Source organism: Aedes aegypti, chromosome 1 (assembly GCF_002204515.2).
Source record: "Aedes aegypti strain LVP_AGWG chromosome 1, AaegL5.0 Primary Assembly, whole genome shotgun sequence".
Classification (NCBI taxonomy): domain Eukaryota; kingdom Metazoa; phylum Arthropoda; class Insecta; order Diptera; family Culicidae; genus Aedes; species Aedes aegypti.
In genome coordinates this window covers 255,895,040-256,106,609 of record NC_035107.1, presented here as the reverse complement: position 1 = coordinate 256,106,609, position 211,570 = coordinate 255,895,040, and the positions used below count along the sequence as shown (strand labels likewise).

At 38.7% G+C, this 211,570-nt stretch overlaps 9 protein-coding genes, 2 long non-coding RNA genes and 1 other non-coding gene across 16 annotated transcripts; 5 read left to right on the top strand and 7 right to left on the bottom strand.

Moving 5' to 3' along the window:
* Positions 1-1,657: 1,657 nt before the first annotated feature.
* LOC110674657 lies at positions 1,658-1,998 on the top strand. The gene is made up of 2 exons (XR_002499072.1): positions 1,658-1,691; positions 1,773-1,998. It is a non-coding gene; the product is annotated as an uncharacterized LOC110674657 (long non-coding RNA).
* Positions 1,999-16,792: 14,794 nt separating this feature from the next.
* LOC5576345 (cyclin-L2) lies at positions 16,793-35,928 on the bottom strand. Its single transcript, XM_001656033.2, has 4 exons — positions 35,350-35,928; positions 30,204-30,388; positions 19,059-20,021; positions 16,793-17,548 (listed from the first exon to the last, which is right to left on the bottom strand). Exons 1-4 carry the CDS (start codon positions 35,653-35,655, stop codon positions 17,224-17,226), a joined length of 1,779 nt encoding a protein of 592 aa, XP_001656083.2. The 5' UTR covers positions 35,656-35,928; the 3' UTR covers positions 16,793-17,223.
* Trnaa-agc lies at positions 18,041-18,112 on the bottom strand. The gene has a single exon. It is a non-coding gene; the product is annotated as a tRNA-Ala (tRNA).
* Positions 35,929-37,713: 1,785 nt separating the features above from the next.
* Positions 37,714-48,813, bottom strand: LOC110674088. The gene is made up of 3 exons (XR_002498635.1): positions 48,443-48,813; positions 48,046-48,361; positions 37,714-37,935 (listed from the first exon to the last, which is right to left on the bottom strand). It is a non-coding gene; the product is annotated as an uncharacterized LOC110674088 (long non-coding RNA).
* Positions 48,814-52,630: 3,817 nt separating this feature from the next.
* Positions 52,631-54,398, top strand: LOC5576349 (phenylalanine--tRNA ligase alpha subunit). The gene has a single exon (XM_001656034.2). It carries the CDS (start codon positions 52,784-52,786, stop codon positions 54,272-54,274), a length of 1,491 nt encoding a protein of 496 aa, XP_001656084.1. The 5' UTR covers positions 52,631-52,783; the 3' UTR covers positions 54,275-54,398.
* A 26,404-nt stretch (positions 54,399-80,802) lies between these two features.
* On the bottom strand, positions 80,803-99,811 carry LOC5576348 (saccharopine dehydrogenase-like oxidoreductase). Its single transcript, XM_001656036.2, has 4 exons — positions 99,594-99,811; positions 81,546-82,509; positions 81,215-81,483; positions 80,803-81,150 (listed from the first exon to the last, which is right to left on the bottom strand). The coding sequence occupies exons 2-4, from the start codon at positions 82,458-82,460 to the stop codon at positions 81,057-81,059; spliced, it is 1,278 nt and encodes a 425-aa protein (XP_001656086.1). The 5' UTR covers positions 82,461-82,509; positions 99,594-99,811; the 3' UTR covers positions 80,803-81,056.
* An 8,041-nt stretch (positions 99,812-107,852) lies between these two features.
* LOC5576346 (saccharopine dehydrogenase-like oxidoreductase) lies at positions 107,853-109,427 on the bottom strand. The gene is made up of 3 exons (XM_001656037.2): positions 108,396-109,427; positions 108,083-108,342; positions 107,853-108,015 (listed from the first exon to the last, which is right to left on the bottom strand). The coding sequence occupies exons 1-3, from the start codon at positions 109,380-109,382 to the stop codon at positions 107,907-107,909; spliced, it is 1,356 nt and encodes a 451-aa protein (XP_001656087.2). The 5' UTR covers positions 109,383-109,427; the 3' UTR covers positions 107,853-107,906.
* Positions 109,428-119,157: 9,730 nt separating this feature from the next.
* LOC5576350 (saccharopine dehydrogenase-like oxidoreductase) lies at positions 119,158-137,536 on the top strand. Of its 2 annotated transcripts, none has more exons than XM_021837618.1 (4): positions 119,158-119,452; positions 119,509-119,978; positions 120,050-120,403; positions 137,362-137,536. In XM_021837618.1, exons 2-4 carry the CDS (start codon positions 119,530-119,532, stop codon positions 137,465-137,467), a joined length of 909 nt encoding a protein of 302 aa, XP_021693310.1. In that variant the 5' UTR covers positions 119,158-119,452; positions 119,509-119,529; the 3' UTR covers positions 137,468-137,536. The 2 variants fall into 2 exon arrangements, with proteins under 2 accessions (XP_021693310.1, XP_021693311.1); XM_021837619.1 differs by having other exon boundaries at positions 119,517-119,978; positions 137,362-137,505.
* An 11,926-nt stretch (positions 137,537-149,462) lies between these two features.
* LOC5576352 (kinesin-like protein KIF17) lies at positions 149,463-175,955 on the top strand. Of its 3 annotated transcripts, none has more exons than XM_021837613.1 (5): positions 149,463-149,821; positions 164,804-165,044; positions 165,105-165,254; positions 165,319-167,038; positions 175,567-175,955. In XM_021837613.1, exons 2-5 carry the CDS (start codon positions 164,973-164,975, stop codon positions 175,863-175,865), a joined length of 2,241 nt encoding a protein of 746 aa, XP_021693305.1. In that variant the 5' UTR covers positions 149,463-149,821; positions 164,804-164,972; the 3' UTR covers positions 175,866-175,955. The 3 variants fall into 3 exon arrangements, with proteins under 3 accessions (XP_021693305.1, XP_021693307.1, XP_021693306.1); XM_021837615.1 differs by lacking the exon at positions 149,463-149,821 and adding an exon at positions 151,603-151,720; XM_021837614.1 differs by lacking the exon at positions 149,463-149,821 and adding an exon at positions 151,760-152,114.
* Positions 175,933-188,042, bottom strand: LOC5576351 (NAD(P)H-hydrate epimerase). 2 transcript variants are annotated; one of them, XM_021837616.1, is made up of 3 exons: positions 187,666-188,042; positions 176,321-176,844; positions 175,933-176,264 (listed from the first exon to the last, which is right to left on the bottom strand). In XM_021837616.1, exons 1-3 carry the CDS (start codon positions 187,993-187,995, stop codon positions 176,039-176,041), a joined length of 1,080 nt encoding a protein of 359 aa, XP_021693308.1. In that variant the 5' UTR covers positions 187,996-188,042; the 3' UTR covers positions 175,933-176,038. The 2 variants fall into 2 exon arrangements, with proteins under 2 accessions (XP_021693308.1, XP_021693309.1); XM_021837617.1 differs by lacking the exon at positions 187,666-188,042 and adding an exon at positions 179,128-179,270.
* Positions 188,043-188,820: 778 nt separating this feature from the next.
* Positions 188,821-198,295, top strand: LOC5576353 (cytochrome c oxidase subunit NDUFA4). Its single transcript, XM_001656041.2, has 3 exons — positions 188,821-189,006; positions 189,152-189,298; positions 198,047-198,295. Exons 1-3 carry the CDS (start codon positions 188,965-188,967, stop codon positions 198,107-198,109), a joined length of 252 nt encoding a protein of 83 aa, XP_001656091.1. The 5' UTR covers positions 188,821-188,964; the 3' UTR covers positions 198,110-198,295.
* Positions 198,234-198,974, bottom strand: LOC5576354 (cytochrome c oxidase subunit NDUFA4). Its single transcript, XM_001656042.2, has 3 exons — positions 198,803-198,974; positions 198,590-198,736; positions 198,234-198,456 (listed from the first exon to the last, which is right to left on the bottom strand). The coding sequence occupies exons 1-3, from the start codon at positions 198,842-198,844 to the stop codon at positions 198,361-198,363; spliced, it is 285 nt and encodes a 94-aa protein (XP_001656092.1). The 5' UTR covers positions 198,845-198,974; the 3' UTR covers positions 198,234-198,360.
* Between the last annotated feature and the right edge of the window lie 12,596 nt (positions 198,975-211,570).

Sequence of the window (211,570 nt, the reverse complement as noted above, 5' to 3'; positions counted from 1 at the left end):
AAAAATGTTAAAATTACGCACAATTTTTAACAAGCTGTTCATGATTTGTGTATCAGATCTTTACCTTCTGAAAATCCCATAAAATCGCTTTCATCGTCACTTTCGTTGTGAGTGTTTCTTTCAATCTCACGTTTCCATTTTTTCCAAAATTGGAACAAATTGGTTTCTTCCTTTGCTCTATGCCACTGCCTAAAGTCTACTTGTTTGCGGAATTCTCTTAGCTGATAGCGTTAGCGTTAGCGTAGTTACGGTATACTTCGTAGATTGGATACTAGCAACATTCATGTCTCTTTTTAATAATCTCATCCTGACTACTTTCAAGAACAAGGCAGGGGAGTATACCTTGTTCAAATCATAAACAAGAATACTAAAAGCATGAATATCGCTATTCCCGGCCACGCCCATCTTTACCGTAACTTGGGATAGGGGAAGGAAATGTTGATGTAGCACTTACTTAATGAGAGGCCACCGACTCAGCGACACCCTCATAAGTGCTACGGAGTTGAAGGTTGGGGAAGGTATATTGTCAGGATTCGCCTAGAAAGCTGGCGATAGACCATAAATATTTGTTGTTTAAGCGTTTTCAAATTAATCTTTTGAATGCCGGCAATCAAAAGAGAAAACAATAGCTTATTTATACAGTGATACCTCCATGAGTCGATGTTCCATGACTCGATATCGACTCATGGAACCATACTAAAAACATAATTTCATGGTTACTATGATGGTCCCTAGAAGCAGCTTTCCAAAGAATTGCTGTTCCATGACTCGATATTTCCATGAGTCGATGGTCCCTTCAATATCGACTCATGGAGGTTTCACTGTAGTACAAATAGTATTTCGCGAAATGCTTGTCGATTGTGCAGTAATATTTTTGCTCAATAACCAGTGAAAAGCAAAACCGATCCCTCCAGGGTCATCGGATTGTATAAAATAACGATACGCGTAAAAAAAAATCACGCCTATTGAAAAACTGTACTGTGCCCATTGAAAAACTGTACTGGGTGCCCGCATAGAAAAATCCAATTTGTCTTATAGTCAAAACCACAAATGTCTTCCAACTGAAATGGTTAGCGTATCGCGAACAGTTGTTATGTTGTAAAACAATAAGGAACCCAAAGCTGTATACTGTAAAGAACAGCTTGACTAAATCAAATCAAATAGTGACAATATGTTTGAAAGCTCAGATATTGTTGAACAGTACGGGGATGTAAATTTGTGGAAAATAGTGGAAACGTTTATGCAATGTTCGTCGAATGGTTTTTGTGTTTATGAGGCGAACATCACTTACACACTTGCATTTAACTATATTTTACAATTTTTTAACAGTTTGGCAAACTGTTGAACGCATTGATATGTGTGAGAAAATTTTCATCAATTTGTTAGGCACGCTTAAAAATTTACACACATGCTATTTAGATTTCACGCAATTATTAATTAAAAGTTATTTCATGGCATCACACATTTCGATGAAAAATGTGGAACAAAGATTTTATTTGTGGTGGTCTTATATGTTTTTTATGTTTTAAATCAAATGAATTGAATATATATATTTTTAAAAGCCAAGTGAAACTTAAATGTGTGTAAATGGTTTTTAGCGTGTTTCATTTCTGTTTATGTTTTGCTAGCAGAAACTAGAGTGAAGAGAATCCGTTGTTAATCCAAAATCTGTGCTTGATCGTAATCCATTGGTAAGTGTTTCATGCTTTAATATTTTCTCTATATCTTATAATTTCTTTCTGTTTTGTAAAAGCTTTTATTCTCTCCCACAGCAGTCATTTTCCGTTGACGAAGGGCCGGAATGGAAGTTTCGGCAAGTTCCCGGACAGCAGAAGACGAACATTTATTCTCCAATGTTCGCAAGGACTAGACTCAAGCCAGAACCAGGGAGAGTAGGCGAATTAGACGAATCCGATGTTTTCTTCGGTTTTCATTTCGAACGCCCACATCCGTGAGGATGGTGATTCGGGAGCATGTTAGCGGTTATCAGTATAATAGTGACAAAGTGCAAAAGATTTTAAAAGTAGCGCATGAAAATCTAACAAGGGTTCATTCACAAATTTCATAACGTCGAAAATGATCATTTTCGACACCTTCCCACCCCCTCGTAACGCATTTTGTACGAATATTCTACGAATTTTGTATGACCTGTAACATTTCAAGGACACCCATCCATCTCCTTTAGCGTTATGAAATCAATTTATGTAACTTCCTCAGTTATTCAGGTCATGGATGAATAAAATATGTATGCCAAAGTAAAATAATAACTAATAGAACAAAATTTGCAATACTATTTTTCATTGCTTATAATATAAACATAAAGGAACAGTATCATTTGCGGTAAAAATACCATATCACACTGTAAACATACTATTACACATACATTATTTAATTTCAAACAAACTTTATAGTTGAACTATTCTGAAACTGTTTCCTTTACAGTAAATTGATCAAAAAATGGATGGTATATGGACAATTGGGCAAATTGTAACGGGAAAAAATTGTTCGGGAAAATCGGCGTTTTTGAATGGTTACAAAACTTAACCGCCTATTCCCCATACTGTACTTTGTCCAATAACCATACCCCAAACTGTTAAAACCATTCATGATACGGTAGGCATATTGTTATTTTTGGCGTTATATGGAATTGTTTAGATATTGTTATAAATTGTTGGGGAGAGTTTCGGATACAGTACAAATATGGTTCATATTTATGCGGGTGGTACTGTATTTTTAGATAATCGAAAAACGAAAGGAAGCGCGTTCGAACTAAACACCCTGGGATAACACAGTCGGTTTTTCTGCTCAAAATTATACGAAAAGCAGAATCGATCCCTCCAGGGTCATCGAACGGTTAAAAAGCATCTACAACCGATTGTTAGTTGCGTAACACCCGCCCGGACAGAATGCGCAATCTGAACATAATTATCAAACTCGGAAAATATCATTTTCCGTTCAAGAAACGATCAGAAGTTCCACAACGCGGACAAAAACGATCCGGAAGGCTCACAAAAGAAAAAGTATTATACTGGAACAAACTCACCGGATTGATTCTCTAAATTTATGTGCTGCCTGTCACTTCCGGATGGTTCGGTGAACTTAGGGCAGCCAAAAACCAACAGTACTGAGGACACAAATCAAACAAATCACTTTTTCATTTTTCACTTTTCACTATTCCATTTCTGAATGTAAAAACTGTCCTGCTTGGGCTTTACGAAGCACTACCCAGCAAGACGCTCCAAAACAGGAGTTTTGGAGCACAGAAAAAAATAAAAAAATAAAAAAAATCTCCGGCGACGAAAACACGCGCGAAACCGCTAAATCTATCGGACGACGCAAAACCGAACTGTCCTGCTTGGGCTTCATGAAGCACTACCAAAAACGTTGACATACCAAACTTTTTCCAATAAGCACATGTTGCGGAATGACACTTGCCAAATACGATGCCTCATTTCACCTAATAATTTTTCATAATTCGATTCAACAGTATCGTCGTTTCAGGAGGATTTGAAAGTCTTCTTGTTTGCGGAATTCTCTTAGCTGATCTTCGGAAAGGCGTGCTTCAAACACGTCAAAAATTTAGTATCGGCCTTAACAGGTTCTGCCAAAATATTATGTTCATCGAGAGTCGATGGGTTTGTCGACATTGAAGCAAAGTTTACAGCTTCTGGGTTCCATGGGTACAAACCGCTCTTTTGAAATCCACTTTCAATTACTTGCTCCTTATTATCGAAATTATCGAGAGCTGTTTTAAGTAATGGGCAAATTTCTGACTTCGTGATGGTACGCATTCCGTGTTTACATCGGAAATCTAACAATGTGTTCTCCCATCGTTTTTACATTGGAAAAAACTTACATCCAATGGTTGAGTCAAATGGGTTGAATTGGGGAATAGGCAGATGAGTATTATTTGATGTCTTTCGCAAAAGTTTGTGCTCATAAGCGTTGCATGGCTTTTATGGCCATCGACAAATAGCAGTACGGGTAGAGTGACTTTTTTTTCTAGCCATGGTTGGAAAATGTTTTTTAGGAACTCATAAAATGCATTCCCTGTCATCCATCCGCTATCGGTTTTGCCTATTCCCCAATCAGCTGGAGCACTACGGATGATATCACCAGGGAGTCGACATTTATACGGAAACATCACGAGTGGTGGAAGCAGTTTGCCATCAGCACTGGCAGTGAAGAGAGCAGTGTAGCTTTCTTTCTCGTTGTTTCCGAACACTGAGTAGGTATGCTTAGACTGCTTCATCACCAAACACTTCCCTTTTCCTGACAACCAGCTCGCAAGATGTTTCGTCGAGATTAAAAATTCTGTCTGGACAATCCAGAAGGTAAACCAGATCTTCTTGTTCCAAGTAGGTATGCACTTCACCAAATCATGCTTCGATTTGCTCCTTTGTGATTGTTGCTCTGTACCGAGCTAGGACACTGGGTTTTCGGAGAGATATTTCTGGGTGCCGCTTCAAAAAAGACGAACCCATTTATTCCCCGGTATACCGTTGTTGAATGGAGTAGTTTGCGCTCAACTTCCATGCAGAACAGTTGTGTTTCTCGCTGGAAGCCTTAAGCTAGCTATCGATTATTCTCCCTATCGTTTAAAATACCGTAAAGTTTGTTTCGCCGTTCCGTTTCGTCGCGAGTAGTACCGCGGGTGGTGCCGCGATGAGTGTTCGACGCGAAAACACGTTTCGCATTGATTATGCAAACGTGCCGAAGAAGCCATCCTTTGAGGAGCTTCACGACTTTGTTGGCTCAGCTTTGGGTCTTAGTTACGAACAAGTTGTTCAACTACAACCGAGTAGAGCACTCGGGTGTGCGTTTGTGAAGGTCGTTGACCTGGAACTGGCGCAAAAAGTGGTAGCCGAAAACGACAACAAGCACGTAAGCGAAGTAGATGGGAAAACCTACAAACTTCGGATCACACTGGAGGACGGAGCTGTGGAGGTCAAGCTGACCGATCTGTCCGAAGATATCACGAACGATCAAATTTCTGAGTTCCTCAGCGCATACGGAGAAGTTCTCTCTGTCACCGAGCAAGTGTGGCACAGCAAATACCGCTTCGGTGGGATTCCTACAGGTACTCGAATTGTTCGAATGTTTGTGAAACGCAACATCGAAAGCTACATCACCATAGATGGACAAACCACGAACGTTGTTTATTTCGGGCAGCTCCACACATGTCGCTACTGCCACGAATATGTCCACAATGGTATCTCTTGTGTGCAAAACAAGAAGCTTCTCGTACAGAAGATTTACGCCAACGTGGCGAAACAGGCCGAGTCAAACCCGAGCGTAGCGAAACCCAAAGCGACAAAGCAAAAAACTTCGTTCGCTAAACTTTTCGGACCAAAGCCCCGAGAAGTACAGCAACAGGAGCCCTCGACTAAGACAACAACCGTAACCGAAATCTTCCCCTCCTTACCGAAAACAAACGTATCGTGCCCCACCGGCGTGACGCCGATTGGTCAAATATTGACAAGAGCGAATCTAGCAGAACAACGAAAGAATCTCATGCCACCACCGGTTCTCCCACAGAACTTGTCGACAACAAGCAGAATGTCTACCCGCCAAGCCAGCGACGGGAATGAGACCGATATATCATCTGCATCGAATAGTAGCAAGCGCCGAAGTGGTCGGCCGCCGGGTAAAAAGCAGCGACAGAACAACGAAGACGATGCGAGCGAGGAGTTAGCTGGTCAGTTCTAATGGCTTTCAACAGTTATAACATCGCTTCGATCAACATTAACACAATTACCAACACCACTAAAATCAATGCACTCCGAACGTTCCTTCGGATGCTGGAAATCGATATCGCATTTTTACAGGAAGTGGAGAATGAGCAGCTCCTCTTACCTGGCTACCACGTAGTGTGTAATGTTGATCATACGAGAAGGGGAACGGCAATAGCGCTGAAAGAGCACGTCAACTTCTCAAACGTCGAGAAAAGTTTAGACGGGCGACTCATCGCTCTTAGAGTGCAAAATACAACGCTTTGTAACGTTTACGCTCCATCAGGCACAGCATTTCGTGCTGAGAGAGAGCGTTTCTACCACAACACTCTCGCATACTATCTCCGGCATTCGTCAGAACACATCTTGCTAGCGGGCGATTTTAACTGTGTTTTGCGACAGTGCGATGCCACGGGCCACAATCCCAGCCCTGCATTGCATACAACCGTACAGCAACTTAAACTCCTCGACGTTTGGGAAAAACTCCGTCCAAGCCTACCTGGATACACCTACATAACACACAATTCCTCTTCTCGTCTGGATCGAATGTATGTGAGTCAGAGCCTACGAAGCCATTTGCGATCAACAGACATACATGTATGCTCATTTTCCGATCATAAGGCATTGACAGCGCGGATTTGCCTTCCCTATCTTGGGCGAGAACCTGGTCGCGGATTTTGGTCCCTTCGTCCGCATCTGTTAACAGCAGAAAACGTCCAAGAATTTCAGTTGCGCTGGCAATACTGGACCCGCCAACGCCGGAACTTTGGTTCATGGATGCAGTGGTGGATGTCTGTTGCGAAACCTAAAATTCAATCTTTCTTTCGCTGGAAATCTAAAACCGCTTTTAATGATTTCCACCGTGAACACCAACGGCTTTACAGCAATCTGCGTCAAGCATACGACAACTATCATCAAAATCCAGCGGTGCTGCCATCCATTAACCGTATTAAGGCACAAATGCTTACTCTGCAGCGCAACTTCACCCAAACGTTCGTGCGCATCAATGAATCGTATGTAGCTGGGGAGCCGTTATCAACGTTCCAGCTTGGCGAACGACGTAGGAGAAAAACAGTGATCACACAGCTGCGCGATGAAAACAACAACCCCATCGATGGTTCCGAAGCAGTAGAAAGACACATGCTCGAATTCTATCGTGCTCTCTACGCTACTGGTGAGGCAACAGAAGTCATGGACGAATTTGCGTGCCCCAGAGTGATTCCCGAGAACGACCCGACGAGTGAAAGCTGTTTGAGTGAAATCTGTCGGTATTCGATGATCACCTCTCCACTATACACACCTTGGTTTGCCCTTGGTGTTGCCATGCCTGACACATCGTCTCATATTGAGCGCGGGAAAATAGAGTAGATTTCATTCCAAACCAAACTTTCAACGAAGCAAGTTCGTGCGTGTTATTTCCTTTCTTTCAATAAAAGTACAGTTACTAAAGTAATCTCGCGTGTGCAAATTCTTTCTGTATCGAATTCCTTACGCTGTTATCCACTGTGTGGTTTGCTCTGTCCGCTCGTCAGGTTATGGGCCCAGCCGGATTGGTACAGAAAAAGTGGTGAAGGCATTATTCCGGAACAGCTCGTGCGCGTCGCTGTTTGTGTGCTTGCGAAAGACTCGTGGTTCGAGTAGTGTAAAAACGTTTGGAATTGTTCTCCAGTGTTGTGGACCTGCCGTGTGAAAATGAGTGATCTAAAGTTTGCGGTTCCGAAACTGAGCGGAACGAATTGGCAGACGTGGAAGATCCGCTTGGAAAGTTTGCTTTCACGCGAAGATTTGTGGCATGTTATTGCCGAAGAAATTCCTGGAGAAGATGAGCGTGACGATAGTTGGGAAAGTGCAGATCGTAAAGCAAAAGCTACGATAGTGTTATTGCTGGAGGACAACCAGCTACCGCTCGTGAAAAACTGTGTATTCGCTCGGGATGCATTTAACGCTCTCAATGCCTACCATCAGAAGACGTCGCGGTCAGTGCGTGTGTCTCTTTTGAAGAAATTGTGCTCAACCAATCTTCCAGAACATGGTGACCTTGAGAAGCACCTTCTGGAAATTGATGATTTGTTCGATCGATTAAGTGCCGCGGGAACGGAGCTCGATAAAGACACTCAAATTTGTATGCTCCTTCGTAGTTTGCCTCCATCATTCGACGGTTTGGTGACGGCATTAGACAGTCGATCGGATAACGACATATCTCTTGACGTGGTGAAGTCAAAATTATCGGACGAATATCACCGGCGTCTGGAACGGGATGCTTCCACTTTGAAGGTGGAAAAGGCGATGAAATCGGTGGGCAACACGCCGAGAAATGATACGCGCGTTTGTCATTTCTGCAACAAACCGGGACACATCAAACGGTATTGCCGCAAGTTCTTGTCGTCGCGTAAGGACAACGAAAGTGCTCCATCGGGTGCGAGAAGAAGTGATGGTGCAAAAGCGAAAGCGGTGCAAAGTGAAGGTAGTAGTATCACTTTCAGTGCCGATAGCGAGGTCAGTCGCGAAAGTTCGCGTGCGTGGGTGATTGACAGTGGAGCCAGTGCCCACATGACAAACGACCGATCCTTCTTCAAGTCGTTGCGTGAGTTCGACGGCGGACTGATAACGTTGGCTGACGGGAAGAAGACAGCCATTCGCGGCGAAGGCACCGGTATTCTGTTCGGTATCGATGGACAAGGAAAAGTGAAGCAAATTGAATTCGGTTGCGTGAAATTTGTGCCGGGACTTTCGACCAGTTTAATTTCAGTCGGGAAACTGATTGAGAAGAAACTTGAAGTGAAGTTTAATGATAAAGGTTGTCAGATTGTGGATTCCGGCGGAACGGTAGTGGCAACGGGAAATCGTAGTGGTGGATTGTACAATTTGCGTCTTGCGGAGCGGTCAATGGTTGCGTCAGCTGGATGCCACCGGGAGGATTGCCAGCACCAATGGCACCGGCGGCTCGGCCACCGTGATTGGGCGGCCATCGAGAGGATCAATAAGGAGCAGCTGGCAACAGGTATGAGTGTGACTGATTGTGGCTTGCGCATTGTGTGCGAGTGCTGCTTGGAGGGAAAATCGTCCCGATTCCCTTTCCCCGAAGTGATTGAGCGGAAGTCAACTCAGGTGCTCGATATCGTCCACACGGATCTCTGTGGACCGATGTCAAACGTTACGCCCAGCGGAAACAGGTATGTTCTGAACCTAGTTGATGATTTCAGTAGATTTACCGTTACGTACTTGCTGAAAAATAAGTGGGAGGCGGCGGAGTCTATTAAGGCATATGTGCGATGGGTAGACAACCATTTCTGGAGGAAGCCTCGCGTTATTCGGTCCGATGGCGGTGGCGAGTTTAACAACAAGGAGTTGCGGAAGTTTTATCAGGCGGAAGGGATACAGCCACAGTTCAGCACACCGTATTCCCCCCAGCAGAATGGTGTGGCTGAGCGGAAGAATAGGAGTCTTTCCGAAATGGCCACCTGTCTGCTGCTCGATGCGGGACTAGAGAAACGTTTTTGGGGAGAAGCGATACGTACTGCCACGTATCTGCAAAATAGATTGCCATCCAGATCAGTGAAGCAGACGCCGTATGAATTGTGGTGGGGGCGTAAACCAGACTTGGGACACTTGCGTGTTTTTGGCAGCGAGGCTTACGTTCACGTGCCGTCTGTGAAGAGGACCAAGATGGATAGCAAGGCGAGGAAGCTGACCTTTGTAGGCTACTCAATGGAACACAAAGGATACCGTTTCTTGGACCGTGAAACCGACCAAATCACCATCAGTCGCGATGCAAGGTTCATCGAGTTGAAGAATGGGAGTTCGTCGGTGGAGGTGCCGATTGCGGCGCCAGCTTCAGGTGAAAAGAAGAAATCCAATGGCAAGAATCAAGGCGACCAACGTGAAGATGAAGAAGACATCCAGCTGCTACCGCTTATAGAGAAGAAGGAAGAAGATCGAGCGAGCAGTAATGGAGAATTTGAAGATGCAGAAGAAGGCGAATCACCCGTAGTGCGCCGGGGAGTTCGGTCGACGAGAGGAGTTATGCCGAAGCACTATGAAGATTTCATTGTGGATTTCGCAGCCTGTGCAACGGAGGAGCCAAAGGATTACCGTGAAGCGATGAAGACAAACGAGTGGCGTAGTGCCATGGAGGACGAATTGGCATCTCATGCCAAGAATGGGACCTGGGAGCTCGTGCCATTACCACCAAACAAGAAGGTAGTTGGTTCGAGGTGGGTCTTTAAGGTCAAACGTGATGAGAACAACAAGATTGTGAAGCACAAGGCTAGGGTGGTAGCGCAGGGCTACACCCAATCGTTCGGCGAAGATTTCGATCAGGTGTTCGCTCCTGTTGTGAGCCATGCAACGTTCCGAACCTTTCTGGTGATAGCAGCTAAACGGAAGCTTGTTGTTCGACATTTGGACGTCAAAACGGCGTATCTTTACGGATCATTGGAGGAAGAGGTATTTATGCGACAGCCTCCAGGATACGGAGCTGAAGGTCAGGAGGAGCTGGTCTGTCGGCTTAAGCGAAGCATATATGGATTACGCCAGTCGGCAAGATGCTGGAACAGGAGATTGAATGCAGCTTTGGTGAGACGAGGATTCGTTCAATCGAAAGCGGATCCTTGTTTATACGTACGGAACAACAATGGAGTCAAAACGTACCTGTTAGTGTACGTTGATGATTTCCTGCTTGGATCGTCCAGCGAGGAGGAGATTCGTCGGATTTGTGAGAGCCTTAGCGAGGAGTTCGAGATTACCTGCCTAGGAGGAGTCCGTCATTTCTTGGGCATGGAAATTCAGCTAGAGGAAGGTGTCTACCAAATCAGCCTTTCAAACTACATTGATAATCTGATCGGGAAGCACGGAATACAAGAAGCAAAGACGGCGAAATCACCGATGGACATTGGTTACCCGAAGCAAACAGAAGAAGATGGACTGTTCGAAGATACGACCATATATCGCAGCCTAGTTGGAGGATTGTTATACCTGGCCATGATCGCTCGGCCGGATATTGCTGCTTGTACTGCCATCTTGGGACGAAAAGTGAGTGCACCATGTGAGTCGGATTGGTCGGCCGCAAAGAGGGTCTTGAGATACCTCAAGGGGACGAAGAACTATAAGCTACGACTTGGAGGAGACCTCGACCAACCACTAGCCGGTTATTCGGATGCCGATTGGGCCGGCGACATGGAGAGCAGACGTTCAACAACCGGATACGTCATATCGTTCGGCGGAGGAGTCGTGTCGTGGGCAAGCCGCCGACAAAACGCAGTTACGCTATCAAGCATGGAAGCTGAGTATGTCGCTTTGAGCGAAACATGCCTGGAGACGTTGTGGATGAGGAAGCTACTTAGTGACTTCGATGAAGCCCAGGATACTCCGACTGTCATCAAAGAGGATAACCAGGGCTGCTTGGCGTTTGTGAAAACAGAACGATCGAACCGCCGTTCTAAGCACATAGATACCAAGGAGCGGTTCATTCGGGAGCTATGCGATAAGAACGAGATTGTCCTGGAGTACTGTTCTACGGTTGATATGCTGGCAGATCTTCTAACAAAGCCTCTGGGACCATTGAAGCATCAGAAGTTCTGCAACATGCTAGGGTTCCGGATGAAGACGTGAAAAGGCTGCTCATCGAGGAGGAGTGTCGGTATTCGATGATCACCTCTCCACTATACACACCTTGGTTCGCCCTTGGTGTTGCCATGCCTGACACATCGCCTCATATTGAGCGCGGGAAAATAGAGTAGATTTCATTCCAAACCAAACTTTCAACGAAGCAAGTTCGTGCGTGTTATTTCCTTTCTTTCAATAAAAGTACAGTTACTAAAGTAATCTCGCGTGTGCAAATTCTTTCTGTATCGAATTCCTTACGCTGTTATCCACTGTGTGGTTTGCTCTGTCCGCTCGTCAAAATCACACCAGCCGACATCTACGCAGCAATCAAGACAAGTAGCCCGAATAAATCTCCTGGGGGAGACTCAATCCCTCGTGAGTTCTACCTAAAAACCTTCGACGTCATTTGGCGAGAATTAACCCTTGTCATGAACGAGGCGCTTGCTGGCAATTTTCCGGCAGATTTTGTCGATGGGGTGATCGTCCTAGTGAAAAAGAAGGGAAATGACCAAACGGCACACTCGTATAGGCCAATAGAGCTTAGTGACATTTGAACACACGTAGACTAGCATACGCTCGTCATACACAGTTTGTTTTTGTTTTCCTCAAAGAAACTTGCACACGCTTTCCAGACTCACCAAAATGCATATGGAAATATTACCCAATTTGAAAAATTTAAACCCGTTTTCTGCGTGTTTTTCGAGACTGAGTGCATATTGTTTTCCTCTAAGGTTCACAACTACATCTACACTAGGGTACCCATACCATTGGGCGTGAAAACCACTATATCACTTCTAAATTGCGACTACAAGATATTTTCTCGCATTCTAAAACAGCGTCTTGAAAACGTAATGCGTACACACCGACTAATTAGTAGCGGACAAAAATGTTCCAACTCTGGTCGCAACATATTCCAGGCCACCCTATCATTAAAAGATCGAATCGCCAAACTAAAACACACTAAACAGCGAGGTTTATTGGCATCTTTCGATCTCCGGCACGCTTTCGATCTCGTAGACCGGGCTTTCCTTTCCTTGTGCTCGCTCGGCTTCAACCCAGCCTTCGTTCGGTTGCTCACCAAAATAGGGCGCTTGCAGCAAACAAAAGTGTGCCCAACGGCCCCCTTTGATTTTGCTGGGCAACGGTTTGAAACGGAAAACACGTTACGAAACGTTTCCCAGCAAAATCAAAGGGGTCCGTTGGGCACACTAAACAAAGGCTGCAAGTGCCCTATAGGAGAGCTCTCTTCGTCGCGATTACTCGTAAATGGGTACCTGTCGGAATCATTCCCCATCCAACGATCGGTTCGCCAGGGAGATCCAATCTCCATGCATCTATTTGTCATCTATATTCAGCCTCTGATCAAACGGCTAGAGGAGATAGGTGGACCCGATCTTGTGGTGGCTTATGCGGATGATATATCTGTAATCTCCACTAGCAAAGTGAGACTAGAGCGTATGAGAGAGACTTTCCACCGATTTGAGCGTGTGTCTGGGGCCAAGCTGAGCTTGACCAAATCGTCGTCAATATCTGTGGGATACACAGATGATATGCCACTCACTGTACCGTGGTTAAAAAACGAATACAGCGTTCGTATCTTGGGAGTGACTTTTGTTAATTCCATACGCCTGATGAACAAGCTAAATTGGGATGAGATTGTGGGAAAATTCACTCGCCTGGTTTACCTGCATATTCCACGTACTCTCACGCTGCATCAGAAGATCATTTTGCTAAACACGTTCATCACATCGAAGGTGTGGTATATTGCGTCCGTACTTTCACCGAGTGCAGCACATAAGGCAAAGATAACGGCGACGATGGGAAATTTCCTGTGGCGTGGCATCCAAGCAAGGGTCCCTATGCATCAGCTTGCTCGCTGCAGAGAAGCTGGGGGCTTGAAATTACATTTGCCTGCAATGAAATGTAGAGCTCTTCTCCTGAACCGTCATGTGCGCGACATTGACTCCCTTCCATTTTACAAATCCTTTTTCAACCAAAACAATCCTAACCCACCCTCAGACTGTCCTTGCCTAAAACTCATCCTTAATGATTTTCCCTTACTCCCTCCTTTGGTCCAAGAAAACCCCTCCGCCAACGGTATACATAGTGTTTATCTGGAGGAGACTGATGAGCCAAAAATATCGCGAGAGCACCCAGAAGCAAACTGGCGTAAAATTTGGGCAAACATTTCGGTGCGTCAGTTGAATTCTGCTCAACGTAGTTTGCTTTATTTACTGATAAACGCCAAACTCGAGCATCGGCGACTCTGGTTTCGCATGAACAGGACTGATGGAGAAAATTGCCTGCACTGCAACTGTGCACTTGAAACGCTGGAACATAAACTCAGCGAATGCGTACGCGTCGAAGCATCGTGGAGATTATTGCAGCGAAATATAACAACTCTTCTGAATGGATGGCGTATACTAACCATAGATGACCTGTTGCGACCCCAGCTGGATGGAGTTGCTAAATGGAAGAGAACACGTATTCTTAAAATGTTTCAACAATATGTCTTCTTTATTATGGAATGTAATGATGCTATAGACCTAGTTCCACTTGAAATTGAAATTCAACATGCCTTAATGATTATAATGTAATTATTTTTTTTACGTACTAATAAACACATTTTATCAATTAAAAAAAAAAAAAAAATGGAGTGCCCTTTTTTGTCTGCCTTACGAATTGTCCTACGCTTATTCGAAGCTGCTTCATAGTAACGGGAAATCCCGCTCGGGCGAGAGAAGTAACCGAATTGACAATTTTAGATTCTTCGTGTTCTGTCAACACGGACTCTTTGCCTGGTTTGGAACCGACTGGATATTTCTCTCGTAGTTTGTCTCGAAGCGTTCCAGCGGGTATTCCATGCTGTATCGCCGCTTGACGGATGGATATCCCGCGTCGAGCAACCATCAATGCATTTTTCAAATCATTTTCGGAGTATGCTTTTCTTTTTCGAATCGAAGCCATTCTAAAAAGAGATAAATAAAAACAAAGATTTACGAGCGGTGATTGGAGGCATCTGGTTCCAAAGGGGCACCATTTGCCATACTAATTAGCACTTTTTCCGTATAAAATAATTGAATTATCCAGATAAAAACACTTCAAATGAACAGTACGTACCTAGATTATGATCGTTGATGGAAACTTTAAGATCAAATCGACGAAGTAATGCTTATTTTAGCTTAAGGCGAAGTAGGCCGTCATTGAAATTTGTACGCGCCGTTGATGATTGTTGTTAATCCATCTCACGATTTCGAATAAAAGAAAATCAGTTGGTTTGGCACTGACACAGCTGAAAAAGTATCAGCATACTTTATGCATGTTAGCGCGTACAGTGATACTTTTTCAAGTTAATACAAACTATCAAGATTGAGTTTTATCACTTTGAAATGCAAGCTGAAAAGTCATCATTGTTGCCAAAACGAATGACGGGCTACTTAGCCTTAAATTCACGGAGACCACTTTTGATCGGCCATAATAACAATAACAAAACAGTGACAATCATTGCGGTGCACCGCAAGAAATATTTTTTTGTGAAAACAAGGTGATGTAGGGAAAGTGTACCGGTTATGGCCATAGTGGTTCCCTATTTGGCCATATGCAAAATTTGGATAACTTTTACATTTTAAATCTTTTTGAATGTTTTATTATTATTATTTATCTTTATTAGAGTGGCTTTTCGCCCTTGGCGAGTTCACCACTTTGAATGTTTTAACATCAAGATATATCCTTTATTAAACTGCTAAAACACAAAAAACTTCTCAAAATGTGAAGGCGTTCAGGATATTACGTTTGGCGAAATAGGGAACCACTATGGCCATAACTGGTACACCTACCCTAAACACTGGAATTTTTTCTCAATTTAAAGTTTTTACATGTTGCAACTTATTCGGTTAAATTTTGTATCAAATATATACAGTATTCCGATGATGTGATTAAGATTGGGATATCATGAGCGGTGAATGGGGCATGAGCGGTGAATGGCGTCCTTACGGTACCTGCCTTCAACGCTGATTGCGCTCCTTCATAACAGCTTCGCTTGACCGCTTCGTCGATTAACTTTATCGCCACAAGATCAAACGTTAGATCGGCGCCCGAAAGGCTTTGCAGAGCCGTTGTTAAAGGGTTTAAGGAATCCGGCATGCTTCTGAAAACCATCGCAACTTGCAAATTTGCGTCTAGTACCTAGCCAGCCATCGAAAGCTTCTATATCAAATCTTGTGCTGGAATGGAAACCTTCGACGTCAGCGTTGTGCGCTCGAAATCTCTCCTCAGGCTCTCCCAGGCTTCCTTCGACGTGGTTGTGTCGTGGATCAGCTTCCGTTGGCTATCGTCAAACATCGTCATTTATGTAGAAAATCAAGGCTACCTTGTGTTAAATATAGGTTTCAAGTTCTTCAGGTTGCTAATCATCGGCATCGTTTCATTGTCAACTCGCTCCCATTTGATTAGCATTACCTAGTTGTTTCACGTTACCCGAGGTGAAAGCAACTCGTCTCGACTCACACGCCGCGCAGAATAAACACAAGTGATTTTTTAAACAATTTATTAAATAACCATTCCAAAAAATACTCCTGGAATCTCTAAATAAGTTGCTCTAGAGATTTTCCTAAAAAATATGTAGTAAATCTATATAAGCATTCATCCTACGATTCCTTCAAAAAACATCCAGTGATTCTGCCGAATTTTCTATGGATTTCTTTTCCAAATTTCTCCGAAAATTCTTTCAATAATTATTCTATAAATTCCTTCCAAGCTTCCGCAAATAGTTCTCCGCAGGTTTTTCAAGGTACTACTTGTATTTCTTCAAAGAAATTTATGCGGAAAGAAATCCCCCAAGAATATTCTCAATGAACCTCACATTTTTATGGGAATTCCTCAGGGATGTCCCAAGAATTTTTTCATTATTCGTCCAAATATTTCTCCAGAAATTCTAACATTCGTGCCTATTCTGCGCGGCGTGTGAGGTGACACGAGTCGAATGAGGTGACAATTGTCGACTCGCTCCCATTTGAATAACATTAGTCGTCTCACGTCACTCGCCGTGAGAGCGATTCGTTTCGACTCACACGCCGCGCAGAATAAGCACGATTACTACATGTTGGTCGGTAGGCCTAACTGAGCGCGACAGCATCCAAAGGAACGATAGAGGATATTTATATAAGTGTTGTATGAAGCATCTGCTTACGGTGGACAATTGTGCTTATTCTGCGCGGCGTGTGAGTCGAGACGAGTCGCTCTCACCGCGAGTGACGTGAGACGACTAATGTTAATCAAATGGGATCGAGTCGACAATTAATGTACACGAATAATGTACTGTTGGCTTCAGAAAAAACAGTGCGATCAGTACAGATTCGTACGATCGGTAGTCTTATAAGACACGACACGTTTAGCGTTGCAAGGGTAGTTCGTACAACAATCTATTAGGATTTCTTTCAAAATAAGTACTCTTTCGATCGCATTTTAAGTTTCTTTTTTATTATTTTTTTTTCATTTGCTCTATTCTCAGTGTAAAGTGAAGAAATTTATACACATGCCCTACTGGCATAGTTGTCTTTTCTTGAAGCAAATCAGAAAATTCAATTGAAGAAATCCGAAACGAATTCGTCGCTTCAGCGTAAATTCCATTTTAAGATGTTGAATTGAATGCAATTTATTTTAAACAAACAAATTAAAGCTCAACCTGTGATCATATCATATCAAGTTACCAAATCAATTATTCGTCTGATATCTATTTCACATACAACGCATAATGCTCGTTCATATTCTAATCATCACTGTGTAACTCTTTCCGAAACAATCAGTAACTAAAAATCCTCTTTAAAATGGCATTTCCACAACTTGAAGTATAAAAAAACGACACCCAACCGACCACAGTAACACAGCCTTATCTCCTGCGATCCCGATCCCGGTCGTGCTTTGAAGATCGATGCCTATCGTTACTGCTGCTAGTAGTGTGTCGGTTACTGCTACTACTGTATTTGTCCCGTTTGTCCCCGTTTCCGTAGCTGCCGCCGCCACCGCCACCGCGGTGGTCCTTCCGATAGTCGTCCCGGTCGTAACCGCCCTTGTCACGGTTGCGATCGCGATCGCGATTCCGATCTCGATCCTTATCCCGATCGCCCTTGGACGAGCGATCCCGATCGCTTCCGTTGATGTACCGACTGTCACGGCTGTCGCGATCATCTCGACGGCGATCGTATTTCTTTTCGCTGAAATAGAAAATTAAGAAGAAAAAAAATAGATCATTGGTCAGACATGTCGAAAACAGGGTGGTCTTTAAAATAAAAAGAGACCTTATGCTTGAAAAAAAACGAGATCGATAGGAAACCAAAAAGAGGCCATACAGAAATCAAGAAGACAAAAATAACGTAAACAGGAATCAAAACATTTAAGTTTTCGTTTTTGTTTCAGGAATTCCGGTCACACATGATATAATTATTATTTTTAAACATTTGGGAATTACAAGTATTAATGCTCGTATTATTGTATGGATTTTTTCAAGATTTTTTTCCAGGAATTTCTACAGAAATTAATTGAGGTATTTGCTCACTGAATTCATTTATTGCTTCTTTAACGGCCTTCTTAAATAATTCCTTCAAGAAATTAGCTCAAGATACCCTCGAGAATTCAACCTGAACTAATTAACTCATTACGCGTGGTAAAGATGGACAAATTATGGGTGAAATTATGAAAAAATCCACGTGCTCGGCTGGGATTCGAACCCAGGACTCTTGTATGCTAGACGAGCGCTTTACCAACTAAGCTACCGAGCCATTTGGTGACCCAATAACTGAGTTGGTTACAAGTTTAGAATTCAAATCCCTACAGACCACGCGGACCTCTTTCATAACCCATATCCATCCATCTCATGCGAGAAGAGCGAGTGCGATTTATTTCTAGCATACAAGAGTCCTGGGTTCGAATCCCAGCCGAGCACGTGGATTTTTTTCATAATTTCACCCATAATTTGTCCATCTTTACCACGCGTAATGAGTTAATTAATTTAATAACCATGCGGATTGGATTACCGAACAGCTCAATATAAGCGTCAATTCCAACCTGAATGTTTTAAGTATAATCCCATTAATTACTCCAGAGACTCTACCGTGAGTTTTTTTAGGGATTCCTCCAAAGATTATTTCACAAATTTCGCAAGAAAATCCTGAAGTTCATCTAATGATTATTGAATCGACTTCGCTAGGATTTCGTCCAAGATATTCGTTTAGAACATTTTTAAGAATTGGCGTTCAGATTCCTTTCAAAATTTCAACCAAGAATTTCTGAGAGTACCTTAAATTTCTCCAGATATTTTTTTTAGAAAGCCCAATAGAGAGAGATAGCCAAATAGATTTCTTCATAAATTCTAGAACACATTCTGGGGATTTTCTTGCTAGAACTGCAGGTAAATTTTGAAGCTCTGCTAGTTACTACTGGAAAAATAGTTAGAAAACTAGAATAGGCGGAAAAATTTCTGAACAAAATCCTGGAAAACGTTTCCGAGTAATGCTTGTGGAAATTTCTGCTTAGGTATTTCCGCGTATTTCTAATCAAAATATAGTGAATTATAGTTATAGTGAATAGGAGAAGGAAAATAGTTACTTTGGAGATTGTTTTAATTTAAAAGAGACCTTCCAATGAAAATAAAGACTAGAAAATATAGATCAAGTCGCTCTAATGAGACTTGCTACCAGCCCTGCGAAAGTAGAAGAACAAACTCACCTCTTTTTGTACTTTGGTGGTGAATCGGGAGTAACCGAGCGGGAGCGCGAGTAGTGTTTCGACTTCTTTTTACCGGACGTCTTCAGCGGGGTTCGCGATCGATGACGGGTCTTTTTGCCTTTTCGTGAACCACTTTTATCGGTGTAGTGCGACGGTGAGTGTGAAGTCGGAAAAGATCGCGATCGAGACCGCGATCGCGACGGTGTTCTCGACCGAGGAGAACGAGATTTCGAACGCGACGATCTAGATGGTGAGCGGGAACGGGAACGAGACGGCGAACGCGAGCGAGAGTGCGATCTTGATCGGGATCGTGGCGATCGGGAGCGTGATCGCGATTTTGAGTGTGACTTTTTGCTGTCTTTGTCGGTGTTGTTGTTACCATTGTTGTCGCCACCGGCTGTAACGGGGAGAGCTCGTGAGATGAAACCACCCCAAGCATTGTGGGACCCATTGTTACGATCGACGGTGATCACTGTGGGCGGTGTGTTCGTGTCCGTTCGATCCTTCTTTTTCTGATCCTGGTATTTCTTCTTGAGACTATCTACAGCTTCTTCCAAAGTTTCAGCATTTGGTTTAGATCTTTTGTACAGAGCCATTATTCTATAGCAAACATCCAACATATCTTCCTCGCTAACCCGAAATATTAGGAACCACGAAGGGTTGTTAGGCAAAGGAATGTTCAGCTTTCGGGCTGTCAGATAGATGCAGGCGCAAGCGATTGTCTCTGGTTGGTAACGTACGAAAACATCCGTTCGGAACGAATCGTTCATAAAATTCCACGCCATCTGCATCATGTTTTGATGCTTCTCCAGCTCCAGGTACTTCAGGTACATGACAATCAGCTTATGAGGATGCTTCACGTGCACGCAGAATCCCAGCTCTTTGAGAACTCGTCTTTCCGCTTTTATCACCTGTGACTTCAGATTAATGTAGTGCTGATCCAGGATCATCGGTATCAGGGGCCTGGACCGAACGGGTAAAAGGAACGAGAAAGAAAAAGAAGAAAAAAATCATATAGGCTTACGCTGCCCTGGTGCTCTCTGTCTCTCGCTTTTGGGTTGCTTGATTCCCCCTGAACGCACGCACGCTTGTTTCCTCAAGATTCTCTCTGGACAGTCCCGGACGTGTTGCCACGGTGAACCCACCCCTGTGATGAAAACGCAGACACGTTCACTGCACGAGGATCCAGGCGTGTGCCACCAAGCGGGATGTGCAAATAGCTTAGACGTAGTTAAAAATGTATTGTGCAAAACTGATCCGTAAGGCTGAAAAGAAATTAACATTAGGGTACACGTTAGGCGTCTTACCACTTCTGGCCTTGGTGGAAGTGCAACATCTGAAAAGAGAATTATTTCCATCGAATAACAGTGTACCATACTTCTCTACACTAGTGGGACGATAAGCCAAACCGATCAGGCAATGAAGACCATTTGGGATGACACCGATTCACGATCCTGTGGAAATAGTTATATGTATTAGGTATAATGATACAGGAACACATTTCATTAAGTTTAAGCACTTTTTCCCAGAAATTTTTCTTTTTTTTTCTCCTGCACGATTTGAAATAGGAAAAACATTAACATCTTATTTTAACGACAAGTTTCATTTCATGAAAAATATGAGCCAAGTGATACCTAACCATTTATCTGTACATTACAATCATTGTATAAGAGAGGCGTTAACAATTCGAATAGTTTTTCTGCTATCCTTAAATCAACTTTTACTATTCATGGTTTCAAAAGGGGTTTGCTTAGAGAACTTGAGAATTTTCAGGAAAATCAGGAATATGAATCCAATTAGAAAATTTCAAGCAGGGGTGTTTCCTTTAGCTTTCAACGGTCTTCTTATGCTAGAACTTCCTTAACCGAATTTCATCACAAATATTAATGTTAACATTTTGCTAGACCACTCATTTCGAGTATGGATTACAGCACGAAACATCACTACTCAATAGCAGAATATAACTGTCAGCGCAATATTAGTAATCAGGGCTGGTAGCAAGAATTGGTACCGAAAAAAGTTATTTTAATGACCAAATTTGAGAAATAAGTGACTAAAAAGTGACTTTCTATTTTCGAAAAAATGACGAAAAGTGACTTGAAAAGCAAGCCGTAATCAATTTTATTTCAATTCTAGTATACTGTTTTTCAATCAATATCAATCATGATAGGGAATATTCCATATGATCTTCTGCAGGTCTAGTTGAGTACCATATTTGGCATTTTTATTGTGTTTCCAAATTTACAAGATATCGCCTAGAGTTTTTTCAAACAGAGTAGTTTATATTTACGTAAATAATCCTTTTTAGTAGATTTTCAATATTTCAAAATTTTGTGTCTTTTATATTACCAAAGTATTTTGTATTGTAAATTTTAATAAGAATTTGGAACATTTGTAAAATTAGAATTTTTGTCATTTCACATTTCCATTTAAACTCCAGCTCTTCCTCCTAATAAGGTCAATATTTGTATGCATTAATCGATATTTCAAATAAAAAACGATGACAGAAGATCGAATTTGATTGGAATACTGCTTAAACCACGTCCTTTAAACGCCGGCAAAGGAAGAAATTTTCCATCAGTAAGTTTAATGGAAGGTATTCACATTCTAAGACTTCCTCGTAAAATAACGACAAGTAATATTAAATCTGTTTTTTTAAAAGAAAAACCACGAACGAAAAAAAATATAAACTTAAAAAATTTCATATTTTTTGTGATTTTTTTTTTAAATCCACGAGGAATTTCTAAAAATAACCTAGTGTAATTTCTGATGAAATTTGTGTGAGTTATAATGATGAATACCTACAAGGATAACTGATAGAACTTTCGAATTCTTGATGAATATATTTCTTGATAGATGGCTATGATAATAAAAGCATATTAATCCATCAATGGTCGGAGCAATAACTGTAATAATTGCTGTAGTATTAACTAGTGTGGAACCTTGAATGAAATTTTAAAGAATCTATGCAAGTCTGGAAACTGTATTTGAAAAAATATCAGTGAAGTGTTTGAGCCGCAGTACAAATATTTTGAAGAAATGCTGGAGAAATTTCTAGCTTGAGGAATCTAATGAGGAATCCCAGATGCAATTCATCGAGCAATTCTTGGAAAAGATTTTATTCAATTATACCTTAAGTAAGTTTTGAGAAATTCCGGAGAGTAATTATGGATGAATTTTTGAGAGAATTCTTATAAAAATGCCTGGATTAAATGAAAAATTAAATGAAATTATTGTAGGGTTTCTTGTAAAAATGTCAATTTTTTTTCGAAGACTCTATAATAAAACTTTGGGGAAAAACTTCTGTAGGGCATGCGGGAAGAATCCAAGAAGTACCGATTGAAGAAATCTGTGAAACAATCAGTGATCTGGAGGAAATACTGAGATTTTTTCTTCAGAGTAATCTCTGTGAAAATTATGGAGGTAGTAGCGTAGGAATACTCTAAAATTTTAAGTATAAAATTGAGAAGAAATTCCTCTGGTCTTTATGTTGAAAAATTGCTAGTGGCATTCCTGGTGGAGTTCTTGAATGTATTCCAGAAGGAATCTCTGGATAAATAGTTACGTTATAGTCTCTGAAAGTTTCTCTGGAGCCTCTAGAATGTTGCACCAGAATTCATTGCAAGCAGATTAACCATATATTTCCGACGACTTTAATCGACAGTTTCTTTATGAAAAAGCGTTTTTATAAAAAGTAATTCAAAAAACAATATTTCAAGGGGTCTATTTTTTCAAAATCAGTTTAAAATTTGTTGGTTGTTTTACTATAGTAAACTGATTGCTGACCAATAGTTTTACTATTCAAAAAGTTAGTTGACTTTTGGATTAATTTGATAAGTATAGAATCATAATCTACTGTTAACTCTCCCTTACTCGATATTTCGTATCTCCTTAGGGGCGGTCCATTTATTACGTAAGACAATTTTTGGGATTTTTCAACCCCCCCCCCATGGTATGACTTTTTGTATGAAAATAAAAAATAAATTGTATGGCGCGTAAGAAATCTCAAACCCCCCCTCCCCCCATAATCTCTTACGTAATTAATGGACGGCCCCTTATCGAGTTAGAGAATCACAGTAAGTGGTTTTCATGGCTACTGCGATGGTCCCTCGGATCGCATTTGCACTGGTTTTGTGTTCCATAATTCGATACCTCCCTTACTCGATGACCCCTTCAATATCGAGTTATGGAGAGTTGACTGTAGAAACTAATGCATAGTATTCCTCTGGTTCGGTTTGCCTCAAATTCGTCAACAATAATTGAGCTCTGGAGCTACCATGGGAAACAGACTTCCTCGGTTATGGCAAAAAAGTAACTTTAGATACCATATTGATTATAATGTCTTTAGATACCTTAACTAAAAATAAACACTTTTTAGAGATATGCATTGAAATAGTATCCAAGCCTTTAAAAAAGATCTGCTTACCTGAAAATATACTATTTTTACTAGCTTTAATCTTTTTCTACAAATATTATTTATTTCATATGCTCATGAAAGATACCCAACTAGAACTGGGAATCGTATTTGCCTTTCCCATTTTAGCAATCCTAAGTCCTACTTCCTTATTTAAACAAGTAATTCGGAATATTAAAAATAACTTAAAGTGAATTAAATGAATACCTCAAGTTGTAACAGCGGCGCAGCCGAAATCTTTCCTGATTGAAGAAATGTTGTGTTACAAAAAGGACATATTCTGAAATAATAATTACTGGTTCGAGGTTTTTTCCTGCGTATAGCCGAAATCCTCTGATAATTCCAGGTTTTTTTCCAGGTTGAATAAAATTCCCTGATAATTCCAGGTTTTCCTGGATTTTTCAGGTAGTAGACACCCTGCCTACTTAAAACTTAGCCTAAATTAAGAATTTTCTCCCGAAAAATTAGCTCAAAATAGTTGAAAAAAGTGACTTTTTGACGAAAAAAGTAACTTTAGTTGAAATGGCTTAAAAAAAGAGACTTTAAAGTGACTGGCCTCAAAAAAGTGACCAAGTCACTAAAAAGTGACTCGCTACCAGCCTTGAATATTAGCCAAAATACCAAAACTGTAGAAAGTTTTTACATTGCTATACGTAAATTATTCGAAAACTGAGCAGAGCACAAGGCATGAAACTTCGAATAATACCCTAGCATTACTTCCTTGCTTGCATAGATAAGTAACCATGGGATTGCAAAGGCGACAGTTCCCGCGGGGATCAATAGCGGCACTTCAGGATTGAACATACTCCTGAACATCACCAGAGTTCGGCAACATGTTCTAGGGCAGTGTGCTGCCTTTGCCTCTTTTTTTAACTGCTCAGAAAAAGCGAGGCGGTTCCATCCGCAGATGAGTTTCTGTCAAGCCTGAGGAAAAGTCATAAGAGATGATTCATAAAATCAAACATCAAGCGGAAAGCGAAGAGGAGGGTTCTGGACCCATCACAAACCGGTTGAGGGAACCTTTGCCTATCTAATCTTCGACTTTCTATGCTATCTCCAGAGCTCCATCTATTTTTCCGTATAGAAATTAATCAAACCATTTTTTGGTAATGAAATAGTAGATCCGACTTGTGAGAAAAAAAAAGATTGTTGAAAGAGAGCAAAAGAGAGCAATCCATAGGCAACTAACATAAGGGATGGTTCAAATATTACGTAACGCAACAGGGGGAGGGAGGGGGTCTTGTATAGTGTTACGATCCATACAAAAATTTAAAATTTTCCATACAAAAGCTGTTACGTGGGGGAGGTGGGGGTCTGAAATTGACAAATTTTGACAAAACCCTAAGATGTGCTTGGCGACGAACTTCAAGTTTGATCTCTGACTGCAGCAGCGACTATCTAATCGGCAGCTACTGACTGGCAGCTAATAGCTGGTGACTTTAATACATGGGCTGTGGACCGAAGTGGCCTACTATTGTTGGAATCCCTGGCCGCGTTAAATGTAGAGCTGGATACGATGAGTACCTTCCGCAGAAGATCTGTGACATCGGATCTACCACAAAAGGGCGGATCACAAGAATTTCAAAAAAATTGTTTTTATCATCGATTATAAACAGAAAAATTGGGACGGGGTTGGGGATCTAATAGCTACCGCTTCTGCTTCGTAAGCAGAAGGTCATGGGTTCAATCCCAGTCCCGACCCTTTCCTCGTACTTTGTAGTCGTACCTTCCACTTGCTTCTATCGTCCAATCGTAATCAATCACAGTTCATAGCATTTGCTAGAACCAGAGACGAAAAAAAAAACGTTTCTCTACACTTCTTCCATCATTATAGCACGCCTTTCCTTACAGCAAGCCTCTCTGCCATAAAAGTTACCGACCCAACACCCTTCCCGCATGAACTGGCGTAGACGCAGTGCACATTGGTCCAGGAAGCTAATTTAAGCGATCGATTCTGAATCGAACTGCCGTTCTGAACGGTCGTGTTTTTGGGTTGCTAACACAAGTTCGAATTCATTCGTGTGCGAAGTGCACCTCTCCGCGATTTCCCGTTCCCGCGACTGCTCCTCGGCGCTAGCCTACCTGCTTGGTGTGGCTAACGAGAAAGCCTCCCTGCAGCAAGCAGCAGCAGTCCAGCCGCAGCTCATAGTGATGGGTCGCAATCGAAAACAGGATTCCGCTTCGCTCTCTGCCCCGCTGGCCGCCAACGGGCAGACAAGCGCGCCGAAACGCGCATGGAATGAGGATGCCAACCCGGCGGCATACAGCAGGTTGCTAGCAAACAACCAGTTTGCCTCCCTGCCTGTGGATGAAGCCCCCCAGAGCGTAAAAGTCCCCCCCCCCTGTTCACCGCGTCGAAAGACATCTCGGCTCTGCGGTCCGAGCTAGCGGCCCTTAACATCAGGCAGCTGTTCAAGCTGTGCCACACCGGCACAAAGATCATGTGCGCTTCCGGCGTCGATTTCGACAAGGCCGGCAAGCTACTGAAGGCAAAGGGGGTGGAATTTTACACCCACGATGCCCCCGGTAGCAAGCCGATGAAAGTTCTCGTCCGTGAGCTACCGTAATACACCCCGGAGGCCATCGTCGACAAGATGAAGGCGGCAGGACTGAACTGGCAACTGCCTCGCGCTCGGTCACGGGACACGAAACTGCCACATGAAGCCCCCTGGGGAAACCCCCGGTGAAACAGGAAAGGCCTAATCCTACAACACTACACCATCCTGAGCCCGGATTCACCCACCCGCCTGAGTCGGTCCGGGGCCCACTCAACCATCGATGTCTTCCTGACCAACATGGCCGGCAACATCTCTCAACCGGTCGTTCATCAGGACCTCTACCCGGTGGTGGCAGAAGTTGGTACCCTGGTCAACCGGCACAACTACCGCCGTGTCGACTGGGGCCAATTCCAGCGGTGTGTCGACGCCAATATCCGGTACAAGGCTCCTCTGACGTCCGCAGAAGACATCGACCGGCATCTGCAAAGCGTCAAAGAGGCCATCTCCGTGGCCCGAGAACAGCATGTGCCAGCATCTGGTCAGGTGAGCAACACCCTTTTTATCGATCGTGTTACCTAGGATCTCATTCGTTTACGGAACACCAAACGCAGGCAGTACCAACGCACTGGTCTGCCTGCATTTAAAAGCGAAGTTAATCGCATATCCAAAATTGTCAAGGCCAGAATGGTGGACCTTAGGAACGAAGACTTTTCCAAAAAGATCCGCTCTCTCCCAGATTGTGCTAGGCCATTCTGGAAGATGACCAAAATTCTTAAAACCAAACCCAGACCAATTCCACCGTTGATCCCATTAGACAACACCGACTCTAAGGATCGCATGTTAACCCCTGCGAAGAAGGCTGCTGAGAAAGGTCGGCATTTCGTCAGCTCCCACAATCTAGGGCTAGACATTCCTAGCCCACACGAAGCAGCTGTTTCCGAACACGCAGCTAACCTACACCGATCTCCCAACGAATTCTCGGAGGAGTTGGAGATCACTGCTGACGAACTGCTGGCCTATCTCAAAACATCCAAAAACATGAAAGGCCCCAGGTTTCGACAACATCCTGAACTTGGAGCTCAAGCAACTGAGTCTCCAGTTCTACCAACATCTGGCCCTGATTTTCAATCAGTGTCCCCAACTTAGCTACTTCCCCTCGTCGTGGAAGTCAGCAAAAGTTATTCCCATCAGGAAAACTGGGAAGGATCCTTCCTCCCCCAAAAGCTATCGGCCCATCAGCCTTTTCTCAGGGTTATCAAAGCTTTTCGAAAAAGCGATCAACAGACGGCTGCTTTCGGCAGCCGATCAAAACAACATCTTACTCGAGGAACAGTTTGACTTTCGACGCGGTCGTTCAACCGTGCACCATCTGGCTCGAATAACCAACATCCTCAGGCGGAACAAGTCCCTCGCCAAATCCTCCGCCATGGCGTTGCTCGATGTTGAAAAAGCATTCGACAACGTCTGGCATGACGGCCTGGTGTACAAGCTGCACCGATACAATCTTCCCACCCAGGGTTGTTATTAGTCGCCGGATTCGACAGACTTTCAGTGACGGTGACGAAAAATAAATAGTTTTCGTCTCTACCTCAGCTCAGCGCAACCTACGACGCCCAACTACCAGCAACCAAGCACCTCGTCGCGACGAAAAATCTTTGCCGTTTCTCTCTGTCTGTGTTTTCGTTGAGCATGTTCAGCTTGAATGGAAAGGCAGACAACTAATCGGTGCCAATTTAAAGGCCGACCAAAAAAGGAACTCGCAAAAAAAAAAATCTGCGCGCTCCCGGAGTTGAACAAAAAACCTTTGGATTATCGGTAGCACGCGCCTACCGGCAGGGTTAACACAACTTCAAGAAAATGTATTTGCCCAATTGCTAACACAAGACACCTTGTCGACTAATGGTTCGTAGCTCAGACTCGCTTTGTCTGCAATACTCCACTGCACTGTGACGTCGCGCATCAATTTTGACAGGTACTGGTCCTGTTGTTTACAGTTTGGACTTAGTACTTTTTTCGAATCATTCTTAATTTCGTGAAAGTTTGCTGCGAAGAGAGGTCAAATCCACTGCAGATACCCACGGATCGTATTATTCTATCTTCCTACCGTGGAAAATCGTCACCATCAGCATGCTGGTGATAGAAATGCGAAGATGAAAAAATGATGGAAAAAACGATTAAGTTCGAAGCGTAAACAACAGGACCAGCAGCTGTCAAATAAGTGAGGTTAGGCTCGTCATATGCAGCGATCTATTGTGCGCTCGGTGACGATTAGAAGCTTATGTTGGTTCAGTGCGGAGGGGTGACGGGAAGAGTGACGAAAAATATTACTCGTGGACGTTTTGCGGCTTTGTTTCGTCGTGGTCTCCTTGTCAGTCATTGAAGACAAAGAAAATGACGATCTTTTACGCACTGAATATTTTTTTCAATTTTTCGTCATCGGTCAGTGACGAAACCGATGGTTACCTGTTCACCTCGGACATGCCTCAGCTCCCTGAAGGCGGCTCTCTATCATTGTTCGCTGACGACACCTACAGCGGCAGATTCACGAGAGTGTTAACATCTCGACACCAGAGAGGCCTGAATGTCTTGTCAGATTATTTGAACAGCTGGAAGATCTGTATCAACGCGGCGAAGACCCAGCTCATCCTCTTCCCCTATTCCAAATCCCCCAGACTTGTTCCGGCTGAGGATTGTAAAATCACCCTCGGTGGATCAACGGTGGAATGGTCTGATGTAGCCGACTACCTTGGTCTAATGTTAGACAGCAAGCTTCTCTTCAGACAGCAGGTTGACAAAACGGTCACCGGAAGCAACATCTTGCTAAAAGCACTATATCCATTGATCAACCGGAAGTCAACTCTGTCTTTCAAAAACAAGCTTGCTGTTTACAAACAGGGCATTCTTCCAGTCATCGAATATGGCGTACCAATCTGGGAGAGTTGCGCCAAAACCCATCATCTGAGGCTCCAGAGGACCCAGAATAAGTTCCTTTTATATTTTTCCTACAAAATGTGGATCAAAAGCTTTCGTTTGATGTAAAAAAAAAGTTCTTAATTCATCAATTATTTCGTATAATAAAAAATAGTTTCTCTCAGTAGTGCTACTATAGGAACAAAAGGTTTACTATAGGCGCAAGGGAGCTCAAATTTTAAGTAAAACTAATTATTTTGATCATTTTTGAACAAAATCAAGCTGTGTATGAATGGTGCTTAGATAAATAGCTCCTGACCTTCATGTCAAAAAATGGTTTGAAAAGATTTATAGCAGAACGGCCGTAAAAAGCCACTAGTGCGACTATAGGGGACTGTCCACTAAGGGAACACCGACCCTACAAAGTGTATTATCAAAGTGTTTCGACATATCTCACCATCATCCAAAGATGATCAAAGTGATCAGATGAGATAGTAATGCCTGCTTACAACTATATTTGTTGTACTATCGCACTTACCTTCATTACATTTATTCCACCAAAATCTCCGCTTCCTCCGCTGACCTCCGGAAATGGCAGCCTAAAAAAATCAACACATTACAACACGCTACAGACGTTTCAAACCTCATTTGATACAAGCATTTACTTATCGTCTGTTGTTTTACAAACACATTCGGTGTCCCGCTCTCGCTAGGCCGGTCCTTTCCTCATCCTGGTACTTGCCACTGCTCAAACGGATGCAAACAACGACCATTTTTTTAATGTGCTTTGCCGTGTACTGTTTACTAATTATTGATGTTGTATTGTGAGTGTACTATTGATTTATAGAGTAATGCTTTTTTTTATAACGATTGACATCGGTTTTCACCGAAACTAGAATTGAATAGTAAAAGAATTGCAGCACTCGGCTAGGGTACATTCAAAAAGTCTTTGGTCGTTGTTTTCCAGTCGCTTGTGCAGGACAAAAGCCAATCCACTCTCATCTCCGGAAGCGTTGCCCATCAAAAACGATGTCTTCGCTCCGTCAGTTTTACAGCGTTTTGTTCCGTTAGTTTTCTAACACTGAACACCGTAGTTCTGGTTTTCTTACATTTCATTTAAACTAAACTAATAATAACCGAGTTTTGCACAATACATTTTTGAAGGGGGTTTGGCTTTAGTTTTGTTTTGAGTAAGATTGCGTCTTACCTACAAAACTATAATTGAAATAGATTAATAAAGCGTGTTCGTTCAGGGGGGTTCGTCAAAGGGGTGACGCGTCGGATGCGAGCAGCTCGGGTTCCGAGTCGTCGCCGGATACTTACTTCTGTCCGCGGACCTGTTTGATGTGATGGAACACGTTGATGACGTCCCGGATGCGCCGAGGGGCTTCCTCGATCTTGGACGCCAAGCAAACGCAGCTCATCGCCGTCGCTTCCATACTGTGCCGTACGAAGGACTTTGAGTAGAAGAACCGCTGGAACAGTACCTGCCCGGTTGCCATGGCCACCTAATTGGTCGAACGGCGCGCCAACATCGCAGAACAAGAAACGTTGTGGAGAGATGCGGGGAAAGGGGAGCAAGATAGTAGGTTATTAGTTGTTCATTGATTTGAATGGAATAGTCTATCAGATGCAATAATACAAGTGGTACATTACGCATAACTTGAGAAGCTAACATTGAGGCTCATGATGCACAGAGCATAAGCTTTTATCCTGAAAACGTTCAATAGGTAATTCTTGAAAGATCATTAGGTTAACATTTTTGTTTCATCATTGAAACGTGACTTCCTATCCAAACACAGCTATTAATTCGCTATAACTTTAAAAGTTTGCTACAATAATTTTGCTATTGAATAATTAAGGGTTGAAAAGATTATCGATTCATCGATTTATCGATTTATCCAAAAATTCTTTGAAATTCTAAGTATCTACATAGTAAGCCAGAAAAAAGGTGTTGGCTCATTTTACTACAATTTATCGAGTTGAAACATCGACTTATGAGTTTCATACCGAAAGGAATCTTCATCAGTCTTCAAACTCCATGCTTGACAAATTTGACAGGATGTTTTCTAATTTTTCATAGGAAAGGTGTCAATAATTTCAAATCCGCGCCTAGAAATTCAAATCCGCCCGACGAGGAAAAATCCGCGCCACATATTATAAATTTTAATATAAAAATAAAGCAGATTCAAAAAGGGAGAACTACTATTCTTCATAGAATCCAACTTCTATTGGTCACTAAAAAGTTACTACATGCCATAATCTACTTTATATTGCTTTAACTCAGACTTAGAACAAACACATTCAAGTTCGCCTTATGAATATTTCAGATCACAAAGCTGAATTTTATCGAATTTGACCAAATTTCCTTTTTAGTATGAAAACCTGCAATTAGACAAAAAAAAACTTAATGTTATTCTTAATGTCTACTTTATGCAATTGTTACTGATATGCGGTTATGGATTGTTGAATAGTATTTAATAGAAACGAAATAAATTAAAAATTCCATAAAACACCCATTCACCCATTTGTGTTTATTTGAAAGTGAAATTTACAACTCTTGATGTAAAAATTTTATCCTTAGATTTCAAACTCAATGCTTAAAATGGCAGAAACCTACTTTATTTAAAAGTGATCCGTAATTGTGGCAAACGATAAGTTCATGGTCCTTATTAAGGATCACTAGTTGAAAATGCTAATATTTAGCATTTAAGGGAGCAGGATCCTTCATTGATTTAGATATTTTAAAAAGCAGTTTTTTTTGTTCAAAATCAAGAAAATTTACAGGAAAATGTGTTCACTATATTCTATTCTCCAAACGAAACACAGTGAACACATTTTCATCGAATAATTTTTATTTTTAAACAGAAAAACTGCTTTTGAAATTCCATTTTGACGATGACGGAGCAATTGTTATGCAATAACATTTGAATTTTATCACCTGTGGGAGTTTATGAATGCTGACGGCACTTCTCAAAGAAAACGGCTATATAATGATAGCTTTGTAACACCAACTCAAATTTGCCAAAAACTTCATTATTTTGCAGTAGAATGTCATAACTTTTACAAATGATAGAAGACAAATAGTATAACTTAGCTAAAATATGTATTGTGTCAACGTTTTGGGAGAGGGTTTGAGAATTCTTCAAGCTTGAAGGCTTTAAATCAACCATATAAATTCAATGTTTTCTTAGATTACTTTTTGACCAACCGCATCCTGGCAGAATGTTATGTTCAAAGCATAACAGCAATTGCAGCTTTGTATAAAAAGACGTCCACCCTGCTGAGCGAAATTTTCTGCAAATCGTTTATTCCAACCCGGTGCTAGGCAGCCATGTTTTCGTGGTCAGCATCAAACTCAAGAGTAACAACGTACATTGGCCTAATCATATAAGGGAATTTTATCTCCAATACTAAAATGTGTTTCTAGCTAATCACATCAACCCAAATTGACTTGCTGTATTGTAATCCAATAGTTTGTAACCGTTTATTTGTTCGCATAACTGTTGTTTCGCGGAAAAAGATTTTTTCGGAGAAAAAGATTTCGCCATCATCGATTGTTATTCCTCAAACGGTTATTTGTGTCAATGTTTGAGCTGTCAGTAAGAACCACTTCCCAGTGGGAACCAGAGATGTTTGCTCGTTATTTTTCAATGGGGTTGTATGGGCGGTGTCAGGAGGATGTTTTATTCATCTAGGTAAAATTTGATGAATCATCTGCTACCTCTAGCACTTCATTCCTTCAGATGTTGGCCATTGGTCGTAAACAAGTCAGTCTGGTTCGCACGTTGACGGTTACGTGACTCAGCTGTCTCCCCGCCTATCCGAACTTTCATTAAATAACAATGCCGACTGCAAAACAACGACAGTCGTCCACAGCTCTGCACTGTTTGTCCTCGTTTTTTGCGTTTGCCATTGAATTTCGTCAAAATCGTGAATAGGTATCATAATCAGCTCGGACACCCCGTGTTTCTGCGAAATTGCCACCCTCCCTTCGGTGCACAAGCACCGAGTGACGCACACACTAACACAACCACACGCACACACTGTTCACACATTTTCCTGTCACGCCAGGGCTGGTAGCGAAAAATCTCGAAAACTTATTCAAATAGACTCAAGTCAGAAAAGTAAACAAACTTACTTTATCAATCCTACGTGTTTCACAGACGAAATTCGTTTCGCTCTGAACCAACTCGATTGTTTCAGTTTTAGAACGTTTAATTTCAGAAATTACAAAACGGCGTAAGTAAGATTTTCAACTCTGGAACGATTAAAACCAAAGAGCTTCGTCCCATCAACATGTTGCACACATTAGAGAAAATTTTAGAACTTGTTATTAAAGGCCAGCTTTTAACGTACTTAAATAGTAACAACTTGCTAATACCGGAACAATCGGGATATCGGGAAGGTCATTTTCATTTCTGTGAAACCGCATTAAACTTGGTATTGGCGATCAAAAGTGAGGTTAGGTTGCGAAAGTTTTACAAATTGAAATGAATGTTTACGGTTCCCTGTGCTTTAAATTGCTAAAATCTTATCAGTTAATTGTTTGTGGTGATTTTTCCTCCAGTTTTCACTAAAAATTTTGATTAAAATGCACTAATCCCTATTCTAGAAGAGCGCCATCTACGCATTTAGCTTTGCGTTGGATCGCCAATTGGCTAAATGGAAAGAACATATGGAGCCAAAAGATACGATTTATTGCTGTTTTTTTGTATCGGATGCGCGCCTTTGAAACACTCTCTCGGCCCTTATTGTTAGAACAATCAGGCGTTTTGGAATTTCGTGTTCTGCATATAAATGGTTTGAAAACTATTTTAGTGACAGAACCCAAAGGACTGCTTTTAATAATTTTATTTCCAGTCCCGTTAAGAATAACCTTGGTGTGCCACAGGTAAGTGTATTAGGGTATATTTTATTCATTATGTACATTAATGACATGCGACGAGTCTTACGATTTTGTGACATTAATCTATTTGCTGATGATACCGTGATATTCGTCGCAGCTAAAACACAGAATATGCCGTATCATACTTGAATGCAGATTTACGTTCTGAGTAGATGGTTGAAACACAAATAATTGATATTGGATATAAGTAAGACTAAATTCATGATCATTTCGCGAAATCGAGTAAAATTTACTTTTACCTTAATGATAATGTCTCTGTGAAAATGGATGATGAGTCAATTGACCGCGTGTGCGATATTAAATATCTTGGCGTGATTATTGTTGACAAGTTAAAGTTTGACTCTCATATTGACAATGTCATCAAGAAAATAGCCAAAAAGTATGGAATTCTCTGTCGTTTGAAAAACGATTTGAATATTGCAAGTAAAATACAGTTGTATAAACCAATCATCTCTCCTCATCTAGCCCCTATATATTGTTTCTAGCAAATGAAATTCAAATATCCAATTTGCAACGTTTGCAGTATAATGCGTTTAATTTGAAGGTGTAGCAAGTTCACTTCCTCCTTTGTTTATCAGTTACCCTACAATGGTTATCATTGAAGCAAAGAATTGTGCATTTGACATATTTGTTTATTTTCAAAGTAGTAAAAGGATTGTTGCTTCGATATTTGTTTGATCGAATGGAAAATGAAAGTGATATTCATAGATATAATACTAGAAACGCAGATGTTATAAGAACACCTTACTTTTTAACCAGTGCTCCACACAATTCTTTGTTTTTTAATGGAATCAATGTCTTAAAATTGATGCCTATACACATCAAACGTGCAACAACGCTAACACAGTTCAAAAGACTATGTATTTCACACGTCAAAGCTGCCTTATGAACAGCTACTCTGATAAGTTTTTAGAATTAGACTAATTTTGTATCTTGACAATGTTTTCACTAACTGATATTTTGTGTGGACTACATTGTATTTTTTTATATTATTTGGGCACTATCAAAGCTCGCCTCGATAATGATGATGGATTTTTTATATTTTGACTTGGATCTCTTTTTTTGTCATTTTCTCCATGTCCCCATTTGGTAAGATGAGGCGATGTTAAAAATTACGCAAGATTTTATCGAAACAAAATTCCAGGTCTCCTGTCAATGGATTACCTGCTTTGCTCTTGTTCACAGTTGATCAACAGAAGTTTTCTCGTTTTATTTTGTATGGGGAAAGGCATCTAATTTCAAATTTCTCGTTAATGAAAGCATTAATCAAAAAAAATATTTGGTAGGCGTGATAGCCATCATTTTCATGTACAATCGGTACCAATATTTTTTCGAATATACAGTCATTGGCGCGATCCGGCAATAACAATGATCAAGGCTCTGTGAAAAGTAACCGTCACAAACACAGTGATTCGCTACCAGCCCTGCGTCACCTTACTCAACACGTTATTCAAGATGGCGTCCATCCTGATCAACCTTCAACCCTGATGAGCAAAAGAAAACGATTGCAAACGGATCGGATTTTACCCACACACTCCGTTGGGGAAGCACGATTCTTACCTGAGGCAGTTTCAGCAAGATACCGGCGGTCTGGATCAGCTCGCAGCCCAGTATTCGCAAATCGATTTCCGTTTCGCGATCCAATCCATCCGCTTGCGAGGGCGTCAAATCGAGTTTCGTCTCCGGGAGGAGACAGTTCTCCAGCGTTAGAACGATTTTTCCGTAGGAACGCTGCTGCTGCTGGGACTGTGACCCAGTCCCGGACGTAGAGGTCACCGTCTGCTGGGATGCCTTGGCGGCGGTGACCGAATCAGTCGTGGTCATTGTCACTGTTGCCGATCCAGGAGCCAGTTTTGCACTACTCATTTCCCTTTCCGCACTTTTATGGCGACGATTGCCACACACTTCAAAAGCTTGCAGCTTTTGGCACGGCCCAAAACACTATTTATCCACTGGTGGTGCAAATAATCAAAAATGCATCAAATTAAAACTTCTGAACACTATTTTTCCTTCCTTTGGCAAACAAAAGAGAGGATTCCCACTCGCGCCCGATCGAAAGGAAAATCCAAATTCGAACAACGCACAACACCTTGTTCGCGACGAACGACGGCCCAGCAAAAGTGAAAAGCGCACGACACGGAGGAAAATGTTTGAACGTTTTGAAGCGTGCCACAGTTGACTACTAGATGACAGAGCTGTCAAACAGAAAAAGAGACTACCTAGCACAGTCGAGGCTCCAAGAGGCGGTTGCACATAATACAAGGACAAACTCGCCGAAAATTTATCCTGCTCTTTACGAACGCTAATGGCTACCGCAAACTGGCTCGCTTTCTGGTAGGGATCAATCGAATATGAAGTACGGCTTGGATTCGTTCAATATAAAACGACCCAAGCCAAAAATTCATAAATTTATTGTCGCACCGCCACCAAACCGGATCGCGCCAGTGAGACTCGCGACGCGCCTCAACTCGCGCGATTTTGAAATCAGTTTTTTAGTGTGGCGCTGCATTCTTACGATTTTTATGAACATAGCACACTTTTCACATATTAGCTGCGACGCACGGGGCCCGAGAAAACAATAATTATAAATAAATGTTGGTCTTGATTTCTACCGGATACATAATACCTTATGAAACCGAAATTGGAAAACAAAAATAGTGTTCGCGGACACCTGGAATCAAACCAAGAACCGTGCGATCGATCCAGCTTTTTAAAAGCGCTAATGGCCAACGCGGATGGCCTCGCTTTCTAGCAAGGATAAATCGATTTGACGTTTGGCTTGGGTCGCTTTATTTTGAACGAACTTAAGCCAAACGTCTGATCCCTACCAGAAAGCGAGCCTGTTTGCGGCAGCCATTAGCGTTCGTAAAAAGATGGATAGGTTCGTGCGTACATCCCGCTCATATCGACGCCTTGATGTGGGATGATGCTAGAACGATACATAAAGCGTTTGTATTGCAATATACGTTCCATCCTTTATAAGGCAAAATGTATGAATTTCAGTGCGTGCATCAGAAAGTTTGCCAGTTTGTGACAACCATTACATTCGCAAAATGTTGGATACACAGAAACATAGACGTCAAACTGTCACCGATGTCCCCCTTTTTACGACCGATAGCGTCCTTATATGTTTAATATCTTGTTTTTATTTAACAACTCGAAGGAGCATGTTACGGCAACTACTTTAGCAATTTATCCCGCTCAAATGACGGCTATATCACATTTAAACTTTAATTTATGAATTGGGTCCTAAAATGTTGAATGAAATCTTGTTTTTATTTAATGACACGAAAGAGCATGTTACTGCAACTATACAGCAAAAAAAGTTGTTGAATATTACATCGAAACCGCTGCAACCAAGTCATTCCCTCGCTTGTGTTATATTACACAGCCCGACGTACTCGCGGGCTATTGGTGTAATAAACGCGACCGATGTAATTTTTCCGATGTAGTTGTTTCAACGTACCCAAGACGATGTAATCGATGCGATGTAATATTAGAGCCATGTAATCTAAGCGATTTGATCGAAAAAAAAACGATCGCAGATTCTGCTCAATGGTTGACTAAATTGCTTTTTATTCTTATTAGATCTTAAACCATATTTATGATTTAAAATCGACTTTTACCCATGCAGATTGGGTTATTAAGTGTTATAATTTTGGAATTCATGAAAGCAATTTAATCAACCATTGATGAGAACTTGATGGGAAAAAAGATAAAATATGTTTTAAACAAAAAAAAAACATCAATAGGGTTTATTCACAAATTTCATAACGCTAAAAATATCCATTTTCGACACCCACCTACCCCCCAGTGACGCTTTTTATATGAATATTATCCAAATTTTGTATTGGCTGTAACATATTCAGGATACCCACCGACCCCCTTCAGCGTTATGAAATTTATGAATGGGCCCATACGGAATCATTTCAATTATCAATTATTTTTATTGCAGCATTTAGGTATTACATATTTATTGGAGAATTATTCAAATGTAGAGCATAAGGCTGGGAGGCTTCAAATCATGAATCCGAGGAACCGCAGTGAACCCTTCCAGATTAGATACGTGCACTCGAGGATGTGGTTTGGTCCCCTCAGCAACCAGTTCAATGATTCACAGAGCCCGTTCATGTTTTTCGTACCAATCTAAAACCAAAGAAAAGAAAATATTGTATTAGTTTATACATGTTTAGGATTGTAGTATTTTGCATTAACAGATCGACAGGGGCATTCTTAGGTGCAAAGATTTCAACAAATTTGCTTCAGGAAATCCTCCTGCTATAAGTTCACCTGAAAATTTAGAAATTCTAAAAACAGTTTCCTCGTCTGATTTTTTGCAAGGAATATCTCTTCTCGTTATCTAGTTGAAATTCCAACCACGGTTCCTCTGAGGTTTTCAAGTTTATTTTCGCTAAAGAAGCCATTCGAGAATTCCGCGAGGAATTCCTGTACAGATTTCTTTTATCAAAAGATTATTGTAGGTGATTTGCATAATACAGTAACATTTCCCTAACTCGATATTGAAGAGATCATCGAGTTAGGGTGGCTCTGAGATACAGAACACATTTTTTTTTTAATTTTTGAGCAATATAATTTTTATACAGTTCATTTGAAGTTTTATTTTGTTTTATACAGGTAAAGAAAAGTTTGTGTACTCATTTTAAAATCTTCAAGTTAGTTCGTGTTGGTTTAAGTACGTTCATTTCGGGATGTGATGTGCCAACCGTGATATTGTGCAACAATACCCCCACTAAGGATTACTGCTACACGTTGGACTGTCAGCGCGCTCGTGTTTCCTCTTGAACGATTCCGCAACGACGGAACGTTTCAGCTGAATGTTGGATCCGGTGAGTTCGTTTCAATTGGGCCTTCCATGGCCTGTGTTTTATTAAGGGCTATTGGTGATCGGGTTTGTTCCGATCAACTCAGATCGGCAAACTGCACAATCTGCGGTCAATTTCGCTTCTGAGCATTTCAAAAACTATGCGAGAGTTATACTTATGACTACTTCACTACCCTGGTGATCATAATAAAACTTGTTAACTGGAAAATGGGTTTTTGTTAGTCTACCGTGGGAACAGGATACTTTAATAACACTACAGGATACTTTAATAACACTTTATATGATATATTACTATATATTGGGTATTGGGGAGGGGTAGCATAAGGGAGTTAATTGAACTGTTGACTGGATGAAAGTGCGTGGGGTCGCCAGCCTTTTGTCATGAGAAAACAGCCTTAGTGTTGTCTTCCAAAGGTCTTCAAAGATATTAACTAGCCCTGCTACAACAAACCATCAGGTAGATCATTCCATCCCGATATGATTCTGCAGCCATAGGTAATCCTTGCGCTGATGGTGGCTAAATAATCATCAATATAATTTTTATACAGTTTTCATTCCACCCCATTGCCGAAACTGCCCCGACTACCCCTTCAACGAAATCAACGAAATAAGAATTCTCCTTTTCAAATTTCTCCTGTAATTACTTGAGAAGTTCCTTTCTAAACTTGTTCTATCTCTATAGAGATCCTGATGAATTTATCTAAGGAATACCTTATGTAAGAGCTTTTTTTTGGGAGATTCTTCCGAATGTCGTCAAGAGCTCCTTCTTTAAAAATATCTAAGTAATTCTTCCTGGCATTTTCGAATTTCTTCTATTTTTTCTCCAAGAATTGCTTTTGAGTTCTTCCTGCAATTTATTCAAAAACCCTACAATTTATTCAGAAACCCTTCCAGAAATTCCATCAGTAGCTTCTTATCAATTCCTTCATGAGGAAATTTCTTAAATTGGATGGGGTTTCTCACTTTTATATTGCGCATTTCTTTCACCACTGGACTATCGCAGAAGTTTTTACAAGTGCGTAATCACCAATAAAAGTGCGCAATGGTATCAAATCGGAAAGGTGTCTTCGGGGGCTTTTTCTTTGTAAATCAGAGAATAAGTGCTCTGAAGACACCAATGTGATTCGATGCAATCCCGCACTTTTATTCACGCTTTCGCACTTATGAGGCCGCAGTTCGCAGTCCAGTCCGCAGTCTTCTGAAATTCCGGCAAAGTTTGATTTTCACATGAATTTATTTTTTTAATCCCTCATTTTTTCAATTCTTGCACAGGCTACATTCCGATTTTTCCTGGAGGTCTATGTGAAATTGCTTCCAAACTTTATCAAGATATTATTTTTCGAAATTGCACAGATATCTTTGTGGAATTCCTACAAGATCTCCTGTTAAATTTGACCAAAGGTTTTTGAACCAATGATAAATTCCATCTGGAGGTATCTTATGAAATTACTCCATAGGCTACTTTTGATATTTCTTTAGGAATTGCTTATGGAGTAATTATTTGAGTCTTTTTATTCATACTTGAATTCCTCTTTAATAACTTTTAAAAATGCTTGTTAAATTCCCTCTGGGTTTAATACTGCAAAAACTTAGAGTTTCATTTGAGATTCTTCCAAGATTTCCATAAGAAGTTTAATAAATACATTTAAATGTTCCTCGAAATAAATCCGGGATTCCGAAAGGATAGATTTTAAAAGTCCTATTTTTATGAAATTTATGCAAAGGATAAATCATGTATTTTGGACAGGCTCAGGATATGTCTGGAAACGGCGATCAATTTACTGCATAAGAGACTAATATATTATTACTTGATGTTACTTATATGCTTATTGTCTTGATGTACTTAGAATTTCTGGTAATAAAAAAAAATAAAAATTGTAGCGTTTTTAGAGACCTGTTATATATTTCGGAAACTAAATATACATTTTAGACGCCCTTATATATAATTTGAACAGGTTATCTCAATATCCATACAATGGTTTCTTAAAATTACGTTCATATCATAAAGTTTAAAGAGTTTACATGTGCATTATTATTGGATGTGTATATTAATGATAATAATTGCATTTAATGCAAGAAAATATTATCAGATCCACGAAATTCGCCTGCACGTACGCATGCATGCGACATTTCAGTGTGTTTTATCAGATGGCCAAATTATATCTACTGAACAAAAACCATAATCTATTTTGGATATCATCTGATTTATGCCTTAAGGCCCAAACGCAATGGTAGCGGAACGGCAACGGAATGCGGAACCGGTTCGCCAGCGTGAACTACAACAAGCTTGTCGATTCAGTGTTGGTTCAATTTCATCCGTTGTCAGCTCAGTCGAGATGGTGTGATTCATACTGGCGAACCGGTTCCGCATTCCGTTGCCGTTCCGCTATCATTGCGTTTGGGTTTTTATAAGCCCATGTTAAGATTCTACATAGACTTGGCTTTCATATTAGACATATTTCATCACATTACCACTTTTAAACCTTTTATGAATGCCAATTTTAAGCGCTATTATTGCATTTGTTCTTGAGATGTACATTCTCTTGAATTCATAGGTTTCACAGATTCTTTGTTCATACAATTTACGATTTTTATATTTTTGAAGCCATTTTGTAATTGTTATGAAAATTGTCATCATGATTTAGTAGTATAGTGTCTGAATAATGCAAAAGATGATTTTCCGTACATTTATTTCTCACCATCTCACTGTAAAGCCTGATTCGCTGCTGACAAGTAATTTCTTGGCCTATCTTGATGCACGGAAAATTCCTGCAAGGAATCGATCAAGGAAGCGCTTTTTTCTGATCGCAGTACGCAGTTGAAAAGAGATGTCAGTTCAAACGGGAGTCGCTGTAGAAAATTTCTGCAAGGAATCGGCGAGAAATTTCTTTAGCGATTCTTGTTCAGCAGCAAATCAAGCTTAAATGAGCATAACATTACTAGCCAAGCAAACTATTTTCGACCTTTTGTCGTTTCGACCTTTTGTCATTTCGAAGTTTTGTCTTTCGACCTTTTGTCCATAAATCCCAAATTATATACGTATCCAAGTTAAATACCCTGGTTCCTGCAGGAGTTCTTACCCAAGAAAATTCTTTCAGGAGCTTCTCCTGGAATTTTATCTAGTGATCCCTTTTGGATTTTTCCATAATTTATTTGATCTCAGGATTTTTTTAAAAATCCTCGGACTTTTAGAACTTATCCATAGTTATTTTTTTCTACTCGAGATACTTGAGAATTCTTTGAACAGGGTTTTCACACAATACACTAGGGATTTTTTATTTCTTCTACGAATTTTCCCATGTTTAGATCGAAAATTTTGAAAAAAAATATTAGGGTCTTTTTTTTATTTTTCACAAAAATTTTCTATTTATTTTTGAATACTTTATGTAATCGCTTACCATTTTTTTTTGAATTCATAAGATCTTGTATGAATCCTGCGAGAATTTATTCAAGAATTCTGAAAAATTTAGTGATGATTTATTTTTTATTCGGAGGATTTCTACTCATAATCAAATATATTCAAAAATCCCACAGGGCTCGTAGTGACCAAGCGTCTTAAAAACTAAAAATAAAAATAATCCATGCTGAAAAAAGGATCAAAACGAGATCATACAGGGTCCAAATAAACAAAAAAAAAAAGAAGATATAAAAGTTCTTATCGATATTTCTCAGATAATCCGACCAGACATTCCCTAAAGATATTTTCAACAGTTTTTTTATGAATTCCTTTTGACATTACGACATTATTATAGTATGTTTTTGCATGATTTTCTCAGAAACTTAACATAATTTAACTCATGTATTTGCTCTAAGCTAGATACTTAGAAGATTTCTTCAGGAGTTCATTTAGGGCCGATTTCTTCACCTTGGCTTAAGCCGTAAACCACACTTACCCATATAGTTAAACTAGGTTTAGGGCCTAAGCGGTGGTGAAGAAACCGGCCCTTAGTGTTTTTACAGAGCAATTCCTTTAAGGTACCTGTAAGAATTAAGATAAATTTTCAGCCTAGTGATGATGTCCCAGCGGGGATTCGCTCATTGGAACACGACTGCCTTCCAAGTAGCGAATCCGACCCGTTAGGAAGACTGACAGCTGGTGAAAACGTTCCAAACTAACGCATCAGGAGAGCAAATCGTCATGAAACGCACATATACTAGGTAACTGGATCTAGGTAACTGATAACTGGTTCGGTAAGGTAACTAAGATAAAGTAACTGGGTTCGATTCCCGGTCGGTCCAGAATATTTTCCTAATGGTATTTTTTGGACTTTCCAGAGTATAGAATATCTCCGTACCTTGGCAGCTTTGGAAAAGAAAGCTCTTAGTTAAAACTGTGGAAGTACTCTTAACACACTTAAAACAGCTGATAAAAAGCTATGTACCAATAGGGATGTAATACCAAGAAGAAGAACCTTTATGAATTAAAATTATTGAGGATAATTCCAGAAATCTTACACTGGAATTTCTTCAGGAAGTCCTCCATAAACTATTGAGAAAATTTCTAGAGAAAGTTCCAAGTCCTTCAGTAGTTTATCCTTCAATTTCCTTAGGATTTGTTCCATGATATTTTTTGGAATAATTTATCTCCAAATATCTCTCCAGAGTTTCTTCCACGACCATTAGAATTTCCTGCAAAAATTTCGTTATGGGTTTCTTTAAGATTTTAACCAAGAATTTCTCTAAGAATATCTTCAAGACTTACTCCAGAAATTCCTTTGAAGATTTCTTCAAACAATTCTTCCAGGGATGTCTCTAGTGAGTTTTCGAGGATTTTATATAGAAATCACTGAAGAGATTTCTATATAAAATCCAGGAGATATTTTCTTAGATAATTTCTGTTGTAACTTCTGTAGAAATTCCCAATAAACTTCTGCAAACACCTTCTCAAGAAGTCCTGGATTCTTGAGGAAATCTTTGAGAATTCTATAGTTAAATTGCTAAGGTTATTTTTGAAAATTGTCAATCGAATATCAGATCTGGATTTAATATATCCAGCTGAATTGGCTTGTTTAGGGGTATCCAGTTTTTTACGTATTCTGATTCTACGTTGAAGCCCAATTTCAGCTGAAATCGCTCAAGAAATTTCTTGATAATCCCTTGCAGGAATTGTCTACAGCAACTTCTGTTTGACTTTTCAACTGCGTACCGCGATCAGTGCAATCTTAGGCGATTCCTTGACTGAATTTCCCACGTATTAATACAGTAACTCATGGAAGAGTTCCTAAAAAGCGGTAAAAGTAAATAAAAAAATATACCTACGAAGGAACTTCTTGAGGAATTATTTTATAATTAGGAATAGAGTGTTGGTACTTTTCAGCAAAAATTGCTGGAAAATTTCACAGAAATTTCAGTAAGAATATCTGGAAAAATAACTAGAGGATGATTACTAGGAAAATGTTTACAAATAATTGTAAAAGGTTGTATGGTAGCGTTGGAATGTTGTAGAATTTCATGGAGCAGAGCATACAGTATCACGGATGGTCAATTGGCAAAGTAAGCTTTCAGTTAATAACTGTAGGAGTGCTCTTAAGAAGACTAATCTGAGGAGCAGGCTCTGTCTCTTTTGTTATGTAACTTCAGAAAGAAGAAGCCTTTTTTTATTTTCAACAATATTTCAAGAATAATATCAGTGATAACATAGTCTTGATATCCATTAAACATTTCCAGAATTACTTAGCCTTAGCTTTATCAGAATTTGAGAAATTTCAAAATATGCTTAATGGATTTTTTTTAAATAAAATTTTCAGCGTTCTCAAATAGTTCAAACACAAAACAAAAGAAATATAACTCTTTTTTTATTTTTTTCAAAACTCTAGCCTTTGGTCGAATACCGGATAGTTGAAATGACATTCGGCCAAATAAATAATAACTTAATATTTATTCGGCAAAACAAAATCTTTATATTTGGCCGAATAACACCCTGATGCTGGTCCAATTTTTTAAAAACTACTTTTTTATAATCTTTGATTAAAACAAAAAGCGAGGTGTTTTGACCAGGGAAAGATTCATCGGTAAAGAATCGAACTCAGTATGAATGGGAATAAATGAGTCTTCTCGAGCTTTTGAAACAGTTTGCAGAATTTACGAAAATCGTAAGTTCTGAGGATTTCTGTGTTTCTGAAGTTTCTGACTTCTGAACGTGCTTCATAGAAATATGAGCAAACAGACCGCAGACCACTGCCTCGCATAATTATAAAGATAATATAATTATTATCCGCTGACCGAATAATCGGCAAAATCAAAATAATCGAGATATTCCGATTATTCGGTACATCTCTAGTACTAATGAGTTACAAAGAATATCGAATGTTGAAACATTGGAACAAATGTCACATAAAATAATTAATAATTTAAGACAAAAATCGTTGCAATCTTCTATTGCCACGATTAATGTGTTATATATTTAGATCAAGTTAGGTTAAGTAAATTGATTTGTTTTTCTCTCTTATGAGCAGGTGAAGTTAACACTTCTGTAAAAATTCTGAGCTGCTACGGCAAATGAAGTATAATGTTGTTAACCACATGTTAACAAAAGCTTAATTTTGTTTTACCAAATTAAGATGATAGTGCTGTCCAACACAGAACATCTAGATATAAGAAATGAATGTAATATAATTAGAAGGATTTGTTCAATGCTTGTATCTTGTATCTTTTGGATGTCAAATATTAATTATTACAAAACTAGCAAAACTATATTGAATAAAATTATTAATATTTTTTTATATGGTATTCAGTTGGAGCTGCCTGACAGCTTATCTTGTCAAGGCTGAACCCTCGGTCTGATTTTTGCCAAGTTTCCCCTCTACCAGGACCAATACTCAGTCGGACTAGGCTGGTGCCCACATGAACACTGTTTTTTATTAGTATTGTGAAGTGGTAGTTTTTGAAAAATACCCATATTCCCTTGCTTCTGAGAAAAGTAAGCATTGTGAAAATCAGCAGCTCCATCAGAATTTGTTTGAAATAGTAGTGCAGTAGTGTCATTACTAATACTGTCTACTCGAAATGATTTTGAATAATTTGGCATTTAAGTGCTATTCTGATTACTCCTGTCTTTTACGTAAGATTAGTCCTAAATGTCAATTGTCGTCAAGTCTTAACAAAAATAGGCTGTTTAGTAGTAGTTCAAGTTAATTTCATATTTTGTTGTTAAAAGTATTTATTGGTCATTACGTTCATATATCCTTAAAGAAAAAAGTCACTTTCTTTGTATGTTCAACAATTTCTCGAAACTAGCAAGTGTACCCTAATGATCGATCTCAGCGTCTTACTTTCCATAGTCATTTTTATAGTGAATATTTAAGATTATAGTTGCCTTAGGCTTCTATTACAGTCTCCTATAAGATTCACTTTTCGGTGGCAAATGCAATGCTTCACAACGCCTACTTTCTACTTGTAAATTTTGCGAAAATGAAGCTGGAATTAGATTATTTATACCGTTGTTACAATAGAGGCATTTCTTATTATGGCAATGTAAAAACCATATTAAAATAAGATTGTCGCCACTCATTTGAACTCAGTGAATCTACTAGTAATTTTCCTCAAAGTAATATTCCCTACGTCGTACATGATGACGATGTTTCTCGCTAGCTAATAGTAATAGTGGCTACGGATCATCCTGGTTAGCAAAAGGCAAACTGATCGACACCAATAGTATTAATGTCTAGCCATTCCCTTGCTCAACACATGGCAAAAAAGAAAATCTTAAAATTAATCGAATGGCCCACTACAGGAAAAGATTGCTAGATTTTACTGCCCATAAACACATGTCAGTCTCAAGTTTGCTTGGATTCCTATTCACATGGGACAACTATGCGTTTATGGGCAGTTTACAAATTATAAATTTTGAAATTCTGAAATCACAACAAGCAGGCCACACTACTCCAATATGCAAAATTCCTCCATGGGCCGCACAAAACCTGATTGAGGGCCGCAGTTTTGTGTCCACTGTTTTGAACTCTTATCTGAAGTATGCAGTTCAACAGAAAAGTAATCGCCTATCTCGATGCGTAGGAAATTTCTTGCAAGAAATGATCAAGAAAAGCATTTTTCTTTGATCGCAGTACGCAGTTGAAAAGAAATGTCATTTCGAATGGAGCTCACCTTAGAAAATTTCTTGACCAAATAGAAAAATCGTTCATATTATATTGTTGAAATTGTATGTCTGATTTGCTGTAAAAATTTCATTCAAATGGGTCAATAAATAACTGAGATCTGGCCTTCCATAGTTGACCATTTTTTATGGAAAATCAAACAAGTTTCAAATGTTTTGTCCAATACTGTGTAGGGCCGGATCCTATTCTTGGCAATTTTGATTCACTTCGGCAGTGGGGTTTTTTGAAAGCTACTCAGCTCATATTTGGTCACATAGGCGTCGTATTGAAGTGCTTCTAATTGCAAAGTTTCAGAAAATTCGGCCGAGAAAAAACCCCCGTGCCAAAGTGAATCATGGAAGTGCCCAAGTAACTCTGCACCCTACTTGGTAGAATTTTCGGAAATATGTCTTTTCCTTTACCTGATTGAAAGTTTTGTAACTAATAGGCTGAATGAATGAATAAAATTACAAACTTCTTAGATGAGTTTCAAAAGAACACCTGAAGAACTTAGGAGAAGTATTCCTTAAAACACCTTGAAAAGTATTCCTCAGTAGTAGTAGACATTACAGTGGAGTTACATGATATGTTCTAGCTATTTTGATAGGGACAGTTCTGAAGAACTGATTGTGTATTTTTACATGGACCCATCTGCACGCAGACTCCTGAGAAGATAACTCAGGGAATGTGAGGAAGCCGCACAACCAACTTTGTACTCACCCAAACCCTTCCATGTATTGTAGATGTGTACAGAATACACAAACCCTAAGGAGCCTTAGCATCAGAAACTTTTCTCCTTGGAACCTCCTTGCGGTACTTATTCGGGGAGGTGCCAGCATAGACTGTGCCAGAGTGATGGTGCCAGTGCATATATCACTTTAACACATCCTAGCCGGGGCCTTCCTTAGCCGAGTGGTTAGAGTCCACGGCTACAAAGCAATGCCATGCTGAAGGTGTCTGGGTTCGAATCCCGGTCGGTCCAGGATCTTTTCGTAATGGAAATTTCGTTGACTTCCCTTGGCATAGAGTATCATCGTACCTGCCAGCCCAGCCACACGATATACGAATGCGAAAATAGCAACTTTGGCAAAAAAAGCTCTCAATTAATAACTGCCGAACTACTCATAAGAGCACTAAGCAGAGAACCAGGCTCAGTCCCAGTGAGGACGTAATGTCAAGAAAAAGAACATTCTTGCCGTTTTAAATATTGTTACAGAGGACTAGCCTCGGCAGGGCTAATCCTCTGGCATAGGCGATGCCATTCCAGCATAATTTGAGTGATTGTACTTACTAGATTACCATTGATTTTCACCTACTTACCTGTATCGTTATCGTTGGTTGGCTGTATTAGGGATTCACCGGATCGGGCATTCATGGATGTAATTGGTTACTTTCTCCAGCTCATCCAGGTACACAACAAAAATCCGTAGGCTTCTCTGCCATTGTACTTCCATCCTCCTGCCATGGGGAATCATCCCCACTTCCCCCAATACCTACGTTCGGACTTGTATTCCAAGTCTGTTCCTTCCATCCTGGATATGAGTGGCACCGGAACCTTCTGCTTCCGAACGAGGAAGGTGATGGATCCGAAGAAAGTGTCCGAATTTACAGCTACTGCGACCGAGATGAGCCGTACCTGTTGAAATTAAACCGAAATATTATTTATTATCTTACGTGTAAAACTCGTTCTAAGGAGATTTTTTTCAATAAAACTCACCAAAAGCCGCAACGAAACTCAAAACAACACGAACTGCAACGATTGCCACATCGACCGCCATGATGCGCAAAACAAACTATGGCAGTGTTGCGAGACTTACTATCGCATCAATGAGAGATGCAAAATAACATTCGAATCTGTGTAATATGACAACGTTCGTCGGAATGACTTGGTTGCAGCGGTTTGTGTGTAATATTTCTATATTTTAGATGTGAATATTACGCAAGAACCATGTAATGAGAAATGATAATCTTGTTTCCGTGTAATTTCAGGGCGATGTAATATAACATCAAAAATGTGCTATTATGCATCTGATTTTTGCTGTTACATCGGATTTTCATTACATCGGATGAATTACATCGATGCAAATTACATTATTTTTTGCTGTGTATCTTAGCAATTTTTCCCGCTCAAATGACGGCTATATCATATTTAAACTTTAAAGCGAAGTATGCACTTCAACAGAAAAGTAATCGCCTATCTCGATGCGTGGGGAATTTCTTGCAAGAAATGCTCAAGAAAAGCATTTTTCTTTTATCGCAGTACGCAGTTGAAAAGAAATGTCAATTCAAATGGAGCTCACTGTAGGAAATTTCTTGAGCATTTCTTGGGCAGAAATTTTTACTTCTCTTGAGCGGAACAGCATACTTAGCTTAATTTAAAAATTGGGGCCATAAATGAACCTTGACACTTTTGATCATGTTTGATGGTCGCTCAATCAACAAAAACACCACAGGGCTTTTAGTTTTAACACTGGGGTTGTTCCTATCTGACATTTCGGAAAGGACACGGAAAGCAAAATACACCCAAAATTTAAATTTAAGCCAAGGAGAGTGACAAAAACTAAAAAAATGTTTTTTAGACTCAAACAAAAGAAAAACATTGAAAAATTTAGTAAACATGTGTTTTCGGCCTAAACTTAAGCTTTTGGCACTAAAATTGGTACAGGCCTTTAGGACCCTATTGGGTTCATAAATGAACCTTGACACTTTTAATCATGTTTGACGTTCGCTTAGTCGACAGAAACACCACAGGGGCTTAAATTTTAACACTGGGGTTGTTCCTATCTGACATTTCGCAAGGGGCACGGAAAACAAAATACACCCAAAACTATGAGTTTAAAACCGAGGGGTGTGACAAAATCTAAAAAAACATGACAAAAATTTGACTTGAAAACAAACGAAAAACATTACAAAGTTGAGTACCGTGCACCACCGCTAATTTGAACGGTACCTCATGCAAACCATCGGGATGCATTTTTAATTTGAACATCTAGTCACCCTAGAATCGTGTTTCTGGTAACCTCTTTCATTGTTTTGTTTGATTTTGGGTTCCGTTCCACTGCGTTCCATTTCACTTAACTCCGTCCCATGAGCTAAATGGCGTTTGAACCATTTTTAATCTGAACGATGTGCAAATTAGCGGGGTACAAATTAAAAAGTGTTCAGATTAAATGTGGTCAAACCATCGGGGGTACCCGGTATGCGGAATTATTCCCTGATTTCAGTTGGCTCAATAATCAATTTTACGAAACGACAACATTGATGGTATTGCTGCTACTTTTACATGATACGCAACTGCCTCCTGTCAAATTTTCATTCATGAAATGAGCGATCAGCTAATCCAAAACTACTCTGAAAATGGATTATTAAGCTAGGTATGCTGTTCCGCTCAAGAAAAGTAAACATTTCTGCTCAAGAAATGGTCAAGAAATTTTCTACAGTGTGCTCCATTTGATTTGACATTTCTTTTGAACTGCGTACTGCGATCAAAGAAAAATGCTTTTCTTAAGCATTTCTTGCAAGAAATTTCCCACGCATCGAGATAGGCGATTACTTTTCTGTTGAAGTGCATACTTCCCATTATGCGTGGAATGCACCTGAAACGTAAAGTGCTCAAGTTTTTTTTTCCTTTTTACCAGAGTAATGTTTGATCCAGCATGAGCCAATTGTCACTTTTACTTGCGGAATATTTAAGCGACACATTATTCCGTACAGAAAAGTGACAGCTCCATTTAATTTGTACGGCAGGCGTTACCGACGTTAGGAAATCAGCTCTACTCAGAATCATTTCTTGACCGTTTCTTGTCCTATTCATTCACACTCAAACAGAGTGTGAGAGTTCGGTAAACAAAATCACCGAATTTGATCTGTAATTCACTAAATTACAAACTTTTCGGTAATCCAGTAGTTTTTGACAGCAAAACTACCGAATTTCGGTAAATTGACGTGAATCTGTCATACTTTTTACTGAAGCGTCTGTGATTCGCCAGCATTACCGACAACGGTGAAACATTCAACCGATGTTTCGGTAATTAATCTGCTAATTTACCGGAATCGGTAAATCTGCAAATTGGCAGCACCATGTCATGTGTGTTTGTTTTTTTTTCTTGTGGGTCTTTGGAAGCAGCTGCAAACATTTTGTGTAAAAACTATTAGGATGAAGGTAAGCATAATAGTTTTTTAATGTTCTATACAATAATAAACAAAATTATTTGCAGTACGCTACTAGGAACCACCACGTAGAAGCCGTTTTGTCCGTCCCGCATTAGTTGCAACGTAGCCAGCTTTCACCAGCAACAACGACAGCCTCATTCTCAGTATTGCTTGGTTCTGGATCTATCCGTGTCGTAAAGCAGTTTAAACCCGAATGAATATCGTACAATCATGAAGATTGAATAAAAATATGAGATTATTGTGATATTTTGTCTTTTTGTATTGTGATGATGAGAAGCAGGAGGAAAAACAACCGGGGGTCATGGATTACATTTTTTCGGTAAAAACTACCGAACGTTCGGTAGTTTTGACAGCCGCGCTCGAAAATTCAAATCACCGACCGTTCAGCTGTTGAGATTTCGGTATGCATTAATCTTTTAAAATGGCAAAATTGGAATATTGAAGCGCAATAAAATTGTGTTGTAATTAGCAAAATGTGCTTTTTCGATCAATCTACGAAAACCTCTATTTTTGTCATCGCTTAACAACCCAATTCCTTCATGGTCATTCATGGCTGTACCAAAATCAGGGTAGAAAAAGGGGTAGATTGTCTGGTGAAATCACGGAACTGAATGCTCAAAGTTCGTAAATGCGAGCTTGTTAAAAAAATTTGGAGAACACGAATTCGTGATCACTCCAGTTAAGGCCCAAACGCAATGATAGCGGAACGGCAACGGAATGCGGAACCGGTTCGCCAGCATGAATCACATCATCTCGACTGAGCTATCAACGAATGAAAGTGAACCAATACTGAGTCTACTTGCATGCTATAGTTCATCCTGGTGAACCGGTTCCGCTTTCCGTTGCCGTTCCGCTTTCATTGCGTTTGGGCCTTTATCCTTGTGTTTGACATGGATACAAATAATGCTCATTTAAATCGAAAATAACACCGTTTATTATTAGAATGAAAAATACTCATGTTTGTTTCTAATAGAAGCAGCTGAAAACAAACCAAAGTAGGATATTCATTTCTAATGTCAAACAAGATTGTTTGAAATGAAACATATATGTTTGTTTTAAACCAATTATTGTTTGTGGCCAGAACAAACTAAGAATATGTTTGAATTTTTCTCACATACTTGTGTTTTACGTTGTTTTTGCATAATAGATTTAAAGGCATGGTTTAAAGTGTTAATTGAGTCTATATCGTAAGTCTGTGAAGTTTCTGAAGTAACAGGTGTCAAATTTTTAAAGCATGCATTAAAAAACAGATAAAACACATATATGTTCTGTACTTCTTGTCTCGTTTTATGATCTACATGAACTTTTCCGAGGCTCCTACGATGATTTGCTCCACTGCTGCATTGACGAGTTAAGGCCCAAACGCAATGGTAGCGGAACGGCAACGGAATGCGGAACCGGTTCGCCAGCGTGAACTACAACAAGCTGGTCGATTCAGTGTTGGTTCAATTTCATCCGTTGTCAGCTCAGTCCAGATGGTGTGATTCATACTGGCGAACCGGTTCCGCATTCCGTTGCCGTTCCGCTATCATTGCGTTTGGGCCTTTAGTTCGTTCACCAAGAAAATTTAAAAATTTAAACCCGTGAGTTAATTGGTGCATTATATTTCAATATTCGACGACATGTTTTCGGTGAATTCGAAACGAATTCCCATTTCTGTTTTCAAACTGCATTACCACAGTTGACCAAATCATGAAGCCAACTTTTTTACTGTGTCATTCTCACACGTTGCATGCAGTGGTGACAGAAAGCATCACACTCTGGTTGCGGTCGCGCGGTCGGTCGGTCTTTTTGCGGTTCGCAATTTTTATCACAACACGTCCGGGAAAACGGAAAATCCTGACCGCTTTACGGTGCAATTTCCCACTCAGTGCCGCGGACAAACATGCAGGAACTTACGGAACGCATCCTCCAGTACATCGACCAGCACGGCGATGTGGACACGCTGGATTTGGTGCCGGTATTGGGAGAGGACCACCAGAAGATTGTCGGCGGTGTGAAGAGTATCGAATCGACTGCAGCCGACATGATCAAGACTACACAGGCCACCCGGAAAACCTGGGAACTGACCGAAGAGGGCAAGCAAATATTGGCCAATGGAAGTCACGAAGCTGTGCTGTTTAACGCCGTTCCGGAAGCGGGAATCCCACAGGCAGAACTGATGAAAACTTCGCCTAACGCCAAGGTGGGATTTAGCAAGGCCATGTCCAACGGTTGGATTTTGATGGACAAGTCAGGAGGAGCGCCACTGATCAAAAAGAAGGTGGACAAAATTGAAGATGTTGTTAAGGGGCATGTCAAAGCTGTTGCGGAAGGTAGGGATAAGGATATTCCGGATAACATCAAGAATGAGTACAAGAAGCGGAAAATTTTAACCGAGACTGTCACCAAGAGCTTTGTGCTTTCGAAAGGCCCGGAATTCTCGACTAGTTTGAAGAAGCTGGAAACCGATTTAACGGTGGAGATGTTGGCCAGCGGTATCTGGAAGGATCTCAAGTTCAAGCCGTACAATTTCGATGCCCTGGGCGTGCCTCCGGAGCGTGGACAACTGCATCCCCTGATGAAGGTTCGTTCCGAATTCCGATCGATTTTCCTGGAGATGGGATTCTCCGAAATGCCAACGAACAACTTTGTAGAGTCAAGCTTCTGGAACTTTGATGCCTTGTATGTGCCTCAGCAACATCCGGCTCGCGATCAGCAGGATACTTTCTTCGTTTCGCATCCCAAATTGAGCAATAAGTTCCCGATGCAGCTCCTGGATGAAGTTAAAGATTCGCACGAAATCGGAACGGATGGTTCCATTGGATATCGGTACAACTGGAAACTTGAGGAGGCCCAGAAAAACGTTCTCCGAACGCATACGACCGGAGTCAGTGCTCGCATGCTGTACAAAGTGGCCCGTCAAGAGGGTGGCTTCAAACCAGTCAAGTACTTCAGCATCGATAAAGTGTTCCGAAACGAAACTTTGGATGCAACGCATTTGGCAGAGTTCCACCAGGTGGAAGGTGTAGTTGCCGATTACGGACTGACGCTGGGCGATCTTATCGGAACGTTCAATGCTTTCTTCAACAAGCTTGGCATCACGGAGCTGGAGTACAAGCCGACGTTCAATCCGTACACCGAACCGTCTATGGAGATTTTCTGCTTCCATCCGGGTCTGCAGCGGTGGATCGAGGTGGGCAATTCCGGTGTCTTCCGGCCGGAAATGTTGCGTCCGCTGGGCGTCCCGGAGGGCGTCAACGTAATCGCCTGGGGTCTATCGCTGGAGCGGCCAACGATGATCAAGTATGGCATCAACAACATTCGGGATTTGATTGGACCCAAGGTCGACCTGAAGATGGTGCAGGACGGACCGATCTGCCGGATGAACCGCTGAAAGGTGAGATGTTTTTCATTTTGCTCTATCCGTAATCTATTACCGTTTGAAACGTTAATAATATCATATTCTGATAAAATGAACGAAATTATTGCATCATTCTATCGACACTAGAGTCAAAAAATGGTTTTACTTTACATTCATGAATGATGACAGCCCTGAAAACGTAAGTATAAGGTGCAGAGCTACTTGGACACCTCCATGATTCACTTTAGCATGGGGTTTTTTTCTTGGCCGAATTGTTTGAAACATTGCAATAAGAAGCATTTCAATGCGTCGCATTTTGAGGCCAAATATGAGCTCAGTAGCTTTCAGAAGACTTCACTGCCAAAGTGAATTAAAAGTGCCAAAATTGGGAGCCGGGTTGTGCTCTTGAAGATTTAAAGTATGGCTTCGATTTATCTTCATCTTAGCATGGATAGGTAGGGTAAGTGTACCAGTTATGGACATAGTGGTTCCCTATTTCACCATACGTGGTTACTTTAATGTTTTCAAATTTTGAAAAAAATTGTGTGTTGTAATAGTTTTTTTTTTTTGTATGGTATTCAGTTGGAGCTGCCTGACAGCTTAACTTGTCAAGGCTGAACCCTCGGTCTGGCTTTTGCCAAGTTTCCCCTCTACCAGGATCAATACTCAGACGGACTAGGCAATGGCGCCCACATGAACACTGTTTTTTTATTAATATTGTGACGTGGTAGTTTTTGAAAAGTACCCATATTCCCTTGCTTCTGAGAAAAGGAAGCATTGTGAAAATCAGCAGCTCCATCAGAATTTGTTTGAAATAGTAGTGTAGTAGTGTCATTACAATACTGTCTAGACGAAATGGTTTTGAATAATTTGTCATTCAAGTGCTATTCTGATTACTCCTGTCTTTTACGTAAGATTAGAGTCTTAAATGTCAATTGTCGTCAAGTCTTAACAAAATTAGGCTGTTTAGTAGTAGTTCTAGTTAATTTCATTTTTTGTTGTTAAAAGTATTTATTGTTCATTACGTTCATATATCCTTAAAGAAAAAAGTCGCTTTCCTTGTCTGTTCAACAATTTTTCGAAACTAGCAAGTGTACCCTAATGATCGATCTCAGCGCCTTACTTTCCATAGTCATTTTTATAGTGAATATTGAAGAGTAAAGTTACCTTAAGCTTCTATTACAGTCTCCTACAAGATTCACTTTTCGGTGGCAAATGCAATGCTTCACAACGCCTACTTTCTACTTGTAAATTTTGCGAAAATGAAGCTTGAGTTAGATTATTTATACCGCTGTTACAAAAGAGGTATTTCTTATTATGGCAATGTAAAAACCATATCAAAATAAGATTGTCGCCACTTATTTCTACTCAGTGAATCTACTAGTCATTTTCCTTAGAGTTCCTAAGTATTCCCTACGTCGTATATGATAACGATGTATCTAGCTAGCTAATAGTAAGAGTGGCTACGGATCATTCTGGTTAGCAAAAGGCAAACTGAACGTCACCAATAGTATTAATGCCCACTTCGAATAGATTAATTATTTGAAATGGGCATCAATTCTATTTATGACGCAGAATGTCCGTTGGATCACATCCGAGATATTATTGCGTCTATGCCATATGAATTATGACGCGGCTTTAAGCAAAAAATGCCAAAATGTGATACCACCACTACAGGTTACGCCTTTGGTTTCCATCATATGGGCTAATGGATTATGCCCTCCCATCGCGGCAAGGTCGAGGGGCAGGGAAAAATTGTGTGTTGTAATAGTTAGATTTAAAATATAACATGATGTTGAAGCATTTAAAAAGATTTAAAATATCCCTGGCCACGATCACAGGGTTTGACGGTGCCAAAGTAGAAGGTGCACCATAATAATACCCATCTGTGAAACATATCACCTTCCCAATACTTTGGCACACCTCCAACGGTTCATGATTTATCATGAAACGGCTGCATTCAGGCGGAGGATCTGTTAATATGTTTCGGCATATTATCAGGTCCTCTTCGAACGGAGGGACCGCCAGGGCTCATTAGTTACTTATAAACCAGTGCTGGTTGTTTGATGTTTCAATTCGTTTACACGAGCTGTAGCATCCTTTGCACTAATCAGCAATGGTGGTTAAGTTTCGAAGCCAACGTGTGATCAATCGTTTTATAATGCAACATAAGAATGGGTGTTTGGTGGAACTGTGCGTTACACTCGTCGTTATTAAATTTAGTGATTGTGAAGGTGCTAATAGTGATTTTATAATAAAATCTATAGTGATGAAAATTTGAAAATTAAGGTGGAAGTGATTCTGATAGTTTTGTTAAAAATATAATAATAATGATGTGAACTCTACTAATTTAATAATGGCCATAATACATTGTGCAATCATTTTTCTGAATATAAACTTAATTGCCTAGTTCTTTAAACGTGCATGAAAAAAGTGTTAATACATAATGACAGCGAGTGCAGAAGAATGGATCGAAGTGATTTTTTTTTAATGTAACTTTCTTGATCATAGTGCTAAATCATAGTTTGAATAGTAATGACTCTACAGCAACAAAAATAATGATACATTTAAATTGAATATCTTTTAATTACTTAGTAATGCTAACAGATTTATATGAAAATGGTGTGATGTGAAAAGTGATATAATAGAAAGTATATCTGAAGTGTATTGCGAAAGTTGATGAGTGATAATCGGTGATAAACGTGATAGTGTCGAAAATAAAAGTGACGATAGTGAGTGATGAAATGAAATGGGGAATGAGGACCTTTTAATAAAACTATTTCGTTCTTCACTTTAACCACTCTAGTAGCATTTCAGGCCTTATCATAGTTTGATAGTAGTCTGAACTACTAGACTGCAAAACTACGGCAAGGGCTGATTGCTGATAGCGTACACAGTGACCATTTGAGTAACATTGCTTAGGAACGTCTGTGTGATGAACGCAATAGAGGCTTATAAAAGCAAATGCTGGGAAGGAGCTTAGGGCAGATTAAGAGTGCCAGTACTACCCCTATCGCTACCGACAAAAAAAAAAAAACATGATGTTGAAGCATTCAAAAAGATTTAAAATATGAAAGTTATCAAAATTTCACATATGGCCAAATAGGGAACCACTATGGCCATAACTGGTACACTTTCCCTAGTTCATACTCTTTTTTACATAATTGGGTTTATTCTACGACTGGCGTGAGGTGACAATTGTCAGTGTCGTATAGTGAGAGCGAGGTGACAATTATAGACTCGAATGAAGTAACTCGCCGTGCAAATCAAATGGAGAGTCACTTCACTCGGGTCGAGAATTGTCACCTCGCTGTTACGACACCGACAATTGTCACCTCACGCCACTCGTAGAATAAACCCAAGTACCTACCTTGATATCTTGAAGGCTACAGCGTAGCATCACGTCATTGCCGGGCGTATTGTAGAGCTCCATCTTCGTCGGTCTTGGGTGAAACTTCTCCAGTTGCCCCGAACGTTTAGGGTCGCCAGGCGCTCTTCCACTGCGTACAGGCAGCGTATTCGTGGTCTACCCCGAAGCCGCCGACATCTACCTGATGGTTCCCTGCTGAATATTATTTTCGCAATTCTTTCTTCCGACATTCGCACTAAGTGACCAGCCCACTGAAGTCTGCCGTATTTTACACGCTTGATAATATTAACATCTTTGTACACTTGATATAACTCGTGATTCATGCGTCTGCGCCACACACCATTTTCGAGTTTCCCACCGAGTATTGTCCGCAGCACTTTACGCTCGAAAATACCGAGAGCTTTCCGGTCTGACTCTTTCAACGTCCACGCTTCGTGCCCGTAGAGAGCCACCGGAAGAATCATTGTTTTATACAGGCCAAATTTTGTTTCCGTTGGCAAGCTGCGGGACCTAAGCTGGTTACGTAGTCCGTAAAAGGCCCTATTCGCAGTCGCAACACGTCTTTTCACTTCGCGGGAAACGTCGTTGTCACATGTCACAAGTGTTCAAAGGTAAACAAATTCTTCAACAACTTCAAACACATCCCCATCAAACACTACCTCAGCACCTACTCCATGCCTGACTCTATCTCTACCTGCAACAATGTACTTTGTTTTGGTAGAATTAATGGTCTAAGCCCTTTTGGAAATTATCTAAAATCTTGAAAAAACCTCAGAAGCCAATACCGGCATTGAAAGAGGAAAACAAATTATTACTAACTAATTGCGAAAAAGCTCAAAAACTTGCTATGCAGTTTGAAAGTGCGCACAATTTTAATTTAGGACTTACTAGTCCAATTGAAAATGAAGTTACTCAGGAGTTCGAAAATATTCTCAATCAAGAGAACGTTTTCGAAAATACCTGGGAGACTGATTTGGAAGAAGTGAGAACTATTATTAAAAAAATCAAAAATATGAAAGCTCCTGGCGATGATGGAATTTTCTACATCCTCATCAAGAAACTTCCAGAAAGTAGCTTATCATTTTTAGTTGATATATTTAACAAATGTTTTCAATTAGCATATTTTCCTGATAAATGGAAAAATGCTAAGGTTGTTCCAATTTTAAAACCAGACAAAAATCCTGCAGAAGCTTCTAGCTATCGTCCAATTAGTTTGCTTTCCTCCTTCAGTAAACTTTTTGAGAAGGTTATTTTGAACAGAATGATGGCCCACATCAACGAAAATTCAATTTTTGTCAATGAACAGTTCGGATTCTGCCATGGACATTCGACCACTCATCAACTTTTACGTGTAACAAATTTGATCCGTTCCAACAAATCTGAAGGCTATTCTACTGGTCTTGCTCTTCTAGACATAGAAAAAGCATTTGACAGTGTTTGGCATGAAGGTTTGATTGTAAAATTAAAAAACTTTAATTTTCCAACATACATTGTTAGAATAATTCAAAATTATCTGTCAAATCGTACACTTCAGGTTAATTATCAGAATTCCAGATCTGAAAGACTTCCTGTAAGAGCTGGTGTTCCTCAAGGCAGCATTTTGGGACCAATATTATACAATATTTTCACATCTGACTTACCTGAGTTACCTCAGGGATGTCAAAAATCTTTGTTTGCGGATGACACAGGCCTCTCCGCCAAAGGACGAAGCCTGCGTGTCATCTGTAGTCGATTGCAAAAAAGTTTGGATATATTTTCTTCATACTTGCAAAAATGGAAGATTTCTCCCAATGCTTCCAAAACTCAACTAATAATATTCCCACATAAACCAAAAGCTCTTTATTTGAAACCAGACATGTTGTCACGATGAGAGGGGTTCCAATAAATTGGTCAGATGAAGTTAAGTATCTAGGGCTCATGCTAGATAAGAATTTAACTTTCAAAAATCACATTGAGGGCATTCAAGCCAAATGTAATAAATATGTAAAATGTCTCTATCCCCTTATTAATAGAAAATCAAAACTTTGTCTTAAGAACAAGCTTTTGATATTCAAACAAATTTTCAGGCCAGTCATGTTGTATGCTGTACCAATATGGACTAGCTGTTGTAATACCAGGAAGAAAGCTCTGCAGAGAATTCAAAATAAAATTTTGAAAATGATTCTGAAGCTTCCTCCCTGGTATAGTACCAATGAGTTACATAGAATATCCAATGTTGAAACATTGGGACAAATGTCAAATAAAATAATTAATAATTTCAGGCAAAAATCGTTACAATCTTCTATTGCCACGATTAATGCGTTATATGTTTAGGTTAAGTTAGGTTAAGTATATTCAAAGCGTTTTTTTTCTCTTACAAGCAGGTGAAATCAACTCACCCGTAAATAATCTGAACTGCTACGGCAAATGAAATGTAATATGTTGTTAACAAAATGTTAATAAAATCTTAAATTTGTTTTACCAAATTAGGATGATAGTGTTGTCTAATAAAACAGAACACCTAGATATAAGAAATGAATGTAATGTTTGGAATAATACTAATAAAGATATTGAAAAAAAAAAATGGTCAGGCCTATCCTCGCTGTCTCCCTCTTCAGAGGCACAAAGGCTTCTTCCACTGACCTGCGATCGATTCCAATTAGGTCTATATCGTCCGCAAAGCCAAGGAGCATGTGCGACCTTGTGATAATAGTGCCATTTCTCTGCACGCCAGATCTCCTAATAGCACCCTCGAGTGCAATGTTGAACAGTAAATTCGAAAGTGCGTCTCCCTGCTTCAACCCGTCTAACGTCACGAACGAGGTTGACACCTCGTCTGCGATCCGAACACTTGACTTCGAACCATCCAGCATAGCACGTCTCAGCCTAATTAGTTTCGCCGGAAAACCATTTTCAGACATTATCTGCCAAAGCTCATTTCTTTTCACTGAGTCAATAAACCGATGGTGAGTCTGCAAGTTATACTCCCGGAGTTTGTCTAGGATCATTCGCAAGCTAAACATCTGGTCCGTTGCCGAACGGCCCACACGAGAACCAACTAGGTATTCGCCAACGAAAGACTCCTCGAGCGGTCTCAGTCTGTTAAACAGGATGCGCGACAGAATTTTGTACGCCGAATTCAGCAGGGTAATTCCTCTGTAATTGGCACACTCCAGTCTGTGCCCTTCCTTGTAGATGGGGCGGATGAGGCCATCCAACCAGCCGATTGGCACAGTGGCGTAGCTAGAGTTTTGGGGGCCCGGTGCGGAGGTAGATTTGGGGGCCCCTCGAAAAGAGGTTTGCAAGATATGTCTTTTATTAGCGAGTTCACAAGTACCTTCAGTATTTGTAAAAAAATCGTGATTAACCTCTCTACCGGCAGCCTCACTTTTTACCGCTAAAAAATATTCAAATCGCGATACCTTTTTTGTTTCTCGATATTTTTGCACCATTTTTCACAAGATCTCAAACAACTCTTCTAATTTAAAAAGAATCCGTATCGATAATAATCATTGGTGATCTGGTTTTGAAGATATTCCGTGTTCCTTGGAGGACCGACATGCTTCATATAAAATGTCGTTGGTGGCCATTTTGTTTTAGGTCAATTTATTAAAAAAATAAAATATGTACTATACAAAGCCAGGTCATAAGGATCTACTCTGAAAAAAACATACAAATCGGTTCAATATTCTTGGAGAAATCTGGAAATTACGATATGAGGTTTTTTGAGTTTTCAAGATCTTTATTTATGAAGCGTGGTACCAGAATAAGAAATGCTCATTACTCAACGACAGCTGCACCAAATTGCTTCATTTTTTCACAACATCCTCGCATCAATGTATCATTCCGTGGAATGAATATCCAAATACTATAAAAATTCTGTATATTCACGTGGGTTATGGCTACTCGTCGGTCCCCAAGGAATTTTAATCTTAATTTAAAAGAATTTTTTGAGATCTTGTGAAAAAATTGTGTAAAAATGTTGAGAATGAAAGAGTTATCATGATTTGAATATTTATAGCGGTAAAAAAATGAAGCTGCCGGTAGAGGGGTTAAAGCAAGGCTGGTAGAGAGTCACTTTTTAGTGACTTGATCACTTTTTTAAGCCAGTCACTTTAAAGTCTCTTTTTCGAAGCCATTTCAACTAAAGTCACTTTTTTCGTCGAAAAGTCACTTTTTTCAACTATTTTAAGCTAAATTTTTGGAAGAAAATTATGAAAAGAACTTTTTTAATTAAGGCTAAGTTTTATGTTAGGACATCACCAGAACAATTTCATGTTAATATCAAAATATGGTTCATGGTTTTCGCGCGGTATTAAAGTATTTTTTATTGTGTAGTTTATAACAATTCGACCGACTATAACCCCCTATGTCAAGTGAATTATGAAAGTATCCTAGCAATTTTGATTGAAATATAAGAAGCTTAGTACCAATAACTACTACTTTAACAGCATAACTGAGAAGAACAGCCTATTAGGCCTGTCGTCTTTATGTTAAATATCTATTCGGCCAAACGTACCTCCCATTAAACTTACTGATGAAAAATAGAAATGTCGCTCAGTCTTATATCAACTATTTTTTCTCTCTTAGTAGGCGTCTGTGATATATTGGTTGGCCCAGATAGCCGTAGCGATAAACGCGCAGCTATTCAGCATGACCATGCTGAGGGTCGTGGGTTCGAATCCCACTGGTCGAGGATCTTTTCGTAAAGGAAATTTTCTCGATTCCCAGGGCATAGAGTATCTTCGTACCTGCCACACGATATACACATGCAAAAATGGTCAATCGGCAAAGAAAGCTCCCAGTTAATAACTGTGGAAGTGCTCATAAGAACACTAATCTGAGAAGCAGACTTTGTCCCAGTTGGGACGTAACGCCAGAAAGAAGATATATTGGTTTTAAACAGTATTTCAATCATATTCGAGCTTCTATCATTATTTTAATTTAAAATATTTATTAATGTCCAAGTATAACATTTTCCTTAATCTTGATCTAGTTACACAAAATAGAAAGAAGAAACGTTAAAGTAGAATTTAATCAAGCTAAATAGAAAGTATTCTTCTGTAAATATTAGATTTGACAGAATTTAGAAAGATAGGAAATCTGCTAAGAAAAGGATTATTTGCCTAAATGTTATTTCGTCTGTTTGAAAAATATGTTAGTAATATCTTCAAATTTTGGAATCACAATATTTTTTTTTTTAAATATGATAGTCAATTAGACCTACGACCTGCAGTAGATAATATTGAATATTCTCTATCATATTGATCGTAAAACAGTATAGTAGAATTGAAATAAAACTGATTACGGTTTGATTTTCAAGTCACTTTTATTCACTTTTTCGAGAATCGAAAGTCACTTTTTAGTCACTTATTTTTCAAATCTGGTCACTAAAATAACTTTTTTTCGGTACCGCTTCTTGCTACCAGCCCTGTTAAAGGATCAAAAAAAAAAATCTGTTGGTAAAAATTACAATTTCGTTCCAACTTCTTGTGGAACCTAAATATATATATATATATACACTTCCAACAGCTGATAAATCGGAATATTTTTACCGAGATCTCGACATACTAAATCTCGATAGAAAAACTTGAATTGCGGAAATCTCGGTAGACTAATAACCGATATTCGGTATTGAAAAGTACCGAATTCTCAGCTGTTGGATTCTCGGCTATTCGTTTTGCTGAGGTCGACGAAATAATATAAGTGTATATAAAGCTTCTATATATTTTTATTTAAAAAGATCTTTAAAGATACTCTTGGATACATTACTGTATGTTGTACGGTATTTAGTAGTATGCTTACGGTTATTTATATTTGATATCTTTGAAAACTCGTGAAAAACATTTGGATCAGTTCATCGGTAAATATCTGGTGCAATCATTGGACAAATTCGTTGTTGTGTTTTTTTGTGCAGTTCTAGGAGGCAATCAAGATAATATTTTTGATTTTTATGTTTTTATTTATGAGGAACTCCCAGCAAAATTCATAGAGGTACCCTAAGAAAAAAAATTAGAATATACCTTGAAGAAAAAAACATGAACAGATTCTTCTGAAGTAAAATTTTGGAACTACTAGACTGCCGGGAATCGCAAGTCAGTCCCATCTGCATTTTTGTCAAAATTGAGTTGAGTTCAGTTTTCAACATATCTTCCAATGCTCTTTCAGCTGCACTAATAAGATAACAAGATTTGTTCGGAAAAAATTGGAAAAAACAGCAAGTCAAATTGTCCCATAATGAAAAGTAACCGCATATCAGTCCCACTACAGATTTCCGCACCGTGTAACACAAAAATGAACCGTGTTTCGATAATCTTTATATTTTTCTGGGAAAGATATCGTAGTAAAAAAGCAAGTTGTGAAAGTTTCATTAAGATTGGAACATGTTCCAATCCTCTGGAATTTTTTGAATATTCGTATGGAAAACGAGTTTGGAAACTTCACAGCCCGTTTTCTCAATGCCTACTTTTTACAGATGGGACTGACTTGCGATTCACGGCAGTAGAATTCTATCGAAATTCTCTAAATTCTTGGATAAAAAAACTCCTTGTAATAGAAGTCTTGGAAGACATTTTGCAGGAATATTTGAAAGAATTCTTGATAAAAAAAAACTGGCAGGAGTTCCTGGGGAAATTGCTGCTTTTATCGCCTGAAGAACTTCTCGTACAGGGTATCCGCATATTATCCGTACTAAATTTGAAGACATGCCTCTATGCAACCGAAATAGATACATTGAGCATTCTTATATGGTTTAATATTATACTCTCAAGCAACAAATTTGACCCATTTCTGATGTCAAATATTTGTAAAATCCTACCCAATCGTGTTGGGCTGTTTGAACGAACGCCGTTTTTGGGGCTTTATGATGGAAGAGAAAAGCCCTTCGATCTCAATGGATTTGAACTGAATAATTTTCTGTTTCCAGTCTATCCTACAGCCAAGATACTGTAGAAAATTTCAATCATAAAAAGAATATTTGAACACATCTTATAGGAATTCTATCTAATATGGCTAGCACCCCTCAAAAAATGTCTCCAATAAATTTCAATTTGATTATCTCAGTAAAAAGCAATAATTTTTAAATTACCCATCATTGTTTAAGCTATTTCATAGATGTTTCACCCTTTGAAACCCAAATTTTTATTTTCGATCTAAATATCATTTTGAGTTATCTAAAATCGTTTTGGGCAATGATTTTTTTTTCGCAAATCTATGAATTTTAGTTCATGATTTTTATAAATTTTATTTTTGAACATCTTTATCCTTTTTCATTTTTTATTGAAGTCTTTTCTAGTTACTTATTTTTGGCAATTATAAAATTCTCATTTTTATGGTACTTTTAAAAATAATAAATTTTAAATAATTTTCTGATTTTTTTTATATTCCGTGTAATTACGGAAAAACAGGTTGGAAATTATTTTAATACCACCAAGCTCTTCTTCTGTTATAGGTTAATAGTATAAAAATATAAAAGATAATATTTTTTATATTTCACGTTAAATAAACCCCAGGTATTTGTAGGTTATATAAGAATACAATTTTTCTAACAATTTTCAAATATACATAAAAGTTTCAAACGTCATAAAAAACTTTCCTCATATGCGTGTAATGAGTCAAGGTTTAAGCCAAAAATAAAATCATTTTGATTTCCGAGCTACGAAAAAGTACACAAAATTCCAAAGTGTACCCCGTCTAAAGGCGGGGTTGGGTATAAGAGGTTTAAAATACATACATCGACATAGATTTTTATTGATTTAAATGAGAGATAATCTTTCACATATTTTGTTTTGTAATTTACGGGCACCCTATAGTAATGAAGAAGGGCTCCCAGGGAACAATGAAGGACAAATCCAAAAAGATTTCCAAGCATCTGAGGAATTCTCGCAAACTTCTATTATGAATACCAAAAAAAAAGTCCTCAATTAAATCTTTATGGGTATATTTAAAAAGGTATAATTCGTGGAAGATTCCTTGGAGTCATTGCATTGGTAAAGAAGTACTCGGGAAAATCTCGGGCTTGACCAAGGGTACGCCAAGAAAAACCTTCAGTTGTTTTTTTTAGGGGAAATGCTTAGAAGTCCCCTCAATGAAATTCTTGGTTGAAATCTTGATAAATTCCTTGAACGATTGCATGCATGATATATGCAATCTTCCAGGATCCTTGAAAAAAATCAGGGTAATCATATTCGGAATCTCCGAGGCAATTTTTAAAACCCCTTAATTAATTGACGCCCATATCGGAAAGCTAAAACGATTATTACTAGCTATTTTATAGTGGTTTTACGCCCGAAGCAATTCTTTCAGATATTAATTGAATAATTCCAGGTTGCATTGCTCAGCATGTTCTTTACATGATAGCACTGGAAAAAGGTCCCTGAATTTGTCGCTCGTGTTTATTCTGAAGAAAACCAGTTAAAATTTCTGTACAAAATCCTGAAAGAATTTCTAAACAAATTCTTGGAAGAAATATTACGAAACCTTGAGGGTTCTCAAAATAAGTTTTACAAAAAAATTGGTAAAATTCATTGAATAATTTCATATAAATAACCAGGAGATTTTTTAAAAGCAATATCCTGAATAATTATTTAAAGTCACCCGAGAATAAATTCAGATTATTTTGGTAAGTATTTTTGGATGATCAAAAAAAAAAGGAATTTTGATTGCCTCAAGCTCAAAGCTCATCAATGCTCCAGATTTTTGGAGGCCAACAAACTAAGGTACATTTAATTAAAAATCAAAATTCATGAAGTAAATATTTATAAATCCAAAGTCGTAATTAGACTCGACATTTAAAAAAAGGTATCTGAGCCTACTTAAGTATCCACATGAGGATTAGCTAAACGCGGCCCTTTTCGAAGGCTCAGTTCTTTCATGCGCCCAATCGATTTAACAACAACAAATATTTGTGGAGGCCCCTAGAATGGGGGGCCCGAAGCGACGATCCCTCTGGGCCCCTCTGCTGGTTCTAAATCTAGCCATTAGGTATTTAAAATAAGGGATAATAAAGAGGCCCCTGTACATAGCTGATCCAAATCTCCTTCAAAACCTATGTTATGAGAAATCCGCACTGCAATTTTGGGGCCCCTATGATCTCGGGGCCCGGTGCGAACCGCACCCACCGCACCCCCCTAGCTACGCTACTGGATTGGCAATTCTTCGTCCTCCCATACCTTCACCGGTGGATCGATTGGTAAAGCTGCTTGCTACCGTGCTTGAGAAGCTCGACCGGGATCTCGTCCTTCCCAGCAGCCTTACAATTCTTCAGCTCGCTGATAGCCTTTTTAGCCTCTCCTATGGTCGGCGGGTCCACAGCTTGATCGTCATCATCTATGTTCTTCCTGTTCCTCGCTACATTTCCATTCTCACCGTTCAATAATTGCTGAAAGTGCTCCTTCCACCTGGCAGCCACCGCCGTTTTATCGGTCAGTAAATTTCTTTCTCGATCATTACCCATGGCGGGCACTAATACGGTATTGTGCCGCGCACAATTGACCGTTGCATATTTAGAATCTCCGCATATCATTCCGGTTCCTGCTTTCTTGAGCGTCAGCTACCACACTTTCTTCGTGCTGCCTTTTTTTCTGCGGTGGATTCGCTTTTCTTCGGCTCTCGCTGCCCTGTACCGCTCTCTGTTCTGTCGGGTACCGGCCACAAGCATACGGCTTCTGGCGACATTCTTCATGTCTCTGGCACTCTTCATCAACCAGCTCGTGGTGTATTTGGGAGCAGGCATCGTCACTCGGGTGTCGCTATGTGTGTTTGCGGATATTATTTCGTGCGAAGTAGCTACTGCTGATTGCCATCCCTCTAGCAGCAGCGAAGGTTACTAGCCGCAGGCCATTATCATTGGTAACGTAATGAAGGCTTTCCGTTCCAATGACGGGTCGGAAGAAATCTTCTTTCCTGATCTGCGCATTTGCGTCGCCGATGACTATCTTGACGTCTTGTTTTGGGCACTCTCCGTAAGCCTTATATGGGTCATACCACAATATTCTTAAATAATGGAAGCAGTGGTTAAAAGGCTCTACAGATGAGGGAAGCCTTATCCAGGCTCTTTTAGAACTCATCCTTCATGTCATCGGGCTTATCGTTCGTTGGCGCATGTATGCTGATCAGGCTGTATGTAGTTGAAGAACTTGCCCTTCATTCGCATCACACAGATTCGGTCGCTTACCGGTTTCCACCGAATAATTCGCTTCATCTGCTTCCCAATCACTATGAAGCCAACTCCACGTTCTGATCTGTAGCCACCGCTGTAGTAGATGTGGTACCTACTTGAATGGAGTGTTGGCGATGGGGTCCACCGCTCGGAATTCACGTTCTCCGGTTCTCGGCCAGCGTATTTCCTGGATAACTGCCACGTTCACGCCGAGTATAAAGTGTCATGAACCCAAGTATCTTTGCCATATTGAAGTTCCATCCTTCCTCCTAGGCTGGTAGCGAGTCACTTTTTGATGACTTGGTCAAATTTCCAACGGAAAACGCCAGAGACGGTTAGGAATGATAACCAAAAATATCAAAGAGTTCGTCAGAAACTCGTTCGGGACTTTAAAATCCGAGTACACCCGATTCTGTATTTGCACGGATTTTTTTACACGGCCGTGCAAAAAAAGTTTCCATACAAAATTTTCCGCCAAAACCTTATTTTTGCATGAAACGTCGAGAAATGGTGTTACTTTTTTTACACGGTTTTTGAAATTTTGAACTGAAAACTTTTTCTGCACGGTACGCATCCCCCGTGCAAAAACAGAATCGGGTGTACTAATATGCTAGAAATTATTTCAGAAATTACATTCGAAAATTCCAACAAAAAAGCTGTACTTTTTCCATTGAATTTTACATGACTTTGATCAACTATTTCAACACGTTCCTATAATGAATGCTTGTACATTATTGGACAATAATAATTAACCAATAGTGATATCAACGGCTATTCCCTAACGTCAAATCCACCTGTTCATGAATATCATCAATAAATATGCGATTCCAATTGTTTAATGTTTGCTTCATAATCGAAGTATACAAAATTAATCATTTTCAGCGTTCAGATCATATATCTAAAACGTGAGGTTACGAGTCGCCACTGAGAGATATGAAAGTTTTCAATAATTAATTTATTAGAAAGTTCTGTTGAAACACATGAAATCATTTTATAATTACTTACAATACCCGTCATAAATACGGACTCACTAAAATAAGTATTGCAACACTCAGCTGAATATTGAATCACCCCCCAAAAAGTTTAGCATCACCTCAAAACAGGTAAATTCACATTACTATATCTCGAGATCCTTACGACTTGCAAAGAAGCGATATTCAGCAAAGTTGTTCAGGGAATCAAGGACATCCGAAAAGCAAATAGTTTGGTTCGCGATTTCACTGCTATAGCTCAATCTCAGTTTATCTGTTCGGTAATATTTTTTACAGTGTTGGCACTGTAAATTACAACAAAATACCGAACTTTCAGCTTTTTTATTCGGACTCACTGATGTTCAGCAAAATATTTATCACTTTACTGAATTCGGTAACCAGTTTAGCTGATCGTTCAGTGATATTCTAAAAATACCGTACGAACTCAGTGAATTTAAAAAGTCAGTAAAATCAAAGTACTGACTTTCAGTGATAATTATTTTTTACCCAACTAGGGTTGTCATGTCTATTACGGCTTAACCAGCCGACGGTGTTTTGAAAATACCTGAAGGTCGTAGACACAAAAGTCAATTTGGACAAATTGAGTTGTAAGATTGTGAAAAATAATAGAATCGTTCTGGTGGGCTTCGATCCCACGACTCCCAATACGCTAGACTGGGCGCGTTAACCAACTACGCCACAGAACGGGTAACGATTCTGCAGCGCAATCGGCCAACCTGAAACCAAAGTCCTTCACGACCCTATTTTCTCCTTCACAACCCTACACCTCCTTCGGCTCTCTGAGATGCCCAATTCGACTCTCCTAAGCGTGCCTACGAACAACAGTGAGAGATTTTATTTTTAGCGTCGCACTGTTGCCTTGTTTGTGCCACACTACTCATAAGCCAACATTGGCTCAATGAGATGGTTAGTATGGGTCCGGCTTTCGACGTGGTCGTATCTCGTCATATCGACCCCTTTTGCGATAGAGAGATCGCCGCTCAAATTTACTCAACTAGGGTTGTCATGTCTATTACGGCTTAACCAGCCGACGGTGTTTTGAAAATACCTGAAGGTCGTAGACACAAAAGTCAATTTGGACAAATTGAGTTGTAAGATTGTGAAAAATAATAGAATCGTTCTGGTGGGCTTCGATCCCACGACTCCCAATACGCTAGACTGGGCGCGTTAACCAACTACGCCACAGAACGGGTAACGATTCTGCAGCGCAATCGGCCAACCTGAAACCAAAGTCCTTCACGACCCTATTTTCTCCTTCACAACCCTACACCTCCTTCGGCTCTCTGAGATGCCCAATTCGACTCTCCTAAGCGTGCCTACGAACAACAGTGAGAGATTTTATTTTTAGCGTCGCACTGTTGCCTTGTTTGTGCCACACTACTCATAAGCCAACATTGGCTCAATGAGATGGTTAGTATGGGTCCGGCTTTCGACGTGGTCGTATCTCGTCATATCGACCCCTTTTGCGATAGAGAGATCGCCGCTCAAATTTACTCAACTAGGGTTGTCATGTCTATTACGGCTTAACCAGCCGACGGTGTTTTGAAAATACCTGAAGGTCGTAGACACAAAAGTCAATTTGGACAAATTGAGTTGTAAGATTGTGAAAAATAATAGAATCGTTCTGGTGGGCTTCGATCCCACGACTCCCAATACGCTAGACTGGGCGCGTTAACCAACTACGCCACAGAACGGGTAACGATTCTGCAGCGCAATCGGCCAACCTGAAACCAAAGTCCTTCACGACCCTATTTTCTCCTTCACAACCCTACACCTCCACAATCTTACAACTCAATTTGTCCAAATTGACTTTTGTGTCTACGACCTTCAGGTATTTTCAAAACACCGTCGGCTGGTTAAGCCGTAATAGACATGACAACCCTAGTTGAGTAAATTTGAGCGGCGATCTCTCTATCGCAAAAGGGGTCGATATGACGAGATACGACCACGTCGAAAGCCGGACCCATACTAACCATCTCATTGAGCCAATGTTGGCTTATGAGTAGTGTGGCACAAACAAGGCAACAGTGCGACGCTAAAAATAAAATCTCTCACTGTTGTTCGTAGGCACGCTTAGGAGAGTCGAATTGGGCATCTCAGAGAGCCGAAGGAGGTGTAGGGTTGTGAAGGAGAAAATAGGGTCGTGAAGGACTTTGGTTTCAGGTTGGCCGATTGCGCTGCAGAATCGTTACCCGTTCTGTGGCGTAGTTGGTTAACGCGCCCAGTCTAGCGTATTGGGAGTCGTGGGATCGAAGCCCACCAGAACGATTCTATTATTTTTCACAATCTTACAACTCAATTTGTCCAAATTGACTTTTGTGTCTACGACCTTCAGGTATTTTCAAAACACCGTCGGCTGGTTAAGCCGTAATAGACATGACAACCCTAGTTGAGTAAATTTGAGCGGCGATCTCTCTATCGCAAAAGGGGTCGATATGACGAGATACGACCACGTCGAAAGCCGGACCCATACTAACCATCTCATTGAGCCAATGTTGGCTTATGAGTAGTGTGGCACAAACAAGGCAACAGTGCGACGCTAAAAATAAAATCTCTCACTGTTGTTCGTAGGCACGCTTAGGAGAGTCGAATTGGGCATCTCAGAGAGCCGAAGGAGGTGTAGGGTTGTGAAGGAGAAAATAGGGTCGTGAAGGACTTTGGTTTCAGGTTGGCCGATTGCGCTGCAGAATCGTTACCCGTTCTGTGGCGTAGTTGGTTAACGCGCCCAGTCTAGCGTATTGGGAGTCGTGGGATCGAAGCCCACCAGAACGATTCTATTATTTTTCACAATCTTACAACTCAATTTGTCCAAATTGACTTTTGTGTCTACGACCTTCAGGTATTTTCAAAACACCGTCGGCTGGTTAAGCCGTAATAGACATGACAACCCTAGTTGAGTAAATTTGAGCGGCGATCTCTCTATCGCAAAAGGGGTCGATATGACGAGATACGACCACGTCGAAAGCCGGACCCATACTAACCATCTCATTGAGCCAATGTTGGCTTATGAGTAGTGTGGCACAAACAAGGCAACAGTGCGACGCTAAAAATAAAATCTCTCACTGTTGTTCGTAGGCACGCTTAGGAGAGTCGAATTGGGCATCTCAGAGAGCCGAAGGAGGTGTAGGGTTGTGAAGGAGAAAATAGGGTCGTGAAGGACTTTGGTTTCAGGTTGGCCGATTGCGCTGCAGAATCGTTACCCGTTCTGTGGCGTAGTTGGTTAACGCGCCCAGTCTAGCGTATTGGGAGTCGTGGGATCGAAGCCCACCAGAACGATTCTATTATTTTTCACAATCTTACAACTCAATTTGTCCAAATTGACTTTTGTGTCTACGACCTTCAGGTATTTTTTACCGACTTTTTTCGTTAAAGTGCAAAGAAAACAAAAAGCGCGAGAGAGAATTTGACACAAAAACAATTACGGATAGATTCTGAATCAGAAGTTGGTATGTACGAGACTGATGAGCTGCTTCCAAATGAAAAGCAGTTTTACTTCCTGAATGCTGATTCCTGTGGACTCGGTGCAAGGTAAGGAATTGATTATCGGCAGTATATTGTTATCTATTAAGATAATAGACACCGAGTATTCATTGAGGTTTCAAAAACCTATAAATTATGGAACTCAATCACAGCACCAATTTGTTGAGGTTAGGTAAGAAGCCGGGTTGTTCCCGGCACAACATATGACAAACAATTTGTTGCCGATTTTTAATTCCTTTCAGAAGTAACGAGTTTTTCCATATAAAATCACGACGGAAATGGTTTGGATGTTCAGGGTGATGAATTGGGATTTTGACCAACGAAAATATGGAATAAATAAGGGGATTCTGCTCAAAAGCTGAAAAAATCAGCAAATTATGGTAAACAAATAAATTTTATTTACCGAAAAATCCAGTAAATGACTGCAGAAAGATTTACTGACTAAACCAGCATTTTTAATGACAGCTCGAGAATCTTGTCGATTTACGGAGTTTTCAGTTCTTATGGAAATTACCGAGAAAACTCTGCTGTTCAAAAACCCAGTAAAATTTTACCGACTTCGGTATTAAAATCTTAGTGTGTAGGTGACGTTAGTGAGCATGTAAAATTGAGCATTTTAAACTAGTTCTACACACTAAGATTTTAATACCGAAGTCGGTAAAATTTTAATAAGTTGTTCGGAAAGTCAAGGGCATCCAGGAAACAGTTTGAATTTTAATATTGCCATCATGTGGCGCTGTTGATCATGTTTAAATGAGTACTTTATACCAGCTCTATCTCTTGATTTTACTACGGTCCAAATTAGCCCTGACTTTTACTCTTGTTCTGGAGGGATGACTGTACCTAAACCCATGGGCGTAAATAGCCGTCAGACTTGAGGGGGGCCACGGCCCCTTTTCATGAGAGATAAAAGTCGTAAAGGATTTAGATAAATTTACAATGTTTGTTTCGATAATATTAGTGAACTGATTAAAGTGGCGCACTTTCATACAGATCTACCTCTACCAAAACCTAAAAACCGTCTAAAATTGATTGATCAACTTTCTATGCTACCAAATGCTTTTATGGAAAGATAGTAAACGTATTCAAAAATCTATTTTTTTCGTGTTATATTTCCAAGATGACGTATTCAACCCAAAAAACGCTTGCTAGTTTGAACATATGGATTATTGCTGCTCGACATTTCATTTCTCTAAACCACTCGAAACCAAAATTTTAACATAGAATTGAATAATACCATTTTTTGTTAGAGTTAAGGACTTAACATCTAAAAGCTGCTTACTACCATCATATTGAAGGATTGAAAATGTTTTTTTTTTATTTTTCCAAAAAACTGTCGTCATTAAACTCGTACGATTACAGTGGTTTAAAGAAAGCAAAATGGAAGGTATTTTGCTCAAAGATTTTATAATATTAAATTAGAGTAGATTAGGGCAGAAGTTCAACCTTAGTGGTAAAATCATTTTGTTTTCATAAGAACGATAGCAGTTGTAAATAAATAAATACCCACAGTGAACCTTCAACATATTTTTTATAATTTTGCTGAGCAAACTTGTATCAACATATTCACCCATTTTTAGTTATAACAGTTTCAAAATTGTTTGTCTTAAACGATTTTTTGCCCCGTCGGTGGGGCAAGAATTAGAATCTAGTTTAAGGCAAAAGGCCGCTGGCCACACAATCAGGCAAATTTTGCTAAACTCTAAGATAATATGTGGATTTGGAGTAATTTGTAAATTTCTCCCCGAGTTTATATGTGGGTCGAACTTTTGCTCAGCTGATTCGAACTTTTGCCCCGCTATGGCCCAAACATTGATTCCAAGCATTTATGTAGTCGCTAATATATACCTCAGAGCAACCTGATGATAGGCCTAGAAACACCCTTACATAAACAATCGAAGAAAATTTTATCCTTATTTGTTTCCATGCAAAGAAAGTTTGACCAAAAATTACAATTTTTACGTTAAAAAAAACAACAAATAGCTAAGTTGGCTTCGTGGCCGTGCGGTTAGCGGCGTTAGTCGTTTAGGCGTATTGTGCCACGAAGCGCGGGTTCGATTCCCGTTCCATTCGGTGGAAACTTTTCGTCAAACGAAAAATTCATCACTGGGCTACTGGGTGTTACGTGTTGTCCGTTGCCTAATGTTCGTGATTGTTCAGTCTGTGCAGCCTTTGGCTGAAGACGGTGTAAAATGTCTTTTTTTTTTCAAATCTCGAACCTTTGGCCCACATTACTCTATTGTTCAATTTTGGGCTACTAAAAATCAAAAAAGAAAACCACTTTCAAAATACAAATGTACGACTGAAAAACATAAAAGCTCGTTCTTGAAAAACAATCAATTTTCATACGGGAGACTGACATAGATGTAATTCATCACTGGGCTACTGGGTGTTACGTGTTGTCCGTTGCCTAATGTTCGTGATTGCTCAGTCTGTGCAGCCTTTGGCTGAAGACGGTGTAAAATGTCTTTTTTTTTCAAATCTCGAACCTTTGGCCCACATTACTCTATTGTTCAATTTTGGGCTACTAAAAATCAAAAAAGAAAACCAATTTCAAAATACAAATGTACGACTGAAAAATATAAAAGCTCGTTCTTGAAAAACAATCAATTTTCATACGGGAGACTGACATAGATGTAAATGAAGGTCTAACAAACGGCTGTGTCGTTGGATTTGGTAAAATAAGGAAACTGAGCCAAGAGAAATTAAAAAATATTTCGTGATTTTACATGCATAAAATTCTATTGTCAGTGGAACTTACAGAAAACCGTTTGCAGTTAGTCTTTCTAGATTTTTTCAAACTTGCAATAAAAAAATATACATAAAACAAAGCAGTACATCGTGGATATTTCGTCATCAATCTAGGGGCAAGTTTTATCTAAGTAACGCAACATCTTCTAATTACTGAAATTTTACATGAATGCAGATAAATTTAAAATAATAAAACAACTCTGAACAGGATATGGAAGTCCTAGGGATAGCCGTTTAGACCTCTCAATATATTCAAGCTCGTTATCGCTGGATTGTTCATGGAGGGTAATCCAGGATCCCCATGATAGCGATCACTTGCCGATCGTAGTTTCAATTTCCAATGGGACACAACAGTCGCCTACGATCTCACGAAACACATTGACTGGGGAAAATACGCGGAAACGATCATTGATGGAGAACAAGCGGTAGAAGTACTTGCTCCGTTGGAAGAGTATCGATTTTTATCCGAGTTGATTCTCAACAGCGCTTTTCAAGCTCAACGCCGTCCTGAGCCAGTTCCATCGGTTCGTTAGAAGCCTCCCAATCCGTGGTGGGATGACGAGTGTACCCGAGGAGGAACAAATAACTCCCCAATAACTTATGCATACCATTTTTTGGTATCATACCAAAATTAGGTATTGTTAAGTTGTCATTACCTTAATTTGGTTTTATAATGGTATTGAAAAAAATCTTTAAAACAATTAAAAATACTTCATTGAGGTATTAAACAGCTATTGAGGTCTGTTGGAGGTATTGAACTACAATTGAAAAATTTCATTTTTATATGAAAATCCATCAAGTATTATTGAGGTATTACAATACCTGATCTAGTTATCAGTTTGGTGTTCGTAGAATATGCTTGAGATATTATTTGAGGTATTTTACCTCTTATGCAGGGCTAATTCATACCTCATTCAGGTATGTAGTATTGGAAATTATCTGGTATGGAATACCTCAATTTGGTAATCAGTAGTTATTTTCTTCTGCTCGGGTAAGGAACTCTATCGCGAGAAATCCGCCGCGTTTAAAGTCTTTCGAAAACGTGGTTCAATTGACAACTATGAGCGCTATTCTTCACTTAAACGCAAGTTTAAAAGCTTGGTCAAAGCGAAGCAAAGCGGTTATTGGTGTCATTTTGTGGAAGGATTATCGCGTGAGACCTCGTTGCCCGAGGAGGAACAAATAACTCCCCAATAACTTATGCATACCATTTTTTGGTATCATACCAAAATTAGGTATTGTTAAGTTGTCATTACCTTAATTTGGTTTTATAATGGTATTGAAAAAAATCTTTAAAACAATTAAAAATACTTCATTGAGGTATTAAACAGCTATTGAGGTCTGTTGGAGGTATTGAACTACAATTGAAAAATTTCATTTTTATATGAAAATCCATCAAGTATTATTGAGGTATTACAATACCTGATCTAGTTATCAGTTTGGTGTTCGTAGAATATGCTTGAGATATTATTTGAGGTATTTTACCTCTTATGCAGGGCTAATTCATACCTCATTCAGGTATGTAGTATTGGAAATTATCTGGTATGGAATACCTCAATTTGGTAATCAGTAGTTATTTTCTTCTGCTCGGGTAAGGAACTCTATCGCGAGAAATCCGCCGCGTTTAAAGTCTTTCGAAAACGTGGTTCAATTGACAACTATGAGCGCTATTCTTCACTTAAACGCAAGTTTAAAAGCTTGGTCAAAGCGAAGCAAAGCGGTTATTGGTGTCATTTTGTGGAAGGATTATCGCGTGAGACCTCGTTGCCCGAGGAGGAACAAATAACTCCCCAATAACTTATGCATACCATTTTTTGGTATCATACCAAAATTAGGTATTGTTAAGTTGTCATTACCTTAATTTGGTTTTATAATGGTATTGAAAAAAATCTTTAAAACAATTAAAAATACTTCATTGAGGTATTAAACAGCTATTGAGGTCTGTTGGAGGTATTGAACTACAATTGAAAAATTTCATTTTTATATGAAAATCCATCAAGTATTATTGAGGTATTACAATACCTGATCTAGTTATCAGTTTGGTGTTCGTAGAATATGCTTGAGATATTATTTGAGGTATTTTACCTCTTATGCAGGGCTAATTCATACCTCATTCAGGTATGTAGTATTGGAAATTATCTGGTATGGAATACCTCAATTTGGTAATCAGTAGTTATTTTCTTCTGCTCGGGTGAGAATGCTTTGGACCGTCGGAAGAAGAATGCGTAATACATCGTCGGTTAATGAGGATCGAGAGAGCTCTCCTCGATGGATTATCGATTTCGCTAAGAAAGTTTGTCCGGATTCCGTTCCTGTTGATCGCGTACGTCGAGATATTCCGGTGGATAGGGATGCCATGGATATACCGTTTTCGATAGTTGAATTCTCACTTGCTCTTCTTTCATGTAACAATTCCGCTCCAGGAATGGAGAGAAGATGATTTTCTTTCGACTGGATAAATGGGTTGAATCGAGTGGCTTGCTGTCAGATACGCAGTTTGGTTTTCGCAGAGCCAAAGGAACGAACGACTGTCTTGCGCTGCTTTCTTCAGAAATTCAACTTGCCTTTGCCCAAAAGGAGCAGATGGGTTCAGTGTTTTTGGATGTTAAGGGTGCTTTTGACTCAGTTTGTGTTGATGTTTTTTCAGACAAACTTCAAGAAAGTGGCCTTTCATCAGGTTTGAACAATTTTTTGTATTATTTGTTGTCCGAGAAGCATATGAGTTTTACTCATGGCAACTTGTTAGTTTCACGAATTAGCTACATGGGTCTCCCCCAGGGGTCATGTCTGAGTCCCCTTCTTTATAATTTTTATGTGAGAGACATTGATGACTGTCTCATGGAAAATTGCTCGTTAAAACAGCTTGCAGACGACTGTGTTGTTTCTGTCACAGGATCAACAGCAGCCGAACTACAAGGACCCTTACAAGATACTCTGGACAATTTGTCTACTTGGGCCTTAAAGCTGGGTATCAAATTCTCTACGGAGAAAACTGAGATGGTTGTCTTTTTAAAGAAACACAAACCTGCCAAGTTTCCGCTAACACTCATGGGTAAGACAATCACTCATAGCATGTCTTCTAAATATCTCGGGGTCTGGTTCGACGCCAAATGCACCTGGGGGAAACACATTGCGTATCTGACACAGAAATGCCAAAAACGAACCAACTCAGAAAGCAATCTCTGTGTTTGCGGCGTGACTTACCAGGATATCGAACATGTTGTGTGGGGATGCAGTGAGCATCTTGGCATCAGATCTGAACTGACTGAAACTCTCCGGATCCAGGGAAAACAGCAGAAGCCTGTCAGGGAAGTGTTGGCGGGCCTTGATTTAGAATATATAAATTTTATCTATCTGTTTCGCTGAATCTGATACGCTTCAATATCAATATCCGAGTTTGATTGTCGTTCGTTCCCTGTCTCTCTTTTCCCCTTTCAAATTGTCCTCTTCTCGTCGTGTCTCCCACAAACCGTTTTTGTTTAGTTTCGTTACAGATCAGGATATCCTGTCCCTTCAACATAGTATACTAAATAGCTTAAGACATCCCGAAAAATCTTTTCCTTTCCTGTTGTATAAATGTATTTACTAACCTTGAAACTTCCCCCAACTAACATAGTTTTTAAAATAAATACAATATTCAAAATGTAAACAATGTAAACAAAGAAAAGATTTCGGCTCTGTTATGCCCTAAGGCACCCGAGCCTGCCAAATAAACGAGTAAAAAAAACTCTGAACAGGATTGATGTGGGGATGGACCTGGTATAGTGATTAGAACACACGCCGAGGACCTGGGATCGAATCCCATCCCCGAGGTAATCACTTATGACGTCTACTTACCAGCAATTAATATCTGTTCCTAACGGCTCAGATACAAATTTATCGAATGGCTCCTAAATTTGAATACAAAATATTTTAAAGTTTGTGAAAATATAAACTTGGCTTGATGCATCAATTTTTATTTTTGAGACATTTTTGTTTTAATTTACCATAACTCTCATACACAAATATTTCCCAGTAACATCAATTCGTTCTAGATAATGGATCACAAAGTATCGCAGCTTGTTTTAAAATTTGAAGTGACTTTAGTTTTCTAATTGACAATAGAACTACAAATGGATCGAACCAGGTCTCCCAATTCAAAAACGTTCTTCAATGAATTTCAAATCGGGAAAGGGCGGAAAGGATACATTATGGCAGTATGTGACATTTTACAACTACAATGACCATCCAGAATTGTATATTCACGCAACATGCATTTAACTTGATTAGTATCATAAGGGCATTTTTGATACTGAACACTAGTTTTAACTATATGATCATTTCTTTTCCATTTTTTGGGGGGGGGGGGGGGGCAACCCCATGACTCAGGGGGGCCAGGCCCCCCCTGGCCCCTCCCTATTTACGCCAATGCCTAAACCTTATGAATTTGACAAGATAGAGTCTCCAGAATGTTGTTCAGAAAGCCTTTGGCATTTGGAAGTTGAAGTGATCAGGGACGGAATCATATTAAATTAAAAAGATTCAGGTCTGATCAAATGTATATTCAAGTGTATCAGATCTCATTCATATTTTAATGATTCTGGTATGACTTACTCCATGTGCGAGTGGTTCAGGTCTGATTCACTTAATGTTTAAGGAATTCATGACGAATTCACTCATAATTAAGTAACTTAGCACGGAATTACTTCCTATCCAAGTGACTCAGGTCTGTTTTTCCTTTAAGTCATGGAGTTCAGGTCTGCATTTTATATTCTAGTGATTCAACATTGATTCAATTTATGCTCAAGTATCATCAAATGCTGGAACATAAGCAAGTATTTACTATTTGGCTCAATGCGAAATCGGATGCGGAATTCAAAGTATGAACTTTGATGTTCTATATTTATTGATGCAAATGCGGATATTCAGAACACTCCTGGAATGTTGGATAGATAAAAAAAAGAGAGGAAGAGCGAGATGTAGGAGAACAATAGCACTAGAGAAAGAGATAACAGTGATAGATATAAAAAAACAGTGCTGGTAAGAGTGAAGTGTGTGAGGAAAGGCTATCTCTTGTTGATCACAAGCTAGAACTTGTTTAGAATGCCTATAATTTTACATGCTCACTAGCGCAACCTAGTGGCAAAATCGCGAACTAAACTATTTGTCTTCCGGATATTTTTGATCCCCTGAACAACTATGCCGAAGACTCGAACTTTCTATCTCTTGTGAATCACAAACTAGAGCTACCTAGCTACCTAGCTACTAGAGTTTAATATGCTTAATTTCACATGCACACTAGCGCCACCTAGCGGCAAAATCTCGAACCAAACTATTTGTCTTCCGGATGTCCTTGATCCCCTGATGCTAAACTTTTCAGGGTGATTCAATATTCAGCTGAGCGTTGCATTACTTATTTTAGTGAGTCCGTATTTATGACGGGTAGTGTATAAATACTGAATCAAAAGCCCCTATGAAGAAGACTGAACCCATTTGTTTCTTTTGAGCATAGGCTAGTTGGATTTCTGTGGAAAGTAACGCAAGACAGTCGCTCGTTCCTTGCCTCTGCGGAAACCAAATGGTGTATCTGATAAAAGGCCATTCGTTTCAACCCAAACCCAAGCCGATAGAAAATCATTTTCTCTAACAACTACTCTAATTAGCAACCACGGGCGGCCAATCAAGCTCAAGCTCACCCGTCGTAAAATCAATCGTTCTGCAACTTGTTGCGTAAGCTACTATTGAAGTTAACCAAATTGATCAATGCTCTCCACTCATAATATTCCTATCACCCAACACACATATAATATCGACTTCGACTAATAATAAATGAATAAAGATACAGTTTACATACAATTCAAAATTTATGTTTATTAGCAACGATACACATAAAAGTAAGTCTTATTGGAGAATATAGATATTTTCGATGAATGATCGTTATTTTTAGTTCAGTTTTTTGACTCAATAGCAACAACAGTCTTCAAATATATTAGGTACCAAAAAGGATGTAAAATGATAATGCTTTGTAGTATTCATGCTTTGACTGATATAATGATTTTTTAAAACATGCTTGCTTTTCAATTCGAAGTTATTTGGGTAAATCACTTATTTCATTACTTCAAATTTGAATCCATTTTTGCAGAGTTCCTCAATCAAGTTCGTTTTGTAGTAAGCAGCACCTGGCGGGAATACTCCTCCACTAAAAATGAGAATAATGGATATCATTAGAAAAAATAAGTATTTTTAAATAATTAAAAACTTACTTAGATGGCATTTTGTCGCTATGCTTCAGAATGGTGGTTGCGGAAAGGAGCAGTGCCACACAGGTAGCTCCATAGCCCGGATTGGTGCCAGAAACTTTGACCTTTAGTTTCTTATTGGGTGGCACCTTGAACTGATCCGATGGTTCCAGCTGGTCCTCGTCGCGGTTCCATCCCTCACCCTTGAAGTACATGGTGAAGGTGGTGTTTTGCATCGTTTTCTCCGAAGGACCCTCGTGTGACACGAAGCCGGCCGAGAACAGACGGGGATACTGTTGACAGAGGATAGATGAGAATGAAGTTTTCAAAAATTCAGTCAAATGCTGCTACAAACCTTCAAAAGCAGTTGTCGTCCAAGCTTGAATCGGGTCATAATACCAAAGACAGCGCCAACCAGAATAACCGCCAACACCTCGAATAAGGTAGTGAAAGTAATATAGGCCTTCATTTGTACGGGTCGCTTCTTGTCGTTGTCATAGAAGTATCGCTGAGAGCGCATGACAACCGACCGATCAGAGCCAGGGAAAGGAAGACACCAGCGATCATTTACAAATTTACTTCGGTGCAGCAATGGACGATCTTTCAGACGGGGTTGGAAATTGGGTAGCCTCGATTGAAAGAGCTGATTTCTTATTCCTCGCAACTCGTTGGCATGGGCCAGTCCGTAGATGGCCGACTCCCACGTGCCATAGTGAAGGACTGCTCCGCCATCCGAATTAGTAGATTTGGTCTCTAAGAAGGTTTCTACCGAATTAACCGTGCCATCGAATTCCTTTTCCAGAAACACTGTTCCCAAATCTGCTGGAATGCTGTCGAACCCGCAGGCGGATACGATGTAAACTCCTTTCTCCTGAGCTTGCTCATTGTACTGTAGCTGCATTTTTTCCATGTACTGTGGCTCGCCGCTTACATCCACGTGGTGGGTGCCGGCTTCGATGCACGCCTTCACAACCGGCTCGCCGAAGAACCGGTATGGACCGCAGCAGTTGACCACAATGCGACACTGTTCGGCCATTTTCTTCAGGGAATCTGGATCTTTAACATCAGCGATCACCATCGGCGTTTCCGAGAGATCCTTATCGGCTTTCTGACCAATCTCTTTGAGCGTTTGTGCAAGCTTATCCTTGTTTCGGCCGGCGACACCCCATTTGAGACCGTCTAGCAATTTGATCCCTTCGTAGATGGTGTATTTGCCGGTGAAACCAGTCGCACCGAAAATGACCACATCTAGGGGGCGGTCCGCAGACATGATCGAGTGCTGCTAGTAGCGCTGTGGGTTGAAAAATGCAATGCAAATGCTGAAAGTGAAATGTAAAAGAATGGAATGTTCAATATTAAATTGTTGCAATCTTCTATTGCCACGATAAGTGCTTTATATATTTAGGTTGAGTTAGGTTAAATTTATTGAAAGGCGACTTTCTCTTTCTTCTTATAAGTAGGATGACAGTGTTGCCTAACACAACATTTTGATATGAGAACTGACTGTAATGTTTGAAATGATACTAATAAAAGGATATAAAAAAGTTTCAAATACCGTGCTGAATCAAAATCCGGACGGTACCACCGGACACTTTGTTAATCATGCCTATTCTGCGCGGCGTGTGAGGTGACACAAGTTGAATGAGGTGACAATTGTCGACTCGCTCCCATTTGATTAACATTAGTCGTCTCACGTCACTCGCGATGAGAGCGACTCGTCTCGACTCACACGCCGCGCAGAATAAGCATAAATATTCATTATTTTATCCATAACTTAAATGTTTTTATGTTTGGGTTTTTTTCATAATCTATAATTCAAACATTGAAGATTATTATACTATCATTGTCAATCTAGTTAACATTGCCAAATAATTAATAAAAAATAACAACAAGTAAATCTTTTCGGTCGGACGTCATTCCTTTGTGATCCATGTTAATTGAAGATTAACGATTTTTGAACGCACAATCCAAACTAAAAGTTGAAGAAAGAGTGTGTGAAGTATATTTTATGGAATGTTTTGAACACAATTAAATACAGAGACATACTTTCAATGTTTCGAAACGTAGCCGTTGTGAATAATGAAGCAAATGTCTATTAAAGGAGTGTAAAGAGACTGTCCTGGATTACGGGTCAGTGATTGTAAACCACTTTTTACTAGTGCAAATGATATTTTTGATATATATAAACCAGAGAAGTATTGAAATATACACATAAAAAGTTTTCTCAGTTATAAGAAAATGGTGTAATGTAAGATGAATTGTGTATATCTGAGATTCCAGCCGCACGCTAACGAGTTCAAGCTACACGGGTTTCAGTTCGGGTAATAAAATCACTAATATTAGTAACTTGATGTCCTTTGTGACAGTATAGAGAAAAATTTACGTCGAATTTATTATAAAATATTGTTTCGACGAGTTTGCATGATTGTCTTGAAAAAATATGCAAACATATCATATAAAAACACAGATGTCCGGATTTTGATCCGAAAATGTCTGGATTTAAAAACATCATTTGATCAGGTGTCCGAATTTAAAGAGAAGACATGCTCCAATATTTCATTGATTTATTTGTAAAAGTCATGAATATTTTCGAAAATGTTGAAGATCTGAAGTGTAAAAATTGGTTGAATAATAACACTACAAGAATATTTTAACCAAACATACCTAAATTTATGTTTAAGCATTTCTGTCGGCTTAAGCGTCCGGGTATTGATGCAGCACGGTAACCCCTCAAAAAAGATGCGGAAGCGATCAAAAATTTTCAATTTCGTTCGCATCTCCCTGGCTTCGCCCATGGAGCGAAATCCATATGAGCAAGCGGTTAAAACTCGAGAACCTCTGGATTACATCTAATTTGAACCACCGAAAAGACACACATGAAGCTGTACTTTGGCTATGCTATGCGTTATCAGCGATAAGAGCTGCTCGCGTTGCCATGTGCCCGTCGTCCGCGGGCGGGGTGCTGCACTTGGCATCGGAGAAAGGTTACATTTTTTCGAGTGCATAGCCATTACGGGCTGCTCGGCGTCGGCTTTAAAATTAAGCCGAAAGCGTAAAAAAACAATCAAAGTAAATTGAAACCAAATGCAGAAGTAGAGTGATTGTTTAGGTATTCATTTCCCGTTTCGACGGACACTGACTGCTGCAGCAGTTCTATTCGTAACGGAACGGGGCAGACCTAACCGCGGAGGAAGTTGAGCTCGTGTGTGGGAGAACTTCAAAGGCTGAACTTGTTGTCGGGAGTATTAATAGCTTCACCGTGACTAATGCCACCTTATTGGGTTTGTGCGAAATGAGCGCGGAAAGCGCACGGTGAAATGTGGTCAGTCGATTTGTTTGCAAGGATTTTTGTACCGTTTTGACTCATATTCCGAACACTTAAGCCCAACAGTGACTTCAAATGCATCTGGAAGGCATAAATTGGCTGATATTCGTGAAAATTTTAATTTCTTCGCAAAGTCTAACTGTTAGCTGTTGGGTGTGCCGGTAAAATTTTTTGTTCAAACTTATATAGTTTTGTTTATACGTAAAAGTGTGGAACAACATTTTGATTCAAATGCCGAACACTGAGTTGATTCTGTCTCATATTCCGAACACCTTGACTCAAATTCCGAACAGCATAAATAAAACGTATTCAAATGAATATTTTCGCAAATAAATGTATTTGAGCTAGTTTTACTGACCTCGAACTAGAGAATCATCACTACTCCCAAGGTATAAAATAGATTTGAAGACGTTAAAATTGAATTGCAAATGACTGCCCTTTCATAATTTCAAATTATGTTTGTTTGAAAGTTTTTGTTGATTAAGTGAGCCTTGGTTAGTTTCATTTTTATTTTGCAACGTTAGATAGGGCAATAAGAGCGCAAGTCAGTCGTCCAAAGCCGATTATCAGAAAGAGGTGATGGCCGAAACAAAGACGAAATCAATAGAATTCTATTTGATGTTTCGATGTTTTGAAAAGCCAAGTGTAAATAGTAAGTCAGTGAGCACTCTATTGAGAATTTTTCCAGAGGTTCTGCCGAGGAAGTCTTCTGGAATATTTCCACTTTAACTTCTTTTAAGTTCTGCAGGAATATCTACAAATATTCCTCTATGAGCGAACAGGTTTCCAACAAAAATTCCTTCGTGTTTGGTTTTCCGAAAATATTCCTATGAATTCTTTAAGCTATTCTTCAACCAAGGGATCTTTCCAGTAATTCCTCTCTGAACACTACTGAGTGTTGCTTTAGAAATGATTTAAGCGATTCCACATATTTTTTTTTAGATTCCAGAGTTCTCTCAGCAATTTCTTCAGAGATTTCTCCTGAATTTCCTACATGGGTTCCTTCAGTTATTTCTCTACAAATTCCTTAAGAAATTTCATAAGAATGTTATCCAGGGATTCTTCCGAAATTTCTTCCAGAGGTTAAAAATTTCTAATTGTAGCGTTACGTAATAAATGGACGCTGTTTTTCATTATTTCTCTAGATATAGGGTAATGGTCGTATTTTGGACCCCCTAAGGAAGTGATTTGAGTTTTTTGTCTCAATTAATTAATTGCACACCGTAACCAAATCAAAGCACATGCCAAAATGTAGAGAAAAACTTCCTCTACGAGATAAAAATGCCCATACGGTCATGCAGGATCCAAAAAACATCGAAAATATTTGAATTGTGAAGCACTGCTTTTCATTATTTAGGACACACCAAGTATATATTTTGGACCCCCGGCATTTTTTATCGTTTGGCGACAAAATCCACGACACTGGTTGTATAATATGCTCGCCCATAGTCTAATCAATCGATTGACAATGGAAAACTGTATACATTCCACGGTTTTAGTTAAGAAATTTGAAAAAAGTTTTTGTTTACATTTGAAACATTTCTGACGGCTTCAATTTCTGAATGTAACGTGTTCAGGGTTCTGAATTTTCGTATCGATGATACGAAATCTCCGATTTTTCACACGTAAGGAGAATGCTTTTTTCGCTTCCTCACGTGAACATCTTTTATCGCTCACACTAATTTTCCCTGGAGCTACGATGGAGGATAACCGAAAATCACTCCACTCTGGGGATAATTTATTTTTCACTCCATCATATTTTCGCTCACCAACTGCTCCCGAGAATTATCTGTATGTGGATAAACAAAAACTAGTGCTGGCGATGGGATTCGAACCTAGAACATTGTTAAAAACAACTCGCGATGCGTGCACGCTAACCATGCTACCACACCAACTTGACGAAAGGAGTGGTTAATATGGTGCATAAAAGCAACTGCTGCACGTGGCGATGGATACAGGAAAAGTTCTCCATGGATCGGAGAAAGAGAAATCAAACTTCTCACAGCTGCGGAAATGTGCAATTAACTATTTTCGCTTTGTTTTGTGGACGGATAAAATCGTAAGGCTGCTAATCGCTGAAAATTCCTGTGAGGGATAAATCCATTATCGTGAGAGTGAGTGAGAATTCGGAAGCCTGAACGTGTTGTAACGGTTGCATGGATGAACCGATGAAATTAAATTAATTTCAGATAAAATAAACACATTTTCTATGTACAAACGGTTGATGCAAGTGCGGAATAGTCCTATCTTTCCATTTCCATTTAAACTGGGAATTTTGCAGGAAAATGACCCAGGGGCTCCAAAATATATTGGTTACCCTATGCTCTTGAAAATTTAGTTTGGTTTTAATTCATCTTCAGCTCATGTATATCTTCACCGAAATAATGAATTAACAAAGTTTTTACGAGTTTTTAGATATTTTTTACGAAAACGTTCAACATTTAGGCTAAGATATTGTTTTGGATGATTAAACACATTTTGTCGGGGAAAATTTTCCCAAACATTTTGTTTTGGACAGCTTTAGCTGCATTTTGGAATGAGTTTTCGTGAATTTAGTATGGAAAACAACTCTTAAATTTGAAGATATTCGAATTACCCCGACAGAATATTTTGAAACTTTTGGGTTTTGAGTCTTGTTGGGATACTTGTTCTCGTCGGAATATATCTTAGGAACATGCAACTTCGTTAAAAATTGCAATTTTGATACCGTGACATCAAATCAAGAATATTTCACGAGTTTTATCAAAATTTTGAATATTTCCGTGATTGTTGAACTTGTGGTTTATCCATTCAAACACATTAATAAAGACTTTAAATGAAATATTTTGCTACAGAAAATCGTTCTAAACAAACTAAAAACAAAAGTTCGGAAATTTCTTAACCAAAGCAATTTTGCCGTTTTCAAACCAAGAATTTTGAAATATTTAACGAAAAATCAAATGAAGGTTCATTTAGATGCCTAATTGTCATACTTTGAACCTAAAGTAAAAAGCTTTCTCAATCAAATAATGCAAGTATTTTTACAGTATAATTACAGTCAACTCTTCCTTACTCGATATTCCTTATCTCGATATTCCCCCCCCCCCCTAACTCGATGGAATGCGCGGTCCTTTCCATTTAGCATCCCTCTGTAAGTCGATACCTCTCTAACCCGATGCGATCTGTTTGAATTTCCCATGCAAGTGTACCTCTCTAATTCGATATTTTCATAAAAAGTTCCAAATATCCTCCAAATGTAAATAAATTCCATAAATTTTAATGTGATAATTATGCTTATAGTAAAATTAAGGGTTTCACCTTGTTTCTGGGTGATAAAACTTTAATATTTTGTTGACTGTTCAAAAAGTGTAAAGTATGTGAATGTGTCAAAATTCTACTATTTTTCACGTTAAAATAACTATTTTCAATGTATTTTGTAAAATTTACGAAAATTTCAAAATTTGAAAAATATGTGTTCTGTATCTCGATACCTCCATAACTCGATGGTCCCTTCAATATCGAGTTAGGGAGAGTTGATTGTATATGTTAAAAAAAAAAAACAAAATTAAAGAAGGATCGCAGAAGGCGGCGCGAACGGGTGTGTTGAAAATGGATCTGTCACGTTTTTATCGTCTCCGCATATTTTAAGATTCGGCTGGTGCATTTTTTGGAAATAGTGTCTATAACTGAAATAATTGAGCAAGTTTATTTGTTGATTGAGAAGTGTTTAAAACACAAGTTTAGATGAATAGAGCGAATCGAAAACCTTATCTTAAATGTTGATTAAACCGTGGCACTTGTTCATCGCTTGCGATTGAAAGTCACCGTGAAGTGTTTTGTGCAGTTCTATTGAAATTGTGGTAACATGTGCGAAAAAAGGCCTTTGAAAAACTCCTTTTCTATCTGTTATGAGTTTAATATCGAAATGCGGAAAAATCAAAGATGAAAATCTGTGATCAGTGTTTACAAAAGTGACAACCCACGAATAATGGGAAAGTGCTGCTTTGTTTTCAAAAAATTAAAAACCCACTACGATGAAAAATGTGTTTAAATGAGTTCCGAACAATGATGATGCTTAGACAGAAGAGAAATACTGAAGTATTTGGCCAAAATTACGGAAATGGATAGTCTCATTAGTGAAGAGGACAAGAACCACAAACAACAATGGAGTGCACATCAACTTTCTTAGCAACGCCACTCCGAACGGTTTTGACTATCTCCCTAAATGAAACGGTTGGTACGGTTGTCCCCGTTTGTTCCTCCTTTACAAAATTTCAAAATTTTTCGTCTATCATGTTATCCATTCGTGAATGATCCGATCGACGTAAATTTTTGAAGTACCTTCAAACCCCACTGTGCAGGGGCCTGGCCGTTTTAATATTTATATCAAATCATTGATATGCTGCAAATATTAATGCTGGCAAGTAAATACTGAAAAAAAGGTATTTTCAAGATGCTTTTCAGTATTTGCTATACAAGCGCTTAGAATAGAATAGAATAGAATAAAAAAATCAAAATTGGGGTACAGATTAATCGACGGCACCCCTTAAATTTTCTCGACTACAAATCTGGAGAATCGAACATTTTAACTGGAAACTTGATCGATTAGTAACCAACAGCAAGTGACCAATCGATCCAGTTTTCAGCTTAAACGAATGTTTGGTTCTCCAGACTGATGTTCTTGAAAATTTAAGGTTTGACTCCGAATCATCTTCACCCTAATGAGAGATTTGGTAAATTAAAACTTGCTTCACGATTTTCGTAGGAATCGATTCAAGCTCGTAAAAAGTCTAGCTTTTAAACGGAGTAGTGATGAATACAACAATTTTATGTACAAGTGCTCCGCAAGCTGAAATGGCTGAAAACCACTGGGGCTGCGTTCCAGGGCTGGTAGCAGGTCTCTTTATATAGACTTGGGTCTTATTTTAATGTCTAAAACAAGGCTATTTCCAATATAAGGTCTTTAAAGTCTTTTTTTTTTTTACCTAAATGTGCGAGTCGCTCTCACCTCGGGTGACGTGAGACGACTTATGCTAATCAAATGAGAGCGATTCGCAAGTGTTCCCGCATTCGACTTGTCTCACCTCACACGCCGCGCAGAATAAGCATAAAAGTGACTATTTTACTTCTCCAGTGAATACTAGCCAGGATTTTCCACAAGGATTACCAAGAAAACATTTCCAAAATGCTATTCTCGAATTTACTTCAGATATTTTTCTACGAATTCCGTTATACTTGATTTCTTAGTTTTTTACCCAACCTTTTTAATATGAATTCATTCGTGAATTTATCTATGGTTCATTTCAGAAATCTCTTAAAAATTCTTCCAGAGATTATTCCTGGAAATCTATTAACAACTCTTCCAGGATTTCCTCAGTGAATTCGACACAATGGTTCATGCTGTAGTTCTTCCAAAAAAATCTCGGAAAAAATTTTAACAGTTCGGTCTTTACGCTGTGGTATGTTATACAACACTGATGAGAAAACCTCGCTTTTCGTACACTGCATTAGCGCGGTGCATCTGGCGGTAGCCGAACGCACGACGGTTTCACATCAGCAAATACTACAACAACTATTCAGACCATTTCTACATACGTTTCTTCATGAATTCTCTTCAATGCTTTTCAAGGAATGCAGGATTTTATCCAAGGAAATAATTGATTGTTTTTTCAACCTTCAAGACTCCTTAGAAGTTAGGGAGTTTTTCCGAGATCCTTGCAAGAGGAATTTCTACAGAATTTTACTAAAGAGTTTGATTTAGCGACACTTTCCGTATTTTCGGGTTTATTTTAATAATCTAGCTGAGTTCTCGGTAATTTTTGGCCGAATCTCGGTAAAACTGAAGGAATCTGGAGGAAATCAATTTCTGGAAAAAATATTGCTTGAAAAAATCACTGAATGAACTTCAGGATTTTCTTGAGAAATTAGTGAAAAATCTCTGGAAGAATCCCTGAAGACATTCCTTTGAGCAAATACCTAAATCAGTTTCAGATTAAATTCCTGCAAAAAAATCTTTAACCCACCGTCGGTCGCCCTAGTGTACTGAGTACACGCACTTTGCGAAAAGTCGAAAAACATGTTGAAAATCGCTTCAAATTGATCCGGGTGTTGGTCCTATTCCAAGATCTACTCTTCTTCTTGCTTGCAGAGTAGAAATTTTTCGAAAAAATCAACGAAAAGTATTCGAAAACATCGTGTTTTTAACCTAAGTTTTTAGGCGTGTACTCAGTACACCAGTGCGACCGCTCGTGTAACTTTTTTTTACCGGGCCCGTCACACGAGCGGTCGCATCGTGTACTGAGTACACGCGGAGCAATTTTGATTGCACATCCAAAGCTAGGCAAGATAGAATATGGATGTCTTCGACAAATTTCTTCTCTCTAACGATACCAATTGGTCAGTGGACAAAAAACACTTTGGAAACTTCCTCATCTTCCTGTGGCCATCGGATTGTGCCCCGGGGGAACCGATGTAGTGGACATTTCGCAATGCAACATCTCGAACACAAATATCTCAGGATCTAGATTTTTTAGCAAGATGGTATCTTCGGCAAAGTTGTTCAGTAGGTCAAGGGCTAACATGTGATACGCTGCTTGTTTCGAAATTCTGCCACCAGATGGTGCTAGTGAGCATTTAATTTTTCAAACACCGATATTCAAGACCCTGATTACTTAGAAAGATGATGTCTTCGACAAAGTTGTTTAGTAGGTCAAGGACTAACATATGATAAGCTACCTAACAAGAAAAACTGCCACAAGATGGCGCTAGGGAGCATGCAATATTTTAATCACGAATATTTCAAGATCCCGATATTTCAGAAAGATGGTGTTTTCGGCAAAGTTGTTCAGTAGTTCAAGGGCTACCATGTGATGATCTTCTTGATTCGGAATTCTTTCAATAGATGGCGCTAGTGGGCATGATATTTTTCGAACACAGATATCTCAGGATCCTGGTTACCTATAACGTCTTCGACAAAAGTGTTGAATAGGTCATCTAGCATGTAATAAGCCACCCATCTTGAAACCAGGAACCTCAAGCTTTAAAATACTTTCAACTGGTGGCGCTAGTGAACATGTATATTATGATTGCTAATATCTGAGGATACCGATTACATCTTCTATCTTCTATGTAAATAAAAATGGAATGGTGTTTGTATGTCACGAAATAACTTACGAACGGGTCTACGGATTTGGATGATTTTTTCTCCGCTTCGTTCGACAAGGGTTCTGACGAGTTTGTGTGCATCAAAATCCAAGGATATTCACCAGAAAAGTCAAAAAAACTAGAGTTAACGTTTTCCAACAGCCTACTTGATGGCAAGACGAAGTTTGCCGGGACCACTAATCCAAATATAAACTGCTCGGCTCAAAAGTTCAGTAAGTCAAGTACAAACTTGTGATGGGCCACACTTGTTTGGGAATTCTTCCACTAGATGGTGCTACTGAGTATGCTATATTTTCAACCCAAATATCTAGGATTGTGATTGCTCAATCATGAAAATGACGTCTTCAACTAAGTTGTTTATTGTTTAACATGTAATAAACCGTTTGATTCGAAAACGGTGCTTTTCAGCATGAAAATCCTATCAGAATGTACTTCAGAATTTCAAGTACAGTCAAATTTTCAGTCGATACTCAAAAGATCATCGACTCATGGCACAGATATTCTTTAGAAAGCTGATAAAAGGGAGCATTATAGTAATTATGATTTTTTGTTTTAAGTATGATTTCATGAGTCGATATCGAACTATGGAACATCGACTAATACTGGTTTAACTATATTCAAAAATATGGCGATCAAAATCATTGCCGCGAAAACGTGTAAGCCCAATGCTAAAATAACTTTGTTTGGCCGATTGGCCAACAGGTGGCGGTAGTGTGTAAACGTCAAACACGAATGAAAACGACGCCTGCGGTTGGTCGCATGTATACGAATCGGTCGTTAAAAAAATGATCGATGGACACCGATGAGAGTGTGACGCCTTTTTGTCTGTTCTTAAATCAAAGAACTGTCAATGGAGGTTACAATTGAGCAATAGGCCTTTTCACGAGGCGTCTCAAATCAGCTGTTTTGGAAGGTCTTTGACAGTACTTCTATGCAAATGCCGAGATGGTTCTAAAAGGTAAACAACAATACAAAATAACGATCAAATAATGATGAAGGCGCAACCGGTTTTCTAGAAAGCATCTATTCTGTGTATTCAACTGAATTTTCTGATAAAATTGTCAATCGCATACTGCAGTATCACGTAGTATTTTTCTGTTTTCAAACAGTATATTTCAAGCACATTGATTGGTTTAAATAATGCGAATAATAGCTGTAAACTGGTGCTAAACTTAGTATACGCGGCTTTTGGGCCCATTCATAAATTTTATGACGCTGGAGGGGGTAGGTGGGTGTCCTCATGATATTACGGATCATAACAAATTTTAAAAATATGCATACAAAAAGAAATTTGTGAATAAACACTTTCAATTTAACTTCCATTTGACAGTCGGAACGAATACAACATGGACCTGTCCCATGAAAAGGCCTATCTAATATCTAATGGGCGGTAGAAAGCTGTTACACAAAAACGAAGATGGAAGTGTGTTGGTGCAAAGTGATATGAGAAACTCGGTCTCTCATGGCGACTCACGGGATGGCACGCACACTCCAATATTGTTCGAATAACCTCGAATGTGATAGTCATTGCCTATGTTTTTTACAAATCAATTCAAAGTGCTCTTTGTGCTAGTATAACCATTAGACTGGCCCATCTCAGTATGGAAGAAAAATAAAGTTGTATGATTCCTCGGGGCACCCCCCAGAATTATTCCTTAGGGTTAGAGGAAGACTTCCTGAAAGTTTCAGATCATTTGGTCGTTCCATGAGCTGGCGCATTTGAATTGAAGTTAATATGGGATTCCCAGCTCAAACATATGGGAAACAGTACACCATTACTGTTTGGTTCAGGAAAACTGTTGATCGCGTTCAATTGAACCCAGAATGTCAAAAACTCTATCATAGCGAACAATACTGTAGAAGGTTGTATCATGATTAAAAGTGATAAAGATGGTATTTTAACTATATGAAGTAGATCTGCGATACAGCTCTGCATTTCTTCAACATAGCATGATGGTTACCACTAGGTGCATCATAGCCACCTATGACGCTGGGCGAGCTGCTGCGCAAGACGCATGCATATATGTGACTGTACGGGAGTTCTGATCTAAGCCTTACTTTCAACAACTGAAATGTTAATGAAAATGAGCTTAAATCCAGATACAACCTTCTGCAATTATGTTCATCAGGGTATCAGCTAGTGTATTTGTCATTCTGGGCCCAATTGAACTCGATCAATTAGTACACAGAACGAAACAGTGACCAAGGGTCAATTTTCAATATATTTGAAACGAAAATCTCATACAAACTTCGAATTGAATGCGCCAGCTGGTGGCGCAACCAATTGAGTTGAAATTTTGAGAGATATTTTTTCTTACCCTAAGGCACATATCTAGGGGGTGCCCCGTTGAGTTTTACAACTTTTTTGTTTAAGGGCCAGTCTAATAACCATATTATGATTATACTAGCACAAAGAGCATTTTGAATTTATTTGTAAACAACCAGGGAGTGAAATTATCGGTCACGGCGATAATCATAAGCCTATCGCTCAAGCTTATTTTCCGGAGGAAAAAGACGTCCCATAATATCAAACCAGATCTGTACTGTGAGAGTGTGTTCTCACGAGTTGTGCAGCAACGAATTTAGATTATTGCCTGTCTCAAGATAAATTCAATTATCGCGGTTATCTGCCCATGTCTCCAAATATGAGCGCAGCGGTCACTGATCATACAGAACCTTCAACTTCGAAACACACTACATAGAATCGACAACAAGCGCACTCATCGTGTTCAGTGACTCCTGATATAAATCATTAATACACAGATACAGTGCTGTCATTCTGTGAGAACCACGTGCTTTCAATTTAGGCGGGAAAGTTTTTCCTTTCATTCCACCCTGCGGGTGTCAGTTCGCTTTAACGGCTGCGGGCGTACGGCCGCCGCCGGACTCTAAAAAAACATGAGATGATCAATATCACCAGCAACGAGAAGTTTGCGTCCTTTTTTTCTACTAAATGTAAAAATAATATTGTTCATTTTAAATCTAGAATTTGAAGTAGAATGAACCCTACATCTTTAATTTTATTTTGTGCTTATCTATTAATTAAGTGTTAGTGAAATGTTTTAACATTTGACAAAACGTGTATTGATGAGCCCAAATGATCAGTATCATAACATGTTCAGAAAATTAAATGCTTCCTGGCGCCAAATATAATTGCCAATGACATGTGAGCACTTTCCTTACCTAATAAATTTGATGAAGACGTCAAGTTTTAAAATAATCGGGAACTTGAGATTCTGTATTTGAAAAAAAAATCGAACCAGGAGCTCTTTCTCTAGCCTGATGGAAGTATTTGAAATCTAGCAGCCCATTGCATTTTGAATTGAATGTGGAAGAATTTTGGGTAGGTATATTTTACACTTAACTCATTGGCCCGTGATATACTGCCCATAAACGGCTTTAGGACATTTCGTCGAATGACATTTGGTCGAATGACGTTTGGTCGAATGACATTTGGTCGAAAGTACATTTGGTCGAAGGGCCATTTGGTCGAATGGACATTTGGTCGAATCACTTTGGTACATTTATTTTGCTCAAATGACGTTGAGTTGAACGGAAATTTGGTTGAAAGCTTATTTTCAAATGGTTAATTAAAAGATCATTTGGTAAAATTGATTATGTTTTTCTAAGTTTTGCAAAGTTGGTAAGATTAGGTATTCTTTGAAATAATCTGAATCATCAATTGTTGTTGAATATAAAACGAGACATTTTATGTAATCTAATTTTTTAATTTCATACATCCTTTTTTTTTTAGTTATGCCAAAATCTAGTATTTCAATGATTATTCAAATGAACTTATTAGGAGTATTTTTTTTGTACATTAACTGAAATATTCAGCTCTAGTGAATTTATTATTCTTTCAAAATATCATCATTCTTTGAAAAACTGCTCAACAAGCCATTTTGCTACTCAACGATGTGAACATAATATTTTTATTATTTTTAATTTTGAAATGTCATCGTTCTATGTAATGAACTGTTTATCTTCATCTGATGGAAGCATGCGGATAGAGTATATTTCCGGGTTTTATAGCTTACGGACGTGGTGGGTAAGATTTTTGGATGCGGAAATCAGAATTAAAACGGCAGGAAAAATTTGCTTTCGGGAAAGCCTTTATGGTGAAGTAAATGTAAGGTTTCGGTAACATTATTTATGGCCAATCGGCTTATTGTGACTTCTATGTTTGTAAGGGAAGACGAGTTGATTGAGGCAACAAAAGTAGGCTTGCTACCATTTAAGATCAGCTTATCTCGAATCGCAGAACTTGCCTGAACGAAAAAGTAACATGAAACGCACAAAAACGAACAAAAAAGTAACAACAAACGCAAGAGGTTGATCAATATGTTGGGAGAGCGTCCATCAAATTGGATAACAAAATTTTGCTAAACGCATGATAGGTTGTTGGTCAAAAGACTGATACTTTTTCAATTATTCTATCACTCTTGTATTAGCGACAAAATGCTACTCTCGACAATAGTCTGGCTGAACGTAAAACTTTATTTCCATACTATTAAGATTCGACCCCTTCCGCGAAATGTCGGTTCGACAAAATATAATATGTTTTGTGTTGAAACTAAACCTTTTCGACCAAATGTCCATTCGACTAAATGTCTGTTCGACCAAATGTACTTTCGACCAAACGTCATTCGACTAAATGTCATTCGACCAAATGTCTTTCGACCAAATGTCATAGATTCCCCATAAACGCATGTCAGTCCCATGTTTGCTGGATTTTCTATTCACATGGGACAATTGTGTATTTCTGGGCAGTATACAGATCAACTTCATCAAAGACACCATCTTTGTAATGTAATTTAATTTTCCTAACCAGGATCCTGAAATACCTGCATTCGAAAATTTCGTCTTGTGGAAGAATTCCGAATGAAACTGTATATCACATGTTTAGTCCTTGATGTAAAACACCATCTTGCTAAAATATAATTATCTTAAGATAGCCGCGATCAAAATACAGCATGATCACTAGTGCCATATGGTGGTAGAATTTCAAGTTGGGTTGCATATTACATGCTAGACCTTGACCTTTTCAACACTTTTGTCGAAGACGTCAACTCTATAGGTAACCAGGATCCTGAGATATCTGTGTTCGAAAAATATCATGCTCTCTAGCGCCATATATTGAAAGAATTCCGAAATAAGAAGATCATCACATGGTAGCCCTTGAACTACTGAACAACTTTGCCGAAAACACCATCTTTCTAAAAAAATCGGGATCCTGAGATATCCGTGATTAAAATATTGCATGCTCACTAGCGCCATCTTGTGGCAGTTTTTCTTGTTAGGTAGCTTATCATATGTTAGTCCTTGACCTACTAAACAACTTTGTCGAAGACATCATCTTTCTAGGTAATCAGGGTCTTGAGATATCGGTGTTTGAAAAATTAAATGCTCACTAGCACCATCTGGTGGCAGAATTTCGAAACAAGCAGCGTATCACATGTTAGCCCTTGACCTACTGAACAACTTTGCCGAAGATACCATCTTGCTAAAAAATCTAGATCCTGAGATATTTGTGTTCGAGATGTTGCATTGCGAAATGTCCACTACATCGGTTCCCCCGGGGCACAATCCGATGGCCACAGGAAGATGAGGATGTTTCCAAAGTGTTTTTTGTCCACTGACCAATTGGTACCGTTGGACTGAAGAAATTTGCCGAAGACATCCATATTCTATCGTGCCTAGCTTTGGATGTACAATCAAAATTGCTCCGCGTGTACTCAGTACACGGTGCGACCGATGGTGTAACTTTTTTTTGAGCGACTGACGGAAGGTTAAAAAATGCAAGTAATACAAGCAGTACTAAAATAAAAATATTGGCAGAAAAATTACTGATCGTATTTTCGGAAAAAAAATCGTATAAAACTTAATTTTCCTGTTTTTAATAGATTTTCTTGATTCCTGTTTTCCGGTTTTGCTCCCGTTAAGTCTCTTTCTTATTCCTGTTCGGTCTCTTTTTTTTCAAGAATAAGGCCTTTAACGACACTCAGTCGCTACCAGCCCTGATGACCGGAAGCTTGTTCAAGGAACTCTATGAAGGGTGTATCCGATGTTTTGGGGATTCCATCGTTGTTCACTTCACTTCACAGATGCATATATCTATAAATTAGTCTCGATATTGTTTCAGGCTCTTCCGGTTAAAAAAGACATTTTGAATTGTCCTAGGATTCCTACAGGATTTTTTTCAAGAATTTCTTTCATGAGTAACTCCAGACATTCTTCTAGTGGTGACTTTATTACACAATCCGGTAATTTTTCCAGGAATTTCCCTACAGATTTCTCTCGAAAATCCAGCAAGCAAGAAATTCAGAAGCCTAAAAATATCTTCCAGGAGTTTCTTCTGAAATTTCTTTCGGAATTTCTGTAACCACTCTGAAAATTCATATTGAAATTACACCATAAGCTTCTCTAATTATTTTTCATTTTTTATTCCAGAGGAATCTTTTAAGAATCCATCCTGCAGTGATGCTGCAGAATTTCCCATAAATTTCTTACGGTGTTTCTCAAGAATGATATCTTCAGCGATTATTCTTGATATTCCTGTTAGATTTTTAATGGATCTATTTGGAGTTATTCAAAGATTGTATGTGGAAGAAGATTCTTCAAGGATTCCTTGAGGAATCTGGCGAGAAAATTATCGCTTGATTCTTTAGGAATTTCTCCAAAATTTCATTCTATACGGACTCCTGCAAGAATCCGTTTCAAAAATTCAAAAATACTTCAGGAGTACCTTTGGAGTTTTTTTCTTCGGAATTTTACTATGAATTTTCTTCCTCTCCCTCATGATTGTTTCCAGGATTGCTGGAGCCTTTCTTCCAAGATCCATTCACCTTCCAAAACCACTAGAAAACTATCGTCTATGCCACCCCTTGCATAGCTGCAATCATATTAACTTATTACTTATTACTTTCTTAGTTTTATGACGGTACATCATGCTCACCCATTTTTAAACTTTCCAGTTAATTTTCCTAAAGCCATTTCATACAGATGGGATTGACTTGCGATTAACAACAGATAAATTATGATAAAATTATGCAATAACTTACCGATTTGTCTCCATCGAAAATTGGAAACCTCTGCTATGGCACTCATTTTCTGAACATAATAGACCAACAGAGTGCAGGTGGTCTCCTTTCAAATCCCAACGGTTATTTTCCATGCCCATAGCAAAAATAAGGGATAGCAAATCAAATGCTCTAATCACAACCCCTAACGAAACGATAAATTAAGAAGGGTGTCGTCGTCATCGTGATGCGTCATAGGCATCGCGGCGCTTCAGCAATGTAACACGTATTCCAATACGTGGACTTTTCTGTACAACAGCACAACGTATTGTTTTGTTTTATAATTTCACAACTAAAATTATATTTTACATGTGATGATCCCTGATCCCTACATCGCTAACTAACACCGCCAATGGCAGCGATGAGCTAATTCGATAGCTGGTCACTGATGTCAATGTCAACATCTGTGTTGGCTGTAGGTATTTGTTGCTTATGATTCTATCTTCCTGGATATTCAAACCAGCTTGTGAGGAAATCTGGATAGATATGAGTGTTCAATCTTGCATATAGTTTGAAAGTTCCCATTAGAATAAAATAGACATCACCTACACGGAATTTCAATTTTTAACGATTGCATACCATGCGATAATTACTACATTATAATAATAAGAATGATTTACAGTGGAAGCTTCCAGGCGATTGATACCTCAAATTTGCTGAAGCAAAGCTTGATTTCTTTTGGAACACCTCAGCAATGAGTGCATTTTCAGCCAATTTTTTTATACCACCTCAAACAGGTCAAATAGGGTCAACGTGTGACTCATCGATTTTTAATGAACAAATGTCTACTTTACTATGATTTAATGTTTCTCAGCATTACACCATTAAACTGTTTTATGTTGCACAAGTTACTTACCTTACAGATAAAATCGATTTCCTGATGCTCCTATAACTTGCACCTAATCAGCGATTCAAAACTTTTGTGTTCAGTTGCACAACAAATTCTATCCAATAGGAACCAGGAACCCACAGAAGAACGCTCTGAACCGTTTGAAAGTATACGACAAACTGAGTAGTTGAAACTGTACCTTCTGGTGATTTCGGCTGTATCTGCGTCTTATACACGTAGGCTATTAGCCGGCCGGTTTCAACGAATAAATAAAAACAGCGCCGTCGTCGTCGTCGTCGTAAATGCAATCGCTCGGGAGCGTGCTCTCCGTGAAACTACACTTGCACTTTAGGTAGCCAGCTTTCCTACATGTAGTTGCTACTCGTTTTGTATGTATTGCTTACATTCATTGTAACCCCTCGTGGATTGCACACATTACAGTTCTGCTAACGCATCGTTGGTATATGTGATAAGGATAGGAGCTGCAAGTTTCGATAGAGTATCTTCTACAATACAGCTACTGGTATGTTACGCGCGCTGATGTTGGTCTGCACATGCATCCAAACATCGGTGCGACCCCCAGAAGGTTAAGGCAGTGTTTTCTAATCAACATTCGCCTTTCATTGTAATAAGATAAACCACGTGGCTCAACTTTGGCGGTTTTAAACTCCGCTTTCCCCATTTCGCGGAAGCCACGTAATCTACGAAATAGCAAATCTCTCAAATAACGATATCCGTCTATTCGAAAAATATGAAATTGCGCAGAATTCCAACAAATAAATCAAATTTGGAAAATTCATAAGGCAAACGCAGTAAATTCTAGTACAGTCAAAGACAAATTAAAGACCTCCATGTCCCTTGCAGTTGCCCAAAATTTTATGGCTCATAAGGTTCATCTAAAATTCTATGAAAAGTGTACTGCGATCTGTCAAACTTGGGTACCTTTTGCAGTACCGAGGGACCAAATGCAGTACTAGTAGTGGTACCCAATCTGAGTCCGTGTGGGATGGACCTGGTACAGTGGCTCAAATTCATATTTGTACGGGGTTCTGTTTGCCCATCAGCAGCTTGTAAAACAATTAAATGATCTATGGACTACAATATACTTTATCAATAACGAAGGTCATAGGCGTCATCTATTGTTCGGCAATAGTAAACTGTATTTATTTGCACAGTTAATTATTGGTCCATTTTTAGGTAATTCCCGCCTAAGCAATCTTGCTGTTATAAGGTTTTGACGTTTTGAAGTTTACATGTGAGGGATTCCACGGAGGCATGCAAGTCGATTCTGATCGACCATTTCAAAAATATCTGAAACTTTGCACAGTTTTTCAGTTCCATCTAAATCGTCATTTTCCGATATCAAATCTTCAAGTTGAGTCACGACTAACTTTTCAAAAGGGTGTATGTGAAAATGGTTCAAAAATATTCAAAAAGCTGCACAGCAAAAACGGTTCGTTCGATTGTTAGACAACTAAAGAAACAAAGTTAGACAACTAAATAAAGATTCCAAAAAAAATACACACAGTAAAAAAAAATTTTTTTGCATTAAAAAACATCATTTTTGTCACAAAAACTCAAATATCTCAAAACCCTAACGGAATACCAACGTAATTTTTTGAGGGAAAACGGTCCATTATATTAGCTATCTACCATAAAAATTTGGTGATGGTAAGCCAATAAACAAAAAAGTTATGACATTTCAAATATTTCACAAATTTGACACTTAGTGAATTTTTTTTTTTTCATTAATTTTTTTTATCACCGCAGTTTGTTGCTGAATTTTTTGTTAAGGGTACCACATGAGGTTGACAAGTTGTTTTCATGATATTTTATTTAATTATTCATAACTATTATAGCATCTATTAGAAAGTTAGACGCGATCCAGTGTTGTGATCTAAAGTCTTGATAGTGTTATATTTTTTATTGTACGTAACTGAAGAAAAATTCTCTCAATAGTGTTGAAACCTTTTGATAAAAGAAACCTATAAGAAATCTAATATTGAAGACAAAAGCTACAAAAAAAGTTTCCTATACAGGTATACGACTAGTTTACCTGCAAAAAGTTGACCTCGTAGAGAACAAGGCGGGTCTATACCCAGGTGATCTAGTATACGTAAAGCAGGTCGGTTTTCTCGGCGCTGGTTTTCTCCACAAAGTTAAAATCTGATTACACCTGGGTATAGACCCGCCTTGGTAGAGAATAGACTTTGTTAATCATATTTGGGAGAAAGCGAGTAACTTCAACAACATCAAAAACATGATAGGTACATACCATGAACATACTCACGAAAAAGCTAAAAATATACTACCACTATGGTTATAAAAGATTTAATTGTAAAATTTTTCTTCAGTCAAGCAAACGACACCAAACTAGTCAGTAAAAACTTAAAAGTGATTTTGTTTATTAAAATCTAACGAGCAACATGAGTAGTCGCTTTCTCAACTGTTGTAGGCCGTTTGCAGAAAAAAAAGTGTTCGAAAGAGCTACGAAATCTCACCGAAAGCACCATAGATAAACTGAAAGCGGCTGGTTATGCTCCAATGTCTACATTGAATACAAATTTACGCATTTGTACGTCCTGCCGTTTAAACGTTGACAAACGGGCAATCTGTACATCATCGGTGGATCAGGTTGCAGGAAGTTCGAAAACAACAACAACTGAGGAATTACTAGATGCACCGACAACAACTGAGGAGTTACCAGAAGTACCAAGTGCAGATAGTCTTGCCACGGTACCATCAGCGACATCTGTTTCAACAAATCAATCAGAAGATGAGTGCATCCAGAAGGTCAACATCGAACGCTTCAACGAAGGGATAGCTGGAATTAAAGTGACTCCGATTAAATGGACGAAGATGGGTTACGTCAATTATCCCGAGAAAAAATACCGTGAAATCAACGAAGCTGTACGAAGAAACCTCTTCAAATTAGGACCTGAGGATGTGGAAAATACAGACTACGATGAGGTAATTATGAATATGAAGGAAAGGTTCTTGAATCTAGCCACGACAAGGAAAGAAAAATTATTGATTTTGTCGATGCTGCCAAGCTCGTGGTGTATTCAAGACGCCATTGATGAGTTCAAAACCAATAGAAATACAGCAAAAGAGGCAAAACAATTCAAAAATAACTGTCTTGCAACCAAAAATGCTAGGTCGAGTACTTCATTAACAGATGAGACAAAAGAAAAAATAATTCAATATTTTGAAGACGATGAAGTAAGTAGAGCTATGCCTGGCCAAAAAGATTATGTATCTGTAAAAAAAAATGGAAAGCGTCAAGCAATCCAAAAACGATTAATGATGACTACTTTGAAAGAAGCGTATACACGCTTCAAGGAAATTAACGAAAATATTAAGGTAGGTTTTTCCTCATTTGCAAGCCTTCGTCCAAGGCAATGCAAGCTTCTATCCAATTCAGGAACACATAATGTTTGTGTGTGCACAACACACGAAAATATTAACCTAATCTTACATAGTTTGAAAAGAATCAATTTATCAAAGGATATTAAAATGTTAACTGGTAGTCTTTTGTGTGAAAATACAACATCAAATTGCTATCTACGATCTTGTTCGGATTGTCCAGATTCTTCATCATTGGAAAATACTTTATTCGCTGAGTTTGAAGGAAATTATATTGATCAGTTATCATTTGAGCAATGGGTGACCACGGATAGGTGTGACCTAGAAACTATTGTAAAACCTGTAGATGAGTTTGTGTCATTTTTGTGTGTGTGTGTGTGTGTGTGATCCATCTAACCCCCACTGTCCGGCAGTGATATTATGGAAAAAAGTTTTCAGCAAAACTGCTTTGGCATAACATTTTTGCAAAAAGCTTCAGTCCGGGAGTTAGAAGGCGATAGCTCTATTGCAGATCCAGTGACCCATTTCAGAATGGCTGGAGAGACACGTCCATTCAGAAGTCACTTTCACTAACAACAAGCCCCGCATGTATGCATAACCGTTATCAAATGGATAATGATTATGCATACACACTTCCTGTTTCAAAGATGGTTACTTTGAGACTGGCGCGTATTTAATAATTGGGTATCGATAATAATGTAATCAGAACAATCTCACCAAAATGCACCCACGCGGCGTTGTCATCAAATCGAATCAGCAACTAATTGGGTATTCATTCCCTTCTTCTTGTGACACACATATCACAGGTTAATTCTAGACCACATTTTTATGCCTTATTTCACGCATTTTTCATGTAACACAATAAATTAACAAAAACACTTATTTTTCTTGAATCTATCTGGTGGCGTTGTACTGTCGGCTATAATACACAGTCGCGAAAAATATCACGTGGAAACAAAATTAATGAGCAAAACCAATTGAAACCGGTCATAAAACATCCCAACACACGACATTTTTGATCACACGGAAAGCGCTAAAAGAATTTTTCACTGCTTGATAGTAAGGTTATTTTCAATATACACCTCCGAACTACAATCCGGGTGGCGTAGCACCAGCCAACTCGTCGGCAAAATCGAGGAAAACGAGAACACGAAAAAATATGTGGCAAGCAAAACAAAACACGACCGTTCGCGGCAACGCCTACTGCGATCCATCGTAGATGAGTTTGTGTCATTTTTTTGCTTGAAATTAGAAAGTTTAATTTCTCACGACTTTATTAAAACAGAGCAATCCCGCTTTTTAAAAAATACGAAAAATACATTACAAGATGGTGAATTTTTAGTCATTTGTGATTTTTCTGAAAACTATAGCTTTGTATTGCAAGATGAAGTGCAGTCCCATCACTGGAACGTACAACAAGCTACAATTCATCCATTCGTTATTTATTTCAATGGAAGTACGCAAATTGAGCATTTTAGTTTTATTGTAATTTCCGAAGATTTAAGACACGACTCAGTATCTGTAAATTTGTTCATTGCCAAAATGATTAACTATTTACGCGTTGATAAGGATAAAGAAATCAGAAAGATATATTTCATGTCTGATGGAGCAGCATCGCAGTACAAAAACCGTAAGAATTTTTCGAGCCTATGTCAATTTAAATCAAAGTACGGAATTGATGCAGAATGGCATTTCTTTGCTACGTCACATGGCAAAGGTCCTTGTGATGCTATTGGAGGAACCATAAAGCACATGGCCACAAGAGCAAGTTTAGCCAAAGAACGTGAGTATCCAATTAAAACTGCAAAAGAACTATTTGATTGGGCGAATCGCAGAAAAGAAGAAGATTTAACAAAATTATCATTTTGTTTTACTACTACTGAAGAGTACGAATTAACGGCATCAGAGCTCAGCGAGCAATATAATAACGCGAAAACGATCCAAGGAACCCAAAAATTTCACTGTTTCATTCCATTGTCAGAAAATAAAATTAAAGCAAAACTATACTTGAACTGTACTGATAATGATGCAAAAGTGTTCGATATTGTAAAAAAAATTGAATAAAAATAAATAAATAAATAAGTATTAATAAAATGTTTTCATGATCTCATAACGCATACCCAAATCCAAAACTTTTAAAGTTTATATATAACATTTAGAAACTCATCGATCATACTCTAAAAAAAAATATCCTGGTAAAAAAATTTTTTGATTTTCGTGTAATCTGTTAATTCATTTTAATTTATACATATATACATATACATATAATATTTAATTGTTTACATATAATATTTAATTGTTTATTATTTTTTTGTTTATTGGCTTACCATCACCAAATTTTTATGGTAGATAGCTAATATAATGGACCGTTTTCCCTCAAAAAATTACGTTGGTATTCCGATAGGGTTTTGAGATATTTGAGTTTTTGTGTCAAAAATTATGTTTTTAATGCAAAAAAAAAAAATTTTTTTACTGTGTGTATTTTTTTTGGAATCTTTATTTAGTTGTCTAACTTTGTTTCTTTAGTGGTCTAACAATCGAACGAACCGTTTTTGCTGTGCAGCTTTTTGAATATTTTTGAACCATTTTCACATACACCCTTTTGAAAAGTTAGTCGTGACTCAACTTGAAGATTTGATATCGGAAAATGACGATTTAGATGGAACTGGAAAACTGTGCAAAGTTTCAGCTCAATAGAAAAAAATGAATTAAAAAATTTACCAAATTTTGGTGCTGTTGCTTGGAATCACTCATGTACACGACGAAGCATGTGCCAAATGTACAAATTGAGATTGAAACTGCGTGCTTTCTTTTCGCAGTTTCTATTAATTTTATTTGTGTATTTATTTGCTTTCAATCCTTGCAATAATGAAAAGTATTCATTTTGTGTCTAAAATTGACCCCATCAAAAATTCAACATTTAAAACTAATTTCCAATGCCCTATATACCGTGTTGATTTGAAGTGTCCGGATGCTTCGAATCCCGGACACTGGTCTTAAATCACCCAAAGATTCTTTTTTCGAATGTACGAGACGTCATAATTATGGATTCTAGACAAAAAAAATCGGAAATTGGTCCGAAAACACCGTGAAAAAGGCAAGTGACCGGCTTTCAAAGCGTTCGGCAATTCGATGCAGCACGTTAATTGTTCAATTTTTTCATTGCGTTGTTAAGATATAGTAAAGTACATTTGGACAATTTATAAGCAGATATATTTGAAATTTAAGTAAATGTTTTCAATGTTTTTGTGTTTTTTTTTTGTTGCTAAAAGATTCAGTAAGTCGAACAATAACGTCATTTTGTTTTTAAATACCACTTTCTTGAGAATGACTACTGCGAAATGTTAATGAAGTAGGAAAAAACTGATACGGAAGTAGGAAAAAAATGATACTCTGTGGTAAAAGTACCTCCGGAATGATCTGGAGCCGATTCCAGCACCCTGGAAAAGGACATTAATCCAATGATTGCTAACCCTACCATGAACACCTAAATTTGTTCGTGCGCAACTGACATTCTCGGTTTCAACAAAAAATACAGCTGCCTTATTTGACTGAGATTTTCGGTATGGCACGAACTGAAATCTCAGCAAAAATTAAAAATAATCAGATAATAAAAGCACAGGATTTCCAGCTGGAAAATGAAACCTACTGGTGTTAAAATAACGATAAGCAAGGGATAAATACATATGAACAAATGAGACATTGTATAATCAATCAGGACATTGATTTTATTTATCTGGTAATCGTTTGTGTATCATTGATATGTGTAGCCAGTTTAAGCTAAGCTAAGCTAAGCTATTCATAATAATGTTTTTTATTTTACAAATTGAGATACTAACCTGATTTTTCAGCCCCTTTTTGCGGAGAAATTTTTGTTGTTCCAAATTAAAATTTTCTACAGCCAGAAATTCAAACCAAAACAAGAGAGCCAGAAAGACGTCAAAGTTGAATCTGAATGATCAGACATTTTTCATGAAATCTCGACTCAAAAATGAAAAAAAAAAAAAAATATTTTAAATTAAAAAAAAATCTGAAATTTGTATCTGTGATTCTCAAAATTTATTTCACGGCATTTCGCAGGATTTTCCAAATTTCGTGGATTTCGCGGCTTCCGCGAAATTGCGTATTTTCATTGTCCCTATGAATGAATTTTAATAATTCAAATGTTGTACTTTGTTCTGTCCAGTATTATATTTTTTTTTCACAAATATCATTTAAAAGTGGAGCCACATCTTTCTTCAAAAGAAAATTTGTGATGTTTCCAACGGAATATGTTAACTAAACTCAAATATGTATGTTTTCGATGACGGAAAATTTGAACTTTGAACCTGTTGCAATACATTTTATCAATTTTAAATAGATCGTTTAGATATCCAACGAATCTCACCAAGGCTTCGCTTTGCTCGTATGTAGAGGAGTATTTTGCAGTAGAGTTATTATTGTTGGCAATGCAGTTCTTTTCAGCATTGAAAATTTTTGTCGAACAAATTTTCTGTAATTCATCTTTTTTTTAACAAATATAACTCAACCTAGACTAACTAAGGATGTGAGATTTTTTGAGGCTGAAAAATATAATAATTACTAAATTAAACAATAATTACATTACTAAACATTCAGGATTTCAAGGGCTGAATTTCTTAAGTTTGGCGCAGACAAAATCCATTCTTCATCTAGATCCCGATTTTATCGGCAACCACTTGGTTCATATTCCCAAGCTTCCTGGACTATGAAGTAGAAAAGTTTTTCGGGAAAATTTCAACAAATCCATCCAGAAACAAAAAAGTAATGCACATTTTAGTGTGTTTTTGCTTGTGAAAAGTATGTTGGCTGGAAGACGGTTAATATACTTCTATGATAAATAATCTGCTATCAGTTTGTCGAAGACATCATTTAATTGTATGCCAAACTACATAATTAGGTTATAAATTTTTAAAACATTTCAACTCATCACTAAAAAATAAATATGAAAGAAGCCTATTTATCAGTGGCAACATTGACGGTTTCAAACTTAAATCCATTTTTGCAAAGCTCTTCAATCAAGTTGGTATTGTAGAAGGCACCTCCTGGTGTAAGCACTCCTCCCCTAAAATTAAATACCAACCTTGCTATTATCAATGAAAAAAAAAAAATGACTTCAAAGAAATACTTACGACGCTGGCATCTTGTCGCTCTGGTACAGGATGGTCTTTGCAGAAAGCAGCAGCGCCACACAAGTTGCTCCGTAGCCTGGATTTGTACCGGATACCTTGACAACGAGCCGTTTGTTCGGTGGTTCCTCAAAAGAGTCCAGCTGGTTTCCACTGCGGTCCCATCCTTCACCCACAATGTAGATGGTGAATTCCGTATTTTTTAACGCTTCTTCCGATGGACCCTCGTGGGACACCAAACCGGCTGAGAAGAATCGTGGATACTGGTGGAGAAAATAGTTTGACAATGTTGTAGATAGAGCATCAGTGGATATACCTTCAACAGCAGTCGCCGTCCAAACTTGAACCAAGTCAAAAGGCCGCATACGGTGCCGACAAGTATCACGGAAAGTACCTCAAAAAAGGATGAAAAGGTCAAATAAGCGCGCATTTGCACTGGGCGTTTCTTGTACTTCTCATAGAAGTATCGTTGCGTTCGCCTTACTACAGATTGGTCTGTTCCGGGACGTGGAAGACACCAACAACCATTTACAAACTTGCTGCGGTGCAGTACTGGACGAGCTTTTAGAACTGGTTGAAAGCTGGGAAGTCTCGATTTGAACAGTTGTTTCCTCAGAGCTAGTAATCCTTTTATGTCGGATAAGGCATGAATGGCCGACTCCCACGTGCCGTAGTGAACCAGTGCTCCGCCTCCCGATTGTAACGATTTCTCCAGAAACGTCTCAACCGAATTGACAGTTCCTTGGAATTTGTTCTCCAAGAACACTATACCCATATCTCCCGGAATGCTGTCGAAACCACACGCCGATACAACATAGACACCCTTCTGTTGAGCTGGGGCGTGGTATAGCAACTGCATCCGTTCCATGTAATGAGCTTCGCCACTAATATCCACGTGGTGGGTGCCGGCTTCGATGCACGCCTTCACAACCGGTTCACCGTATAACCGATAGGGACCACAGCAGTTGACCACGATCCGACACTGTTCAGCCATTTTCTTCAGTGAGTCAGGATCTTCCACATCAGCGATCACCATCGGAGTTTGCGACAGATCCACTCCGGCTTTTTGGCCAACTTCCTGGAGAATTTGCGCCAGTTTTTTCACGTTCCGGCCGGCAACACCCCATTTAAGATCCTCCAATAGTTTAATTGATTCGTAAACGGTATGGCTACCGGTGAAACCGGTTGCGCCGAAAATGATCACATCTAGCGGGCGCTTGGAGGACATGTTCTGATTGTTTCGAATTGCTAAAATGTAAGATTGGATTGGAGGATAAATTGTAAACGCATCCTTTGTCGCCATTTAATTGCTATTTCCTAAATATGAATGATTAACAGGATGTGGCTAATTTTTTCCAAAAGATTTTCAATAGTTCATGGACATCTTGTTATCATACGTTTAAAAGTAAAAATGTGATTTCGAGTTGAAAAAAAAAACCTGGAACAGACATTTGTATTTGTTATTAAAAATACATGTTTTTTGTAATATAAGGCCGGGACAAATCTTATTTTTTTGTCACTTTTCATCAGAATGTGTATGTGATCCGAGAGCGATAATAAATAATAAAATGAAAATTTAGGTATCTTCAATATTTTTTATTCCTCAATTGCAAAAAATCACGTTTTTGTCAAACATCAGTAGGTTACATTAAAATATTTTTATCAACTTTTTTTATAAAGATCGGTCTGTATGAATCGTAACTTGTACTTTGGTGATAGACAATTCGATTTTGAGAATTTTCGAAATATATGCCGCACCCTCATGAGTAGGACGTAGTCATCACCAGGTCATCACCAATTAGTGAAAGTGTACTAGTTATGGCTGTAGTGGTTCCCTATTTGGCCATATGTGTTTTCTCGCAAACTTTCACATTTTTAATATTTTTGAATGGTTCAACATCAAGACATATTTGATATCAACCTACTTAAAAACACAGAATGATTAAAAATTTTAAGATAACCTAATTATCCCGTATGGCCAAATAGGGAACCACTGGTACACCTACCCTAGCAGTTAACTATTTCACTCATATTGGGAATCATCATTTTTGCATTAAAGAGACGAAAAGAATAATGCATGTATATGTCTTCATCAGTGGCGCAACCAAGGGGGGGTTTTGGGGGTCAACACACCCCCCCACCCCCCTTAGAGCAAAAAATTTATGTGACTTACCATTTCGAAACCCGACTAGGGGTACATAACAAAATTATATCACATCATGTTATTATGATATAAAGATTATATCGAACATAGGTTGTTACAATTTTGATGCAGGATGTTGTTAAAATAACTAAATTTATAACAAAAATGAATATGAATTGTATCACAAATATAAAAAAATGTGTTTTAAATCTATCAAAAAAATATCGAAACTAGTTATAATTTTTGATACAATGTATCAAAATTATAATACTATGTTATATACATTTTTTGATCAATTATATAAAAAGTCTCAGTCAATTTTCTACAGAATTGCAAAGAGAGCAACGATAAACATAAATCAATGAACGTAGATGAGTTCTGACGAAAAAACAAATAACGAAATATTCGTCTACAAGCTGGGAATGTTTTAAAATCTACAATGCTGATTTTCCTACTACCAATTGCTCATAATAGTTCCTACTACAACTTAATGCACTGAAAGAACATTCTCATTGTTGAAAACCTTGAAAACGTATTAAAGAAACAAAATAGGCTAAGAGTAATATAACCTTTGCTAATTTTTGAAAGGAATAAAATATCATGTGGAACACGAAAATTGTTTCATTCATCACAGGAAACTATGCAAGTGTTGTTACGTCCTTTGTTAGTATTAGTCTATAAACATATTTAAATTTGTCTACTTTGACTCCTGTTTCATCGTCCAAAACCCCCCCTAGAGTCAAATCCTGGTTGCGCTACTGGTCTTCATCGATACCATTACTACTGAGTCGAAACATTAAATCTCATAGAAGTATTACGACCAGGGCATGACAAGTTAAAGTCTAGTTTGTTAACTTTTTCTCTAGAATAGCAGAAAAGAACATTCCTGAGCGCTAACCGGAAATTTAAACGTATTTCAACATGTCACTGTATTTAATTTAAATCACTGGCTCAGAAAGCAAAACACATTAGAAAGTTCCACACGCAAATTCATTTGTTTCATTCACAAGGTCATTCTTCTTCTTCTTGGCATTAACGTCCCCACTGGGACAGAGCCGGCTACTCAGCGTAGTGATCTTTATGAACACTTCCACAGTTATTAACTGAGAGCTTTCTTTGCCTAAGTTGTCATTTTCGCATTCATATGTCGTATGGTACACTATGCCCAGGGAAGTCAAGGAAATTTTGATTACGAAAAGATCCTGGACCGACCGGGAATCGAACCCAGACACCTTCAGCATAGCTTTGCTTTGTAGCCGCGGACTGTAAAAACTCGGCTAAGGAAGGCCCCACGATTCACAAGATCTAAATTAGCCATTAAATTCCACGCCTTTTCTTACTGGATTACGATTAAAGCAAGTTGACGAATGCGGATGACGGTATGTTTTATGACCGAATTTAGCTTCGTTCGCTACCTCGTAATCTAAGTAACCTAGGCAGTTACCTTTTTTTACATTGGGCACTGATCCAATGGTGTTAAAACAGTTCAAAAAAGCAGCTCAAGTTTATGGAAGCCAATGATAAACTGAGTGATTTGATATTTAAAATTAAGCCCTGGAGTAGTTTTTAGGACTGTTATCTCATAGTCTACTGTAAACTTTAAATGTGCAATGTTTACTATGGGATGCAGAAGATCCACTTTTTTGACAGTTTTTCTTTATCTATGTTAATGGTTAATGATATCATTTCATTTCGTATTAGACCATCAAGCCAAGCATTATTCATCTTATCTTTAATGTTACTATCTTCGTGATAATAAAATCGTGAAAAAAATATATACACTGTAGGAAGCTGCAGGCAATCTATAACACTTTAGTAGACCAGTGGAAAATTTCTCTATTTTTTTAAGACATTCGTAGAATGAGATTCCTCAAATTCAGCATTTGAAATCAAATGAATTTAAAGCATTAGCATAAAGCAGATTTTTCTAGATCTGCAATACCCCCGGAAACTGCTGAGGTTATTAAAGGATTACTACACGAATAGGGTCCTAAATTAACCTTGACACTTTTGATCATGTTTGACGTTCGTTTAGTCGATAAAAACACCACCAGGGGTTTTAGTTTTAACACTGGGGTTGTTCCTATAGGCCTATTCACATGACGTTCCAAAACAGCTGATCGGGAAGCTCTTTGACAGTTCTTCTATGAAAATGACAGCCTCGTGTATGCACCGGTCCTGCACCGATGTAAACAAATGCATAGACGGACCTGTCACATGGAGAGGCCTATCTGGCATTTCGGAAGGGACACGGAAAACAAAATCCACCCTAAAATTGAAGTTTAAGCCAAGATCTAAAAAAACCTAAAAAAATGTTTTTGGACTTAAACAAACGAAAAACATTAAAAAATTGAGTAAACATGTGTTAAGCGTTTGGCACTAAAATTGGGACAGGGCTTTACTGCCCTTCTAGGCCTATTTGTCCCATGTTCTATGTAAACCTTATGCACCGCGGGACAAATATGCGTAGAACGGCAGTTTAGGACCCTATTATTCCAGGATTTTTTCAAAAATTCGATCAGGTATTTCATTACGATCATCTTCAAGCATTATGTTAGAGACATGGATTCCGCAAGAAATGGGATTTCACATGCCTTGAATCAGTTATTAACTAAGCAGCTTTATTTGCCAAAGTTGCCATTTTCGCATTCGTATATCGTGTGGCAGGTACGATGATACTTTATGCCCAGGGAAGTAAAGGAAATTTCCACTACCAAAAGATCCTGGACCGAGCGGAAATTGAACCCAGAACCTAAGATACATTTATCCAGTCCAGAGTTCCATGAGAAATCAATTCAAGTATTTTACCTGAAGCACTCCAGTTTATATGACATTTTTGATTGCATACAGGTATTGTAACTTAAACTTATTACATGGATTTTTCTAGAAATTTATCCTGTGATTTTCCTAGGAAAAAGTTTAATGGTGCAGAATTCAAACGATATTTCTCATAATATTGCTTCTTGGATTCCACAAGTTTTATGCATGGGCAGAGGCGCCAACTTCGTGATGATATTGAGGGGGGCAAATAAACTAGCCAAAATTAAGAAAACATAAGTTTTATAAATGAATGAAAAACCGAATTTAGTACTATACCATTGAATTCCTCTAGAGTTTGTATCCTTTGACAGATACGCGTATTTCGGAGTGCTTCGGGGAAGCCCAAGCAATCGAGATGTGGGTAAAATGAACAGGGGGGGTAAAATGAACAGGTTTGTGTTTTACGGTAATTATGCTATAGGCCTATTCAAATGACGTCTCAAATCAGCTGATCGGGAAGCACTTTGACATTTCTTCTATGAAAATGACAGGCCCGTGTTAGCACCGGTCCTCCACCGATGTAAACAAATGCATAGACGGATCTGTCACATGAAAAGGCCTATATATCTATGCAAAATATTGCACCATCCTGAATCCTCAGACTAAGGAACTATTTCGACAACTCTAGCGCGACCTAGAACTGTCACAAGCTGGAAAAGTAAACAAAAACAAAGTACGCCTCTTCGTTTTCTCATGTGATGTAAATTTTCACTCCTGAAATTTAAGGTTTTTATGACTAAAACCATCAAAAATCTATTTGACTGCGTAGCACATTATATTTTTAAAGTATTTATGATAAGTAGACGGAAATTGAACAAATGATTTGAAGATGTTGATTCTTTGGGGGTAAAATGAACCACTCGAGATGGGGGTAACATGAACACCATTGCAGGGTGAATACTACTGGATTTTATTTCAGATGCCGAGAGTTTTCCGGGGAAAATACAAAGACATACATGAACAGCCATCCAAATGGTTGCGGCTAAACGTTCCATAGATTCCGGATTGTCCGTGAGATATGCATTGAACATGCACCAGATGCCGAGCATCATGCCACAACCCGTTCAATTTCAAAGGTGTTCATTTTACCCCCACTACATGTTCATTTTACCCCCAGTATATGTTCATATTACCCCCATTGTATGTTCATTTTACCCCCAAGTATATGTTCATATTACCCCCGTTACATGTTCATTTTACCCACATGTTTGGAACATTGACTCTGTGGAAAGAAATTTTCAAAATTATAATAATGTTGATAAAATTCTAATTCCATCACAATTTTTCAACTTGTTACATTGCATAAACATCCTATCGGTGCGGTTCCTTTCTCTTCAATTGCGCGCGATTTGCTGGCCATTGATTCTGTTCCATGTTGCGTGTTGGAATCAATTGTTTGCCGTTTCACGTTGTGCGAGTGCGAAAAGATATTCGTGTAGAGGATGGATTACGATCTGGTGAGCTCGTTACATGCTTATGATTACAAGTTTTAGTATTTTTCAAACAAACTATGTATGGTTCGTTACTTCAAGTGTCGGCATAAATCCTTTCCTTTTTCGTCATTACTAAAAATAAGCTTTGAATAGTTCGGATTCTTAGATAAAATTTGCATGACTATTTTACTGATTCACATTAAACTGCATTGAATTAAGAATATTAAATATTGTGCTAACCCTCTAATACCCAACCCCGCCTTTAGACGGGGTACACTTTAGAATTTTGTGTATTTTTTCGTACCTCGGAAATCAAAATGATTTTGTTCTTGGCTTAAACCTTGATATAAGGAAAGCTTTTTATGACTTTTGAAACTTTTTTGTATTTTTGAAAATTGTTTGAAAAATTGTATTATTATATAACCTACAAATGCCTGGGGTCCATTTAACGTGTACTGTCGATGGCGGTGACAATGGGTCTACAGGGTGTCCGCAAATTATCCGAACAGCAAAATATTGGAAAGATGATCTCACATTGAAAACAATGAAAAATCAATGTCCATGTACCTTTTATAATACATCTATATGTTAACACAAAATACAGCTTTAAAAAATTTCGAAATGATTGCTTGTTACTGAGATACGCAAATTTAAATTTTTCGGTGACGTTTTTCCTGAGGGCCGCTAGTCATACTGGGGATGTGTTATCCCTAAAAGCTAAAAGAGATGAATCCAAATGTCCTATTATTATTTGAAGTAATCTATAGGTTAGTGGCTTCAAGTTAGACTGGAAATAGAAAATTGTACGGTTCAAATCCAGTGAGTTCTATGGACATTTCTCTTCCGTCATAGAGCTCGGAAAACAGCTCCCTTTAAGACACATCGATGCATTTGGGTTGGTTTTGCAATTATTTGAAATCGGAAATGTGTCAAATTTATTTCTTAAGAATATAATAAGCCAATGTTTAAAACCATGCAAGAATATTGAATTTATTATGCTTGATTGTATAGAGCCAGGTCTTCAAAGTTTGTACGGATAATTTGCGGACACCCTGTAGGGGGTGGGATTGGGTCAAAACGGAAAAATATGATTCATGAAATATTTCAGCTAATAACGCTGATGTTACTAAAATTAATAATGGATATGTTAGGGAACATATTATTACACGTAATTCATCACAATATACATTTTTAGAAATAGTAGTTTTTGTTTACTATATCAATAAACTTGTATGGTGAAACTAGACAAAATTTACAACATTAAATTTCTCCTGTGCAAAGTGTCATACATGTACTTTAACCTCTATCGTTATATTAGTAGAAGGTTGAAAGTCTTTTCATTACACTTCACACGTATTTCCCGGAATCTATTTGATTTTTCCACAAAAATTTAATTTTTTTCGGTACGGTGTCTAAAACATCAAAAATGGGGGTGAGATTGGGTCAAGTAAGAACGATAGTAAATGAAATTGCAAGTCCACTTTTTTGACATTTTACTGTGCTGGATGTTCTCTTTCATTAAGATGTGTTTATTCTTTATGAATACAGCATCCCTGAAACACCAAACAAGTCTACTTGAGTATTCCGTGCATTGAATAACAATGCAACGCATTTTGACAACTTTTAAAACCAGCAACTGGGGATTTTTTTTATTTCCGTACGGGTTTGGGCCGAAAGGTCTCAGATTTTCATGAAAATTTTTCCACAGGCAGTGCTCATCAATACATGAATAAAAAAAAATTGAGAAAAATTCAGGGTCGCCTATTTTCCCGGAAAACTCAGTTGAATTTTTTTTGTTTTCCTCTGACACTACTTACTCTGAAAAATCATAACTCAAGAACGAAGCATCATAGAAACAAAGTTTTTTTTTATGAAAATGAAAGCAAATTTTCTCAGAAATAAAAAAAAAATATTAACTGGAAAAAGTTTTCCACAAAATTTTCCACCGTTGAAAAAATTCGTAAAAAAAGGCGGAAAAACTATGCTCCAACTCGTGGAAAATTTTCAAAAAAATAGTTTTGAGAAGATAATTTTATAAGCTTTAATCGCTGAAATTTTTGAAATGTACTTTTTTCGTTTTTGAGTTATGACCAATTTTGTACAAATGTGCAAATGTACCATTTTGAGCCTTTTCTTTGAAAAATCATAACTCAAAAAAAAAAACATCGTAGAAACAAAGTTTTTTTTTATGAAAATGAAAGCAAATTTTCTCAGGAATAAAAAAAAATATTAACTGGAAACAGTTTTCCACCGTTCCACTGGAAACAGTTTTTCACCGTTGAGAAAATTCGTAAAGAAAAGCCGGAAAAACTATGTTCCAATTAGTGGAAAACTTTCAAAAATATATATAAATCATAAGCTTTAATGGCTGAAATGTTTGAAATGTACTTTTTTTTCGTTTTTGAGTTATGGCCAATTTTGTGGAAAATGACCATATAAGCCTTTTCTTTGAAAACCCATTTTTCAATCGAAGCATCGGAAGAACAAAGATTTTTTATCAAAGCAATTGCAAATTTTCTAAAACATCTGAAAAAAGGATATGGGATTGGTTTTAATGAAGTATAAGTCGGAATGGATGATATTTTTCATGAAAAATTACACCGCTAAGAAAAACTGAAAAAAACTGTTTCTGCCTCAATTTTTCATTACACTGAAAAGGGATTCTTTCTTTTCTATGGAACAAATAAGATTATTATTTTTTTTTTAATTTTATTTATTCAATTATTCAGTATATAACTTACATTTTCATCTTAATACTATCTTTTTTTTCAACCGGGAAGATTGTCTTTGGTTGCTAACACCAGAAGATTTTCGTTTCTTTGTATTATTAAGAACAAAACATGCTGTATTTTCTTGGTTTCCATGTGCATCTGAAAATTCACAAGCAAAAATGCTTCGTTCGTCTTTTGGTATAAATGAATGTTTTTTTTGTTCCAGGAATTGAAACAAGGTTAGAAAATCTTTCCTGAATAAATTTTTCAGCCTCTGAATAGTCATTTTCAGTTGCATAGATAAATTCCCAATCTTTTTTAAATTGGTCTTTCACCTTTTGCGACACAGCCCAGTCGAAAAATTGTTTGGCGTTATTAATTTCTGCTGACATTCTAATACTAGCATCTCTAGTCAGGCAGGGCTTGTGGAAAAAGTTTCATGAAAATCTGAGACCCTTTTGCCCACTTTGTACGGAAATAAAAAAAAAAACCCTTGAGTAAACTGTACTAAGTATATATTCCCAGAATTCAAAATTTTCTGAAATGAAAAACATCAACAGTGCTCCCCAAAAAATAGCCAAACTGATAAAACAATATACTGATAAAACAATATACAGTATTGGATAAAACATTTGCAACATTTTCGATTTGCATTTATTGATCGATTTGAATGAAATTTTTACGGTTCTCTAGAAACAACTTGAATTTCAACTTAAATGTTTGAGTGATTTTTCAATCAACGAGTTTAAAAGCATTAACGGTTTGACTTAAACAAATTGAAGGAATAGCTTCTTGGAACCTTCAGCAAAGCTGTATATTTTGAAGAGGTGAACCAGTTTTCTGAAGACAGTTTTATGTGCGGCTATTAGATTTTCGGATAAAAAATTTTGATTTTTTGGCGAAAATTTCACTTTAATAAATTGTTATTAAAAGTAAAAAAAACTCGTGATTGGAATATTATCAAAAAAATATATGTCTAAATTCAAATTCAATATTGTTCTATTTAATTCCACTATAGTTTGTATCCTTTGACATATACGCGTATTTCGACCTCAACTGTAAGTCCTTCTTCAGTGTCGTGTACTAGACTAATCGTGTCTATTTGCGACGCTGAAGGCAGCCTTAAGTCCTTAATTACAGTTGTGGTCGAAATACGCGTATCTGTCAAAGGATACAAACTCTTTTTCTCCTTGGCATTAACGTCCTCGCTGGGACAAAGCCTGCTTCTCAGCTTAGTGTGTTCAATGAGCGCTTCCATAGTTATTGACTGATAGCTTTCTTTGCCAAATTTGCCATTTTCGCATTCGTATATCGTCTGCCACACGATGATACTCTATGCCCAGGGAAGTCAAGGAACCCAGACACCTTCAGCACGGCTTAGCTTTGTAGCCGCGGACTCTAACCACTCGGCTAAGGATACAAACTCTAGTGGAATTAAATGGTATAGTGCTAAATTCGGTTTTTTCATTTATTTAAACTCATATCGTCTGGTTCCTAATAGGTTTCTTTTTGTGTTCTTGGTCCCTGTTTAGTCTCTTTTTGGTCTTTTCTGAATCCCGTTTGGGTTTTGTTTTTCGGGGTAGAGGTCTTTAAACTTCCTATTTTCAAGATACTCAGCCCTGATTATAAGCAGTGTTTGCAATTCGCATGTACCTACTTCAGAAAGATCTTAGCACACAGATGTCGATAATTTCCAATAAGAAATATGTTCTGAATTCAGGGCAAACTGATATTCATCTATATTTTTTATGTACTCATTGTCACATTGTCTGCATAAAGATAGTAAAAACATGCAACAAGTGGTTCATCGTGTCGACCATTGCATTGTCGAGTTGATAGAAACACATTGCAACATATCACCGAAGAGTATGGAACATACACAACCGTACAGTTGTGTGAATGTTCCCAAAGCGAACGTCTTATGAGACAGACATCGTAGAATGTATTTTTCTTTAGTAGGTATGTCTGCTTTATTGCACCGGTGTTTTTGCAGGTGTTGGGGAGATTTCTGAGAGTATAGATTGCGAAGCAAAATAAAAACGTCCAAAAACAAACGTTACATCATTTTATAATGTCGCGATTTACTCGAACCAGACTTCAACCAGCATTTGTGAGGAAGTGTTGATTTTACATTTCAAAGTGTTCTCAGTTGAATAAAATAATTGTTAGGGAGCTTTTGGATTTTGTGAAAGTGATAATACGCTTTCGATTGAAGTTGCACTACTAGGCTAAATTAGGAAACGTATTGAAAGTTGACCTTTAGAATGTAAGTACACTCTAATTATTCATCACTATTAAGTCCCGTCACCGTAATCTTATCAGATTATCAGATTTTTGGAAGGAATGCAATTGAAATATCACGAAGCAGCTAAAGAGAAGGGAGTTTATCTGGTATCGGCTTGCGGTTTCGATAGCATTCCTGCAGATATGGGAACGGTATTTCTGGAGCAACAGTTCGACGGGGTAGTCAACTCGGTGGAAAGCTATGTGATGTCCAGGATGAAGGGTCAACAGGAATTGGGGAGCATCCACTACGGGACGTGGGCTTCTGCTGTGCATGCAATCGCCAATATGAAAGAAGTTGGAGCGATTCGAAGGGAACTATTCAAAACGAAGATGCCGGAGGTGACACCCAAGTTGAAGGAAAGACCTGTATTTCATAAATCAAGTGGAAATAAATGGTCACTGCCCTTTATGGGAGCCGATCGATCCTGTGTTCTGCGGACCCAACGGTTCTTGTACGAAACCGAGGGGAAGAGACCATTGCAAATGAGAGCTTATATATCATTTGGGTATGCATGCTAAATCAAAATTGCTTATTGGCTCGAACAAATGAATTATGCTGCATTCGTTTTTTTTTTAGGGGACTTGTAGAAGTCATGGCCGTTTCCTTTATCGGGGCCATCTTCTGGCTGCTGGTGAAGACATCCGTCGGTCAAAATTTACTGCTCAATTATCCTCGGCTCTTCTCGTTAGGGTTGGTATCGCATGAAGGACCATCGGAAAGAGCTATGAACAATACAACCTTTACGATGCATTTCGAAGGACGTGGTTGGGAAGAAAAACTTGCTGAACCTAGTGATAATTACACGACTCCACCGAATAAGGTGATTCGGACCAAGGTTACAGGAACTAATCCTGGATATGGAGCGACTTGCGTAGCATTACTCCTATCGGCGAAGACCATTTTGAATGAAGCGGACAAAATGCCCGGAAAGTAAGTTGATGGTTAAATAATTCGATTCTATAACATTCCCCAGAAAACCATTCCCCTGAAAACTTTTCCCCAGAATTCCACTCGTTAGAATGTACCAATATAGTAATTGATTAGGTACCACTTTCAGATTTTGGGCAAATATTTCACGAGTTGTCTTTTCAAAAGCATTTTATAAGAGATGGTGTGAAAATTAAAACATCTTACCGCAAAATTGCATAGTATTCGCCGAAAATGGATATCGGTTTCTAAAACGTAAGAGTGACTTGTTGATGTTAATTACTAGCGAACAGTTGATTAAAAAACTGTACTAAATTGATTTACAACTTCTAACAACTGGTTTAACCTTTACGTTACCGACCTCTGACATGGCATTTTCAAACAGCTGCCATTTCGTCAATTTCCATTCGATTTTTTGAAACCACATTCAGTTGACTAGTTATTTGTCATAAGCGGACAATGCTGAATTCGTAATCATACCGGAGATATTCCGGGTTATACTCGGGTCACGAGGTTGCCAAATTTTGGAATTGTAATTTTTTTCTATTTATTGCCGTTACAGCACCGAAGTTGTTATATAAAACGTACGATAATGATCGATTGTCATCATTTATACATGATTTAAATTAGTGGACCGTTCAGGAACATCGTAGAAGCGATTCTGCCAGGGCCCCTTTGGGGACGTTTCCATTTCATGTCCAAAACATACCGTGCGACGTCTCAACCTTCATTAATTCAGGAGAACATGTCAGTAAAATAAGGAAAAACTCGGTACGAACAGAGGTGACCATTCTAGAGCTCCTGGTACAGGTTCACAAGGGCCTCTTTGGGGACATTTCCGTTTCATGTCCCAAACATACCCTGCAACATCTCAATCTTCGTTAATTCGAAAGGACATGTTAATCAAGGATAAATAAACTAAATGACAACAGATTTGGCCACTCCAGAGCACCTGATACAGGTACCGCCAGGTCCTCTTTGAGGACATTTCTGTTTTATGTAGGGTCGATGTACCAATAGCCGCATAGCTAAGAACAAATATTCGTATAAAATCTAAAAATAACGCTAGCGTCATTATTTTTACATCATCTGAAAGCTTTTTTATCTTGGTTTTGTGAGAAAAATATGAAAACTGCGAAAACTCATATGTTTGCATTTATTATCGCTTGTGCCACTATAGGAATACATGTGCCTATAGTAGCACTATTTCTAATTTCTGTTCCTATAGTAGCACTAGCATCACGGCGTTGGCAAAATACTAATCAAAACCGTATTTTTACAAAGCTTTTATATTTTTCCTTCAAAGTGTGGATCAAAAGCTTTCGTTTAATGTAAAAAAAGTACTTAATTCATTAATTATTTCGTATAATAAAAAATGGTTTCTCTCAGTAGTGCTACTATAGGAACAATAGGTTAACTATAGGCGCAAGGGAGCTCAAATTTTAAGCAAAACTAATTATTTCGATCATTTTTTGAACAAAATCGAGCTGTGTATCAATGGTACTTAGATAAATAGCTCCTGGCCTTCATGTCAAAAAATATTTTGAAAAGATTCATAGCAAAACGGCCGTAAAAAGCCACTAGTGCGACTATAGGGGACTGTCCACTAAGGGAACACTGACCCTACAAAACATGCCTTGCGACGTCTCAATCTTTATGAATCCGAGGGAACTCGGTGGTAAATGAAGAATCAGTTTATTATCAACTGATTTGGCTACTCCAGTTCCATTCGATAGAACATATCAATAAACGAAAAATAATTTCAGTTTCAAAGCACCTGGCACAGGTTCCTCCATAGCTTATCTGGTGAAATTTCCGCTTTATGTTCGAAAGATGCCTTCATATAACGAAAATGTCGCTAAATATGCCCTCCTGGAATATGCGCGATGTGTTCAGGAGTGGCAACATATGTTTATACAGAGCCTATTCCTTATTTATGGACATGTTCCGTCGAATTCACGAAGATTGCGACTTTGAGCAACATATTTTGACCATGAAGCTGAAATTTTTCCTAAGTAAACTTAGCGGAACTAGTACCAAATGCTTAGGAGTAACATCATTGGTTGATACCTAGTTAATTCTTCATTCATTGACATATTCATTCGAATTCACAAAGATTGAGACGTCACATGGCCTGTTTTGGACATAAAACAGAAATATCCCTCGTGAAGCCCTGGCGGAACCTGTTCTTGGAGCTCTGTAGTGGCCACTTTAGTTGAAATTATGCTTTTTATTCTTTTATTGACATGTTCTTTCGAATTCACAAAAATTGAGACGTCGCACGGCATGTTTGGACAAACCACTGAAATGTCCCTCGTGGAACTTGTGCCTGGAGCTCTGGAGTGACCACACCTGTTTTACCGAGTTTATTCTTCATTTATTGGCAAGGTTCGTTGAATTCACGAAGATTGAGATGTCGTACGGTATGTTTTGAACAAAAAAGAAAATGTCCGCAAAGAGGCCCTGGCGGAACCTGTGTGAGGTGCTCTGGAATGGCCAAATCTCTTGATATTTAATTCATTCTTCCTTCATTGACATATTCTTTCGAATCCACGAAGATGGAAATGTTGCACGGTATGTTTTGGACATAAAACGAGAATATCCCCAAAATCCGTGGGACTTGTGCCAGGAGCTCTAGAATGGCCACATCCAAATTGTACTCTTGCTGTATCTGTTCTTGTGAATACTTATAAGTTACGGTCGGAAGAGTATAAGAGAGTGACAAGCCACTAAGACCCACCTATTTGTCCTAGATGATGAGGAGGTCGAAGTGGAAAAATGGCTCAATCAGCATCTGAGGTTGGTTTCAACGCATGAGACAGTTTCTTTCCAAGTTCAAGAGTTTATCTTTCGATATCTAGGAGGGAAACGATTCCGAATCACTGGAGTAGCAGAACTCTTAAGTTCTAAAATAAGCTTTTTGTTTCAAGGAATCTAAATGTCTCATGCGATGAAACCTGTTCACAGTTTCAAAAAACGACTTTGAACCTTATAAGTAGAAGCAATAATTTGATACGCTAGAGTACCGATGCATGGTCAAAATCAGTATCATTTAACCAGCTTAGTGGCCGAACCTGATTAAGGGGTGCGCTTTTGAGAGTTTAATGGTGCCAAACTGTTTTCTCCAAAAGGTATAAATAGCGGTATCTTTTTCTAAAGAGGCTCTATGCAAAATGGTAAAGAATGATATTTGTATAAAAAACGACTACTTCATTATTTCTCAATAGTAATGGAGTAGAACGACATGCACTAAACAAAGGACACGGGTATACCACAAAAGATCAAAGAAAACTGGTCGCAGTGATTCATCCCGAACAAAAAAAAAAAAAAAATGGCCACATCTAATAATACCGAGTTTTTCTTCTTTTACTGACATGTTCTCCAGAATTCATGAAGATTGAGACGTCGCACGGTATGTTTTGAACATGAAACGCAAATGTCCCCAAAGGGGCTCTGGCGGTACCGACTACGGTGTTCCGGAACGGTCCACTAATTCAAATTATGCCTAAATGATGACAATCGATCATTATTTTCCGTTTCACAAAAAAACTTCGGCGTTGTAACTGTTATTTTGAAAAATCGTTTGGAATACTTCTTCTTACGTTGGATTTACATCCATGTTCTATGTATTATAGGAGTGCATTCATCATTTACGAGTGCCTGGCATCAAATTTGATTGAAATGTTAAGCATCAAAATATTATTTCTCATCCGATTATTTTCTCATTTTTCTCATTATTTTAACGAATTTCTGTAGAATTTTCTCAATCGATCGTAATACTCTCCTAGTTTCTGGAACTGCGGTCATCGATTCGAAATTTATCGTAATTCTAGATTTATCTTAGGAAGTACTGAGGTATCCACACATAAAGAATCAGTAATCACTTTATTTTCGAGTCCATGGCTTGCTTCATGATTTGACAAACCAAGTCTAAAAAAGAATAGTTCAAGCGTTTCTCGATGACTTGGCCAAATGCTGGATTGTTCCGAATACCGGTTCCCTGGTGAAAGTGGCCATTATAGTGTCACATCTGAAACCTGGTTTGTGACATATCAATCTTCATGAATTTGCAAATCAAATCCAAAAGCTGGTCAAAACGTATTTGTATGACTTTATCACATGCCGAATTGTTCCGGGTACCCTGTTCCCTGGAGGAAGTTGTGTTGGAAAATGTAGTGAAACCTAGCTGGTGACATCAAACTTTATATATTCCCAAATCAAGGCTAAATAATGATCATTCAAACGTTTTTGGATGACTTGGTAACATGGCAGGTTGTTTTGATATTCCCAAGGGGAGGGGATCATTATTTTGGCGGTTCTAATAGCTATCTTGCGACACATCAAAATTCATGCACATATTTCAAGTTGAAATTGGAAAAACAAATTGAAATTTCAAACTTTGTGAATTACAAATCAAGTCTAAAGATGAATAGTTCAAAAGATTTCGGATGACCTGGTCACATACTGGGTTATTCCGAATAACTGGTTCTTCAGTGCAAGTGGCGAATATGTTGGTGGATCTAAAACTTAATTAGCCAAATATTATGATTTTGCAAACCAAGTCCAAATAAAGATCGTGTGAAGATTTGTGTCATGAATTCTGAGTTGAATATTTACTTAGCAAAATAACCTTGAAATCACAGATGAGTCAACTGGAAGAATCGATATAGAAATTTATCACCTTTACTAAATCTCATAAACTCTCTAACTTAGTCATCCATTCTTTTTTCCCCTAACTCATACATTTTCTCACATACAGAAAACTTTGCTTTCCTTCGCAAACTATAAAAATGTTTTTCTTCACTTTCCCACATGTGGCTCCGTTTGACACATATCACTTGAGCCTTCAATATAGTCTCGAGGATATCCTCTACATTCGTTACAATCTATACGTAAGAACGATCATCTATAGCAGGCTCAGATCAGAATTGGTCATTGCTATTAGAGGGACTGTTATGCGTAAAAAATCACTAAAACCATTAAAATAAGTAATCGTTCGACCGAATGTTTAGATCCACATTTAAATTGTATTCTAATTCCACCATTTACAATTTAATACACTTTAACTGAATTGTATTGAACACTCACTTCAGACTACGAAATGTCTGTTTTTGGTGTAATGTATGATTAAACACCTTGAGTTTTGAAACGAGCTAGCTTCAAAACTGGTAGAAATATCGACTATGATATTGGTGGAATTCGGAGCTTAAAAGGCACAAGAGATGTTTCTAGATTGATAGCCGAAATAAGACTGATCAGCATACGGTAGGTTATTATGATCAAACCTTTTCGTGAAAAGGCTGCATCAGAAAGGACTATTATTGTCTCTTTTCAGATATGACATTTAACATACATATCATTCGGTAGGCATGTAACCTGTAAACCCGCAAAACTACGAGATAGTTTACTCAAAAATCGCAACAATATTTATTGCTAGCTTTTAATTGCACTCTTGCGTTCAACTTTTGATGAACCATTCACTCTTGCGACACTTTTCTTCAATCAAATCAAAACTTTCTTTTCCCAAATAACCCGGGTGGCATACCTCTGATATTTTTACCGGCCGAATTGGAATAAATCGGAAACGGAATCGAGATAAAACGTGGTAGCAAATACAAAAAACACAACCACCCACGCGCACAGCCTACTGCGACCTCCGATTGAAAAATCCTAGTAATTGTACACAAAGCTTGAAGATAATGCCTTGCCAAACCGCTCGGTCATGAAAGTGACGCGTAAAATAGCTCTACTTCTTTTATTTCACTGAACAAAAAAGTATACATATCGCATGCGGAGTTTTGCCATAATTGGGTTCTTATACACTATTTGCAGAGGCGCGTCCTCGTTCGAAATCATGGGTAGGACAAACGTTGGAAAATAGTTTGTGCACAGTGAAGCTGAGAAAAATTGTAACTCTGGACTGGAAATTTAAAGTTACTATATTTGAGGGGCTCAAACGAAAAGGGGTGTAAGTGACATTTTGGTCGATTTTGAGTTGAGTTGAGCAAATTCTACTGTTTCCAAGCGTTCTAACAATATTTTGAGGTGAATTTTTTGCGCAGCAGAAAAAAATAATTTCATTTTTAGAAGACTGGTTTGTTCCTTTTTGACTACAATACAATTTGTATAGAATTAAAAATAGCTGAATAAACTTCAAAGTAGATTTCCTTAAAACTAGGTTTGTGTCACTGATTCCCTTTTGCTTCAAACCTCCTCATTTTCATGGCATTACTTCAGATATTACTCCGGAAATTTCTAAAGGAGTTCATTAAGTGATTATTTCCAAAGGAATTTCTCCACGAATTTTCCTAGGGAATTTCTCCAAAAATTTTGCTTAGGATACCTCAAGATTTCAATCTGGATTTTCTCAAGGGAACTACAGAGATGCAATTTCTCCAGAGATTATTTAAAAACATCGCTGAGTTCCACCAAAAACTCTTTGAGAACAAAGCTTTAGCATTTTTTTCTTTTCAAACATTCTGGAATAAACCTTTGTGGATTTCCTCGGAAGAAATTTCAAAGATATTTTTTTTTTAAGATTTGAACTGAAAAATTCGGTTGAAGGATCAGTAAAACAGTATCTGAAGGAAATTTTAGGATAGTTTCCGAAAGGAAATCAAAGTAATACCTGAGGAAATAGTAATTCTAGAGAAAATCTTTTAAGCATCCTTTGAAAAATCGCTGGAAGAATTTCTGAAAGAATTGGTAGACAAATCTCTAAAAAATTTCTGGAGAGATCCCTGAAATTGATCGATTTAAAATCATTAAAATAATTCCTGAAGCTTTTCTTCGGGGCATCTGAGATGAAATTCTTGAAGAGCCTGTTGAACCCGTTATAATCTCTGAAGGTTTCTTTGGAGCTAGTACCATTTTGCATAAGGAGTCAATGCAAGCCGAATAAGTAAAACAGAGACGTGAGATACTATTTTGGCTAACATAGATTAGACCTTCCATTAGAAATAGAGACTTTCATTCAAACAGAGAGCAAGTTTTTAAAAAGAAACCTACTACCTGTGATGTTTTTAGGATCATTCATTGGATCAACTTTTGTTAACATTGCTTTTACAAGCACTGAGGTTGTTCTAATTTCTTCATCTATTTCTAGATAACAAATAAATCAACAGCGAAAAATCTGTGAATTCGCGTAGTTTTTTTCTTTGTACAAAAGTGATCCAGCTAATCGTAAAAATTTTCAGGAGAATCTGAAGATGCTTGAGAAATGTTTCATTGCACGGAAACTCCACCAATTCTGCAAAAAAAAAATCCTTCGAAAAACCATCATAACCAACTCTGAATATTTTAATGAATAATGCCAGGAAACGTCAGTAGAACTTTGATCAAATATTTTTTTCAAGAGTTTACTAAGAACTACTTCCAGAAATTTCTACGCCAATTCTGAATCAGCCAAGAACTTTAAAAGAGTGTGCTTTTAGAGTTCTATATGATTTTTTTTCTGAAATTCGTCAAAAGATTCATCAATGCTTTGATAAGAGTGATTCACGATCAGAAATCGCTAAAATCATCACACTCGTGCTGTGTACAAAGCGATGTGACTGGTATTAGATTGATTCATTACTTCCTTCAATAATCTTCTCATGCTTCTCAAGAATTACTTCTAGGAATGTTCACGACAATTTGTCCTAGAACATATACAGTGTTGACCGTAGATTTTTTCAGAAACCGGAACATTTGGAAATGCCATAGAGAATTGCTCCATTAGCTAACGATCAAAAACTATTCAGTTGATTTCCCAGGGTTTAAAGATTGTTGAATCTTGATTCAACGGAACTTCCAAAATCGTAATTCTCCGTACCGGAAATGAATGAAACACGTGATCCGATGAATGGGAGAATATAATTTTCCTATGAATGGTATTGAATACATACGAACTATTAGTTTGGCATTTCTACAATTTCATTTCTTTTATATAGTGCACCGCGAAGCCGGTGATGGAAACCCCTGTTCGATATATCCGAACTGATGGGGATTGCTTATGCTGTAGTTTCTTAATAGGGAATATTGCTTCTTCTACTCACGTTTAGTTCCTTTCGTGCAGTTCCTATTCGTAATTTGGGTGGATTTCAACTCGTATTTGGGTGCTGCTGCTGTATAATTTAGTAGTTAGTTTAGACAATCTATAGGTTTAGCAAACTCACTTCTCACCAATGCTCTTACGTAGGTAATCCAAGTAGATGCACGGTTGGTTTCTGCCTTGGAGTGATCTGGTTTTGTAATGCAATCTAATATAAATCCAATAATAAGCACATAATTCAACTAATCCTTGTTACATTTCCTTACCGGTACAATAGGATAATACAGTAATTGCCTATTATCGAAGCACATGCGAAGACCTGGTTTATAAAACACAATTTTAGTTGATGTAGGGTTGGTTTGAAGACATTCTGCTTACCTAATCTATGAATTTAACACACGCAGCTTATTTGGCACTTAAATAACTAATTTAGAACTTATTGTTTTACTAGGAATTCAATATTTTAGCAAAAGATTTCACGCTACCAATGACTTGCTATTAGCTTATGGAGATTTATCAATTTTTGCTTTCTATTACTATTCTCAGCTTCTTTATGTGTTTACATCTAGTTCGGTACTCACTGGGTGATAGCGAACACCCTTATCGGCATCCACTCACCGGTTGATGAGTCCCAATGATTAAGGTCTGGACGGAAGATGCGTGAATACTGCGTCAGCTAACACTCCCCCCAGGTATGCCAACTCTCAAGTTGGCTTACTTTTCGGCGCACCGTACGTCCAAAACCGCCAGCTTTGTAGCGGGGCGATCATACACTCCATTTGCCGTTCTCACAGTTGCCGACCGAACTTGTCCATCCATGCTGATCTTAGTTGCAATAATCTTTCCCATCGGCCAACAGTTGCGTGGCATCTTTGGGTCCACTATGATAACTACATCTCCGACAGAAATTGGTTTAGATCGTTTAAACCACTTTGTTCTCCGGGTGATCTCTGGAAGATAATCAGAGATCCAACGTCTCCAAAATTGGTTTGCCAGAATCTGTGATGTTGTCCAGTTCTGTCGAAGCGCTTCACCACTATCATCAAGATTACTGAGTGGCTTTGTTCCATTTGAAGAACCAAGTAAAAAGTGATTTGGTGTCAGCGCCGGGGCGGAGTCTTCGTCTATCGGAACGTGAGATAGCGGGCGTGAATTTATTATGTTCTCAACCTCTGCTAGCAAATTTCGGAGCACTTCGTCAGACAGCCTCCTCGAAGAACACACTACTTTTAGGTTGTTCTTGATGGTGCGTATCAACCGTTCCCAACTTCCGCCCATGTGCGGTGAGAGAGGCGGATTAAAAACCCACTCAATCCCACGATTGGCAAACTCTTTCATGAACTCGTCTTCGTTGATAGCTTCGCTCGTTTGCAGCAACTCTCGATTCGCGCCCACAAAGTTTGTTCCTCGGTCACTGTGGACTGTTTGGGGGGTTCCACGTCGTGCCATGAAATTTCGGAGCGCCATGATGCATGAACTCGAGCTGAGCGAATGTAATACTTCTACATGGATCGCTCGAACGGTCAAGCATGTAACCAGCATTCCCCAGCGTTTCTCCACTCGTCTTCCGACAACGACTTCGATCGGTCCGAAACAGTCGATGCCAACATGAGTGAACGGTCGTGTAAAAGCTGCTAAGCGGGAGGGTGGAAGGTCGGCCATGTATGGTGCTTGTGGTACCGCGTGCTGGTTTTTGCACATCTGGCAGTTACTACGCACTTGTTTGTAACAAGTACGTAGATGAGGAATACGGAATTTCTGCCGAATTTCATTAATCACCGTTTCATGATTGAGGTGATGGTATTTTCGGTGATAATGGTCTATGATCAGGCTAGTAGTGGGATGTTTTCTTGCGAGAATGATTGGGTTCTTGGCATCGTCCGTGGCGTAGTCGCAGGCAGCGATGCGGGTTCGCATCCGTAATATTCCGTTGCTATCCAACCATGGTGTTAGTTGATACAGTGTACTGGTTTTCGGAATGACCTCTGAAGATAGATCGGATGGCTTGCGAAGTAGCATTACTTCGTCGGGGTAAGATTCACTTTGAGCGAGTCGTATCAGTGTACGCTCGGACATGAATAACTCGTTGGCCGTAAGAGGACCTGTGGTAATCAAGCTTTCCATGCCTTTTTTACGACATTTTGAAGCAAATCGATGGACGTATGCGATGACCTTGCACAGTCTTTCCCATGTCGAGAAATTCGTGACGCAGATAACTGGTTCCGGCAAAACGTGGTGTAGCAGGAGTGAAGGACGCAGCTCATTTTCGGTGGTGCTTTTGCGATCTGGAGACTTTGGCCATTTATCTTCGGTGCACCAAAGGAATTCGGAGCCCTTGAACCACCTATCTTCGGATGACAACTCGGGTAGAGTATTCCACTTCGTAGCATCGTCAGCGGAGTTTAGTTTACCTGGAACCCATCGCCATTCATGTGCTTCAGAAATTTCGAGGACTTCACTTATTCTATGGCCTACATATTGGCTATAGCGACGGTGGTCAGAGTTGATCCAGCAGAGGACATCCCTAGAATCGGACCAAAACAGCTTTCTGTGAATCTCGATGGTCAGAGAGGCTTCGACGGATCGTGCTAGACGGGCACCAATCACAGCAGCTTCGAGTTCCAGTCTTGGTATAGATATGAACTTGAGTGGAGCAACTCTGGTTTTCGCCGAAACGATGGAGCAGCGAATAGATTCGTGTTTGACAAAACGTAGATAACATACTGCGGATATTCCGTTCTCGCTGGCATCCACCATGGTATGGAGCTGGACTTCGTCGGTTTCGTTCATAAGGTCCTGAGAGTTGTAGCATCGTGGAATGCGCACTTGTTCCACACGTGGAAGCACTTTTAACCAGACTAGCCATTTATCGTATGCTTCACTATCAATTTCTTCATCCCATTGTACACCGGACCTCCAGATCTGTTGAAGCAGAATCTTTAGGTATGACAGGAAGTTGGAAATCAATCCCAGCGGATCAAAAATTGTCATCAATACCCTAAGAACTTCCCGCTTCGTTGGCCGCCGTTGACCTCCTAATAGAGCTGGATCGTAGCGGTTCCATCCAACCTTATAGGTGAAAATGTCTTCTCTCGTGTTCCACCACATGCCCAACACCTTTTCAGTGGCCAGCTCAGAGAACAGGTCCAAAGATTTTTCATTGGTATCCTCTCCTTGTAGCGCTGTCTTAACTTTTCGCGAGTTGCTGATCCAGTTCCGGATCTCAAAACCACCCTGTTCGTGGACGTACTTCACGTTCTTAGCTAACTCTATGGCCTGCTCTTCCGTATCTACGCTAACGAGCATGTCGTCGACGTAATGACATTTTGTGATGGCATGATGTGCAGATAGATATTCGTTTGCAAACCGCTCGGCGTTAGTGTTCTTCACGAACTGTGCAGTGCTGGGAGAGCAACATGCTCCGAACGTCATTACTTGCATAGCATATACTTCGGCTTCACCACGATCATTCATCCAGTAGAAACACTGACTCAACTGGTCTTCTGCTCGAATCAGCACTTGATGAAACATCTCACGAATATCACCGGTTAGTCCGATACGGCGTTCTCGGAATCGAAGCAGGATCGTGAAAAGGGAACAAAGTAGGTCCGGTCCTTTTAAAAGCGCAGAGTTGAGGGACGTACCGTAAGCGCTTGCTGCTGCGTCCCATACTAAACGTACTTTTCCAGGCTTATTTGGATTTGTTACGGGAAATACTGGTAAATACCATCCGTTTTTTCAGACATTGAAATCGGCGCAATGCCATAGATCGGCTATCCGGCAGACGTGTATCGTCGTAACGCCATAGCAAACCGGATTCGTAACGGTCATCCTTACGATTGGTAAGAGACTGAAGCATTGACAGGGCACGCTGATCTTCGACGGGTAGGAGCAGTTTATCGGATTTCGTTACACCAAGGCTATCGAGCGAAAAGTAGTTTTTCATTGCCTGGTGAAGATCATCATCTGAAGAAGTGTTACACTGACAGACGTGAAAGCTGTAGTAGTTCAAACTTGCTCCACGTCCAGATCCTCCTCCGCAGATGGTCCATCCAAGTCGAGACTTAACGGCAATCGGCTGTCCGAATTCTCCCTCACGGTTTTTCATGACGAGGCCAAGATGGGCATGCTTTGTTCCTATGAGAATACGCGGTCGAACATCACGGTACGAATCAATGGGCAAACCACGAAGGTGCGGATACTTTTCCGACAATTGAGCCATGTCCAAAGATTGTTGAGGCAACATCAGATCCTTCACTGTTCGTACGTCGTTCAGATCGAATCGTTGACTTCCTTCTCTGATTCCGGAAATTTGAAGATTGTAAGCTCTAGAGTTAGGTTCACATCGTTCAGTTCCTCCAGTCCATCGGAGACATAATGGACGTTCGGCACCATCCAACTCAAGTTTATCAGCGAGGTCTTGATCGAGTAAAGTAAGTTCTGAACCCTCATCCAGGAAAGCGTAAGTCTCCACTAAGTCCGTTTGACCATACAAAATTACAGGAAGGTATCGAAACAGAACGGAACAGGTAGCTGTCTGATGACTATTGCAGCCAGATGAACTAGGAAGGGGTGAATTAGGTGGTGAGCTTTCGTAACTGGTGGAGGCTGTTGGGTTTTGGGACTTTTCTTTTAAGTCGTTGTGCAACAACTCGTGATGTCGAAAGGTACATCCGTTTTTGCCGCACGGCTTGGCATTACAGCTTCCTTTGTGCATCCGTAGACAGGTGCGGCAGAATCCAAATTCCCTTATAGCGGCCCATCTTGAATCCCTGCAAAGCTCCAAGAAGCGCTTACACTTGTCAGCAGACCTACAGCTCTCTTTACAAATTGGGCAAACTTGCTTCATCTGCACCGGCTTTCCTGCAGAGTATTCCTTCGGAGAAACCTTTTCGTTTTCTTCAGATAAAGATGAATCTGAATGTGTATTGAGGTACGCGTTCCCTTTCTTAGGTCCACGTGCGTCGGTTCGAGAAGACTTTTCGGGTTGCGCTGATGATGCAAAGGTGACGACGCTCGCCGCTTCCGCTAGAGAGTAGATCCACGTACTGAAGGTCGCTAAGGTGACCGTCGGCACCGTTAGACGGTGCTGCGCCCAACTGAGTTTGAGCGAAGGGGGTAGCTTGCTGACTAGCTGATGAAGTAGAGAGATGTTGTACATATACTCCTGCATTCCGCAGGCATCTACTGTAGCGCAGAAGTTTTGCACATGTACAGCAAATTCGACTAATGACTCCAGCTTTTCTTCTCGAATCGAAGGTAGAGAACTAATTTTCCCGATTAGAGATTGAATAATAACTTCGGGTTGTCCAAACAGCATTTTCAGGGTTCCGAGAATACCGGCTACATTCCTAGGGAACATGAGGCGGCTCTTTACGGCTTCATAGGCCTTGCCTCTTAAACTCTTTTGCAGTCGAACAAGGTTTTCCTCTTCAGTGAATCCGCACATCATAGTCGTACGATTAAACATTGATAGAAAGATTGGCCATTCTTCCGGGTTACCAGTAAACGTTGGTAAATCTCTCGGAACTGCTTGTCTAGCTGCCACTTGAGAGCGAGAAAGTTGACATTCGTCCTGATACTCTTCTCGATATGTTCCTTGGGAAGCACAGATGCTTCCCCGATAGTTTTGATGATTGACACCGGTAGAACACGCCGGTGGCGCCAAATTCGGCCCTTCGAAGGATGTAGAGTTGAATGGCTGCGACGCTGGTGCCGGCGCGGAATTCATTTGAGCTGGATCTCTAGTCGGTGGCGCGAATTGGCTTACTTGTGTTGCCAGAAAGCCCTGATTGCTGGTGAATCTGGAGTGAAACAGTTGCTCTGCTGAACGGGACTGCTGTTTCGGTTGCTCTGCTGAACGGGACTGCTGTTGGTTGAACTGTTGGACAGTCGGCACCTTATTGACAGAATTAGTCTGGGCAGTTGATTCGAATCGAATTCGATGTTGTCCGAATTGTCCAGACGATTGAGCTGGTACCAAGCTGGTCGTGGGAACCTGTAGATTCTCGATGCGAAGCCCATTTGCTTCTGGTTCAGTCTGCTGCACTTGACTAGCCTTCTGTACCCAATCGTTGACACGACTTGATGTTGAGCTGTGGCTCCTCGAACTCCTATCACTAACGACTTCTTCCAGAAGACGGTACTTCTTGTCAAGAAACTCTCGATATTCCTGCGCCGCTCTTTCTTCAGCAGCACGACGACGTTCTTCTTGCTGTTTCTGAAACTGTCGTTCTTCTTCCAGTCGCATCAACTGCAGTTTCGCACGCTGCACGGCTGATCTTTGTGATGAGGAAACGGAAATGTCAGAAAGTGCCTTTGCTGCTTCTCGATTCACAGAACCAACACCTAGACAATCGTCGGCTGGAAATACCGACTGTTGCTTCTCTTGATCCATCTTTGTAAGATCGGCTGGTCTACCCTCAGCATGCACTACCGAGGCTGGCTTTTGGGGACACGACGGAGCAATCACTGGATTGATGCGGGTGCTTGTTGCGATGTTTCCGACCGGTTGATCTCCGACCGGCTGGCTCCTAGTCGACCTACGATCTAGGTTCTGGTTCCTCTGTATGGTACTGTCTTCCAAAGCTGTCTTAGTTCGCTGGATCCATTTCGCGGTGACGCAGTTAGTGCAACTCCAGCTCTTGTCAGCAACTTCTTCCGATACTCCCACACACGAGAAATGAAACCATCCATCGCATTTATCGCATTGAACCATCTCTTCGGTGTCCGCTCCTTCGCACGTCTTACACGTATGTCCTTCCACAGTTTCCTCTATGATCACCACTTCAGGATTACCACCATCACCACCACTATCACATTGATCACCAGTCACTGGCTGAACCTTCTTTGCACCCTTATCCCCCTTCGCACCTGACTTAAGGTAACCGCGAGTAGGCATTACTCTCGTTTCGTTCAATAAACGAAAATTATATGCTGTTGAATTTTGATTCAACGGAACTTCCAAAATCGTAATTCTCCGTACCGGAAATGAATGAAACACGTGATCCGATGAATGGGAGAATATAATTTTCCTATGAATGGTATTGAATACATACGAACTATTAGTTTGGCATTTCTACAATTTCATTTCTTTTATATAGTGCACCGCGAAGCCGGTGATGGAAACCCCTGTTCGATATATCCGAACTGATGGGGATTGCTTATGCTGTAGTTTCTTAATAGGGAATATTGCTTCTTCTACTCACGTTTAGTTCCTTTCGTGCAGTTCCTATTCGTAATTTGGGTGGATTTCAACTCGTATTTGGGTGCTGCTGCTGTATAATTTAGTAGTTAGTTTAGACAATCTATAGGTTTAGCAAACTCACTTCTCACCAATGCTCTTACGTAGGTAATCCAAGTAGATGCACGGTTGGTTTCTGCCTTGGAGTGATCTGGTTTTGTAATGCAATCTAATATAAATCCAATAATAAGCACATAATTCAACTAATCCTTGTTACATTTCCTTACCGGTACAATAGGATAATACAGTAATTGCCTATTATCGAAGCACATGCGAAGACCTGGTTTATAAAACACAATTTTAGTTGATGTAGGGTTGGTTTGAAGACATTCTGCTTACCTAATCTATGAATTTAACACACGCAGCTTATTTGGCACTTAAATAACTAATTTAGAACTTATTGTTTTACTAGGAATTCAATATTTGAGCAAAAGATTTCACGCTACCAATGACTTGCTATTAGCTTATGGAGATTTATCAATTTTTGCTTTCTATTACTATTCTCAGCTTCTTTATGTGTTTACATCTAGTTCGGTACTCACTGGGTGATAGCGAACACCCTTATCGGCATCCACTCACCGGTTGATGAGTCCCAATGATTAAGGTCTGGACGGAAGATGCGTGAATACTGCGTCAGCTAACAAAGATATTCTCAATCGTTCTTCTCAAGATCCAGAATATTTGGGGATCATGCACAAATTAAGTCATGCTTTACTAGGCGTTAGAATACCATTATCGTGTCTTCTATCATCCATAAGAATAAATACGTTGATCTAGTATATTTAACAGATGATAAATAGTTTAATTTGCTTCTCAAGCTTTCTGCTGATGTTGTTTCTTTTTTTTTAGAGAATCGTGGGTAGGACAATCCTTTGACTGTCCTACCCAGGCGTTTTTGTGCGTAGTACATGTCCTACCTGTCCTACCCACTTCCCGCGCCACTGACTATTTGTACTAGTTATCGCCATAGTGGAAATAACACGATTTCCAACTTAAAACGTCAAATTTGATAGCTCACCAGCTAAAATTGTTCATTTGTTCTAACTATGCAACATACATTCATCGATTGCAGCAGTTTTACCGGATGAAAACATACATTTTGTAATGAGTGTTCTCAAGTAAGCTGCTAAGAAGGTGGCATATGTGTGAGGCATGATTTTTAAATGTTCATTTTTCGAAGTACCATACGAATATTCTTATCAAGTTCTAGTTATCACCAAAAACAAATATTTTTATCATTTCTGTGATTATTAGCCCACAGACAAACAGACGTCACACTCTCAGCATTGTGCATCGATCACCTTTTTAACGGTCGCTTCAAAAATATGGTAGGTGGCCAATCCGCCACCTCCAGCGCTCGCATCGTTTTTGTTCGCGTTTGACGTTTACACACTACCGCCATCTGTTGGCCTGTCGGCCAAACACACTAATTCTAGCATTGGGCGTACATGTCCTCGTGACTATGATTTAAATCGAGATTTGTTCTAAGTGTTACGTCTGTTTGTCTGTGATTAGCCGTTATATGCGATTCTATACGTTTGGCGGGTTGTGTATTTATAGCTTTTTAGGAAACGGTGCATTCTGGGGATTGGTTTTAGGGGAATAAGTATACTAGAACGGTTTTCTTGGAATGTCACAATCAAATAATTCAAAAACTTTAATTAATATTTGCTTATGTAATTTCAGTGGAGGATTCCTTACTCCTGGCGCAGCGTTTGGCAAGACCAATTTGATTTCCGAGCTGTGTAATAACGGATTTACATTCGAAGTAGTATCAAAAGCAAAACTGTGAAACATTCCATAGCCCTATTATAATTCCCTAGCATAAGACATAACCATATTAGTAAATGTATGGAAACAATTTCATTAGTTTTACTGTCCTTGCATGATGCACGTTGACCTGAAGAAGAAATTCGAAACAATCCTCTATCTGACCTATAAACATACAGTCACGCTATTGCACATGCCAAATACATGCCCATTCATTACAAGATGTTCAACCAACACCCCCGAAAACGTGACTCCCACCTTGAGGTTAACGACTTCCTATCCTTAAACTAAAGCATCCTCTTGTTTAGAAGAAAGCCAAAGTACCTAATTGAAAAATGATAACAATCATCTTTAAGGCCGCACGGGACGTCATCATAATCACCCTATCCATTTCAAAAAGCAAATCCCAAGAACCACTCCATACATCGATGCGAAAATGTATCACTATGATTCTATATATGTAGTGCACAACCTGATAAATTTTCAGCTTCATCGGTTCACTAAAACTCGAGATTTGCTTCCACGAAGTTTTGATGATTATTGTTAGAGTGAGACGAAAGATAGGGAAAATAACACGGTCTCCCGTGTCCCCTTAATGGTACACAGGCCAGCCCACCGACCGCCCCGTGCCGTGCTGCGCCAGTACACTTAATTAGCGTCGAAAATTTTCCCCATTACGCTATGGATAGCCGTTTCCGAGCACATGGCATACTCGTACTATCTATATGGCGCCGAAAGGATAACGGAATGGACAAACACTTTACGTTGCCTGTGTGTTTTGCTTTTTGTCGAGAGATACAATCTGATTTTTCACTTTCGTTTACACTACGGAACGTGAGAAAAATGTCGGGCATGCGTGGTTGGGAGAAGGATTTCACTTGAAGTCCAAAAGATCCGTAACGGATGGACCCCTCTGACTAGGTATATTATATTTTTTCCTAAAAAATGAATTGCGATAATTTCAATCTGTTGGGAACAACGGCATAGATTGTAGTAATCGACTAAATTGTTCCAGAGAAGTTCGGAGTGCCTGTAGGTATTTTAACTACGCATATAATGTTGTTTCTTAATGGGCCTTCCTTAGTGTGGTTAAGATCCGCGGCTACAAAGCAAAGCCATGCTGATGGTGTCTGTGTTCGATTCGACTTTGGCAAAGAAAACTCTCAGTAGATAACTGTGGAAGTGCTGAGAAAGAGGCTTTGCCCCAGTGAGGATGTAATGCCAATAAGAAGAAGAACAAGATGTAAAGTTTCTTCGACCGCCATTATAATTAATAAGGTACCGTGGGGCAAGTGGGTAATGGATTTCGCATAGTTGGGACTCTTCAAATTCTAGAGACCCCAAATTAAAACAAATAAGGTCGTGTGTATTTTTTGGCTTGACTCTCACCAAATATAAGCAGTAAACTGAAATTGATTTTTATGTAAAATTGAAGATAAAAGTACAGAATTTTTTTTTGAAAAACCTCTTCTTATTTTTCACTTGCCCCACAGGTGGGCCATGTGAAAAGTTTATCGTTTTGACCAATAAATTCAAAAACTAACAATTACATTCACAATTTCCATTACCTTTAACATTTGTTAAGGCGTCCCAATGAACAACAAAATAAGTAATATGTAAACAAAGAAAATTTTATTCTTGTTACTTGAATTTTCTTCTGTTCAGTTATGCTTGTTGAAATGATTCGACAACATTATAATTGCAACATATACAATGATATTTCTTACATCATGGGACAGCAATTGCATTTCTGATCTCTAGAATTTCCACCGTTCATTATTTGTTTTTAAGAAAATAGGATATGACGTCGGATAACTCTTCAAGAGAAATCAAACGAAATCCTTCAATAAAGTATTTAGAAACTTTTTTATGTGGATACACCTATACCCCATTTTTTATGTTTTGAACTAGCTTAACATAGACATTCCACGAGATTTCCGTGCGTTCTCTTATATTGGAACTTTTCAATCAACATCTTCCTTTTAATCGGCTTTCCGAAGTAAACATATTAATATCGTATTATTTGGCAACCTTTTTTAGAGAAGTTTCATGATTTGGCCATGATAATAGCATTTAACGCTTTGAGTATAGTGTTTCTTGAATTATCAGCACGTTCTGTTGTTCTATGATAATTGCGAACCTTCTATACTTATAGCTACCTATAGAGAAAACACAAATTCAATCTCTAATGAGAAACTTTTCACTTGCCCCACGTGATTAGAAAATTGACAGTGTTTCTATTTAGTTATTTTTAGGTCTATGTCAAATTACTTCTAAAACTTTTTTTATTGCAGTTTAAAACTGGCAGAGGGGACAACTTAGAAGTGGTACAGAAAATTATTTTCCGCATATTTTTTCTACAGAAAATATTAAAATAAGATTGCACGCCGCCAACTTGTTACGGGGTTATAGTTGACAGGTTAACAATATTTCGGTCCATTATGCAATAATGGCTGAAAAATCTCAGAAATCTCTTGCCTATCGTAATGACCTCAAAGATTTACGCATGAGTTTAAAACATTAATTCACATATTCAGTAAAATATTCCAATTATTTTTACTTACCCCATTTACCCACTTGCCCCGCGCTATCTTACACAAATTTTTCTATTAAATTTCATTCAAATCGGCTTAAAATCTGTGTTTTAAAGTTTTTGCGGTTTTGAACAGTCTTTTGTATTGAAAATGAACAGAAAATAACAAATTCACAAAAAATGTATAGTTCCGAAAAGTAAATGACCGAGCATGAGGTAATTTTTGGTTGTATTTACTTGGGTCATCCCAACGTTTAATCGGAAACTCAACAAAAATGCCTCGTGCTGCGAACCAGGCGAATTTAGGATAGTTGAAAGGTGGAATCAGTAGTTCGATAAACATGATGAAAAAAAAACTACAACATCTACATCTACAACAGTTTCATTCAAAAAAAAAAAAAACAGTTCAGGGGACGACGAAAACCAATCAGCTTCCACTTCGAAGGAGGTTAAGAATACCATTCAATTGCTTAAGAATAATATGGTTTCGAAGCTGAACTCACCAAAATGGACTCAGATAAGCTGTTCATTTTTCACGAGCTTGCCCAACTCTACGCTTCGCATGGCTGACGCCACTGAAGTTTTCAGCATATTTTAGAGATTTAAACGACACATAACAAATGATTTAAAATTTGTCCGATGTAGGTATCTGGATGAGGGTTAGATCCCCCCCCCCACAAACTCAGGAAAGTCAATAACGGCACCGGTCACATCTTTAGGTCAGCGAGGAAGGGATGCAATGTTCGTGAGACGTCCAATGCTACTAGAGACCGAGTTCATCTCCATGGTTTTCACAGGAAGTAGTTTAGTTAGAGGGAGGTTTCAAATTCTTAATGATCAGGATTCGACTTGGTAAGTGATTCAATTAAAGTGGCCTCAATCTAAAAAGTTATCGATCAGTGCGTTGGCATTTGAAATCTCGAACGATTCAAGGTTATTTTTTAGTAATTGGGACAAATAAATAAAATAATAGGTTCGTGTAACTTATTTTATTTATAAAACTGAAATATGGACTTTTGCCGACACTTACAATGGCGAACCATGCATAGATTGTTTAACTATTGAGTAAGAGTAACATTACGACAATACAAATTTGTGTTATCAACAGCATGAAACGAGCGCACCAGTTGGCTTTTGCTAGCCGAATACTTCAAATGCAAAGCTCATCGTTAATAGGCTTGTGCGTTCGCAATACTAAAACACTTCATTAATTCTTATACTATTATTCTGCTTAGTGGACATACTTTTTATGAGATATCCTTAAGATATTTCTTTAGTCAGTACTCCTAGTAATTTTTCTGGACCTCTATCTTAAATTTTCCACGAATTCCATCAAGGATTCTACCATCGATCCTGTGAAATTTCTCTGGAGATTACTTATGTAAATCATACAAGAATATTATCAATTTTTTTTTTTCAGAGTAATCTCGGAACAATATTTTTAAAATTCTTTCAGTACTTCCCGCATTTCCTACAAAAATTCTTCATGGCATGTCTCTAGTATCTTTTTTTTTAAGACACTGACACGTTAATGCTTCCAGTTTACGATTATGTCCTTTGAAGGAAGCACCACACTAGACAACGGACTAGCATGCAACGCACAGTCGAAATACATTCCTGACGAAAAGTTTTCCGGACTGAAGCGGGAATCGAACCCACACTCCTCAGCACGATGCGGCCAAATGCCTTGGTGACACTAACCGCACGGCCACGAAGCCGACCACCATTTTTATGATTAGCAATGTAGGTAGCCGAGTCCTATTCTTGGCATTTTTTATTCACTTCGGCAGTGGGGTTTTTTGAAAGCTACAGAGTTTATATTTGACCACAATATGCGTCGTATTGAGGCGCTTCTTATGCAAAATTTCAGACAATTCGACCGAAAAAAAAACTCCCCATGCCAAAGTGAATCATGAAAGTGCCCAAGTGGTTCTGCACCCTATATTGTAATCTCTTCTAGTATAAGTTGATAGAGATGATTCAGAATTTTATCTAAAGATTTCTACGGTCCTATAACACTTCTCCGTATACCATTACCCCGAAAACCATTACCCCGAATGCAACGTTACCCCGAATGACACATTACCCCGAAAACCATTACCCCGAATGGTAAATTACTCCGAAAACCAGTTCCCCTAATACGAAACTTCCCCGAAAATCAGTGATGCACTTCAAGAAATTCTTCAAGGAAGCTCGCGAATTTGAGCCTGAAAGTTTTCGGCTTAGTAACTACTACTATTCCTATTAGTGATTTTTTATTCTTTCAATCATCGGCTGTTCTTTCGAGGTTGTATAATGGCAGTGTAAAAATTTTAATCAATGATTTTCTCTTCATTGAGTTATAGCAGGCTGTTCTTTCGAGTTGTACCGTTTGAGTTGAAGTTTGAGCGATAGCGGTAAAAAAATCGACTGACAAAATTGTCTTGAGCGAAATTCAAAGTTGACAGTGACTTCAAAAAATAAATGAAAATAAGCCCCTGCATTACTTGTCTGTATTACATCTTGTCAGTATTACAATTTCCAACAAGAGATTTGTCCATCTTTTAGTTATCGGCTATTCTTTCGGAAGTTGCACTAGCAAAGTGATTGTTGGCATCATATTTTTTTACGCTTTCAACAGTGATTTTTTCTTCTTTTATCATAGACTGTTCTTTAGCGATGTACTTTTGAAATAGTGGTCAGTTTAATATCAGTTAATATTTTCATCTGACATTTTTCAAACCATAGTCTAATGACATTTTAGAATATGTTGAACTCGCATTGCCTCCAGCAATATAAATATATAATTATGCATTACCAAATAATATAACGCTTTTGGAAGAGGGCGGGAAAGGTCTCTAATATTAACATGTCAGCATTATCGAATAGTTCTGGCCATGTCGTCGGATCAAGAAATTGTGCGTGAAAATATTTGTGATTTTATAATCAAAATCCAGATGCAACCCACCGATGGATCGATAAAAAGCTAGGATTTCCGAATTCATCTGTGTCTCGTATCATAAAAACCTTCAAAGAGCTCTGAGTGCTCGAAGGAAGGAAGGTAGTAGTCGTAAAAGTGGTCCAATGGACTATAAAATGGTCGGGAAAGTGGTGCAACAGTTCAAGAACCGCCCAAACATGTCAATCCGAGATGTCGCTAAGAAGTGTAACGTGTCAGTCGGTTTTGTGCAGAAAACTATGAAACGTGCTGGGTTACATGTTTACAAGGTGCAAAAAGCTTCAAACCGGAATGAGAAACAAAACATGACTGCGAAAACCCGCACCCGAAAACTTTACACCAAGTTGCTCACCAAATCGTGTTTCCTCGTCATGGATGACGAAACTTATGTGAAGGCCGACTTCCGTCAACTTCCTGGATATTTCATTGCCAAGTCTAAGCGCTCCTTTCATCACTTCCGGAACAATGAACGGTGCGATTTACACGGAAGAGTGCCTTAAGAAGAGGCTTTTGTCATTCATAAGGAAGCACAAAGGATCAACTCTGTTTTGGCCTGATCTAGCATACTGTCACTACTCTCGAAACGTGTTGGAGTGGTATCGAGCCAACGGAGTCAATTTTGTGCCAAAAGATATTGTATTTTTTGGTTAAATCCAGAATGCGATCGCAGCTCTGTTTGGAGCTGCGAACTTATTTACACAGTGAGAGAAAATTGCTCAGAACAAAGTCTAAAAACTCTCTTGATTTCTAACACCACATGCAGCAACATAAATGAGACTTCACAAAGATTATCAATACTCCTTGCCAAATTAGAGTAATGCACATCATAATTGATCAAAATAAAACAGTTTTCAGTGAAATGTCGACGTCAGAAATATTAATTTCACAAGCTGCATAACATTTCATTGAAGTTCGTCAATAATGACTTAGTGTGTAAGAGGTCAATTTAGCCGCTTATTGACATCTGTGGAAGCCGCCCGAAGTCGTCACAGCCGCCGTCCCTTTGTTTCGACTTTGACATTAGCTTCGCATCTAGAAAACTTCGCATCACATGAGCAGGTGTGATTACGGTTTAGTGCTGCGAAGTCAATATGAACCCACCGAATTCACCGGAACTTCGCCCAATTGAGAAATTCTGGGCAATTATGAAGACGAAACTTCGCAAACACCCTAAAATCATTAAAACAGAGCTGGAATTGAAGAAAATTTGGGTAAACACAACAAAAACACTGAGAAAATCTGTTGTACAAAATTTGATGGATGGAGTGAAAAGGAAAGTGTAAACCATTACCCATTCGTGGTTTTTTCTCCTCTGAAAATTTTAAGAAAATACGATATCCGGTTTAATTTTTCTGACAAAATATGTGTGTGCCATTTTAATAAATGATTATGTGATATTTTTTCTATGGTGCACGATGCGAAAATGATACAATGAATAACATTCATGAATTTTAACCGTAAAACTATTTAAAACAATTATTTTGTTTATTTTTTTGCGCCTTTGCACCTATAGTGGTGCATCAGTACCCATAGTGGCGGGTGCCATAAGAAATCAATGGTTTGCGCCACTAAAAGAACCATTTCTAAAACATACCTCCCCTAAAGGAACAGTGTTTCTATTATTGGTGCAAAAATTAAAATGAATCGTTATTTTTATACATTTGAGTGATACAAGGATTTGAGGTCTATCGAATGATACAGTAAAATAATTTATTTCATGGTTTTATCACCATGTTTTAGCAGTTTTCCCTTAGGTGCACCACTAATGGTACACTTGTTCTATAAAGCCCCAAATGTTCTCGATTCAAATGAAAACAACTCTTACATAAGTGTCATACTCATATTCTTTAGTTTTGCATTAGTTTTGCTACCTGCATTATCAAAGATACCCCGTTTTACGGTAAATAAAATGACACATTTGTTCAGTAAAATTTTTACTAATAGGATGAAGGTTCATTGTGTGGTATAAAAAATCAACGCTTACACATATATTCACCATAAACCGAATTTTATATGGTAAAGAAAGCGAAAAAAGAGATATTTGCTAGAACAATCGAAATAACTGTATGTACGTCATTTATAATTGAATACACATGTATTGATATCGATCATAGTAAGCGGAATCTAAGGAGTTGAAAAAAGGAAAATTATTTGCTGAAGCTGTTTTCAAGTGATCAAGGCCCACCTTCTGGTTCGTTACCTTAGACAGATATTTGGTATTTATATCTGGCTCTTGTTCAAGATTCATGCATTCTTCAACAGGCGAATGCTGCCCTGAGTAATTCGTTGTGGCAGATTTATTGGATTTGATTGAATTGAATGGGATAAGTTGGATGCCCAGATAGAATAATTGCAGATACTTCTATATTTCTATGGGAGGATATCATGGAAAGTAAGGTTTTGGTAATTTGAAGGAATTCTTCAAAGTATACGTTTTGTTATCATTTGGGGTTCATAATATAATAAACGGAACCGGTATTGAACGCATGACCTTCTGCTTAGTAAGCCGACGCGGTAGCAATTTATATCCAACCACGGCATAGGTTAGCTGGACAAACATTATGTCGCGTGAAATAACAAGACACCGTTTCTGGATTAATGTTCCATGGATCACTGTTAAAACTGCTTCAGCAACTAACTTTCCCTAACTCCAAACATTTCGCTTACTGTGATCGATCTTATTTCATTACATATATTTTCAATTTTAAATTACTTTACATACAGTTATTCCGGTTGTTCCAGCATATATCTCTTTTTTTAGCTTTCTTTACCATATAAAATTCGGTTTATAGTGAATATATCTCAAAGCAATGATTTTTTATGAATACTTTGTATGAAGCACTATCAGAACTTTCAATTTGGCACATTTTTGCTGAAGGCACCAAAAGTTATCTCGAATATGTTTCAAGTTATGGACAATTTTTGATTAAAAACATATCATTTTCAAAATTTTGTCAATCTTTTCAAACAAAAAACGTCCTCACAGTTTTTTCACCATAAACAGAGAAAGAAATAATCTTTCTAATGCCGACAAAAGATTGAAAATCCGTTTGCGCCTTTCGGAGATATCGGCATTTGAAAGCAACAATTTTTTCGAAGAAAATTTCTGATAACTTCGTAACCAAAAGAGATAGAACAGTAGTTTCTTCGGCAAAAAGTTGCGTAATCAAAAGTTCTAAAAGTGCTCGGAACAAAGTTTTTGCGAGAAATTATCGTATAAAAAGTTACCAAGAAAAAACTGATTTTTCAGTACCACCCTAACTTTTTTGTTAAAAAAAATCATAACTCGCGAACCATAAGAGATAGAAATTTGAGTTCTTCGGCAAAGTTACTCCAAATCAGTTGTTCTAAAACATTGTAGAACATTGTGTAATCCTAAATGCGTCAGCAAAAAAGTTTATGTGCTGATCTCGTAAACCATGTGGGCCACCCTAATTTCACATCTCTGAAAAAAATGTCTGAAAAATATGGAGAAACTTTGCCGAAGACACCATACATCTAAAATTGACGGTTTAGGCGCAATCATTTTTGTCTTCCTAGATATGGCTTTGGGACCAATGTGCATTCTTGACTTTCGGGGTGATGGTTTTCGGGGAAATGTTATAGGATCGATTTCTACATATTGTTTTTCTGACAATACTTTGAGAACTCATCTATGTGTCTTACGGAATTCCTTCTAGAAATACTTAAAAAATCCTTTCAGGATCTTTTCCAATGATTTCTCCAGATTTTTTCAAATATTCCATGCATAAAACTTGTTGAAACCAAGAAGCAATATTATGAGATGTATTGTTTGAAATTTGCAGATGACTTTTGGGTGTTCTTAGAGGTATTTTTAGATAAATGATAGTGCTGAAAAATCTCTGGAATTAGTCCTAATGCATCTTTGGAGGATTCCTGACAAACAAATATTAGATTTTTCCATAGGGAGTACAGGATTAATTCCTAGAAAAGTCAATGTGATACGTTTATGTTGTAATTCCTGCATGCAATCAAATAATATCAACTGGAGTGCTTCTGGTAAAAAACTTGAATTATTTTCTCAGGGAACTCTAGAAAGAATCCCAAGATTATACTTGAAGAATGGCCTGGAGAAATGTTTGTGGAAATCGTTATAACTTCGTTTATAACTTCATCATAACCTATTGCTGCGCTCATTTTAAATCCACATCCAGCGGCGGCGGTAACGCGCAGAAGATTTGCCCGCAATTCAAACGCAACGTCAAAACTCAAGTAGGCTTGAATTCGATGTGGGGTATTAAGAGGTGCGGGCGAACATCAAATCAGTATTTGTGATAACATCAGTTTTGAAGTGGTACTTGTGCAATGCCAACTTCGGCGAGCCGAAAGTTCACGAAGCAGCCGAAGATGACGTCACGTTGAGGAAACTGCGAACAAAATTTTTCGCAGCCTTGTCGTCACCTTCAGCTGATCGTTTGTTTACATCTTTTTCGTGACTAATACAAGCAAACACATACTAAGAGCCGGACCTGTTATATATGACATTGGCTTGATTTTTTTCGTTCTTCAAGGACGCACATGTTTCAAATTTGCTAAATTTGAAATATTTGGTGATTTTTATTATCATTGCGACGGTATATCGGCATTTTCATATAAACGCATTACGTGGATTTATCTTGCAAAGCACAATATAATTATCTCGAAAGGAGCGCTCGAAAAAGAAAATGCAAGGGAAATTCCTAAATTAAATGTAATTATCGGATATATTAGGCAAACTTCTTCGAAGAGGATCATACACTGAACAAAAGCTCCTACCTTGAATTGAATGATTAATAATTCAATTATTTATTTTTTTAGAATATGTCGCATTCACCGACTGCTGAACAAAAATCATCCAATTTTATGATGACTTTCAGTATACATCTGTATGACAATGTGTTGATAGTTTTTTTTTTTTTTTAGAATATGTCGCATTCACCGACTGCTGAACAAAAATCATCCAATTTTTATGAAGACACGAATGCCATGACAAATGGTAAAGTGTCTTAAATAAAACATAATAATAACATAATAATAATCCAATTTTATGATGACTTTCAGTATACATCTGTATGACAATGTGTTGATAGTTGATCTTTAACAACACAAATGAATAGCATGCGACCTATGATGGATTCTCAATTCATCCATGCCCCAAATCAATAATCATTCAATTACAGTCTAAAACTTCATTCGGAAAGCAAATCATTCTTAATTTGAAATAATCCTTGTCAATCTAAACAAAAACAATGGCGGCAGTAGCGGAACTTGGCATTTGTTCGCAAATTTCGCAGATATTTGCCCATTTTGATGGAAGTTGCTCAACAACTGTTTTAATTATAACTACCGAGGGGTCCATCAATTTGACTAAACGAATGCGGTTTCTTACCTTACTTCACAGGAGCTTTCGAATGAATTTGAACATTTTGAAAGACCAAGTGTAAATAGAAGGCCGGTCTCAACGAGAATTACTCAGCGATGAAAATCATCTTGTTTGTGTCTGAAAATAGGAGTGGTACTCTTATGAGGCAAACATCATTGAGTTGATGGTGGAAGAGTTCGTTAAGTGTAGGATGGTACAACGGAAAACATATAGGGCAAATTGCTTTGAAGAATCCCTGCAACAATTTCTTAGGGAATCCCTGTCTAGGGCAATGTTTGGAGTTGATTGTAGTGAAATTTTTTATCGAATCCTTGAAAATTTTTTGGAGGAATCCTTTGAAAAGCACAGCAGTTTCCAGTGGGATTGAGTTTGGTGTAAATTCTGTAAAAAAACCAAAAGAAGAATAATTGAAATTTCTGTAAAATCGTTGAAAGAGCTCTTGGATAATTTCTTAGAGGTACCCAGAACATGTTTTTCTTTTATTTTTTATTTTTTTTTTCATCTAAGATTGTATTTAATCAAGTGTTTTCGAAGAAAATGTCAGGAAAAAGAAATTGAAGAGACCTTGGAAGGAGTGTATGAAATTATTTATTCGGGAGAAATGTAGAAAAGATTACCTTGAAATTCAAGATTTCTATAGAAAAAGTTGGACAAATTTTATAAAAGATAAAAAAACAAAGTGCTTCTTAAAAATATATAATTACTAAAGCGGAGCTCCGTGTGTTACTCCTAAACAATCTCGAGAGAGAATACACATAAAAAATCTTTAAAAAAATATGTTCTTCATCCCCGAAAATTTCATCTCAGTTGAATAATTAGAGGAATGCCTGTAAACTTCCCAATAAGATCTTTGAACAATTCCTGTTTTTTGAAGAAAATCCTAACAGGATATCAAAGATGCATTCGAGAAAATACCTTGAGGTAATGCAGACGTCTCGTTGGAAAAATTCGAGGTACTCCGAGGAACGATGTCTGGAAATTGAAGAAATTATTACTAATACTTAAATACTTAATACGTAAAGAATTTAAATAAAAACCGCAGCCTTTAGCTGAAAACGGTATAAGCGGTCTTTTATAGTGGAGCATCGTATAAGGACGCTCTCTGTCTGAAAATTAAGACACAAACATCCCAACACGAAGGCTACTAACTACTGCTGCACTATCGCAGGTCAGGTCCAGTGGATAAGTCGGTCTACCGTTAAGACTTTCACTACTTCCGCTTCACTTTCACAACCACGTTAGACGCGACTCGAAACGGACGTGTTGTGCGGCAGCCCTCCTTGGCGGATAATCGAGTGCCGTGCTCACCGTCCAACAGAGTAATTTTCAGTTCATTCAACATTGGAAGATAAGTTCAATAAAATGGATTTCAGTTTAAAAATCGAAGTGAGAAGTGATTTGAAATTAGTTAAAGTGGTTGTGAAAACATGTTAAAACTATTTTGTTAGAACACAAAGGGATATTTATAAGAAAGCAGTTACTGTTTCCAAGTGCGTGAACCCCGGTCGAAGATAGAAGAAAGGTAAACAAACCTTCGAATTGATGGATTTCCCGTAAGGAAAACTTTTCGCAAAAGGAAAGGGAAAACCTGGTGGAATTAACTTTCGTACGTACGTAAGCAGCAATTGGTGCCAAATGGAGAAGAAAAATATCTGTTGCGTTGGTGACCGTTAGAGTCACAACACAAAATTATGATTGGTGTGTATCGTGCCGAGTTCTGAAAAAGGATAACGTGAACTATTGAATGTGTATAGAGAGATAACAGTGCGCAGATAATAATGACCATTAGGGGGCATTGCTGCTACTGTTCCATTATTGATGTCCATCGCATGTCCCCACATGGTACAGTGGCTCAAATGAATATTCGTACAGGGTCACTGTTTTTACAGCAAGTTGGTAAAAAAACTATCAAATGATATATCACGAACTGTTTCTATTTACTTTCATCTTAGGAATTACGGAGAAGATGGAACTGAAAATTGAAGAATTCATAGTCGTACACCTATCAACATACAAACTTACTACACTCACTTGCAACTAAATTTCAATGCTGCTTAAAATTGCTCAAAGCCCTAATAACATCACTTAGTTTTATTGAAACCAAGATTTTGATAATTAATTATTAATTTGGAGCTTAAATAAATTTATTCTACTATATTTTTTTCCCGTAAAATTTAGCAAGTCAAACAGGTACATACATTTCTTTCGTACTGCATTTCTTTAATAATGATATCTGCGAATACTGAATTAGTTTTAAAACCAAGTTTTTTACCAGTTTTACAAAAGAGCAGTGCTTCGTGAAACCCAAGTAAGCCAGTTTGTTTTTCTCGGCGACGCAGTAAACTTTTTTTTCGTTTCACGCGTTTTGCTAGGCAGTGATTTGTGAAAACCAAGCTGGAAGTGATTTGTAGCTGCTGATGGACGATCAATTGGTGAGCTCGTTTCATGCTTCGATTTTAAATCTGTTTATTATGCATGACTACACATTTTTATCGTTACAACCTGGTAATGTTACTTAGGATTCTACCCCATTACCCCGAATCCCATTACCCCGAATGCCATTACCCCGAACGCCATTACCCCGAATTCCAAGACCCCGAATGACCCATCACCCCGAATGACATTACCCCGAATTCCAATATCATGTGGAGATGTCATTAATATCATCATGTCAAGATAATCGTAAATTCGGGAAAATAGCATTCGGGGTGATGGAATTCGGGGCAACGGTACATTCGGGGTAATGGAATTCGGGGTGATGGCATTAGGGGAAATGACATTCGGGGTAATGGGGTAGAATCGTTACTTAGATATGATAATTCAACAAACTATAAATGGTTCGTCACTGTGAGTGTCGGCATAAGTGTTTCCCAGCTTAGTGTTCTTAAGAGCGCCTCCACAGTTATTAACTGAGCGCTTTCTTTTCCAAAGTTGCCATTTTCGCATTCGTATATCGTGTGGCAGGTACGATGATACTCTATGCCCAGGGGGGTCGGGGAAATTTCCATTACCAAAAGATCCTGGATCGACCGGGAATTTGCGACTTTGCTTTGTAGCCACGGACTCTAACCACTGGAAGGAAGGCCCAAGGGCATAAGTGTTCTACGATGGTAAAAAAATGGAGTTCATTTTTTTTTAATTATTTGAAATTTTTTTTTTACCAGCCCGATGTGAAAACAGAACCCTGTACGAAAATGAAAATGAGTCACTGTAGAGACGCAACAGCACAGTTTTCCACCGATTGGAGGAAATCGATGTTTCATATGCCAGCCCACAGGTCACTTATCATCGTTCGTTATATGGATTAATGTATGTTTCGTGCAGCAGCAGTTTGATCCCGTAAATGGTCACGGGTCAGCCAGCAACGCAATTTACGCCGTTGGTTGCTTCTACGAGGTCATATGTGCTTAGTGAGAAATCGGTAATCAACTGCCTAAGTGAGAACCATATCGTGAAAAAGGTGCACGTTGCCTCAAACTTGAACCATGCTTTGGGAAATCAAGAATGTTAAACCTAAGCAATGCGTTTGGATTATAAATTGTTAAATTGCGAGTGAAGAACAAATTGAACCAGTAGCTGACGGCGGCGATGGTCAGTGGTGAAAATTTCCCTTGAACACGGAAGCTCGAGTCCTAGGCAGGAGATGGCGTGATCCTTGTTTCTCCCAGCATATACTGGACTGTGGCAGTGATCTCGCGTGACCGTCTAACCATTGTGTGGAAATCTATCATCGAGGTCGTTTAGCGCGGGGAATACCCCGTACTCAACACTGCAATCCAGTGGCTGGAATTGACTAGTTCATAACGACGACTTTGGTGGGTGCAGCCCTTCCCATTAAGTAAATAGGGAATCGTATGTTATGCCCGGTCATTACCTATGGTTGGTTGGTAATGTTGATAAAACAGAATAGGGATGGGGACAGCAAGTCCTGTAAATGACCGTGACCCATTCCGATGCGGGTGACATTTTCCTGGTTTTGTGAATAATGCATTGTGGTGATTATTTCCCGTGGGCAGTAATACTATGGGGAGCACAGGTGGAATTGAAATATATAATGAGGTCTACACTAGAGCGGTTCAAAATTTAAAAATGTTTGAGAATCCATTCTCCCATTCCCATATGTTCCTTAACACCCTTACCATAAAAATAGTGTTCTGTAAAATTTTTGGCTTTCTAGGCTGTGTTTTAAAGGTGGCCCAAAGACAATGTAGGTTTATATGGAAATTATTATGGAGAAATTTTGAGATATGTTCCAAACACGATAGTACTGTAATGTAAGTAAAAACTTATTATATTTCCATTTATATTTCCATATAAATTTACAATGTCTTTGGGCCACCTTTAAATCACCACCTAGAGAGCTAAAAATTTCACAGAACACTATTTTTACGGTAATGATGGTAAGGAAGTTGTGGGGGATTGGATTTTCAAACATTTTTAAAATTTGAATCGCCCTAGTCTACACAAGTTGAAACATGTGGACAATGTCGGGCAGTAGTCCTTAGCCTGACTGATTATGTGGGAACAATGATGTCCAGAAAACATGGAGAGGGCCACAATAGATTTAAGAGCTCTTGATCTTATTGAGGCTACGTCAGATCTTTTTTTTTTTTTTTTTTTAGTATCATTCCAAACATTACATTCATTATTTCTTATATCTAGGTGTTCTGTGTTATTAGACAACACTATCATCCTAATTTGGTAAAACAAATCTAAGATTTTATTGACATTTTGTTAACAACATATTACATTTCATTTGCCGTAGCAGTTCAGACTTTTTACAGGTGAGTTGATTTCACCTGCTTATAAGAGAAACAAATTTTTTTTTAATATACTTAACCTAACTTAACCTAAACATATAACGCATTAATCGTGGCAATAGAAGATTGTAACGATTTTTGCCTGAAATTATTGATTATTTTATTTGACATTTGTTCCAATGTTTCAACATTGGATATCCTATGTAATTCATTGGTACTATACCAGGGAGGAAGCCTCAAAATCATTTTCAAAATTTTATTTTGAATTCTCTGCAGAGCTTTCTTCCTGGTATTACAACAGCTAGTCCATATTGGTACAGCATACAACATGGCTGGCCTGAAAATTTGTTTGAATATCAAAAGCTTGTTCTTAAGACAAAGTTTTGATTTTCTATTAATAAGGGGATATACGTCAGATCTTTCCTATTAATATTTGCTTATCCCGCGTCTGTTTTTGAGGATTTTGAAATCTTCAATTAGCTATTATAAAAATCATTTTCACTCCGATGAGATTTGAAAAAGTGTACTACCATATTTTTCTAACTAGCATTATGGTCAAAATTATGTTAAGAGAAACTTAGTAAGGGAGAGTTTGCTGTATCATATAGTATCGTCGTGCAGTGCGCATCGTACCTTCGTGCTGTGCGTACACGAATTCTCTCTGCTCTTGGAAGTTTTCTTAGAAACTACCTAAAGCAATAAAACAGTACTTTTCAGTGCTAAAATTCAAAACGGTACTTTTCAGTGCTACTAAAACAGTACATTTAAGTACTATTTTTTCTACTATTGATCCCTTTACGATCCTTGTTTGGACCCGTGCCTTCGATTTTTCGTTGGACCCGTTGGCGAAAGCTAGCGGTGGTAATCCTTCTTGGACACCGTCTTGGGAAAAAACCTCTCGAAGGTCACGTCTATTTTCGTTTATTCATTAAACATGGTATCAACAACAAACAAAAGGAAGGGTGAATCTCTGAATTCACTACTTCCTTCCAAAAAAGTGGGTTTTAAAACTGTCACTACAGGTGGCAAGAATGGAAGAAAGGACGTTTCCCCGGAATGCGAACTTTCTTCCAAGGGTGAAATGAATAATTGTATCGAAATGAGCAATCAGTTCGATGCTCTAGACAAATTTTCCGAACACCAAATCGAAGCAGCCTCTAGCCCAGGCTCTTTGATTCAAGTGAAGAAGCAAAGAGTGCCCCCTAGCGTGGTCAGTTGTTCTGAATTTGGGGTATTTAGGCAGGAGATCTTGAACTTATCGGAAGGAAATGGCCATAGAACGAAACATCAGGCGATTAGTGGCGAAAAACTCACGAAACTCGGATTTTAAAAGACCCGTGCGAAGAAATCGTGTTCGCTTATTACGCATTAACTAAAATACAGAAGGAAATACAAAAGTTGGCAATATTTTCTCTTCCGCTGTTTGACAAATGACAGCTAGTCTTGCTTCCGTTTCTGAAACGTCAGCAGGACGTCAGCGCCCTTCAGAAATTCCGCCTACACTCCTCCTCGCTGACGAACTGCATTTCCGGCATCAGTTAAGTCCGACAAGTCCTAGAGCCTTCGTGAAATATTTGATCTTATTCGGCCCCAAAGGCTTCGTAAAGATGTCGGCGATCATCTCACTGGTCGAACAGTAGCGTAGCTGTATTACTCCTTTGGCGCATAAATCCTTGGCATGATGATACTTGGTGTCTATATGTTTGCTTCGTTTGTTCAGACGATCTAAGGCCACGAAGTCTATACAACTACGATTGTCTTCGTTGATTGTAGTCGGCCGCCGTTGCTGCTCGCCCAGCTCACCCAGCAAACGACGTAGCCATATCACCTCTTGTGCTGCATCCGATAGAGCCAAGTATTCAGCTTCCATTGTTGATGTTGTAACGCATCCTTGTTTCCTGCTGGCCCACACTACAGGAGCTCCACCGAAGAAAAACACAAAACCGCTCGTTGATTTTCTGTCGGACCGATCACCGGCCCAATCAGCATCACTGTAGCCGGCAAGGACCATATCACCGGTTTGTTGAACGCCTAGCTTCAGCTCGTAGTCCTCTGTGCCGATCAAGTACCGAACAACTCGCTTGAGCTCTGTCCAGTCACGCTGCGTTGGAGCACTGGTCCTCCGACTCAAAATTGAAACAGCGGCTGCGATATCCGGTCGCGTATTGGAAGCAATGAACAGCAACGCGCCAACCGAACTGTGGAACTGCTTGTTATCTGGTAGCACGTCACTTTCAATCTGCTTGAAATATCCAACATCCAACGGTATGCTTGACTTCTTTGCTCCATCCAAGCCGAAACGAGCTGCTATCTCACGAATAAACGCTTTTTGGCTCAAGCAATAGAAGCCATCCGCCGCTCTTCTGACTCTCATTCCAAGGAATTGACTGACGCTGCCGAGTATTGAGATGTCGAACTCACGCTGTAACTCCTTCTCGACAATCGTAATCTGCTCTGCTTCTTTGCAAACGAGGATCATATCATCAACATAGATTAGCAAGTAAATCCATTCACCACTTGCCAATCGTTTCATGTAGAGACATGGGTCAGACAACGATTGATGGAAACCCAGCTTCGACAGCACACACTGTAGTATTCCATACTCTCGCGCTTTGTTTCAAGCCATAAAGACTCTTATGGAGCTTGCAAACATGTTCCTCCTTTCCCGGTTCCTCGAATCCAATAGGCTGTCGTACATAAACGTCTTCCTCCAGCTTTCCGTTTAAGTAGGCACTTTTAACGTCAACGTGTCTTACCTCGAGTTTCCGTTGTCCTGCGATGGCCAACAGTACCCTAAGCGTCGACTGCATCGCGACAGGAGCGAAAACGTCGCTGAAATCCACTCCATATTGCTGGGAATAGCCTTGGGCTACAAATCGTGCTTTGTAGCGCACCGTTTGGCCTGACGTGTCTTTCTTTCGTTGAAACACCCATTTTGATCCGATGATTGGATGATTCAGTGGTGGTGGCACAAGAGTCCACGTACCTCGTGTCTGATGAGAATTGTATTCCGCATTCATTGCTTCTATCCACCTTTCTTTATCCTGGCAATTCACTGCTTCCATGTACGTTGACGGAACATGGTCCACCACTTCAGCAACACCTACCACAACATCGTCGAACCTTCTTGGGCGCCGCCGTTGTCGCACACGTTGCTCTCTTACACTTGAGCTTCCAGCTGGATTCAGATCCTCGCCTTCAAATTCGTTGTCAATATCCGAATAGAACCCCTCAAATTCAGATTCGTCCGCAATGCTGTTCCAATCCTCTTCACTATCTGACTCATTCTCCGGAGCCGACTCCAGCTGTACTACTTCCTGTTGCTTCTCGATGTCAGCCTCCAACTTGGTTTCAGGATCTGGAACGACCGAAACTTTCTCCTCCTGCATCTCTGAACCCACTTCTAGGAACCGAGCATCCCGGCTTATGGTGATCCTTCTTTTTGCCTTATCGAGAAAGCGATACGCCTTCGCCTTGCAGTCATAGCCTACAAAAACTAGTTTTTTAGCTTTACTGTCGAGCTTACTGCGCTTTACGTCCGGCACGTGGACGTAAGCCTCACAGCCGAAAACCTTAAGGTTACCAAGATCCGGTTTACGTCCTGTCCACAATTCATAAGGGGTTTTACTTACGGATCGCGACGGGAGGCGATTTTGAATGAAGGCTGCCGTTGCTATTGCCTCGCCCCAGAAGCACTTCTCCAATCCAGCGTCGAGTAGCATGCAAACCGACATTTCTTTCAAATATCGATTGCGCCGCTCCGCCACTCCGTTCTGCTGAGGAGAATACCCGGCGGTCAGCTGCGACTGGATTCCCTCTGAACGGTAGAACTGCTCCAGTTCCTTATTCACGAATTCGCCGCCACGGTCAGAACGAATGATTGCTGGTTTCCTGCCGAACTGGTTCTCAGTAAACCTAACGTAATTCTTGATGCACGCTGTTGCCTCGGATTTATCTTTCAGGAGATACAAGACGATGTACCTACTGAAATCGTCGATAATCGCCATGAAGTACTTATTGCCGCCCGGGGTGACATTCTGCATCGGTCCACACAAGTCTGTATGAACCAGCTGCAATGGCCGCGTAGTCCGTCTTTCCGCTTGATGGGGAAACGGCTGACGTGCCATCTTCTCCTCTAGACAGCATTCACATACAGCCCTTGATCCCCAATCGATGACCTTCACACCAGCGACTAAATCTTCCTTTCGGATTCTGTCCAGGACGGCGGGGTCACGGTGCCCCAACCGACGATGCCAGGTGTGTTGGCAATTGACGATATGGCACTGACCCGCAGCAAGTGCTTTGTGACCAGCCTCCTTCAGAATGTACAATCCACCGTCCATCTCTCCAAGTGCAACAATCTTGCCAGTAGAATCCACAATTTTAACGCCATTTTGGCTGAACTTGACGTCAAAACCGTTTTCGACTATCTTGCTAACCGATAGCAATCCGCCGTCCAAGTCGGGTACAAACAAAACGTTGTTGAGCTGGACATCTGGACATTCATGGGCTTACCTCTTCCATCAACGGTTCTAATCGTTCCACATCCGACGCCACTAGATTTGGATCGATTACCATCAGCCATCACCACAGTAGTCACCGGCGATACTTCCACCTTACCGAAAAATTCTTCACAGCTGGTCACGTGGCAGGATGCGCCGCTATCAATCGTCCACGATGAAGCCTTCACTTTGCCAGCAACCGATCGGCCCAATTCGCGAGCCGAAAAACTTACAGCATCACAAGTTGTTTCCTTGGCCTGCTTGGCTTGTTTCTTCTTCCTTGCAGCATTTTTGCTCCCGGCAGATTCACCGTCGTAGCGCTTTTCCTTCAGTGCCAGAAACTTCCGGCAGTCCCTCTTGTAGTGACCTGGCTTATTGCAGAAGAAGCACACCTTCTGCTTATTTGCTTCTGCCTTCAGCACCTGCTCCTCTCCCGTCGGCGGTCCTTTACGCTCAGCTCGCTTGCGATACTCGTCGAGTAGCTTCGATCGAACTAGCCCCATAGTTACGTCCTGATCCGGACGTGCTTCCAGAGTCGACGCCAGAAAATGATAGGACTCTGGCATACTACGAAGAACCATTGCAATTTGCAATTTCTCGTCCAGCACTAGCCCTGCACTCTGCAGTTGTTCGAAAAGCACATCCATGTCAAGTAGGTGCTTTTCAACATCTCCTTCTTCACCTACCTTTGCATCGCACAGCCGAATGAGGAGCGACAGCTGTGACGCAGCACTAGTTTTCTCATGGTACTGCTTTAGTGCCTCCAACATATCCTTAGCTGTACTGCAATCTTTTATGAGGGGATATTGGCTCTGTTCAATGCTCAACGCAATAGTTGCCAGGGCCTTCTTGTCCGCCTTGTGCCATGCGTCCGGGATTGGGGCTACTGGTGTAGCTTCGGACACAACATTCCAGAGTTCCTCGCGAACAAGGAACATCTGCATCTGGAATTTCCACGCTGCATAGTTGTTGTTTCCCAGCTTGGCGATCGAAAATCTTCCGGGATCCGCCATTCCACTGTCGGCGATTGGCTCCACCACCTCAACAAGAGCAAACGTCGAACGAGTCAGCTACTGCGCACGCCGAACACCGGCCGAAAATCACGCCGCGACGCAATTCGAGAAAAAGTCCTATTTTCCACTCCGCACCGACCGAATTTTACCGATTCGCGCCTGGGCCCATAACCTATCGGAAGGAAATGGCCATAGAACGAAACATCAGGCGATTAGTGGCGAAAAACTCACGAAACTCGGATTTTAAAAGACCCGTGCGAAGAAATCGTGCTCGCTTATTACGCATTAACTTTTATTCTGAAATACAGAAGGAAATACAAAAGTTGGCAATATTTTCACTTCCGCTGTTTGACAAATGACAGCTAGTCTTGCTTCCGTTTCTGAAACGTCAGCAGGACGTCAGCGCCCTTCAGAAATTCCGCCTACAGAACTCCATTAGGGGAATCAAGGTTTCCTTCCAAATCGCAAAGAAAGGAGACTGTCGCGTTTTGCCGGAAACTCTTAAAGATCGCGAACATCTTCTCAAACATCTTGAAGAGAAGAAGCACAAATTTTTCACATATGACGACAAAACTGAACGTTTGTTCAAAGTTGTCTTGAAAGGTCTCTCAAGTGACTATAAGTCACCTGAAGAGATCAAAAATGGAATTAATGATTTACTTGGATTTTGCCCAGTCCAAGTAATTATAATGAAAAAGAGAACCCAATCTGGCATTGTTCGGAAAGGGCTTTCTCAAGAATATTCAAGTTCATATGCTCGAATTGTGGGGCTAATCATAAGTCAAATTTTTGGAATTGTCCTTCACGCAAAAGAGTCATTGAGGCTCGTTCCAGGCAGATGAAAGATAATATTCGTTACGGTAACGGTCGTTTCCGGAATTTCCCTGGTAGAGTATCGAACAATACTCATTTTTCAGTTAACGATCGCTTGATTAGGAATCATACCCATCAGGAAGATCATAATCATAACAAGCTAATTTTAATCCGACGGGTAGCCGTTCGAATCTTTCAATTTCAAATGTATCTACCCACGGTAAATCCTTTGCCGATATCGTAGCAGGTAATTTGAACTTCTCCCCTGTTCGTACTATGAGTACCCACTCTACTTGTTTCAAATCAAATGGAAAAAAAACCCTACCGCCACAGGTAACTCTTACCCCGCTTCTTCGTCTACCGAAAATTCTAATGGGAAATCATCAGATGTACCCACTTCAAGTGATATGTCTGCCTATGATTTTAATTTTCTAACTGAACAATTGAATCTAATGATTGATGCAATGTTCAAAGCCACCATTTTGACTGAAGCAGTCCAAGTAGGTGTAAAATTTACAAATCAAATTGTTATTAGATTACGTTTTTCTAATGGATCTAAATAATAATTTAAATATTTTAAATTGGAATGCTCGTTCTCTGAATGGTAAAGAGGGCGAGCTGTTTAATTTTCTTACGGTTAATAACGTGCATATAGCAGTTATTACCGAAACGTATTTAAAACCTGGATCTAAACTCAAAAGAGATCCTAACTTTTTTGTTTATCGTAACGATCGACTTGATGGTGCATGTGGGGGAGTTGCAATCATCATTCATAGGCGTATAAAACTGTATCAACTGTTTTCATCATTTGAAACTAAAATTTTTGAAACATTAGGTGTTTCTGTTGAAACTCAGCTTAGTAAATATACTTTCATAGCTGCCTATTTGCCTTTTCAATGCTCTGGACAGCAAGTTAATTTGCTCCAAACTGACTTGCGAAAATTGACTCGCAATAAGTCAAATTTTTTTGTCATTGGTGACTTTAATGCCAAACATCGGTCATGGAATAATTCTCAAAGTAATTCCAACGGCAGAATTTTATTTGATGAGTGCTCTTCAGGATATTTCTCAATTCAATACCCTGATAGCCCTACATGTTTTTCCTCTTCTAGAAATCCATCTACGATTGACTTGGTCTTAACCGACTCTAGTCATCTTTGTAGCCAACTGATTACTCATGCTGATTTTGATTCTGATCATGTCCCTGTTACATTTCAAATATCCCATGAAGCGATTCTCAATCCTATCAGCTCCACTTTCAATTATTTTCGAGCCGACTGGAATATGTATGAAATGTCTTGATGTTAATATTCCTTTACAAACAAAACTTGATATTGACAATGCTCTTGAAACTTTAACAAATTCCATTGTTGAAGCCAGGAGTCGAGTCTAGTACACGACACTGAAGACGGCCTTACGTTGAGGTCGAAATACGCGTAGAGTAAGGTGGGGCAAAAGTTCGACCTTAGTGGTATAATCAAAGTTTCCAGGAAAACAATAGCAGTTGAAACAAAACAAATACCATACAGTGAACCTTTACCATATTGGCTATAATTTTGCTGACCAAACTTGTGTTAAAATATTTACCCATTTTTAGTTATAACAGTTTTAAAATTGATTGTCTTATTCGAACTTTTGCCCCACCGGTGGGGCAAGAGTTCGAATCTAGTGTGGGGCAAAAGTTCGCTGGCGAAAACACAAAATATCGATCTTTTTATGACAGACATACTTTACACCAGCCGTAAACTTAAGTTTGACGAAAAATACACACTAAATTTTCATCAAAAAAAGTGCCCAAAATCGGGTTAATTGTAATATACTCAAAAATAACAGTTTTTCGCAAAACAAAGTGGAAATGTAAAATTTTGGTAGCAGTTTTCACACGATCACACAAATTTAACTGAATTTGAAGATAATATGTGGATTTTAGGCAATTGGCAAATTTTTCCGTGATTTTATACATGGGTCGAACTTTTGCCCCGATGATTCGAACTTTTGCCCCACTATGGGCCAAAAATTGTTTTCAAGCATTTATGCAAAAACTAATACACCTCAAAGCAACCTTATGATAGGCCTAGAAACGGCTTTACATAAAATATTGAAAAAGATTTTATCTTCAATTGGTTCCATGCAACGAAAGTTTGACCAAAAATTACAATATTCACGTCGAAAAACTACAAATAGCCATAATTTTTCCAAATCTCAATCGATTTTTATGATATTTGGATTGAAAGTCTCTTACTTGAAAAGCATTCGAACCACCATGACATTTATAAGATTTGTTTTGAATTTAGCTAGAAATCTTAAAAAGAAACTCTTACCCCACTCGAACTTATGCCCCACTTTACTCTATCTGTCAAAGGATACAAACTCTAGTGGAATTAAATGGTATAGTACTAAATTCGGTTTTTCCATCTACTTAATCCAATAAACTTTTCAGTGATTTTCCAAAGAATTTTCAAGTATCTTCTCGATTCCCGTTGCACAGAGGTGCAGTTTTCTAAAGAAGCTGCCAAAAATCCAATTTTAGAACATCTAGCTGCAAAAAATCATCTTGGACATCAGATGGGTACAAATTGATACAAACATTTCAACAGAAATTTGTTTTTCTCATGTTAGGGCTCTGAATAGGTTCACATGACCAGATGATTTTATTTTTTGCTTTGAGTTTTATTCAAATATTTCACCACTTCTGTCCAGTTTCTCATTTTTATATAGATTCAGCATTTTAGGATGAAAATAAACTCTCATCTGTCGTGAACCCTATTGAATTCTTATCTATTATTGTGGGTATTTCAAATGATCAAACGGAAGTTTCTTCATATCGTATTTGCACAAATGATCTTTTAAGCTTAAGGAATCGATTTGAGAAGAATCCTTTTGCTTAAGTTTGCCTAAATATTTGTTTTATGGAAAAGTAGAGAGCCTATAAATGTGAGAAAAAAAGCAAATTTTAACAAAAATAAAAAATCCGGTTTCTGCCGTGCTCGATTTTTAAAAGGGTCAAAACCAAGTCCTTGTGTATCCGTTAAATAATGTAGAAATCTAAAATTTCTGTTGCCTATCTAAAAGTATAGATATTTGATATTAGTAAATTTGAAATTAATTATTTTTGTTAATATTGAAAATACCTGAAACCCTATGAATTCGTGAAGTTATCTTATGCGGAGAGAAAACTAGCGATTTTTTACCATTTTTGACAAATGTTTCCTAGCAAAGTCAAATAAAATATCAAACAAAACTTCTTGTTGAACATCTTGGATACAATGTACTTGAAGCTAAGCACTAAGTAACAGGGATTGAATGCTCTCTCTCTCTCTCTCTCTCTCTCTCTCTCTCTCTCTCTCTCTCTCTCTCTCTCTCTCTCTCTCTCTCTCTCTCTCTCTCTCTCTCTCTCTCTCTCTCTCTCTCTCTCTCTCTCTCTCTCTCTCTCTCTCTCTCTCTCTCTCTCTCTCTCTCTCTCTCTCTCTCTCTCTCTCTCTCTCTCTCTCTCTCTCTCTCTCTCTCTCTCTCTCTCTCTCTCTCTCTCTCTCTCTCTCTCTCTCTCTCTCTCTCTCTCTCTCTCTCTCTCTCTCTCTCTCTCTCTCTCTCTCTCTCTCTCTCTCTCTCTCTCTCTCTCTCTCTCTCTCTCTCTCTCTCTCTCTCTCTCTCTCTCTCTCTCTCTCTCTCTCTCTCTCTCTCTCTCTCTCTCTCTCTCTCTCTCTCTCTCTCTCTCTCTCTCTCTCTCTCTCTCTTCTCTCTCTCTCTCTCTCTCTCTCTCTCTCTCTCTCTCTCTCTCTCTCTCTTGAAAAATTGCTGTAAAAAATTCATACTCGTTTTTATCAACATATTGTTTTTGTCACTTACATCCCTTTGCTTCTAACCCCTCAACTTCAACTAACTGAGGTAATCTGCCATTCGTGATCCTGCATAAGAGAGATTCGCGGAAACAACTGACATTTCTGTCAAAGTGTGAGCCAATCGAGCAGCAAGAGCTGTCAAAGCGTGAGCCAAACGATCATGCGTTATGTATGTTTTGCACTTTTTCTTGTAGAGTAATATATAGGGTGTCTCCGAAAGTATGGGCCCAACTTTGATAACGAGATTCACAATATTTTTTTCAAACAAATAGACATTTTTATATTTTTGTATTTTTGCTTGGGGCATTTTAAATGCTACCTGTGAAAGCACTGACTTTTGTGTTCTGTTGGAACTTAACCATTAATGATAATGTTTTTTTCAAAATCCTTCGATGCAGTGAGTTCCAGTATATTGTATCTAAGACGTTCCACAAGAATTTTTATTTGGCTTTGCTAGAAATAATTGGAAAAAAAAGGTAAAATTCTAAAAAAATCTCTTGTTTGATTAGTTTAATAAAATGTGCGAAAATTAGGAGATATAGGTAGTCTCGAAATTATAGTATGGTGATTGAAAAATATTTTATATGGAAATGGAAAAGGAAAATGTGAAATATTTGACTTTTTAAATTTTCGTTAATGCGATATTAAGTAGTTGATTTTTTCTTTTGTTTATTAGTTTTGAAATGTAGTTCAAAAATCCATAACAAAACAACACACATTTTAAGCGTTGAGGAACTCATGTGTATGTTACAATGTTAGTTATCGACGCTGCGGAAACTCAGCACAGTTGGTCTGATGCCAATTCATTCTCGGAGGGATTCGTAGGGAATGCCTGAAAAGTAGGCCAATTCTATGAATTCAAGAAGGAATACTATAAACTTTTACTTTACTTCATGTCCCGTAACCGTGATAAGTGTTCACACTAACTAGTTCGATTTTGGATGACATTTTTTGGAGCATAGCTAACATAATTAATATTCATTTGAAGTTCAACGAACATTTAGCATCAATCCAAATTGTCGATCGATTGAAAAAAAACACGAAATATTGTCCGCTTGAATATTCTTTGTAAATAAGGATACCATACCCTTACGAGAAATTCCATTAGACAAACATGTGTGGCGGTGAAGCTCGACATATAGTCCTGAATAATTAATAGCACTTTCATACTTCCTCTAACCTTGCCCTTCCATCTAACGGCCCACGGTCACCATCTGATGGACCTGACCGATATGCTGCATCCCATTCGGAAGCGCTTTTTTGCATCGGAAAGCGAATAGACGAATGTAACATGTGAGCAACTATTGATTATTTCATTATATCAATAGCATTGATGGATTCAAGTTTTAAAAGCTTTATTCGTTGAGTTTTCAGGGTTAAATTAGAAATTTGCTATAAATAACGATTGCAAATTCTATTTTCTAAAATCACATCGAGAATGTACAAAATATAGAGACACAAGTATTGCAGCAATATTTGCTAACATGAAGTGAGACTCAATTGATCCCTCGACGCTTGAATAAATTATTCACTTAGATAATCACAACGCTTTTATCTGATTTCCCTTTCGACATTAGGTTGCCCCTTCTGATTTCCGACCACACTGAATACAACCATTGGAGGAGGAAAATAACAGCTGAGGCCAACAAAAATAATCTGGAATGATCCTATGGGAATTATCCGATTGTTCCGGAACTACGTGCTGTGATTTTCAGGTATTCTAGGAAACACTCGTTCGACGCAAGCATGGCGGAAAACGTGAAGGTTGTGGTCCGCTGTAGACCGATGAACAAGCGTGAACAATCATCTGGATGCAAAGTGAGTGGTGAAACGTTTTGCCCTGGTTGGTTGAAATGCTAATAGTTCCTTTTTTTACAGAACATTACCCAAATTGAGAACTCAACGGTAAACTTAGACAATCCAAATGATGCTAGCGCCCCGCAAAAATCGTTCAAGTTTGATAGCGCCTATGGTTATGCAGCGACGACCGAGAATATTTATAGCGAAATCTGTTACCCGTTGATTGAGGTAATGAACGTTACAAATGTTTTCTAATCTGGCATGACCGACTTATGTATTTCCTGTCTTTCAGAGCGTCCTCGAGGGATACAATGCCACAATATTTGCGTACGGTCAAACTGGTTGCGGGAAGTCACACACCATGCAAGGTACGACCTACAACGTATCGGCGGCAGATCCAAACAACGCCAACAACATCGGCATCATCCCTCGGTCGTTTGAGCACGTGTTCGAGGCAATCGCTGTGGCGAGTGATGTTCGATACCTGGTCCTGGTCAGTTACCTGGAAATCTACAACGAAACCATTCGGGATCTGCTGGCGGTGAATTCCGGGGGTAGTGCAAACCTCGCTATCAAGGAAGTTCCAGGCGAAGGCGTCACAGTGCAGGGCCTATCGATGCATACCGTGCACGGTATGAAGGAGTGTATTGAACTGTTGGAGACGGGAGCAAAGAATCGGATAGTTGGCGCGACACTGATGAACATCGAGAGTTCCCGTTCGCATTCGATTTTCACGATAAGCTTGGAACAGATGTCGACCGGTTCCGAGCAGGACGCTGTGATAAAGCGGGGAAAGTTGAATCTGGTGGATCTGGCAGGGTCTGAGCGACAGAGCAAAACCGGTGCAACTGGCGATAGGTTAAAAGAGGCGACCAAGATTAACCTCTCCCTCTCGGCCCTAGGGAACGTTATCTCAGCGTTGGTCGACGGCAAAACAAAACACGTACCTTACAGGGATTCCAAATTGACACGGCTACTGCAGGACTCACTGGGTGGAAACACAAAGACGTTGATGATTGCTTGTATTTCACCGGCAGATTTCAACTATGATGAGACGCTTTCGACACTACGCTACGCAAGTCGAGCGAAGAACATAGCCAACAAACCAAAGATCAATGAAGATCCTAAGGATACGATGCTTCGGGAATATCAAGAGGAGATTCAACGATTGAAGCAAATGCTGGCAATGGAAGGAAAGCTACCGGTAGATAATGGATTTTCCTCGAGTGATGTGCTCGATACAGCTGTTATCTCCGGTGCAGTCCAATCGACGTTTGAGGATGAGAAACGTAGGTTGAAAAATCAGTACGAAATGGAAGTGACGAGTTTTAGAAAGGAGTATGAACAGCAGAAAATCGCCAAACAGGAGCTTGTAAAGGATATCGAAAAAATCAAGTCATACTACGAAGGACAGATGCAGGAGTTGGTTGCGAAGAGGAATGCGGAGAAGGAGCAAGAGGCTGCTGTGAGTGCAGAGTTAGTGGTTAAGACGCCAGTAGATAAACAAGAAATTTACAATCGAATCAAGCAAATCAAGGATGCGTTGATTGGTGGCGAACGAGTAAACGACATCCAGCTGAAGGAGAAGCGCTATCGGAATAAATTAGCATCCGAGAAACGCTTAAACGCGCTGGCGCATGTGATAAGTAGAGTGGAGCAGAGCGAGGATCGGGATCTACTACAGGGTCACTATACGGATATACAGCAGGAGTTAAAGGTGCGTTACGAGCAGATTAGGCAACAAAGACGAAGGATCAAATCGCTGGAACGGGACATCTCTGACATTCAGGGAGAGTTCCAGACGGATCGGGCTGATTATTTGGCCACGATCCGGCTGTTGGAGAAAAAGATACTGTTTTACGAAGCGGTGTTTCAAAAGGCATTGCCTGTTCTGCGCAAGGATGGGCGCTACTGGAATCTGGAGGGCTTAGAACACGATTCGGAGTGGAATGATGAGCTGAAGAAGTGGAAACTACCGGAAGACACACTGCTCAGGGTGCGGTTTCCTCCTGGTAAGTTTAGTTAGTGTGTTCCCGTCATACTCCACTTATTATTTTCAAGAGATGTACAGTGGGATTCCGTTCATGGCTAGCTTCGTTTTTAGCATGCTCCATTTTTGGCACCCCCCGATTTTGTTATTTTATGGACGGCGTTTTACATGTGATTACATAAAGCATTGGGTTGTTCTGCGGACGGATTTGCCGAATGCAAACACCATAAATATTTCTTTTCTTATTTTCTATTCAACATTTGGATCAGCATATAATAAGGCACATTGCGTGCCTAACTTAACGCACAAGATTTTCATACAAAATTACGTTTTAACCCTTGAAAATAGTAAAATTTCGATGTCAATTCTTAAATAAAAGAATATGATGATACTATTGTAAATCAGCACAATATTTTCACGAAAATTGATAAAACATTTTGGCACATTCACTAAGGAATGAAAAAATTGACGCACTTTTTTGCCTATTATTAATCAATTTAATAAATTAATAAAATATTATTTTTTTCGGTTAGATCCTTCAATAACATGCAAATGAAGATTTAGCAATTAATTTTCGAGTGCTAATCTGAACTAGAATCAATTTATGATAAAATCAACTGTAATCCCTACAGTAATTTCTCCAAGGCTTCCTCTGGCGCTTTTGTTAGACATTCCTCTAGGAAGAACTTTTTTTCGCTACCAGACTTTCTAGACCGGAATCAATAGAGCTCCAGAAATATCTTCAGCAATTCATTCAGGAATTTAGACAGGAGTTCCTCTAGGGATTCCTCCCAGGATTATTCCACGATTTTTTGCAGGGATATTTCTATAAGAATTTCGCCAGAAAAAATGCCTTTAATAAAATCTTTACTGAGATTTCTTCAGCAATTTCTCCAAAAACTCCTCAGGAATCTTTTTTTAGGAATTATTGCAGAGATATATATTACCTCAATAGATAATATTACTTCAAGGACACCTTCAGAGATTCTTCCAAAGATTCTTCAAGCGATTTCTCCTGGTATTCCTTTAAAAAAAATTTCCAGAGACCCCTCTAAGGATTACTCTAGGAAAACCTCAGAAAAGATTGTTGAAGAGATATTTCCAAGGTTTTCTCTAGGTTGCACTACGACAAATTCCTAAAATATTAGTTCAAATATTTCTCCAATGATCCCTTCAGAAATTTTTCAGCTAGTCCTCTCGAGTTTCCTATAGGAATTATTCCTAAGATTTTTTTCAGAGATCGTTCCGGGAATTCTTCCGGATATTCCACAGAAAATTCATCTAGGGATTCCACTATAAATAACTTCATAAATTCCTATAGAGATTCCTCAAGATTATCCTTCCAATCACAAAATGAAATAATGTAATGATTTTTTCAGGTAATCCTTCAGGGATTCCCTTTTAAACTTCTTCAGAGATTCGTTCTGGGCCTCCAAAAAATCTTCCGGGGATTTATCTATCCTCCAAGGATTTTATCAAGAAGAATAAGAAGTCATCCAGGGTTTACATACACCGCGATTTTTTTTTCAGAGATTCCTCCAGGAATTCTTTTTTTGATGAAGTTTTTAAGAAATCCCTAGATAAGTTCCTCGAGGGATTCCTGAAGAAATCCTTGGAGGAACCTCTTAAAAAAATCTAGAGCAATCTCTAGAGGCGCTATTTACGGTCTGCAGAGGCTTTTCAATAGAGTTGCTGCTCTCTTTGATTTCAACTTGTCTCGCCAACTACTTCGACGAAGATTCAGTTTGTTTTTTGATAGATCTTAAAAATGACAATTTTTAATACGTTTAGCTTTAAGATGACATCATTGAGGCTTTGAAGCCTGTTGGTGGTACAAGTAAATATATTAAAAATAAATCCCCGGTAAAATTCCTGGGTAAAAATGCTGGATATATTCTTGCAGGAGCCTATGCAAACAAATCCCTGGAACATAAAATATGCTTTTCGGCTACGTAGTCTTCATTTTTCTCAACGGCTTTTTTATAATAAAGACTAAATAGACGAAAAACATACTTAATTAGAATATAAACTGCCGTTCTACGCATATTTGTCCCGCGGTATATGAGGTTTCCATAGAACATGGGATAAGAAGGCGTATAACAGCAGTACATTTGATTTTCTACCAGCTAATCCCTGAAACAACTTCTAGAGGAAACCATATGAGATTTTCTGGAGCAATCCTTGAAGGAATTCCTGAAGAAACAGCTGGAGAAATCTATGTAGGAATCTCTGTAGAGTTTTTTTAGAGTAATCCCTGGAGGAGTCTCTAGAGGAACTCCTGTAGGGAGGATTATCTAAGTTTATTACCGAAGGACTCCTGGAGGAATCCATGGGGAATCCTTGAGAATATCTCTGGAAGGATCACTTTTAAGATGTTGCTTGTTGAATCCCTAGAGAAATCCCGGGAAATTCCATGAACAGATTTTTCTGAAGAAATTCCTGGAATTTTCTTTGGAGGAACACATGGAAACATTTCTGTAGAAATTCATGGTGAAATCTCTGGAGGAATACATGAAGAGATTTCCCAAAAGAAATGAGTGTAGAGATTTTCTGGAAGAATTTCTGCAGACTTTTTTCCTAATGTTATCCCTAGAGAAATTGTTAGGATGATATCTGATGAAATTCCTGCTGGAATTCATTAAAGAATCTCTGGAAGAATTCCAAGAGAAACTCATAGAGAAAGCGCTGGATGATTTTTTGGAGGCCCAGAATGAATTCCTCGAGTAAGTCACGAAGTCTGGAGAGATCCTTGGGGTAAGTTACGTATCGATTGTCCTAGTGGTAACTGAGGGAGAATTCATGCATGACATTCTTGAAGAATCCCTTGAGGAATTAGTTAATTGTAGAAAACCTGGAGGAAATTTCTGATGTTATCCCTGGAAGAATTCCTAGTAAAATCCTTGGAGCGAGTCGTGGAAAAATCCCGGAAAAAATCTCGGAATTGGAATAGTTCCTGGGCGAATCTCGGAAGAAATACTAGGGGATATCTTTGTATGTATGTATGGAGGAATCCCGGATGAAATCTCCGGAATAATTTCTGGGCGAAGATGACTATTTGGAGATAACTTTGTATGTATCCGTGGAGAAATCACTAGTGAAATATCTTGAGTAATCCTTGGAGAGATTGCCCTAGTGTAACTCCTGGAACAATACCTGGACAATGCCTTGAAGATAGCTCTGCAAGAATCTTCGTAGAGATTTTCTTAGAGTAATTCTAGGAGAAGTCTCTAAAAGATTTTCTAGATGAATCTCTAAAAAAATACCAGGGGTAATCGTTTGAAAAATTCCTGAAGAAATTTCCGTACACATTCCACAGTATCCCTGACAGAATTCCTGAATCGAATTCCTAAAGGATTCCTTAGAGAAATTCCTGGAAGAGATTTTACTGGAGGAATCTTTGAAGAATTACTGGAGACATTCCTGAGGGAACTCCTTGCGATATTTCGAAATAAAGGAATCCGTGTTGAAATAACCCAGCAAAATATTCCTGGAATAATCCTTGGAGGAATTTCTGGCGGACCTCCTGGAGGAAATGCTAAAGGTTTTCCTAGAGCCCTAAAATCTAAATGCCTCATGGTAAAAAAATGTCCTTCTTGAAGAATGGGTTTATTCAACGACTGACGTGATAATGGATCAATCAAGGTAGTTTTTGTCAGTACTCATCGCATCAAAACAAAGGCGCCACTGTATATGGGATTTAACGTTCTGACAGCATTGCTGTTCTGTCAAACACACAAGGCTACGGTGGCGCTATCTAGGTATGCTTTCCATAGCGGTCGTTTTGGTTATTTTAATGATCCATTGTCGGTGTCGTATAGCGAGGTGACAATTCTCGACTCGAGTGAAGTGACTCATCATTTGATTTGCACGGCGAGTCACTTCACTCGAGTCGAGAATCGTCACCTCGCTAAACGACACCGACAATTGTCATCTCACGCCACTCGTAGAATCAACCCAGAAATCTCTCTCTGGCACTCCCTGGAGAAATCGCTCTATTGATTACGGTGAGACTTTTCTGGCAAAATCCCTGTAGAAATCTCCGAATGAATTCCTGGAGAAATTTCTGGAAGAGTCTCTGGAGATATTTCAAGAGAAGTGTTTGAAGGAATTTATTATGGTTTTCCTGAAGGAACACCTGGAGCCCCATTTGAACTGCGATTGCTGTCAAAAGTTATAATTTGTCATGGATAAAATGTCATTTTACTTCTTCTTCTTCTTCTTTCTGGCGTTACGTCCCCACTGGGACAAAGCCTGCTTTTCAGTTAAGTGTTCTTATGAGCACTTCCGCAGTTATTCACTGAGAGCTTACTATGCCAATGACCATTTTTGCATGTGTATATCGTGTGGCAGGTACGGAGATACTCTATGCCCTGGGAAGTCGAGAACATTTCCAAACCGAAAAGTTCCTCGACCAGTGGGATTCGAACCCACGACCCTCAGCATGATCATGCTGAATAGCTGCGCGTTTACCGCTACGGCTATCTGGGCCCCTGTCATTTTACTTAAGGATGAAAAAAATCATGAATTATGATTTGTCGAATAATGCCGATTCCTTATATTATTTTTTTTTCTTATTCAACCGTAACGGAAATGTTATTCGAGTATGATAATTTTATGTTTTGGAGGCCCATATAGCCGTGGCGGTAAACGCGCAGCTTTTCAGCAATAAGACCTAGCTGAGGGACGTGGCACAGACAAATAGACGTCACACTCTCATCGATATCCATCGACCACCTTTTTAACGGTCGATTCAAATATATGGTAGGTGGCCAATCCACCACCCGTCTGTGTTTGAACGGTACCTCATGAAAACCATCGGGGTTCATTTTTAATTTGAACATCTAGTCACCCTAGACACGTGTTTCTGGTTACCTCTTTCACTGTTTTGTTTTGATTCTGCGTTCCGTTCCACTACGTTCCATCTCACTTCACTCCGTTCCATGAGCTAAATGACGTTTGAACCATTTTTAATCTGAACGATGTGCAAATAAGCGGGATACAGATTAAAAAGTGTTCAGATTAAATGTGTGCTCAATTTTGTAACATGTCAGCAATTGCGCCATTTAGCAGCAGCTCTAAATGCCGTGAAATGAGGAATGTCGTATTTTCGACGATTTTTTACAATTTATCCGTAATTCGGATACGAAAATGATGTACTACAATAATGTTCCGAAAAGGCAAGGGAATGATACTACGGTTGAATTTTTATGATTAGGCATGAGCTTAAGAATCTCGTAGAACAAAAACTGTAGAAAAATGTATGTTTTACAAGTATTTCAAAGAACAGAAATCAATTTTATTTGGTCAAAATCATCTCCAATCGGCATACAGTGTCCCCAAAAGTTGTAAAATACTTATAATACGTTCAACTAGTGGTATTTTTTATTTTATTTCATCCAAATTCTCGTTAGAATTTTTTGAATGTAAAAAAATAGTTAAAAAAACACGATTTCGGCTTGAGGCACCTCCTAATCTTCTCCAAATTAGATGAAAATTTGTCTAGTAGTTTGTTTTAATATTGCAATCAGGACTAGGGGGTGACTGGTTGCATCCCAGACATTTCGATTTTTGTGAAATGGTCTAGTGTGTATGGATCTGGATGAAAAATCATGAATTTTGATCTGGCGCATCATGGAACTATATGACGGTCTGAAAATGTCCACATCACACCCTACCTGAACCGGTTCCTGAATACTCCGGCCAAATCGAGTTGTTAGTCCTCTTGATGTTCTAGAAAATCGGAATGAAAAACCATGAAACCTGAACCGTCGTACCATGTATAAACTACTGAACACCCTAGTAACATTTTCAGCTATATAACAGTTTATTCAGCTAAAGTATACTCAAGTCAGTTGACTAAGCTGTTACTCAGCTCTAATGTTACTTGGCACTGAACATGATATGTACTAGTACCAGCTGAAACAGGTTCCAGATGTCCTTGTGCCCAGAATGACCATACATACAAAAAAGTTCCAGGTTCCCATTCTAGAGCTCCATATCTTTCATATAAAGCTAAAAGAACGAAAATTGGTTCGAAAATGGATTTTTGTAATCGTTTCAAATGCATGGGTCATTTTTTTTTACCCTTAATGCATAATGTGTAACTTACTATTGATGCATTAGGAAGGTTAAGTAGATGAATCTGTTCCAGATAAAGACTCATACTATCAACTGGATGGCCACCAAATTTCCATATTACAATTCCCACTGTTTTCCTGGTTTTTAATTGTACTAATAGATTTCTTTAATTCACTTGGGCAAAGGTTTTTTTTAATGCTACTCCTATTTACTAACGGTATGCTTCTTAATTGCATTGTTATGCCGAATTTCAGCCTAATTAACTAATAAAAACCACAGATGCCAAAGTAAATCGTAAAGTAAAGGTGCACAAGAAGTTCTTTACCAAAATTAAAAGTATTTAAATTCATAAACCTTCGACGTTTTCTGCATAACATAAAGAGTTCTTTAAGGCAAATAAGTTTAAGCTGAAGATGAAACAAAATCACACATGTAGAACCATGTATCTCTGCCTTACTTATTAAATTCTTAGTCGATAAGTTAACTAATAACAAATCTAACTAACTGTTTTCAAGAATATCTGGATTAACTGTAGTATATATAAGGTATCGTGGGGCAAGTGGGTAATGAATTTCGCATTATTGGGATTCTTCAAATCCTAGAGACTTTAAATTAAAACAAATTAGGTCGTGTATATTGTTAGCTTGACTCCCACCAAATATAAGCAGTATGCTGAAATTTATTGTTTGTACAAAACACATGGAATTACCCATCATTCCCCCCATGCACATCTATACATATGTAACATAGTCAAATAAATATAGTTATTCTGGTGCCTCCGCCATGGCAGAACGGCTGGACAATCAACCGCTTTTTATTACTTTAAACCGAGAAAAACACAACGTACTTAAGGGTCCACCCGTGCGCGATCATTTATCTTTATGTAAAATTGAAAAAAAGTACAGAAAAAGTTTTTGAAAAAACGTCTCCCTTTTCACATGCCCCACAAGTGAAAAGTTTATCGTTTTGAACAATAAATTCAAAAACTAACAGTTATATTCACGATTTAACATTTTTAAGGCATCCCAATGAACAATAACATAAGTAACATGTAAGCAAACAATATTTGATTCTTGTTACTTGAATTTTCTTCTGTTCAGTTATGTTTGTTGAAATGATTCGACAACATTATAACTGCAACATTTCTAAAGTTAGTTCTTACGTCATGGGACAGCAATTGCATTTCTGGTCTGTAGGATTTACACCGCTCGTTATCATTTAAGAAAATCGGATATGACGTCGAATAACTCTTCGGGAGAAATCAAACGGAATCCTTCAATGAAGTTTCTAATTTTTTTTTATATGGGTACACCTATACCCCATTTTTTATGTTTTGAACTAGCTTTTCATAGACATTCCACGAAATTTTCGTGCGTTCCTTTATATTGGAACATTTCTATCAACGTCTTTTTTTTAATCGGCTGCCCCAAAGTGAACATGTTAATATCGTAATAATTGGCAACCTTGTTTTTAGAGAAGTTCCATGATATGGCCATGACAATAGCTTTTAACGCTTTGAGTAGTGTTTCTAGAATTATCAGCACGTTCTGTTGTTCTATGATAATTGCGAATCTTGAATCTTGTATACTTATAGGTACTTGTATACTTATAGGTACTTGAAGAGAAAACACAAATTGTTATGAGAAACTTTTCACTTGCCCCACGTGATTAAAACATTTAGTTATTTTTAGGTCTATATCGAATTAATTCTATTTTTTTTATTGCAGTTTAAAACTGTCAGAGAAGACAACTTAGAAGTGGTACCAAAAATTATTTTCCGCAACGTTTTTCTGCTGAAAATATTTAAAAAAGATTGCACACCGTCAACTTGTTATGGAGTGATAGTTGACAGGTTAACAATCTTTCGCTCTATTATGTAATAATGGCTGAAAAATCTCAGAAATCTCTTACCTATCGCAATGTTTCCAGTGACCTCAGAGGTTTACGCATGAGTTTAAAACGTTAATTCACATATTCAGTTAAATATACCAATTATTTTCACTTACCACATTTACCCATTTGCCCCGCGGTACCTTATTCAAAAACTTAAGAAAATTGTCAATCCAATATATTGGAGTGCTACAACCTTCTGCAAGAAGTTATTGAACTTTGACTTAAAACTTGGAACATTTCTAACTATTGAGAAAAGTGGAACATTTTTAAGAAGTAGGTATCATGTAGCAAAGATGCAATTAAATCATTTATGTGCGATACTCAACAATAAAAGTTATTTGTTCAGCATCATAGTTGCCTAATGACAATATAATCGGACATAATGACCTTTTACTACTTATTATTAGTGGTTTGTAGATTTAGAGCTTAAAAATGTTCGTTCAAAACGATTTTCCCGATGAGCATCCCAAATTCTCGGTTTTTACCGGTGGATTCGTCTTTTACCCGCTTTTTCCGGTTCGGTGGCCACCCTGTATTAAACATAGGATTTACATTCTAAAACTATCATTCCCATTTCAGCCGATTCTGTCCAGCCGCAGCCGCTAACGAAATCACCAGCGAAAACGGGCCGCGATAGTCAAACTTCCCTTACGGCGCCCGGTCGGCTGGAACGGAGCTCCACGATGATCCTCACCAAACTACCGAACTGCGAGGGCAACAACTCCTCGGCTGGCGAACCCCGGCGGAAGGAGTTTCTCAGCAAAAGCACCAACTGTAGCCCTTTTCCCAAGATTGAAGACGTGGCGGTGACGTACTTCCGGCCACGACGGGCAGCCGAACTGGTCTATCGAAGTGGGTGGGGAGGTTTGCAGAAATAGTGTACAATTGTTTGGTTAGATTTGTTGATGCGTTTTTGGATATTTTTCGATAATGTTGCAAGTAAAATTTATTTTTGAAAAATCGTTTTATTCAGACTATAACAAAAACAGTTCAGTTGCGAATTCAATGTACCGAAAATTACCCTTATTTAACAAAAAAAAGCTCGTACAAGTTAGGACAGTTTAACAAACAGATTATTCCCTTCGTACGTAGGCAGTTCTATGGCGTATTTGTCCTGCAGTTTTGGTGGAACGAATCGTCCGCCGAGATAGTGTTTCGCATTCGTCAATTTCTTGGCGCACAGTTTAGGCGCCGTCAGTGAGATCAAGCAATCCGGTTGGATGTTGCATTCATCCTGAGGACCTTCCTCGACGTGCCATCCGCTGGGTATGTCGACACTAGAAAACAAAATAGGAATAAGCTCACCAGAACGCTTGTCATCGACAGCCATTACCTAACGATGGGTACTTTGGACTTGTTCAGAACATCCATAATCGGTGCAAACGATTCCCGAACCGGCGGTTTGAAGCTGAACCCAAACAGCGCGTCTACAATCAGTCCAAATTCTCCTTCGACCCATTCCAGCGTTGGGCAGTCCTTGCTCACCGTTATTCCCATCGATTCGCACTGATGCTGCAGGTTGATGAACAAATCTTTCTCCGTTCGTTTCGGGTAGTAAACGTGGGCATCGAAGTTCATCAACTTCAGGTGTCTCGCCGCCACAAGACCATCTCCGCCGTTATTGCCAGGGCCGCAACAAACCAGAACCTTACGTTTGACGGTGCTCTGGGGGGATCCGTAGCAATCGTTGATGACATGGGCGCAGCTAAGGCCGGCCAATTCCATCAGCTGATCAACACTGAATTTGTACTCGTTGAACAGTTCCTCATCGACGCTGATGGCCTCATGTTGGTTGAGGTATTTCATTTTCGGAATGCTCGTAGCGATGGTCCGCGCTAATGTCTTGTGCGTATTGGGCTGTTGAGCAGTATAGGTAAAAGTTGCAATTACAGTTGAATAAGTAAAAATCTATATTATTATCATGCTTTGGCAGGGGTGAGCACATTTTCAGAAAAGATTTATTTCGAGCATTTTCAACAAAGAAAAACCTAACTTTCAACAAGTTTGAGATAATATAATATCCGTTCGGTTGATCACTAAGAATAATCAGGCGTCTATATTTTGTACAATTTTTTTAAAGGATTTTGGAGATATTTCCCTTAAAGAAAAGAACTTAAGAATTTAGAAGTTTTGTGATGTGAAATACACTTTTTTGTAGCTTGCTCGAAAGAACTTATGTTTCTTAGTAAGACACTTTTTTGTTGTGCTTCAGTAATTTAATTTTGATATAGGGTGACTTGTTGTATTTTCGGCAGCTTTGTTCTCTTCGTCTTGGGTGGTTGGGCTCAAATTATGCACCAATACTTTCACCATATAAGTGCATCTTACTGCCGAATTTCAGAAGTTTTGGTTGATAAAAACCCCCCATGACGAAGAGAACAAATCGGCCGATAATACGTAAGTTCCCCTATGTAATAAATGATTAGGGCGAAGTAGGCATTCATTGATATTTTTACCCGTCGTTGATGATTGTTGCTAATCCATCTCAAGATTTCGAATCAATAAAAATCAGCTGGTTTAGCACTGACACAGCTGAAAAAGTATCAGCATACCGTTTTGACTCATATTCCGAACACTTAAGGCCAACAGTGACTTCAAATGCATCTGATTGGCATAAATTGGCTGATATTTCTGTAATTTTTAATTTCTTCGCAAAGCCTAACTGTTAGCTGTTGGGTGTACCAATAATAATGTTGATTTAATTAGTTTTAGTATTGTTTTTACGTAAAAGTATGGAACAACATTTTGATTCAAATGCCGAACACTGTGCTTATTCTGTCTCATATTCCGAACACCTTGATTCAAATTCCGAACAGCACGAATAAATCGTATTCAAATGAATAATTTCGCAAATAATTTTATCTGAGCTTGTTCTACTGGTCTCAAACTCGAGAGTCATCACTACTCCCGCGGTAAAAATTATGTTGGAAAGGTTAAAATTGAATTGCAATTGACTGCCATTTCCTTGTTACTTGGTGACATATTTCAGCGAAACATTTTAACCAAATCGCCATACAAAAACCGAGTGTTCGGAATATGAGTCTGTTCGGAATTTGAGACAAAACGGTACTTTATGCATGTCAGCATAAAGTGATACTTTTTTCAAGTCAATACAAACTATCAAGACCGAGTTTTATCACTTTGAAATTGCAAACTCAAAAGTCATCATTGTTGCCAAAACGAATGACGGGCTACTTGGCGTTTAAGGAAATTTCAATTTGTAACAATGATATTTTGATCCACACAATGACAGCTCCTTCCGAAGTAAAATTAGCCGAGAGGTGGTTCGAAAGACATTACATTACGTATTAACTTCAAGTTCGATTTAAAAATGTTTTCAGAGCGCCAAGAATTTTTCAAAGTCTGAAGGCCTAAACGCAATGATAGCGGAACGGCAACGGAAAGCGGAATCGGTTCGCCAGCATGGACTATATCATGCTTTTCGACTCAGACATGGTTCACTTTCGTTTGTTGACAGCTCAGTCAGGATGGTGTGATTCATGCTGGCGAACCGGGTGCGCTTTCCGTTGCCGTTCCGCTATCATTGCGTTTGGGCCTTGATTCTGATTCAAACATAGATTCTGAATAAAAAAAAGTAAAAAAAGCTATATATCTCCTAACAACCACATTGCCTTGTTTAAGCCCTAAGATGAAACATCTTGGAATCCAGTTGTAATATTTTACTGAAATGTAATTCCATATTCATCAGATTCAACAGCTATTGATAAATAAAACAATTAATATTTGATTGCGGATTGAAGCGGAGATTCTATGACACACAAATTTGATTTAAACAATTATAATATTATATATGTTACTTATTGTTTGTTTATTGTAATTTATTGAACATTTCAGATTAATTGATCGATAAGTTAAGTTATTGTTGATTCAAATTGATATCTATAAATTTATTTCTGATTTGTCGAATGGTAGTACACATGATTGGTCAACGGAGGGAGGGAATATCATCTTCCATCACCTAGTTGTGATGGTTTGGATGTTAATTCATTCGTTTACATAGAAAAAAGCGAGCTACACATTAGGTTACCAATAGCTTTTAGGGTGTTATCATAAATTTTCCGCTGAGTTTCCCGGAATCAATAATAAGAAAATCTGCTAAATGCATATTGGAATACTTACATTACAGTGTTGTGAAAAATATCTAGGTGCAACGATATTTTTGATACAATTCAGTAAAACCATCACTGTTAGCCGGTATGTTTTTGTTTTGGAGCAATATTTGTTGTTCTTGTTGTTGTGATTTTGACAAAACCGAATAAGAGGACTACGTGCTGTAGTTGAATGTGGTGGCCTGAACACAGTTGGCGCGTGTAAAGATGCGCTAGGTTGCTTCGACTGTTTCTAAAGAGGAAAATAACCATCTTCATTTTACAAATTTACATAAAATGGTTATTAACCCGTATACTGCCTATAACTGCATAACAGTCACATTCGACATTTTTGACAAATTGGTGAATACTTTCGATCTACTAACTGAAATCGGTGAGATTGTTCTAGAAAATTCGAAAAAAATACCAAGTTGTTTTGTCACATTGGTAATTATAACCGCATAATAGTCACATTGAGATTATAAATGAGCCTCGTAATGTAATAGCAACGGAATTTCTATCAGAATTATTTTCTGACTATTCACCTGCGATATGAGTTGTACAAAATATCAGCCTCAAATAATCACTTTTGAGTTCCTGGTAATTTTTTGAAATTTTAGTTTCCTCCCATACTGCTATAAAATGCACACTTGGTATTCAATTTACTCAATGCCTACTTTTGTCGAATGTTACAGATATGCAGTTATGGGCAGTATAGGCCTGAGTGAAAGCAAAAATACTAAAACATTCACCGCTCAGCGAATTCTTAACGGATTCAAATGACTTTTTGTCAGTAAACTGGCTCACATATCTAGTTTCTAGAAGTGGTCAGAGGAACGCGAAAATATTCCTGTGCCGGAGTTATTACGGTGAGTCACTGGGTCAGGTCAGGTGAAAAAGTTACTGTGCGTTTATGCCCCTAGAGGTAGGCAAATTTCAAGTCACAGATAATTTTCTGAATCGGCTGGTGTGGTCACTATTCAGGGTGTTAGGTTCGTGAGTGCAAACATTATAATGGGTCATAGAGGACCACGTTAGATGAAAAAAATCGTTCTACGCATATTGCCAATTCTTAACCGTTACCGAGTTATTGAACATTTTTAATTTTAGGCTATGTTCGTCTTTAAATGGTAATAACTTTCGAATAGGGTAACGACTGTTTATTTTGATCTTAATCGCTAACAGTTGGCGCCAGTGGCAAAAAGTACAGACAACAACCCTTCGAACATTCAGTTTATCTGTGCTGGCCGCCTAGCGGCGACACTGATGTGTGTATTCCTTTCACTGATCGCGCTACGCTGGATTCTCAAATTTCTCAAATTTCAAACACAAGCGCATGGAAGAATGGTAGTCGGTGAACTGTCAAAACGTATGAAAAATAATGAAAAACGTAAATTACTTGCAATTAGGAAACTGGATCGAAAAAGTAGTGATTAGAAATCAAGCGTAATATGAATACATAACTTTCTGTGTTTAGTTCATTTTCCATTGTGCTTTCTTTGCTTCATGATTTCGTTTTTACTACCACTGAAAAAGAGCCATCTATTGCCTTTTCAGTTTTGAATATTGCCCTATAGTTTAACGTATCTCTGTTCTCTTACAGGGTGTCGACTACCTGGAAAAACCTGGAAAGTCAGGGAATGTCAGGGAATTATTTTTTTGACCTGGAAGGTCAGGGAAAGTCAGGGAATTTCACTTGATGTCAGGGAAAAAACATCAAACGAGTTGATTGTCAGGAAAGTTATTGTTCAGGCTAAGTCAGCAATGCGATATATGGAATAAAAAGGGTAATCAATCTTTTAAAATAGCAGTTAACCTTTGAGGAAATACTCTTATTCATAATAGAGTAAACTGTACTTTACGGCTTGTATTTATCCTCAGATTTCAAATTTTCTGAATTAAAAAGCATCAACAGTACTCTCCGAACAACTTCTTCGAAATTGACGTGGATTGCGTTAAACATGTTTTGTTGTTAAGTTTCATAGATCAACACAATGCCTAGTTTGGCGCATTCGCTCAAAATCTTGAAAAAAATGGAGTCCAATCCATCAAATTATGTCAATCCTTACAAGTTTGCTAAAAATATCCTCAAAATATGGTGAAACTAAGTATAGACAAAAAACAATAAGGATTCTCGTATTTAAGTGATGATGAATAAAAGCCTATAATCTCGAAATTCCAAGAGCATAAATCTTAAACAATAATTTATTTGAAAAAAATGGTAACTGGCTGGTGGTGATCAATCGATCAATTGTTCAGCTCTTAACACTGTTTGATTTTCTGGATTCGTGGTCCCGATGGACAGTTTCACTTTTATTATATTTGATGTAAAATTGCAGCACGAGAAAATAAATTAAAAAAACTAAATTTTTGTTGAAAATTCGGATGTTGCAGATATCAGGATATGGACAGGATATTGCTTGTCTATTTTTTCAAGTTGTTTCTGAAAACAGTTTGTTCAGATAATACCGCCTTTCTTCAGGATTTTTATCAGGAGCTTTCTCATAGATATGACCAGTTTTTTTTTTCTTAGAATATACCCAGGATATTCTCCAGAACATTATTGAAAAGCAGAAATTCCAGGAATATCGTTTGAAATAATCTGAAGTCGAGTCTAGTACACGACACTGAAGACGCCGTACAGTTGTGGTCGAAATACGCGTATCTGTCAAAGGATACAAACTCTAGTAGAATTAAATGGTATAGTACTAAATTCGGTTCTTTCATCTACCTATTCAATAAGCTCTTGATATTTTGTGAGATTACTTGGAGATACTCATAAAAGAATTCTTAGAGAAGTTCTTCGGACCGTTGCTGAAGGCACGACAAATTCAAGAGGAGCATCTGAACACTTATTATTAGCGCATAATTTAATCCCTGAATGCATTCCGTCAAGATGATTATAATACGAGACCCTACCTTGAATTTTCAAGAGCACTAGTCTAAAGAACCAAACAGAGCTCTGAACTGAAAATTTTATCGTTTGAGCATTCCAGAATACAACCAACCTAGGTCAGGTTTTCTAGATCTGTGAGCTTGAAAATTCAAAATTTGGCTATATCTATAATCACCTTAAATTGAAGATACAACGAATCCACACCTCCAATTTTCAAGAGCATAAATCTAGTGAACCAAGTCGGATCAGATCGGAATCCTAAAATATTAACTAAAAAAAATACCTGTAACTAATCATCGTGAAGCATTATTGAAAATATTCTAAGAAAAAAAAGAAAGCATTTTGGAAAAAAAACTTTATGTGATTCCTGAAAAATATCTTTAGACGTGTTCTTGAAATAATCCTAAAAAAATTCAAATTCTATTCTTGGAGAAATTCAAGATTGAAAGAAATACAACTTTTAGGAAACCCTGGAGATGAGGAGCTGCTAAGGGAAATCGACATGGAGAAGTATTGAAGAAATATCTGTAAAAATATATTTAGGAATTTCAAGAGGAGTTTCTGAGAAATCTATGTGGAATTTCTTGAAGCCATTTTCCAAAAAATTGCTTCGGCAATGGCTAGAATTTTACCTGGAAAAAGTAATAGCCGAATTTCAGGATAAATTTCTTACACTTAGAAAGCATCGTGGATGATCGTAATAGCACACCTTAGTTCAATTACTCAGTTTTAACATATCAACTTGAATAAACGCTAAAAATGTGATCTGACAAATATATTTCAGTAAAGTAATAGCTTTTGTTCTGTTTATTCATACGACCTATAACATAAACTTTACATCATGCAAATTATCGGATATGTAGCTTCTTGTACAAATCGTACTAATTTCGGTTCAAATTAACCAATTGAGTGGCCTGGAATTTTTCTGGAAAACGACTGGAAGGTCAGGGAAAGTCAGGGAATTTTATTTTCAAAATTGAGTCGACACCCTGTCTTACTTCTAATGGATTTTGTGGATAATTTCATTTTTAAGGTGAAGATGCATCGAAGCCAAACCTCGAATTTTCAAGAGCACAAATCTAGAGAACCAGACAACCGTTCTTGCTGAAAATCTAATCGATTGGTCACCTCCAGCGAGTGACCAGTGAGTAGCATTTTCAGCACAAACGGTTGTCTGGTTCTCTAGATTTGTGCTTTTGAAAATTCGAGGTTTGGCTTCGATGCATCTTCACGTTAAGAGCAAATAATTTCGAAGGTAGTGATTTTTTACTTGTTTTTGTCAATTTACTTTGAAAAATGCGTAATGAATTTAATTATTGTCTTAAGCAAAGTTGTGCGGCCCAAGCTGGTCTACAATTCGTTCTTTGACACCAAATTGCTAGCTCCACTCGTTCTCTTGCTTTTTTTTTTTTTTTTTTTGTCGGTAGCGATAGGGGTAGTACTGGCACTCTTAATCTGCCCTAAGCTCCTTCCCAGCATTTGCTTTTATAAGCCTCTATTGCGTTCATCACACAGACGTTCCTAAGCAATGTTGCTCAAATGGTCACTGTGTACCCTAGCAGCAATCAGCCCTTACCGTAGTTTTGCAGTCTAGTAGTTCAGACTACTATCAAACTATGATAAGGCCTGAAATGCTACTAGAGTGATTAAAGTGAAGAACGAAATAGTTTTATTGAAAGGTCCCCATTCCCCATTTTATTTTATTATTCACTGTCACATAATTGCCTCACTTTTGTTTTTGACACTAGCACTTATATATCCGATTATCATGTATGAACTTTCACTTTCCACTATCACAGCTAAAAGTTTCACCAATATTACATCACGCCACTTTCATACCAATTTATTTTATTACCAATAATTGAAGGATGTTTATTTTTTTTACTATTTAATTGAACTACGAATAAACGACCGTAACAACAAAAAAAATACATCGATCACTTCTATTGCACTCGCTGTTATTATGAACACTGTCATTGTAAAAGTGTAAAGAACTAGGCAATAGTGTTTTTGTTTAAAGAAATAAGTGCATACTGTTATTATTATGTCTGTGGTATTAACGTAACCCTCACAATCACTTCAAATGCAATTTCAACAGTTTATCATCACTATGCAATTCACCAAGTATCATTATCACCCTCACAATCATTAATTTTATAACGACGAATGTTACACAGAAACTCACCGAACACTCACTTTTAAGTCACATAACAAAAAGTTGGATCATGCGTTAGCTTCGAAACCTATCCACCATTACCGATTAGTACAAAGGATGCTACAATTCATCTAACAAACTGCAACTACAAGTAGTGGTGCATAAGTAACTACTGAGCCCTGGCGGTCCCTCCATTCGAAGAGTTCCTGATAATATGCAGAAACATATTAACAGATCCTCAGCCTGCAAGCAGCCGTTTCATGATAAATCATGATCCGTTAGAGGTGTGCCAAAGTATTGGGAAGATGATATTTTATACAAACGGATATTATTTTACGATGCACCTTCACTTTGGCACCGTCAATCCCCATGATCCAGGCCAGGGACTCCACTCGTTCTCTTGCAATTTCGATTTGAACACACCACTTTCGATCATAAATTTACGTCCATAAAAGCAATAGGTTACATCTCATTTCACCCCACTGTGTTGCTAAAGTTGACGTATTGTTTGCATCGCACGCACAGCACACTTGATCTCAGCTTCGCATAACAACAGCTTGGCTCGTATGATGAAGCACACGCTGTTGTACGTTCATTTGCATGCTGTTTTGAAACCTGAAATAAAACGTTCTTGCTCGATAGAAATCATGTTGAAAATGTTGAAGAAATGACGCAAAACATTGATCAGTCTGTTCTTTTTCTGTTGTTAATTGATCTGCATGTTAAGAAGTCATAGCTTAAAGGTACAAGCCAATGTTTAAAAGTACAGCATAACATTATTGATGAAACACATTGAGCAGTAAGAAAATTTTTATTTGGATGATCAAAGTTCATTTTGATTTATTTCAAAGTACTGTGTGATGTTCCAAAGATTGAAGGATGTTACGAAACATTTGAAACCAATGATACTCATACTTATTGATAGCTTTAAATGTATCCCAGTCTCAGTTTCAACTGTTTTTGCAAACATCGAACAATGCATGTTAATTTCAAATTAACATTTTATTTACTGTGAATCATTGGCTAACACTGTGAATGGTTAGTAGAACAAACCCCCCAAATTTGATGGGTTCGATCGTATAGAAGTGATGACCATGGATTTGATATTCCTAGGAATCATCAAATTTTATGAATTTTCTGTTAAAATTAAAAGGCCATCGTATTAATCCAAATTTCAAGACGAATCCCTTTAAACATTTTCAGGAATTGTTTGAGATACTTATTCCACCATAAATTTCTCAACAGATTACAGCAATATTCCACCTAGATTTTTCCGAGGATTCTGCAAGACTCTTCCAGAGATTCCTCTAGGGGAACGTTTAGAAATCAGAAACTAAACAGAGGCTTACAAGTCGAAGAAATTCATAAACCATCATTGTAATCTTGGCAATCCAAATGGATTCTCTGGGGATCCTTCAATGAATTTTGCTAGAAATTCTCAAAGGAGTCAACTAAAAACTTCACAATTTTTTTTTTGAGTAATTTTCCCTAAGTATTTTTAAAATAATCAGATTTCTGAAGGGATTTAGTTTAGACACTCCTTTGAGATTTTTTCGAGCAAAACATTCGGAAGCAAACAAGATTTTCTATATTTCAAAAGTTTACCTAATAATCGTATGCTAAAATTTCATCAACACTTTTTTTCGTAGATTCTTCCAGGATGTATTTTTTGTTTTACCAGAAATGTTACTAATATTTTTTTTTTCAAGATTCTGCCAAGAATTTGTCATCAATAGTTTCAATCATTCAGTTGAAAATTACCTACAAATTTGAAATAAATGAATACCGAATGTAATACCATACCATTCAATACCACCAGACTTTATACCCTTGACAGATACGCGTATTTCGACATGAGCTGTAAGGCCTTCTTTAGTGTCGTGGACAAGATTCGACTTCTCGACTTTAGATAATACCGAGAATTTCTCAGCAATATTAATTTTCCAAGAATGATTTGAGAAATTAATTCAGAAATACATCCAGATATTTCTCTAAAAATTCTTGCGTGCATACACAGAGGAAATGTAAAATGAATTCTTGCGTGGATTTTTCAACTTTTCTCCAAGAAAATGTTCATAGTAATCGTCTCGAAATTTGTAGTGTAATTTATTATTGTATTTTTTTAGAAATTTCTCTAGTGATTATACCAGGAAAACAAACATGATTATTAGTATTACATTTGCCTTCAAAAACTTATTTAAGTTTATATCTGGGATATCGAACAAAAACTGGAATCCTTCCAGACTTTTTTTTTAAAGATTCTTACATGAAGTCTGAGGGTATTCGTCAAATTCCAACTTGATTGCCTCTGGAGATCCTTCAGGGAATTTCAGCTGAAATTATCAATGGAATTAAGTAAGGAATTATCTAGCGATTCTATAAACGCTGTCAAGAAATCTCGCTTAGAAATTGAAGAACATCAGTTTTTTATTCTGAGATTTATCCAAAAATAGTTAAGGAGTTTCCTCAGGATTTTCGCCAGAATGACTTTCACGATTTATACAGGAGTTCATCCCGATTTTTCCAAAGCAAAATTTATAAAAAAAAAACTTTAAAGAGCCGTCTATACAATTCCCGATTAATGAAAGCCATCAAGGAATACCTCGAACATTTTTAAAGAAACTCTTCTAGGGTCTTGTAAGTAAAAAAAAACCTAAAATCATTCCATAATTTATTACAAAATTTATCAAAAATTTCTTCAGGAATTCATTAAAGAAAACTTAAAAAATACTGAAATTTGTTTAGAAATCAATTTTAAAAAATCATTCAGTTATTTTCATTGATTTTCTTAGTGATTCGATTATCCGGAGGATTTGATTATCCGGAGTGAAAAAAAAATCGATACTCCGGATAATCGAGTCCGACATGTACTCACAATATGTAGATTGGTTATTATCTATGATTATTACGAACACATTTTTGTTTATAATCATTTTTTGGACTAGATAATAGGGGTCGAAAAAGTCGAAATTTAGCATAATTTGTGTACCATCCCATAATGGACCATATATAGTAGATTTCTTACGTGCCATACAATTTATTTTAAATTTTCATACAAATAATCACACCATTGGGGGCGGGTGGGTTCGAAAAATCCCAAAAATTGTCTTACGTAATTAATGGACAGCCCCCTAAGGGATGGTACACAAATTATGTCACGCTAAATTTCAAGTTTTTCGATCCCCACCCCCCCTTTGTTACGTTTTTTGTTTGAGACCTCCAACAATTTTGTAAGGGTTGTCACGCTTGGCTTGGCCCCTCCCCCCTAGAAGCGTGGGCGTAATTTGTGAATGCACTGTCACACTTTTGCAGAAGATGGACGTCAATGACCTCAAAACACAAAAAAATATTTTTTGTATGAAAATCAAAAATAAATCTACCTTTTCCCTTACGTAATAAATTCACAGTCCCTTCAATATCAAGTTAGGGAGAGTTGCCTGCACTAATATTTGAAACAAAGCTCTACAGTTTCCTGTCTGCTTAGTTTTAAAACCCTGGCAACGAATCCACGGACTTACCTCTTCTTCAGTTTTACTAGTTCCTGAACCAGAAGCCGACTTCCGTTGGGCATCCACTTCCGCCACACTCGAATCTGCCAGTTTCATCTTCTTGACCAAAGGTTCGGATGGCTCCTCTTCGTCTTCATCTTCCTCACTTGATGTGCTGAATTCGCTCTCATCGCTTGCATTGAACTCACTCTCATCACTACAGCTGCTGGAACTTTCATAATAAGAATTTCTATTCCTTCTTCTCCTGTGCAACAGCAACACCAAAAAAGCAGTCAAACACACCAACAGTGTCATCTGCGAATTCATGGTTCCGTACCGTCCGCGAAAATTCGGTGTCATGTTTTATTATGGTGGATTTTGAATAATACCGAAAACAGAAAGTAAAAATGGGACCCACACGTGCGGCACGTCTCAACAAAACGGAAGTTATTCTCAACAAACGTCAAGTTTCGCGCGCGCGCGCATTCCAACGACACACGCTTAAATGAAGTAACACATACTGTGGATTAAGCACTCGGCGAATCGTTTAGGTATTAAATACAATAAATTTTATTGTATTGAGTCATCCACTGGATATAATACAACAGCGAAAGTAAAATTTAAATCATATAATGAATTTGACCAACGACATCAGTTTAGTGCTGCAGTGCAGTCACAATAAAATGCGAAAGCTCAAATTTATTATCGTTCGTCGATTAATCTGTCGCTGCGATAATTTCCTCGTCGCGAAGATAACTAATTCGATTGCACCAAAAATACATTCGATAGATAACGCATTGCATGACACGATGCAAGTACTTAGGGCTTATCGCGGTCGCGTGCCATAATCAAATCCTAGAAATCAAAATTAAACATTGGTCTGCATAATGAACGATAATTTTATCACTGATTTCATAAATATTCTGATTGTCATTTATCTCGATAAGGGTTCATTCACCAATTTTATATTGCCAAAAATGACCCCCTCGTAACGCATTTTGTATGAATTTTGTATGAGCTATCACACTTTCATGATTGAAACCTTGAAAAAAAAAAAACGTTCTTTTCAAAATCACACGTGGGCTGCACACGTGTGCGGGCATTGGCTGCGTACTATCGCATTGAATCCCGCGCGGGCTTGATCCCGGCGCGGATGACGCATGTCACTTTTTTGACGTCAACAAGGCGCCACCTGATCAACGGAGCATCGAACTATTTTTCTCACTCGCGATCGTCTCCATCATTGTGCAGAAGAATCGAACGAGTGGTGTGTGAATTCAACTTATTTTTTGAGCCAGTGAAAACCCGGACCAGAATAAATCTCCGAAAATGCAGGGAATGAGCTTGGCCAGCATCAAGAAGAACCCAGCGGTAAGTGAGAATTTCGGTGGGATAGTGGTGCGGTGGAAAAAGTCGAAATTTGCTCTATTGAGGATGTTACGTCACGATGGAGGATTTTCGCTTTCCGACGACGGAATAGTTGCTAATGGATGATTTTTTCTGGTATATTTTCCAGCTTATCCCACTGTACGTGTGCGTTGGTTTGGGTGCCGTTGCTGCCGTTTTCTACACGGCGCGTCTGGCCATCCGTAGCCCCGAAGTCAGCTGGAACCGCAAGGGCAACCCTGAGCCATGGGAAGAGTACAGAAACAAGCAGCATAAGGTAAGGTGACACTTGTTTGGGTAGGAAATTTCGTTCTAAGATTGGGAAGGTTATATAAAATAAGACGATCCTTGAGTCAGCACATCTGGTTGTTTATAATGGTGCTAAAAATTGCACTTGAGATCTGTGATGGAGCAGCAGAGGTTCCCAACCTTCAGCGTGGGAGAGTAAGAATGATATTGATTTGTACTTTTGACGATAAACTTTGAGTTATAAACTTTTTACAAGGTTAAGGGAGCTATTCAGAAAGTTATTCATATCGAAGGTTCAATTGCATGGAGAATAGTCCGCATTAGGGTGGAAGCACCGGATTTGGCCAGTCTAAGAGAAACTATGTTTTAAAAATTTATCCCTTTCCTCAGCGTTATCAAACTTAACTTTTGAAAGGTGAGTGAAGATTTTGATTTCCCAATTTTAATAATCTATCTCCTCCTCCTTCTTGGCATTAACGTCCCCACGGGACAGAGCCGGCTTCTCAGCTTAGTGGTCTTATGAGCACTTCCACAGTTATTAACTGAGAGCTTTCTTTGCCAAAGTTGCCATTTTCGCATTCGTATACCGTGTGGCAGGTACGATGATACTCGATACTCTATGCCCAGGGAAGTCAAGGAAACTTCCTTTACGAAAAGATCCTGGACCGACCGGGAATCGAACCCAGGCACCTTCAGCATGGCGTTACTTTGTAGCCGCGGACTCTAACCACTCGGCTAAGGAAGGCCACTTAATAAACCTATCTATCTATATCTATAAAAATGGAATGGTGTCACGAAATAACTAGAGAAAGATTTACCTGATTATTTCACAGTTAGCTTCTTGAAATGTTCCGACGTGTTACTGTGTACAAAAAGTCAAAGAACTTCACGGGAAAATTAAGGAAAACAGGAGTAGGAAACTGACAGTTTTTCCCACTTCGAGACAAAATAAGGTTTGTCGGGTCATCATTAGTTTTAAATAAATAGTAATGTATAGCTTTTTCATGATTCTCATTCCGGATCTCCCTTTTCTATGATGCGAATGAACACAGGGTGTCTAGTACCTGAAAAAACCTGGAATTATCAGGGAATTTCATTGAACCTGGAAAAACCTGGAATTCTCAGGAAATTCCGGCTATAATCAGGGAAATTATTTTGCATCTTTAATACAAGGTAGAATGTGTCCTTTTCTTGTCAGAATTTTTTTTTAATCATACACATTTTTGGCTGCGCCGCTATCAAGACGCTACTAGAAATATGCTGTCCCTATTTTTTATTAATCATTTTTATTTATCCAACATAAAACATAAACTTAAGATCGGAAAGTTGGTAAAGGCAAGCACAGTTCCCATTTACAGTTGTGTGTCGTTCATGATCATATGAAACTTGATGGAAAACATCATTCTATTCCACAAGTTCTGGAAGAAATTACAAGGAATGCTTCAGGTTTTCTGGTGATTCTTTCTGGAATACCTTTATGAGCTTCTCGAGGGATGCTGCCAGCAATTTTTCAAGAGATGCATAAATGAATTCCTTCACAAATTTTGTCAAGAAAATCGTAGAGCACTGCAACATTATTACATTAATTTCCACATTCCAGTAATTTTCACAACAATTCCAGTAATTTTCACACAAAATACTCTGAAAAAAAATGACTGTGATTATTCTAGGATTTCCTCCAGCTGGTTTTCCACTGATTCATTCACCGATTTTTCCAGTTGTTAGTTCTAGGAGATTCACCACATATTCCTTCTTTGCACAAAGGTTCATTCCATAATACTGATATTTTGCAAGAAATCCTACAATAATTCCTACGTCGTTTTTTTCTCATTTTTCACAAGTATTCTATAAAAAAATCATCCACGATTACTTTCAGAAATTGCTCCGAAAATTTCCTCATGCCTTATTCCGATGAAATCTTTTATGAACTTTTCCAAGAATTCCTCGAAAAATTCGACCTGGAATTCCTCATTAAGTTTCTCCAGAAATTTTTCTCAGACTATCTCCAGCATTTCATCATAATGTTATTGCTGTGGTTCAAATATTCATTTTAAAATTTATCAAATTATATTTCTCTTCTCAAAACTTCATTCAAGGTTCCACATAAGTTAGCTATTCTAACAAGTATTTTTCTAATTGTTCATACTAAATTTTAAAGGGAGTCTCTTCGAATTTCTTTAAAAAGTCTTGTAGGACAATATTCAGAGATTCGAGGGTTTTTTCAGTTATATTAGCATTTTATCAAGAAAATCCTAAGAAGAATTTCATCAAGTATGCGGGAGTTCTTTCAGAGTTCCTCGTAAGAATTCATCAAGGCCTATTAGAACTCAAACAGAAATTTTCTTATGAAATTCCACGCGAATTTTTCTCAACATTTCCTTCTAAATCCAGGGTAAAGGTTTTTTTTTCCCTTATGTTCGAATAGACTGTTTTCTTCATCTGATTTTGATGATTGAAGGCACTTTCAGATCATTTGAAAGTAATCATCTTTTTTTTGTGGAAATCAAATAAAAATCACCTAATGTTTAATTTTTTTTTTTTTCAAAATGTTGCTTACACGTTTAAAACAAACTGAGAAATAAAATTTTTGTTTATTAAAATGAAAAATACTTTCATGTTTTATGCAAATTTGAGTATTTTTTGTTTTTGCTTTGAAACACTTTTTTAAATACGTTTTTAGTCATGTAAAATGAACTAAACATCAATCATTTATGTATTTTGGAGAATTTCCAGAATTTGGAATCGTTTTTTTTAACCAGGAAAAACCTGGAAATCTCAGGGAATTTCATTTCTGTAAGTAAGTAGACACCCTGGAACATTTCTTTTCGAATTCCGGACAGCTCATTCAACCGTTAGTTAAAAAAGTTGATTCATTTTTTAAACCCATCGAGCCATTAGAAACACGTCTAACGCAATTGATGATAGGGTCCTGAAATTTGTGATAAAATCTTGTTTTTATTAAATAACAAGATAGAGCGTGTTCTTGCTACTACTTTGACATTTTTTTCCGTTACAATAACGGCTACATCATGTTAAAAAATAAATTAAAAAATGGGTCCAAATACGAACATTGATACTTTTGATTGTGTTTGGCGTTCACTTAGTCGATAAAAACGCCACAAGGATTTCTCTTTTTAACACTAGGGTTGTTCCTATCTGACATTTCGAAAGGGACACGGAAGACAAAATACACCCAAACTTTAAACCCAAAGTTTAAATCAAGAAGTGACAAAATCTCTAAAACCAGGAAAACATGTTTATCGGTCTTAAACCAACGAAAAACATTAAAAAAATTGAGTAAACATGTGTTTCTGGCCTAAGCTTAAGGTGAAGATGAATCGAAGCCAAACCTCTAATTTTCAAGAGCACAAATCTGAACAACCAAACACCCGTTTGAGCTGAAAACTTAATCGATTGGTCACCACCAGCTAGTGACCAATCGATTAAGTTTTCAGCTTAAACGGATGTTTGGTTTTCCAGATTCGTGCTCTTGAAAATTTGAGGTTTGGCTTCGATTCATCTTCACCTTAAGCATTTGGTACAAAAATTGGGACATGGCTTTAGGATCTTATTCTAAATTTTCATAGATATTAATGTAGAATGCTCCTTAAAACAATTATTCAAAATGGGCACATTTCGGGTGAAACATTTCCCATGCAGACCAAACGTTGTAATTTCGCTAATTTTTGTTGGGATGTAATTCGATTAAGGGCACCAATCAAATAAGGCGTAAACAATTCTAGGTCCTTCAATGATCGTGTAAATCCAATGAATCATTTTAGGTTTTTTACCAAATGTTTTCATTTTTTACCAAATGTTTTCTTACTCACCCAGAGAGCATTCGTGGCTTTACTTATGACCTGCTCTAAGTGTAAGTTCCAGTTAAGTTTATCATCTACAATGATTCCTAGATACTTTACACTGGGGGAAAGTTGTAGGATAGATCCATTAATTGTCAAGCTTTTCAGTGTAATTTTCCTTTAATGAGTAAATGAAACTAAAATGGGTTTTGATGGGTTTATGGTTAGCCCTTTGTTTTGGCACCACTTAACAGTGCAGCACAGAAGAGATGGGAAAGATGACAACAAAAACAGCTGCCAACATGAACTCGAACACTAGCGCACCTGGTGGCGGCGGGCAAGCTTTTTACACTGTAAATTTTTCGAAAAATGTACTGAAATAGACAAGAAAACTCGTCTAAAACTTTTTTGAGATCTCTACTCCAAGGTTGTTGTAAAAGAAAGGTAATCTCCAGAAAGAGTAGAATGTTTTCATTTAATCTAAGGGTAACGATAGATGGTTTTGAATTTCCTCCCTGTTTGAGTAATAAGATCGTACAATAGTTTATAGAATTAAATTTAATTATGAATGTTCGTTAAAATCATTTTTTTATATTTTTTCAAGGAATATCATTACTTTTAATTTAATCTGAAAGTTTTCCGGAAATTTAAATTTCAGTTACTGAACACAAAACTGTAAAGTTTGGAAGCCTAGACCTCGGCTTCTAGTGCTCTGATTAACTTGAAACTTTAATCGTAGCTCAGAAATAACTTGAATTTTAAATGAAAAAAATCACTATGTTTTACACACATTTTTGTTTAGTTATTGCATATATAACATTTAGCAAAAACGGCATTTCTTTCTTTTCATAATATTTTGAGAACAAGCAGTTTTACAGTACAATCAGGTCCGTCCTACTCGGACTCAGATTGGGTACCACTTCTAGTACTGCATTTGGTCCCTCGGTAGTGCGAAAGGTACCCAAGTTTGATAGATCGCAGTACACTTTGAACGGCATTCTAGATTATCTTATGAGCCATAAAATTTTGGGCAACTGCAAGGGACATGGGGGTCTTTAATTTGTCTTTGGTACAATGTTATTTACAAACTTGTAAGCACAGACTGTCTGTGTGTGTCTGTGTTGTAAGTATTAGCAAATGTATGTAATGTATATTTGCAAATCTGCATATTAATTTGTGCCTTGTATTAACTCATTTTTTTTGTGAATTTCTGTAAAAATTCTGTAATTTTTCAACTGAGCGATTTTCAAGTTATTTACAAGCTGTGGTGAAGACTTCTTGTCAAACGAAGGACTATTAGCCTCCAAACTAGATAATTGTGCAGTACCGGGTACCCCCGTTGGTTTGACCACATTTAATCTGAACACTTTTTAATTTGTACCCCGCTAATTTGCACATTTGTACCCCGCTAATTTGCACATCACAGATTAAAAATGGTTCAAACGTCATTTAGCTCATGGAACGGAGTAAAGTGGAATAGAACGCTGTGGAACGGAATGCAGAATCAAAACAAAACAGTGAAAGAGGTAACCAGAAACACGTTTCTAGGGTGACTAGATGTTCAAACTAAAAATGAACCCCGATGGTTTGCATGAGGTACCGTTCAAATTAACGGGGGTGTATACTGTATTAAGAAAATAATACCATGCAAATTTCGCACCATATTCCAGATTTGGAATTTAAGTTTTTTATACAGCAATGAGTGTAGTAAGTGATTTTACAATTTGAACATAATTTTCGATAACATTTCCTCAACTTTTTCCGGTTTTTCTTTTCTTTGATGAGCAGACTAACAAGAGAGTAAAGGAAGATAACTTTAAAACATTTTTAGAATTAAAAATAAATGGTAGGTGACCTAAACGCTTAGTGTGTTTGTTCAAGAGCTGTCAAGATTTTTTTTTTGAGATTCAGAGGATTTTTAACAAAAAAAAAACTTCTCTTCATCAAATCTATTAATTTTTATTTCGCCTATTTGAATATGTAGAATAATTATACGGCTAATATAGTGATTAGTTTGGTATCTACACCACGTCTATTGCTCATAGTCATGTCACGCTTAATATTGCGGTTAAAGGCTGGTTTCCTTCTGACAAGAAAAGGAAAAATGGATGCGTGGAAAATTTATTCCCCGAAATGGTCAATACAAACAAATTTTTTGATCCCAGTATGAAATTGAGAAAAAAAAAATGTCATTTCAAAAGGGGAAATTTCTTGACCCATGCAGTCAAGGAATTTCTTTACTTTTCTTGAGCGAAACAGCATACTTAGCTTAAGACGCCTAATCAGTTCGATATAGTTCCGCACTTCGACCCACACTTTTTAAGAAATTCGTGGAGATCAATTACCAAGGATTAGTATGAATTCCATTTAATAAACTACAGAAACAACAACTATTAAATTCACTGTTTTTTTTCAAATTTTGGAGAACGCACTCTGGTAGAATACCAGAATAAAGTAATCGTTTCTCCTCACTGGCTATGAATCAAACGTCAGTCATCAATTGTCCTCTGGATAGCAAATCCGATGCGCTATATAACGTGACATGACAGGCGCCGAGTCTGAGGATTTGTAGAAAAATCTTTTTTATGCATTTAAAACTAATGGTGCCGGTGCAAAGTAAATTGTATTCATTTATTTCAATGAAAAAAAAAAAAAAAATATCATAACACCGCGACAATCTCATCAACCTTGCGCTCGTCTAAAAACTTGCCCAACAGACTGACAGCTGTTTTTTCTGCTTTACTTACATCATAGCAAACCGTTAGTGGAAAACAATAAGGAAAACTTGACTCATAGGAATTGAACCTTGAATAATGTCAATCACATCCTTCACGAGAGTGTTTATGCCATCGGGTTGGAAGTGCCGCTGCGTGCACACGTTTGTGTTGGAAAAATCAAACCCATTTTAAGCTAAAATTGTGTGCCTCAACAGCATGTAGAAAAACTGTTTGTTCGGCATCTGTTGCACTAACAAGAAAATCGTCAACTTTTTACAAACTTCCAAACCCAGTTTTTATTGGCTTCTAATCGAAGTAATGCTTCAGAAAATCTATCATTTACTACACTTGCAATTAGAAATGCATTGATAGATTTCCATGAGTATTGGCTTTAATTCGAACGAAATTTTGTTTGATGATTTCTCATGCTTGAATGGTTGATGCTTGAGCATTACACGATGGAAGAAAAAGGTGCACATGATTGAATTTAACGTTTTTTTCGATAGCAAATTCATTCGCCGTGCCACAAGGGACTGAAGAAGGTTGGTAGTTGTTGGTTCATGTCAATAACTCCGGTCGCACATATAGCATGTAATTAGTTGCCACGCCATTTTTTTACACCTTTACAATCCAATTCTTAAAGTTTCGGGCCTTTGTTGACAAATGTTCAGATTTAGGTTCAAGGCTTTACCGCAAAGCATACTGTGATGGCAGATCAATAGTGTTTACATAACGTCAAACAAATTATACGAGCGAAGGAAACCATTTTAGACGAAATTAACGTCAATATCCTGCACTCTAAATTCCGATGGTGCAAACAATGTTTTATTCGCCTACTCTTCTACATGTTTTCTCGTACTCCAGCCGAAAATGGCTTTTTGTTCTAGGATAGCTATCTGTTCTGTGAGTGCAGTTTAGTGCAGATTGCATTCTATCTGTGATGATATGATCAAACTTTCCACATACTGTTATGGCTATATCATCAGCAAATCCTATAACTTCGAAGCCTCTTTGTACAAGTTTATTGAGAATGTCATCAACAACAAGGGACTCTAATAAAAGCGACAATACACCTCCTTGAAGACACCCCTTAGTGGTCCTTATTGTTATCCACGATTCCCCCAATTCGGAAGACATTTCTCTACTATTCAGCATTTTCATTATCCAAACTCTAACGCTGGGGTTAAAGTTTCTATTTTTTATTGATTTTTTAATCGATTTGTAAGACGTATTATTAAAAGCACCTTCTACATCAAGGAATGCAAACAGAGAAAGAGAAACTGCAACAAGTAGTCTATCTATCTATCTATCTTCTATATAAATAAAAATGGAATGGTGTTTGTATGTCACGAAATGGCATTTGAACGAGTCAAAGGATTTGCATAATTCTTTCACTGTTGTATTCGACAGGGGATGCGACGTGTTCGTGCGGGGAAAAAGTCTAGGAAAGTTTTCGGAATAGTCAGGAAAACGGAAGAAAATTAATCTACCGTTTTGCGTGCAAGGTTTCATGACATTTTTGAACAGCCTACTTGATGGCAAGACGAAGTTAAGAATAAAATAGCAATTATGAAATGTAATTATCCTAGGTACCTACAGTGAAACCTCCATGAGTCGATATTGATGGGACCATCGACTCATGGAAATATCGAGTCATAGAACAGCAATCCTTTGGAAAGCTGCTTCTAGGGACCATCATAGTAACCAGGAAATTTCGGTTTTAGTATGGTTCCATGAGTCGATATCAAGTCATGAAACATCGACTCATGGAGGTATCACTGTATAACTTTTTTGTTTTTTAATGGAAAGACTTTCGGTTTGCAGTCCATTGATTAAATAATCTTCAAATCAATAATGAAAGACATTCATCGACTGAAGCGCCACATATGGTTCAAATGTAATTTGAACCGTTTTCCCATATATTTGTCAATTTTCATCGGACAAATTCCAAGCTCGTTCATCCCTCCTTAGAATTGACGGGTTTCGTTCAAATTTTTACAGTAGCTTCTGGAGGACCACATAAACAAATCTGAGGGGTGTAACTTGGGATTGCACGAGTTGATTATTTTCATATAAAAGTACATAAGTACAAGTTCAGTTCGACTGTGGAAGAGACGTTGAGAACCTCTGCAATCAATCTCACTTTTGGAAGGGTTCAACTTGTTTATCTAATCTATTAAAAGATCGTCAATAGCATGCGCTAATTATAGATAAGCAAACCAACGAAACTTCTCAACCATTTCCCTCTTGTTCTTGCAGTTCTTCTCCCCCGTCAGGGACTACTCCAAAACCGAGAGCCCGGCCCCCAAATACACCGAATAAGCTGGTCAGTAGCAGTTTGGGCGTGTGGTTCGGCATCCGCAAGAACCCGCGTATTGTAGCACCTTGTGTAACAACATCGTTAGAAAATCTACGATTTGGTGTGAATGGTGAGAACAACTCAATATGTGGTCGAAAAGTAAGTTTAATAAAGTTGAATAATTGAAAGGAAGCTACCGCCAAATCGAATCATTTTCGCGTGCTTCTTGGCACAACTGGAATTCTTCGAACGACCTCTCGGGGTTAGGGGGTTTTTAGTTGTTACCGTCATCCACCGGAATCACGTCGTTGTCTTTGAAGATCGGGGCCTTGCATTTTAGTTTGGAATAGTCGTAGGTGCCGGCCCACAGCTAGAATTTTGTGTCATAAGATCAATCTTTAGGACTTAAAATATTCAGGTTGGCCACCGAACCGGGGAAACATCGAGAACTTAAAAATCGAATTTCGGTGGTCACCCTGAATAACGAAAAAAAGAAACATTACCCGATAGCGCCCCTCGCGGTAGGCCTGCCACGGTTCCGGATTGTTTTTGTGGTCCAGCACCACGTCCGGATTGTAGAGGAGGGTCCTTGTGGCGCTGAAGGTCAGCCAGGAGAGATCGGCAATGCAGAGGCCGTAAAGGGGCCACAACTGGATATAGAAAGAAAATCGGCGATTGGTTTTATTAGACGTATTCAGACTTCGGAATTCTCTTACCAATGGATATTTCAATGCTTCACGGAATCCCCAACCTCGCATTTTGAACGTGATAGAAAAAAAAACTTGAGATACGAAAAATTAGGCGAATCGACGGAACAACTTGTTTGAAATGTCATCTAAATGGTTTGGAAATCAGGTTGCTTCGATTAGAGAGTGCTTTAGGCTGCAATGTCATCAGTCATCATAAATATTTATTTCTAGGAAATGATGATCAGTTCAAAGGCGTCTCTGGTTAGTTGCCACCTGAGACGAGACTCGCGAAGACGGTCTTCTTTTTCTGTGATTGCTGAGTTTTTTTCTTATTCCACTTTGTGCATACCAATTATGCGCATGCTGTTCAAATCCTCACATGAACCTCTCAGCAAAAAATGAATAAGTTTGCATCACATCGAATCATAATTAGCTATTTGAGTGAAATTTCATGCCAGCAAACGTAGCAGACATTAGAAATAATTAATCTTCTGCTTAGATTTATCAGCAACTTTGGAAAAAACTGCTCCGCAGACTGAGGTTTTTAATAACAGTTTACACAATACTTTTCAATTTTTCAGCCATAAAAACGGTGGGCTGCATTTGACGTTTCGTGAGAGGGGAATCTGGGCTGCATATGACGTTGATATTTTTCCTCTTCGCGAGTCTCTCTCAGGTTGCCACCAGGGCTGGGAATGGTAATAGTAGTAGGCGTGATTTTCACAATCACGTGGCTCTTCCGCTCTTCCCATTACAGCAGTTCAAAATTGTGAATCTCATCAAGTACCTATGTTGGGTACTTGAATTTTCTCAGTCAGTAGTGTTATTGAATGCTGTAAACAAAGACACATGCTATAAATGCGGGAAAAGCAGCGAGAAATAGAAGATTTTTCTACAGTAGTTTTGGGTTGCCCTTAGCAATGGGTGTTTTGGCATTTTGCCTAGAGCAGCGACAGGCGTGAGTTTTACTGGCTCCGCTGACTGTGATTCGCTACACTTGCCTACTGTAGTGTGTATTTCAGAACTTTTCCCAACTTTGGTTGCTACTCAATTTAAACACTTTCAAAGCTATTTTAGACGCTTGCAGTTATTATGTTTTTTAAGATCGATGCAAAGAAGAAATAAAGACATACCTAGTAGTCGGGTACAAACTAATTACCACTACTAGTACTGAATTCCGTCCCCTGGGCTTTATTTCGTCTTTGCTGCTAGTAGAAAAGGTACCCAAGTTTGACAGATCGCAGTACACTTTTCACGGCATTCTAGATATAGATTTTGTTCTATTCCATAGGATTTTAGGCAACTGCATAGCACATGGAGGTCTTTATTTCGTCTTTGATCGAGGCCTATTTTATAGGCTCTGATGATTTTTTTCGCGAAATTATTTATGCTGTTCGGAATTTTAATCAAGGTGCTCGGAATTTGAGACAGAACGAGGGCAGTGTTCGGCATTAGAAGCAAAATGGTGATCAACAGTTATGCCTTAAACTGATGGTTAATATTGATTTATTCATATTTTTATCAGCTCACTCGACAGTTTTCAACGGAATCTAGCGAATAAATTGTTTTTTTTTTTCACTAATATTCGTTAATTCATGATTATTACGAGTGTTTAAAGTCACTTGAGTGTTCGGAATATGAGTCAAAACGGTAATTCTAAAATGTTTTTGCTCATTCGATTTTTAAGGAAGGTACGGAGCGTTCTCCAAATTTGGTTGAAAATTTAAACTGAAAATTAACTGGGGACGAACCATCGATATCTAATTGACGAATAAAAGTTGAGTTATGTTTTGGGGCCTTCCTTAGCCGAATGGTTAGAGTCCGCGACTACAAAGCAAAGCCATGATGAAGGTGTCTGGGTTCGATTCCTGGTCGATCCAGGATCTTTTCGTAATGGAAATTTCCTTGACTTCCCTGGGCATAGAGTATCATCGTGCCTGCCTCCCGGAACTAAGGAAGCGCTAATTGAACACTAAGCTGAGAAGCAAGCTCTTTCCCAACGAGGACGTAATGCCAAGAAGAAGTAGATGTCACGCAAAAATGACCATTATCGACAATTCATCACCTCCACCCTGTTGCAAATTTTCCAAAAAATACTATTTTAGACACTCCCACACTCCTTCCCCCCTGAATTTGTAAAATTATTTTTGAAGTGGTTCAGTATTTGATTGAAATTTTCAACTGAGCAATGCATGGTCAGTAGGTGACTCGGGATTTTCTGAGCATTTACTTAGCTTTTACCGCTTTGTTCATACGAATATGGATGTTCGAAAAGTAAATGCTCAAGTACTCAGTTTTATCATATCACCATGCCCTGCGGTTCAGAAAGGGGTATGGGCGCGTTCTGCCAACTCTGTCGAGGCAGATAACTTGTGTGAGCAAGTTACAACATGGACGTTCTAAAGTGCCAGAATAAAATGTTGTGCTTGTGGGGAGTACTTGAAGATGGGATGGAAGGTCATTACCGTAAAGTGCCCTAATTCAGCGCATTGCCTAATTCCGCGCATTTCATTCAAAATTATTTACATATGGAAATGCAACTACAATACTGCAGCAACTTTTAACGCCATTTGATGCTACTTTGATTTAGAATAAGTTTGAATCACAAATAAAAGCAAATAGAGCAATTATTCGCGGCGTAAAAAAATAATCAGTGGAGGTCCGTCTGAGTAGACGCCATTTTTTCAATTTCATTAGCGCCCGTGCTAAGACTGTAGGACACAAACAAACGTGATTTCCATATTGAAAATGTTTTGTTATCTATGCAATATTCTATGAAACTACTTGCTACATATGTGTTTCATGATGCTTCTATGAAATCTTATCAAATATTAGCATAATTATTGAGATTTATCCCAAAAAGTAATGCGCGGCATTAGGGCACGTCATTTTTCATAAGTCCCTAATTCCGCGCACTGCTCTTTACAGAACAACAAACAAGTAAAACATGCTATATTGGTCTTCACAGCTGAATATTTATCTGAGGAAGTATTTTCATGCATAAATACGTTTCGCAAACAACCGGAATATCGGGGAAGCCCACTTACAGGGAAACTAGCGGCCGTTCAGAAACCACGTGGTCATTCATGGTGGGAGGAAAAGTTTGTCCAAAACCAAGGTCCATAAACATTTGTTATCGTATGAACAGTGCAGAATACGAATATACAGACTTAAATTATTTCACAGGAATCCGTGAAATTCAACGTAATCCCAACAGCTGAAAATTTCGGTGAAATAAATTAACAGAGTACGGTAATTTTTAACAGTTTTCGGTAAAATTTCACCGCAATCCGTTGAATTTCGACGGAATTACGGTGTTTTATTATACCGAACTGATCAGCTGTTGAGATTACGGTGAAATTCACGGATTACGGTAAAATAATTTAAGTGTGTAGAGGTAGTCGGGGCGATTTCGCCAAACTGCATATTTTTTGAACTTTCTTTTGGAAAAACATGCAACCCCAAAGCTGACAAGGAAAAGGAAATAAACATCAACGTCTCCGCAGTCGCGAAACGTCCAAATGCTGAAAAATTGAAAATTATTGTATTCAAAATAACTGTTATAAAAACCTCAGTGTTCGGAGCAGTTTTTCCAAAGCTGCTGATAAATCTAAACACAAGACTATAGTTATTTAAAATGTCTGCAACTTTTTCTGGCGTAAAATTTCACTTCAAAGGCTTTTTATGTTTCGGTGTGATGCAATCGCAATTGCATATTTGCTGGGATGTTTATGTGAGGGTTTGCGCATGATTGATACAAACACAGAGGAATAAGTAAAAAACTCAGCAATGACAGAATAAGAAGACCGTCTTCGCGAGTCTCGTCTCAGGAAAAGACTATAACAAATGTTTATCCTTATTTCATGTAATAGTCAAAAAATTATAAAAAAGTCTACGTTACGGCTCATGCAAAACTTTACTTTTTTCATACAAAAAGTGTTGTGGAGGGGGTAGGGGGTTGAAAATGTTCAATTTCAGCGTTACGTAATGAATGGATGCTGCCTTATACAAAATTAATGTTAATTTGATTGTTTTGCAAGTGCGCGGAATTAGGCATTCTTCTGCGCGGAATATGGAAAAGCGTTAAAAAAATGCGCGGAATTAAGCAATTTCAACGAGTGAACTATTTCAAAAAAATCACAATTGTAACGTGTGAATACAGTCTAGTTTATATTTTTGCCATAATCTAAAACAGATTTGCTAGCGATCCACCCATAAAGCTTTTTTGTTGATGCAATACTAATTTTTAATTAAGCATTTGAAATGTTTTATTCGTTAACTCCCTGGCCTGGATCATGGGGATTGACGGTGCCAAAGTGAAGGTGCACCGTAAAATAATATCCGTCTGTATAACATATCACCTTCCCAATACTTTGGCACACCTCTAACGGATCATGATTTATCATGAAACGGCTGCTTGCAGGCTGAAGATCTGTTAATATGTTTCTGCATATTATCAGGTACTCTTCGAATGGAGGGACCGCCAGGGCTCAGTAGTTACTTATGCACCACTACTTGTTGTTGCAGTTTGTTAGATGAATTGTAGCATCTTTTGTACTAATCGGTAATGGTGGATAGGTTTCGAAGCTAACGCATGATCCAACTTTTTGTTATGTGACTTAAAAGTGAGTGTTCGGTGAGTTTCTGTGTAACATTCGTCGTTATAAAATTATGTGAGGGTGATAATGATACTTGAAGAATTGCATAAACTGTTGAAATTGCATTTGAAGTGATTGTGAGGGTTACATTAATACCACAGACATACTAATAACAATATGCATTTTGCACTTATTTCTTTAAACAAAAGCACTATTGTCTAGTTCTTTACACTTTTACAATGACAGTGTTCATAATAACAGCAAGTGCAATAGAAGTGATCGAAGTATTTTTTTTTTGTTACGGTCGTTTTGATAATTCGTAGTTCAATTAAATAGTAAAAAATAAAATTAAACATCCTTCAATTATTGGTAATAAAATAAATTGGTATGAAAGTGGCGTGATGTAATATTGGTGAAACTTTTAGCTGTGATAGTGGAAAGTGATTACGAAAGTTCATGAATGATAATCGGTTATAGAAGTGATAGGTTTAAAAACAAAAGTATCGACAGCAAAAGTGTGGCAATTATGTGACAGTGAATGATAAAACAAAATGGGGAATGAGGACCTTTTAATAAAACTATTTCGTTCTTCACTTTAACCACTCTAGTAGCATTTCAGGCCTTATCATACTTTGATAGTAGTATGAACTACTAGACTGCAAAACTACGGTAAGGGCTGATTGCTGCTAGGGTACACAGTGACCATTTGAGCAACATTGCTTAGGAACGTCTGTGTGATGGACGCAATAGAGGCTTATAAAAGCAAATGCTGGGAAGGAGCTTAGGGCAGATTAAAAGTGCCAGTACTACCCCTATCGCTACCGACAAAAAAAAAAAAAAAAAAAAAAAGAAATGTTTTATTCGTTAACTGCGCTGAATTACGGCACTTTACGGTACTTCTCGTGCGCGTTTTACTTCTACTTCTATAATAAGTTATATACAATAATCGACCCTTAGTTACCTATCTAAATTAACAGTTACAAATACAATAATCGTTCTGAGCTTACTAACATGTCGTCGCGTTAATTTTATCATAATGATCTTTTATCTACATCCATCGAACCATTCTGAATGGCCGTTGTGAGTATATCACCAAGAACTTCTCACATGCAATAAAGCTGAATTGTCCTACATTGAAACATTAAGGCTTCGCGCTTTAGGATTCATTTTTGTTGTTTGCCATCAGTTTTGTAGAGATGTCCTGAATGCCGCACATGGCATACAGTGATCTTTGCCATGAAGTTTCTCGGAAGCTGCATGCACACCAAATTTTCTATCCATGTTTCAGCAATATCATTTGCTGAAACCATTTCAGCAATGCATAGTTTTGCTGATATACAGCACTTTTTGATTTGTTTGCTGAAATTCAGCAATATCACTTGCTGGATAAATGTCAACGCTGGATGATCAGTAATTGGGAATCTGCAAATTTGTGCTGCTTTCCAGCAATTGAAAATTTACCTCGTTTGTAAAAATAGTTGATTTTTATGACCCTCACAAATTGTAAGACAATAGGTTTTACATATTTAATACACTTTTATTTCAATAATATAATCTAACACTTTAAACAAATAAAAGAAAACTCATGTTGTGCGATTTGAGGAAGGTGGTAGAGCCGTAATCTTTCGCCTTTCCAATTTTGTCGCCATCCTGTAATACAATCATAAATTAAAATTTAGCAATGATTACATGTTTTGTACTTACTGATTATTACTCAGAGTTGGATTATCCATATAGTAAAACACAAACATTTTGAAAAATCACAAATATTTATATATTGATTTTATCGACAACTCAAGACAGTCGAGTTTCACGCGTGAAAAATATCTGATTTCTTTGCGAAGTTTCCGTTTGACAGATCGACCAGATTGCTGGTTTACAGTAAAAACATGATTACTGATGTAAGTTCAGCAATTTTGTTTACTGATTTACGGCAATTTTTTAAATCTGTCAAATAAATTACTGTAAATCAGCAAATCTGAAAACGTTGACATTTATCCAGCAAATGATATTGCTGAATTTCAGCAAACAAATCAAAAAGTGCTGTATATCAGCAAAACTATGCATTGCTGAAATGGTTTCAGCAAATGATATTGCTGAAACATGGATAGAAAATTTGGTGTGTAAGAAAAGTTTTTTATGACTTTTGAAACTTTTTTGTATTTTTAGAAATTGTTTGAAAAATTGCATTCTTATATAACCTACAAATGCCTGGGCTTCATTTAACGTGTAATATAAAAAATCGTACCTTTTATATTTTTCTACGATTAACCTATCACAAACGAAGAGCCTGATGGTATTAAAATCATTTCAAACCTGTTTTTCCGTTAGTTACTCGGAAAATAAAAAACGCTCCGAAAAAAAAATAAAAATTTAATATATTTTAAAATACCGTAACAATTTAAATTTTTATTATTGCCAAAAATCAACAACTAGAAAAGGCTTCAAGAAAAAATGAAAAAAGCTAGGGATGTTCAAAAATAAAAAATTTAAAAATCAAAAACCAAAATATAAAAATTTGCGAATAAAAATAAATAAATGCCACAAACCCCCCCCCCCCCCCCCCCCCCGTTTTCTAGTTCAATATTCGTCCTCAACCTACTGACTCTGGATTCCCATAGCCGCTCGCTGAAGCTCGATCCTCGGTTTCGGAAGCGACTTCGTCAAGCAGTCCGCCAGTTGTTTATCGGTACTGATATAAACGATGTCTACATCACCACGCTGCACAGCATCCCGAATAAAACAATGACGGATGTCAATATGCTTGGTCCTTGGATAGTACCCACCGTTTTTAGCAACTGCAATAGTGCTTTGGTTATCGCAATTGATCTTCACGGCTTCATCGATGTCGAACGTTGCTCTCAGGCGCTTCCACCAAAGCGCTTCTTGGACGGCTGCCGAGAGTGCCATATACTCGGCTTCACATGTCGAAAGTGCCACTGTCTGCTGACGTTTGCAGCACCATGAAATTGCCCCACCTTGCGCGATGAAAACGAATCCAGTAATGGACTTCCGATCCTCACTGCTCGTAGCCCAATCAGCATCGGAGTACCCGGTGATCGTCGGATCCGCTTCTTTCTTGTAGGTCAAACGGAATTTCGAAGTACCTCGCAAATACCTCAGAAGATGCTTGACGGCATTCCAGTGTTTTTCGCCAGGATTCTCATTGAATCGACACAGGACATTGACGGCATGGCAGATGTCGGGACGTGTACACTGCGCTAGGTACATGAGACATCCTACAGCCTCCTTGTACGGAACTTGCTTCATTCGCTCGGCCTCGTCATCTTTGATTGGTTGCATTTCCTTCGTGAGTTTGTCGTTCGGGTTCAGTGGAGTAGCCACCGGATTGCTTTTCGACATTCCGAACCGATCGAGTATGCTCTCAACGTACGCTTCTTGATCGATAGAAATCTTTCCTTGGCTTCTCGTGATACGCATTCCCAATACGTGTTTCGCTGGACCGATGTCTTTCATAAGGAATTCCTTGGCCAGATCATCCTTCAGCTTCTTACGCCATTGACGACAGTTCGTGAAGATGAGGACATCGTCAACATAGATTGCCACAAACAAAACTTTGTTGTCGACGATCTTGTAATACACGCAGGGGTCGTAGTCGGTTGAAATCAATCCAAACTTTTTCAATGCGGAGTCCAACTTATGGTTCCACACGCGGCTCGATTGTTTTAATCCATATATAGAGAGCCTTATTGAGCCGGCAAACCTTGGTCCTGTTCTGGGTGTCTTGGAAGTAGGCTGGTTGTTCCATATAGATTTCTTCAGACAGTTCTCCCTGGAGGAAAGCAGTGACAGCATCCATTTGATCGATGTCGAGATTCAAACGGGCAGCTATCGCAAAGAGATATCGCAGGGAACTATGACGTACCACAGGAGAGTAGGTTTCTTCATAGTCTACCCCCTTTCGCTGCGAGTATCCCTTGATTACCAGCCGGGCTTTGTGGCGAGCCGGTCTTCCTTCTGCGTCGAGCTTGGTTTTATAAACCCATTTACTGCGAATGGCCTTCCTTCCTGCTGGGAGGTCCGTCAGAGTCCAGGTTCCATTTTTCATTTGTGCCTCATACTCCTCTTGCATTGCGGACTTCCAGAGCTGGGCGTCGTCTCGGGACAATGCTTCTTCCGGAGTAACGGGATCATCGGCAATACACTGTGGAGAATTATACGCGGTACAACTGTCTTCAGAATTGTAACGGCAATACTTGCCTTGGGGGAAGCGCCCCCTGTCGCTGAGCATCAACCCTTGTTGAACATTTTCAACTGGTCTTTGATTGGGGTACGATGGGGACGCAGAATGTTGAACGTATCCAGGATTGTCTGCCAAATCGCTGTTGACCTCACCAGTCATGTCTTCGCTCGTACCGGATGCACCATCTGAAAACTTCGAAGCAGGTAGACCTTTGCACTTAATATGGAATTGCTTATACTTGCCAGGGATGAAGCGCTCCCTACCGCTTCGCCTCGACGCCTCGTGTGACTCGGGCGGATTTGAAACTGTTCGCGATGGGAGCGCAGAGGTGATCGTCACAGAGTCATCAGCACTATCGTAGTTGTCTTCGGAGCTACTATCGTCATCTTGTTCGGGTGGATTCGTACGGTTCACTTCCAGCACTTCTTGGGTTTCGCAATCCTCAAAATCCAGCCGGACCATCGTTGGCTGTCGTCGGTTCGCTCCTCGGTCGGCTTCATTATCTTGAACGTTGTTCTGTGAGTCTTGACATACTGCTGATCTTCCTTCGTTGATGAACGTCACGTCCCTGGATTTGAACACCTTTTTCGTTTTCTTGTTGTAGAGCCGGTATGCTTTGCTGTCTTCATCAAAACCGATCAAAATGCATTCTTCCGCCTTCGGGTCCCACTTTCGTCGCTTCTGTTTTGGAATGTGCGACATCGTTGTTGTTCCGAAAATCCGCAGGTTGGACAGATCTGGTTTCTGCCCCGACCAGGCTTCTTCGGGAGTCGTGCGAATTCCTTTCGACGGTGAACGGTTGATGATGTACACGGCGGTGGCAGTAGCTTCCGCCCAAAACGTCTTCGGTAAGTTTGCTTCATGCAACATGCAACGGGCTTTCTCGACAATTGTTCTGTTTGCACGTTCTGCCATCCCGTTTTGCTCGGGTGTATATTCCACGGTTGTCTGATGGCAAATTCCCAAACATCGTAGTAGGTTCTCAAAGCCTCGGTTCTTGAACTCCTTTCCGTTGTCTGTCCTCAAAACTTTCAACTTTTTACCTGTCTGTCGTTCAGCCATGGAGTAGAACGCCTTGAATGCTTCAACTACTTCTTCCTCGGATTTCGTACGTAAAAAGTACACAAACATCTTGCGGGTTTTGTCGTCGATGAAAGTGATGTAATAGCGGCTCCCTCCAAGAGAAACCTCCTCCATGGGACCGCATATGTCGGAGTGGACCAACTCGAGAATTTCATTGGCCCTTCTTCCTTCCTTACTGAACGGCAACCTGGCTTGCCTACCAATAGCGCAAGTCTTGCAGTCACCAGATTCCGATTCGACAAAATTGATTCCTGACGCTAATCCATTTTTCAATCGTTTCAGACCTTTGATCGACAGATGTCCCGTTCGCTTGTGCCACAAATCAATCGACTTCATTTGCTGGCACGCTAATGCACTCTGAGGTTGCTGATCCAGTTTAAAAAGTCCATTTGATCGATGTCCGCTTGCGATCCGTTTTCCCTCTAGGTTGATTACCTCGCAACCTTTCTGCCTGAAAATAACTGTATGACCTCTGTCGACGATTTTACTCACCGAGAGCAAATTGGCGGCCAGTTCCGGTATCAGTTGCACTCCGTTGACGTCGATCGATGATTCCGAACACCTTGGATGCAATGCCACGGAGCCTTCCGCAACTACCTTCATCACATCCTTCTTCTTCTTTCTGGCGTTACGTCCCCACTGGGACAGAGCCTGCTTCTCAGCTTAGTGTTCTTATGTGCACTTCCACAGTTATTAACTGAGAGCTTAATATGCCAATGACCATTTTTGCATGCGTATATCGTGTGGCAGGTACGAAGATACTCTATGCCCTGGGAAGTCGAGAAAATTTCCTTTACGGAAAAGATCCTCGACCGGTGGGATTCGAACCCACGACCCTCAGCTTGGTCTTGCTGAATAGCTGCGCGTTTACCGCTACGGCTATTTGGGCCCCATCCTTGTTCGCAGCGAAAATTTGTCCATCGGCCTTGTGTATGTCGCTTAGCAACGACTCATTCCTTGTGATATGGCGGCAGGATCCCGAATCGAAGTACCAGTCTGCGGCTTCTTCCATCGCAGCAACCGACAAAATTGTGCAAAAAGCGTCACCCTTTTTGACACCTTTCTTCGTTGAATCCTTTGAAGGGCAAAATCGAGCGATATGCCCAAATCTTCCACAGCAACGGCATTTCGGACCTTTCGTCGAGAAATTTTCAGATCCGCTATGCTTGCTTCTTCCTGGCCCCTTGGACACGAACGCTGGATCGACGGTTGTCGATGACTGCTGAACCTCCTGCAATAGCTTCGTTTTCACTACATCGCCAGTTATCGCAGCTCCAGAATTCTCTAATGCCATGACCATGGGCTAGTAGGTTTCCGGTAATCCAGCGAGAAGCAGCATTCCGAGCCATTCTTCGTCAATCTTCAGGCCGACTCCATTTAGTTGGTGGGCTGTACCAACCATCCTCGTCACATACGCCTCCATCGACCCGCAGCTGTCAAGGTTGGTCGTGATCAGCTTGTGCAGAAGTCCCCATTTTCGCGTGAGGCCGCTGTCTTCGAATACTTTTTCCAGCTTCTTCCAAGCTTCACTGGCCGTTTTTGTGTCTTGAACATGGACGTACAGCGTTGGATCCAGGCCAAGAATGATTTTTCCTCGAGCTTTTCTGTCCTTGGCGGCGTTGACTGCTGGTATGTTTCCTTGCTCATCCGGAATAGGTTCCACAGCTTCCCACAACTCTTCAACTTCTAGAAAAGTCCGCAGCGCAAACTTCCAGGTATGCCAATTTTCGCGGCCTACCAGCCGTTCGATTGCTGGAAGTCCGGAAGAAGCAAGTCCGTTACCACCTCCGTTCATCTTCAGTTGAAAAAATCTTGAGTTCTGGAAGCTTCGAATTTTCAACCTCTTACCACTTCTGGGCCCATAACCTATTGGGCAGAGAATAGAGAAACACGTCTTGTCTCGCGTGTGGACGGAACTAAAGTGAAATTTATTTTACAAAATCTTATTCTAGTTTACAAGTCATAGGTTGCTTCGTTTTCTACTTCAATAAAATTATTTGTCAGGTGGATTTGAGTAAAGTAAATAATAGCTTTTGCTCAGTTTATTCATATCCAGTGAAGATCCAGTGTTGGTCATTAGAAAAGTTGTGATTGACGCTAAAGTCGATGATGAGTGCTATAGCCTATATGTATCTAACGTGTAATGTGTTTCACATTTGGGGATTTTTTTTTATTATCGTACAAATTGGGCCGAAGGGTCTCAGATTTTCATGAAACTTTTTCCATAGGCAGGGCTCATGGATATATGAATAAAAAAAAAAAGAGAAAAATTCAGGGTCGCCTATTTTTCCGGAAAACTCAGGTGGAAATTTTTTGTTTTCCCTTGACACTACTTACTTTGAAAAATCATAACTCAAGAACGAAGCATCGTAGAAACAAAGTTTTTATATGAAAATTTAAGCAAATTTTCTCAAAAATCCAAAAAAAATATGAACTGGAAAAAGTTTTCCACAAAATTTTCCACCGTTGGGAAAATTCGTAAAGAAAAGCCGAAAAAACTATGCCCGAACTCGTGGAAAATTTTCAAAAAAATATTTTCGAGAAGATAATTTTATAAGCTTTAATCACTGAAATTTTTGGAATGCACTTTTTTTTCGTTTTTGAGTTATGGCCAATTTTGTGAAAAATGTCCAGATGTGCCATATAAGACTTTTCTTTGAAAAATCATAACTCAAGAACGAAACATTGTACAAACAAAGTTTTTATATGAAAATTTAACCAAATTTTCTCAAAAATCAAAAAAAAAAATGAATTGGAAAAAGTTTCCCACAACATTTTCCACCGTTGGGAAAATTCGTAAAGAAAAGCCGGAAAAACTATGCCCGAACTCGTGGAAAATTTGCAAAAAAATATTTTCGAGAAGGTAATTTTATAAGCTTTAATCACTGAAATTTTTGGAATGCACTTTTT

Coding starts and splice junctions, on each gene's coding strand:
- LOC5576345 (XM_001656033.2), bottom strand. CDS start 35,655: ATGAGTAGTGCAAAACTGGCTCCTGGATCGGCAACAGTGACAATGACC. Junction 30,389..35,349: donor TCTTGCTGAAACTGCCTCAG/GTAAGAATCGTG, acceptor TCGACCAATTAG/GTGGCCATGGCAACCGGGCA. Junction 17,549..19,058: donor CCACCAAAGTACAAAAAGAG/GTGAGTTTGTTC, acceptor TTTCTATTTCAG/CGAAAAGAAATACGATCGCC.
- LOC5576349 (XM_001656034.2), top strand. CDS start 52,784: ATGCAGGAACTTACGGAACGCATCCTCCAGTACATCGACCAGCACGGC.
- LOC5576348 (XM_001656036.2), bottom strand. CDS start 82,460: ATGTCTGCGGACCGCCCCCTAGATGTGGTCATTTTCGGTGCGACTGGT. Junction 81,484..81,545: donor GACGACAACTGCTTTTGAAG/GTTTGTAGCAGC, acceptor CTCTGTCAACAG/TATCCCCGTCTGTTCTCGGC. Junction 81,151..81,214: donor AGCGACAAAATGCCATCTAA/GTAAGTTTTTAA, acceptor TCTCATTTTTAG/TGGAGGAGTATTCCCGCCAG.
- LOC5576346 (XM_001656037.2), bottom strand. CDS start 109,382: ATGGCGACAAAGGATGCGTTTACAATTTATCCTCCAATCCAATCTTAC. Junction 108,343..108,395: donor GACGGCGACTGCTGTTGAAG/GTATATCCACTG, acceptor TTTCTCCACCAG/TATCCACGATTCTTCTCAGC. Junction 108,016..108,082: donor AGCGACAAGATGCCAGCGTC/GTAAGTATTTCT, acceptor ATTTAATTTTAG/GGGAGGAGTGCTTACACCAG.
- LOC5576350 (XM_021837618.1), top strand. CDS start 119,530: ATGCAATTGAAATATCACGAAGCAGCTAAAGAGAAGGGAGTTTATCTG. Junction 119,979..120,049: donor AGAGCTTATATATCATTTGG/GTATGCATGCTA, acceptor TTTTTTTTTTAG/GGGACTTGTAGAAGTCATGG. Junction 120,404..137,361: donor GCGGACAAAATGCCCGGAAA/GTAAGTTGATGG, acceptor ATGTAATTTCAG/TGGAGGATTCCTTACTCCTG.
- LOC5576352 (XM_021837613.1), top strand. CDS start 164,973: ATGGCGGAAAACGTGAAGGTTGTGGTCCGCTGTAGACCGATGAACAAG. Junction 165,045..165,104: donor AACAATCATCTGGATGCAAA/GTGAGTGGTGAA, acceptor CTTTTTTTACAG/AACATTACCCAAATTGAGAA. Junction 165,255..165,318: donor TCTGTTACCCGTTGATTGAG/GTAATGAACGTT, acceptor CCTGTCTTTCAG/AGCGTCCTCGAGGGATACAA.
- LOC5576351 (XM_021837616.1), bottom strand. CDS start 187,995: ATGACACCGAATTTTCGCGGACGGTACGGAACCATGAATTCGCAGATG. Junction 176,845..187,665: donor CTAGTAAAACTGAAGAAGAG/GTAAGTCCGTGG, acceptor ACTGCTCAACAG/CCCAATACGCACAAGACATT. Junction 176,265..176,320: donor TCCAAAGTACCCATCGTTAG/GTAATGGCTGTC, acceptor TTTGTTTTCTAG/TGTCGACATACCCAGCGGAT.
- LOC5576353 (XM_001656041.2), top strand. CDS start 188,965: ATGCAGGGAATGAGCTTGGCCAGCATCAAGAAGAACCCAGCG. Junction 189,007..189,151: donor GCATCAAGAAGAACCCAGCG/GTAAGTGAGAAT, acceptor TATATTTTCCAG/CTTATCCCACTGTACGTGTG. Junction 189,299..198,046: donor ACAGAAACAAGCAGCATAAG/GTAAGGTGACAC, acceptor TTGTTCTTGCAG/TTCTTCTCCCCCGTCAGGGA.
- LOC5576354 (XM_001656042.2), bottom strand. CDS start 198,844: ATGCGAGGTTGGGGATTCCGTGAAGCATTGAAATATCCATTG. Junction 198,737..198,802: donor AAGCATTGAAATATCCATTG/GTAAGAGAATTC, acceptor TTCTATATCCAG/TTGTGGCCCCTTTACGGCCT. Junction 198,457..198,589: donor ACCGCGAGGGGCGCTATCGG/GTAATGTTTCTT, acceptor ACAAAATTCTAG/CTGTGGGCCGGCACCTACGA.